Below are 288,358 nucleotides of genomic sequence, written 5' to 3'. Positions count from 1 at the left end.
CATGGCTTTCAAACAGACCACATAAACAAAACACTTCTAGACTTAAATTGTGGTGAAGAATACACACCTATAAACATAACCAAATGATGCTCCATGTACAACCAATGAAATAATAGGAGTACTCACTCTTTACTCACACAAGAAAACCCATATACATCCATCCAAAAAGGAAAAAAGTTAACACGGATCTGGGAATTCAGTGGGGAATCCAAACTTCTCAAACGTTCTGTGCAAAAGGCAAAATGTAATAAAACAAAGCCAAGCAAAATGGCCATTTCCAGAAAAAAAAAATATCAAAAAACCAGCAGCTCATCAGTTAAGAAACACACTCAGTTTGTGGCAGACAACTTTAAATTCTCAGTCTGCAGGTCAGGTCTTGACATGCTAGCAGGGCATGCTCTCACCATTTGCTTATGGGCAGTGCACTCTCTTTCCCACCCCAATACTAAACAATATTTCGACAGATTTTATCCCTTTCAACAAAAAAAAGTTTTGGCAACTTAACATGTTTCAAAATCGGTACAATTTTAACCAGAGACTTTCTAACAAACTCTTTCTCCTCTGAGTAAATAACCACCATGCCAAAGGAGGTGTCAAGAAACTGAGCAAACTGCTTACAGTCCAAGGTCTATAACTGGTTAATTACACATCTTTCCTTTGAAAATCTCACCTTTGGGATGTGTTACTTTTATGTTTCTCTTGCTTCCTTACTATTTTTCTCACTTTTCTAGTCTTTATGTCTAGTTTTTATGTCTCAAATTGTTCTAAATCGCTCTTTTCAACTTTCTTTAATATTCTCATTTCTCCTTTCTTCTTTTCACCATCCTCACCAAATTTTATTTGCACATTGCATGCTCTTGAGTTGTTTACTGTATTTTCTTCCTTCCACCAGCTCTACATCTCTCCTATTTATTTCCTTTACTCATTTTAATTTGGAGCATTGGAGCAGATCATCTATCCTAAATTATCTCTTAAAGAGGCAGAGAAGTGTTATTGAGGAATAAGTAGTTTTCTATTTCTTATATTTCTCAGGAAAAAAAAATAGCAGATGCAGGAGAAAAAGGAAATATAGATAGTGTAACATCCAGCTAATGTGCACAGTTAAACCATGTCTTTGATTACAGAGCTAAATATCTTTCTTGCTTTGTGTCTCTTTCTATTTTCAGATGTAAAAATGGCAATTTGGGCTGTTATATTTTTATGATAAATCCATAAACTAAAATATATTAAAGACATTTCATTTTCCTTTTGTGGCAGCTTTCATTCACTTTTAAGTATCTAAAGTGACGATCAAACCAGATTATTATATGGATACAAGTCAGGATAATCATAATTCCCAAATGTGGGCAGCCAAACCACACTGAGACCCTCGGTGCCTTGTCCAGATTTATGTTTGGATCTTACACGTGCAGCTGAAACAGAAGCCCCAAGCAGAGTGTGTCTCAGAGCTGGGTACAGTCAATACATGCACATCTGCTGTGGAAGTGTGAGCTGGCTGTGCTGGCCCTCGACAGGAGCACACTGAACACCAGCACACAGACACACAAAGAATCACACTCAATGATCCTACCACCAATTCTTTTATTTTGCCCATAGGATTCCTGCACCACTTTTCTGTAGCAAGGCCTCTTCACATTTTTCTGACATTTGAAAATCTCAGCTTTCCTGTCCCCAGACGCTTGAGCATGAATTGCCTATTTTTTTGGTGCCTGACCAAAGAGGAATGGCCAACTCTCTTCTAATGGGTTTCTAAGTGGTATTCACAGTAAGGAGGGGGATTCTTGTTGAATCTGACTAATATTTGGCCTTCCATAAGGGTTGCTTTGGAAAGCAAAATGACACATTTCTTATCCTGAGATCTCCGAGGGAAAAGATCAGCTGAATTATTACTTACCATCATATAATTAGTCTGTCTAAAGGCTAGCACAAAATGCATTAGATTTCTAAATACTTTATATCTCACTGCTCTGCCACAAATGAAACTAAGTCCAGCAGATTGTCCATTTTATTTCCAGAAGCTCTGCAGCATCAGAGTTTCATAGGAGATATCCTTCATACCTTTACAGAAATAATGGTCTTTATTATATTACCTGTAACTTGTTGCTCTATCTTTGCCCCTTGATTCCTGTTTTTATATTTAAATTTCTTATAGTAGAGCATGTAAAAAGCCCAGCAATAAATGCTGTTGAAACAGATACTAACAAGTTTCTGATTTCTAGCACATAGTATTCATTTACTATTAATCAGCTTTAACAGATTGACTACACTAATGAAAACACAGTCACTACTCATAATCTTTTATCTAGGAAAGCCTTGAGACCTTTTTTCAAGGACATGGTTTGTATTCCTGGCATACCTGCTGTATAAAGCAGGTCCTTTCTATAAATTTTTAATAGATGCATACCTGCTGCTAATTTAATACCCCATAGTGTAATATCCCATTTACTCCTTTTGTATCTTTTGCAGCTTACACACATGAATTTTCATATTGAACTTTTCTTTTGCCTTCATACTGGGAAGATTTAGGGCAGAAAATGTTTGCAGGGGCTATATGTCAGAAAATGTAATAAATTATTACAAAGCTAGTCATTTATTCTCCCACAGAACAAAAGAAATCTGCAGAATAACATCCCAAACCATATCTTTTAAGTGATGTGTTCCAAAGAACCTTCATCCCAACAAATCACAGACACAGCTAGTACTTAGAATACCTTTGGTTCAAATGAGAGAACCAAGAACAAACATCTTATTCAAACAGATAAAAAGAATATCCTATACGATTGCAGTCCTGATACTTCAAAACAATAACAATTCAGAATTTGGACGGCACAATTTACCAGCTTCATTTCTAACAGACAATTTTGCTCCAATAGTCTGGAATTAATAATTATGCTTCACAATACAGGTTTTTTTTCTTTGGGTTGTTGTTTTCTTACATGATCTTGCCCTGCAGGAGAAATGCAGGATCAGCAAAGCTTATCCATTGTTTTCTTTGATGACAGATTACTTACAACGATCAATTTTAATGATATACCAGAAAGTGTATGAAACTGAATGGCTATGAGGTAGCAACTGTCAAAAGAAGCTGCTCTGAATGCTGCAAATAGAAAGTATATATTATGGTTCACTTCTGTCACTGACAGCCAAATCTGATGGTGTACATTTTACATTAGGAAATTCTTCCTTTCCCTACATGAATTCAGAAGACTGTTTCTTTTTTCTTTTTTTTTTTCAATTTGTGGATAACATTTTTAGGAAGCTAGCTGAAACATTTTTTCTTCCCCTAAAACTACAGCAATTTTAAAAACCCAGATTTATAAGGGAATTTGGGAGAATTATGAAGACAGTAAATCATGAACCACTATAGCAAGGAAAAAGTGGAAATGAATTTTTGTAAACAGATAATTTTGTGTATTTAATACACTGAAATGCCACAAAGTTCTTTGGTTTGGTATAAATGAAACACTAGAGTAGCTTCAGACACGCTGCAGCACTCTTTGATCCTCTAGAGTCAAAAAATAAAATGACAGATGTAATACATGCTGGTCAACAATAACGATTTCCCTCACACATGAAAAACTGCAGCAGCTGTGTCTTTATTCCAATTTTACACGTAGTGTCCGTGCTATCACAGAACTAGCAGGCAACAGTCCAACACGTGTCATGCTGGCACTGATTTACCTATCAGGTCATCACCTATCGCTGCCAGTGCACCATCTCTACAACTCCTGCTCTCCAGACAAGGTAAGACTGAACTGGAGTGTTGAGGTGACTGTCTCCTTTACATGAGCTCCAGGATTCTCTATAGCAAGGATATCAATATAGTGCCAACTATCAGCTAGTTTACAGCCTTGATACCAGCAGGCAGAATTCCTGTAAATTTTTCTGTACTTATACAATTTATCTCAGCTTAGAAAAGAAAGTTTCTCTGGGTTCACTGCAAATGACAGAAATTTTCCCTATTCATGTAAAGGGTGTAGGTAGTATCATTCCTGTGCTGATAGTTTAAATACAGAACCTTCAAGCAGAATCTAACATGATCTGCCAGGACATCTTTGAGCCATTCTTTTACAGCTTTCGGGAGCTAATCATCTTGATTCAAGAACTGATTCACAGCACATTTCATGCTTGAAGCGAATGTCTTTGCCACTGAACGTGCCATAACAAGGACATTGGATGTTGCAACCATTGTTTGATTATCCCCCCAGCAGTACAGGAGATTTAGTCACATTAGAGCTGTTAAAATGAACACAGCTAAGTGGCTTGTACTGCTTTAGAAAGCTCTATCAGAAGCAAATTAGCTGTTGACCTCTTAGGGCATATGTAATCTCTTCAAAGCTCTGTCTTCTCTCAGGTAGTTCAGCTGTTCTCTTGTGAAGGGGCCTGCTTCTCACTACAGCTGCCAAGTGTTGAATTTAAAGAGTAAATACAGTTTTCAGAGGCTTTAATTAAAAATTTTTCAGAAGTGTGAGGGTGCACTTGAAACCTAACAAGCAAGATTTTAATCTCCTCACCTACAGTAATCGCTTCACAGCACGGGTGCTAATGGAGGCAGCAAGGATGGGAGATACACTGATGAACCAATTGAAACCAAAGAAAAATACAAAATATTTTCTCTTAAACAGGGCTTGCCCAGCTATGACAACAAGCAAGTAACCAAAGGTTAGTCTGGTTATTTTGATACGTCTCAAAGATGTTCAGAGTCAATACTTAATAGCAGTCTTGTAAACGTTCCTTGCTGTGTTGAGATTGATTTCAGGTTGTGCTGCTACAAAGGGCTTTGCCAAAGAAAAACTCGAAGGCCCCAAACGTATCAGTGGATTTGTTTGAGTGCACAAGTTCATTAACAAAAGAAATCATGCGATATTCTCACAGAACCATATCTTTTCTGTTTAGTTTACCTGGATTCTTGTTCAAAATAATCTAAAATGCTGCAACTTCTAATATTTGTTTTATTAGTTCAGTCCAAGACCATGCAACAAAACTGTCTTAAAACAAATAACCAGCTGTTTTCAGTTCCATTGCATAACAGTATATTTTCTGCATTGCAACACAGAGAAGAAACTTGTGAGAAACACACAAACATGGGCACACACAACGTCTTAGCAACCTGTGGCTGTTTGGGGACTTTTGGATTGAAATTCCTCCTCCATAAATCCACAGTCACTGTTATATTTCCTGAAAAAAGAGAAGTTGCCATTTTCTAACTCAATGGTACTACGTTTTGGAATATTCTTTCAGATCACCACCTGGACACCTACTCTGAAAAGCAGAGCAGCAGCTCTTGAATCAAAAGGTATCAACTCCAAATAATCCTGTTTGATAACATGTGCATACACACCTCTTAATCTAGACATGTATCAATTTTGATTAGCATCTGCACATTAGGAAAAGTAGGGGCCACCAGCCCACTGTGTCCTACTGGAGACTTCAGGAGATGGCACAGATACAGAAGCTCATATACTCAAATACAGCATAGCAAAGTGCTTGACAGCCAAGGCTTAATTGCTTTTTGATTAAGGTTCTAGGCAGTGCTATTTAAATATTGCATATATTTTAAAAAACATATTTGGTGTTGTAACAGAAAAACTTATGAGTATCATCTCTTCCCTACTTGTATAGTACAAGTACCTTGCTGAAATGAAGTACTCATTAACACATCAGAGAAACAGAGAAGATAATTGTTTTGCTTATTATTAGGGAAACAAACACATGCAATCCAAAAAAACATGAACTCCTAATTTAAACTGAGAGTTAAAATACATCATAGAACCACAGAAGAGTTTGGATTGGAAGGGACCTTAAAGGTCACCTAGATCCAAGCCCCCTGCAATGGGCAGGGACCCTTTCCATTGCTCAGAGCCCCATCCAACCTGGCCTTAGGCACTTTCAGGAAGAGGGCATCCAGAGCTCCTCTGGGCATTATATGTGAGCATTCCCATTTCCTTTGAAGTATCCTTAACAGTAGAGGTTTTCTAGTAAACTCTATGGTAAGCACAGACAGGAGAAAAACCAAGAATGAGAAATAATAAAATTCCAAGCATAAAATCTTCAACATTTTTCCTCCATAAGAGAGCAGTTAGTCCTGTGAATTAACACTTCCTTAGGAACCACACTACTAAACAAATTGTCTTCAATTATAGGTATCATTAACACCATTAATTTAGTGAGGAAAAAAGCACCAACAAAGCAGCAAAAAACAAATAGCCAACATCTAGCAATATTTAATTAACTTCCTTGTTGAATATGTTCAGCTCTGCATTTATTGATTCTCATACATAACAAGCTGAAGAATCACTAGTCTTTCCACATACAAAACATAAAGCAGTCTGCATGTACTAAGAAAGATCAATACAAAGACAGGTAAAAATGGCAGAACCCTCTCTGAAAGATCTTCCAGAGAGAGTAGATGTTCTCTTCTGGTTCTATTTCATGATATATTCTTTAGGAGAAAACCTACCTATAAATTAAATACTAACATCCATTTCTTAATGAAAGTCTTCATCAGTGATAGTAATACTGTTTTGTTATATATTATTATGGACCATTGAATACTTAATCATTATTATATATTAAATATTTAATGTATGGCTGACAAGTTAGGTCGGTACTATTTCAATAGATACTAGATTTCAGTAACAAGTTTTATTGCAAGCAAGCTGAAATTACATTAGCATTTCATATGACTACCCTCTCCATTTTTATTTCTGCAAGTCTTTCTATAGCACTGATGATGCTAGGCAGAGTACTGGAAGCAACTAGCTTGCATCTTTACATCTGTATTTACTGAGATAATATTGTCCTAAAGCCAGCTGCTTTGTGCTGTTTTGGTTCTTAATTGTAAAGTAAAACTTGGAATTGAAACAAAAAACTGTTTAGTTCACAAAGTTCATTTATCAACATCATTAGCCTGCGATGAAAAGTTAAGCTGATATAGCATTTTATGTTGAAATTGCCAAAATCCCTCACTGGAACTAAAAGTGTTCTCAGGAGACCAACCTTTCTCGGAAGAAAATATGCTGTTAACAGTTTTCAGAGAATCTCTCTCCCTTAACCTAGTTTCTCATGAAGAGACTTAAAAGCTGCCAATCTCATCCTGGGTCGTGAAACAGGAAAAGTGTAATCACAAAGTGCTTTGTAGAATCAGAAACCACATTCTGCCCAGCTCCTTTGATGCATTTTGAAAAGGGAAAATAAAAATATTTTTTTTAAAAATGAAAACTACCATTATCACACAGATCCATTTGCAGCATGACGACAGAGCTAAGCAGTACAGATATATCCACAATTATTACTTAAATCAGGACAGCACTACAGAAGCAGATCTCCTAGTAACGACCATTTCCTGAATTCCCTTTCATGTTGCAAAATCCATGAATTGGATCTCTTTCTGAGAAAATAACCCGGAAGATGCTTTCCATGAGGGCATCCAGTAGGCTCTGTCCTCTGCCAGACACCAGCCCAAGGGACCAAGCTAGAGCTACCTAAAATGAAACCATGAAAAATGTGCACTGAATAATCAGTTCCTCACAAGCAACTTTTTTGTTGTAAAGGTGTACACATGTTGCACCAAGTTAACTGCGTGAATATAGACTAGACATTACCTAAATAGTAGGACTTTTCTCCTAAAACCTAAATACCTTTAAAAGCATTTTAAACAAGGAATCAACTCTGGGAGGCTTAATCTGAAGACCAGCACTGAGTAGTATCCAAGGTCAAAAATCCCTATACGTTTATGTAGCAGCACTAATGTGTTGATCAAACCCTCGTGATCAAAGCCAGTTTATCTTCTGTTAAATTTGAATTCAAAGATGTGATACACAAACTAAAACCTAGAGAAGTATACCTAAAATTTATTTTGGGGAACAAATGACCAACACGTATACAGTGCTTTAAGTTGCTTTTCTGTCCTTATTCAATTAAATCATAGCAAACAAAATTAAGAAAGAAATACTAGTACAGATAATGTGTTTCTTCACTATTCTTTCCCGATGGAAAAACTCCTGACAGTACAGGGTACATCTGTAATGAAAAAACACTGCAGTTGCTCTTTTCTAAAATGGTAAGGTTTTCATATATTGTATTTGTCATTCAACACATAGTATTACAATTTATTCTACTCTTAAAATTTTTCACATCCTATCTCTGTCACATGTGCATATTTGTAAAGTTTTATGAATATATGTATTTACATATATGTTCATTTGAAATAATCTCATATATTAAAGCTAGAAATCAGTGTATCTTTCAGAAGAACACAACCTCATCATCAAACCAGCAAGCCCTGGGACAAAGCAGATCTCCAAGCTTATCACTTCAGCATGTAAAATTTGTGCTCTAACATAGGCAGAGGACTTCCAGGCTTGGGACAGTCTGTTCCTGTCCATTCATACATCCTAAAGCAACAATTTACAAAGGCATTGTAACTAACAATTTTCAGCAAAATGCTGCTCTGGCTCCCACAGTCTGTACGTACACACAGCAGAATCTCAGTGCACTGAACAGTTGAAATGCAAGATGACACCCAGAAAACTCTACAAACCTTGTGAAATTGCTAAAGATGTACCTTTTTATAGTTAGAATAATAGAACAGTTTGGATTGGAAGGGACCCTTAAAGATCATTCAGTCCTACCCCTCTACTTTGAGCAGAGATATCTTCAGTTAAAGCAGGTGCCTTAGAGCCCCACCCAGCTAGACCTCAAATGTTTCCAGGGATGAGGCACCTACCACCTCTCTGGGTAATCTGTTTCTGTTACAGAATTATATGTAACAACAGCTAAATTAAGTAGAGCTGAATAAAGTGTGTTTTAAGATCCACAGCCACATTCTGGAAAAAAAAAAGGGTGGGTTTTTTTTGTTTTGTTTTAAAAATCAGATCAGTATTTTAAATAAATCATATCCTCTTAGAGTGAAGAGTTGGTAAATTGAATCTCCCACCTACACACACAGCACAGAAAATTAATAATATACATTTCCATCACTACTTTGCCAACATGTTTTCTTCTGGGACAGTGAAACATCTCAAAAACTAATAGATCCTGTAACCTCCAGGCTGTTAACTTGATATTTCAAAAGATCAAAGTAAATAAAAAATAATAAGCTAACACACACTGTTTTCCTCATTTTGCCCTCTCAGTTACATTTTGCACCACGGCCCAGCTGCCTGGGTATTTACTGAATCACAGAGCCAAATTCAAACAAACCTGAACTCAAACAGATTTTAAGCAGCATTTTTATCTGTCCAAGGCAGTTGACACCATGTTTTGTTGCTGTAAGGATGTCTGAATATGTGGGACACGAGTAAGGGCTTGTGAGTGATGTGATACCTTCTTGAGGAAAATTATGTAATAAACTCAGCATCTATGCTTCCTTTTGCTTCATTGAGCATGTTTGAAACTTGGAAATCTGGGGGGAAAAACCAGTTGTGAATTAAGTAACATCCTTGTAGAAAATTCATCGTGCTCTAGCACTTTTTCTACATTTTAGCTGGAACACTGTTCTTAAGAATTCTTTTCTTAAGGGTCCTTAAAGAAATAGTGCAGACTATATCAAATCGTTTGCTGTCAATGTGATGTCTCTGCAGACAACACACACCAAGGCTATGCATAAACTAGGCATGTCTTGCCTCTTGGTCTCAAGTGTAAAAAAGTACTGTGGGGCAAAGACCTCAGGACTAGGGATTTCATTCAAAAATTTCTTCTCATTGCCTAGATAAAACTCTTAATAGCCCGAAAGAAATGTAATTTCTGGGCTTGAGTCACTGTTATTGGTTAGAAGTTGTTGGAATATCTATAACACATATAGAATTACATCAGCTGCTAAAGCATTTCAAAGATTCTTTTAAGGGTACATAAACTAAAGGTCTGTGTAGATGGAGATATTTTGGCCCAGACATTGTACTCCAAATGAAGCTGTACTGTTTCAAGCAGTATTAACAATAATGGCTTGACATCCTGAAATCAAGGCAGTGATGGTACATTTATTACCTGATTATTTTTATAAGGTCAAGCAGTTTAATTACGTAATCATCAATTTAAGAAGTGTCTTTCATGATGTACAAAATGAGCTGTTAGTGTTTGTTCCCTACATTGGACCATAATATTCTTCATTTCCAACTGAGAAAGGCATCCAAATTTATTTGGACGTATCCATCAGCAGCAGTATGATAAAATATTCTTTTTTAAAATAACTTTCATATTTCCATGAAGAGCAAAGACTCTTTTAAAGTTCAGTATAGATATAATGGTATTCCATGCTCAAAGGGAAAGCATTTTTACTCTATTGTTTGATAAGTAATGCATCCCAAAATTAATGGTGCCATCTAAAGTTCAGCTCACTCAATCTGAACCAATTTGCTTGACAAACACTTGTTCTGTGGACAAATAGCACCAGGTCTTGACCTTTATAAATTAGGTCAGTGGCACAATGGCTCCCTGGGTTATTGCTTGCTGAATGATGTCTTGGCATAACACACAGGTGCAGGTAATGAAAACACTGTTAAATACACACACTTCCATGAGCACTGAGGTGCAAACAGAAGAGGGACCTGATTCACCAGTGCCTGGCATCTTGTAAAGAGAGTAAACAAAGCAGCATTTCAGAAGTGCTCTGAAAGTGCCTGAAGATCTTGAGTGAATGTGGAACTGGCTCTTCTGCAGCACATCGGGTGCTCTAGATTTGCATCTTGCAGACATAAGCTGTGGCCTTAGAAAAGGAAGTCTCCATCTAATACGATTTCTTAAATTGGTGTTTCACCACTTTTAGATTTATTTTGAAAAATTAATAAATAAAAATACCCTCTTATCTGCTACATTTGTTTTTATTTCCGAAATTAATCAAATAAAGTTTCTGGTACATCTTCATAGGGAAATAAACCTTACAAGTGCCACAGATATTTCAAAATACTTTTTAAGAGTTTCTTGCGTAAAAAAGAATTTTTTTAAAAAGTAGCTCTTAGGAGCCTATAACTCCTAAAAATAAATGCTTGTGCTACTTCTGAGCAAGAAAATGAGCTCTTAAGGTTACAAGATTACTTGTACTTAACTTATAAATGGCTCCACTGAACCTCACTTTTGCTGGCAAACAATAACATGGTGTAAACTACATATTCCACAACAGGCTTATTTACCTTTTTCACTCAATACTGGAGTTTCAATAAGTTATCAGTATTTCAGGATATGCTCTGGTCAGAAATAGTCAGCAAGTTACCTTTTGGCAATAAACATTATTTTATCATCCCCCTTGAAATGGAGACTTTTCCTGGGGAGCCTACCCCTTAGAATCAGCATGACAGCGTATAGGCTAGAATGGTTTTGTTAGGCAAAATGATGATTAGCAAAATTTTGCATATTAAAAACCAAGGACAGTTTGCAGAACTAAACAGAATTCTTCTGGAAGAGAGAGAGTTTTGGATATATGTTTCCTTTTATTTTCATGTTCCTGTCAAGATAGAATACCAGAAACCTCAGCAGGACACCAGCTCCAGGGAGATTTGTATTCAATTTTCAAAACAAAACTTTAGTTAGTTCACCTAAGATGAAGATTAACAAGCCAAATTTTTGGTTTCTTAGCTGAACAATAATGCACCATATATTTTGAGATTCCCTCCAAATTATTTCACTAACAGAAAGCAGAAAAGGTTAAAGATAGTTAATCTCCTCCTGTCAATAGACAAATTTGTTTATGGGCTTGACTTTCTTCCAAATATAACATCCCAAAGAACTTCCCAAACAACAATTAATAATGATATATTGGTTTTGTTTCTACACTGTTTTCATTAAAAATATGAAATCAAGGTTTAACCAATGTGCATGGATACCATCTTAATGGTGAAATGAATGCAGGGGAAAAAAATCCAGCCTGGTCTGAAAGTGAACCTTATAACACTGGTTTTTTGGAGCAGAAGTCGAGAAAGATCCACAGGATTTTCCCTGCAGAGATGTTTTTGGAGACATTAATAAGACTAAATCTATTAGAGTTATGGTTGACTTTCAAGAAAGACATTGTGACACACAGGAAAATTCAAAATAGTGAAATACAAAATATTAGTGAAATAGAATTGTGAAAAATAAAATATTTCCTTTATTCACCAAATATAAAAAGGGAGGCATGTTTAAAAAAAAAGAAAGGAAGCAAAACATACCCATTAATGTCAACATTATGCCATTTATTGATGTTTTTGCTGCTGTAAATATGTCCCCCCATAAGGGAAGATGAAATGCAGAAAAATGAGGTCACACTGTGCAGTGTAACAGCTCAGACCACTGAAAGGTATGGTTCCTGTAACCTCTTCCCACTTTTCTCATCTCCTTCACTAACTTTCTGTCAGCTCACCAGACCACCTTTGAGAACCGGGTTGAATTCCATGGGAAAAAATCAGAACAAACAACAACAACAACAACAAAAACCAAAAAAAAAAACCACACCAACTGGACATTTTGCTACTGAGTTAAAGCAGATTAAAAAAGGATCTTGAAATCTTCAGGGAAACAAACTAGTGAGACCAACATAGATGGGAATCAGGTAGAGGAACAGAAGGAACCATGTAATGGGAAATAGCTGGAAAAAAACCTAAGTAATATATTCTCCATTACATTTTTCATGGAAGAAGTGAAGGTACATTAGTTTTATGGTATTACTTCAAATGATGCATAATCAGCATGAAAGTGTTCATAATGACTAGAATGAGTATAATGATTTCTTGGAGGTTCACTCCTCCCTTATAGCTCAGCTAGCTGGTTGAAATCATCATTACCTGTGTCTGGACAGTTTGACATGAAACTTGCTTATATATAATTTGCAAAAGGCATACATATAAAACATGGCGATTTCTAATATTTTGGCCAGAAATCCAAGGTAACTGAAGCATTCAAAACACTTTCAGATTAATTTAATCAAATATCAGGAAATAGAAAGAGGATACAATTAAAATATTATTGTATAATTTAGGTTCAAATGTAGCAGTATATCCCTGACACAAACAGGCCCAGGACCCCATGTTTGAGGAAAGAATATTCAGTTGAATATTTGCTACTGATACAGCCTCTGATTCCTTATGGAATTAGCTTTGGAGTTTTTAGTGAAAAGGCCCATAGCTATTGATGCTAATTGCTGATCTCTGTTTCAGGAAATTACCCAAATTACTCCCTTTATGAGCATAGATATGGCTGCTCTTTCCCTCCTACAGAAGGAAGTTTTTTCCATGTCATTAAGATATTTTCTGCAGACACTCAGCTCATGGCTTGAACAAGATAAACATCTCCAAGATATATATATTTTGAAGATCATTACACTCTTAGGACCTCCTTTTTGATTTTATCTGCTATAATCATTTGGTATACTGTTTGGGGCTAACTATTAGTGTAATCTGGATGGGAAGTTTGAGAAATGAAAAGCAAGGAAAAACCTTTAAAAGAATTTTTGAATACAGCACTCCAACCTATTTGTCAAAAATAAATGTAAAATTACATTCAATATTAAATATTAAATAGAACTTCCTGTGAACAGTTTGAATGTGTTTGTGTTTAAAGGAAAATACCTCAAGAATAAAAACTGAAACTAATTACAGAAAAATGGCAATGTCAAATATTGAAAGTCTCATCTGCACTTTTTCATTAGGGTGTCAATTCCCAAGATTAGATTATATGAGAGTTTAAGCTTTTCTTTCTAAGTGATACACGCTTGGTTACTTGACTACAAAGACATTGAATTCGAACTAATAAAGGTTCAGACACTAGAAAGCATGCACAAAATCTAAAACTAAAAATAACAAACAAAAAAAAAAGAAATCAATAGAAACAAGACAGCTTTACCCTTGACAACTGCCTCAAAATTTTTTAATATGTAGAATCATTTATAATGAAAATGGCCATATAACTTTCCTATCCCCTAAAAAAAAAACAAGTAAGGTTATGGTTATGTCTGTATAGAAGACTACATACAATACAGAAAATGTAATAGCACTAATAGCACATAGAATAACCTGGAAGATAAAGTTCTGAATTAATAGAAAGTCTCATTAACTATTGTTGCTTATCCTAAAATCCTACAAAATTACTTTCTAGGAACTATCAAATAGTGGGGTACAAAATACACAGTGAGGAGATAACATGGAGATCAGTGATAATAATCAGTTTCTGCAGTCTCTCCCACTCATGCAACACATGACATAGAGCTGCATGTGCACAGAGTCCTGGCAAAACTCTCAGATATTTATATGGGTCTATACTAGCTGCAGAAGCATAAATATACAGTGAGGAGAAAAAGAATCCTGACTAAATCAAGATTAAACTGAAATGATCTCACAATGAAAGATAACAGAGGACCACCCTATAATTGATCATCTTCTGACATGATAGTGTCTTTCATGTTCTGGTGTGTGCCTTTAGAAACATTTGCATTATCGGCTTTTGCTAGATTTTATCATTTGATATTTAGAATCCAGAAAGTTGTGCCAAAAAAAATTGCCTGTAATAATGGTCATGCTGTACTGATCAGCACAAGCAATGTCACTGACCTGGCCCACAGTTCTTAAAGAGCTATTCATCCAAATTCTCCCAGAGAAATGTAATAAATGGCAGTGTTAATCTGTTTTGGATATTTTGTGGCATTAAAACTCTGTTTATTCTCAAGCATTTCATTTTCAGAGTACTTACACTTTCTTATTTATTATATTAATCAATTATTTGGGATTAAGTAAATTCTTCCACAGTGGTTATTCAGGCAGAACATAGTCTATTTCCACCATGTCCAGGCTATATCTCATCTCCTCAACTGGATATACTGAAGTTGCAGTATAGAAAGCCAGGTCCTTAGCCTCAATTTCCTGCTGTGGTTATACTCAGGTGAACACTGTTACAGCATACAGTTCCCTATGACCAGGCAACACTGCTACTCCTCCCCTTCCCAAAGACATCCAGTCACAGAACAGAATTCCTGCATCACAGGCAAGTAGCAGATTTGCAGGGATTATACACCTCAACTACTTGTCAAAATGGTACTCTTTTATTAGAGCATTTCTTTCACTGAATATGTACACTCCACCTACAGCTTGTGATCATTTGCACTAAGTCCTCCTTACATTAAAATTGTGCTTGAACCCCATAAAGATCAAATGCAGACTGCAGTGGTTGCCTCAAGATATAGATCCCAAGTGATAGCATCCTGTCTTCTATGCCCAACGTTTGAGTAAATTCGGACACCACAGAGAAAGGGTTCGAGTAGATTGATTGTAACAGATAAAAAATAACTACAAGACTAAAACTGCTAGGACTCTGCAAACATCATACAAAATGGTTGACCTGGTAAAAATAGGCCTTACTCTTCCCTTAAACAGCTGACTACACCAGAGTAACCCTGATTTACAGGGAAGTTTTACAAGGCTAAAACTGATGCCAGTTAGATCTGAAACTGGCCAAATGCCTACAAATGGAGTAGCTTCAGATGCTGGCTTAAACTGAAATGGCAGATGTACTATCACATGGCAATCAGGAAATTTGTTCTGCTTTCTTTCCCAAATTGCTACTGACCCCAGCCATATCCTTATGTCAATAAGAAAGTGTGAAAACAGGAATCTAAGGGAAGACTAGACTATTAAATAGCTTTGAAATCTGTTTTTTAAATTGTGGTTTTTCAGCATGACTAGTAGCCTTGCTTCAATACTATTTTTATGTCACTAAAAGCAGTTACTAAAAATTTTGAGCATTTTCCCCTGGCAGCTTCCCCTGCCTTTTATTCTAATCACACAAAAACTAAATAAAAATCTTTTCAGACGCAAAAGAAGGCTGAATGCACTGTAAATAACTGACCCATTTCAGGCTTTCTCTTCCATTGTGCCTAACTCCATCTTCCAGGGTAAATGGAGAAAAGACTGACTAATCAGAGAAGCTTTTACAGTTACAATGGACTTTTATGACAGTTGCCACGTATTGATGCTTTTGTAACAGCAGGGGCTTGGGCCAGCAGCAAAAGTACCTTGCCACTTTTACAGATGATCTAACTCATTGACCCCACTGGGGGAAAAGCTGCAGCTAGGCACAGTACAACCTGTCAAAAAGTGGCCCTTTTGTTAGTATGAGAAAATGCACAAGTCAGTGAAAGGCAGGGTTTATAGATGTTGAGACCATAGAACCACTTTGCCAGTGATTTTGTTATACAACTCAAAGAATTTCAGAATGCAGCTAATACCAGAAATCTGCAGCTAAGGTGGCTCTGTGTGGTAGCTAATCTTGTCTTTTCAAGGCTTCATTTTTGGGCAAGAAAACATACCCACAACAGTCATTTTGACAAAATTGTTTTATCTGTCCCAGGTTCTTTCATGTGAAGAAACCATCATAGTCAGCAGTCTTGTCATTAAATATCCCTAATATTCCCATCTCCAGAAATCTTTATTTTCTACAGCAAAGACAAGTCTTGAATGGTCCAAGGCCATTACTGGCCTGTAGGTAAGCTGCATAAACTGAAAATTTGTAAAGTGCTTTTTGTACCACAAAGACAAGACACACTTTGAAGTGTGACCAGGTCTCAGCCAAAATAGACAAATCAAATAAAGGAGGTTAGCTGTACCTTTGCATGCTTCATGAAGAGGTAGTCCTAATGACTCCATACTGAGCTCCTGCCATGGGCTGAAGGGCAGTTACAGATGACAACACACCCAAACTCTTGTGAGCAGTGGTAAGCCTGCTAAACACGGACCAGAGGCACAAGCTGAGCATTGAGACAAACACACACACAAAACTCACCACCAAGAGAGACTACAATGAATAAATCTAGGAGGGCCATGCAGCACTTGGACAGATTATCCAGGGTACCCAGAGGGACTCCATCCTTGGCAGTTTCCAAAATCAAAACAAGCAGAGGCAATAATCCCTCTTTAAGGAATAGGCTAGCCAACCCTTCTAGCCACCCTTGCAATGATTTCAGGAAAACAGTGGGCTGGGTAGCCTGTTTTAGAGATGATTAAGAAGCTTTATTAACGTTTTGTCAGAGCCAGGCAAAGCAAGGAGGGGCAGGACACCCTTATGCTGGAGGCAACCCCTCTGTCAGGCCAGGGAAAAGGAGACTCCAGGGAAGTGTCCTGTGACACTGGGGCACAAAAGTGTAATAAGAGAGTAGTGTCATTACTGGGACAAAATAAAAGTGACAGATAGAAGGAATTACATTAGTAAAATTACACAAATAATGATTTTTTTCCAGGTCTTCTTGAAAAAGGAGTGAAACAGACAAACCTGTTACAGAAGTGAGGCACACTGACTTGTGTAAAAAATTGTCATACAAAATGGGTTCTAGGATAGAAGCTTTGTTGAGTACCATCTGAAGGAAATGATGGCTAGAAGAGCTATGTGTAACAACTTCCTTTCCCAGAGTTATGGCTTAAACAAAGAATTTCCCAAGACAAATAGGTCAGAAACCCTTTTATGGGCTTAATACCACCACTATAGTAGACATGAGTCACATTCAGAGGGACTTTTTACGCTTTTAATATTGTAGGTTATAAGCTATAGTTATTAAAGAAAAAAAATAGTATATCCTTTACTCATTTAACCTGTTCTTCCATAAGACCCATTGCAGATAATAAAATTAATTATAGACACATAGAAGAGTAGTTTTCTTTGGATAGCCAAGGTTTCTTGGAAAAAACCATTGGTCCCTGTCTTGCTGCATATCATGTAGATATCATGCTTATGCTGTAATATCAGTAGCTAATTTCCTTCATTGTCAAGCCCAGATCCTCTTCTTTGTTTCAATCTATATCACTATATCACCCAGGCTGATTGATCTAAGACAAATGTGACAGGACCTTTGAGAGACAGTCTAGCATCAAGTGATCTTCTGATGACACAGAGTGGTCACATCGGTCAGTGTAGCTGTGATTTAAATGAGTGAATGCTCCATTAGGCTTTCCATATTTCTTAATCATTTCTTCCAGACACACTGGCAACTGCTCCACGTGGACAGGGAGAGAAAAAACACCCTCCAGGACAATTGTGCTGGAAAACATGAGACCTCTCACTCAGCTTCAGTGATTGCAAACAAGAGATAGAGAGACGTCACTCCATCAAAACTAGACTGCTGTAAGGAACAGTGGAGCTGGATCCAAGCCAGGGTGCTTTATAGTCAATAGTACCAGCCAATTTTTTTCTCTCATACAAGTCTTACTACTCTGTGACAAATTAATCATTATTATTTAAGCAATTACTTAAGTATTTCAGAAACTGTTTAATAAAAATAAGCAGAGGTCCATCTTAAGAGAACGGGATGTACTGTGTTAAACTTCCTGCATGCAGGGAACGGGAAAGAAGAAAAAAAGATAATTTCCAGCTAATTGTTTATGTCCTATTCTTTGGCAGCTATGCCAATAAAAGCACTGAATAATGATTCTGAAAGGATCAAAACAAGAGAAATTACATGTTCAGCAGTTCTTGTTATTTGAAATCCAGTAGTGTGTTTTATTTGCTTTACTTTGGTGTGGCCTTTCAAAAGGAAATAATCCTGTGAACAAAATATCTGGCCAAGAGACAAAAGGGCTGCCAAGTCTGATCCACAGGTGATGAGTACTTGGCCAGCTACCAAACCTAGGCTAAATTAAATACAATTAAAACAGACAAAATTGTCCATCTGCTTGTACAGTTAATATAGACTGAGTGTAAAAAGGTGCTAATAATGACTAAAGAGAAAATCTTACACTACATGCTGAAGACCAAATGTCCAGCAAAAATTTCTGCCATACAAAACAAGCCAAAGCAAAAGGCCAGTACAAAGGAACTCCCACAAAACACTAATATGAAGTGCCTAATTTTTTCACGTTTGGAAGCAATAAAGAAGAAACAAATTTTTCAGCTCCTCTGTGAATGGCAGAATTTGATCCACAAATCTAACATCTTTTCCATCTGTAGCTAAAGGAATATTTAGGAAAATTTTTAAAGTATGAATCAACCTGAAACGAGCATGTATACTGAAATAATGTGAGCATCTTTTAAGTCTTACACATACAGTGTACCTATATTTAAGTCCATAAAAAGAAATAATGTATCAAGGAGGAATATAAAAAATAAAACATCATAACCACTTAAATTTTATATAACTGAGATTCAGTCTCTGTCAAAAATCTAGCACAGTGAAAACAATTTTTTCCTCCTAGTTTTCAGCCACATGTATTCCAGCACATTCTTCAAATGACCCAATAGTACAGTACCTGTGTTCTTTAACAGCAAGTGGGACACCCAAATTTAATTCCTTGCTTTGACTCAAATCCCCAGATTTTACTCAAATCCCCTCTGTCTGCATTTACTCTACAGCTAAATCTGATTTCCTCCTCCCATAACTAATCCACGTGTCCCACGCTGTGTGTTCATACTCCCCGATTTCCCTGCACCCATAACACACCGATTTAGGAGATCAAAGCAAAAGACCATTCATTTCCTAGCCAGTGTGAGGTGTCTCTGCTGGGTGAGATGCCTGAACAGGAACATAATCCAGTGCTAGTGCTGGAACAAGGGAAGCAGCTGAGCACACAGCATGCCAGGAATGAGCAGGGAAGCAGGACTGCCTCTTTAAACGGTAGTCTGTGGTTCTGCCTCCTTAGTGCCATCCTAAAACTATATCTTTCATTTCATAACTGTTTCAAATGAGACAGTTGGGGGTTGATGCCAAAAGCAGATTGATGCCTTGCTCATTCCTTTCCTCCTGCAGCATTCAGGCAGCCATGCAATGTGCCACATTTGCAAACTCATGCTGGGTTTGGTTAAATTTTCTCCTATTAAAGACATGTTTATAAAGACAGGAAAAATGGAAATACTTTTTGGATATTCAGGAGTTTTCACAAAGTGATATTATTACTTCCTTGTTCAAAGAAGAGATGTACATTTTTAGCAAATACTCAGTGCCTTGTTAGTGAATATTCAAGGCTTAAAGTACATTTTAAACACTTTAAGAAATGCAGTTTTTTGTGATTTGAAATATTTTAATAGCTTCTCTTTTTCTTTTTTCTTTCCTTCCTTCCATCCTTAAAGAGAGGTAATAACTTGAGACTAAGCCAACACCATTGAATGAATATATATTGCCACCTCCAAGATGACCAGTAATAGGGACTGGAGAATTAATCTTATCAAGTGCCCACAGATATCTTAAATCACCCCTAATATTAATGAAACTCCAAAACACCCAACTTTGTGCATTAGCAGGGCTCCTGCAACCTGAATCCAGCTGCAGAAAAAATGTCACCAAAAAAACCAAAAACAGTCACTGCCAAGACATTGGTTTTTATCTCACGAAACAGTTAAATGGAGATGAATTAACCCTTCTAAGAAAGGGGTTGGCTGGCATGTTTGGTCTCCCATGGTCACTGAGCAGGCTGCATAAGCTCCCTGCTTACTAAACTGAATACTGCTCTGGTCTGAATCACACTCCATAGTGCAGGAGGAGCCAGACTCACCCTAACAGTTCCAGACCAGCAGCACCATGGCTTTAGGTAATCCAGGCCTAAACTCATCAAAACCAACTCTAAATTACAGGTCTTTTAGTTCGTGATCTTTAGCAATTCTTCCTTTAATACTCAAAAAGGAAGTAGGCAAAAGAAGAAAGGAAAGGGGAAGAACTACACTCATTCCTGAAGTAACCAGCCTAAATACAATAGTGTTTCATTAGACAAGGACATTTTACACAGATTTAGATAATTATCCCAAAACAGAGTAGCAAGGAATGCTCACTGTGAATAGAAATTAATTTCTATTTAAATGTCACTAATTTCACTAAAAACACATAAGAAAATAACAGCTAGTTCTTTTCTCTGTTTACATCCACAAGCAGTAGCTACTTATCTGAGATTAGGCAAGATTAGTTAAAGGAAAGTAACAGGACAACATAATGAGAAAAAAGAATTTTAGGAAGTTAATATTTCTGGAAAATCCATCATCTGAGTGCAAAGCTAAAATATGCTTCCTCCCATGCCCAGCCTTAGTAGAGACAGATTAATTTCTTGGATCGTTTTTAAGAATTTGTACTGAATGTCTGGAAAATATTTCCGACAAGCTTTTCTACTTCATCAAGTGCTCTAACAAAACAAGCACGGAAAGCAGCAAGTATACAGCATCACTTGCTTTCTGAAAAACAGACAATTTAGAATATTACCCATCCCTCAGGCTGGATATTAATCCCCATTTTTGAGAAGAGTAAGGTTCTTATTAATTTTTAGAAGAGTAAGGTTCATATCTGTGGGTATGCTAAAAGGGGGAGGAGGGCAAGGTTGGCTGAGTTTTTTCTAAATGTGCCTATCTTCATGCACAGAACTATCTTACCAGAGGGTTTAATGCATTCCCTTAACCTCCAAAGGTCTGGGCTTACTCAAAGCTCCTGAACTCTGTCATTCCAACTCAAAGCTGTTTATACCAGGGAAATTGCAGAGCAAACACACCAATCATACCCTTATCAGTCCCAGCCTCACAGCTCTGCATCACTCATTTCTATTACTGAGCTGTTTGGGCTTTTTTTTCCCTTCTTTTTAAGCCGTACTAATTAAGAGAATCCAATGAAGTACATTGTACAATTTCTCCAGCAGAAACCCAAGGGCTACTCCTTCAGCTAGAAGGCAATCTTATAAGCAGAGTTATTATTGGTAGGGAGAGATTAGCTTGCCTCCAGTAGCACTGGAGTACTGATAGCCAGGGGTACACACAGAGTGAGCACACCAGCATGGTATGAGAAACCAGCCAGGACTGCAAATAAAGCTGTGCTGCTAATGAGGAGCTGGAGGGAGCATGAGGAAGCACCAAATTAAGATGCCTTTCTGTCTCAGCACTGCTCACTTTAACTGCCTCAAAGGGCCAAGTACCTTTAAGTACCCCTATCAACAGCATTATATTTACTTCAGGTCTTAACCAGAACTTTCTGCCCTCAAATCTCAGGTCACAACCTTTTATGTTTTGCTCAATGGCTACAAGAGCAGGTGCTTGCATTTTATATAAAAATGTTATTAAAAAAACAGTGTACTACACTCGCAATATTTTCTTGTGGCAAACACAGGTGAGCTAAGGACTGATCTTCTCAATTTCCCACAAAATTAACACTACACATTAAGACAATAAAAATAATTCAATACTGGAATTAATCCAATAATTGAAACTTTATTGATCTTTCTTCTCTATAGAAGGCAGATGGTTAACAGTAAAAAAAATACTAACTGTAAAAATCAAATAACATAAAAGTTTAATCACACATGAACTACATCTTATAACCTCTCCACCACAGCCCTTGCAAGAACACAGCCAGTGAAGGACAAAAACAGTGTTCCAAGAAGGAAAAGTTGCAGGTGTTTGCCTAAGGGCTGTCCAATTTATCAGTACTTGATGAGACTGTAACTTAAACTGTTTCATTTTTATTTTGTGTTGAATTTGGGATCCTCGGAGTTATTAAATGCTTCCTGAAGCCTATTCTGTTAGGCCTTTAATTGATAACCGTAATCTGAAATGGTAACTAGAAGGGAAGAGGAACATGATGGAGAGTGACTTGGACATTCTCCAGAGTGTATCCTTTGCTGAGGGAAGTAGACAAAACAGGGCACATGCTTGGATCCCTGCTCACCACTTGTACCAATGCAAGGCTGCCTTTGCTGGCAGTGCACAACCATCAGCCAGGCAGTGACCAGCAGCACTGCCAGAGCCACACACTTTCTTTTACCCCCCACTAAACCCACCTGGGGGAAGGAGTAACATCTTCCACTTCAAAAGGTGAACACCCATCAGACACCAACCCTCAGACATCCCCACTGGAATAACCACATCATGTTATGAAGCAGTTGATGGAAAGACAGAAACTGTTAGAGATTAAGATAGGACTAACTAGTGTTTATTACTTCTCAGTAGGCTTCAAGTGCAACCACACTGATGAAGGGAACTCCCTCCCCACCCTCCACAAGTTAATAGCGTCTCGCCCCAAACACGTCAGCTAACAAAGCTCCATGTCAATCTAAATGCTTTCATAACCCATACCTGGCCAAAGCTTTACCCTGCTTTTACTTTTGCAATGGGAGCTGGGGACAGCTAAACAGCCCATGAGCAATCTCAGGCAAGCCTTTTCAGAGTGAGGGGGGAAAAGATTGTGCCAATTGACTGTGAAACCCCAAAGACTGCGTTCAAACAGCCATAACTTGAAAGCCAAGATAGTTTGTGCAGTTAGGCTACCTAAAATTGCTGAACAAGGCTTAAATCCAAACTTGTGGAAAGTACTTTCTTTTGCCCCATATTATATGAATTCTATGAACACACTTCTAATTGCTTACATTAATTTTCTATTTACAGAACTGGCCAAATACCACGTAAATACATAATATCAATTGAATCCATAATTTTGGAAAATGCTAACGAACTACAGAAGAACAAACATGAGTCCCTAGTGGAAATGGAAAACATCTAGTTGATGTAAACTTGGTTTATTCCCTTCAGACACTTGAAGCAACACTGACTTATCCAAGCCATGAATCTCTGTAGAGTTCAGACTTATTTACAACCCTTTTGCTGTTTCTTTTTCCTTTAGCCAGTCATTTAATAACGACAAATATATTTCATCTAGTAGATTGTCCACTGAATATTCAACATCAATATTATTTTTTATGTTAGCAACTAAATGACCACAAGAGAGAAGCAGTTTTTTCTATTTCCCAATGGGATTGCTTTCAGGAATGGAACTTGAACAATTTTAGTCTGAGCACTTGTACATGTAGAGGTTTGTACAAATACTTGCATGCTGAGGTTGTACCGACCAGAATTTTCACAAACAGTTTTATTGACAGAGCTTTATTAAATAACAAATTCTACTGAAAACTAATCTGATCACTATGATTACTCATAGAACAAATTCAATTTACATGGAATATATTAGTTAATGCTTTCTTCAGTAACTACCAGATGCTATTTATACGACAGAGGCTGAAATATAGAGAGAAAAGAAATTAAATCCATGAAACAAGAGATAATAGGTGATCCTTCTATGATTCTCTCATTTTTTTCTGTCTAAAGATGAAAGCAAGCATTAGTCAGTTATTTTTGTCCTAGGGCATCATAGGGCTATTACACAATACTGGACTGAACAAGTCTAACATCTCAAAGCTGCAGAAAGATGGTTATCCATGTTCCTCCATATCTCCTTTCATTCACTTCCAGCTTCATGTTCCCTGCACTGACATAAATACATCTATCCTTACAACAAACTGCTTCAACTCACTAGCTAAATCAAAAAAACAATTTAAAAAAAAAGGGGCAAACCCGATTATGCATTTTTTTTTAATAGCTTCTTGTTGGGTTAGTGAATTTAAGCACCAGCCATTCTGGTGAGTCACAGAGCAAGGACAACGGCAGAAGAAGAAGATAGATCCTTGAGACTGGGTGCAGGAGACAGGTAGAAAAAAAGGGAAAGAAATAAGGACAACCTTTTGGTTGCAAAATGAATAGCAAATGAACTGGCTTAATACCAATGTCATCTCCTCCATTATATCAGAAAGGAGTGCAATCTTTTTGGTTATACATACACCTGCAATGTAGTCACCCAGCAAATATTAAATAGATGCTCACTTACAATACATTTCCAGGAAATAAGCTTCAAAAATATTTAGAGACACTCACTCTCACCCAACAAAACCATTTTGTATGGTGTTCTGGTACCATGACATGTGGAAAGGTAATCTGCTAGGGTAGAAATTACACTGGAAATAAGGTTACCTCTTTCAGTTAAAATTAGTTCTGCTTCAGTATTTCCAGTGCCACTTCAATACACAAGCACATGCAAGATCCATGTATATATCGACATTCATAATGCAGGCACTACCTAGACCAGCCAAGTATTTTTCCCATCTCCCCACTTTCATAGCCAAGAGAAAAATTTGTCAAAGCATCATTGTTTTGCCTGTTTTCAAGCAGAGCAGAACTAGACTCCTTTCTCCTTTCACTCTGAGAGTCACATTTACTCAAAATCACTCTGTTGCACCTGAAAAGCCTCTTGAAATAAACATTTTCAGTGCTCAGAGGGACCAGATTGAGTGCATCAGGGAAGACTAAAAGATACAATAGCACATGACATTTTTTCTTCTTAAATTTGTCCTATTGTTACCAAAATTGGTAGGAAAAACTCCTTAACATCAATGTAGTATTAAGAATCAGGCATTATTTATTCAGCACTGGATGCACAGGGAATATTTCCTTCTATTGTGCATACCGAGTTCCTCTTCTTGGTTAATGTTTAACAGGATTTCAAAGAATAACCACTGTATTTTTTCCATCAATTAGGCAAATTGTTCATCTGGTGACACTATGAAGCATTAAATTGCCTGGAACAGAGGTAGCAGCCATCCATATAAGCTCAGCACATGCCATTTCTATAGGAAACAAATAGCCCAGAGGTGTCAAATGAGAGCAGAGGGATCAACGAGTCAAACACTCAGCAACCTAAAGTCTACATTGCACTGCCATTTTCAGTTTTGCCACACGATTTACCTCAGCTGAGACTCACATATTGCTGGCCTAAATCAGTTTTGCATACAACACTGGGGTAAAATTAGCTATGACATGCATGACCCAGCCGAAGCATAGAGCCACCCCCTCTGCTCCTCTCCCATCCTGTGCTACACCATTTCAACCCATGAGGCCATGATATACACCAGGGAATGTTTATTGATCCACTACCAATTGCTCACTAAAGCATTTCACAACTTTCAGCTGATTTTGGAAAATTGAAGTGCCTTGGAGGATCTATTTTTCAATACAAAACAATCAGATTTCGGTTCAAATCTCTGAGTCATCATTTTTACAGCTGTACAACATGAGTAAAATATTTTAGGAGTAATTGGCCTTTCTTGTTCTTTCTAAACTAATCTTGCTGATATGACAGTGCTTCCCACCAGCTTCCATGCAATGAAATACCAGACAGGTTTTCTTTCCCACATGGATTTTGTTCTTCTGAGAGACAGAGAGAAGGGAGCAAGGCAGTAATCTTCATTGTAGTCTCTGAGTATTACACCACTAGTTTGCTCCCAGTTGCATTAAAGTATTCCAATCTGTTTCAGCAAAACAGAGCTACAATTGACCCTCAATGTACCAAAAAACTCATTCTTTACTGCCAAGAAGTTGTGGCTGCCCTATCCATGGAAGTGTTCAAGACCAGTTTGCATGGGGCTCTGAGCAGCCTGATCTAATGAAAGGTGTCCCTGTTCATGGCCAAGGGGTTGGAACTGAATGATCTTGAAGGTCCCTTCAACCCAGGCCATTCTATGATTTTATTATCACATTAGAAGACATCTGTCTTTAAGGACTTTGTAATAATTCAGTGAAGTACTTTCTTATAACACAGTCCTTGGCTCCCCCTCCCTGCAATGAGGAAGATAATTGCCTCCATTAATACAAATTTTAAAGACAGGACTTATAATTCTACTGTTAGCCACTGTTCATTATTTTCTTCAGTATCTTAACAGTGTTGGGAGGGGATGATTAGATGACAAAATATCTGACAGATGCCAGGTGAGAAGCCTGGAAAAAGGTCAGCCTGGGTTCATTAATTAAAGGGATGTCCTCAGAACACAGAGCCTTGAAGTTTGGGGGTTTGTATTATAGGATCTTTATGGTCAATTATTCAGTCTGAAAGTGTTCATTGTGTTTATCTAGAAGGCCTCATGCTAGAATTCATTTGACAAACACACTGCCACTACTTATCAGGTTATTCTTGTCACTGATGTGACAAAATAATTCATGAAGGGATTTTAAACTGTATCTGATTTCCCTCCAGCTAGCTGTAGTCTCTGGCACTTAGGGAATAGCTGTATGGAAGTATTTGGGGCAAAAAATACATGTAGCTTAATAACCTGAATATTATTCTTAAAAATCTCCACCTGATATTGAGGAATCTTTAAAATTGGTCTGTCTGCAAAAGTGTAGGGGAAATTTGGAAAATTTACAATTCTACTTGCATTAATCAAGAGAACTAGGAAATTTGGAATTTTGCTCATTTAAAAGAGTCAGGTAAAACACATTAACAGAATAAAAATAAGGGTTTAAAAAACACCAGCCTGAATTTTGAACTGAAAAATGTGAGAATTACTTAGAGCATACTAAATTTATATTTGTTTAAATTAGGCTAGATACACAGGTGTTGCCTCAATGTGAATAAGCATTTCTAAAAGGTTTTTAGAGTTATTGTACAAAAAGAATTTTTGTGAAAAAAATCCTGAGCTTGAAACCAGACTATAACCCAATCCAGTCTCTGCATGGCCTCACCAGGTGCAGAATCACTCTGGGCTGAGCCACCAAGCACCAGGCTCCCACCTCAGATGCACAGGGGTCTGCAGCTCCTCTACATAAACTCCCAAAGCACCTGGCCCAGTAGGTAAACTAAGGGTGTGTTTATTTCTTTTTGTCAGATTGAAGTTTCCCTTAAAAAAAAACCAAAACAAAACAAAATTTTTTTTTAAATCCACTTATAGGTGTGAGGTTGAGTGCGGCTTTGGAATCTGCTCTAGCGTAAGGTGTCCTTGCCATGGCAGGATGGTTGGAACTACAAGATCTTCAATGTCCCTTACAACCCCAATCTTTCAATGATTCCATGCTTTACTTAGGGAGCTTTGAGGTTAGGTACTTGCATGCCAACAGGCAATCAGAGGAGCTAAGACCCACGTTTGTTTTTCTTAGGAGAGTGCTTTTCTATCAAGAGCAGCAGGCTAATCCTGCAAATGGTCATCGGACACACATGCAGAAGAAAGGAGGCTCCTGCCCAACATTTCTTTGTTCCTAAAAAGTGTATATGAGTTTTATATGGCTTTCACAGTCATTGGCTAAAACAACTAAGCCGTTTGTTTCCTAAATTTCAAGTAAAAATAAGGCAGAAGAGCATTTTTCTCTTGGATAATCAGAGGGGGAAGGGTGAGGTGACTAGAGCCTCCTTAAGCCCCTACTCATTTATTCCCAGGCACAAGACACAGTCATCAGCATCCAATCCTTGTATAAGAAAGTATATATATATATTTATACACACATATATATATATATATCTGTAAGAACTCTCAAATCTGGCAGTCCACCATACATGACCCTTGCAAGGCTGTTCAGCAACCCTTGATCATAAGTGTTTCCAACAAGGGAGAATGAGCTACATATGATATATATGATACTTATCTGGCATGGAGCTAATATTGTAATTATTTCAATAGAATTACTTGAATTATTCAAACTTTCTTTTTCTCTTATTTATGGGAGAAAAAAACAAAATGGAGATAGCATCTTTTTTCCTCCCATTGTTAATATTTAATGCTAGAAACCTTAAATATTTAGGCATGTTGGAAAAAGTTATTTTCTGTCAACATGGTCTCCCTTTAGAAGAACAGCCTAGTCTTTTTTTGGTTACTTCTAAAACGAATGAATGATTTAATGTTTCATTTTTACTGCAAAACTTGCTCTTGGGCCTTATTTCCACTGGCAGATATAAGACCATAGGGTTGAGAATATTGCCTAAGACTTTTCTCAAACCTTCAGTTCAAATAGATTTTCTAGGGATAAAATTTTGATTGCTACTTTTTTTTTTTTTAATAATGAAATCAGTTTAATCAGGTTTTGATGCAAAATTAAGTGCTAAACAAAAGAACCAGACTATTAAAACAGAGAGGAACAAAAACAGTGCCAGTGTTTTTTTTAGTCTTGGCCACAGAAACTCTTTCATTACAATGCATGCAAACCAAAGATTTTTCTGTAATGGTTAATATGTGTCTCAAACACACATGCCAGTTTTGCAGTCATATTTTGCCAAATAGCACCAACCTGTGCTGCTCTGGTGTGACTCTAATAGGACAGCTGAGTGGATTACTCAGAAGGTAAGGTTTCACCCAAGACCTGGAAGGAAAACAGCAACTCCAAATTGAGGGAGCTCAGCACAATGACTCTACCTCAATACCTCTTACCCTGAGTAGACATACAGTTTTCTCTTCCTCAGCATTACATTAGTGAGTTTTAAGTAGTTCAGCACTGGTGACTCAAGCTAATGCCTGCTCCACTTCTCTGGTACTTGTGGCCTTCTGAGACATCCAGAGATGCCACAAACACTATCTGGCCCTTACTGTCACAGTTCAATTATATGGCTCTTGCAAACCCTATTTATTCTACATCTCTGCAGAAAGTTTACCTTCCCAAAGCAGCATGGGCAGGAATGTGTGCCTGCACCATTGGCACATTGCCACATGGTCTGACAGAGCACATCTCCAGCTTCCTTTCCTGGGCAGGGCTAGCTGGGCCAGCTACTGGGAGCATCTCCCATTGTCCCACACTTCCCTCTACAATGGCTGTGCCTTGTAACAGGGGCAGCCACAGAGGATGGGAATCCACACCTCAGCTGCCAGAGTTTGTAAATATTCGGTGTAAAGCGTGACAGTTCTGATCCAACTAAGCTCCTGTCCAGCTCTCCTTCCCAACCTTTTTGTATGGGGACAGAACTGACCCTGTTGGGCATCAGGAGCCAGAGCCATTATGAGTTTAAGCTGATATTCCAGATTATGATTTGAGGTAGTTTTGGTGTGGTTATATTTTGCCTTTGCCAACTCCACCACCAGAAATGTGGACACCAGAAATTCCAATAAAGAGCAGCAGGTACAGCTGCAGGTAATAACTTCTTTAACTGCCACAGCAAATTCACAGCACATTCTTCAAAGTCATCTGTGGAGCCCTTTGTCTCCCTTACACCAATCCTAGGCACATGATACACGATGATTAAGATTACATTCAGGAGAAGATACATTTAAATCTCAGTTGCTATAGCAGCAGAGAAATGGATTGCTTCTTTTCAACTTGATTGTAGAAGCAGCACAGACCGCAATCCAGCACCATTAATACTACTTGAGTGTGAATTTTTTTCATGTCACCATGACACCCTTAACATTTTGGGTTTGCACCCACAAACAGCAAAGCTGTAACTACACCCTGCACGGGCTTGTCTGAGTCAGCTTTAAACCAGCTCAGGGCACGGTTGTTCTGATGCTTTAAGGCAATACAGCCATGAGAAGTGGCAAGCCACTCTTCCTGCTTTCAATCCAAACTCATCCAAACTCCATGTCAGCAAGAAATGCAGCTCAGCAGACATCTGTGCAACTCTACTGCTGGCTCAAGAAGGATAGGACTAGCTTAAACTTTTCTTGGTGAGTCAACGGACCTCTGGATTTTGGCAGGAAATCACACTAACAAGCAACGGCAATGCTGCAGCTACAGCAGCTTTCATGTGGAAACAGATAAAAAACCTTCTGGAGCTGAACATGCTTTATGTTTCAAAATCCATATTTTCTAACTAGCTTGCTTAACTCAGGTGTATCTGGACAAGCAGCAGCCCTATTCTGACTGCAGTGTGAGAAAAAACATGGTGACAAGATGGAGTTCAAATGCGACAGCCCAAGTTAGAGACATATCACCTGCTTTATATTTTAAAGCAAACAAAAAGAATAAGAAACAAAACAACCAAAATAAACACCAAAAACAAACACCTGAAAAACAATTCTTCTTGCAGAGTTCAGGGCAGATATGAGACAGCAGTAATTTTCATTCCCGAATATTGGTTTTGCTCTTTTAGTTTAGAGTATGTCAGCTTCTTCACAAAACTCTTCATTATACTCTGGCATTTCATACAAAATGAGATGGACAGATTTTGTCAGTGGCCCATTCAGTTTTTATCAAGAATCAGTCAAGGACTGGAGATTAGAAAAGACACTCCTCTTTGGTGAATCTGTTCCACATAACATGATGTTAAGTACATTCCATCCAACTTAGGTTTTTCACCTTCGGTCATGGATCAGCTCTCAAGTACTCCTACCTTCCCAGGTTCCTTTGTTACTTTGTTTTTTGAACAACACTAAACAGTATGCCTGGAGGCAATAGATAGATTGCAAATGCCATGGCATTTACCATTTCTATCAGAGGAAACATTAGTAAGATATGAACAGCCTGTGAACATTTTAGGATCTCCTCAGATCAGATCTAGAACTCTAGTCACATAGATACTGATATATCAAAATATCAAAATTTTTTATATCCCATCCTGAATTATAAAGTATTTGTATTTGAGGGAGCCAGAGTCCCAAGAGCTTGGAAAGGAGTTTTTGTATAGGCAAATTTCTTTCATTATTTTCTCCATTTAAAAAAAAAAATATTTTATTCTACCCCTAAAAAGACAAAAATGCAAACAAACACAACAAAAAAACTCCAAACAACAACAAAAATTTTTTTTAATGTATTCTTAGCTGAAAGCTTGTTTTTATACAGTCATTTTCATAGAATAGTTATTTTCAACTGCTTGCAAGTGCATATCTTTAAAAATAAAGTTATAGATAGGTCTGCACAATCTTAAACAAGTGCATTATCAGGTGAAACTTGACATAAGAAGCCTGAGAGGTTTACCTTGTCTTCACCATAAATTGCTGATAAATTCCCATTTTTGCTACAGGCTTTGCCAAGTGGGTAGTTTGGCACATCTGAACACATGAATCAGAATATATAAAATCTTGGTATAAAGAAAAAGTGCCTGGGATTTGCAATTCCCACAATGTCTCTTCTAATTGCATTTTTACCCCAACTGATTTGCCTGCAATTAACAGTTCTGCCTCCCCTCTCTTTGGCACTGACTTAATTCCTCAGGAAGACAGATTGCCGCAAAAATTGCTCTTGGCTGAAGGATAAAGACCCAAGTGCCCTCAGAAAAGGGCAGGGAGAAGAATTCCTTCCTCTGGCTTTTTAGTAGTGTTATAATACATTCATGCTCATATCTTTACAGAAATGAAGGCCAGGGGCTTCCCTGGTGGGTAGCCATTATCAGTCAGACACTATCATTTTCCCCAGACTCCTCATCTCAGACCTGCATGGTTAACACCCCTTAGTCATTTAGCACAGCCTCATTTACATGAAGCACAATGAATTACATTGACTCCAAGGTCTTGACTATTCAAGAGCAAAACTAGACAAAGTCATGTACATCATTGGTACATTTGAGTTTGGCTGGCAAAGACTGCTTTAGTAAAATAGTTTTGGTTTTTTCCAATTAACGAAATTCAACTTTCTACAACCCTTTCTACACTGTGCTGATGCCAGGTGCAATTAGTCCATAACAAAAGGACACAACTAGCAAAAAAGAAAACTCAATAGCTGAGTCACAAGCAGCTTCATTCCCTTTTCTTCAAATGCAATATAAATCATATAGCAAGGACAAGTTAATTTCCTCCTACAGTGAGTTATTTTGGACAGCATGCTGCAATGCATGTGACAGTAGAGCAGAAAACAACAAAATCTAAATACATTCCTTGACCAAGTAACCATTAGATAGTTCAATCTTACCATCTTTTCCTTTCTCTCATTCTTAGACAAGACGCTCCTATTCAATACAACAAAAGACAAATGTAACACCTCCTTGTGTTTTGCATCTGATAATCATGATAAAACCCATACCATGGTCTCAGATTGAAACCCTAATGGAAGAGATCCTCCAAGCCTCTCCAGCCAAGTTTGAAGTTTACCTTCAACCACAGTTCCCAAATTTAACCTTCTATCCCACTTCAGAACAACATGTGGTTGGGGACTATTGTTTAAGAAAAGCTCCTGGAGAGTTACAGAAAGCAGAAAATCTTCTCACCTCCAACATTGAACAAGACCATGAATTTGTAGAAGGTGAGCAAAGAATGCTTTTAGGAGTTCACAACAGGGCAGGTACAAAATCTAAACAAGATCAAAGGCAAATAAACAAAATCCTGTTGGCAAGAAGAAGGAATATAAGAATGGGGTGGCATCACCTGTTTCAACCATAAAGAACAATGAATAAGAACCATAAGAACTCTAGAATGCATAACTCAATTCCATAAATAGTTTCCTTCTCCTCTAAAACTTCATCTTCTCTCTCCCATGCACCTGCTGTTCTTTACTTGGAACACTTAGTTCTGCATTAAAAAATAATAAAAAGCAGTTTAGATAAGTGATCTAAAAGCCTATGCTATTACTGTAGCAAGCAGGGATCAGGCAAGATTTAGGATTAATAACTAACCAGATCAGACACAGTGGGAGCCAGTCCTCCCTCCCAGTCTGCAGGAGGCCAAAGACGGGAAGGTGCTCTTCAAGGTTGGCAGCAGCTACTACAAAGGGGTGGGGAAAAATAGAATGGCTCACTGCATGCCAGCTTTAAAAGCAAACCCCCCAGGGTGAGCATGCAGACAAGGAGCCTCTTTCAGTTTTGCATGGTTCCTGGTTTTGTTCCCAGGACAGCCTGCTGCTCCCAACCAGATCCATTTGCCTGCAGTGCCATGGACACCCTGGCCTCGCTCTCTCACTGCCATTGCAAATGGACACCTCCAGCTACACCTGGCTAAAACAACCTTGTGTTCCTTAGCAATATCCATCACACTGTTGTGAAGGGCATTGACTCTAATTCCTTATCATAGCACTTAGGTCAGAAAAAATTGCCCAGGAAAGAGCCAATTATCTTGCCAGGCCTAGAGAACACATGCAGAAAACAAGAGGGAAAAGCCCCTGGCTCGGGCCAAGATCTCAAGACTTAAAAAAGTTCAGGAGAAGCTGCAATGCCTTTCTCCTCCCATACCAGGCTGAAAAGCCATCCTCCACTCACTGACAGTCTGACAGTTCATGCTGTGCAAGGATGCTGCTGAGGCATTCAGAGAGGCACTCATCCTTACAGCTCACATTCTCACATGCCAAACACTGTCCCAAGTGCTGTCCTGCCACAGCTGGTAAAAGTGGGAGTGCAGCAGGACACACATCTGACAGTGACCTTGGTGTTGGAATTGGAGAGGAAGCAGAGCCTGGATGGGTCACTTGGTACCAGTCCACACCAGGAAAGGTGTCAGAGATTAACTGATCCAGGAAAAAATGGCAAACTCAGCAATACACCCAGATACAGCCAGTTCATTAGGCTGAGGTAGAACCACCACAACCACAGCCAAGAAAAAACATTTACTACCACCCCTGGCAGGGTCACTATCTGAAGGGACAGGCTTTTTTCACCCTTTTCCACAGAGAGGAAAATTACCTTCCACAGCCTGGTGTCACCATTGATGGTGTTCTCACGAACAAAGGCCAACCTGTGAACTCACAGAGCTACATGGTGTATATTTGGAATAAAGCAGTCACTCTTTACCAGGGTTTTGCTGCCTAATCTGCACAGCACATGCAGGACTTTGAGCAGGGAAAACCCAACACGTCTATATTTACACATGCATGAGGAACCACTCAGAGATCAGCTCTGCCTGCAGTGAGATGGGGAAACAGAGGTGCCAAACCTCTAGAGGAGCAGTCCTCAGCTGGAAAGGCTTCCTGGAGAGACAGGGTTCCAGGCACCTCCTAAACCCCAGGCTGCTTTGGGAGCTGGATCATCCCCAGTGTGCTGGTTGGACTGGGGCAGAGCTGGTTTCCTTTGCAGTGTCTGTTATGGGGCTGTATTTTGGATTTGTGCTGAACACAGGGTTGGTAATACAGAGATGGTTTTGTTATTGCTGAGTCAAGGCCTTTCCTGCTTTTCCAACTGCCACACTGGGAAGGGACTGAGGGTGAATGAGAGGTTGGGAGGAGACACAGCCAGGAGAGCTGACCCAAGCTGACCAAAGGGATATTCCACACCATGTGACATCATGCTTAGCATATAAAGTAAAGGGAAGAAGGAGCAAGGGGGAATGTTTGAAGTGGTGGCATTTGTTTTCCCAAGTAACCATTATGTGTGATGGGGCCCTGCTCTCCTGGAGATGGCTGAACACTGCCTGCCCATGGAAAACAGTGAATTAATTCTTGTTTTGCTTTGCTTGTGTGTGGCTTTTGATTTCCTTATTAAAGTATCTTTATATCAACCCATGAGTGCTCCATCTTTTACAGTTCCAACTCTCTCCCCAATTCTGTTTTTGAGGGAGTGAGTGAGTGGCCCTGTGGGGTTTGGTGGCTGGCTGAGGTTAAGCCATAACCTCAGCCTACAGCAGTTGCAGTGCTCAGCCAATTGATAGTTACTGTCTGGTCAAGGCCACCAAGGCTACCCATGACCTTGGGGTCGTGCAAAACTGAAGCACTGCAGCCTCTCCCCATCTCACCCCTGAAGTCAGGCAGTGTGAAGAGACTGAAGAGTGGAATAATAATATTTTCTTAAATCAAGAGTTTTCCCATGAGTTTGGTACACTGGAGTGCTCAGAAAGCAAAGGTCAGAACAAATGTCTGCACTGAAAATCTATAAAGAAGGTAAGTTTAAAAGACACCAAAGGTGACTTCTGCACTTTCTATCCAACACCATGTTTCCCCTTCACATAGTCCTGCTTCTTTCAAGACCAAAAGCAGAAATGTCACAGTGCCATCAGACCACTGTATTATCACTCACAGCACCTTTTTATTTCAACATCTTCCACTCTCTATCTCTGAAAACCCTTTTCTCTTTCACTGAAAATCCATTTTACTACCTCAAGACTGCTATATCCAAGTTCAGTTGCAAAAGTATTTTGGAATCTGAGAATAAAACCCATATCAGGAAGATACCCCAAGGCAAAATATACCCAGCCACCCCAAAGAAAAATTCATATTACTTCCTTTACACTTCCCTTACGAATGTAACTGAGCAGTTCATAACATATTCAGATGTTGAAAAAAAAATTTTGTTATGTTGTACTTGTGGGTTTAATAAATGAAGCATTTCAAGTTCAAATTAGGTATGTTTTAACTTGACAAATGCAGAGTTACTTTCAGGATTCCTCAATTCATTCTGTATCAGTGCAGTCAAACATTTTCTGGTAAGACCAAAAAATTAAGTGCTTCACAAGGGCTCTTTGCAGGAAAGCATATTGAAGTGATACATTTCTGGATTTTTGTTTTATTAAGAATCTGAAAACCAATGCACATGTTATCACATTAATTAGCCTTTTACAGGAAGACAGCTCAGGTTAAAAACCACAGACAAGACTAAGGCCTACATCACTACTATAGTTAGTAAATGACCTGCCCCAGGCTGACAAGCCTTTATAAACTCTGTGACCTCTTTGGAGGTTTTAGATGAGACCAACAGTCACCTGGTATTAACATTAAAACTTTAAAGGGAACAAAAAAACCAGCCTAAATTATCACCCTTTTTATATGCAAACTATGGTAAAGTGGGAGATAGCAAAAGCATCCCAGTCTGAATTGTTTTTCTTCTTTGAATGCTGGCTTCGTTTCCTTACTGCTCAGTACAGTATGTTCCATCTTCCTATTTTTTTATTTTTTTTAGAAGACACATAGGAGCTTCAGAAAAACAGCACATGCTCACAGAGAAAAAAAACCTCAAGGGACTGGCAGATACTTGTGATTTCTGAACAGCAGCGGGGTTTTCTAACTACAAATTGTTCAGCTGTTGTGGGCTTGACAGAATCTATTCCAAGCTTGTTGTTTCCCTGCTCTTTTTCACAGATTTAGAGTCTCTGATGAATGCTATGTGTACCAGCCCAGATGCTCTGTTCTAGCTATAAAACAGTTTTAGTCAGCTAACTGGATAAGAGAGCCTAAAATAGTGCAGCTCTTTACTCTTTATCAGCTTAACATTTTCCACTACACACCACTAGACTCCCAGAAGTACAAACCAGCCTGGGTACAATTGACATAGATATTCTGGGGTATTGTTTAATGTTGCCTTAATATTGGATTGAAAGTAACTAGGATTTAACTCTTTGTCCTGTCATTCTAAATAGTGCCCAAATATCACAGCTAACTGAACATTTAACTATTACAGCAGTTACTAGCAAATTCAGAGACTATTTGTAAGGATTTGACCTTTCATTTTTAGAGAAGACTGTTAGGGGATTTGTGCCTTGTGTCCTCAATCCAGTTCTGTTTTCTAGACTCTCTCTAGGCACTGGAACAAGCCTTATTGTTTTTTTTATAGTTTTTATTGTTTTTTAATCTTTACTAAGGCCATTTCTCCAAACCCCTGGGATCAGAAGCAGAGATCTAAAACTTCTCCAGTTCTAATCATTGCAGAATCAAGTATCAAATAGTGCTTATTTTAAGAACAAAATCATTTTGACAGGTTGAATCTCTCAAATCCCTAGTGGCACCATGCCTTTTGGCAAAGCTTGTGACACTAGTCATGCCAATAAAGCAGTTTGAATTGAGCTGCCTTTTTGCCCAATCCCACTAAAACCATAGTAATTGGTTCAGACAAAGAGGCTCAGCTGCTTCAATGAGGGCTAAAGCTACCAGTCAATCTTGACAATGGCTTTTTTTCAAGCCTGGCAAAATGTAATGCAAATGTTCCTATTCTTGTTACTGGCCTGGAACATTTACATCTTTCCAAGCTGTCTGATTTTTCATGTCTGTTCACATTCCAGGATGTGTTGACCAGTTTCAACCAAAGGTACCAGAGGGTGAAAAGTTCTACACGTTTCAGAGAACATAAAAGAAAGTCTCATTATAATCCAGAAATCCTTATAGGAGGAAAACAAATGCCTCAAAACCAGAAAAAGATTCCCTCAAACTCAAACCACTTTAATCAGAAAATTCATTAAGAGACACAAACCTTAAGAAGCCAGCTTCTTAACAGCTAGACCCTTTGTCTCGTGGAACTATTTGACTTAGCAATAGGTGAGTGGTTTTTCCTCCTTATAGAATAGATTTTCCATCTCTAAGAGGGATTGGATACTGTTTTGCTGCTTGACTTCTTATACAAGTAGCAACACCGTGCACATTCACCTTGGGTGCTCATAAAATACTCCCTGTCAGAAGTGTTATATCAGAACCTGCTGCTTTGTGGCTCACTTAACACATCTGTCTAGATATGGCTGTCACTTTTATCAAAACCAAATAGTAACACAACAACAACTGCTCCCTACACTAGTTACAAGTGTTGTGTAAAAATGTGGCACCTTCTTCAGGATTTTCATTATTCTGTATTATCACACAACCAGCCATATCAACACCAGGGACATAAACATGCAGTTCCAGGAGCAAAACCCTGGTAGTCTTTTAATACTGAAACAGTGACATTACTTTGGCTACATTGTGTGATCCCTATGAGCGATGCAAATGCAATTTATTTTCATGAGTCCTTCCCAGTATCAGTTTGATGTTTCAAGAAAATTATGAAATAAGTTTTATTCTACATTTTGAAGTGAATTATTTGATTTTATGAAAAGCATCTAAGGAGATAAGTAGGGTGAAATGTCAAAGTGGGGTTTTTTGTTCAGCCAGATCAGAATTGCTTTGCTATTAAACTTATTTGTAAACAAGATTGGGCATATCTTTAATTGGAAATTCCCTCCTGACCACCCTCTCTTCTCCTAGAAGGACTCTCCTAATCCACTTGGGAGCAGCAATCATACAGAAGAGAATCAAACTGATAAAGTTTTCCTTCCCATTTCCCTTTTCTCCTTTTGCTGACCCAGCACCTCTTGCATCCTAGTCTTTTGCCTGCAATGTAAATGAGCAATTAATTCAATTTAATGTTGTAGCGTCATGATGAAATATCCTTTTCCCTTGCTGATATCTTATCCTATGGGACGTATTCTTCAGTTCTGCAGTAATCCCTTCCAGGATAGGCAATCCACATCTAAAAGAAACATTAAAAAACAATAAACCACTTAAAAACAAATTAATCTGTCAGTTTATGATACATACTAGAAACAAGAGAGTTGTATGAAAGAGGTATGAAAAATTCTTCACATTTGCAGCCTGCTTTGACTCTATTCTAAATACAGGAAAAAGAAATTTCTAGTTCCCCCTTATTTGGAGCTGCTCTGTAGTTTTTTTCTTACAGAAACCTCTGAAGCATTGCAGACTCCAGGAATTCTGCAGGTGCATTAACTGCAGCGCTGCGCATTTCTAACCTTCAGAAGCACATTCGGTTATGCTACCAAAATCTTTTCTCCCTGTGTCTGCATCAATAAGATTCAACAGCTTTTTTGCAACTGAAGAGTTTCTAATGTAGCTCAGAACTCTCAAAAGTGTCAGACATACGGATTTCCCCTGGCACAACTCCTACTGACGTACAAGTCTTACTGTAAGCAGATAGGAAGGCACTGTAATTTCCCTTCCTCTGGCACTAAGGTGCAGTACTTAGCACAGCCTGGGTTCTGCTCTCATCTGCGTCTCACATACCCACTCACTGTGACAAAGCCTGCTGTAATGTAGGGTAATGCTTTTGTAAGAGCACGTCTGGAGGTCCCTCAAACTGCAGCAAAGTAAAATTCTATATCCAAAGAAAGGCAGCTTCACTATGAAGAACTATAAATCTCTTTTTCTATAAATATGGTAAATGCAGGGAGTTGTGTTGTATTCACAAATACTTATATTCTAGTCGCATACATGGTACTCCTGACAGCAGAAGTAGTCTGAAAGCTGCCTACTGTCAGGGTCATGTACAACAGTCATAAACACTGCTACCATGTTCCACTAGTCTCTTGGCTTCTGGTATACATCCTAACTAGCTGACCTGAACAAAAAAGCAAAACCAAACCAAAACAACAAAAAAGAAAAGGCAGAAAAATATCACACACCTCCCAAAAAAGACTTGATTTCAGATTAACAACTTTGAAAAAGTTTGTCTAGCCTCTCTCAAAATCCTTAGCAGAAGTTCCCAAGTTACTGCTGACGTGCAAAGAGCATCCCCATGCAAAGGGGTCCTTTACTATCAGGATTCAGTGAGGCCATGCAAAGATCAGTCAATATTTCTGTGGTTCTAAGCATTTTTCCTCAGATTTGTCAGAAACATTTATGCAGTTACACATGGTTTCACACTTTCTATTTTACAGAACCCTATTCTTTTAGGCACCATGCCTCAGGCTTAGAGAGCAAGGGGGCACAGGAAGTGCCCCTTTACTGAGAGGGCATTTCTTGTGAAATGCTTACCCTCTAGAAAAATGCTTGCCTTAGAAGAAAATAAAATATTCTGTAAGAGAAAAAGGGAACCTATTGAAAATCCTCATCTCAGCATCTGCAGAAGGGATGGGTAAAAACCCAAAATCACTAGTCCTAGGTAATGTAAAACAGCACCCAGAATCTGAACTTCTGTTTCCCATGTGAAAGAGAGTCACATTCTCTCGTTAAGAAAATACTCAGTAAAAATAAAGGGAGGCTGAAAATAGGAAGTCAGGCTACAACTACCCACTTGACAGCAACTGCAAGGGCCAAAGATGTATCTCTCTGTGAAAAACAGATTTAGGTTCATTAGGTATTTTGGCCTTCTTCATAGCATCAACACAATATGCTTTGATGCCAAAGAACAGTGTAGTCTGAGATTTATTGAAATTGGGGCATATTAGGCATTGTAAATAGAATTAGTGGTGGCACTAATGGGTCTGTCCTCCATCATCTGATTAAGAACAATAAGATCAAAAGGAAATAACAAGAGGAGCAGTTCAGAATTGCAAAGATATAACTGAAGCCCAAGATGCAATGAGCCTTAGGAAGGTAGAAGAGACTTATGCTTCTTCCTACTAGAGTCTTTACTTTATCTATTCTAAGAGCACTTAGGGACTTCCTAGCACCACACTTCCAGCTAGAAGGGCAGTAGAGATCAGACCAATGCCTGAGATGTGGTACAGAAGCAGCTGCAAAGTCTGTTTGCAGGTATTAGGTAAAGACTTTAAGTCAAATCTGCAGAGGAAATCTGAAGTAGTTTGAAAAATCTTGTTATGGCAAGATATGCAGAGCACAGAGGAAGAAACAAGATTTATTCTCTTTCTTCCTCCATTGAAGCCTCATTCCTGTTTGTAACAGATGGCACATCAAGCATGTGCTGGGTGATCTTTGCTAACATTTAACATTTTGGAAACTGGCTGCCTTTAATCTGGCTGTTCAGGGAGGTACATGTGACAGTTGTAGAGCGTAAAAGCTGCAGGGCTGCGTTTCTGGGCTGCTCCTTTCTTATAAAGAAAACACTCTCCCAGTGAGGAAAGATTAGGAGGGAATTGAGGGAATGAATGAGGGAGGCAGGGGTGGAAACTAATGCAGATAGTTGGCTCAAAAGCTTTAGGGGGAAAGCCTCAACAACCCCAAAGCCAATGAGAGCAGAATAACTCCTTGGAAAACCCTATAAAGAAAGAAACCTATAGGAGATTACAGGCTGTAAAAGTCCTATACAGGGAAGCTTTTGTAGTGAGACTAAAGTTGGTTAGAACAAAGGGAGACCCCTCCACACTTCCAGAGAATTATCTAATCATGGTAAAAAAAACAAAGAAAAATAATATGGAAAGCATTTTTTAATGGAAAAAAGTACTGTTTCCTTATAATAACTAGAGATCCTAAAGAAGTTCTTACAAAGCAGGGGTACAAGCCTAAGGCAAGAAAAGTACAAACAGACATTTACCTTTCCTGTCCATGCTTATCTTAGCAGATAGTGACCCTTCCTGAGCTGACTACAGTCTCAAACAGAAGGAAAGGAGACCAGAAGGAGCCCAGTACTACATAAATTGAAGCTGAGCAGGGGGAGCAGCCAGAATCACGACAATATAAAGTTGGACTGGATTAGATCAGCTAATATGAATCTGCCTCTTGCTGCTTGCTAAAACAAGAGTGACAACTTTTGATGCTGTGCATCAGAAATAGGCTTCAATTTCACAGTTTCATTAAAGTGAAGTGTTTGGCTAAATATAATTCTTTTAAATATTTTTATTTTAATTTTATGCATCTATTATTTAAACGTAAGATATAAAAGACAAAAGGTTTTGCATTAAATTACAGTTTATTCCTTTCACTGGAGATATTGCATTATGTAAATGGTACATTTTGACGTTGGAATAAAAATTGCCACAAGGCCCTTCTGGGATCTGTTCTGATTTCCCAAGTATTTGTTCTATTTCTATACACGACTGATGGAATTGCACTGAAATAAGGGTTTCTTTGTTGCTATCTCTGCAAAAGGGAGAAAAATGGCAAGCAACAAATGAGGAATGCAACAAAAGCCTCTAAATTAGGCACTTCAAAGACTATGGGGTGAATTCAGATGGCTTACTTCAGCACTGCAAAGGTATACAGACCAACAGGGTGGTTCAACCAACGTATGCTAGGAATTTATGTTTCCCCTACAGTCAGTGGAAAGAAATGGATACCTCTGGAGAGTAATTCTAAAGCATATAACAGAGGTAACTTTGGCTCCAAACTCAGCCACTTCATACTTCAACAGAGTAGCCTATAATGTACATCAAGTAACACTAAAAAACCTGGTGTACAGACATGGAGCAACACCTATATTCCCCAGTGGATATCCCAAAAACAAAGCACACACACTTATGATAATAAGGTGCTACATCATTCTCTTGACTTGCTATCATCACCACAAGTAACAGCTGGCACAGCTGGAGGCTAAGGACTTGTCCACACTGCAGAGCTGAATACTTGTGAGGATGCCACAAAAACCAGGCACAAGGGCACTCCTCACGGATGCACAGCTCTGAGGGGTAGGTGTTTCAAAGGTATTATCACAATTCCACAACCCTCAGCCTGCAAGAGTACATAATCCAAGACCAGGTGTGGCATCCTGGCATCTCTCAGGTGCAATTTGGAAGAATGACCCTAAAACAGAGCTTGGAAAGAAATCTGACAGATTGGAGTAAGCAGATCATAACTAAGCAGTGGAAGTGTTTTCCTGATGGCAATAACACAACCTCCAAGAGGAGCATCTATCTCAGAGTTTCTCTGCTCCCAGGAGGACTGGCTGGCTGAACAGCAATAGCTGCTCTGCTGAGGGTGCTGACCACTGACACAATTTTAAAAAACAGCTGGGTCTTGCAGTGTCGACAGGACTGATCCACTGCTACTGATTTCCCTGAGCCCTTCTGACCTTCCAATGAGAAAACTAATAAGACACAATTCCAGAAAACGCCATTTGAACACTCTCAGGGGGCTGCTGCTTCGATTTGTATCAGTGCTCCAATACAAGAGGCATGATGAGACCTTTGTCTTCAGAAGCAAATTAAGGAGGCTTCTGCCTCACTGTTTCCTTTCCATCCTCCCAGGAACAAACACGAGACTTACATGGACCAGGAAACACAAGTGGCCCTGCCAGGGACAGAACAAGGGAGTGTGAAATCCTCATTCAAATACTGCTATTTTCAACTGATTACGTGACGAGCACAAAAGCCAATCTCAGCACCACTCACAATGAACCCAAGAAACTTGGCAGGTTGCTCGGACACGTCTGGGAAGCAGCCTGCTGCCATAGTGATTCTGCTCCTCCCTCAAACGCACTCTGCTGGGAAGGAAGAAAGGTTTGGAAATATAAACAGAGATCAGGGACCATTTGCAAGGGGATTTGACAAACGTCTTTTGGCAGAACAAACATGATTGTTTTCAGTGGGGGGAAAAAAGAAAAGAAAAAAAAAGAAGAAAAATATCAAAGTCCCGCAAAAACTTAGTAGTTCTGTTTAAAACACAATAAGAATAGTAAATGCAGAATTGCTCTGTATTTGCTTCTGAAGGTCTATTTCTAAGGGTAGTTGGGGTGTGACCAGTATTTTTTTTCTCCTGAAAAATGCCAGTTGCTGCTATCTCAGGAACACCTCTGAGTGAAACAAGTGGGAGCATGTCAGGTGCCTGCTAGACTTTAATTCTAAGCCTCATGTAAACATTTTTGGCTCATCTCCACAAAGGTGACAGTAAAGTGCCTCAGAGTGGATTGTGTTTGCACTAGTGGAGATGCATCAGTGCTGACAGTGAAGAAAAAAAGATTTCTTGCAGCATGAATGCAAAGCAACCATCCTTTAGATTCCCTTCTTAGTGAGAATCAAAGAGTGATGGGTAAGAGATAGGGAAATCAGAAGAGGACTGGAAAGAGTCAGATCCAGAACTCTGCTTCTTTCTGCTTTCATTGTAATCTTTTTGGATTAAAAATATTTCAACTAAGTTTAGGTTATTCTTTGGATCAAGACACAAGATTTGAAAAGCACTATTTTTATGTCATCATGAAGTATCACCATTAATAAGGATATCTGCATATGTCATATTTCATGTCCATGTTAACAAAATCTTAATTGGAGGGAATATTTTAAGTTTTTTATATTCTGTGAAGCCTTGTGATAATTATCCTGATGCCAACACTTTAAAGGGGAAGGTCAAGAGTCAGAAGTCAGTCACATGTCATCAAGAATGTCCTCTAGAGACTTAGTGTGTAAGAGTATTATCCTAATCCTTCCAAGGTATTCCTTAATGCTAACAAATCTGCACTGAACCCTCTGCAGGAAACTCCTGAGCAGAACGTAATGCCTACTCAAGTAGCTATTTATTGCAGAAAAGACAGAATTTTTTTTTAAATTGCTAAAATATCAGTGTATGAAAGAAGTAATCTCTATGAGTAAAATTAAACTTTGGATTTCAGAATCTTTCTTTTAGTCAGGTTTCAAATTGTACTTTCCCAAAACAGAACAAAGTAATATTTAGCCTGTGACCTTTAGTCACAGAGACTCCTGGAGCAGGCAGGCCAATATCAGTGGTGCACAGCAAGATTGAAGGACACAGGCTACATCACACGTGCAGCTCTTGAGGAAGCTCCCCCACAAAATGCAGAAGGGAATGAATCCTTCTCCATGCCCCCTTGCACTCCACCGCCCATTTTACTCGGGAATATGACATTTTAAATACATATTTTGGAGGGGGCATTAATGTTCAGATAAGTCAGCATGGGCTGTTTTCTTCCTGCTCTTACTGGATTGGTGAAATGTCATAGAAAGCCCCAAATACTGAAGAGTTTAACAGCTTTTTTTGTCTGTGCCTCCTGCTTTTTTATATACATTTTTAATTAGGCAAAGAGGATTAATGCAAATTAAATTAAATTATGACTATTAAACTGTATCTCTTGGGGGAGGAGGCTTTCAGCAAGGTTAGCAGGGAATTGGGCAAACTTCTCCTTTAGCATTAATGAGTTTTGCTCCTGGTGTCTCTACAGTTCTGACAGCACCTGCTCCAGACAAACCCTTCAACTTGCAGTGTGTTTGTGTGAATCAAGACTGGGCCTGCCAAGGACTGTGACACACACATATTGCTCATTTAAAACTGCACAGATAGGGATAGCCTCCCTGCCCAGGGAGGTTCCAGAAAGTTGGAAGTGTATTGTTAAAACAAGGAAGCAAGTGATTGAAGATAATCTTGTGAAGCACAGACAGACACAGAGCATGGCTCCTCTGTGCAAGAGGCTGTGGAAGAACACATCCTGCTTCTCCCTGGCAGCCCAGACACCCCTGCTGCTGCTCAGGATACATCTCACCCTCCAGGCTTCTCCAGGGTAAGGGAGAGCAGAGCACAGAGTGACCCCCAGCAATGTTGGTGGTGGTCCTGGAGAGCCCAGGCACATCAAAGTCCCCTGACAGTGCCAAGGCTACTCCCTGCATGTCCCCATCACACCCGGCTTACATAGCAGGAATGTGACAACATTCCTCATTGCAAAACAGTCTTCTCCTGTAGGACAGCTAGGAAAAGGTCATTGAGTTGTTTTCTTTGTTTGGTTGGGTTTTTTTTCTGTTTGGTTGGTTTTGTACTACACACAATTCATTATAGAAGAAAAGCAACTGCTGGAACTGGAACAGCATTTTTTGTTTCCTGGCTCCATAAATGACAAGACCCTCAGTGAACAGTTTTGCTGGATGTTGGTTTTGCCCTTTTGACTCACTTTCCCTTCTTTGATTTTGACAGAACTAGAAAATAAGGAAATGAGAAATTGGCATGCATTCCCTTTCCTTCTTGAAAAAAGCCCCCAATTTTTTAGATATCATGGTTAAGCAAAACAATTTATGGAAACACACATGGTTTCTAAGCACTACATGGAACTCATTTGCATTTCTCACAAGTCTTTTTACTACATGCTATCTAAAGTTAGTTTAACTTTTAGTATTTAATAAGAGGAGTATCAAAAGTATTTCAGAAAAAAAAAGTTATTTTTTCCCCCATTAACTGAAAATACTCATAGAAAGGACATTTCCTATTGCTATAGAATTTCCTAGTCAGATTACATTTTCTGCTTTTTGCATCTATCAAAAAGGGTATTCAAAAGAATTTTTTTCACATCTAAAACATTTATCTGTAAGAAAAAAACCCTACTTTTAAAATTTTATTTACGCTTCTATACTGCAAAAACAAATAACAATTCAGAAACACATCCTTACAATTAGGCAAGAGCAGAAAGGATAGCTTGGTGTAACTTAACTTCGCATATAATGCTGAAAGAATTGAACCTCAGAAGGAATAAAAAATAATTGTAAAACTTGGAACCTAAACACACAACCTGAGGCATTCAACTCTCTGCTTTGCTGGAAACTAGGAGTAAGCAAATGAACCCAACACAGACTGGTTTTTACAGCTACCTCTTCATAAAGAATACATTCCTTCCAAAACCAGCAAGAAACAGAAGCGAGTTGGCAAAAAGATGAAATCCCTTTGCACACAGTGTTTACGCTGAAAACGCAGGCAATAAAGAGAATGTCAACTGCAGCAGCTCCAACCTTGTTTGTCACTAGATTAACTAGAGAGCCAGCAAGGACAATGACTCAACCATTCATGCCTATTAGGCTTGCTGTGAAAGGCTCCATTCATTCACCAGCTGGCACGGTGGAAAGATATCTAAAGATGTGAACAAGCACAAGGGGCAGAGGCAGCCTGGCCCCACTGCAATCTAAAACCAAAGCTGCAATTAATTATATATGGAATGCAGCCAGGCTCTCCTAGCATTGTAATCAAATGGGACCACACAGAGAAAAGAAAACCCTTTATCACATCACATGCACTGCAGACAGACAGACAGAGTTCTCGTAACAGAAGATTTTATGGTTTTTAATTCCTCATGGCATTATTCCTGTTGACAGGCTACAGTGAGTTTGCATCCTAAAACTTCCAACTTTTCTGCTTCTGCTTTATTTCCAACAAAAGGCTTACATACCTGCTTGTCTATTCTTTTACCACCAAAATCAGCCACTTAACAGAATTTTTCTTTGTTTCATATATGCTTTTTGTCCTCACACCCGTAGCAATAAATTTATACTATTACAGTGCTTGTACCCTAGAGATATTTAAATCTACAGGATCATCACTCAAACTGCTTGCAAATTACAAGCCTAACCTGGGAAATTCCTGATACTCCCAACCACACACTGGCACAGCCCACAGAATGTACGATGCTGTAGGCATGTTTTAGATGAGACCAGCTTCAACTAATTTCCCTTTAGTGTAATTCTCTAGGACTGCACAACCATTTTTCCTTTGGGAAAAAAATGATTACAAAATATATGCCTCTAAACAAAATGAGAACAAAAAAAATGGCTATGGATAGCCAGAATAATGGAATGCCATCAACATCACCCATATTACGAAAGCAAGAGCATTCCCAAAATTTATCTGCTATGTGTAGTGCTAAACTTATATCTTCCCATCATGATCATCATTAAACACTATTAGTGCATACTGCTTTGAGTATGTAACCAAATTAGGACCCCAGAATGTACTCCCTGGCATAAACATCAACAGTGATACTCTAACTGAAGAACCTGCAATCAGATAAAAACCCAGCCAACTAAAAAAACAAAACAAACAACAAAAAAATTCTATTTTATATTTATTTTGCTTAAAAGGTGGACACAAAGGCAGTTAATGGCAGAAAAAGGAAGCAAAGAAATCTCATCCTAGGCAGAGATTTAACTCTATATGCATCCTCCTCTATCTTAATCCCTCTTTGGTCATGATTTCTGTCGTTTGCTTATTTTCTTGATTAATAAAATTTCAATATACTTATTTAACCATGTAATTGCTATTCAGAGTGTAACACTAAAATCAACGAGAAACATCACTTAGAGAGAAATAAAATGAACTACAGTCTTTGCAGGATGGGGTGCAAGTTATCTGAGGATGGGATATTACTTTAAGCTTATTTTTTGCAGTGCAAATATGTCTTGGATTTCAAGGTACAAAAATATTGAACGATAATGAAACTGTTTTTATGATGAATAAAAAGTTGTGAAGGCAAAGGGAGGTGTTTCAACAACACAGACAGTGAAGGCCTGCATCTACTTTGTTACAAATTATACAGAACCAACCCCAAAAACCTTTAAAAAAGATAACACTACAACAGCTATTACTTGTTTTGAAGATACATTACACATTCACTATGTGAAAAAAATATGCTATCCTGTAAAAGGCTGAACCAGGGCCTGTTCAGTGCCTGCAGTGTAGCTCTTGTGTCACTGCCTGGTGTATTTCTTGCTGGCAGATGTTATTTTCACGAGCTGTCACCATATATTTTGACACAGAGGAAAAAGGGGCAGATTGAAAGAGCATTCATGGATACAGACACTTAAAATATGCAGAGATCTAAATCCCCACATAATAGAGCACCAGTTAGCATCTCTCAGGAACACTGGGCTTTTTAGGAGGAAAACTCATGTCTAAGGATTTTTGGGGGGTTGAGTGGTTTTTTTTATTCCGTTTGTTATTTTTGCTTTATTTATCACTGGTCGTTCAGGGTATTCATAAGACAACAACACACCAAAAATTCAACCTGAAAAGGAGAAAAGGAAGTTTCAAAGACCAGGTCTGGACACAGCAGCACCCATCCAAATAGAAACCGAACAGGAACAGCAGAACAGCTCCTCCTGGCAGAGGAACCGGCTGATGAGGTTCTGCAAATAAGTGTGTCTGAGTCCCTCTCTCCTGTGGATAGCCTCTATGCAGGGAAATATAATATAATATGGAAATATTATAAGCAGCAATGAGTGCAGAGGGGGGTAGAAGGAAAGCATCCCTCTGAAGCCTGAACCCCAAAACCCCAGCCAGAACACAGCTGGCTGAGTACTTGGAAAACCTACATGGAGAGGGGGAAGGAGACACACAAAAGGAGCCCTTTGGCGCAGTCTGAAGTTACATCACCTCTAATGCACTGTAAAATTTAACTTCTCAGAGTCAGAATAATATAAACACCTCCACAGCATGACTGTGCAGCCAAGGCAGGTGCCTCCCACCACACAGGGGAAGAGACTCAACACTCAATCACAGCAGAGTGCACTAAAAGGAGGTCCAATAAATTTTTCCTTTATCTGGTTTTTAACCTCATGCTGGGTATTACTGGGCAGACCAGGTTCCCCCAGCTGTGAAAAATTCCTTCATTAAAGAAAGTGTCATCATCCTTCATAGATGTAAAATGGCTAAGGGCTTTATTTTCAACAAGATTTCAAAAGAGTAAATAAGCACCAAGTGGGATTTTCAAATGCCTGTAGGTACTTTAGACTACTGAGGACTACACAGGAGGAGAAAGGAAAGAAAATAGTACTCTGAATCCTGGATGACTAATAATTTGAGTCAGTTGTGGTAGATTTGAAGCACATGGAAGGACTGGATCTATCAGCTGACCACTGAGATCCTCTCTGCAAGGAAGTGTAAGCAACATTTTGACCATGTAGGTATCTATCTATGCATATAAACAGAAACACACATATCTCAGTCCTGTTAAACTGGAGAACCTACAATGTTATAAGGAAAACATTTTGAGAGCAGTTGTCCAGTGATTTGGGGATAAAGGAGGAGCAAAAGAACCAAACAAAAAGAAGTCCCACATACAACATAAACACTTGATCTGTAAATATTGAAAAAATGCCACATTCAGCTGGACTGACCACTTGCGTTAAGGAAGCAGAAACTCTTGTGCTCTGCTTTAGGCTTTAAACTTTCAATGAAGCGAAACATCAGATATGGATATCACGGACAAGTGTAGCCCAATACAATCTCTTGCCTTAATTGAAGAAGTTAGGAAACCCACATGCAGCTCAACACATCACTGGGGGAACTTATCTGCTTGGTGCCTCCTGAATTTATATCAAGGACCAAGCTGTAAAAGGAACTGTGACTGTGCAAGGCAAGTCTGACAGATGTGGCAGTCAAGGGGAAGAAGAAAAGCAAGATACTGGAACCAAACATCAAATCGCCAGTTTCCAGAAGGTATAATTAACACTGTGCCCAACAGTCCTGTTTGTCACACTGGATATCAGGCTGAATCCAAAGTACTGCAGGCCAGGGCCATTTATATTGCTGGTATGCAGCAGAAGGCCTCTCCAGCCAATTCCTCAACAATTTTAATTGCTTTTAATTCTCAGTTATTTGATGGTTTCCATTATTCTATGAAAAATAAACATGCAAAAGACTGTGAAGACCAAGAAAAGATATAGAAGGCTGTTCTACTTTGATAATGCTCTTTAAAGTATTCTGCCAGCTCTACTCTTGATAGTAAACCTACCCCTAATTTTCATTAAAATGGTGCTTCTTTTGTAGTCAATGCAAGAAAAGTCGGTGAGTACTTCACAGCAACCCTGCTTATGTGGATTTTTTTTCTTGTATTCCACAGAAATTATTTTGGGAGCACAGAGAGTTGCAAATATCTTGGGATGCAAAGTGCCCAGCAGCTCCAGTGGGGAGGGACTGTCCTCCCATCCAGCAGCAGCATCCCATCTGCACTCTGCTCCAGCATGACTTATTGGCATTTAGGAGGCCATTACAACCAACCCTGAAAAATGTGTTTATAATAGCTAAAGAAGAAGAAAAGAAGTGTTAATGAGAAATCAGCTCATTGTCATCTCATTTTTTCCACATATTCAGTTATTTGTCATCTTCTTGTGTCTTCTGACTGACAACATTCATGCCAGCTGCTGGCTGAATGGGAGCCTTCCAGCACGCCTAAATAGAGTGTTTGTCTTCATTAGTGCTTTGTACAAATTCACTCAGCAAGGACTTGCAGACTGTCATTAGGCAGGTCCAGTCTTTGAAGTTCTGGTGCCACAATCCAAGATGTTTGCTTTAGCAGACTTTCCCCTGCTTTTGTTCCTTTGACAGAGGAGAGCCAGTTTCTATCAGCCCAAGTTGTTGAGATTTTTCATTGTGTCCCACAACTGCGGTTTCCGGGCATACTTCCACACTGGGCTACAAAGGGAGAGGGGAAACCACACACACACTACATCTTTAGAATAATAGATTTCACTGGATTGCATTTATTTGCTCCTCATCTTTATTTCACAAAACAATTTAATAACGAGTCCATATCAATTAGATGATTGGACACCAAGAAGGAGAGACCTAGCCTGATTTTGATTTTTCTGCGTCAAGAGACTGATGAGATGATATTGTATTAAGTGGATAAAAATGGCACATAACCTGGGTAGCTGAAATTTAATAAAAGCTATTCCTAAAGTCAGGGCAAGATTATTGTTATATTTCAAAACAAACATTCTTGTCCTTCAGCATGCTCGGGAAAACACATGCTAATCTGGAGTAAGGCTTTAGATGCAAGAGGATATTCAACATAAGCAATAGCTGTTTTTTATTTGAATTATTAGAATCATAGCCTTGAAAACAAAGAGTTCCCAAGAGCAATACTAGATCTTCCTCCTGCTTATTCTCCTTCTGAGGACTGGATCAGTTACTTTTACCTATAATATGTCATGGTTTAACTCCAGCCAGCCACCAAACCCCATGCAGTCCCAAGAAAGAGAATTGGGCAGAAAATTGGAAAGGTAAAAGATGGAGAAATCATCAGCTGAGATAAAGATACTTCAATAAGGAATTCAAAAGCCACACACAAGCAATGCAAAACAAGGAATTAATTCACTGCTTTCCATGGGCAGGCAGCGTTCAGCCACCTCCAGGAGAGCAGGGCTCCCTCACATGTAATGATTACTAGGCAATACAAATGCCATCGTTTCAAACATCCCCCCCCTTGCTCCCTCCCCTCACTGAGCATGATGTCATATGGCCTGGAATATCCCTTTGGTCAGTTTGGGTCAGTTCTCCCAGCTGTGTCTCCCCCCAGCCTCCCATGTACCCACAACATCCTTGCTAGCCTAGTGGTAGAAAAAGCAGAGGTGCCCTTGTCTCTGTGTAAGCCCTGCTCAGAAATAACAAAACCATTACCAACCCTGGGTTCAGCTCAAATCCAAAACATAGCCCCATCCCAGCCATTGAGAAGAAAATTGCCCCACTGAAAACCAGCACAGCATAGTCCCATGGCATCAAGTTTTGACTCGAATTCACCACCTTCTCAGACTATTCATCACTGGAAACATATGCTAACCACAGGGGATATGTTATACATTTCCCTTTCAGAGGCTGCTCTTCAAAAACTCCAACTTCATCACAGCTCTAAAGCAATCCCAAGAGAAAACAGTCCTTCAGAACACAGCCAGAGCCTGCTGTTCTGTTATATATATATATACACAAAGCACCAGAGGTTTGGAAGGGAACCCTACAAGAGGTGCTGAAAAACTGCTGCCTGCAATATTTAGGAAAAAAATTAAACCATACTACCCCTTATTTAAAATGTAGGACTAGGTCATAAATATGTGCCCATATAGACAGAACAAGTATTATTTTAAAATAAGTTAGGTTTATCTATTGCATTGCAGTGTATTTATTACAGGAATCTGTTGGAGGATTCTTTAGACTAACTCATAACTTGGATACCAACTCACAATAGCTCCTTGAAATCACCCTTAAATGCCTTCTTGCTAATATTTTACTGCAAATCCTATGACTTGAGTTTGCTGGGGAGTAAAATTTTGTTTTCAGATTATCTACATGAACACTTCAGCTTTCATTTAGTTTGATGTGAAAATAATTAGTTCTAGTTTTATGGCTTTATGATTGTTTGAAAAGTTTGAAAATATCAGTGTTCAAAGTTATAGGTAAAGAAAAAAAATACGGTTTTTGTGACACTTGTTCAAGAAGGGTCTGTGTAACTGACATTTCATTGAGAAAGAGAGCAGAAGTTTAAATATTTTGGTAAATAACTGTCACTTTAAAGAATATAATATTCAGTAAAAATGAAGGAGAACTTAAGAGACTCAATAATGACGAGAAAAAACACCAACTAGTTCTCAAAGAGAAATAGTCAGATCATTCTTAATAAATTAAAATATTTACTGGCTAAGGTAGATTTTTCCAGAGGAACAAAAGCATTCCAAGAGTTCTGACACACAGCCTTTAATTTTTTAATTTGCTGTAAAGGTTGAGAAGTTTTTTTATTGGACTTTCACAAAGTGCAGCCTGGTTGTTAACCCTATTCCCTCTCCTTAGCCTAGTATAAAGCATACATATTAATGCATTAATCCATCATCTCAGCACGTAAAATTACATGGAAACAGGAATCACTTCCTTCAATCACAAAGGCAGGCTGTGCTTTCTCCCAGGAGAAATCCTGCATTGCACTGTCTCCTGAGTCTCTTGCAACAGTCAGACCCATCTCTTCTGGGAGAAAGCACAGAATCATTCCCAAGAGGATTCTTAGGCAAACCAGGTTTTTCCAGTGAAAGAAAATTGGTAATTCACCAGAGAAAAACAAAGCCTGAAATGTTCTCAGTAGAATTAACTTTATTCAGTAATTTCGGTAGATTTTGATAAGTTAGGTAATAAAAAACACCTGTGTGTTTATGCCATATTTGCAAAAGCATGCATTTGGCCTTGGACTGTAAAATGGATGCACCACTTCTTACCATACCTGAGGAATTAAAATCCTCTGTAAAAAAGATGCCAGGTGCTACCTACAGCCCACAAAATACTCAACACTCAATTTCGTTGCTTTGGATTGTATGACTGAACCAGCAGACTTTTTTTGTGGAAGTCTTTGATACTATAAATACCCTTTTTCTCACAGGGAAGTTAAAAAAAACCCCAACCAACCATTAAGTTTTACCTCATTTTGTTACAGTTCAGAAAAGAACATTCTCAAAGCAAAAGCATAAAGGTTCTTCATGATTTCCAATTGTCTTTTTATACCACCTAGGCATTGTCTTCAAGACTGACATTATCTAAAACCTCTTTGTAAAACAAAATATAAAACCTTTGATTTTACTTGTTTTCTTTCAATATCGTCCTTTAAGAAGACAAACAATAGTAAGGTATATTTCCACTATTTTTAGAACAATATTGTCTTCTTTAAATATGACCAGAAGGGAGGTGACTTGCTGACTGTTAAAGAATATCAAGTTTTATCATTCATTGCTTATCCTCTCTCTTCATCTAGTTTGGTGTTTGGGGGCTTTTTCCCTTTTAACCACAAACTTTAACAATATAGAAATTGTTTTCTTTCCTGTTTACAAAATTATAGAGAATCAATCTACTCTCCAATTATTTTTCTCCATAAATATAAGTCCTGAGAAGAATTTCAATAAGGTATTATAGGGATTGAGTCTTGGTTGTTGGAATGCATTGCAAATTCATTCTAATTTTTATCAGCTACTTCTAGAATTAGCAGTTATAAAATTCAATGTTCCCTGTTGGCTAACAAAATTGTTTCTGAGCATACAAACAAAATGCACAGGTGAATTTGAGACATGAAGCTTCCCTTTCAGGGAAAGGGATGATAACTGACACAGCTAACATCCAGTATGCCTTCCTGTCCCAAGCAGGATACAGCACATGTAGCCCGACAGGCACTCAGCTCCTTAATTTTCAAAAAGATTGTGGAGCTGAAAGCAGGAAACGCAGGAGAGAATTGTGAACTTGAAAAACTGTGTTGTTCTTGACATACAGTGGTTATTGCAGTCTGTTTGTAATTTCTGACATGAACAGCAAGAGGGACGTGCATCACTGCAAGAAATGTAAGACTTGAACACCTACCTGCAAGTACAGAACAGCTTTAGAAGAGCTTGTTCAGAGAAGATGTGGAACTTGTACCCTCAGAGGATTCAAAGAACAGAAACAATAACCATGCTTCTGCAAAGACTTAAACAGAACTGTAACTTTCACAGGTTGTTACTATCTTTGACGTAAATGAGAATATTTGCATGCGAAAATTGAAGCATCCTTAAGACAATAGTCTCTATTTTCCCAAGCCATGCCCAGAGCAGACAAAATAAAAAAAATAGCATTCCAAATTATTTAAACCATAGGAAAAAAACTCTTACACGTGTGTGTTGCAATTTTTTTAGGAAAAAAAGCTTAGAAATCAGCAACTTTATTACTAATTTAATATATTTCAATTATTTCATTTTATTTTTCACAAGTCCTACTTTTAGAAGAGTAGAGCAGCTAGCTTCACATCCCAGAGATGATAAAAAAAACAGGAAACCCACTCAACAATACTGAGGAAGTTGTTTCAGGAAAAGAATATTCTTTTACAAGAAAATTACAAGGTTTTCCATGCTGAAAGGCATCAGTTAAGCTCTTACTTTCAGAGCCTAAGCTGACATGAATAAGCAATTTATTAAACATCTCCCAAGTCACAAAAGCAAAATGCTTCTCTACAACTACCACAAGAACTCTAGAGAAGTCAGTTTGGTTCCTAATAAAGCTAAAATTCCCTCTTTTTTTAATACATGAGCTAGGCAAAGAGAAAAAACAAATCTCCAATTATATTCATAGATAGATCTGATTAAAATTGTGCCATGAAAAAAAAAATCTCTATTAATCCTATCAGAAAAAAGGGGATCAGAAGAAAGTGGTCAACATCAAAAACATGGAAAAGTTCTTAGTATTAGAACGTGTAGTGGTAGCAGCTTCATAACATCAAAGTTTAAGAATTTGTATTTTTTCTCCCACAATTCTGTAATTGTAAAGACTCTTCCATGAGGAGGCCAAGAATAAATGCTTCTAGAAAAAGTAAAATTGATCATTTTACCCCCTGTCTTTATCTATTCATCCTATAATCCTTTTTACCCAGACAACAATGTTCTGGAGCATCCTCTCATGATCTTTCAAACCATACCAAGTGAACATATTGAAAAATAAGCTTTGTTGGCTTCCACTACCCAACTGGAAAATGACCAGGAGTGCATTGCACTCAGTAAAACTTCCAAGAACTCATTTACCCTATAATTAAAAGTGGAAAAAAATACTGCTCCTGACTTCTTACTCTATGCAGTGGGTTGCACAGTGCAATGCCTAGAAAGTTTGACAAGGGCAGTGCATAAAACGATCAGCTCATAGATAGCTTCTTTGCTCCATGATATGGAATCAGCCTGCTGAGATAGCACTACATACTGTCCCACTAAGCCTCTATTCATTATATAACCACGAGTCCTTCAGCACAGGCAGAGTATTAATTATGTTGCATGTTAATGAATCTGGAGACATTTTTCCAAACAGTATTTCCTACAATTGCTTCTCACAAGTCTTTTCCCTCACGCACTCCTCATGTGAACACCACTTTGCCTAACCTAATTCCAAGCTGTTCTTGTTGCCAGCAACAGCTGCACTCACAGCACCCTCCTCTACATGAAAACAGCTTTACAAATGCCACAATTCTGCTTTCTCTTTGCTATCTGTGGTGAAATACTTACAGACTCTGGGTGAAACTCCACTTCTGCAGAAATAAGAGCTCCAAATCCTCAACAGTGTTTAGCATGACATTTTCTGATGTTCTGAAACCTGCACCTTCCCCACTGCAATATGCTGTGCTTCCATCTGACCCTCAGTCAAGGTTTCTGCAGCCAAATTTTGGCTTAGCTGTCAGGTGATTTTACTGAATGTCCAAGACCTAATAACACATCCACCTTAAGGGGAAGAATGGACTCCACTAAGCAACTGTGAATGCCAGCAGAGATACAAGTTTAAAACCAGGGTAATGCAGAGGTGTCCTCGAGGGAGTGGACAGGGGAATATGGACCTTTCTTAACTTAATGAGCGTGGTCCATACCTTGAGCAATTTGGTGGATGGCATCAGCGCATCAGGAAGCTGATCTTCATAGCTTCTATGTGATCTGCTGCTCACCACCAGCATGGATTATCTGTGCAGTTAAGAGTAAGAACCTTGATCTGCCCTTTCCTTCAGTGCACAGTCATTTTCTCGCAGGCAGGCAGGATTACATAGCTATTATGCACAGCAAGATGATCGAAAGCCTAGGAGACCTACTTTTAGCAGGTCAGCCCCAGTGTTGCCAGAGGTGTCCATAGGGATTCACATGCAAATAACCTTAGAAATTACTGATGGAGATGAAGCAGGAAGAGTGGAATTGCTGTTGACATGGCAAGGTCCCACATATCCATGAGAATAAAGACAGCATAAGAATTATAGCATTTAGACCTTGGCATTATTCATACCCATCACCTCTCACTATTGTAGGAAAGCAAACCACAGTCAATGATTCAGCAACACAGGCCCTCCATGCACAGCACTCCTGCTGAATGCAAATGCAACAAACAATGACTAATTTCAGCTCAGCTTTGTGCTTATTCTCCTTGGGAGAGAAACTGGCTGTTCCACTCACACTACATAAGTGAAATATTTTCTTCTGTTCAACGCTTAGGAGTGCAACCAACATTTTTAAATTGTTTTGCTCTTGCTACAGCCACTGTTCACAGCTACAGGGATAAACAAGTAAGGGATCCTGTTTTGAAAAGAGACATTTCAAAGAGTCTTATTTCAGTCAATTTTCTTTCCTTACAACAGACATCTCTTGGAATGTCTTGAGGTGTTTAATTTACAAACGTTAAATCACTATTATAAACCTTGACCACAGATATGGTGGGGGATTTCCTGGCTTTTTGGCTGATTTAATAAATACCTGTGGTGGGAAAAAGCAAGTGTCTGCTGCCAAATGCTAATAAGGAGCACAGGACATTGGATTGAAAGGGAGGGCAAAGTAGCTGAACAAAGGCAAGGACTGATGGGGAATCCCAAACTAGAAATAACATTTACCCTGGTTTTCCACAGTCATATTTAATCAAGAAATCTACACAGGTAATATGATATAATCAATAATTTGAAGCCTTTAGAAAGAGACATCTCGCATTAAGTTAAATATTCCTGCCCTATCTCAGCCATGAGAACCAAGATGCCTGTAGGAAACGCAGGGTGAAATTTTAAAGATTATCGTAATGGTCTGACTGGTGTTCACACCTCTGAGCCCCTCCTGAATCCCACAGGAAAGCCTGGCGTACTTTTTTTGTTTATGCTTATGCAGGAGTCAAAGGGCTGCTAAGGAATTAGTTTCCTTTTAGCATTTCGCAGGCTCTCCCTCTGCTTCTTGATTGAGCAGCTGTTCATGTTAAATCGGTGGAACACTACAGTAAAATTCACCCTCGGGAGGGGTATAGGAAAACCAAGTGAGAGCATGCAAGAGGGCTCTGGAAAGGACAGAGAGAAATGAAATAACATTTGGATATCTAGAATGGAAATCCAAAATTTGAAGCTGTAAGTATACTAAAACTATAAGTTATATCTATCTTCAGGTTTACAGTTCTAATAAAACCTCAGCAAAGTTGGCCTGATCTGTAAGATCCCATTTCTTCTGCAACAAAACTTCATATAGAAAATTCAGAGGCAAACAAAAGCAGTTAAAAACACCAAACAACTAACATACTTGATTTGAAAAAAAACCCAAACATGCCAGAGGCAGATAAAATATCAGTTTCCAAATAAAATAAGACAGAAAGCAATTATTTTTCATAGCCACTAGGAAAAAGGAAAACAAGAACGTTAACTTAATTTCCAATAACTAGCACTCAAATTAAACACTAGAGTGAATTCTGAAGGCACTGAGGAAGGGATGAAACACAAAGTTAGGACCAGCTAGGGAGACTGGAAAAGCGTTCCTGAAGGTTTTCAGGAGTAGACACTAGCAGAACATGCTGTAAGGAGGGCTGGGTACACTTGACCTCACACTAGCACAGAGGCACAGATTAATTGGTCCCTGGCATTGGCCCCAGCACACAGCTCCAGACTTTGTAGAAAAGACAGAATAGGAACTGTCTTATCTAAAGAACAAAGCAAGTTTCTGTTCTTCCTTTTTCTTCAAGGAACACAATATGCCAGCCTCTGCTATCAGGTTATCTTTTAAAGCAGTCAGCAAACTGTGGCTACTTTCAACATTGTTGCTGCAGAAGGGAACGGAAATTTCTGCTGTGATTTGAAGTAATTTTCTACCACACACTCCTCCTCCTTGATCAACAAAGAGCTTCAGTGCACACTCATAGCATAAATTTCAACTCCTTTTTGAAAACTTTGTGGAGAAACCTTGTGAAACCATCAAGTAGTTAGTCTTAAATAAAGTGTGTCTCTTTTGCAAGTTCAACAAAAGAAATAATGAAAAAAGAATAAGTAAATTTCAGTTTTGCTCCCCTGTATACTAGCATTGGCCCAAAAGAAACTGCAGCTGCCCCAGGGACTGGAGCTTCTTCTCTGAGACAGATATGAAAGAAACTTAGTGGGGGAAGGACCATGCACACAAAAAATTAAGTAATTTTAGCTTTCTTTCATGAAGCTAATAACAAACCTTTAGTTTATTAAAAAACAACAACAATAACACTGTTTGTCCTGGAAGCAGCAAGGAAGAAGCAACAGAAATAGTTTATACTATCTTGACTAACCTTATTTGGGAGGGACATGTTCAGGCCCATAGTGAAGATAAACAGATCTATTCTAAGCTCATTATTTGTAAGCATAAAAAGGGATCTAACTCAGTCCCTTTCTGTCTCTTTTATATACTTTGAAGTTACACACACACACCCTTTGGCCAGTGTAGAGAGGTATCCTGTGGAACCCTTTGTATGTGCATAGCATTCCAAATCACTTCTTCATTACAAAATTCATTTTCGGTCTCATCCAAACCAGAGCTTTCAAGTTATTCGTCCAACAGGACTTAAGATCAAGCATGCCAAAAAGTTATTTAGCAAAACTTGCACATTCCTTGCTGCATATATCAGGGTCACCAAGAACATGTTTTCCCTTTTTGCATGGTTGCTGCAAGTGGTGTTCCCAGAACTTTCCTGAATAACAAGTGTTACCTGTTGATTTCATGCCTTTTCCTGCTGTTTTCCCTTTGCACTGACCTCCTGCCCTGTCACTCACAGCTGGTATGCATTTCTTTTGGAGTTTCAGCTCTGTGCCAGCTCCTTTCCTTATGTTAGGAGTCAGCTTTCCAAAAAGTCCTTCCTCCTCCCTCCTGCCTTCATGTCCTACTACATCTTCATTTCAATCCCACATTTTTCCCACCACTGGCACAAAGCATACCAAACATGTTCAATACAAAAATCACAACAACCCACTTGCACCTACATCTATATACTAAATATGACCCTTAAATATATTACAGAGGCAAACTTTTATGATTTAATTAGTTTTTCTTGGCATCTAGTAATTTTAAATGTTCTAGAGTAATTAATATTTTTTAGAATATTCTCTGTAATGACAAAGAAAACCACACATATGAAAAAATCCACCTACTTCCAAGATTCCTAACTTCCAGTCTTTTGTGGCTTCAGACATTTATTAACATTGGAGATTTATCATATTTGAGGCAAATGACATACACTTATTATAATACTAAAACATTTGTTTTATAGGTTTATATGGTAAGACACCTTCTGTACCAAACTAGGCTTCTACACTGCTGTAAACATGGCCCTGCTAGGCAGAAGATCCACTCTGTTGTTTGTTTTCAGTTCAGTAAGCACCAGGGAAGTCATTACTCTGACAGGAATAACTCTACTCTGATCCAAATTGCATCAATCTGTTCCAGTCTCAAAAAGTGGAGAGGTCAGTGACCTGGTAGAAAGAATGCTAAAACAAATGTCATGAATAATTAATTAATCAAGAAATTTGCAGCAGGGGAGTGAAGGATGTCAAGTACACACTCAAATTATCCAGTTCCCACGTGAAGGAGGCCATGCAACATCTTAACTGCAAGTCCCCTTCAATAAAGGGAAGTTTTAAGCATGATGCATTGACATTTCTCATGAGTATTCTCAAAAATTTTGTAGGTCAATAAAATATGGAGGAACAGGTATTAAATTTTATCCTTTGGAAATAGGAAAGAATTGTTTTGTTTTTACACACCCGTCTCTAGCATATATCTGTTGTCCATACACCGGATGTATAAGGTTTTTATTTTTAACCATAAGCCTAAGGTGGCAAGGGATCCTTTCAGAATGATGGGCAAACAGCATTCCATTCCTAGGGGAGCGGCCACCTCTCCTAACAGGGCTCTGGATAATTCAATACCTGGCCCTGTAATTAATAGGGAAAAGAGGTGAAAGACTATCCTTTCCATCTGAGCCAGTCAAGGAACTGGTAACTCATGATGCCTGCATTGAGTGAGGGTTTCTGTTGACAGGTATTAGCCAAGAACTCTTTGGCATGCAGGCATGAGTGCCAGGAGCATGCCTGAACTTGAACAGAGGGTTGCCAACTGTAATTCAGGACTAATTTATTTACATCTACACCTCTCTGGAAGAAAATAAGAGATTATCACTTCAAGGATGCTGCTTCACTTGAAACCAGCAAACCTGCTTTGGGCAAAGTGGCTTGCAAGGCTTCACAGCAAAAACAAAAGAAAGAATTCCCATTCCTTTACTGTGTCAGCAATGAATACAAATAAGGCCAAAAAAAGAAAACAAAACAAAAAACAAAAAAACCCAAAACAGAATAACAGTTGGATGGCCTTCTGAGTCTGAACTGCTGCCAGATAGTACATTTTGAATTAATCACCAGTTTCACCTGGGAAGAGTTTAAGAGTTTTGCTATGCACACTAAACTCAATTTCACATGTAGGTCTTATGGGAGACTTAAGCTTCAAGTTCCCTCATGCTTGACACTTGTACCATGACCCCAATGCCTGCAAACATTATTGCTCCTGCTCATTTAACAGAAAATGGTTTAACAGAGCTGCCACCAAGAACAAGACTTAAACCCCATTTCAGAAGTGAAGCTCTGTTGCATTTCCAGCATGGGGGACAAGCTGTGGGCTCCTGCATCAGTGCCAGCAGGGTGCTGCCATGAGGCTGAGCAGGAGCATCCAGCACACCCTGCTGCACTTTGTGCAGGGTTATTTGCACCCAGCATGCCAATTCTGATAATTCTGCAGCAAGCTGAGGAACATACCATATTTTCCTGTAAGCACCAGCTACTATATGTGGTGGGGGAAAAAAACCCCACCAACCCTTTGACATTGTATTTCAGGTTTACTGCATCATTCAGGTTAGGGAAGTGCACTGAAACGGTGCAAAGCTCTTGGGTTTCCAACAGTACAATTACAAGACAAAAGACAAACGTTGTGCTAATTACATGGTCCCTGATTCAGGAAGTTGAAGCTTTAAGGACAAAACCCAAACAGCCAATGACTCAGCAGGACAAGCATCTGTCTCCTGCCCAGGACACAGGAGCTGGTTTTTCATGGCACCCTGTGCTTTGAATGGTCCTGTCCCTTCATCTTCAACGCTGAAAAGTTCTGCTCATGAATCATCAGGGAAAAGGTTAACCTAAGCCAATCATACACAATTGAAAAAGCACATTTGTTTGCTTGGTAAATGGTATTTGCCTAGTGCTAGGCTGTTCATTCACAGGCTTTACAGGATCTTATTCTTTGACTTAGAAAATATTATTCCTGTTAGCAGAGAACAGCATCTAACAAGAATAACAATGCTTCATACAGGAGATAAGTAGATCTTCTGACAGGCCAACTGACATGAAAACAAGTAATAAATTAGCTGCAAAATTAAGTCCCTTCGGATGCAATGCCTGAGCACATTCACTTTGTAATTTATTTTGCTAATGCATACAGAATTATTCAATCTCCAGGACTAAGAAGTGAGGTTATTTGTTTGCAACTGTCTTCTCATTACACCTGTCTTGATATTCTTTTCATGAAATAAAGATTCCTGAGGTCTTGATTCATTAATTCTTACTCAAGTATCTCATGGTAGCACTCTGAAAAGTATGGCCAGGTACAAAGTCCATGGATCCCATATCAGTGTTTGGAATGGGGGAAAGCACAGTGCAGCTCAGAATTCACATTTCCATGAAATTCATAACTCAGTTTTTCTGGACACAAAGCAAAGAAAAATTATGCCTTCAGCCACAGTTGCTATATATTCTTCCCTGTGTTTCTGAGATGCAGAGCAGAAAGTGGAAAAAATAGAATCAAACAAAAATGGTCCAAGCTACCGCTTCAGCACCTTAATAAAAGGGAATAAACCAATATAAGGCAAATAGAAAACAAACACACTTCAAAATAAAGTCTGCAAAAACTTTTCATTTTGAGCCTCAGGGGTTTGTTTGTTTGCAGGCATATTTTATAAATAGTTGGCAGAGTAAGTTTGCTAACATGGACATTGAGAGTAAATTAAAAGCAAACACTGAAGATCATTTAGAAAAAGCAAATTTTGACGGAGTAATCCCAACATGTATAGGACTTCCCATAGTTACTTTATCCAAAACTGAAGTCACAGACTACACGAACAGCCCTGCTGAAAGGGACAGTGAAAGGAAGTGAAGCGTTTTCCTGAGTATCATCTAACACTGAACACTCTTGCCCAGCTACCCGTGTGATTTATCTGTCTGATCATAACAGCTCAGCTTCCAAATATCAAAGGTTTTCAAATCAGTCTTAGGAAAACAGCAGCAGACCAAGGCCTTTTCTATAAAGTCAGAGAAAGAGAATTTATTCCCAAAGGTATTTTCTCTGGAAAGCTGCTCAGAAACTATCCCAAAGAAAGAGCCCCATACTTCGAGGTTTGCATCCTGAGCTCCATGCAGCCAGAAGCAGATCAGAACCAGTGAAACCAAAAGGACTCATGGCAATGATTGCTGTTGTCTGGGGCCAGACCACCAACTGGAGCAGTTTTAAAGGCCAGGTGAGAGAGACGAGATACAGAAGTTGAATCAGAGTGCTGGAGCAGATCCCTCCCTGTTCAGGTGCTCCTGCCAGGATTTTCATCTGTGTATTTCTCCCCACCCTATTCTGTTTCCCTGTGTAAGAAAGGGACAGGAGGATTATGCAAGTGAGCTCTCTCCTGACTGCAAGGATGGCTGCAAGAGGTAGTGTGCCATCAGGCAGCTCCAGCACAGTGTAGGAAGGGCATGAGCTACTGGGGCTCCCTCAGGAATTTCACACACCTGCACTGTCCAAAAGTGCCATACACAGAGCTCTTCAGTCACACCAGCACTTCTGACAGCCAAGATTTCAGCAGTACCATGTTTGGCTGGAACATAGGGAAAGGCTTTCAGCAAAACCCCGCTGGAGTGGCACTATCAGCAGTGGCCTCTCCAAGGGAGCAGGCTGACCTCCAAACTTGCAATACTGTCATCCTGACCCTATGATCCTACAGAGGTGAGATAGCAAATTACCATCTTCAGATGACTATGAAAGAAAAAAAAAAAAAGGCAATTTTTTGGTAACTTTTAAAAAAATAAGCAGCTTCCTATCAGTATTAAATTGAGAACATATTTCTGTGGTGAGGGCTGCTCTGAAAAAAAAACCCACGAATTCTTTATCAAAAGAAAACATTTTTCAGGCACGCCCGAAGATATTGCAGAAAAAAAAAAACCTTACTTATCTACACAAATATAGCAGGAGGCCAGACTCAAGAATAGAAAACACACCACTATGAAGAGAAAACTGTGGATTACAAACATCTATAGCCCTTATAAATTGCAAGTATGTAAGGCTATATTCAGGCCTCTTGAGGTTTCCAGGTAGCGGAAAAACAACTGAAGTTATGCAAAAAATTTTGTAGCTGCCCTTGGTATAAATTTGTCCTCATTGTAGCACTGCTGTGTTTCAGTTTTTAATCCCATTTAGCTCTAACAACAAGTTCTCTTCATAGACCTCGTCTTTCCATAAAAAATTAACCAAAATATAATATGGTAGCATGTTTGCATATGTGAAATAATGCATGTCAAGATCCTGTAACCAACGAGTTTGGAAGTGGACATGTTTATGTCTTACAGTCAGTTTGAGATAGAATGAAGGCTAAAAAATTTGCTACAATGCCATTTTATATACCCACTGAATTGGTCTGTGTGTTCATTTTGCTCATCAAAATAGCCCCTAATTTTGATCTTTCAGAAGGTACAAGCACTGTCATTGACACTTGTGGAAAAAAAAAATTTATGGGAACAGTCTCCACTCCAGAAAAAAACAGAAAGGGGGAATAAAAAAAAAAAAGGAAAAGCCAAACTCCTTTTCCAAGAAAATCCAGAGCAGATAAATAAAACATTTGAGTATAAGAGAAAGTGAAGCCATGAGGTATAGCTATGCCATGGTTTAACCACAGCTGGCAGAGAAGCACCCCACAGCTGCTCACTCAGTACCATCAGTGGGATGGAAGAAAGAGAACTAGAAGGGTAAAAGTAAGAAAACGCATGGGTTTGCATAACCGAAATAAAATAAAAACAACAAATTACAATAAAATTAAAACAGCAAAAAGAGACAAAGTGCAAGAAATAAAAGAGATGCAAGTGAAAACAATCACTCAGTACCAACACACCCATACCCAGCCAGTCCCTCAGCAGGAGTTCCCCAATCAACCTTCCCCCAGTTTTACTGCCAAGCATGATGCCATGTGGTATGGGATACTCCTGTGGTCATTTGGGGTCAACTGTCCTGGCTGTGCCCCCTCCCAAATCCCTGTGTCCCCCCCACTGCTCAGTGTTGGGATGGGAAGCAGAAGCAATCTTGGCTCAGTGTAGGCACTGCTCAGCAGGGACTGAAAGATCCCTAAATAATAACTCCATATTAACCTACTACATACAAACAGCTCCATATTAACCACTATGAGGAAAATTAACTCCAGCCAAAACCAGCACCAGCTATCCAATATTAATCACTAAGTTTATCTTGCCTCATAGACTCATTTCTACACGTTTCATGAAATTGCCTCCCTCTTCACATATATAAACACATTCAAACTATATAATCTGTCAAGAGTTCAGCTATTTGTACTTCCCTCAATTTTACTTTTCTGGTTACTATAGCAAGGATACAGATATGTAACTGAAAATAAACACCACAAACCTCCCCCCCCGACCTTCAAGCCCTCCTTTGAATTTGACATTGAAGAACACACTCTGAAAGCAGGTGGGGACTTTGGCTGACATAGGCTTGCCCCAGATAGACCATCTTCAGTCATAAGAACATCTGCTTCACACCTGCATTAGGTGGGAGGCAGTGACCTTAGGAAAGCAAATAGGGCAACAGGGGAAAAGTGAAAAATGAACTCATGAGCAGAGGTTTACGTTAAAGCAATTTTTTTTTTCTTCCAGAGCTACAAGAAGTATTAGAAGAGTCTTTGTATTTTCCCTGTGGTATCTGACATTGGCTACTGTCCATCTCAGAAATATGTAGGAGAGAAGCAAATAGATATATCGTAATACGTCCTCACCAAAACCAGAAAGAGACCTTAGGAACAAGGTTCAAACACAGATAACAGAGATTGTGTATGGAGTGGAAAGGCTGAAGGTCACAGAAGAGATAATTTCAGAAGAAAAAAAGAAAATAGGAAGGAAGAAAAAAATACCTGATCGTTATTCAGCAGCAATAAACAGCAGGTAACAGCTTCTGAGGCACCTCTCCCAGAGACAGAAGTGCTGCCCCAAGGCAATAGACATGAGAGCTGATCAGGTACTTGTGCACTGATGTAGAAGCCCGGAGCCCCCTCCCTCCCTGCAAGCAATTAACAAGACAGAAAGGCTTTATGGCAAGAGCCTGCATCTGGAATGCTTTGCCTGATTGCCACCCCCAGCCTGTGGCATTGGGCCGTACAGCACAGTCTTTGGGAGAAAAGCATGGATCACTTTCCTTAGAAACACCCACTGCCTGCTTCGTGGAGATAGAGCCACCATTTTCTTGGGATCTATCCTTACCTCTACTCTTCACTCCCATAAAACTGAGGTCACTTTTATGATATGCATAACTCTATAGAAAACTTCTTTTGCCTTTTTGGCCAGATGCATCATCACTGAACACATATAACCCGGTGCTATTGAAGAGTACACTGTCACAACAGACAAATACCGAGTTTGACCTATCCTTCTCATCCACTTGCTGGAATGATTTAAAAAAAAAAAAAAAAAAAAAAAAAAAAGCATACTTGTTGCTTGGCTCACTCAAAGCATAAAATAGGATGATAAGAATTAGTACAGTATACAAGAAGTTCATGTTGAATTTGTATCAGTATAATTAGCTGCAGCTTTGACCTTGTGAGGATAAGTAAGCTTGTAAACATCCTAACAGCTGCAGAGCAGCAGAGCTACACTGGCTAGTAACCATCCTTCTCAAATTAAATCCTGCTTACAGAAAATTGACTGCAAGTAGCTGTCTCTTGATACTTGTTTTAATGAAAAATTGTCAGCTGCTAATCCATACACTAAATCTTCACATTTTCAGCTTTTGAATATACAAGATTTTGTTAAGTTTGAACTCGGTCTTTCCTCCCCACCTGCCCCTTCCAAGGCAAGGATAGGTTTGAGAATTTCCCTGAATAATAGCTGGCAGGGCTGAGTTCAAGAGCAGAGTATATTTTTGACCAAAGAACCACAACAGAGAGAAACACTTAATTTTCTGTGCCTACACCTTCCACAGAAACATTTTGCTATCACTGCAAGTTTGGTGCATTCTTATTTTATTCAACATTAAGAGATAACAGTAAGATTCTTTTTTGGTTGTAATTGATGTAGTTCTGAAGATAGTGTTGACTGCACAAACTCTGTCAGGCTAAAATTGTTTTAAAAATCCAAACATAAACTAAGAGTAGATATCTGCTCCAACCTCTGTTAAAGTCAGGGAAAGTGCCCTGCTCACATCAATAATTTTATAAATAGTTCCTACCATGAAGACAGTAAGGAGAGTAAGCAAAGTACAGTGAGGCAGTATTCAGTTATAGGATCTAAGTTCAACTGATTTTGAACACAAGTTTAAACCAGTTTACTTGTCATAAACACCACACATCAAACCCGTAGTTAAAGAAGATCTGCCTGGATTTGCAGTTCTGTGATGCTGGAGCCCTGCTATGGTGTGTGCAGCCCCATGGCCTGTGGCCCTGTGCTTTCAGCTACGTGCTGTCAGACAGGCTTTCCTGAGCACAGCTTACTGCTGCTGTCTTGCATAATACACTTCTGGAAGGGAATACGTGCTGCTGCTTGATGTTCATTTTTATTAACACACAGATCTCAACTGAGAATTGAGTGACACAGGACTAACTCGTTACTGATTAAAACTTAGGAAACAAATTATGAGATCAAAGTAAGTTATTAAAAAATAAAGCCCCACGAAAGCTAATATCACATCCTAGACAGTTAGAAACTCTTGGTCTGAGATGAGGAAAAGCATTGAGAAAAACAAACAAAACGTTTTCCAACTTCAAAGCCCTCATATCATTAGTGAAGAGACTTTTCTGCTGCTCAAGTAGATAAGATGCTAGAGAAATTTGTATTTTAGGAAATTGAAAAATTTTTACTCTATAGTTTTTTACAGTACTGTACTAAAAGAGGAAATTAATTCCCTCATGCTTTATATTTTTGTTGGCATATCCAAGGCCTAAGGTTCTGTATTTAATCAGATATTATGGGACTTGTACCCTCCTAGAACAGCAGGTACAGACAAAGCAGAAATCACCAGACTGCCTCATGGTGTTTGAATTATCTTATGTCATTAGGCAAATGAATTGAGGACTTTCTGTCAAGATTATCTGATGAGGCAAAAACATCCACAACAGAGCCTTATTTCTGTAGGAGCTCCACAGCTGTCTGAAGTCTATTCCTACAAAAGGGACTATTTCCTTTTACACAGACTATTCTTACACAGCTGCTTTCAAGAATGTAGTCAGGATTGTTAGGTTTATCAAGCCCATGCTCAAAAACCTGATGCATACCAGATGCAGAGGATACACTACAGTACACATGGACTCCTCATGGTGAAGTATTGCTACCTAAAGGTTTTACCTCACCGTTTCTCATAGCCTCAGCCATTTTTAAATACATCTTAGGCTGCTAGAGCTAGCCTGCAGTTCGGCATTGTTGAGAAAACAATACACACCCTGTGACAAACACATGCTAAATTAGTTAATATCGTGACTGTTTATACAAGACTGCATTTGTGCTCGTGTATGTGCTAGAATACGTGCTAGCATTCAGACTGTGAATAGGGTAATCTGCTTCAAATTCAATTACTTAGCGACTTTGCAAAATGCTGCTTATCAGGCATTAATACTTCCCTATTCTTGCTTTAACACCTGCGTCACAGCTTAGAAAAGAGCAAGCTGAGCCAGTGAAAGTGAGAGTCATCTGGGGTTGCAAAAGTCCCCGGGACTACCTCTCAAGACTTCAGTCTCCATCCCAAATCCTGGTTTGCTCAGCCTTAGGAGATCCCTCAAACATTTGAAATACCACAGGGGCTTTCCTAATTAACCCTTGGTTATATGATTATACATAATAAGCACCTGAAGGCTGCATTTCTCTTAATTCAGACACCTTCAGGGAGACCCAAATTCCATTTCTCTCTTCCCTGAGCTGCTGACAGATACTAGATAATGACTCCTCTCTCTCATCAAGCTCTTGTAAGACCTGCCAAGAGCAAGCTGCTGCTTTGTAATACAAACAGGTCTCTCACAAAGGACAGCACAGGCCCAGGAGAGAAAAGAAAAAAAGAGCTAGAAAGGACTATATATGAAGTTCTTTTGTTTGGGTGTTTGGTTTGGGTTTGGTTTGGGTTTGGTGGTGGTGTTGGTTTGGGGTTTTTTTTTTGGAAGAAAGCACTCCTAATACCTGTGACTTTGCCATCCATGCCTTTCTGAGAAAGGAATGCATAGAAAATTAAAAGTCCTAGAGCTACCTGTGCTGTGGACTAAAACCAGCTAACTAAACCTTATAGACACTTAGAACTGCTCTAAACACGCTGATAGGATTTTACCTGATGCACTTGCAACAAAATTTCCTGGCCAAAGAAGAAAACAAGAAAATTTTTAAAAGGAGCATCAGAGGCAGTTTGGTTACAGAGAGACACTTCTGATGGATCAATGGCCTCTAGAACAAGTTGCTATCCTCACACTCCAGAGCCTCAATGAGACAAAGCCAGCATGAAAAGAAGCCTGATTGTTTCAGATACAAACAGCTCTTCTGCTTGCCAAGAAAATCTCCTAACTGAAAACAAAGCCTCAGTTTTACTGATAGTCAATCAAACATACTCAGAGTCAACTCTCAGAAGCAAAAGTTAGTTTTCTTATCAGGCTTAGGAATACCATTAGTAAAATCAAGGTCAGTCATTAGGGTGGTAAAACAGCAGCAGTGTCATGAACTTGGGTTATGACTACTTGAAGAGCAGTCGAAATTCATTCTTTCTCACTGGAATAATGCCTGAGAGGAAAAGAATTGGGTTGTATGTCAGCAGCATGAGGAGCTGGAAACAATGAGGTACATTCCTAACAGTTACATTTTACATCAGTTAAACACCTTTCATCCCAACCATCTTACAAAAGGATGAAAGAATTACCACCATTTTACAGAGAAGAACTGAGAAGTGAAGAATGCAGGCTTGGTGTATAACTCACTTGGATGGCAGACAAGGATCTGTTTGCATTGCATACTGCAGGCTTCTGCCAAGTAGATGAGAATTTTTTCAGTTCGTGTGCCATGCTGGAAAAGAAGTGTCTGCATGAGCATGTTAGGACAGCACCAAGCCCAGCCTAGCAGAGAAAGCCTTTCACCATGACTTTGTAGCCTCAGGCATGGCCTTACCTCAGCTAACATGGTCACCTGGCTTTAAAACAGAAAGTATAGGCAGGTATGTGCTCATATGTGCCCTTGTGTCAGATGCTGGAGGAGGAAGGGGGAAAAAAAAAACAGATTTACAAGTATGACTCTGTAGAAATTCGAAATTAATGAGAGCTTGACGACTAACTCAGTAAAAGTCATGTTTACCACAGAGCTGTGACTCACATTAACATTACCCAAAGTCACTTTATGCTGTAACACGCAATGGGCAGAGACAAATTTCCCATTGCACAGCCTCAGCCACACCAGAGCCCAAGAATAACTTAGGTGTTAGTCCTCTAGCATAAAAAATTGGAAATGGTAAGGGTCCATCTCAGTTTTGTTCCAGGCTCAACAAATATGCACCTGCACTGTTATATCAGCAAGGTTACTTTAATTTAGAAAGTTAACTGGTGCTATAATGGACCAACTGACTTAGAATGCAAAAGGCAGTTCAAATGTATAGAGTAAACAATGTGCTGTAAGAGAAAAGCTTTCTAAGAGAAACTCCTGGGTAATTATCAAGGGAGGTAGATGTTCTGCTACTCAGGAAGCTGAGCTCATTATAAAGAAAAAAAAAAAGTCCGCTAAACATAATAAAAGGCTATTGTTAAAAGTCTATGTATAAAAATAAAATGAAAGCATCAGGTCATGGGGTGCGAGGAGTGGCTCAACCACCTGGTCCCTACCAGGAATGCTATTTCCTAAGAATTTGCAACTATACACTCAAAATGAGACTCAGATGGAACTACCCTTTGTAGATAACATTCTGTTATAGTCTGGATAATTCCAATTAATTTCTTCCTACAACCCCCTTCACATCATCAACTTCTTTTTTTTGTTGTTACATTGAATTGTGTCACCAAAATATCCAATTAAAAAAACCTCACCACCACTGGTCAAAGAATAGATGCGAGATTTTGGCATCAGTGCTCAACGTTGATTTGCACTGACCCCAGGAAAGAGCTCAAAGCTGCTCTAATGCAATTTACCAACAAGAACACAGTGCTGGTTAACCCACTGTGTGAACAGAGGCTGCTGTCCTCAAAAGAATAATGTTATCTGAGAGAGGTATGGTGACACAGCCAAAAACTAACACAGACAGACATTGTTAATTGTATGAACTTTCAGCTAGACTGCAACGATGTGGCAAATATGCCCCTATTGGCCCAAATACTTTTGGGCCATACTTAACTTCCCCCACTATGAAGATGAGCAAAAAGTATTTCTATCCAGATAAAGGGGGGAATTAGATTATTATTTGCTGACAGAATCTGTCGTATCCCAAATTAGCTGCAGACCATAAGAATAAGCCCACATTTTCAGAAGCCAAAGACAATACACAGCACTGCTGCTATGCATCCTTGCCAAGGAGAAGAGCGTTTATGATTTGGAGGGCAACAAAGCCTTTTTGTCTGAGCACCCTGTGCGTTTTGCCACGTGTGCTATTTGGAACGACACATTTCAGAGTAGTTTAGAGATGCCATGGTCCATCACATCATCCTGAGTCACCTTGACATTTCTGAAATTATGCATTGAGATGATGCCTCAGGGCTATAAACCTGCTTTTTAATACATTATTAATGATAATGGCTGTTAGAGACTGCATAGTCCTAATGCTTTGTTTTCCTCTCAGAAATCTAGCCAAAGTGCTGTACACATATAATGCAATGATATGCTGTAGGTCTGTGTTAGGTGTTTCAGAGTCTCAAGTGTCTCAGCACTACCTGGTGTCTGCACAGGAAAATGTATTTCAGGTTCCCAGTTCACTCCCTTGCTCTATGAACCAAAGGACAAGGGAAGTACAAAGGCACCAAAGGTCTACTATATCATCTAATACAGATCTTGGATGTGTTTGTTGCTTCAGTTAGCCCTGCAGTTGCAGAAAAATAATCTAGGCAACGTACCTGTTCAACATCTAGAAAAATATGTTTACATACCTCTCAGATTGTACACAGAATGGAAAAGTAACATTAATAGACAATAACGAAGTCTACTGGACCCACCTTAGATAGGCACAAAAAAAAAAATCAAAATGAAAAATATGCTGTCTGAAGATTGCCACCAGAGTCATGGCCTGTTTGCAAAGACAGAAGACTGTGCTGGAGCTTCATTTTTTTTTTGCATGAACAATAAGCGCTGAACATATCCTCTGATCTTTCCAGCGACCTCCCATTAGCTTAAAAGATGTCCTTCTCAAGGGCTGCATCCACCCAAAGAGCAGAAAGCTGTGTGCAGAAAGTTTATCTTAAAATTTTAATGCACTGATCCTACTCCCAGCTGACATTGTGTCCACACACCTCACCCTAATTCTATTGATGAAAAAAGTTTGAAAATAACCTCTCCCATGTAAGAAAAACAACAGCATTGCTATTTACTCTTCCAAGGCTTTTCTAGCCCACTATGCTGTCCTCAGCTTCCCTGTTCATGGGGAAGAGCAGGGAAGTAGCCCTGCTCCTTTCGTGTGCTTTGCTTAGCTGTGGGCAGTGATACACATCTGTTTGATGTGGAACTTCCTCTAATTACCTGCCTAATTACATGCAGAAGCATACGTACAGCTGAGTTTGGGTTGGTTCTGGTTGTCTTAAGGACTATAGTAAAGCAAGGTCATAAATTTCACACACATCCCTTTTTCTCAGGACGTTAGTCCAGCCTGCATGTTACAAGCAGAAGAGCCCGGCTGAAAGTCTGAAATTCCATTATCTCTTGAAAGCCGGTGCTATCTGAATATTAACAGCAGTACATGGATATTCATCTCATGCTCCGATAACAGTGCTATCTCCGAGCTCTTCGCTGCACAAACAGGCGCTCCCGCTCCGCTCCGCACATCAAAGGAGAAGCGACAATAGAACATCTTTGAAAGAATGCCACGGCCTGGCCGAAGCCCAGAGCCGTGAGCAGGCAGAGTTGTGCCGTGTTTGTGTGCAGCGGGCGCGGCCCCGAGCGCGGCCGGGAGGCGCTGCCAGAACCGCGCTCGGCCGCTCTGACTCAGCGCAGCGCGCTGGGAAAGGAAACGCGCTCCCCTTCCAAAACCCCACCAAGGCCACGCTTCCCTGCCGCATGCTGTCATAGCCGAAGAGGAAAGGGGCACTGCCAGGATGATTAAAAAAAAATATAGACAAGGTCAGGGAGGAGGAAGGAAAAAAAAAAAACCAAACACTTGGAAAAAGAAATCATTATATAGCATCAGTGCACTTGACTCTTTCTTTGACCTCATGCTGACGCTCGTCTTGCACAATTCAGGAGGAGTGAATGGAGCCACACACCTTCCCTCCCCCAGCAGGGCCAGAAGCGCAGCCAGCCCCGGGAGCCGCCCTGCCTGCCCGAGGGGAGGGGAGAGGCAGCCACACGCACTGTCCCCCAAATACACGTGTGTGTGTTTGCATATGCAAATACACACACCATTACTCGAAAATCACTTCTGAACACCTCTGAGCCACCGACACCATGAGTACATTCCTTCAGTATGCTTTAAACAGCTGCCAGAGGTCAGGAATATGAAGTTGAAATACAAAGTTCTCCTATGTTATTACAGAAATCTCATTTCACTTTTAGGCAGGCTTTCAGATGTTCAGCTATGCTTTCTTTACACTAAAGTCACTAAAATACAGTATTTTTTACATATGTTAGGCAAGACACAGAGACATGACTTTGAAAAAATAAAAAAGATCTGAAACGTAATGGAAACTTTAAATTAGAGCAACATAACCACACATTTTCCTGCTGCCTGTATTTGTTTTACTGAGAACACTACTTCTCAGATCCAGCTAATCAGCATTCATCAGTAAAACAAGATATCAGGGAGCAGTGAGAGCCCTAGAGGTGTTTATCTTCCTCTTCTCTGAATCGTGAAGCTTTTCAGAGAGTATTTTCACAAGACAAGACAATTGTTCCCTAGTATCTTGTAGATCAGCAGAGTGATCTGGGAGCAACTGCCAAAAAGCAAAAAAGGACAAAGAAATGCTGCATCTCACAGGATTCTCTAGCCTTTCTCTATCTGTCCACTTGGAGATCATTGTGACTTTTATTTTGTCTCATATCAAAAAGAACGGCCTCTTAATAGGTAACAAGAATCTGGAAAGATTTTTGCAATGCTATAAATAGCCAGAGCACTTCTCCGGCCAGCAAAAGCAGTCCTGTGTTTATACCCAGGGAATGTAGACAGAGAAAGATAATGGTTTGTTTTGTTTAAGGTGGAATGACTTTGGCAGTGAACAGTTGCATTGTTACTAATTTTATACAGTTATATATGACAATAAAATCTTCAGAGTGCATTTCAAGAGAGTTACAACACAGAGTTGAATACAGCTTGTATATGCAATCATCAACAAACACACGTAGCTAGAGCCACAGTGACTAACACTGACAGGGTGCTTCTTTTATTTACTTGGTTCTGCTGGGGCACACCACTGAATGGTAACGCTCTGAACCTTGTGTTCATACAAGAATCTTGCAGAGCTGGGCTGGATTAGCATGTTGCACATATTTACACTGGAGTAAAGTTACCCATTTTGTAAGTCTGCTTCTGCATAATGCCCAGCTTCCTCTACTTCAAACCACTCTTGTTCGAGCCCATTCACCCCTCCATAACTGCTTGGCACAGTTTCAGTTCTCCTCCTTCCCCTCATTTTTTGTAATAGGCTTTGTCAAGTCTGCTCCTAAATCTTCCTGCTCATTTTGTTTCAGGGTCATATCTGAGCTGGTTTAAACTAAACAAAAGAAAATCCAGGAGTTACAGGTCAGTTGCTTTTAGGTAAGACTCGTGAACTCAGAAACAAGGACTTGCAGCTCAGATAACAGCAGACTTCACCATGTAAACTATGCTGGCTTCCTGAAAGGAAAGGGACACACAGTACTCTCCCTGCAGCTCCAGCACTTCTTGCCACAGCCCCAGCTTTGAGATCCAAGCTGGCCAGCTCTGCAGCGTGCAGCATGCCTAAGGCCTGTAAAGAATGATTATATAATACTGCAGTACAATACCCTAGAGAATGCAAGAAAAACACCACCAACCAAACCAGAAGTCTGTTGCCAGAAACAGCCTATAATGAAACACCTTTCAGTCATTTGCCCCTAAACTGCTGGTGCTGGGAGACAGCACCTGCTCTCTAGTGCAGTGCCTTACCTGCCCCAGAGGAGCTGTGCAAGCCTCCTGCTTCCCAGTCCAATCCTAGGCACACACCATGGATCCAGACTTGGAGATCAGGTGCCCTCTATCCCCTCCTCATTTCCACATGCTAATCTGCTACACAAGCAGAATACAGCAGCACCAGACTAACAATTTGGGGGCTAATCTGAAACAGTCTTATAACTTAATATTTAGACTCAATTCTCTTAATCCATTTTATACACAGGCACATAAGCTATACCTTGCCTTGCTATGTGTGTACTCACTCACCAGTGCATGTAGCTCTTGAAATGTATATTCAGGAATGTATGTCCTGATTAGTTAGAGTACTCCTAAGCTAGAAACTGTGCCAGCCAACCTGACTGGTTGACTTTGCAGGAAGACATGGCCCATTAGTTGAGGAATAGCATCAGGTTAATGTAGCTACACTGTTTCTCCCCAAAGCTAACATGACCTGTACTACACCACATAGCTGAAACAAGAACTCTGAGCTTCACTTCCAAACTGGAACACACCCTTGTGTTGGCAGGTTGATGATGGCAAAGTACAAGCAAATAAATTCTCCACAGTAAGGCTCTCCTCCTGGACGTGTAAACTGTGAAGGGCACTTGAAAAAAATACAATAAAGTCACATAACTGAAAAAAAATAAACTCCAGCTTCATATAGATTAGTGTTCATTAAATTTTACTCTGGAACAGTTTAAGGCAGTCATTGCTTGTACATATTCAAATCCATTTCCCACGACTCAAGTACAGTGGTCAGAAGTACAATAGATAAAAACCACATTTTGCTTTTGTTAAACTGAGATACCACCATGAAAATAAAAAGGCAGGAAAAAGAATAATCAAAAGTCACAGCTGGTAGCTGAAATTTAATTTTGGTTTCCAAATGGAGATCCAGAATACGACTTAAGTTTGAAGAAAAAAAATAAATTAAAAAGGAAGAAAAAAGCTCTGGACAATAAATTTTCTTTGTAAAGCATTTTTCTTTGGTTTTGACAGACCACAGAGTTAGCCCCAAATTACTCTTTCACTAAGCATTACATCAACAACACTTTGTACTCTTACTCTAAGGTTTCTAGTTTGTTATCCTACCAGGGATGACAAAGCAGGCATGACTAAGGGCAGCACATGCAAGACGTAATACACTCCTGGCTAGAAACTGCCATAAATTTAAGTAACAGGCAGGTATCAATGCTTAATAAAAATGTTGCTTCAACACTGGAAAGTACAACACTAAACTAACATGATTTTCAAATAACAAAGCCACGCACTGCAGACACTACCACAGTAGCTCATGTGACACGGGTAAAGTTCATATGAACTTTTACAGCGGTTTTAACCATTCTGTGTTGAAGTAACATCTCTTTGAAAGCAGGTTAATTATAGCAGGATTTGACAAGATAAAAAAAGGACAGAAGACAACTGTGTGAGCATAAAGCAATTTAAACCACATACCACCCACCTACACACTGCAGAGACCTGTGTAGACAAGAACTCATGGAGCCAGATCTCAAGTAGAAGTCCAGGAAATTTAGCCAGTTTAGAACAAACCTGACTCCATCCACTTATTTTAGCTCCAAACTAAGATTGTTTGTGACCAGTTCATTATTGCATGCTGTTTTTAGTTCACTGTTTTTCAGAATTAATGTGAAATGGAAAGATTCTCCCACAAGCCCAATAGCCATCTGGTGCTATTGCTATACTTCATGAAAAATTCATTGCCTTTTTATCATAGTCAGCTATTTCAGCAATTGTAGTGATTTATGTTTTTAAGCAGAATATTTTATTCTATTGATGTTTGCAAATCTGCTGCAGCATCACAGTTCAACAGATTATGTTCTTTCTGGCTTCATCCTGAGGATTTCTAGCAGCCTGGAAGGCAGCAGAAGCTCTAAAGAAGTCAGTTTTAGCCATAGATTTATAAAATGGACACAGTGTTGTCTGTTTACCCAAGCTGAATAAAGCTAAACTCAGTGCCAGTGAAACATGCTCAAGCACTAAGAGCCACATTACAGCTTCAAGCTCTCATTCAGCCATTCACCTTCAACAGAGCTATCTGTCAAGTAACATACAGCTGAGTTTCATATTCATTCTAGCTCAGAGAAATTTTATATTTTTCCCTCCTACTCTACTCGCAGGAGAGTCTGCAGCCCGAAGTGTTTCAGCAGGCTGCATGGAGACCAAAACCAAGTTAGTGGGTTGAGGAGTGCACAGGCTAAACCCTTCCTCCTGAGTGATGGGGAAGCATCAGCAGTGCAGTAATTGCTTCCCAGACTTTTACCCAGTCATGAGGAGCTTGGCTGTAACACCTACCTTGATCCTGCCCTGTACCACACCAGTAGGAGCTGCCTGTGCTGTGGCTTTTGAAGCCCTTAAAATTGTGCTTTTTCTTTCCTCTTCCTTCAGGCTAGCACGAATAAGGCCAAAAGAATTCAGATAATATACCTTGGCAATTCCTTTAATCAGAACGAATGCTTGTGAGAGTTGGTAACACCTGGAGAGTGGGTGTAGAATATACCCCCAACAATTCAATACACAACAGGCTGCAATAGGAAATAGCTACTAAAACTGAAAAGGAAGCAAGTGAATATTCATAAGTTCTCATCAAAAATAAGATCACCTTTAGCAGTCCCTTTACATACCTGCAAATACTTTATCAGCCCACACAATACTTCTGTCTCAAGTACTGCAAGTTTCCTCAGCCCTGGGTATTCATATATGCTGTCAGGGTACTAGTTCTGAGTTTTAATCTTAAAAATACTGCTTTCACTCAAGCAAAGGTCCAAGCAGATATTTTGTTAGTTTTGAAAAAAAAACCTAAACTCATCGCTGAATGAGTTGATGAGATGTCACAAAAGCAAACCGAAAGCAGGTTTAAGGAAACACAAATAATGCCAGTTTACAGGGAGGGTCCTAGAGAAGCTAAAGCTACCTCAGAGCCAAAATTAATAAAAAAGTGTAAGAGGAAGAAACAAGGTCTTCTCCTGGTACAAAGCCATAAAAAGCAATTTTATAGAAAACATGGTTCAATTGATGAATGGGCTGGGAGAACTTGGCACTAAAAGAAGCAGAAAAGGCTTTTACTGGTTTGATCTCCAGTCTTTCTGGTTCCTCTGTTCGATAGAAGTGCCTGGGAGAGCAGACTGAATATCTGTCTGGTCCTATGGGCTCACATGACAAATGAGACCAGTGAGACTGCTGGCCAGCACCACTGAGATGCCACCCTCAACTGCCCTTGAAATGTCATGGCACTTTTAGGAGGGCCCAATTACTTTAGAAATGCAAAAAGGTCAGATTTCTCTTCAAGGAGAGTTATCTTGGGAAACCACAGACTTAATCACAGCCCCTGGAAAGACTGTAAAACAAGTCTTCAAAGCCACTTCTAAGCACAGTAAAAATGAGAAGATCATGGAGAACTGGCAACAGGGAATTACCAAAAGGAAATAGTGCTCAACTGATAAGATCTCCTTCCATGAAGAAAAAGGTGACTTTGAACAAAGAGTGGTAGATATCCTTTAGCATGGCTCTCCCAAAGCCTGCCTCAGTATCTACACCAGCCAAGTCAGAGGTATGGGATGGATGGTTGGCATATAAGCAAAGTAGAGAACTGCAGGGCCATTAACTGGGATGAAAGAGTCAGTCATCAGAAGCCCTTGAGTCTCATGGGGAGGGATCAAAATAAAGATGACCAAATACTAGCCCAGGCTGCCCTTTGCATTATCCCCATCCTTTGAGATTACAGAATAGTTGGTATTAGAAGGGATCTCTGGAGATAATTTTGTCCAAACTCTCTGCCAAGGTAGGTTCACCTAGACCAGGTTACAAGGGAATGCATTCGGGTGAGTTATGACTGTCTCCAGAAAGAGAGACTCCATAAGCTCTCTGGGCAGCCTTTTCCAGTGCTCTGCCATCCTCAATGTAAAGTAGTTCTTTCTCATATTAAGGTGGAACTTCTTGTGTTTTATTGGTTCTGTATTTTAGAGATATTCACAACTTGACTGGGCAAGGCTCTGAGCAGCTATACTCAACTTCAGAGCTGGCTGTGCTTTTGGGAACTGGGCTGTGCATCCTGCAAGATTTTGACTAAAGGATCATGAATGCCAAGATCCAGGGTTTTCTTGTCCAAAGATCAAGAAGATACCCCAGCATTTCCTCACATGAAGTTTCTTTCACCTAAAGAAGAGAAGAAATAACTTGAAGTAAGACTTTCAGAGGCACCCTGTTCTCCCTCCTCACTTACTTTTTAGATAAATTCCAGTGTGTTGAAGATTTTAAGCAGAATCCACAAACATGCAGAAGAGATTATACTGCCAAGTTCAAAAGAGAAAACTATGCAAACAGAACAGCTTGAACTTTTAGCTTTCCTGCACTACAGATGATTGCACCGCCAGGCTCTTGTTGTTCTGTTGGGCTGGCTTTGCAGGAAATACCTACACGCCTAAACAAACAGCAATAGTAGGAGAGGTAAGAGCTCTCCTGCCCTGTCATTCCAATAAGATCACCTGACAATGCACTTACAGGCAAAGCAGTCAGTCAAACAAATCATTAACTTGAAGTTTCAAGTAGCATGGAAGGGAGTTTCTGCTTTCAGCACAGTTCTTTCCTGATCAGTGCAGAAAGAGACCATGGCCTCTCTACACATATGGCAACCTTCACACAATAACATTACTACCAACTGCAATGGCATAAGGCAGGTGGCTGTTTTAGTTATTGCTTTAGGCTGCTGATAAATCATTTCCCAGGGGAGAGACTGCAGACACTGCACCTGCATGAATTCTCACAGACTACTAACACCTCTTTCCAAAGTCAGAAGCATTAGCAAGGAAGTGAACGTTAACAGAAGTGAAAAAAAATCTCCTATTTTCTTCCTATACATCCTTTGGAACTGTCTTATCCACTCCAGTCTCCAAGACAAAACCTGAGTAAAGAGGCTTCAGTATGGTTGTCTAAGGCATTTTAATTTTGTGGTGAAAAAAACAACCCCAAAACCCTAATATAATATTCAAATCACTTCATTCCTATTAGAATAGGTCTCATTTAGATGTCAGCAGTAGGAAACCTCAGGAGGCAGAGTAGCCCCCACGGTTTATTTTTGTTACCAGTATGGTGTAGTTCCATCCCAGTTCTGAAGGATGGAAGGATGGTTGGTTTACATGAGTCCATATAGTACACCAGCATCTGCTCACTGCTCTCTTCTTCCCATTTTCCATATTCCGTCCTCCTCTAATTCCTAGTCATCTAACTGAAATTGCAAGGCTGAGTATTAACATTTTGGTCTGTGTTTTCATAGCCCTTTGCACAATGATGTGCAGGTCTCAAGTACAATGTTCCTACAAATTAGACCAGTTACATCAACTAACTGGGAGAGCACTGGTCCTGTTACAAGTTAAAATATACTTGCTGTCTCAATTTTAAGAACACACCAGTGATTACATGAATTGCAAAAATGTCATACTCCCACACTCTGCACCTGAACTTCTCTCTCAAAAAAAGGCAAACAGTCTGGCTTCAAAAAGTGAAACCAAATACAGTCAGTATTGGCTAACCAAGGAAAGAGTTTTCAGTTAAAAACCCCTCCCAAGGAAAAATAATCCTAGCCTTCATGAACCTAAGAGTCCTATCTCCATCAGTGACAAACATGGTTGCTCATTAGCATTCCCAGGGCTCAACAAGTTTGGTGAATAGCCTAAAGCTCCATCTGTGATAGGCAGTATTTACTTAACAAGGAGATAGCCCACAGACTTCAGTGGATTGCTTATTTCTGCTCATGCTGTAGCAGGCCCACAGACTTAATACAGATGGAAGGAAGGAGATAGGATATGGTTCTCCTTAGCTTCCACAAGAGAGTCTTTCTGCTAAGTGGGCATAGAATAAGAATCAGAGTCAACATCTGCTGAAACTGGTGGAAAGGCTCCTGTCCTTTTCTGCCCACTGTTTTTCCTCCTTGTCTCCATTTCTAATTCAAGGCCTGATGCAAGCATATGCGAGTAAGTAAAATACATATTTTTGGCCACATATTAAATCAGACACAAAAGTTCAGTTTTGGCTTTGTCAGTTTAGTTCAATCAGTTATCATATTACTCTGGTAGGGAAAATCAGTTTAATGTTTTTTATTGCTTGCTGTAGGTAGATATTTCAGGCATCTAGCTCATTTTTAAAAGGAAAATTTTTCAGACAACACCTCCTCTGCACACACAATTTGTTCATAATATATTTCTAAGTTTGTCGCAAGAAAGCATCTTCCAGTGAAATAAATTTAAACTTTCACTTTGAAAGGATCTTAGCTAAATTGAGACTGTTCACAAAAATATAAATATAGGTTTTAAGATAAACACATTCCTACGAGAACATTCAATCACAGTGTCACTGTAGTAACAGTCATACATACTTGCACCTCCTCACAGTTATGGAAAAACAAGAGATGGATGACTCTTAGGCAAGTGCTGAAGCAAAGATCTCGGATCACATCCAAAAAGTGGTCACATCAGCTGAGGTGGCATCAAGAAGTGTGACTGATATTTCAATAACTCATTTTGGTTTTCATTAAGCAAGGAATGCTGATGAACATAATTCAGCTGCCAGGTTTAGCCAGCTAAGCTATTCTAGAATCATTTCCTCAACCTAGAGCTGTCCCTGCACACAGTGCTGGACACCATTTGCATCAAATAGAGTAAGTAGGAGTCCAAGGCTCCTGCTAGACAGAGTCTAGAGCCTACTGCACTGTCAGATATAAAGAAGAAGCAGATTTCTTCATAATTCTATTTAATTTCAGCAGCAAAGACTGTATACTATTATCTGTCTGTCTGAAACAAACTACCCAGGATTAACTACACTGACCAAGGAAGAGTGCAAAGCCCACAATTTTCCTGAAAGTCCAGCTTCATCATTTAGTTTTGTTCAGGCTCCTTACAGGCCCCATCTGCCTTTGAAACATGCAGTGCTTGGCTATGTAGAGCAGACCTGGGCTATTGTAGCTGCCTGACCTAGTCCTGTGATACTGAAAGGACTTTGCCTCTGCTGCACCCTGCCATGTGCCATCATGTGTATGGTATGGGGGCAAAGTGGCCAGCATTTCCTCCCAGGTGTACCAGAGTCACCCCAAGCACATTCCAGGTAATAGGTTTGGTCAACAAATGAGTTTTGGAGACAAGCTCCAAATCCACTGTACACAGCCAGGAAGGCATGTGGTGGTATAGAGCAGTAACATCAAGACAGTAACACATTGAAGGAGCAAGTCTTTGTAGTCGCCATGGCAGATGACAGGCTAAGGATGCTGGAAGGAGAGAGAACCTTTTATGCTCTGGTAGAGACTTCTTCATACGTGCCAGTAGCTATAGCAGTGCTAACAAATGCACCAGCATTGGTCCTATATGCCTTCACAAGCCTTGGAAGGAAAGAAACTTCCAGATAAGCATCTTGTTTCAAGCAAAAAATGACGATCTTCCCTTTGAAATTAATCTTTTCTAACTGATTATCCCCATTAGTTTATATGATCAGATTCAGATTAGGTAGGATGAGAAAGACCCACTAAGATCACAGACATACCCAAGATAGACTAGTAAAACTGGAAGATCCTTCCTTATCTGCAGCTTCACGTTATGAGTAAAGGTTTTTTTATTGTGGTATAATGCTTTAACTTCACTTACCTACCCAGCAAAATTATACCAGCACAAGCACTTTTGTCTGTTGCGATCACATCTATGACACCAGTACACGTAAAAGCAATGCCAAAGTGTCATTCTGCATCAATGCTCTGCCAGCTGAAATCTCAAAGATGGAAGCACAAAGTTCAGCATGTAAGAGATATAACCACATCCCCGTTGGATCTTCTTTTTTAATACTCACTACCTCCTCTCGGAGAATGATTGCTGCAAAAAAGATTACAGAAAGAACAGGTGTATGAAATACTAATAGCACAATGATAAGACTAACAGCTGGGGACAGCAAGCAGGCAAGTCTCCCACGAGAAGGAGTGAGGGAGATATTCCCAAAGGCACTACTGATCTCTTACATTTGATCTTATCCCCCACATCACTATCTACACATTGTTTTTTGGCAGGATGACAGGTAGATGGAGAACAATTTAACTTCTCTATCAGTGGGATGGTTTGGCATGGTACAAGAGGCACGTATCCTGACAACTACAAAGTTGGAGGGCTTAGCAGAACCACCCTGTTTGCTTAGCAAAGTGACGTAAGCCACACAACCACGCAAGCACAGCCTTTGTTCTTTCCTCCAGCTATCCCTGTTTTTCCTCAATGCCCTCCCACTAATTTCAAGTCTAGCCCAGTAGTCTGTAAACCTTAAAGCAGGTACTGCATCTTTTTAACGTCCAGGTGTGTTCTGAGTAGGCACCAAGGGTAGCTAATCATAATAAACTTGAATTCAATTGTTGACAAATAGAATGTCCCTAGAAACACCATACACATATATATATATATATATATATGGTTTACCATTAATAAATTCTGCTTTAGGGGGCTGAGCATATTAAAGAAATTATCACGCCTTACAAAGCATAAATGAACATCTATTTATACCAAACAATTAACAGATGGTGTTATACTACCATAAGTTCAATTCTTAATAGAGTTGGTTTATAGATAAAAATGGTGAAACCTCCTATCGAAGTGCTTAAAACATGCTACTTGTATAACAGGATTATGGCATCTATTAGTCAGCTCCATTGAGGATAAATTCCTGATTTCTGAAGTGTGACAGAAAAAACAATTACCTCATACAAAACAGACTAAGCAGATCATAGCAGATATTTACCTGTACATCACAAGACACCCAATTAAGGTAAGGGGAATTATACCAGTTCTTTTTTATTATTACTATATATCTCAGCAGGCTTGTTTTCAGAAATTTCAAGATCTTTTGTCATTCCACTACTCAAACAGACACAGAAATCACAATGAAGTCAGCCAGATTTAAAGGCAAACCACATTTGTCAGCTAAGGCTCTTTTCACTTTAGATGATACAGCAGAACATAGTTACCTTTTCTAAATCTATTTAGAAAAAAAAATATAAGACTGGGTGAAAGTCTATGAGGGACCAAATATGAGCTGTGATTGTTTGTATTTATAAAACAATGAATACATTACTACTATTTTATTTTATTAGCCCAGGTGTCTGGCCTTATACAGGCAGCACCACAGAAGGCAAGTGGGTGAGCCCCAAGCTGACTGGGCAGGGTGTAGAGGGATGCTATAGGTGGCAGACAATTCCCTCAGCCAGCAGCACTGACAGGGAGGCTAAGGAACATGCAGCATCCAATGGGGCAGCCCAAGCTCCTAGTGCTGTCACAAGAAGTTGTTAATTTAGAAGAGAATGAAGAAGCTGAAACTTCCTTAAGTACACACCCACACATCTTTAAACCCTAACAAATCCACATAGAGGAAGTGAGATGGTGGTTTACCAGGAAAGAGGGAGCTCCTCTACGTAAGTTGTAAGTTCCAGTTTACGCAGTCACCAGAGATAGAGAACCTCGACAGTGAGTCATCAGTTCCCATGGGTCAGATGTGACCAGCAAGGCAGACAGATGCTCTCTCTCTGCCAGAGCACCTCCTCATGCTGCAGTGAGAGCACCCAAACCACTCAAACCAGCTGGAAGTGGCACCTCACAGGCAGCTATTTGACCTGTCCAGAAGCTCAGATGCAGCAGCCTCCTGGTACGTGGCTCTTTTCCTGCTGTCTCTTGCCTCATGGGCTGCCCCTCCAGCTGGGGAAGGAAGAGAATGGCAAAGCTCTGGTGCCAGGGGAGATCAATTGCACCCTCCTCTCCTGGATTACTAAGTATTAATCAAACAATTCGGCAGAGTAACAGTAGCCAACACTGTCATTACTGCATCTTTTAAAGAGTTATTTATATCCATCTCGAAACTACAGCTCACCTCCATCTGAAAAGAAAATAAACACCATCTGAGCCAAACAAATAATGTGTCACTTCAAACGTTCAATTCAAAAATGTAAGGAAACTGGAAGTAAAAATGACATTTTGCTTTATCACCATAAGCATTCATACATGTCTAAAATTCATCAGCCAAGAACTGAGATGAAGCTGCTAGTAGACAATATCTACTAGATTCTACAAATATCACTTTAGAAACTAAATATGAAATTTGAAGAAAAATAATTTCACATCAGTATTTAAGTTGTAATATTACTTAATACCAAAGTTGGTATTGTCTATGTTGAACAACCCCACATTAATTGAAGATGAAAAGCTTTAAGAGAAGGTACCTAGCAATGAGTTAAGAAAGCATGACATTTCTAAGGTATCATTTTTTCCTAACAGAGTTGGTGGGGGAACAAGAAGAGGGAAAGGAACAAGCATAGGTACAATTAAGATCAAGGTCTGCCTTTCTGAATGCACATCAAGAAACAGTCATTCAGGCTGAGATACCACAGTATGATCCTCAGAACAGACAGTTCCTTGTCCTGAACCACCATGATATCTCCAGGCTTTATTTGCCAGCCTTCACAAGAGGTTCTCAATCCTTCTGTCCTTGAAGATTAGGGAAAAAAAAAAATCCCCAAAACAACCAATCCAAAAGCAAAACAAAACCCCACAACTTATCCTCCACACCAAAATCCAAAAAATTCCAGAAGTATCACTAAAAATATTTCCCAACTCTGGGACAGTCATCACATCTTGTAATTGACCTCACAAACTTCCTGGTACCTAAGAAGTTTTAAAATGCAATAAGAGCTTTCAACCTCTGATTTTACCCTTTTGTCCTTTCCAGACAGTTATTTGGAAGCTTAAAAGTGGCTTATAACATGCTAGCCTACAAAATTTGCAGAAACAAGCTTGTATTCTGATCAATGAATCAGAGAGCAAATCACCACAAATAAATATAGCAATTGTACATTTGCAGTTTTCAGAAATTTATACTTTTTGCTTTGAGACTGAAAAAACTATCACCAGTACACCGTATAGTGCCAGAAGAAAACATCAAAACAATATTAATAAGAAACTTTTCGGATTAAGGCAGACACTGTTAAGAACTAAGATTCGCCTCTTCTGCTTCAAACAATTCCAACTCATTACTTCCATGATGACAGCCAGCGAGACCAATGATACCTGTCTAGGAAGGCTTTCAAGTCAGTAACATTTTTTTTAGCTTTTACAAACAAAGAACGTATCATTTCATTGAATTACGCTTTGTGCACATTGTTACTACTTGGCAAACATCAAGGCTTTGATTTGATGATCCAGAATTCTTCGGCAGCAGCAGTTTAGGTACTCCCACTATTCAGCCCTATCTCCTCTGCGTGCCTCCCTCCAGTTGTGCTGGCATGGAGTCCAGCCAGCTGCAGCCTGAATTGATACTGGAAGATAACCCAGGAATTTCACTGAAGCCAGATCAGCTCACTGTGAGGGCCACAATACAGCTGCACAGGTAACTGTGCCAGCACAGCTACAGCATGCAAATCAACATTTTATTGAATGCTTCATACCAAAGAGCCAAAGAATCTAGTTGTTTACATTTCTGAAAAACTTCTCAACTCTTCTGCCTCATCCTAGGCATATTCACAAGTCAGAGATTGCATTTGTAAAATAAAATAACAGCTAGCCTAAATACTGAGTCTAAGAAATAAATACACCATAATCCAAAGATTGAATAAACTTCCCAAGTTACTTTTAAAGATCGTTAAAGCCATTGATAAGGAAATATTGATACTGAAAATAACATTCTTAAAAGACAGCAAACTTTGGTTACAGGAAGGCTTTTATCCAGACAATATTCCCTGGGAGAAGCAGGGGTTATATCCCTTTTGGGGTATAATTGTATTATACCCCTTTTGCTTCATCACAGTGAAGAAATTTAGAGACTGTTAATGCTTTGAAGCCACAGACAAATTTGTAAGAAGAGACACTGAAGTAGCTTGGCGCCAAAAGATCATGCACACATGACAAAGGCAGAAATGACACTGTGTTGTGTTGAAGCACTAGGAAAAGGTATCAAGTACACAGTGCCCAGACCGGACCTCTCCAGGTGCCTTGGATCTCTCCAGGTGCCTTGGATAGGCAGTGAGCAAGAACAGATCCATCTCCCTGTGTCTTACAGAGAATGCAGAGCTGGCAGATAAGATCTGTAAATGTTTCAATCAGAAGCTGCAATAGGACCCACTGTTCAGGGCAGGGCTTAGCACTGCATTTCCAAAGGAAGTGCTTTGCTCCCCATTGATTATCAGAAGGGCAAAGGGGAAGGGAGGGGGAAGGGTGGCTTGCCGCTGCCACATATCTCTATCTGAATACCTTCCAAAGTGAGAACAATTTACTGTCATTTGCAAATATCCCCCATGCAGCAGAGTAAGATCTGCACGGAGCTGCTCTCCAGCCCTGCCTACTGAGGAGCTGGGCAGAAGCATCACACCAGACTCCTCATCCCAACTTCTTGTAGCACCTCGAACACCTCAGACTCCCGAGTCCGCGGGCTGGGCTCCCCCACCCCTCCCCAAGTGTGGCTGTTCCATGGGAGATGAGGACTTTGGACCGCAGGGCTTCCTCCACAGGCTGCGGCTGCACTCCGGCTACACACGGCACTGCCAGGAAACCTGGGCAAAGGCAGGACAGCCTGCTTGTGCTGGGATACAGCCTGGGAAAGGGCAGAACCTCCAGCCCCATCACCCAGAGGCAGGGGCTGCTTGAGGGCCCCTACTCCCCCCGTTTTCCCTGGAGGAAAGCGTGTATCTGCTTGTAACCAAACACCTACCAGCCAGAGTCACCAGTGAAAGCATTCAAAAGGGAATCATAAGGAATAGTCACTGCTTTTTTTTTTTTTTTCATCTTAACTTCAGTAAGAAATAGATCATTTCACGAAACCAGCACAAACTGAAAGAGAGCACCACGGTGCCCTGAAAAGTCATAGTCAGCCCCAACCACCAGCAGTGATGCCACCCTACCAGTAGCTCATGCCAGAGTGGCTCTAATCCCTTTCCCCAGGAGAGACTGTGAGCAGCATGGCACATTTGGGAGCTCACAGGTCAGATGAAGCATCTGGCTGGTCAGTCAGAGGGTAGCATTGCTCTGCAGGCCAGAGACACCCACACTGACAGTGTTAGCTTTAGGCACCCTGACAGCTGACCACAGTGCAGCAAAAGGCTCTTTAAACACAATAACAACAAATTAGTCACTACACTCCCCATCAAAGTATTTCTCAAGAGATCCTACCCTGGTTTTCCATTCCTTATGGAAGAGTAGCAAGGTCACTGCAACACTGAGAGTGTTCTCTTTGAGCTTTTTGATTTGCATCAGGATTTAAATTGAGCTTGTCACAGTACAGTACATGGATGGAAATGCATTAGAGACCAACACCATCACTTCAGGGGACAGGAGTCTTGAGACATAAGGAAGAATACAAAATTGGATCCCCACTCACAGGTGACCCGCTGTTGGCACCGAAAGAGCTTTTAATCGCTCAGAACACACTGTTTGGGGGAGTCCCATCACAGAGCTGGGTAAGGCAGAGTCACAGAACTCAAGCCATGCTAGACCGTGTTAAAAGGACAGTTTCTGGCTTCCAGCAACAAGCAAATAACCTAACACCGCCACCAGCTCAGCATGCTGAAAAAAAGCAGCTCTCCTGTGCTTGCCACCAAGCTCACCACCAGCCCTGTTCCAGATTGCATCCGTGGAGCTTTACTGCTGAACTAAATGGCTTAGTAGAAAGAGTATAACTGTAGTTCACTTTGAACATCCAACAAAAGAAACAACAACAAAAAAACCCTCACCAAAAATGCCCCAGCAAAACCCACATTCCCTCACTCTACAAAATATTACTATTACCAAGTAAACTTAGAGTCACTTGTTACCTGAAGGATTTTTTTTATTTTTGAATTTTTTGTGTTTGTTTGTTTGTTTTTTAAGCATTGTTTTCTTGGATTCGGTTTCTTTCTGTTTTGGGGGGAGGATTGTTCTTCTATTTTAGCAATAGCTCCCAAATATCGCCACATCTTTTTGCAGACTTTATTTTTTTTTAACTGATATAAGCCTTTGCTCCCACATCTCTACTTTTCATTTCGTAATAATTAAAGCATGCTAAAAAAAATAAAAATCAATGGCCCAACAATCTCCATATTAGATGAATGCTTGCTGGGTTCCAGTCCTAAGAACAGGAAAACTCCTAACCACTCTACCCAAAACATCCAAGTGCAGCCTCGTTGGTCCTCTAGTCCTCTGCAGGAGTATAAACCCTGCACCACTTTCCTCTTCTTCAGAACTGAAAACTCTTTGAATGCCAGTGCAACCACTCAGTAGTGCTGAATTTGCCATGTTATGCATTATTAATCACTGCCCCAGGCCTGAGAAGCAATAGGCAAAGGCTTCCTAAGCACATCTGCAGTGGAAGAGAGAAGGCGAGCTAACAGGAACAATGCAGGTTTCCAGCAGGAGTCTCAGTCCCAGTTTCGATGTCTTCCCGACTCAGTTTAATCCACACAATACACAGGATGAACAGGATGTTTAGGGAAGCAGATAATATCTGCTTTGGAGACTAGGTACAGTTATTTTCTCACTAGAGATAACTGATAGGATGTCATAGCACCTGGTCTCACATCAGAGATAAGCCCCCAGGAGGTACACCCTCACTGTGCTTTCACATGATGATAGGGTGATTTAGGGCATGCAGAAATCCCCATAAGCCTGTGCAAAGGCTTTCTTTCAAGATCAAGCAATTACTTCAACAAAACAGTCTCACACTTTCCCCAAGCCTACAGGAATACACAATGTGCTCCGTTTAGTCATTTGCTAAAACCCAAAGCTCATGACACCATGCCCTAAAATCTCTATTTTCAAGGTGTCTTCCTCCCTCTACACCAGCTTCCAGCATTTCAGCTGGGTTTCCTAGAGAAATGAGTTATATGTAATTCCAGAATATTATCCATAGTGGATTTCTAGCCTTTGAAGCAACAAGAAGTTTGACCATTATAGATACTTCAGAAAATATTAAACTATCACAACTTCCACAACACAGGGACAAGGAAGCCCCTTTTTCATACCCCCTCTAAAGCTAGGGGTTTCTCATCAGGAAGGTTTTCAATTAGTCATACCTTATTAGACAGAAGGAAACCTGGAGACATCATAGCAGGTTATATATAATGTCCTCTGCTTACGGAGCTCTGTATTCACAGCCTGTTTCTATGCTCGGGCCAGCCCTAAAGACCAGCTAGCAAACTTTCTTTCAGCCACTCCCTCTCACCCTTTAACAATCTCGGGTTGATTGCCAGTGGCCTTTCTGTGGTCACACCAGAGCAGTTGCAACTCCCAACACATGCAGAAGCAGGTGCAGATGCTGCTGGCCTCAATTACAGTATCAATGAGTAGGTGGGGATCTACTTGCATTAAAAAAACAAAACCAAAACCAAACCAAACAAACAAACAAAAAAAAACCCCAAAACAAAACACAAAAAAAATCTCAGAGTTTAATACTTAAAACTATTTCTAGATGATTTTCTAGACAAGAGTTTTGTTGCACAATTATAAAGCCTTATCTCCCACCCACTGAATTTGATGGAAAACATACCTTTGCATGCACAAGTAGCTTTACTGAGACACTGTAAGAGGAAGTAATTTGGTTTACAATTTCTCTAACAAGAATATCTGGACTGTGAAATGTAGTCTTCATGGTAAATAAAACGTTTCACTGTACTTTGTAAAATAGATATAATGTAATATACAGGTCTTTGTATTTTCCTTCTACAAAGGGCGTTGCCATTGACCAATACCCAGAAGCACTGGGGTGGGTTTGCTAAGGCAAAGCACTGCGTGAGGCTCTCAGCTGCCATCGATTGACACAGATTCCAAATGGCAGACACCTGCATTTTCCAGCAGAGGAGCTGGCACAGATTTGGGGCTATCATTTCAGATATAAATATAGACAGTTGGTGTAAAAGGCAGGTGCCTATATTTGAGTTAATCAGTTTATGCTGTCTGTAGAGCAGAGAGAGAAACAAGCCACAGCACAGGGTGATTTATCTGACCTCCCTTAGATAGCACTCCTGGGCTAATATGAATCACACCATAGACAAACATATTTCTTTCCATGAATTGTGAAAAGACCTAGAGATGCCTAAATTGAAAAATAATGCCTAAGTTTTATAGCTCTAATGAGTAAGTTGAATCTTGACTGCTGTGCCTGTGTTATACTAAAAACACACAGCATTTCTTCTGCAAGGATATTATAGATGTGGTAAGCTGCCCATAGGTAAATAAGAAAAAGAAATCAGGTTGATTGGAAGAATACTGTAAACTTGACCCTAAGTGATTGAAGTGAATAAGGATTTTCCAACTCAAAGTAAATAATTATGGCCATCCCACTGAAAGTGGGATTTGAATGGAAGGAGAAAAAAAAAAGGGGTGGTTTTTTTTCAACTCTAGAGGTTTTGTACCCTTAATAAAATTGCCTGAGCAGAGAAAGACTGAAGAGTATGTCTAGTCTTCTGAGCAGATCAGTGCTCCTTGGTGAGGAAGAGTGCTTTGTGCAGGCACATACGTGCAGATGAAAAGAACGTGAAGGAAGAATAAAGTATTGGAGATTCAAACAGTCAGATCCTTTACCCCCTGTGCAGAGGCTTAAGTGAATCCATAAGGGAAAAGCCGGAAGTGATTTAGGTCAGACTAAAGCTATCATTAAAACAGGATCTCTGTACCAGTTCTGCCTTTAAGAAAAAAATATACACCTATGCAACAAGGTATTATACCCAGACAAACTATACCCTTAGAATCCCTCAGGATAATTCCAGTGTTATCTAGAAGGGGGTGAGCAAACATCAAAAGATTCAATACTTCTATTGAGACTAGTGCCTGCTCCAATTTTTTTTTTATTTTTTATGGTTTAGAAAACAGCCTGGAAATTTTACAAGCATGAGGGTTTTTTCCCACAAGATAAAGAAAAACCTGCGTTTTATTTACTTCAACATCACCACTGTTAAGAAAATGGACTTTGTTAAGGAGAAGATTTTAAATTATAAATTAGAAAAATAAATGAAAAGCATGTTCATCTTTCTGTTCTCTGTAGATGTTCAATTTTACAACTGTTACTTTACAGAAATAGCTCTACTGACAGTGATGAGAGAATTTCACTCACTATGAGTGAGCTCTGCAAGTTTGTGTGATGTGTGTAGGCCTGATTTGCAAATGCTAAATATTGCGACTTAAGAAAAAAATACAAAGGTTTCCATTTAGAGCTGCAAGTTCAAACTATTTAATTTCATAAACAAAACTAACTTTGAGACAGAAGAAGCAACAAAACACAAACATTTTTTGTTTATTTACATTCCCCTCTAATATATTTTTTTTATTAATGTGGTAAAATGAATACTCTCTGCCAAGTTTCAGACATGTATGAAATTTCAAGGCTTATTATGTTATTAAGCTTCTGAAATAAGGATTTATACTTATAAAAGAAGTGCTGACACAACCTGAACTCTGAGCAGTGGTAATGCTACCAGCAAGAGCATGGTTCCCATCAATGTGAACAGCCCAGATTACCTTATCCTAGCAAAATGAAAGATTTAAAACAGAGGAAATAATTTCAAAGAATCATATTTCTGCTGTCATGTTTGCAGTCACATTTGGGTTAAAAGATGGGAAAACGTGCATCTATTTTTATATTCTCAAGTTACACCCATAAAACAGGATCCTAGAGAAATTCTCACAAACAGGGTTTTCAAGAATACAGCAGAAGTGTGTGTAGGTAGATGTGGGTGCCTGGATGGATTATGTATGTAATCAACATGTAAAGCTCTGTAATACTGAAAATAATGAATTGTTGTGAAGGGGTAAGGGTGGAAAGTGCATTTTACATGGATTATCTGCCCTAGTTCCTGTTCTTATTTTTGGAAAGCAATCAGCTCTTCGTGAGAACTCAGCACCACGCTGAGCCACCCTGGGGCTTTTCATGGCCCAGCCCTTCACTTTGCATTATCATCTGTTAGCAGCCACATCCTGTGCAGACTGATTCATTACAGCCAAGAAAGGCTGCGAGAACAGGAGACCCTCTGAACCCTGAGGTCTGAAATCACACTAACATACTTCTCTCAGTGCACTATATAAATTAAAGCTACTTTTTCAAAGCCATTTCCACTAATTTTTGTAATTATTCCAAATAAAAGCTTATTTTAAGACAAAATGTTATTTTAACTCAAGATCTTTGAAATCACCTTTTCTTGAAAACATTCATATGACTGATTTGGAAGACCATATGTTCATCCCAATTTAGTTTAGACATAAAACGAAATAATTTTTGACCACTTTTGCTTAATAGCTATGGTCAAACTCAAACAAAAATCAGGTAATCATAAACTGATACAGTCTATAAATATTTATTCATTGATGTCTATGAAGTATATTATTATTTTCAACTATGGTAATATTTTTGCTTTCTGTGAAGCTGAAGTGCATGCAGTCAGAGATAATATAGTATGCTGAACTTGTATTTTTAAACTCTAAAATGCATTACTTCTGAGAGAGTATGATTTCCCGATGCCTAACTATTGCACACAAGTGTGTTGCAAGTCAGTTGAAAAATCTGAATTAGTGTCACAGTTTATTACTCTCCATTTCACTGTGTTTTAAAAAATCCTAATATCTCACAGCAGTTTTAAGCATGAATTTAAATGTAAGAGCAACTACAAGATTCTTGTTTTACACATAGATGAAGAAACTTCAGAGATAAAATGACTAATGAACAGTAGCTGGGCTGAATGCACTAACTTCAGCCTTAAACTTCCAGTTTCCTGCATTAACTCTGGGACTTTAAATTACATTCTTTGAAGTATTTGTTTTAAAGTTGCAATGTACACCTGAGTCATTGTACAGAATATTTTCTGTCTCCTCTCATGATTACAGCAATAGCAGGACATAAGCAAGCTCTGCATATAAGCCAGTTCTATGACAGAATGGCAGAAACACAACTGCTGAACCATGTAGAAACACAGCTTGCTGGTACCAGTGCTAGCATAGCGAGGAGTGAGGGATGTGTATTGATGTGGCAATAGGAGAGCTGTCAGAAAGCATCAGTGTGGGCGCAGGCCATGAATCCCATTTGTCTCCAGTATAACATGACTGATTACAGCTCAATTACAGTGACTTTAAATGTACAAGTCAATTTTCTAACCTAATTAAAATCAGGGAGACTAGTACTTCTACGGTTGGCAAAATTCAGCTCAAATACAAAATACAGCATAATCAAGAACAATGGAATATATATATCTGATTTAAATAGATATTCATTAGCTGAAGTTCAAGGGAAACAGGGCTACTAATAATCCACAGATTGCCATTTTACTGTATCCCATATAACAGGAACCAAATAGGCATAAACTGTGTTTGTAGAGATATTGATACGTTTTCCAAAGAATCAAGGCTCTATTAGAAACTAAATTGACCCACAGAAACACCTCAAGACAACTGAAAACATACATCAGATATATATATATATTCAGAAATACTGTGGAGACTTTACACCTGTCTGCAACCTGCTGAAGGCATCTTAGAAGTCATCACGCAACTGGTGCCAAGAGAACAACAGCAGCCCATGCTTCAACAGCATACAATAATTCTAAGACCTGTGTAGTTCAGCTAATATTAGGAACAAGAGGATATTTTTAGAAAATTTCCTTCTTTAAGGTCATCTTCATCCCGTTAAGCCTGCTTTACAAAAAGACTGGTTTTACCTAACCAAGTCACTAAAGTACAGGTGAACACTCCTTCCTGATCCTCTCCATTCACAAACTCATCCTTTTGACACCCAGTTCATTGATGTTCTAATATCAAAACAACCTCTTAAAGTTTTTAAAGTAAATGACACTGAAACAGGAAAGAGATGAAAATGTTATGCTCCAAAGGAAATCATCCTAAGTGACCATTCATAAACTAGCAAAAGAAGATAAGAGGTTACAGGGTTGGTGGTACCTCTGGACTATGCGTAGTGTCTGAGGTATCAGGCTTCACACCTTTACTTTGACCTAAATTCTACCATTCTGGTATTTTTAGAAAGAACCTTGAAATGCGGCAGCTTGTGAGCCAGCCAGGAGCCCTCAGCACATTTAACAAGGCTCAACAACCCTGCTAACTTTCTCTTTTGTCAATTGAGATTAATGCAGTGATTAGGTGACTTTCTTAAATGAGGTATTGTTTCATTGCAGCAATAGGAAAGCTACAGTGTATAAAATAATAAAGATTTTGAACCAATTAAGCAGTCTAAATTCATATCTATTTCCCCAGGGCTCAATATGTCTCGAAACCCAACAGTTTCAAATCCTCTCTCCTTCCACACACCCCACAGCCAACAACTGTTCTTGACCTTCTCCTTTCTAACTATTCTGTCATCTTTAGCTCTTAATTCTAGTGGAGCAGCTGTGTAAATATAGCTGGAACTAAGAAGCCATAATCTTCAAAGCTCAGGGATTATTCTCTCTTACTTTCCTGAGCCGTTTGCAAGCAGGTATTTAGCCTGGAAGTACTGTCAAGCCTCCCTGCCTACTTTTTAGCCTTAGATTTTGGGTTTGCCTTTGAATAAAATCAGTGTGTGACTACTCGGTCCCGTGGTGAGCAGGCAGGCAGCATCACCCACTCACCCGGAGGCCCTGGGCTCACTCCCAGCCAGCACCAATAGAACAGGACACTGGCAGGGAGGAAACTTAAGTCCTTCATTTGCTATGTGGGTCTTTCGTCAGCTAGGTCCACAAAACTGCAATTTTGCTTCTTTACATGTGGTTTAAGAAGAGTGACTAACGCTTTAAAGAAGAGCAAGGTACCAGCTATGTATTGGCCCTTTATTTTCTTCTCAGATAGGCAGGATGGTGGTGGGAGCCCACATGACAGCTCCCAGCATCACCCTGCTGTGAAGCCAGGCTGTGTATTTCCCTTCAGTTTATTCACACAGCTCTGCAGGCTCATACTGCTCCTAAAAATAATCACAGCCTGCAGAGCAGCATGAGGGGCAGGCCTTCACATACCTATGTCAGTCAGGATTAAAAAAAAAAAACCAACAAAAAAAGCTTTCCTCAACCCCCAGACTAAACAAACAGCTCCCTACACATCCCTCCCAGCAGCAACAAGGGTTGTTTTGGCATGGGGACACAAATCTATCAGAGCAGGCTTTAAACTGTGACCCTCTCAAAAGATGAGTCACGCACCAGTAAAGTGAAAACACTGATCCAAAAAACACTGATTCATGCCTACATTTCTCTTTCAGAAGTTAGGCAGCATTATGAGCACACATTTACCAGCCTTCATGCACTGCAATCTGACAGCTGACTCATGACTGCATGTTAGGACTAGTGTACAATATATAGTGGATGCAAGTTGACTATGTTTTCCACACTCTGCCTTACCAACTCCTTTGTAGCATCAATTTGTAGTATCTAAATCCTCCCTCCATATCAAGAATGACACTCACCTCTCAACAAGTTTCAGCCAGACACTAATTAACACACTGATATTAGTAAACAAATGATCCAAGGTACAGATAACATCCCCCCCAAGAAGACAAAACTGCCTTTACCCAGACCTGTTGAGGTCCAGAAGGGCTTAGCTAGCCCTCACCTGACTTCTTCCAGCTTCTTGCTGGTCTGTGACAACAAAGTCCTGGGTAATGAACTCCTGCAGGACGAGAGTGCTGTGTCAAAGGCTACAGAAGTCAGGCTGGGAAGCATGAGCTGGCTGTGGGTATGGCTTTCCACACAAAGGATCAATTGTGTCTCACTAAAACATTTAAAATTTGAAGAGCAAAATGTTTCACTTTTTTTTTTTTTCAGATATAAATGCACATTCAGTGCAATGCAACTTAAAAGTGATGCGAGAACCTGAAGGAGCCTCATCATCCTGCAGTATTTTTCCTAGTTGAAACAGTCTGATGCTAACACACAGCTATGCAGCGAGAAAACAGAGACAGGTCTTGAAGGCTGGTTAACTCTGATTGCATGTGCATAAACAGCTGAGGCAACGCTATGCAAACTTTTGTAAGCTAAAACAAGTGATAAGGTGACCAGGCCTTATAGTTTGTTCAATAACACCAATTCATACACAATTCCTTACCTCCTTAAAGAAGCAGGTTAAGATAGTCACCTGAAGTCTTGAAGAACACAGCATTCATGAATAGCTCTTTCAGCAAAAAAAGGGCTACAATTTATGATTTGTAACTCCAGCATTGTAACAAAATGACACCTGCTTATTCAGCTAAAGATTTTCTTACACAAACCAATATTTAGGTTAGAACTGACAATTCATCATATGGAAAAAAGTGATCCATGGCAGGCAGGACTGTGCCAGCAGGAGCTCAAACAGTTCAGATACTGAATGCTCTCCTGCAACCGTTGTTTTGTTCAGTTGGAAGACTGTCACAGTAATACAAAACACAGTTTCAGAGGTACAGCTACATTTGTACACTGTACTCTCAGAACTCTCTGTAAAATCCAGCAAAACAGTTCTAGTATAGATAAAGGCACAGCTTGAATTTAAAACTCATCCCCTAGAGTCTTCTACTTCCAAGTCAGTATTAGCACAGTAAGAAACATGACATTTTAGAAACAGTACTCTCCACCTTGTCTCACTTTTTCCTTCAGAGTACAGATCTGTCAAGTCTTTTATCATTCACTGCTGCCATTATGCGTAGAAGAGTTTAGGGAGACTGCCACCAGATAAACACTAGCATGTTAATATGCAGAACAAAACACAGTTGTTTTTTTTTCAAGCAGTATGTCTTTTCATCTATTCCCAATAGAAGCCTAATGAGTACTGAGAATGATGCAATTAGTATTTGGTATCAGTTTGTTTACCAGGTACAGAGAGTCAGCCTGCTAGCTTAGGAGTATAGTGCATCCAATAGGAAGGAAAATGTTAGCCAGATGATACCAGTTCTACACCAAATTCATAGGACTCAGCATCACTAATACAGCTTTTTCCCTCTGGACTAGGAGTAACCTACATTTTGATGTGTCATCACTTACATAAACAAAAATGAAAATATCAGAGTTTTGAGAGAAAGTACTGGGTATTCTTGTTCAAACTTAGCCATTTTCATCTGCAGGCTAAACAAAGTTTTGTCTATGCGTGGGTCCTGAAACTAATTAGAAGCTTGCCATATGAACACGTTCTACTCATTGCTGTAATATCCCAGAAGAAAATTCACCCAAGGCTTAACTGCAGATGAATCCCTCAGCTTCAGATACACAAGGCTAAAGACACTAAATCAAGTACCACCTGATGCAATATATGCCCAACATTGCCTATTAAGTGTTGCACTTAACACAAAATAGGCTCAGCTATATATAAGATGTTTCAAATTACACAAGAGCCATCACTTTGGAAAAGAGTCATGGCAGCAGGTAATTTTTCCATTAATATAAAGACATACCGTTGATCCAAAGCTTTCAATGGGATACCTCCAATTTCTAACACAGTGACATTTCTAAGCCTCACCATATTTTAAGACTTTGGTTATTCAACAGAAATACTGATTCCAGTAACAGAACTATGTGCACAGAGGTTGATAAGAATGCACCACTGCAGCACAAGAAGTCAGACACCTCTCTGCAGGCTTGTTTTCAATTGTTTATTGAGGTTTAAGAAGTCATCCACATTTCTATAAATATAGACATTACTTGAGTAAGTGACTTACAATGTCACCAGTGCAGGTACATATATAACCAACATACAAAAGCTCCACTGGAAGCTACTTCAGTTTATTCAAAAAGGACCAAGATGTCATAAAAAAAACAAACAGCTGTCACTTTCAGTTATCGAAGACACTAAAGTGCATTTTTGGTTACCTCCTGGTCGAACAGCTGCTGGTTAAAAAGTTTGTTGTTTTTTTTTTTCAACATAGCTAAATTACATTGATTGACATTCAGGTTTGTAGCTGTCATCCTCCCGATACATGGCAGCAGGTAAAAAAATGTATTACTTTGCTGGTTGAGAGGAGGAAATTGATTTTGCTATTTTTTACTTTTTTTTTTAAATCTGGTGTTTCCAACAAAAGTTTAATGATAATCTAACATTCTGATGTATTTCTACAGCACCACTAAAGTTAGTCTTAAAAATCCAGGCTCTGCTTTAGCCCTTTTAATTGCTAACCAAGTATCTAAAGAGTCACTTGAAGCTCTGTACCAGTAAGAAAAACTACCCTCCCTTTTCTGTCAAGCACTATCCTGCCCAGTTAACACTGTTTGCACACTCTGTAAACAAGAACAGCTTAAAGCATAATTAAAGCAGAACACAGGCCCATCTTGAAAATCTTCTTCCCCCTTTCCCTCCCGCCCGCCCTCACCCCTGGTTGTGTCTAATGTTTTGAGTGTATAAAGCATTATTACATTCCTAACCACAAAATACTGGAAGAGTCACAACAAAAAAAAGCATACGTTGAAAAGTGACATAGCAATACCACTTTAATAAAATGGGGCATTTTGGGGAGATACAAGATGTGCTCTGCTAATTTTAATTCCATCTTTACTTCATTATAAGTATGTTATATTGCCAGAAAAGTCACCAATAGGGCAAAGAATGCTGCACTGGTTCGAACCACAGCAGCCATAGTTGTTCTTTATAGCTCCTTTACTGTAACTCATTGACTTTTGATACTAGGAGGACATAATACTCACCATTCAGAAATAAATGACTAATTTTGAGTAACAGTTTAAACCTGATTAGCACTGTATAATGATGAATGGCTACTTCTAAAAAATAAAAACCTTACATACCAAAAAACATGCTATATGTTGGGAAATCACTTTTTCATGCTCCATCGTGTTGTTTACAGTTTTTACTTGTCAAAAGTCTTTCTTTTACTAGTTGAAGAATCCACAGCACTCAAAATTTCAAGTGTTTGAACTGAACATGATTCAATTTCAGAAAGTGCCAAATTAAAAAAAACCTACACGTGTAGCAAAGCTTCCATAAAAATCCTCAAACAAGGTAAAAAACCAGCTTCAACGAAATTATGGGTTACTAGCTTCATACATGTTTTTAAAGCTGTATAATGTTCACCTAAGCACTCCACTTACGAGCATCAGAAATTTAAAAACACAGAACACCTTCAACGCAAATTGCTTGCAGAGGGCACCCTCAAACATATGATTACAACACTAAGCAGAAAACCCTCGTTTTATTTGGCTGTTTAGACATCCATGTCACATATACCCACCCATCCATTTCCTGATAGCATTACATCATCTATTAGGGCTTCTGAAATAATACAGAGCCAAAAAACTCAGAAGAGACTAGTTAAAAAAAATAAAAATCCACAACTGCACAGCCTTCCTGCACACAGCAAGGTTGTGCAACTGATTGTTTAACGTAACTAAGCTTAACGGCATCCAAACAGGCAGGCCTGGGTTTGGAAGCTGTCTTACGTCAAATTTTGACCATGTAACTACTCTAAAATAGAAAGGTCAAAAAAGAACTCATCTCTTCTTTTTCTGCTGCCTCAACATTTTCCTTCGCTTAATTATCATATCATGTAGTTTCTCCAGTCCCTCTTTAAGTCCGTCTCCAATGATTGCACAGGTAGGCTGCAAATGCCAGGGTGTTGAAGAACTCAGCTCACTCATTGCTAACATTTTCTCGATTTCAGAAAGAGAGAGAGAGTTTCTCAGGTCCTGCTTGTTAGCAATGATAAGGACAGGCACTCCTTGATTCTCAGATATCCTAGTAATCTTATGAAGTTCTGTTTTAGCCTCCTCCATCCTCTCAACGTCGACGGAGTCCACCACAAACACGATGCCATCGGTGCACCTTGTGTACGACTTCCACAGCGGCCTCAGCTTCTCCTGGCCGCCCACATCCCAGAAGTGGAAAGTGACCGTCTTCGAGTTGCCCAGCGTCACTTTGATTTTCTCCGTATTAAATCCTTTAGTGGGGACAGTGTTGACGAACTCATTGAACTGCAGTCTGTAGAGCACAGTCGTCTTACCAGCGCAGTCCAGCCCCAGGATGACGATGTGAAAGCTCTGGAAGGAAGGCAGGCTGGAGAGGATCGGCGTCTGGTCCGAGAGTCCATTCCCCATTGCCAGAAGGGAAGGTGACAGCAGGCTGCCACGAGCAGAGGCGGCTCCCGCGGCTGCGCTCGGATCCTGCCAACGACACAAGCGGCGTTACCGCCCGCTCCGCCGCCACCGGGGCCGCAACGCGCCGGCCACGGCGCCGCCGCCCCGACTGCGGGGGCGGCCGCGGGCAGCGCGACGCGGAACGCCACACGTCCCCCGCCCCGCCCGGCGGCTGCGGCCGCTCCCGGCACTGCGGCTCGCCCGGCACCTGCGCCCCCGCCGCCCCTCGCCGCACCCCGAGCCTACCGCTGGTCCCTCAGCGCGGGGAGGTGCGCGCTGCCCGCGACCCCATGCCCACACGCCGCCGCTGCTCCCGCTGCTGCTGCTGCCGCTACTGCTACTCCTGCTGCTACCACTCCTGCTGCTGCTGCCGCTCCCGCCGCCGGCACCACCGCCCTCGCCACTCTCCGCTGCGTCTGCTGGTGAGGGCGCCTCCCAGCGCGCGCCTAGTCCCGCGCGCCCCTCCCCGCGCTCTCCCATTGGCCTCGCCGCGCGCGGGGGGCGGGGAGCGAGGCGCGCTCCGCCTCGCCCATTGGCCAGCGGCCCCGGCCACTCATGGAGAACTCGAGTCGTACCGTCCGCAGTCGAACGCTCCGGGCCGAGCGCGGCCGGGGGAAGGGGCTGCTCCCCGCCCACGCCCTGCCTTGAACGGCCTCCGCTCCTCCTCCTCCCGCGGGAGGCGGAGCCGCTGCCTCACGCGGGCTGCTCGGGGGAAGCCAGCGCGGCCGCGCCCTCCGCCCACGGCAGCCCCTCCGCCCCGCGGCCGGCGGCAGCGCTCCGCCCCTTCTCGGGAGTGCGAGTACTCATTGGACGCAGGTGCTGTCACTCCATCTCGGCCCCGCCCGCCCTGGGGCTGGCTCCGCGCTGCCCCGCCCCTTCCCCGGGAGAGCGCACGCTCATTGGGCGCTGGTGCTGTCACTCTAGCGCGCCCCCTGCCGGCCCCGGGCGGTGCCGCCCCGCGCACCTGCGCCGCTGCCGGGGGCGCGCGCAGCGCGCCATCGTGCGCCGCTGAGGGCCCTGGGTGCGCCCTCGGCACGGGCAGTCTCGGGGGTCCTTAAATATAAGTGCCCCGGGCCCGGCTCTGTGCTCTCTGTCATCGTATGTGTTATCCCCGCGAAACTGGAGACATGGACCGGGAGGGGCCGGCAATAACGTAGTGGATGACACCGTTCCGATGGACGCCTGGTGCACGGGGATGCCAGCAGTGCTCGGGTGTGAGTGAGCACGCAATGGTACCTGGCTAGGTTGCAAGAAAGGTTTCCCACAGCACAGAGATATGTTAAGTAATCCTGCATTTTCATATCTCAGGCTGATTTGAGCAGTGAAGTGTTTCCCAGAACTAATTACGAGTGTCTGATAACACATTTACTACATTTCCTGTTTGCAGAGCACACAGGTGTTAGAGGAGGCCTGGAGGAGTATTTGTCTCATCCCTTCTTGCTGTCGTACCATGGTTCTGTTCCTTCCCACTGCTCTTTTCACGTACCACCTTTGCCTCTGCAGTTTGCCCAGCTGTGGCAATGCAGATGGTTCCTGCTGCCTGTGCAGGATGTGCCCCGGATCAGTGCAAAATAGCACACAGAAGGATCAGAGCACAGCACGCTACAAAAATCTTCATCTGTAGCCCTTAGATAAAAATTTAATGAATCAGTCTTTATGATAAAAGCATATAACTGTTAGCTAAAGCTATTGTGCTACTCTAGTCTACAAGTTCAAGTATGTTTTTCTGTACTCAGTATCACAATCATAGAATCATAGAATGGTTTGGGCTGGAAGGGGCTTTAAAGATAATCTAGTTGCAACCCCACTACTGTGGGCAGGGATACATTTCATTAGACCAAGTGGTTCAGAGCTCCATCCAACCTGACCTTGAACACTTCCAGGGATGGGACATCCACAGCTTCTCTGGGCAGCCACACAAATCTTTGACCAGCAGGGCTTCAGTAAAAGAGGAGTGATATTTTCAATATTAGTCTTGATTTTTTTGTCTAGAGGACTTTTAAGATTTCTTGATGTGGCTGCTGAAAAGGGTTAATTTACAAGAATATTCAGACAATCATATTTCTTTTGTTTTCCCTTTGAAAGCATTGTACTTCATATTTTAAATCACAGAGAATTTTATGTAAAATAAGTAATTTAATAGTGAAGGGACATATAATAGCAAAAAAAAAAAATTCCACTGTGTGCTGTAGGCAATGTTTCATGTTATTAAAGTGTTGAGATACCCATTCCAGTCTATTAAAAATAGCAAAATTCTAATTTGCTTACATCTGAGATTAATATTTCACTGCTTTTATCTTTGTTAGTTATTTACATCCTGATCTTGCAGCTGATTCTCTTTGGAGGAAGTGGCTTGTTGGTATAGGAAGGTGATTTTACATCTATGGAAAGAAGGGATAAGTTACTACCCCTAAGGCCAGCTGGTAAGGCTTCTGATTTGGCAGTATTTTACAGTACTTTTGTATAACATAAAGAACTGCACAGCATAAATCTATAGTATATAAAAGCAGAAGAAGCATCTATAGTGACAAGAAAAGTGGGCCTTAATTATATCATGGATGGTTTTCAGTAATTCAAAATGGGAGGAAACTAGCTAGAAATTCCTTGTTAAGGAATATTACTGCAGATAATAGATTTATTCATAAAGCTTGACAAGCTGAAATAAATCAAATTGACCTTTATCTCCACCTACAAAATTAACTATCCCCTATTTTTAATGGTAAAATAAGCCTATTAGATATTACGGTCTCCTAAATCTTCATGTCTGATTGTTACCATGATCTGTTCAAACTTTAACACAGCTTCCTAATAATACATTTTACAGTTAATTCCATGAGAATGGATATTGCCTAGATCCTACCCTCATGGAAGGTATTTTGATTTTAAATATAAAATGCGTAAGGCTTGTTTTTATCTCTTGTTCTGCTGAAAAGCAGTCAATACATAATATTTTATTGAAAAGGGAGTGATAAAGAACTGATGTGTTTTTCTAAGATATAGCATATCCAACACAGTAGATGGAGAAGGAATCTCATAAATTATGCATTCCTTTGGAAAAAGAGTTTTATGTCGTCAGGGAGGTCATTTTAAGATTAGACAGAAATTAACATGTTCAACAACATGAACATGCCTGTATTTGTAAATATATACATGGAAATAATCCGTGCTCTCCAGAAAATGCTTGGACACTCACTACAGTTAATTTAGTACATTTACCTGTTGTAACTTGCTATAAAGTCAATTATGATCTCTCTGGGGCTGAGACTATTTTTCACTGTAAGTCTTCTTTGCACCTTGATCTTAATTAATGCCTGTAGGCACTTCTGCAAAACAGCTATTAAATAACAATCCAAGTGGATCAACTCCTCCCATACACTTCATGCTACTTTAGAAGTCAAACGTGCAGACTGGGCAGGTGTTATGGAGTAATGGTATCTAAATTAGGGGGAGTGTAGAAGAGTTGACACATTCAACCTCTGATAATTGAAGGTAAGGGTAAAGCAAGGCTTTGATTATCCTGTAGAAGTCTTGAATGAAGGAGGTGAACAGAAAGAAGTGTACTTTTCAAGTGTGTAGCTACATGTGGGGAGTTCTTAGATAACTGCTGAAAATAACTGCAAGATACACGTAAGAGGAAACAATGGTGAAAGGCTCGTGCCATGTGCAGAATTTTTAATGCAAAATAAGGATGTGCTTAATTTCTGTGTTGGGGTAATTTCACATACTGATAACTTTTCTGATTTCCTATCTAATCTCTACAGATCTGAGTTCTTTCTGTCTCAGCATTCCTTAGCTCATGGAAACAATTGCAACTTCAGCTTCTCTGGGCTAAAAACCTTCTCCCCTTTCCTGGACACCAGTTTACCAGTGGTTTACCAGTGTAAATAGTACTATATTATTTTCTACATAGGTTTCTTTCATATATGCTATAAATATTTCTCACACAGAAGAGGGCAGGGCCTGGAACAAATCATTGTGTTTCAAGAAAAAGAAGCAGACTTGCATAACATGCAACTTCTTCACTATGGTAGTTTCGTTTTTTCTTTTTTTCTTCTTTTTTTTTTTTTTTTTAAATTCCTTAATGACCCGGGGATAGTTTTTGTTCAGGGCAGGTTTGAGAGGGCCAGACCTCCAATGCTGCAATTATTAACTGCCTCTGAGAAACTTAGATAGTCCTTATTAGGGATATGGACCATGAAATTGGTTGAAGTGTTGCCAAGAAAGAATTGGCATACAGTGGAAAGATAAGATTCTTGGAAATTTTAATATTATTACCCAGCTGAGACTTAGGTTACATTTTAATACATATCACCTCCTTCACTGCAGGAGCTGTCTCACAGTGCCCAGATAACAAAAATGCAAAGGATCATCAAACATCTACTCGCAAGGCTGTGTGTATTCTTCACAAGAAATCGTCTTTCATATGGAAATAGCAAGTAATGGAAATTAAATCTAGCAGTTCATGAGAGGTTCACTGTAGCCGGACATTAAATCAGAGCTTTCATTAGTGCTGGTCATTTTAAAGTTAAATTCCACTCAAGTAGATATGACTGTTGTTATACAACCACATCTAGTGATGCAGCAGATGAGAAATTCCTTCCAAAGCAAAGATAGTGGGCTTGAATTTCCATGGCCAGATAAGCACAATATTCCTTTTGTTTTCATTAAATATTGTCCTTCTGAAGAACAGGCTAATGGCATTTATTATCCAGTTCAATAGCTAATCACCTTAGAGTTATTTTTTAATAGCACCACGTTTTGTGTATAGCAAATTTGATTCAAATCAAATGAAAAATGAAACATCAGACAAATGATCTTGAGGCCGGATACTGCAGATGCAGAGGAATATGGCCAGAACTAAAGAATAGTAAAAGACAGAAGCAAATATGAGCAAATGCTGAAGGAGGGATTGGAAGGAACCAGCTGCATCACAGAGCTGAATTAGTTGTCAGACACAAAGGAATGAAGTCCTAAGAAGAATGGAATTATTGCAAGGACTGTGCACTGCCAGCTACAGGTAGCTGGTCTATAGAGATGGGATGCCAACCCCCCCATCTTCATGAGAGGGATGTGTTAGCAACCTCACACCACGAATTATTGCTGCTCCATGGGGAAATCGAGCAGATTTCTCAATGTGTATGAAAGAGAAAATCAGTTGCATTTCAGTACAATGACATGGCAGACCTAGGCTGGGGTAATATGTATTAATGTTTGTGTAATAGCAATAATGTTTATTATTACAGTAACCAACTGTAGCTCAGTTGTACATTCAAAAATTGAAGTTACGTCTCTTCAACTGTACCCTAGATCTCAGATTAGAGCTAAAAAAGTACTGCTTTGAATTGTTATATGGTTCTGAAAGTATTGCTTTGAGTTGTTACATGGTGCATAAAATATTGCAGCAGTTTCACCATGAATTTTGAGAACCCCCTTGAATGTGAACAGTAAGAATGAAATAGCTGACAAATTGCAACACATGAGGTTTTGCTCTTAAGACTATCTCTTAAACTGATGTACAAAATGGCTTGCACAAAGAAGCCTTTCATCATCTTTGCTATGTCTACTGAATTCTTTTATAATTTACATGCTGCATGAATTACTTTGCTTTGATTATTAAAAAGTAGTTGGTGGTAGAAAATCTAATTTATTTCCTCACAATAAATAAGCTTAGAGCAGTAGGAGATGGAGTTCCTGTGTTACAATTTAAGTTACCACTCTGATTAGACTAGTTAATTAAACTTACTGTCATTTCATACATACCTTCACATGAGGTCTAACATCTATGTTTTGCTACTTTCATTTTCATAAATAAACATAATGCCACATAGCAGACTAACAAACAAAAAGCCTCTTCTTTGATGCTGACAGTCAGACTTTGTTGCATCTTCTATTCAGGTGTGTTAGCTGAAAGCAAGCTGTACTAACTCATAAATGTTCTTAGTCACACTGAGCAAGTGTTGGCTAAGGGTAACTGAAATTGTAACCTCTGCCTTCCAAACTCTGTGAATTTTGGTTGTTTCATCCTCTGATGGGATAGCTGTAATGGTGGTGACTCCATCTTTGTGGAACACAGGGAATAATCTGGCCACTTTGTGTACACAGGGTTGTACGAGTAATGAACATTCTATGGTAGGGTGGACAGCAAAAGGGTTATCCCCAACAGCATCTTTGTGTTAAGGACTTGTATCACAAAACTCTCAGCCACACTGAGTGTTCATTTAATAGCTGAGTGTAATTAATAAGGGTTCAGCATAGATCCCCATACTATCCTTCATATGATGCAAAGCATCACAAAATCCAAACCCGGACATAGGACTTGTTATGGGGCAGTTTTAAAGAATAGAAAAAAGCTTTTTTTTTGCAGGAACCCCTGGTTTCCACCCCCACTTCACTAAGAAGCTGGTGCTAAAAAAAAAAACCAGCAAATATGTTTATCTAATAAATGGACAAAATACCTTCTACTTTAATCCTTCATTACGTAAGGTAATACTTCTCCACCATGAGCAATTCAGTGTTCAGTGTGTGATACTACAAATAGGCAAGCCTTAGCTTGCATGTTTTCTTCAATGGTTGTATACTGATCAAAGACTGACATTCACCTCAGCAACAGGTCCCCACCTCCTACCCCAGGTTTGTGACAGCACTTTTGCTTTTATAGGTTTTTTTCCCTCTGGAACTAGTGACTTGAGTCATCACACTCTTTTGCTGAGAATGCAGGGCTACTCAGTGCTACTGTTTGAAAATCTTGCCAGTTAAGGGAATGGCTTCCAATATCTTTTTTTTTTCTCTCGGTATTTTTTCCCCCAGAAAAGCGATGGGCACTTTAGAGGTTGGGGTTTTTTGGTTTGTTTGTTTGTTTTTGGTTTTCGTTTGGTTTGGGTTTTTTTTGTATGCCACAGTAATTCTGAACAGTTCAGAATTCTATCAAGCTGAGATTTCAGTATCAGGTGCCATCTTCTGACATTGCTTCCTTTGAAGAGGCTTGCAGAGTTTTTAAATATATCACTTTAATATGATGAGAGCAGTTTGCAAGCAGATTAAAAATATTACAATTACAAATATAAGAGCAGCATGTTTTATTTTGCCCCTGTAAAGATGGATTTAATATGTGAAGGTATTTTCCCAGCTTCAGAATAATAATGGAAATGTTGGTAGTATAACTACTGCTGCTTAAGATATTGCTAGCACAGAGAAACAATGTGGGAAAGAAAAAACTGCTATTAAATATTTTTCTTTTCTAAATAACTTTATAAATATTGTATAATTATTTAACATGTATAAAGGTGCTGACATTTGCTGGAATTGTAATAGATAGAAAAAAGCAAACAGACCTTGGACATCAGAACAAAAAGGCTTTTCTCTGATAAATTTTTATCTCAGTTGATTTACTGTAGTGGAAAAAAAGTTACAAGTTCTGACTGAAGCTTCTGACTAAGTGTTTATGGGATGAAACATTCATTTAAGCCAGTAATTTCCTAACAATCCATCTGCTTGCAACAGTTACTTATTTAAAAGCTATGCTTTGTTCTTCAGATGCTGCATATATCCAAAAGGAAGTGCCAGGACAGGGCACACAGCACTCAGTTCACAGAGCTGGAGTTAGCATATGGTTAATGAAAAGCTTAAATGACAAATGTAGTGCACTGAAACCTGCCATGAGAGCGTTTCAAAGACAGTCATAAAAGACAAAGCACTGAAACTCCACCAATTTGCAGGGACTGGCCTGTTCCTGTGGCTGGCTGGAGCAGGGGGCCTGTGCCTGTGTGATGTGTACAGCTGGCTCTTGGAAGTGTTCCCACCATTTTGGCAACAACTGAGAGGTAATGCCCATCCAATATACAGGGTTCAATGTGAGAACGAGCAGGCTGTTGATCTGTAATAACTTTGTGTAAATCAAGTTAAGTGCACACCTTGAAGAGGAAATTCAGTTGCTCATCTCTCCTAAAAAGGCACAGTAGCAATAGAAACAGATTTCACAGAGATTGCACTGTATGGAAATAAAATTTTATGGGAGGTATGCCTAAGCTCCCAGGAGGGCTATGAAAAATCTAAAGTCTCTGCTTTAGTGTATAATAATGTAGGTAGTACAGTGATAATGTCACAGCTTCTTGAGCCTGGTGCTCAGAGGCAGCAGCTAAGAGACGTCCCCACTGAGACAATAAAATAGACCACAAACAATTTGTTTGATGTTCTCCAACCACTGTTTGCTAATTTATCAGTGCTCCTAATAACAGGAGCTTGTGATGCTGCTTATAACTCCTGGTCACATATAGAACAAATAGTATGGAATATAACTACTCTCTGGCTTTCTTAAAGCATCTCTTTCTTAAGTGAGTTAAAAGAGAGACCTGCTGGCTCCCTAGATAGAGGAGAGGGCTTTATTTTTATTTTTTTAAAGAAAGAAACAATTTATTATTAATTGCAGTCAGATAACTGAGCTCAAATATGGTTCTAATATCTTTAATGAGGCAGTTAATAGATTAACAATGTTCCTGAAGAAAAACAACAAATATATGCTTTAACAGATAAATTAACTTTGTCTTTTTAAATCACAGAAGACTGGTAAAGCATACTGAGCATCTGTGCAGTCCACTGGTCTCATTCTCTGCAGTGCTTGCTTCGCTTCCTACCAGAAGTCTTTCCCAGGCACTTCATTTTAGCCCTATAGTTGTGAGGCATTTGTGAGTTTCCAAAAACTGTGTGTCTCTGGCTGGATCTTTAACCTGTCTTTTTAGTCAACAGGCATCTGAAGTGCACAGTGAAATACTTAATATAGCCCAGCAAAAATAAAACATAAATTTTAGTTTAATTTAAATTTATATAATTCAGAATTATATATGACCCAATTCTTTTCTTGCAAAGAAGGTCATAGTTCTGAGTGGCTTTTCATTTGGAGACTTCCCAGGCACTAGGAGTTTTGGGCTAGGACTTAGCTGTGTTTGCCCCTATTCTAACACAACAGCACTCCCAAGTGTAGTACATGCAAACCCTGATATAGCAGGTCCTACAGCTTTGCCGGCTGTGTGGCAACTGCATCCAGTCCCTGTGCATGTTTGGATTTTGGCCAATATATCAAATTTTGTTTTGCAGCAAGAGGGTGTTAAAAATCAGCTTTCCAGGAGGGAATGGAAACAGCAAATACTCCTTTGCTTTGATTTCTGGTATGAAAAGTAAACATCAGTCAGCAGAATATGAATGGGAGCTAAGCATTCTAGATTGGATTTTTCTCAAGCCCAAACAGAGTTGTTTGGCTGCCAGTGATAAGAACTGGAGAGTTTCAGTGCCTCCAAAGGAGCTCTTTTCCCTCAGGGCCATGGACAGTTTCACGAGCTAGCCTGAACTGTGGAATGAAGGTTTCACTCTCTTCCATTGAGAAATGCTGGGCATCGTATCTTAAATACTGGATATTTGTTGCAGTTTCTAAAACTTAAGCCAAATTAAAGAAAAAAAAAAGGATTATAATTCTTCTCAGAATTACTACTTAAAAGGTTCAATGTGAAATCTGAGCCTATTACAGGGTGCTATAGCAAAAGGAAAGCCAACCTTTATCACAGGGAGCTCCTAGGTTTGTATTTATGATGAGATGAAAAGGGGAAGAAGAAACAAACCAAAGAGAGGATGATGAAAGAATGTTTCAGGGAAGACAAACACTGTGTGGGTGGGGAGGAGTAACTTCATCTCCTTGCTCAGCTGTAGTCCAGATTTTAAAATCTTATCAGCTCACCGTGTGCTCTTTTTAAGTTAACAGTAAATCTCAAAATTACTTCAGTGAATGCAAGATTAGACCTACTACTTGCTAAATGTTAAAAGCTAAGTCACTTGAAAATTTATTTGAAAGCTAATCACGGGGGTGCTAGGTAGAAAGCTTTCTTTCACATCCTAGGCGTTAATTCTTGGAGGAAAACAACAGTAATCTCACTTTGAAGATCTTATAAAGCTTGTCCCTGCAAAATAGTTTTTGATTTCCTCTCCCAGGGAATATGATTCAAACAAACCACATCATACATTCCAATTCCATAATATTGAAAAAGAGAAGCCTTTCAGACAATTCGGCACAGCTTCTACCACTAGGATTGTAAACTCACATAAAACCCTGCCAAAATATTAATTTTTAAATGCATAATTTTTTAAGCCTTTTGTTGACATCACAGTATTTTATCAGAATATAGACTTCCCCTTCTCTGGCTCTCATGGCCACACCACACTACTTAGCAGGCTTTAAACAAAGTAAGGAATGCAAATAAACAAACCTGAGGAGGAACAGATTGTTTAGGTGGGATTTTAATTGTGTTACTGAACTCCAGTGAACGGAGGCAATACTGCAAGAGCCAGTAGTTGGAGTGCTGCAAGGGTAAGCTCTGCAGTTTTCATCTCTCTGAAAGCTTTCCTCTTCACCTCAACCAGGACTGATGACAGAAGATTAAGAGTCCAGGCAGGACTCTAGGGAGCTGAAGCAGCAGTGGAACGCTATGAACATAATCAGGTTTTTTTTCTAATTGAATTATTTTATTCAAGGCCTCTCTACTGCTGGAAAAGAAAAATCAAATAAACGATACCTCCTTATGTAAGGAAAAAATAAGCATGGACATATTGTAAACAGAAAGAATCTGTTCAAGGAAGTCATGCTTTGAAGATTTTGTATTTCAGATGGTATACAATAAATATATGGTATATTCAGCACATGAGTAGATGCAACCCCAAACTGAATCTTCAGAGGAAGCATAAGAAAACTTTAAAGAAGGACAAATTTTGAAATATAAAAAATTTAAATTTAAATTTAAAGCTTTAAAGAGGACAAATGGTTATATCCGTTCCTCCTGATTTACTGATAGAAGGCCTCTGAAGTCATAGGTCATTCTGTGAAAGCCTTTTACTAAATCTGAGAGATTCTGCCTGCTGAGGGTCACTTAAAGAGCTCTGCCCTTCTGCTTAGGAACACCGATATCTGCAGTCTTTCATCACAGCACAACTGTAGATACAGGGATTTTAAAGTTAGCATCACTGCACTCTCTGCAAATCATTCATCTTTGAGTTCTTGCTGAGGATTGATTGAAGGCACAGCAGTTTGGCACATAAAACATATATGTATTTCTGTGTTTTTCAGACCTGTCATAAGTCAGAGTTGGGATAAAATGATAACCATTAGCCACCACATGATGACCATTAGTCACCACAGAGGCCCTAACTCCAAGCTTTCACTGGGCCAGAGTGATGAAATTGTGTGAAACCAATACCAGCAGCCAGCAGACATTTGTTGAAGAGTGGAGACAACATTTAAATGCAAAACCAAAGCTTCAAAATGAACAAGAAATTTGGTACTCTTCATCCCTCCATCTGTAGACAGTGAGCACTTTTTGTTTCTCTCAGTTCATACCCTTGACAGTGGACAGGACGACTCATGATCAGTCTCTGGACTGAAGGCCATGTCAGTGGATGTCTGTTACCCAGTATAATTCAGTAATAATGAAAGATCCAATACATTATCAACAGTCACAGTCCTTAAGTCAACTACAAAACAACACTTGCCAGAAACAAAATTAGCTGTACTGCAGAAAGGCCTTATGTCTTTAACAACATGCCATCCCTTTCAAAAGCAAATCTTTTCATTCTCCAAATTGAAGTAAAGAAGCACCTGAAGATTTTGCTATTTCTTTATAAACACAACAGAGCCTTATCTTGCCTTCATACTTATAATCCCCAGAGCAGTTGCTCCCAACCTGGAGAGGAATTTTTATGGACCTGATGCAGATACACCCATAGTTACAGCTTTCATGGAATGTCAAGGCTGAAGAGGTGAGGGTGAGAGATCTATTTTAACTTTTATTGTGTTATAACATAAAAGCTTTACTTCTCAGTTGAGTGGGCCTCTGCCCTTCCTTTGTTGCCCTAATGCCATGGCTGGTGGAACTGCATGCATTCTTCAGCAGGTCTCTGAGGCATGGCACTCATCTTGTCTAATCCTGCTCTGAGCAGGTCTGAGCAGCCTGGCACCAATAACCCAGGCAGCTGTCTGGATTATGAGCAGTACCTACAAGATGACAGTGTTGAGAAGTGACTTGACTAGGTCAAGCACTGTACAAACACATGGTAAGAGACAGAGCAGCTTAAATAAACAGAGAAAGGATTGAGGAAATCCTCATTTAATAGGCAGAGAACAGGACTGAAATTCAGTGATTCACTTCACACAGACAACAGGAAATACAGGTACCAGAATCCCCGTTTGCTGCTTTGAATATCAGACGACTTTTCATTACCTTTCCTCACACAATCTTAAAAAAAGATTACTTTGAGCTTCGGGAATTCACACTTGGGATTATTTGGATGCTGAAATGCATCTGCAAATGCTAGTATGGGACAGAATCTGGCAGCAGAAGGCTGCCTGGGCCGATCTAGAAAGAGAGTAGGGATTGCTAGAGTGGGCATTTTGTCTGTTCTTGCTGGTAGGACATTCACTGCCACTTACCCAAGTACAGTAGGAGAATAGCTGGTTAGTGTTGGGAAGGACAACAATTTTTGATTAGAGGTATCTACAGTCCACTCAGCCGGCTGGGGACTCTGATGTGCTGCAACGCCCACTACAGGAAACCTGTGACCTTTCTGAGCCACCTCTGTGAAAATCTGTGCCTCGAGGGAAATTTGTAATCTTCCAATCAGTGGTTTATTGTAATCACAATTGTTTCTGTAGCTGCTTGTTCCGTAGCAAGGGTATCAGACAACACAAAGCATGGCGAACTGTTGGGCAAATGATACGAAACTCACCTGATTGCATCCAGCCTTGATGTTAGTATTGCCAAATGCTGGTAAATTACCCTGAGTCACCTCTGCGATATCTGTCGAAGAGCAGCAAAGAGAGCTGTGCTCTTCTAGCACCAGTCAAGAGGCTTTTTAAAAATAATCAAATCATTCTTACTGCAAAAGCAAACGTGTGTCTCTGAGCCTTTCAGCAGGATACTGTTTAGATTGTTGCAGTCTCCCCTGCTTGCCTCCATGCAGCTAATTTTTGACGCAATGATCTGCAGTCTAACAAACAATAAAAATCAATGCTTTCACTTGATGCTTTCATTTCATGTGCACGGAGGCCCAAATTTCACTGCTGACTGAGTAAAGGTGGTAAAATGTACAGTGTTGTGGTTCCCAGTACACTCATAGCAACCCTTTGAGGAGAGAACACTCACAGGGTGGAAGTGTGGATGTGTTTAGGAAGAAGCCTGATATAGACTGTTTCACCTTCTGCTTGCTACTCTGGATTAACTCTGTCTGCTATTATTTAAAAATCATTTATATATTCTGTTCTGTAGGGGCAATTTTTTTCCCCTGCAATGCAAATATGTTTTCATGTGAATAGGAAAATGACGAGCAGAGGGAGAAGGGCCAAAATAATAATTTGTTAATTTTATGCCATGGTGGGCCTCCCAGTTCCCAGTGGCCAGCCCTTCTCTTCCTTGCACCTTGGAAGCTTTAATTGAGGTGAGTGTAGTATTTGCATTTTTAGCATAAGGTAATGGACTAACAGGCAGAGAAGGTCAAAGTAACTTTAGGCCAGTCAAGAGAGGATTTAATTAGACATTAAGGACCTATAGTAGATTAAAGATCTGATTGTGTTTTCAGAAGTTCCTTTGATTTTAGCATCAAAAACTCCTAGCCATAAGACGGGAAAAGTGTATTATTTCTTTATCTAAAGACAGAATTATTGTCTTTATAAAAGAAAATGCAAGGACTTGTAGAGTCAGCACAGCAAAGTATTATCTAGCTCTAGCTTTATTAGATAATAAGTTTTTGGATTATATACTTGCATTTGGCTCAATTAAGCCATAAAGGCAGAACTTCAGTGAGATGCTGCTGAAGCAGTTCTATCCTAAAGCAAAGTTTGAAGTTGTTTTCTGAAGCTTTTCTATAGAGAAGTCAACTCTGAAGAAGAATTTCAGTCCATGGAAAAGAATAGCCTTGTTTGGGCCAATTTTTTCTTTTTAATTCTTTTACATTCAGTAAAAATGAAGACTACAGGAAGATTACAAAGTACTTAACAAGAAACGTTCCTGTAGCCTGTAAAGATGTCTAAAGATGTCTGAGAGCATCTCCTGCTACAGTCTAGTAAGCAAAACATTTTCTGTATGATTCCTCAGTTCTCCTGTGAGAGAGTAATATAATCCTACTGTCTACCATCTCCCATCACGAGCATTTTCTTGCTGCAGTTGAAGCCTGTGTGAGTCTGCACTGGCAAGAGATCAAACCATTCAATTGAATTTAGCTGCATTTAATGTAATCATTTACAGCAGATCTAATTCTATATAGCACTATATGCTACGGTCAAAATGGGTATTTAGAGCAGCAATTCCAGAAGCCGACTCCTGTCCTATGCATAATCTGTAGTTATACTCTAAGATCATGGAATTTTATGTAATATAAATACTACATAGTACTGTGATGTCCTGTTAGTTCTAAGGATTCCTAACACCTTTCTGTTGCAATGAAATAAAGATGAAAAATGATGCTGTGTTTACAACCAATAGAACATGAATGCTTTCTGTTTGGTAGTAGCATAATGAAACTCCTAAATCGGGGTCTAATTTTGCCATTACAAGTAGAGTGAACATACTATTACTGTGTGATAATACTGTAAGACAAAGCTTATTCTTGATTGAACTTGACTGCATACAGATCTGCAATTTTTTTCTATTATGAAAACAAGGCAGATTTGATATGTGTATTCATAAAGTTAGGTGCTTAAATATTTTCTTTAAAACAGCTTAATCTTTGACATTTCCAAGCACTTACAGACCATCCTGTCTGTCCTCCCTCCTTCTCATTCTTCTTGAGAGAAAGAAATACATCTTTGTGTGTACTGTGCATATACGTATGAAAAATAAACTTCCTCACTGGCAAGTAAACCCAAGAACAATGTTGCTAGCAGCTGTTGTGCTTAAAGCCCAGTGGAGAACACTGTTCCCTTATGAGATCTCAATGCTCTTCTCAACATCAGTAATCAACATGCCAGAACAATGTATTACAAACTCAAAAGCCCAGGCCAGGAGACCACAAAAGCTCCTCTGTCTTGTGTGAGGGAACTGAAAAGAGGCTTTCACAGTGCTGGAGAATATGCTAGCAAACTGTGCCAGTTCAGAGCCCTCAGTGTCCCGGAAGATATTTATGTACAAGAAGGACAAATCTTGTCTAACCCTTGGCTCAGAAGCCACTATAACTGTTATTTTTTAAAAATGAGAAGAATCATATGTATGTGTTGAGGACGACAATCAGATAATTACAGGCTGCTCAGTGGCTGAGGCATTGAAAAGGTCTTTGTGCTCCTTCCAGCAGAAGGACATCTTATCTAGTCTCACAAATAAAAAGCAAGATGTATCCTTTAAAAACAAACATAAACCTATTTCCTCCTATTTTATAAAGTAGTTATTTCTGTACTCAATTATTTTTGCAAGCAAAAAGTTATAAAGCCAGAGAATTTGATTAATAACAATGGTGTTTTTTCTTAAAGATGAAAATAACCTAATAAGCACACAGTTCTTTGATTTTCACTTGGGTTTGTAACTGTCAAGTCCTTGAGAAGAGTTCAGCTTCCATTGGGTAAAACGGCACTGAAGTCAAAACAAGTAACTTCTCACTGCACTGTCCTTTTAAAAAGAAAGTACCTACTTAGGTTTTCAGGAAGTCTTGCTAGATGCCAGTGGAAGCACTGTCCTACAATATGTCAGAGAGGAAGATCAGCTTGGCATACAGAATACTAATTTTTGTAACTTTATTTTAAATGAAATTACATTCAGATACAGCCCAGCTATATTAGCAGATCTTTAAACAAATGTTTAAAGCTAACTCCTATAATTAATCTCTTAGCTTCACAACTCTTTTGTCATTGGTATTATGAGCTCAGACTAAATTCACACTTTTGCATTACCCTGATTCAAAATCCCAAGCATGTTAAAAAAATACAAAAATGTCTAAAATTTCACTTTCCAACCTAACTTACAAGAATAATAAAGCTGCTGAAATGCTGTCAATAAAAAGCCACATCGGTATGACTTACAGCTGTACAAATTGTTGTTTAAAACAAGCATTACTAGATAAGTGATCAAAGTAGTGCTAAAGATTTGAAAGAAGTTTTCCCACTTCTGGCTAAGTTACAAATAAAAGCCACTTTGAAAACGTACTTTTAAATTCACCAGAATTAAAAAAAGCTCAAGTAAGTGTTCCTGAGAGAAAAAGAGAAGGCCATATTCTATGGTGCATACTCACATTCCAAATTCCCAGAAATGCTACTGAAACCAGGGGTTTCCTCGTTTTTGTTGCACTTGATATTTGTCTAACACCTGCACAGAAAATTAGAAAGACATCCTGCACCTGACAAGGTGAACAGTCTGCATGCTGAAGAAGTGAGTACTGCTGAGTAAGGCAACTGAGGTGAAGTATGGCTTGAGAGCAATCTGGTTAAGGCAGAGTATGTGTTTTCAAAGCTGTTACTTCTGCTTCCACTTCAAAGCACTAGTGCACTACAATGTGTTTAAAAGCTGTAGTTAAAAAGACCTGGTGGAGCTGGTTCAGAGATAAATCTAACAGAATTCATTACAATATGCTAGACAGTCCCTCAAAAAAACCTTTGTCGATTTCATTTTCTGACAGTATTCAGTATAAAGCTCCACACATATAGGTATTAACAGGGTAAATAAACATGTTAAGCACAGCTTTCTCCAAATATCCATCCATTATTTGCCCCCTGTGAGCCACAACACCCACTGTGGATCAGACATTATCTGAAATTTTCAATGAGTGTAGCAATATGTGGGCCTAGTAACTAAATCAGGTTCAGTCCTTTCCTTGTAATGCATAGTTTTATTCCTCTATCAGGCCAAATTCTGCACAGTATTATCTTGACCTTAATCTGAAGGAATTTCTGTGGAATTAATTTGGATTTTTAAGTGATGAGAGAATTTGGTCCATTTTAGCACATTAAAATAAACTTATCCACAGCTTCTCTTTAAAGATTCAGTAGATTAAAGAAAATGTATTTCTTTCTTTTAAGATTAAAGATTGGTAGTACTTTCTGTATTTACTACTAGAAAAGCCCCACTCACCCCATTTGGCCAGTTTCAAATTCTCATTTATCCTTTCCAGCACTAAGAATTTCTAGGTTATTCACAGAAATACATCAAAGCTCAGGAAAGTGTAACAACAGATGCATCGTATTGTTGCATAAGCTTATGCATAAAAATAATAGAAAGTAGCTGGGCTCTGATCATTCTTTGGCTTGAAGCTGGAGTCTCCTTGGAGAGATCAGTTCTTCCATTTGTTTGAGTCCCAAGCCAGGAACCAGCCAGTGAATGTGGGGGGTTCATACCCTTGCTTCACAATTACAATGGGAGTTCCCTTATCTCTGCCAGAAGGATCTGTTTCAATATAGCGTTTGGCTAAAAACAGAGAGGAAATAAAACATGGAATATATTAGTTCATTCCTTTGGTATAAAAAATACATTAAAAGCCATAGTGAAAGAACATAGGGCTGCTATAATACAGTATTGAATTAATTATTTCAAAGGCAATGAGATGATCAGGTAAAGGCTGATTTTTCCCAGTTGGCAGTGAAGGAATTTTCCATCAAGTTAAAACAGAGGGATTGCTTTTCTGAGCAGTTTGTTGCCATACAGCTGGGTTTTGGCTCTTAAACAGGAGAAAGCATTTGCTGGTGCTGTGAGGATGCACAAGCTTCGTTCCCATTTTGTTCATGTAAAAGCAAGTGAGTGTGGTTTTTCTTGAGATCTCAACATGACATCAATACATATGGAAACACAGCCAGGTAACCCTAGCTGCTCCAGGGAAACACATACAAAGGTTTTCAGCATGAACTTTGCCTGAATAGCTCAGCTGTATTAAGTCACACCAGGCATGACACATGACTTTTCAAGGAGGTACATGCCACCTAAGTTGTCTTGATTTGTTCTGTTTGTTCTATAATTGGAATTTCCTCCTACAAATTTAACTTAGTGAAGGGTGGTACTATAAGGACTTGCTGGCAATCTTTTCTCTGTGTATGTTATTGAGGGTGCAGATCAGTAGGTGCCTCCTTTAAAATTCCTTCTCTTTTCAGTGCAGTTACTTTCCACAGGCCTCTCCTACATATTACTTTAAAAGCTCTGCAGCCCAATAATGCTATCTGTATTAATTTTATCCTTCATAAACTTACAGAGTTTTAAAGCACATTTAAAGGTAAAAATATTCATCTCCTGTATTAAATCCCAATAAGCTCAGTAACACTTTGAGACATTGTAAACATAACGAGATTTCTTCTACATCGTATTTTCCCCTTTGTTAAGTAATATTGATGCTACTTCACAGAGAAATCTGCCAAATTGATTTGATTTACCTGATTTAACAGATTCCTGTCGCTCAGTTTCATTAGCGTCCTTCCCAATCCAGATGAAAACCTGAAAAGAGAGGAAAGAAATAAGTCCCCTGGTGTTACAAGGATGTTGTGTACAGCTGGTAGAGTACAAAATAGTCGATTCCTCTAGGAGAAAGAATACATGCTATGAAAAGACTGCAGAGATACAGAGCTCTCACAAACCACAACTGGTGTTTTTTTCTCCCTTGTGAGAAAGTGTAGTTATGCCCTCTGAAATCTCAACTGCTCTCTATGATACTGTAAGACCAGACCTTTATTCATTCTGATGAAAGGATCTCTAACTTTTCCATAGGTATCTTTTACACTTTTACAAGGAAATTGCTCTTTGGGTGTAGGTAGAAATACTGTCTCTGATTTGAGCTCTGTGTGTACATCAACATTTGTGCCCTGTGGTATGTGCTACCCTGGGTGACTGCTATACAGACAACTGAAAAACCCAACAACCAGAGCCTTGATCTGCAATCCCCCACACACCTTTTTTTCTCTCCAGGATTTGCCTGGAAACCAGCTACATTCCCAGGACTTCTTATCTGGGTTGGTATTTCCCAACTACTTTCCATCCAGCCCTTCCTCACCATCCCCCATCACTCCTTTTGACATGAACCATGGACATTCCTTCTTATTTCCCAAAATCTCACTCTTTTGTTCCTTGAAGGTTAGATTGAGAATACCAACAGGGCGTGGGCCTTCTCCTCTTTCCCTCCAAAAAGAGAGGAAGGGTAGAGAGAATATACTGTAAGAAATAGATGTGTTCTTTAACTCTGCAGTGAATTTGCCTGTCATTCAAAAATCTATCCACATTTTCAGTTTTCAATGAACTGGGCAATGATGGAGATTATTTCTGTCACCCTCCATTCACTTTCGAGTATGAAGAAATTTTTGTGTCTATTTAGTGTTGGTCCTTTCTCCACTAGGACTTTTTTGTAGATGGTTCCTGCTACAAGGATTTAGTGGATTCTAAATACATTTAATGCAAAAACTTTTTAAAAAATTAATAAATTTTTGTGAAAAAGTCAAGAACACTATTGAGAACCTTTCCAGAACACTGCTGGAGCTTATTCCCTCGCAGCTTCCATTGGTTTAAATAAGAAGTGCCTGCCATGGTCTCACATTATGCTTGCAAATTCAATTGAATGTGTGAAAACCAGCACATCATATAGCTAAAAAAGTATAGCTCCTTTAGGTATAATTTAAAGAAAACAAAATTGCTTCCCTTCTGTCAAGGTGATTGTTCCTCCCATCTCACAAACTACGTGATTAAGAATGAATTATCCTTGTTATCACAGAAAGCAGTGGTCACAGCTCACCTGCTCCCAAGCATCCAGCAACATGACATCGTCTTCAGCCAAATCATCCTGAGTGAATTCTCCTGGGACCTCTTCAATCTAGAAATGATAATATGTTTTGAGGGTATTTTTTTTAATGATTTATCAAGACATACAATTTTGCAAAGACCTAACCTATTTTTATAATGTTAAGAGCAGAGGCAGATGAACAATTCTTTTGGCTCCTAAAGGATCAAACCCTCAACTGATTTGATGAATGTGGTAAGGGTGTTTCTCTGAAACGAAACAAATCCTATAAAATCAGCTCTCAGTTTTTCAGAATTGGTAAGGTATCCTCAGGAGAGGCAAAGATCTACATTATAATTGTTGACTACTGTTAAGTTGGGACTGAGGTCTGCCAGAAGAAGGAGACAGGGAAATTTGAATCAACCAAGCTGATATCAGCTCATACATTAGTGAAGTTAACATTCATTAATTAGGAAAAGAAACTGCTTTGGTTTGCAGTGGTGAGTTCAGAGATGAAATACACACCCAACCAAGCTTCCCAGTCACTTGACAATGGGACATTACAGTTGACTAAGCCATTGTGGATTAATCCCCAAAGAAAAGGAAGACTGCTTGCTTCTTTCAGGGATGTGCAGGAAGATAGAAAGGCAGTTTAATATTATTCTGTATGAGAAGAGAGAATAATGTAACTAATGGTTCCTACTTTTAAAGGATTGTCAAGGGTTTGGCTATGTGCGGTCATGTAGGAGTGCTAAAGGGACGATAAGCAGATGGTGAAAAAAAACATTCCTTATCCCCACCCTGTTTTACAGCTGCCAGAAGGTCAGAGTGGTCTCACCTGCCTCTTCTGGGACCTCTAATGGTGGTGACTCAGTTACTAGAGAAATGCTACAGAAAAGAGGGGATTTCACAGAATTTGGGGGGAATTTAAAATAAAAACGAAGTCCATAGCTCCCAGCAGACTACTGCAGAGAGGTTGGTTCCTATTACTGTATTTCCCAGGAGTATTTTAGAAGCTTGTTAGAAGAATACACTTTCCTACTCTCAAAAGATTTTAAAGTCCTTATTAAAGGATCCTAATTGTTTTATCCCTCTCCAAATGACTGTGCTGTGCCTCAAGGAGACTGCCAGCTATGTCCCCTACCTAAAAATGAGTGTGTTCTTGCCAACTGGTGACACAGCATTGCCCTCCCAGAATACGGTAAGTAATTAAGCCTGAATCACAGACTTAATACCCAGTGCATAGCTCTGGGTTTTTCTGCCACGGAAGTAGGTTTTCCTGCCTCCTTGAGCAGAAGCCAATACCTTAAAGGCATAATTACACATCTTAAATCTCTATGGAAAATTTCAGACTGCTAGGGATTTTTGGCAAGCAGCATTTCTTTTCCTCACCACCACTGTCAAACACGTAAGGTGCAAGGCACTGACCTGCTCTTTCTCAACAAATTGATGGCAATCTGGTGATGCTCTGCAAGAATTAAATTGCTTTTGACTGGGAAAATGCCTTATCTTTTTGCATCTGCAAGCCAGGCTGGAGCAGGCTCTGGATGCAAACTTCTGCAGTATTAATTATTCTTTTCATCCATCACATTTGGATAGTTTAAAGCATCAAATGTCCACTCTCTAGTTTTGGCCAAGCCTGTCTAACTAAGCCAGATCCCCAAATTCATTTAATGGCCACTGATTTCCAAGGCAAAATATACAAGAAACTATATAATTAAACAGAAAGTATCCATCATATACTCACAATAAATCTGCCTGTCTTATTAGAACAACCATACAAGCGAGGGGGATGATCTTCAGCATTTGTCAAGAGTTGTGATGAAGTCTGGTATTGTTTTTTACCTCCAAGTGCTTTCCAGAATTCCTCTAAAATAATATAATATATAATTTATTCACCAGCTGATTAAACATTTGATGCTTTAGCTTGTTAGTGTTTCAGAAACCCCCAACCAATCTGTTTGCTGTCTCAAAGATGAATATGTTTTCTTGTGGTGTCAAAATACCAGTATCAGTTGCATACCTAGAAAGAATCATAGAATTGTAGAATGGCCTGAGTTGGAAAGGACCTTAAAGATCATCTAGTTCCAATGCCCCTGCCATGGGCAGGGACACCTTTCAGTACACCAGGCTGCACAGAGCTCCATCCAACCCCTCCTTAAACACTTCCAGGGATGAGGTGTCCACTTCTCTAGGCAACCTGTTCCAGTGCCTCACCACCCTCAAAGTAAAGAATTTTTTCCTAATATCTAATCTAAACCTACTGTCTCCATGCAGTGCTGTGTATTCTCAGCTGACTATTAGCAGCCATGTGGCCTCATACGAACCTGGTTCCTGGCCTTCATTAATCTTAGTGGTCTGGCATTTGAGAACACTGGCAATGTACTGAGCTCCTTGTTCCTCTTCTTTACTTGCTCCTTTTCCTACCCATGTGTAGCCAGAGTTGTTTGGCAGTTTCAGAACAAAGACATCATTAGAGTTTAGTGACACTGCATCGACATCAACCTAGATTAAAAAATAAATTGTTTTATTCTTCAAATAATGTAATTACTATTTTGCATGTTTATATAAAATGTGTAGACATGTTAATCTGCTATGCTTTTGGTCTTCAGCTCTTCCCTAGTTTTATATTGATACAAATTAGAGAAGGATTTAGGACTTGCAGGGTAAAACTTAGGGCTGTTTGCAGTAGGAAAGGCCATTTCATAGGGGTTGCTGACTTCTTGTCTATTCTTTGTCAACTGAACGTTCACTGTGTGTATTCTTACAGTTCCTCTGAATGATGATCAAATAGAACAGTGGACTGGATTTGGAGTTATGTGTTCCTACTAGATATGACTACCCAAAAAGATTAGAAAAGCTCATGGCAGCTCTATCATTTCACACTGGGAATGGCTGGTTTACCTAGCAGGTGACCTTACCTCTGCAATCCTAGTAATGGCTGCTAGGTTCCTGCGGATTTGGAAGAGTCGTGTTGGTGGAGCAGGTTTCTGACCTTCCTTCTTGGATGTCCCATCCTTGTAGATTATAAGTGGTTTGTTTTTGAACAAGCTCAGCAAATGTGCAGGCTCTTTGCCTTGACTGACTCGGATCTGTACATAGGTAAAGAAATGCAATAAAAGAAACAAAAGGACACAAGTGGTTATTTTTGGTCTTTGCTGAATAGCTTAGGGGATCTTAGCCAACAAGGCTAAGTATGTTAGCAAAAACGAGAAATGGCAAGCTGAAAGGGTCTAAAAATATAGTTCCAGACATACAGAGTTAGAGCATTTGAGAGATTTTTTTTGTCAATCACGGTGACATATAGAAAAGATTCAAACTTCTAACACCATATTTAGCTGATTAAAATGGCTGCTATCTACTGTAATAAAAAAATCACTAATTTTCAAAAGAGCTGTCATTTCACAGTGTTTTATAGAATGACTTAATTCTCCTGAAAAACTGTCTTGGAAGTTTAGGTGCCCTGTATTTAAGTTGAAGAGAATGGTTGTTCATTTTATTAATAATTTCTATATGTGTTTTATCTGCAAAAGGATGAAAAAGAATAGCATACATTTTTCATCCAGAGGATAACATGAATGACTAAAATGAATTTCCATTACAGATGTAAAAGATGCTACTGCCATCTAAAAAAACCACATTGCACTATGAAGAATGACTAGTTTTAGCTTAATGTATGATAAAAGTTATTTGTATGCTACAATTTAATTTTCCTTTATAACAGTACCATTGGCCAAGATAGAGGTCTTCAAGTCCCTGCCTTTCATTCCGAGAAAGAAAAGGAAAAAAGGGAATGAGACATACTGTGTAGACAGCAATGTAGGAGAACTGGATAGCCCTCAGTGAGGCTTGGGACAGCTGAGTGCTGGGGTGTCCAGAGGGGCAGCTGCAGCTGGGCAGAAGCAGGTGCTTTTACTTATTTCACAGGTAGACAGACTGCTACAGTCGTCTGGTAAAGATAACCTAGGACACATACATTTCTAAGGGACACACTGCAGCAGGATTTTGAAAATGGGGGGGAAAAAACCCTCAAACTACAAAAAAGACACAAAAAACAATAACCCAAACTCAAAAACCCCCAAATCACACAAACAGCACAGTGAAACATATTCTTGCAAGCCCAACGTTCTAGTAGTCATTTGTACTGTCGTGCCATCTAGTGACCACACAAAATAGCACACGTAAAGCTTCCAAATACTGCTGATAGAGATGTTAGGCACAGGTAATATATTCTATCTGTTGAATAAAAATGCACACCTACATATATAGGTACATATGTATATGTTTACATATATTCCTAAACTTATTGCAGGCTGAAAGTACTTTTATGTATCACATCTACTGGAGTGACATGGATCTCCTTCAGCTTTAATAAAAAGACTTTTTAAGCACCTTACAATTGCAGTAATAATATTGTTAACAATAGTAATAATATTGTTGTTACTTTAAGATTAATATCGGTCTTAAGTATGAGGCAGGACCACATTGTACTGGACACAGTCCAAATATAGAGCACATGTTAGGAATATTTCAAGCAGTAGTTACCTAAACGTGTTCTAATCCTCCCTTAATGTAATTTCAATCAGAAATCATAACTGATTAGTGGCTAAAAGTATGAGCTGCCATCTGAACTGGTCGGTCAGGGAAGCCTTTTGCTTTTGTAATTAAAAAATAGGAATCACAGAATTATCTCCTGCTGCCTATCCCTTGTCATCTTACAGCTCGAGCTTTTCTGTGAAAAAAGACCTCTCAGGTCTTCACCTATCCCCCACTTCTCAGTAGTGATATAAGGAGCACACCCTGTCAAGCTAAGGACTAGCTTGTCTACTCACACCCTTTAGTTGCTAATGTCCTGTGCCTTGCTTTGCACACCCTATTTCTGCATTTGAGGATGTGTATCCTGCTTTCATGGCGCTGCAAGCACTATGGGACGGGAAAACCCAAGTTATGTTCCTCACTGAGGCAAGGAAAAGTCAGATCCTTTTGCACAATTCCAACAGGCTTTCCTCTTCTGTCTTTCATGTGGCTTTCAGTTCTCCCAGTTCTGGTCCTCTAAAAGTCAAGTGTCTTGTCTGAGCTAAGTATCACAACTTCCTCCATAATCAAAAGGAGATGGGGAGCTCCCACAGGGCTATTGACTTGTCACACTCCTGTTTGGAGTGAGTTGCCCTGGGACAGTCTTATCATTCAGTCTCCACTGGCTATGCACAGAGTCTGTGAGTCTTTGCAGGACTGAAACCTAATTTTAAAACAGTGGAAATCAAAGGAAAGAAAAGGCAGTTTTAGATTCTGGCATCTCTCTGTTCTTTTGGACAACTGCATACAGAAAGGACAGTTCAAATGGGCAATCTCTGACAAATTTAACAGGATACCATGGTGCTTGGCTTGATACAGACCTGAGCAATTGGCATTTCCTGTCTTTAAATGCTAGCTCCTCCTTTCAATTCTCATCAAAATTCGCATATATCACATGCTCTGTTGGATTTTACCCAAAATACACTAACCTGCACAGCCTGATCATTTAATGACCGATCCAACTGAACAGTCAGAAATGCCGACGCAGTCAGTTCATCTTTTGTAGCATGGGCTCCTTGCCTGAGGAAGACAAAGAGAAAGACAATGGTTAAATTTAGCTTCAAAGTAACCCAGAGCTTGTGCTGTATAACAAACTCACAGTGAATGATCTAACATTTACACATGTTCTACTCAAAAGGACATAAAGTCAACATAAAATAATATCCACTGCAGGATAAATAAAATTTTAACATAATAACATAATTAATAAATAAAATAATAATACTGCAGGTTGCACAAAGGCAACCAAACATACCACGTATAGATGATCTGCCCTTTAGGGTAAGTGTAGAGGATAATGTAACAGTCACCCCCATAGAACTGTCCATATGTCTCAGGTCCCACAGGAACTCGGCCACTGCTTTCCACACGCCAGATCTGGGAAACAGGGAAATCATTGGAGATTGCTGAACTTCGTCCTAAGACTCCTCACAAAGTATTTTACTATCCTATCCCTTGAATGTCCTTTCTGTTCCCAAGTGTTATTGAATAGAAATAGGGAGGATTCTTCATAAAGTAGGTAAATACACCTTATGTCCACTGAATTAATGACAACCATCAACAAGGGACTGCAGTACACTTCTCTTTGTCTTGATGCTTTATTGCCACACGATCACTTCACAATGCCATGCTGAACTTTAACACCTTAAGGTGACAATATGACATGGCACAACATTATGATCCATCATAAAACTAACATATCATTTTAGAAAGGCACACTGCAGTCAGATAATGTGGTGTTAGGCAGATTTCTTCCTATTTTGTTCACTGCAGCCCAGTTCAGCTAACAATTGGTTTCTCAAGCCTATGGACCATCCCAATTGTGAGGTCATAAACCTAGAAAATATGCTGATGAGACTGTAGGTATTCATCCCTTCTTTTTCTTCCAGAAGCCCAGCATGCAATTTGCATTCAACAGGCCATGTTGATACAATGCCATGCCAGCCCTGCATAGCCCAAAGATAGTCCTGAAGTGGGATATGGAGAAGTCTAGTAAGACTGTACAATCATCTTTTTCTCTCCAAATCTAGGCTACCTGAGAGATACACTAGGGACAAAGAGGGTTCCTCTAGAAACCAGACTGGGTACCTACATAAAGACAGAGAACTGATTTCTGATTCCAAGTGCAAGTTTTCCCATTCTAGATTTCAAACCGATATGAGCTTAAAGTTTTTTCCTTTAGACTAAGAATAATATTAAAAGTAAATATTTACTAGTATTGTGTAGAAAGGGTAACATTTCTGGGTTTTGATTTCTCTTGATGACTAGTACATCTTTCATAAGCACCAAAAGAACAGAATCCAGCATTTAGCTGATATTCATCTACTTCAAAGTATCTTTTGTGGTGCTAGAAGTAACACTTCCACTAATATACTGCTAATCTAAACAGCACTATAAAAATTAAACACAGTGTAGCAGTTTAGCCCATTACAAGTAGCAGAATACATTAGTTAGATAAGATAAAATTTATAACAACATGAAAATTACCTCTACTTTTCCTGAACCATCATCTATCATGTTATGCTGGGCAGCCATTTGTGGACACTCATGTAACTTGGTAGCATCAAATTCAACCTGCTCAATTTTAGCCACTCTCTCTGTGACATACACTTTGCCAAAGCCATCGCTTTGATCTTTATCCTTCCAGTCTTTGAAAAACTGTTTGAACATTGGCGTTTCCCCTCCTTCGGGAAGGACTTGAATCTGAAATGAAGGAAGACACATGAAACAGAAGGAAAACAGAACTGACACAGTTACTCAAACAGAAACTTCTCTAGATTATATGTGAAATATTGCCGTTATGTCTTATAAGCCCTTGAAAATATTTTTTCTGCTGACTTAAAAACAATGTCTTTAACAGAGCTCAAGCTCTCCTGGTATCACCTCCATAAATAGATCGCACCTGTGTGTTGGCAGGATAATTCATCTGCTGAATGAATTGTTCAGCATTCTTCATGGCAGCTCTTCTCTCTTGAAGATTAGCATCTTTGCCTGATTAAAACAGAAGGTAACAGTACATGGGAAAGGGCAATAAGCTCACAGAACCTTCAAAAACAAGTAGTCCTCCAGCCAGGTTCTCTTTGACGTTGTTCTCCTCACAGTCTTGAACAAACACAAATGCTGTACTTTGCATGAGCAAGAAGATTCACATGAAGCTGAATGGCCAAAACAGTACTTTAGTAGCTTTGAAAACAGTTAATTTAAAGAAGAAAAAGAAGAAGAAGAAAAAAAAAAAGAAAGAAAGAGGAGAAAGAGAGAAAAAGGGGACATTTTATTTTACTTCATGTTTCTACAAAAATAAAAACTGGTTAATAACACCTGCTTGGCTCAAGGTACCCTGGGTCTTTTCTCTGACCCTTCCTTTGCTGGGCTGCAATACGGTCAATAAAGCCGAACTGCCTCCACTTCTTCAGGCAATGCAAAAGAGTAAAAGAAACGCCTGTTTTGTCTGGCTGGGCTTTGCAATTTATCCATTTCCCTAGCCACTGCTCCTTGTTCAGCCTTGCTCAGCGTTAGATATCTCTGGAAGTCTCTGTGGGATTGACACTGTCTAGAGGGTCTGTGTCCCAGCAGGCTGCATTCCAAAGCCCTCACAGTCTAATCAGGTGCTCTGAAAAGGTATTCATTTGTATCCCATTTTGAATAATACCATTACCGAAGTAATTCACACTTCTCAGTTTAGTGGCCTGAAGATTTCCAGCAGAGATGATAGCTGCAGTCTCTCATGCAAGGGTGAGACTCACAGTCCAGTGGGGGTTTTCCACACATTATTTTTACTGGCAGTAGCAAACTGAGGATACACAAATGAGCTCATGAGGCCACAGTCAAAGAACCTAAATCATATTTTAATTATTTTATGCCTCACCCTGTTGGCTTGGTTCTTCTAGGAGCTGTCATATAGAGTGAAATTGGGAATCAGGGGGTCAGACAGACCACAGGCCATCTGAGCACAATGCTCCCCAAATGTTTTCTTTTAAAGGTTGTTCCCCTAACTGCAAATAAAGTTTTCAAGCAAAATGCTTACAATGCTTCCTGGGCTGACTTGAGAGACTTGACAAATGCATCAAGTAATTATTTGGTATTGCACGTGGTAAAACAAAATAAAATGCCAAAGAATAATTAATAAGCTGCCTCAGACCAAAAAAAGAGATACTCATCACTGATTTTAATGGCAGCACTACAGCAATCCAGCTACAAGGTGTCAAGACCTAATTCCACAGTAGTAGTATTCCTCTCCAGGGAAACATTCAGACAAAGCAATTGCCAACTGATGATACCTCAGAGAAACATTTGCAAGAAAAAAAGAGACATCAAAGTATTTGCAAGCTTATGCTTTTAGTTTATGCCCTAGAAACTCACCTTTCAATTTCACACCTCTGTGGAGATGCCTACCCAATGGAACATTCAGGGTCCAGATTTTGTCCCAGAAGATAAGGATTTGATGACAATATATAGAACTCATAGAATTATATATGTTTGCTTTGTACTTGCCATTTAGATAAACATTTAATCACTCAAACTTACAGGTATCTCAAAAATAGGGTCCTTAGACAAGACTCAGTCTTGAGGTCCTTACATGAGTGAGTAATCCTTGTCCACAGACCACACTAGGGAAGAGCTGTGTGCAGGGTACAGTGTCCAGCCAGTATTAAATCCTTGCTAGTGTCCCAAGGGTGTTGTGTCAACTCCACAGGTATCTCTGCATAGCTTCTGCATGTGCAATACAAGTGACCTCTTACCTTTCCACACAAAGATCTTCCTAGCAGCACCATTGTCCAAAATGAAGCACTCCTCAGACAAAAGCATAGCCATAGAGAAGGGGTTTTCCTTTGCTACCAAGGACACATTCATGGATCCACTTGCATCTGACACCTAAGAAAACAGCAATTTCAAATTTAGATCAATTCGGGATTTTATAGACAAATTTGGTTTTGCTTCTGAAACTGTATAAAAATCAGCCATTCCTATATAACTGGCTATATGAAATGTCTGCACTGCTGGGAAGTAAAGTAGGCTAATGATTACTTTTTGTTTCATTTCATTTTACATCCAATAGAGGGAGATGTAGTGTTAATTTTAGGGACTTTGTTGGATCCTTGCCTCGCAACTTCTTAAAATAAACCCGTTTCTCTTCCACTGGTATAGTCCCTGCCGCCAAGCAACTCACACTGAAGCCAAAGGCACATGTACATGCTGAACAACAGCATTTGGAACCATAATAAAATAGTCCCATACTGACGCTAATGGGTGAAATACCTACATTTATAACCTGCTGTTTTTTAGTTGGAAACTCTAATGTAAGACTGGTTGCAGAATCTGCTTTGTACCTCTAACACCACTGTAAGTTCATGTAGACTTTTAAAACCTCTTAAAAATTACTCCTGAATAGCTGAAAAGACCAGTTATTACTAGTGAAAATAGATTATTACTATTGCAATTACTTTTCTATCAGTCTTTATTTCCTTTCATAATTAAATATTAAACACACCATTATATCCTGCATTTTATATTATGGAAGTACAAAGAGGAAATTACCACTGCACACAACAAATAAAAATCAACCATCATACCTACTTTGAGGGCTCACTGTAGACCTATCTCCTGCCTTTGACACTGTTATATTGCAACACATTTAAATCTAGCAAATAGAGCTCTGTTAACATAACCTGTGACTTACACTAGTTTATCAGATATCCACAGAAATTTCAGAGAGTTTTTAGGATTCAAAAATTCACTTTCCTTTCTCTAGTTATGTTTTACTTCAATGGTCCTGATCACATATATTCAGGCCACCTTCTTTTGTTTTCCATTTTTGCTCCCTTAAACCCCTGCTATGGAGAGAAATGTGCACCGCATTTTTGGCATGAAAGGAGTGATTAATGTGAACTAAACATAACACATCGACAGCTATGACTACGAGTGGCTTTGTAACAGTGATCAGCTCACACAGGCTTCTTGTACACCCCACGTACACCTGTGGGTAGTGGAAAAATCAGGTAAGAGGCAGGGACAGAGGTGGCTCTGTCCTGTGGTCTGTGTGATGCAGGAGCTGCACAGGGAGTGTGACTCATGCCCTCTCACACTTCACAGCAGCTTCAAAATATTGTAGATGGCACCTACAGGGTCACACAGGTGGGGATCCAGTAGTGCTCCACACTATCAGTGTTGCCCCTCGTTAGCCAAATCCTCTTAGTTAAGTGATGATGGAGAAAGGAATAAACTTATAGATATATAAAATAGAATGCAACTGTCCATCTTTTAAACTCTGCTAAGAATAACTAATTAATGTATTACTACTAGAAGTCTCCCTGTTAAAATTAGGAAGACAGGATGACTTAAGAGCAGTTAATTCTTCTTTGATCTGCACAGTGTGGTTCATAGGCTATGCTTGTTTCTTGAGTAAACAGAAATGTAATCTATTCTTTTTCCCCCTCAAATTACCTGGACTACATTGATTGACATATTCTGAGAAACTTGTCCATTGGCTGCAAATAAACTAAAACAAGAGCAGTTCTGTAAATTAAGCCAGAACTCCATAGATGAAGGAAGGAATGAATAAAAGCATGACTACTCTTGAGCATACCTAATTATAAGTAAATAAATAAATAACTTACCATATATAGTTTAGCACTTCTCCTGTTTGTGATATCAGCCTGTTCATCATCATCATCACACTCGGGGAGCTCTGGCTTGCTCCCTAAAACCTGCATAAGACAATAGCAAATTCAATGCAGAGAGAGAGTAGGTGCTGTAAATATCTGTACATTAATGTCGCAGTAATCAAATAATTGGGATCATTTTTATAGATAAGAATCTAAAACCAAACTCAGAGCTGACACAAACATACAGATACTTTTTAAAAACTGTCAGATCTCCAGCAACTTTATACCTACACGATGTCTTTTCAACAGGTCAATTTTCTGGTTTTCTGTACACCACAAAATACACATAGAAAGGCGTATGTGATCCTACTCTATGTGTGTGCTTACCTGACTGTCTTCCTTTTTTCTTCCCAGTAACTTCTGAACTGTTATCAAGCACATCTTATAATTTTTGGAATGACATTACTCTTAAAAAACATACTAAATTTAAAACTGACAGAATGAAATATATTAATTGAAATTATAAAGTAATTCAATTAACAGTATAAAATATCAGATTATGAGTTAATTAATCTTAAAAGTTACAGGTTCTTAATCCCATTTTAAGGGGAAAATTTAGCTAGGGTCTTGAAAATTATTTATGGTGTAAGAAAAACATTTTCTTGCTTTACCACTAGAATATCAATTTTAACACTGTGGTAGTTTTACACCATGGGCAATATTATAACAACTATCACTACAAGAAATTTACAGAGGCTCATCAAGAATATGTTAGGTCAAGTAATCATTATTAAGTCCTAGTTACCCTTTCTTGATGATCTTTCCTTAATGATTCATATATGTGGATGGATCCAAAGGTTACATAAAGAATATTATGTATTGCTATTAAATTATGTCCCAGAGTGAAGGTAGTAATTGGTATGTCTGAGAGACTAAATATTAACATAAAGTACAAGGGCAGTGCCAGCCTCCCTGTGAATTTGTGCATTATCTGTGTAACACGCTGTGCAATATAATGTGGAGTTACAGGCAAAAGCCTTGTAAATATTTGATAACAGGGAAGCCCAACAAAAGTATACAGCTGCAAACAATTTGGAAAGAAAAACAATATAGAATAAATATTTAATAGAGTTTTCTTACCTGGTAAAGTCAGTAAAATAATAAAATAAAATAAAATGAAGATAGCCTTTTCAAGTGCAATTGTTGCAGCTTAAGCTAGACAATTTTATTTGCAACTCACTGAAGACAAGAAAACAATCCCTTGTTTAAGAAAGATGTTACCCATAGCTCCTCAGTAGGTATCAGTCAGCATTTCCCAAAATTACACTACATGGCTGCAGATTTACTACTCTATAGCCCAAGCAGGGTTCCATGCCCACAACAGAGAGCCACTGAGCTGCTGAATGGCTACAACAGTGAGCAGATGCAGTTTATTGGCACCAGGTTTCTAAAAATGTTTCCTTTCCTACCTGTCTTTGTAATGCCAGCATCACGAAATCGCCAAATAACAGGCATACATCTTTACCTGAACAAGTCTGGTTTTATAACATTTGACTTTCAGCAACCAGTAAGAGGGTAACAGAGTTCTGTTAACAAAACTCGCAGAAGTCTTTATTCACTAGTGCTCTGCCTAATTAGGCATTTACAGTAAAAAAAAAAAAAAAAATAAATCCCGAAACCCCAAAAAAACCAAGAACCCCCAACCAACCAACCAACCAACCTCCAAAACAAACAAAAGACCCAAAAAACTCCACAAAAATTTTGACTTCTGACACAGTTAAAGTCAGTGCCATCCTTTGCTGTGCATATAGAATACCTGTGGCACCACAATTATTTTGCAGCATCTTTGTAAGTCATGCATGTTGATATAAAATCCCTTTTTATCTTTTAACTATGCAAGTGTCATTCTGAATATTTCAAAGCAAATATTGCCTGCTGGTGTTTGTGAAAGCATCTTGACAGAAGAAGCCTCTATTTACAGCAAGGTCTACATGCTGCAGTCTGGTGACAATTAATGTAGCAGCCCCTATAATTTAAAAATTGGGCTTTAAATTTGGGGTCAGCACAGGTTAGATTACTGGCCTGACCTGCTGCTGTCTTAAAACTAAATACAGAAATGTTTTTCTGAAGTAGATAGAGAATTATTGTCAGATTCACAAAGTTGGTCTTAGGAAATCTCAGTTCATGGGTACTAACACAGGGAGAGGGGTTAGAACCCCCTTTGTGCAGGTGCAGTTATAGATATGAGACATTCTGGTTCCAGGGAAACCCCTCCACAACTCATTAAACAGCAGCTTGCACAGTAGCTTCTCTGGCCAAAGACAGCTTCTGTTGCACAAGCAAAGAGAAAATACAAATTATTAATTTCTGTAATTCTTTTTCTCAGAAGGGCCCAAAAACGAGTGCAGAAGGGCCTTGAGAATGTCCCCTTCTACATTTTAAGTCACAGCTGCTTATAGACCTTGGCATTGTGGTGATCCTTGTTTAGAAGGACAAGGTGTACTTCTCCTCCCACCAGGTAAGAAAACCCTGACTTGTGAGGAGGGCTGTGCAGCCAACACAGCTGTCAGAAAATGCCTTGAGCTGAATCACTAGTGGTACCTGCACGTGTTGTATCAAAATCAGAAAATGATACAAGGTTAAATGACATAAGGCCTGTGAAAGCACCAATTGTGAAGACAGGTAGCATATATACATATAGATATATACTCAATATTTGAAGTGATATTGTATGAAATATAGTCAGTACATATCTGTATTGCTAGGAACAGTTTATGCAGTTTCCAACACTCATTTGTCACCAGTTCATCTTACAGACTGGAGGATGAGACAGATCATGGAAGGAAAAATCCCGTGCTTAAACAAGAAGCATGAAAAAATGCTGAAACAATGTGAAGTTCTTAAGTTCCCAAAGAAATGCCTTTGAGTGAAGTTGTCTTTACTCCTTCTAGGGCAGACTCCCACGCTATGGCTCCACACACGTATGTCTGCATGTTATGACAATTAGTAGCTTTATCAGTAAGATTACAACAGTATTTAAACAACAGCTAATTGCTATGCTGAAATTGGGTTGTATCATTACATAAGCACCGCTAGCTGAGCTGTAGCTCTCTGGGGCACCTCCCTTTTTACAGATAATTCTCATGAGATGGATCAAAAAGAAAACAAATCACTCCAGCTGAGACTGCAGTCACACGCTCCCAAAGCTCTGCAGCAAGGTACCCCAATAAAATCATTTATCCTGACAGACCATTCGAAGGACACTGGGTCTTCTGATACTTTCTACATACACTCTTTGTTTCACACAAATCCTATGGTAGCTATATACACAGGACTGTGCTGATATAATCCTCTCTGTACAGTCAGGCTGCTCCTCTGGGTCTTGACACTGTATGGCCCCGTGTGCTGGCAGCCCTAGGCTGGCTCTCCTGCGTGCTTGAGGTGTGAGATCCTGACTTACAGACATGCCAGGAACTCAGGCCCACAGATCCACCCTGCACACCTGGAAATAGCAATGCTCTCCTGGGTACAAAAGGTAACCCAGCCATGCTTTTCCCCAGATGGCCAAACACACTGGCAAACTTCCAGCCTTACATCTCATAAATACACAGTGCACACACAGGCCTTGAAACTGCTTTTTGAATCATCATCATCATCATGTTTATCATATCATCATTAATCACTACTACAGTAACAGCAACATAAAAAGTATTTAGGGGCCCTGAAAGCACATCCATGTCCCACCTTCTTAGTTCTTTGCCTTAGCATTGTTTTAGCAGAAGTATTATTTAACTCTATACCTTTAGATCTTGTCTGAAGGTATATAACAGGAAGCCAGTCTGCATTAATCTTAAAATTTTGGGGTTTTAAAGTTCTGTTAGACTTTTGTGTTGACACTCTTAGGTCAGTACAAGAATACCATTATGCAAACCAACAGAACATCAGTTCCTCTACAATTGCCTAAGTTCACTCTTCTAGTAAATGCAAAGTAGCTTATCCTGCCTGCAAAACCTGTTTAATATTTGCATGTACACACGCTCTTCTCAGTAAATCTCTGCACTCTCTCATAAGCACAAAATACTGAGCCAATGCTTTTACTCAGAAGTGAAACTCCACCCTTAAAAAAGAATAGAAGAAATGACAGACAAAAAGTTTTTAAAGGAATATGACAAGGAAAATAATTTAAAGTCATTAAAGGAAATTTGGCAAATATTTTCTTCATAACTGGAGAAGCCAGCTCTGCATCATAAAATAGATGATATTGATTTAAAGGGAGTGAGAAGTTTAAAGAATTCAGTGAGGCTGAAAATCCACATAAGAAAACATTACCTGAACAACATGTCAAGTGAAGGTCAATTAAGAAAGAAAACCAGTTTTATACAGTTTAACTTGTGTACACTAGCATTGTGTTTGATTTTCTTCGTCATATACACACTTTGGGTTAGGTTTCTGGATCTGAAACTGAGCTGTTTGTTGTGGCCATGATCCCAAATATGAGATCTCAAAACCACTCAAACTCGCATCTTTATATGCTAAGAGCAATAGAAAGAAGAGAAAGAAATTTACAAAGCTTAAAGCTGTCTAAATGACCTGACATTTTATTACTTAATACTTTTGGAAAACAGTCAGGGTAGAAGCTCATCATTTACTTTCCTGTATGCTTTGACACAAGCAAGTATATCCTGCTCCACAAATTCAAGGTACACATGTAGGTTATGACAGAGAATAAAGTCACTGTGCAGGACTACAGGTCTGAACAACAGACACAGTATGAACCCATTGGTAGATAAAGGCTTAGATTTTTATTACTCTTCAAAGCAGAGAAGAATATTTCAAGGAACATCTCTCTGAAATAAGTATTCTCTCAAATATGTACTTGAGCAGGAAAATAATCCATCAGAGAAAGGAAGGGATGAACGTGATGCAGACTAGTAACCACCTGGCTGACCCTGGGTACCAGCACAGAGGATCATCAGGCAAAGGTGGCTTTAGGGCTTCACTGCTAAAGTAACTAGCCACAGTTTAACTTCTAATTGCTTGGGGTTACTGGTTCCTCTGACAGAGCACAACCACTGCTGAGAATATTCTGGGCCGGACAAAAATTACTTTTGACATTTGTCAGATTATGAATAACCAAATATACTTATTTTACTGATTATTGTAACCTGGAACTCTTGCCATCAATTTGAACAAATATTCATTACCTTACAAAAAAATTACACTCCCAACAGGAAAAACCTTTTCACTGAACTGCTCACAAGGTTTCTGCCTGAAACAATCTCTCACTAGCAATTTCAGCAACAACAGATCTCACTACATGCTCACCTTGAGCAGACGACCTTCCACCCCCCCCGAATACAGATTGAAAATAAGATGGACACAGCCATAATGCACTGAAAAGTGAGCAAAAGGATGGTTCATGTTAACAAATAGTTTTGGCATGCTGTTAATTTCTGGGTGTTTACCATGTAATTTATCAAAAGGACTTTCTGGCACTATGGTCTAAATCTGATCTGTATGAATTCAGATTGCAATAAAACAGCAAAATACATCAGCTGCTCATGGCACTTTTGATGCATAAATTATGGCCTACATTTTTAGCAAGTTTCTGTTGTCTCAGGAATTTCAAATGCAAATCATAATTTCATAATTTTTTCAAAGCTCTGCACTTAAACGGCCTAAAAATAGGGCATTAGGCTTTGGCAGCTTTTAATATAATATTTGCAACTTTGCATATCTGTCTGGGATAATTTGAATATAAAGTCTTTACTCACACGATAACAATATTCTAACATTGTCTGTTCTGTGAAACTGGCCATGGATAACATGTTCACAGAAAGGTGTCTAGATCAGTCTTGAGAGTACAAATTTGATTTTTTGGATAGTTTGGCTCAAAGGCAAAACAGGCTTTCTGTTCTGCTGGGACTGCACTGCTAGCAGTATCTAAGCTGGTTATTTATTTGGAGACCGGGTGTGCATGAGATGAGGAAATCCCTAGCCTACATTATCTTTAAATATCTGGCTTTTAGGATGCCTCCAAGATCAACAGTGGTCCCGTGCTAAAGAAACCAGGAGGGTGAATGGCAGTAACTGTGAAATGCAACAGTCTTTTTCTAACCATTACTGCTGCTGAATGAACATGGGAGAATTGAGCTGTTCAGCACCTGCCTACCTGCAGCATAATTAAAAATGAACTAATCAATCACCTCCACATCTTTTTTTGCATTTATACTAATTCTTTCTACCTAAATTTTTCATCTCACTCTTTTGTTAACATCATCCTCTGATACCAGAAGTAGTATTAAATGTAGGACCCAAAGACTGCAGAGACTTGTACATGTACTTGAGATGCCCATTTTTTCTGCTTTATTGGAACATAAATTGAGGCACAGACTGAAGCCTTTGCAGCTTTGCAGATCTCTGTTTGAAGGCCTTGTGGATAAAATATCTTACATGCTGCGTGACAGTGCATGCTTATGTGTTGGATAACGATGAAATAAATCAGTAACTAGTGCCAACAGGGAGCCTCAGACATAAAGAATATTTATCTGATAAAATCCACAACACTTTTCATTCCTTAAGTGCCTCCAGTTTTGCAGCTGGCCCCAAGGCTGGGGCTGGAGCATACCAATATGGGAGTGAAAAGAGCAGTGTGGCAAACACTCCATGAAGCTTGAGCTGGAGGCAGCAGCCCACGATTGGCAGCCAGAGACCCTGCTAGAAAGCCAGTGTTCCCAGGGGATGCACAGCAGTTGGAAGAGCAGCAGGCAGACATGATACACAGCAGCATCAGGGTGAGCAGAGGAGCTGCAGCAAGGTGTTTCAGCACTTAGACTATGAGAACGGGGGGGTGGAAAAAGCCACTCAAGGCATTGGAATATTTTTGCAGTGCAACCATGACTGTATTCACAAGTTCAGCATTTCCAGTCCATAAGCAAACAGACCAGATCTGCCAGGGGATCCTCTCTGGTATGACACCAAACTCTTCAGTCCAAGACAGAGCACAGATTGGACTCTAATGTTTGAGAAAGCAATTCAGAGAGTGTTTTGACAGATATTCTCTAATGACTCCTGCTGATGCTTGAAATAAATTAAATATTTATTAGCACAGAGAGAGCAAGACTGTTCCTTTCACCTGGTGGTCTAGGAGATAGATCTTGCTTACCTCTTTGAACATAATTTCCTCCTACTAGTTTAGGTACCCTTTACTAACTGATTTATATCTTTAAGTTCCTACACATCCTAAAATTTTGTGTAAAGGAGCCAGAACATTCAGCTATAATTTACAGTTCTTTGTAGTTAGAAGCTGCAGAACTCATTACTGCAGTATTTAAATCCATCTTAATTTACCTACCTTTTACTTTTAAATGTAAAACCGGATAGTATCAAAGTCATGGACAGTTGTGTAAGCAGAAGACCTGGCCCTAACAGCCTGCTCTGCAGTACCTGCAATAATTATATTTACAGATTTGTTCAACATCACACACTGTGGTGGTAAAAATACTGAACTGATCCCCCAACACATGAGATACTTTTGTCCATACAGCTGTGCTTCACTCTGGCCCAAACATGAGAGGACTCTTATTCCAGTTTTACATGGCCTGGACAGGGAACAGCAATCTGTGCACATACAGAGTTTTTTAAAAAAATCCAGCAAAACAATCTAGAGAGTTTTTCCTCCGTGAGCCCTTCCTGCACTACAGAACTTTTACTAAGGAAAATTCCAAGGTAACCTTGCACATAGATGCCACTCTGCAAGAGTCTGAGAGGAGACAAACCTGCAGGGGAAAAAAAAAAGGAAAAAAAAATCTCTTCAAGATGCATTTCTGTTAGGGACATGCAGGATTCCAGAAAGAGACGGTATCAGAGCTTTTTATACAGCAAAGAAAATCTACCCTTTCAGGTCTTCTCCAGGAAATCCCCTGTTGCAAGAAAATACCTTGAAATAAGAGCTAACAACCACATGTGGAGATAAGTGCTAACATCTCTTGTCTTTGGCCTTCTCTTAATTATGCTAATGACTGAAAATTATAGTACTTTTTCACCAATAGATTTCTTGATAGTCTAGCATAGAAAGGAAAAAAGCCATTACAAACTCTATTCATATTCTAGCATGTAATTATAAGATTATAATTGATTTATGTGGTAGCCCTGTGAACACTACAGCTTCTAAAGAAGGAAACATAAAGATGAGTGGTTTTCTCACTCACAAGAATGCAAATGAGACATGTTATAATCTGATCACAAGTACTTCCAGAAAATCATTAGGATCTTAGAAATTCACTAGAATACCTAGTTCAGAAGCAACTTTACTAGCACAAGAAATTAGGTGCTCAAGTACCTGCTAGTAGAGCTGTTCATAAAGAATTTAGTTCATGCCATGCAGTATGATACACCTGAACATTTTCTTTTCCGAAATTAAATTCCTAATGGAGCAATGAAATTCATATTTAGAGACTTAATTAGAAGCCTGGCTTTCAGATGTGTTTGCCACCTGCAGCTCCTATTCAGTTTCCTGTCATTTAAGTACCTGGCTTCAGGCAACCAAGACTGAAAACTGAAGCTTGAAAAATATTATGGGCAACTCTCAGCGTTTAGGAAGATTCCTCCTTACTAGCCTCTGCCATTCTCTGGCCAAACCCCTCTTGATCTTCTACAAGAGTCTGGGGAGAACACTGGGCCAAATGCTCAGCTGGTGCAAAGCAGCTAAGTTGTACTGGAATCCAGTAATGCAAGTTTTGTCTGGGTATGAGGTGTGTAATTTAGTCATTTAAATGTAAATTTGCATCAAGAAAAGGGACTGTCCTTAACGAAGGAGATAGGCTCCGTAACTGTGAAGAAAACAGGACTCCTGGCTTGGACAGTTTGAAACTGGCACCCTGAAGGGCAAGGGGTTTGCACTTTGTACCCACAGTCACAGCCCATCATAAAGCTTAATTAAACACTGGAATGTTTGGTAAGCTGCCACTCCTCAGACTGAACAAGTATAGCTGTGAAAGGTGCACAGTCACGTCTGGGATTTTTACCACTGTAGGTTTATCCTCCTGGACTATTTTGAGTTGCATCCAACAAACTCTTACTGCTCAAAATTATAGCATCCAAATTCTTGCTGGCGCCTGCATATACCTAAAATCACTCCAGAGAAGAAACATATTAATCTTCCTGAGGGGTAAATTTGACCCATAGTTTCAAAGCAGCCTGAGAAAGCTGTCTGTTCATTTGAGTAGCCAATGTGATTACTAATAGAAACTGCAGTTAGTAGTTCTGCTGTTTTCTGTGCACTAGCTTTCTTTGCATTCTCATGAAAATCTACTTGACTTGTCTGTGTGCCTGTGTTACTGAGGCACTTTGCACTGGGGTCTGGTACAACTTCCATTGTCCTCACACCCCACTCTCAACACATTCCTTTTTATTTTTTACATGACTGTTCAATACTGCCTCTACCCTGGATCTGAAATTCATTTCTAGTGTTTATTTGACAAAATTCCTTGGAGTAATGTCTGTTTTTTCCAGCTGCCTCAATTTAGATAATGAAAGTCATTACTTTGGTTTACATATTTCTAAAGCCATAGACAGGACTTCATTACTTTCATATTGGGCATTGTTTTGGTCGTGAACAGATCAGGCTGGACCCTGAAAGTTAGATGCAATTCAGAGCTTATGAACATGTAGCATTTGAGTAAAACTGTGTGCAAGCTACACAATTAAACAATTCTTTAATCTCTAACATAAATGCCTGGAGTTAGTAGTCCACAAAAAGAATATTATTCTAAGAAGCTACCCCTCTTCCTCCTATTGCATCACCCTCACTCCCACTGTTCCTCCACTCCTCTGTATACAAAACAAACAGACCTCCCCTTAGCACAACTTGACTTCATAATACAACCAAAAGCAAGGGAACAGAAGATATGCAAAGAGTAGCAAGAGCAGATTTTGCTATTGCGGAGTTGTGATGACAGCTCCTGCTCTTGCTGGCTCTGGGAAAGGAGCAGGTACCAAACCGGTACCTTCGTCAGTGGGGCACGTGCTGCTCTTCCAGCTTTATGTAATGATCCATGTGACAGGGCCAGGAACTGCAGGAACCTGCACAGCCCCTTCAGAGCAGCATGTCCTTGCATTCTCACACCCACTTGCTTGTCACAGCAACCCTTTTTCCCAGCTACCTCACTGTGCTCCATGCTGTCCTCGGTTTGTAAAAAATAATTTTTAAGGGCTTGAATTTGATATGAAAGGAAAAAGTATTCCTGCTCTTCTATCCACATGAGCAGAAATCTATCCAATTAATTTTAAGTATTACTGGAGCCTCATGCTTTCAATATGTTTGCATTATTTGGGGCTCTATAGTCTAGAGCCTCTGTAACTTGCATTTGCAATGGAATCTCTTTATTGTCTGTGCTCTTGGGATTTTATCCACAGGGCTGAGTTAGCACTGTGCAGGGCTGCCAGTCCCTTTCCAGCTACAAAGGTAGAAAGGTGTGACTGGCTGTAATATGATCGGACCATTCACGTGTAGTATTTACTCGCACCACAGGCAAAAACAATCGTCACTGAATACAATGGCATTCAGGAATTCTCATGATAAAGCATTGCTTAGGGGCTTTAAAGAAAAAGCAGGGAGGAAAAGGGCTGCTTTACCAGCCAGCAGGAAGAAGTTCTCCCTGTTGCTCGATATTTAGCCAGCTGAATCTTTACACAAGTATTTTATGAGAGGTTTGGACCCGCTTATTATAAGGGCTCTAGAATGCTCACAAAAACAAATATGTGACAACTGCAAATGCTGAATAAATAAAAGTGGTGGAGCTTTATGTTGAAAGGCTGAAGAGTGATTCCAAAGACGCATACTAACAAGATGATTCATTTTCTTGCGGTTTTGGACCTCAGCTGTCACATTTCTCAAGTTTCATTGTTTTTAATAATGAAAATCAAAAACCTTTACAAAACCACAAAGTCTCAGCAGTAAAACCCACAGCAATCATATAGTACCAAGAGTTTCAGCTTTAAGGGAGTAATTTGTAGGGTAATAAAGCAGTTCTATGAATCAGACAGGCTCAGAGAAAACAGAAGCATCTTGAAAAGTGTTAGGTAAATATGATTGATGACACGATTATGTAGAAGGGGCAGACCCAGGCTTTTCACTGGCTCTCATATCCTACAGACACAGCTGCCCAATATAGTTGAAATGTATCACAGGGAGATGAGTCTATGTAGACAGAAAGTACTATCAAAATAAACATATTTTAGGGTGTCCAATATTTCAAATTACATAAATAGAGGAAAACAAATATACTAAGACTTTCTCTTCCCCTCTACTTCATCTCTAAGGTTACAAGACCAGATCAAGGGATTGCTGCACAACGAATGGAGGATTGGATGCTTTGCATCTTTCCCTTGAGTGACTCAGAACTGCATACTTCTATGCTTCCTCCATTACTGCAAGCAACTTCAGCTTGCTGGCTGACTAGAAGTCTTCACAAATACAGTAATTTCTGATTCCTTGTTTGTATTACTCCACAATATTAAATAACATTAATAATAATAATAATATTAAATAATAGCTTTTTAAATTACAGCTTCTCCAATTTCATCCTGTCTTCAAAATTAGAGCAGATTCCAACAAGAATAGAAAATTGCCTGTCCTGAGTGTGGCTGCCTATTACTTTAGCCACTCTCAGTCCTCAGTGATCTCTTGGGCAACTAAAAGCAGTGCTGAGAGATCTCTGCTTACCACTGAGACTGGTGACCAGTCACAGCAACAATTTGTCCAAGGTGGTCTGTTTCTCTTTTCCAAAATAGCAACCCTATACAGCACTGCTTCTTTAAACCTGTCAGTCACTTCCTCATCTAAAGTGAAAACACAGAGGTGAAGCCAGATACATACATATCTTTGATGTGCTTGCACAGAAAGCTTCTGCCTTGTCTTCACAGTCAAGAGTTCTAGCGATCCCTGAAGCATCTTATGAGAACTCCTGTGCTGCAAGCCTGAGCTTTCCAGACACACTGTGTTTCCTGCAAGCACAGGATGGTCACTGCATGTTCCCAAGTGGCCTGTGGTGGCAGATGAAAAAGGGCTTGCTGCTGTCAAAACTACTCACATACCCACCTTCTAGTAATTCTCCTTTCCCAGTGCCAGTGAGCTGTGTCTTGCTCGTCTGCCACAGCAATTCATTCAGTCCTACAGCAGCTCCAGACAGTTCTCAGCCATGGGCAAATTCAAGCACTGCAGCCTGTTCCCACTGCTGAAAATGGCAGGTGGGAGCAGGTAGCTGCCCTTACAGGCAAGTTCACCTCACCAACAGCACCACTGCTCCCAGCAGGACAGTGGGCTGGCTGGGAAACACCACCTCATCACAGCACTGCTGCCTCTGCTAATCCTACAGCAGGACACAAGCGTGGCAGGGTTAGTTCAGCCAGCCGGTGTCTTGTCTCTGTGGTGGAGTGCAGACACAGAAGACTTGCTTTTCTGGTAGGGAGTCACAACTCTGTGTTTATGGAGCAGCAATGAGATCAGTATTGACTCTTTCTGCTGGTACTCATGGTGGGTAGTCAACCCCTGCCTGAAGCTTCTACTGGCACTGCATGAGCAAGTTTGGCCACTGATATGGAAGCAGATTTCTAGCTCACAGGAAGGTGAATCATTCCTGACATTTGTCAGAGGAGATTAATTTTAGAAAACCTCCGATTTCAGTGGCCTACTGGATGACAAAATGAATATTTAAAGTATGTAATTCTTTTCCCTAGAAAATAAATCAACCTCTTCCTAAGAAACCTGGAGATGCCAAAAATCCACCCTTCCTGATGTGGAAGGAAGAAACAAACAATGTTAGCTCAACAGCAGTTAGCCTCAGAGAGTGTAACAGCAAGTTAAGAGACAATTTTTTGGAAGCAAGGAGAAATCCAAACAAAGAGTACCAGGAACTGGATACAATTTGAGCAGGAAAGGATCAATAAATTTTATATGTTTGCGAGGTTAACTACCCTCCTGACTTATTAGTAGCACATTTCAGAGTGGACTGGGAGAGCCACAGCTGAGCTGCAGACCCTGTTATGGAAGCAGCACTTACAAAAGCAAGGCTAGCACGATGCAGACTAGAAGATAAACCCTGACTGCAGACAATCATTCAAACCAGGCTCATCACAGTGGCAGCAATAAAAGCAATTAATCTAATTACATTGAGCTACCCATTTCTATTCCCTCTATATGCAGAATCCCAAAAGAAAAGCAGAAACTTCTTCATACACTGCTAGGCAAGTGAAGAAAAAGTTTATTCCTTGATACAATAACAATACACTACAGGATCAAAACGCAACCTTGGCGTTTTCCTGCTCTTAATCATGTGTCAAGGTTGCTACAAAATAACAGTTGCACACAAATTAAAGTCTGGCAAAGAGATGCAGGGGCAAGGGCAGCATATTCCATATCCCTTCCCCTCAGAGCCTATGGAGGGGATGGCAGGGAGGCAGCCTGCAGCTGGCCCGTGTCCTGCTGGGGTAGCACTTCAGTCCAACCTACCTGCACCTGAGCCAGGTAAGAGGAGCAAAGGGAGCTGCTCTGATCAATGCTCTCAAGTCATACACGGGTGTATCAGAAGCTCTGTTCAGAGCCTCCAGTGGTAACCCCAAGATGGCCAGGGGCAGGGTCCCAGTGCCACCCAGCCACAGCTGCAGCAGGATGCAACCCAGTGCTGTGATTCAAATCAGGAACAGAAGGCTGCTCTCTAGTTGTCAATCTCTGCTCTTTTCAAAAGAGTTATACGTGTAAAATATGTGCTACATCAGAGCCAGTGTGGAAACTCCATATAAGGAAGTAAAAATCCAGATGGAGGATTGTTTGCTTGGGTTTTTTTCCCCTCATCAAAAATCCCTGGTACACTGCGTGCCACCTTCCCTACTTCTGAACACAGCCACAGGAAAAAAAGTCTTTGCCAGCATATGGACAGTCCACCCAAGAGGGTCCCACTGCCAGCGTGGCCACGGGCTGGTGGCTCAGCACCTGTTTTGCTGCTCAGGCAGTAATTAGTTATGCTGCATATGACCACACTGAATGAAAGCACCACAAAAAAAATAATTGCACTCCTGCATGCACCATTAGCTTTAGTTCCTGAATTTAGTCTGGAGTATGAGACAATATCCTAGCTGTACATATCCCATTTTATTGAAGGACTGCTTTGTGATCCTGCTTCCCTCTTCCTTCTCTTTAGAGAATGAATGGAAGAAGCTTAAATTAAGACAAATGCCAAGTGTAAATGCCATGTGGCCTGCAACAACATGAGTGATTATTAATTTTTCAAGTCTTAAAAATCCATAATTTGGGAATCTTCTTCCACTCTACTTTGATCAGCTCAGTTATGATATCTGAAATCAGGATTTTAAATAAATGGCTAAACTTTCTAAATATATGAGGTAGGGGGTCACTAGAGGCTAGGTGCATACAATCATGAAATAGAAGCAGAAGTATGCAAAGCAGTGTCCAATATGCAATTTGCTGAATTCTTTTACTTTCTACACACAGTAATTCTGTGTCTTTCTTGTTTGGCGTTATCCCAGATGGATGCTCCTTCCTCACATCGAGCTGATAGTGTGCTTCAGTGTGAGCCATGCTGTTAATTCAGTCACTGTACAGATAACTCAATGAAGCAAACATTTGTTCTTGTAAAATTATTCTCAGTTGATTAATTATCTCAGACTGGACTGTAATGCCCAATTAACACTGCCTGGATAAGGAAAGAAAAGGTATAAACTTTATCTTCTGTCTTCCTAGCATCAACCTAATCTGATTTAGTTCCTGAGGTGCAAAAACTTTTTACTCACAGCTGTGTAAAGCAACAAGTTTGCACATTACAATACCTCTATGAGGCGGTCTGGCTCACTCCCTTCTTCCACAGTAATTAATTTAGACCTTCCATTTCGTTCATTGTCCCGAATGCCAACAGCAACCTGTGTAGCCTTCAGCCGCTTATATTTATTGCACGATGAGCCACACCACTGGTAGATTTCCTGAAATAATGAAAAGAACATACACATTAGCAATAGGATTCAACACAGCAAAGTTATGAAATTAGTTTTATTAATAATTATCCTACTGGATCTAAACCATCATAACATCAGTGAATGTGCATCTTTCAGAACTTTCTAGAAGAGAGTTGCTCAATCACATAGATATTTTCAGTATCTATGATACAGTCTCAAACTGCACCAGGAGAGATTTAGGTTGGATATTATGAGAAATTTCTTCATGGAAAGGGTGGTGTTCAGTCAAAGGCTGGACTCTGATCTCAGACATCTTTTCCAACCTATTTCATTCTGTCGTGCTGCAATATGCAACATATTTACATAATATAACTTAACTTCCACATATTAGGAGATGACTTGAGCTCAGAATAGTCAGAGTTTCATTTTGACTGAGTTTTATCCCAGTTACATATAAGACTTCAGCTAATTAAAGAACCAGAAACTCCTAGATTTGCTACTGCAGATGTTATATATGCCAGCTCCTCTTCTATGGTACTTCAGCAGTGCTGGTACTCACCCGTGTCAAGAAACAAATTAATTTTAAAATCTCAAGGTAGATCCTGATTGTATGTGCTACTAAAGTACCGTTAGACCTTTCAATCCAGTTTTATTTGCTGACCTTTTGCAGAATGCAGCATGTTCCCCGGGAACCTCTCAGGAAAGGGAGACACCAGAGCCAGCCTAAGACATGTCACCTGATTCAGCCACACAGACCAAGGAGCCTCAGTTTTGGCAACATTATTTACCCAGAACTTGAAGCATTTCAGAATAAGGAATTTAGATTTCATTTCTGATAAAAATTACTAACAAAAGGTACAAGATAACTAACAAAGTTGTTACTAATAACATAAGCTGCAGGGATGCTAGAGGTCGGGCTGGAAGGAGTCGGTCCAAGGAAATTACTCATCTTGGCTGGTTGCTTCCCCCACCTCTCCTGGAAGCAGGTAATTTGATTCCTCACATGATTCTGTCAAATAGCTCAAATAGTACAGCAACAAAGGAACACAGTCATTTTCAGCTTTAAAAAGGTTCAATTGGTTTGTGTTCATGTGCAACACAAATTTCAGTCAGAGCCCTCACTGAATAAATTACTTGGGCTTAGTTTTATGTTGTATATACAACTGTATAAAGCTTAATTTTGAGATGGACATTTTTATAAAAGAAAAAATCAAGTTATTTCTGCTGACCACTGCTGGACTTCACCACTAGCAGAAAGGGTGGTTTCAGACAGGTAAAGGATGAAGCACAGCTTCTCAGTACTAGCAGATGCCTATTTTTAGAGGACGGCTAACATTCATGGCATCTGCATGCAAAATAGAGCTAGTAACTTCCAACAGTTACTTTTCACCAGTTTGGACACAAAAAACCCCACAGTGAGATCTCAGTGATCTCACTGTTTCCTTCCAAACTCCCTCCCCCTTTCAAAACCATCACTTCAAAGACAAAGTTTTAACCTTTGGTCAGGATTACACTGCAGAACTGTATCCCTTTCAACTTGAATATGTTATGCAATGAAAGCTGTGAGGTTTTCAACTTGCCTTTAACAACCTGACTGTAGGCTTAAATAAAAAAATTGCTTGTAAGTTCTTGTTTAAACGCTGTCAGATTACCAAGTATCCAGAATCTGGAAACATAGCTGGTGTGTCAGGTCTGAACCTTATCTTAAATCTGACTTTCTACATTTCCCCAGGAAAACAAAGTATCTGTTCATACTTCGAGAAATAATTTTCTAAAGAACTGAATGTGTAGAAAGAAAAAAGTTCCAATCTGAGCAGATTTTTAAAGTACATTTGTTATTGCCAGGCACTGCTTTAGCCCTTTCTATCAAATTCATGGAGACTTTCCACAACACAGACTCCTTAGCATCATTCTCATCTCTGCCTACATCCTACTAATTGGGCTTATTTGAAATTATGTGCGAAAACAGGAGTCACTAGAGATACTGCAGCAACAAACAGGAATTCCTTATTTCCCATAGTCTGTAGAAGCAAAAAGGAAGAGTAAGAAGTCATATGATAAAGAACTAGGGAAAGAGGGAAGACAGCTATTGCCTTATCTCAGTGTTCATGTGGCAGAGTGTGGTGGAAATTGCTCATTCAGAAAAGTCAGAAGTTTTACCCATTGGCCTTCTCTTGTTTTTTTGGTAACTGGTGATGGAACCTCAAACAAGTAGTTCAATCTAAAACATGAATATTTTTTGCTGTACTGACCACAAAGGATATTGTGAGACAAACTACCACTGCAAATTACAAATAACTTTACTTCTTGGACAATAAATTCATATTTTCTTTTCTTAGCACCTCCTAAAGGCCCCACTACACCCAAGTTACTCCATGTTCACAGTTTATTCCCTCTGTGTGCCTTCAGTAAGCAAGTGACTAAACTGAGCCCTCCTACAGTCCACAGGCTCTAGGCTTCAAATGAGCCTGAGGAAGGAGAAGGACCTTTAAAAATCTACAGTAATGGATTTCAGATTTTTAAATTTGCAGGTTTCATTATTTACCTTATGGGGTCTATGTTACAGGTTTTCTTCTACTGCATAAACTACCATTTGAATCAACAAGCAGTGCCTGAAAACATTCTTGATCTGGAGATTCACAAGCTCCATCTTATATGGTTATTTGAAAAATACTGATTTTTAAAAGCTAGAGAAATCAGTAACTGCTTTTTAACACTAAAGACACTATTCTTTATTAAAAGCCTGAAAGTTAAACTTCATGTACTGTATAATCAAATTGAAGGACATGAGCAGCCACAAGTCATGAAAATGTCCCGAAGTATATGATATTGTAATGCATTTACTATGATCACTAAAATATCTTAAACATCCTGTGCTAGAAGCTTTCAGGAGCTTGGATTTAAGTAGTTTTCTCTTCTGAATTAAAATAATCTCATTTTCAATGTATCTAATTTTGAGGCCTTACAGTAGAGAAGCTGAGTATCTACAAGTTTGCCTTCCTGATATAACTTACCCATTTCAACCTCTAGGCAGAATCAGGTTGTTCAACAATTTAAAACCAGAAAAAGTTTTAGAAGTTAAAGCCACTTCTTGAAAAGGCTAATATTTAGATCTGGATCTACCTAAAATACAGTCAATTATATAACTATATCCAACAAATCACTGAGCTTTTGGGTTATATTTTATCATTCATGTATTTCTTTTTTAGACAGATAAAATACTCAGCCATGGGCAAAATGTGATATTCAGCTTTAGCTCACTCACTACTTTCACAATTTCCTAGCTGTACTACACCTTCACCTATTTTTAGGTTTGTTTTGCTAACTTTATTTGGAATTGGCAGGTTGACAAAAAATGTTTCCATTAAAATGAAAACAGACTTCAAGTGTTCACTACCCTCAAAATAAAATAGCTTCATTCATCAGTAATTCCTGTGCCAAGCCCAGTTTATTTTCAGACGTTTGCACTAGGAGTATTTATTTTTTAAACCTCTTAAACAGAATTCTGAGAGAGATACCCTATATTAATGTCTATCGATATCAATATAGTTATCAGATCACAGTGGGACAATTAACAGCAGAGAGTGAGAAAGTGTTATAATGAATAACATTATTATAAAGTGTTATAATGAATAACAATGACCACCCTAGAGCTCCTGAGTGAGGCTGGGAAGGCAAGCTGGGTCTGTGCCATGCACACTGTGGTCAGAAGGAGCTCCCCCCACAACTGCACATTTTGGGGACACAGTTTGGTCTTCCACCCACGGAGTGTCAGAATTCACTGCTCTTACTCCTAATAGCTTCTGACCTTGTGCAAGTCACATGAGATTTCTACAGCACATTAAAAATGACCCAACATTTAGCTTCTATACAGAAGTTGTGCATCAGGATGATTATGCATGGCTCGTGTAACCCTGAGCAAGAGCACCTTGGCACTTTTCCCTGTATGGAGGGGGGACAGTGAAAGTACACCTCCTGCTTCCTGCTCCAGCCCCAAATGGCATGAGGGCAAGAGAAGGAAAAACAAACAAAAAAAAAATCACTTATTTCAGAAGTGACATACAAAACAATTTTTTCCATTTCAACACATAGCCACCACTGTATTCGGAGCCTGGCAGCCTCCTTAGTCTAGAGGCAAGAAAAATACACTCTCTTTTCTGGATCTTTTATGGCCATTTCTGTGGATCTTAGCCAGGACAATGACAGAAAAAGCCAAGAAGCTTAAATCCATGAAGTTGTTTTTCTCTAGTTAAACATGCCCTAAACATTTAAGTGTTTCAAACCTCTATGTCTGTTGAAATTTCCAGGCCTCTACTGTAATGGCTGATTTGCATTCCCTTACATGAAGAGATATTATAAAGCTAAACAAATTAAATAGTTTTCAAAACTCTAATTTGAAACAAGTTTTTTGGTGAGACTTACATTTATGTAGAAAATAAGAGTGAAATGTTTAAGTCTCATTAACCTTAAAATATTGAAATAAGCTTTAAACTTTCATTAAGGAAAGAATTTAAGGAGAGCATACCAGATGGTATGCCTCTATTTTTCGTCTGGAGGCCCTGATACAACTTGTACTTGTCCACCTTTGCCCACATATACCCCAGAACATGCTCTCAGAATGTAATAGCACCTCAAATAAAAATAATACCACTCTTAGCTGAGAGACAGCTAAAATCTGTAACATGGACCTTTTCATATTGTCATGATGCAACTTCAGCTAGCTCAGTGTCAGTCAGGATGTTGTCTTTCATTCCTCTAAACTACAACATTTGGTGCAGCAGAGGTACAGCTCTAATGCAGAGGGACTCAACATGAGAAAACTCCTCAGCTAAACCTGCTCACCCCTGTGAAACACCATACTATATTCTCTGTACCCACATAGCTCAGACTAAATGGCTGAAAGCAAGAAAAGAATATTTGTAAAGTTACAACTGCCTTAATTCCTCTCTTCCCTTTGCTTTAGCTGCTGCTGTTCAGAAGCAGATCAGATGTAAATATAGCACATCCCATAAGGCCACTGTAGTGGTTTCACAGCAGGCAGAAGAAAGGCTGATGAGGTTTGTAAGGACTGATGGGTTAAGAGGAAAAGAGCTGTGATGTAGGGGTCCCCAAAATAGCCAGCCCTCCTAGTACTCACCTCTGAAGGGAAGCAGGAGAGAGAAAAAAAAAAAAAAAAAAAAAACAAACCAGAAAAAAAAAAAAACAGCAACACTAGAAGCAGATGGAACATACATGAATACTGGCAAAGTTCTACACACATCCTGTCATGCTAATATCAAAATAATGGGCAGGCACTCAGCTGAGACTCTTCACGGCCATTAGTGAACAGCTGCTCTGATAAGGCACGAGTTCCTTATAGCTCATTAAGTCTAGTCCTGTAATTAATATGTTTAAAGAAGAAAACACCAGTACAAAATAGAAATAAATTTGGAAAAAGGTTTATATATGAATGGCGAACAACAGAAGTACTTCTAATGCCTTTAATTCTAAGTATTTGTAAAACAGCGGCACATTATATTGGTATTTGTATTTCAAATACCATGTTTTTGGAAATAAAACAGAGAGCCCTAAAGCAAGAGTGTGGAGTGCTCTTTTTTAAGTACAGAAAATTGCTAAATCGAGAAAAAGTCCACATGGTAGGGAAAATTACTGAACAAAAACAACTGGAATGCAGCGCCTTTTGTCAGTTCACTGCCATCCAGGGTTTTTTTTAGGAACAAACAATATGTATTAAGAAGAATGTTTGGATTCAATCAGATTAATATAGACCTCTGAACGCATTTTTCTCCTTAAATTATTACATTTTTCCCCTTTCTTGACCGTTGAATTTTTGATACAGGCAGGAAAACTCCTCTCCTTTCACATATCCATCAAATCTATTTTACGCATTTGCTGAAACTGTAATATAATGAACCATTGAAAGTTGTGGCGTTTTGATAATCCAAAACAAACTCCAGATTCATTCAGCCAGAATACCTCTGAGGCCACCATGAACCTGGCCCTAGTAAAATTACAATAGTGTCTTTGTAACCAGTCTTTGGAGTGTCCCATTTGACTCAAATGGAACAAATTTTCAGACTAAAAAAAAAAAGTCATATAATAGTCATGCACTCAGTACATTCATTTTTCCTCTCACACCTGTTTTGCTAGTATGCACGAGGAATAGCTCTTGCTACACCGCAGTGGATTAAGAGGTCAATACTAGGATAAGCTTAATTCTAAACAACAGCAGCTAAAGCAGCAAAACATCTGGATTTCCTACAACATTGGGAAGAAAACCAATTTAACTGAATCCTTGTGGATACATATTTGTCCAGTCCACCAGAAGCTTAAACAATGATCTCTGGTTCAGATACTTTTCTATGTACAAGTGGGGGTGAGGACTTTCCAGTCCATAGAGTATGAAGAAAAATCCATACTCTGAATACTTTAACTGAAGTAGGGGGCAAAAGGACTTATTTTTTTTCCCTCCATCTGATGACTTTGAGATAGCAACTTTCAGAATTCTGGCATTTACACTGCTGGCGTCACTAACTGGGTGACAGAATTACAGAAAAATTAAGATGTTTGCTTACCAAGATACACATTGCATAGACAGAACAACATTTTAATGCTGTTAATAAGTTAATAAAGAACCCAAGCACTTTAGTTCTTCAAGTTCAGCTACTTGTTTGGCAGGTCCCTGCTGCAGCATGAGCAATAGTTTAACTCTCAGCTGGAGGAAACTGAGGAAGAGGTTAGTTGTAGGAGAAACATGTGAATGGAAAAAGGACGTCAGTCAGTTGTTAGGGAAAGCAACTAGAAATGTACAGTGGTGAACTGCAAAATGCAAGAACTGCTCTTCCAGCCCTGTTTATACCTTAACAGTGACTTTACTAAAGCAATTAATACACCTGTTGTGAACTGTTTTATCCAATGGAAGAGAAACAAAGCCACCTAAAAGAAATAGTGAGGGAAGAAGATTAGAGAAGCCACCAAGACAATTCTGCTTAAGGTTGCAATGTGATGCTGAATCATACCCTGTGGACATAATCGTAAAGCAAGTATCTGTTATGTTCTCTTTAAAAAGCAGAAGTTACTTTTCTTTTTGGAAACATGATTTCCTCTACACCAAGTTAACAGCTGTTACGAAAAGCAGCTGTCATAAAAAGCCAGTCTTTTTACCTGATGTATTTCTTCTAGTGTCTTTGTTGCAAGGCAGCGATTTTTCTTCTTCTGACATGCTTATTATGTCAGGTGTTCCAGTAGGAACACAGATATATGATGACAACTCCTCGAAATTTTCATTTGGATTTATGAAGCCCTTGAGAAATGCATACATTGAATGCTAGATAGCTTGCAGGCTCTTACATTTCAAACCAGCAAGCTCCTGGCTGTCTATAGATCAGTTTATAAGCACCACTATAGGAATAGGAAGAATGAACAACTGAGTAGGGTTTACCTTCAGTCTTCATTTAGCTCGAGCTACAGTTATCACCTCACCCATCTGCAGTCTTCCTTTGGGAGAAGGGTGATGTTCCAACTGCAGAACTTTCATTGTACTGACAAAACTTTCCAGCTACAATCAAGTCCAAGCTCAAACCTTGGTGGTAGTTACCACACATCAGCTTTCACACCCTTATTTTAATAACTGCCTCAATTTCTTCGAGAAGGCTGAGCAGTGCACAGCTCTCTGCTGGCCTGCCCTGTGCAGTCACCTAGCTCATGGCACTGCTACTGTCTCCCATCAAGAGATTAATCAGACAGAGAGAGTCAAGATACAAAAGAAAGTTTTTTCTCGGGTTACCTCCTTCAAAATGTGTGTTCACAGAGCAAACCAATTTTCTTCAATTAATTCTTCAGCCTGTCAATAACTAAAGCAGCCTTCAATTAGTCCCATCAACTCATAGAAGAAGCTCTCACAAAGAGAGCTTCTCTCCGAGTCTATCCTTCCCCAAGTAAAACCAACACACTTCCCACTTTAAATCGGGAAAATTCACAAAAGGTATGAAAGTCTGTAGCACATTTCACCAGAAATATATACATGTACAGTATATTTACATATGCATCTAGATAAAGACTAAAATAGCCTCAAAAACTGTATGTTATTCACTAAATGGCACAGTGATTCATCTTTTCCCTTGCCTTCTGTGATCATTTTCCATGTCCTCCTGCTCCTTGCTGTTTTGAGAATTGTCTTGGTGATGAAAGAAGTAAAAGGATTGTATTTAATGGGAGGGAGCTAGAGGATGGGGTGAAACAAAGGGAGCTGCATTCTGGAGGTAAAGGGGGGCACAGAGCAAGGCCACCAAGAACTGTCAAACCCATCCTGGTGCCTCTCAGGTGGGATACCAGCAATAGTTCAGGACAGGACTGGAAAAGCCTCAAGGGGAAGCCGTATGACGATCAGCTGAGGGCACTTGGTCTGTTCAGCCTGGAGGAAACTGAGGGAGACCTGACTGCAGTCACAACTTCCTCATAAGGGGAAGAGGAAGGGCAGACACTGATCTCTTCTCTCTGGTGTCCAGTGACAGGACCCACAGAAACAGCCTGAAGTTTTATCAGAGGAGTTTATGCCGGATATCAGAAAAAGGTTCTTCACCTAGATGGTGGTTGGGCACCGGAATGGGCTCCTCAGGGACATGGCCACAGCACTAAGCCTGACAGAGTTCAAGAAGAATTTGCAGAGTGCTCTCAGGCACACAGTGTGACTCTTGGGGCTGTCCTGCGTGAGGCTAAGAGTTGGACTTTACAATCCTTGTGAGTCCCTTCCAACTTAGCATATTCTGTGATTGTGTGGCAGAAAATACCAGTTCCTGGGAAGCCTTGAGCAGAGGTACACCTGGACAAGATGCACTGAGCAGCACCTGATAAAGTAAGTTGTGCTCCACTCCAGGTCTTTTCAGCACTGCCCTGCACTTGTCTTGCCTGCCCAAAGGCTCCCTTAAAGAGAGAGGAGTTCCCAGGTTCAAAGAAGTATCATGGAAATCCCATGTAGTAAAAACACCCCAACGTAAATCAGGGTCTGTATACCAGCACTCTCCTGGATCACTCACTCCACAGGAAGATCAGTAGTCATAGCTCTCAGTTCACAGTGTTACAGAAGACTGCTTGACTAAAAGGTCTTAATGTATTTCTCACAGGTAACTCCCCTCATAGCACAGAGAGTGCCTTCTCTGCCTTCTGCAGCTGTTTTCTCCTCCAGCCAAGAGAGTTCAAAATAAGCAAGATGAGACGTGGGCAGGGTATTTGAAGTTGTGTACATGGTACACGGCCCCATGAGATCTCAACCGCTTTTAAAAGAGGGGTCAGAACGCAGGCAGTTACAACATTATTTTTTGTTCTTATTTCCAACCATGGTTTGACTCCAGTAACTTAGAAGGCTGGATCAAGATAGAATAACTTTCCTTCAAGGTCAGGCTGAACAGAGCTCAGAGCAACCTCAGCTTGTTGAAGATGTTCCTGCTCACTGCAGGGGGAATTGATCTAGTTGACCTCTAAAGGTCCCTTCCAAACAAAACTATTCTATGGTCTACATATGAGATAAGCATCAGAACTTGGACTGCAAATATGTGAATCTAGTGAACACACACTTTTTTCTTAAAGCATTATCCCTGTAAAGTAAATCCTAGTGCTAAGTAATGATTTTATTCCTATTCATTATTATCTTTCATAATTTTCCATTATCTGTTCAAACCATGAGTTTAAAATACTGCAGTAATTGAGCTCAAAAGGAAAACTGAAATTATTTTTATTATATTAGATAAGCAGCTTGATAAAATATAACAGCAAATGGACAGCACAAGCAAATTTTCAGTACCATAGAGACCATCCTTTTGGTTAGCTAAAAGACTGGGGAAAGTAAATCCTGGAAATTCATCTTACTGGACACACTACAATAATTTGACATTACAAGCACTGACCATAAACTCATTTTATGCAATTACCACTCATTCTTAGACAATGAGTCTGCAGTAGTCTGCAATAAATACCAAGACTCAAAAGCAACCCTATTTAAGATTAATTTTATTTCAATTGTTAAGAAAAGGAATCTACTTTAGCCACAATACTTTTCTTTTTTCAAAGGAACCTTAAATTCAAGTAAGAGCTCCTGTAAAGACTCAAAAGCACAGGTCTCTAGTCATGGAAAATTTCAGTCTGAAGTACAGTTATTTCAGCTTGAAATACAGTTCTTATAAAACTTGAGCAAGGTTTCTCCTATGAAACTGTATTTCCTATCACCCATTTCTTTAGAGGTACTTCACTAGACTTGTATATCTTCATCCTGAACTATGTCACATATTTTCATGTCCCATAAGCATGGTCTGTTTATGCAATAACCTGACTATGAATATCTAGATGCTAAAACACTTTTCTCTTTGTCAGTACATCCAGAAAGACCCATCACTCCTACACAACTGACATGATAAGATCAAGAATTGTTTTAGTCATGTGATTTGACTGACATTTCCCACAGAATAGCAAAAAAAAGGGAATCTAGATATTGCTCACATTTAATCTTTCTTCCTGCAAACGTACAACATTGCATTGCTGCTTGACCTCTGTCTTGTCAAACAGTGAATCAGAAACCAGTGACATTACACTAAAAAAAAGTAAAAGGCTCCCAATGTACATTCAGTATCAGGAGAAGACTCTAAAGCCATATCATATTTAATCTGCTTAGTGATACCACTGTCTTCTCATCAAAAGGGATGGGCCCCAAGCTATACAGGTAACACTTGAATACACCCACAGTGCATTTCATCAGTGTCATTGCCATGCCTGCAGTGTGGCCTGAGATTACCTACTCAAGGTAATCTGGGTAATTACAGCACAATAAGGGTCAGAACAACTTGAATTCATGGAGTACACCCAGTTCCACAGTATGTCTATGGGAGGTGAACTCCAAAAAACTCAAAAGCCCAATTACAGCCATACTGCAAAAGCAGCATTTTCTAGCAATGTTTAGTTCAAAACTTTCCATCTCCCATGGGTTAACTCTGGAAGGGAATAGATAATTTGGGTCTCCTATGCAAAGTGACATTGAGAGATTACTTTGGATATTGATTACCAGGCTATTCCAGATGATTAAACCACACTGACGTAAGAGGAATAGGATAATATTCAAAAAAGACTTTGGTGTTCCATCTGAAGGCTGTGAAGCATAATAAAAATCAAAGACATATCGGTATCAAGTTGCTATATTGATTATTTTCAACTGTCACGCTAGGGGACTCTTTCAGAGAAAAAAAGCCAAATGCACACCATGAATTCAGAAGAGCTCATTTTTCAATAGGTCAGGGGAACTCTGATATCTTGACACAGCTGACCATTTCTTTGTGAAACACTACAGTTAAAATCAACTGCAGATAAACTATTTCCTTTCACATGCTTTCCATTTGCTACATGTGAGCATATCAGGCATGGGAATAATTTCAAATTGGTAACTAGCATCTAATTAGTGTGGACTGCATCCCAGCTGCTACTCTTAGTATCAGAAAGTCTTAGTATGTATTCTGAGGTGACAGCACTACACTTTAAGGCATTTGAAGCAAGCAGAATTATCTTATGTGTCGATACTGTTCTGTCTGTACTTGCCCTCAGCAGAAAGCCTTGAAGCACAGGATTGCTTCTCAAGTGATCTCTTGAAATAGTCGTTTTATAATCACTTTTGCAGCTGTTTCTTTAGGGTCAACTGTTACTATCAAAGTTTGATGACTATGAAGAAATGCTCCTAAGAAAATGGTTGAATCTGTGTTCTGCTCTGAACACTAGCACTGCTCCCATTCATTTGGTAGAGAGTGCCAAACTCAGATTGGACTTACAGTAAACTGTTTAAGCTGTTCAAACGAGCAGTGAAAGACCCCAATGCCTTGAATGGGAAAGAGAACTGCCTCTTGAGGGATAATCTGTGCACACTTCAGAAAACATTCAGGGCAGTTTGAAGCCTTTCAAAGTAGTGTGACACTAAAGCACATTCTTTCTGCAGGTTCACATGAGTGACAAAATCAGTTTTGCATTTTAGGAGATGACTGAAACCTTGGAAGGGATGCAGCCCTTACTTTTCAGCGTTTGCTCTAAAAACACTTACATTTCCGAGGTCAATAATGAAACAATCTCCTTTGTTGAAGCTGGTCCAGGCCAGGGGGACTTCTGTGGCTCTTACAACTCTCCGGCCCTTGACATGCAGCAGCCTCTGAGCACTCAGATCATTAGTAACAACATGATTAAATCCAGAGGCAACACCACCTGCCTGAATAAAACAAAACAAAGCAGCCAGCTTTATTTCAGCTTCATTTCTGCTGAGTTTTTTTGGTTTTTTTGCTAAAGATGAGGAAGTAGTGGAAAAAAATGGTTTATGCCATGAGAAATATACCAAAATAATGTACTGTTTAAGAGTGCTGAACACAGACCAAACAGACACTACTGTTGCTGGACTCTCAGGTGTGAACTTTAGCCAAAGGAGCAGAAGTCACCCTCCTTCACAGGGTTTTCAGATAAACAGTGAAAGTGAAAACACAGAATTTACAGCACTCTCCAGTCTCCTTCAGAGGATGAGATAATACTCAACATCATTGTTTGTCAAGGACTAAAAGTCAAGGACTGAGGAAAAGAAGAGAAATATGCAGCTCCTTTTGAAGTTTTCCAAACTTGAATCTCAGAGGTCCAGGTGGTTTTAGTCTCTGGTTACATGTAGATGGATGCATAATTCCACAGCAGCTCTGTAATTTTATGAAAGGAATATTTCAGAGTCAACCTGGAGAGGAGTCAACCTGGCAAGGAGTACCAAACTAGGCAAAGTGACAGCAAATTGTAAGTGTAAATATAAGCAATATCTTGTAAACTGGCTTGGATGTCTGCCTCCATGAGGCAGCATTCTCCATTCCTCCAGGAGACCCAAACCTTGTGTTTGAACAGAGAGTGGCTCTTAAAATTAAAAAAAAAAAAAAAATAAAATTAAAACATGAAAGTTTGCGTGTGTCACTGCCAACCTCACTTATGCAGTGTTAAGAGCTCGGTTGTGTAGACAGAGAGAAGTTACAAACCTTCATAATGGGGGGAAAAAGGCTGAATGAGCCATGGCTGCCAGAGCTTCTACTATGGTGATATTCTCAGGAGATGCATTACTTTATTGTTAAAAACAACCCACAGATGTTGCAAAAAAAAAAAAAAAAAAAGTTACTTTTCAGCAATTCAGCTTCTGGAAGTGACACAAGGACATTGACACTACACCTTTCCAAAAGCTAAATTTTTAAAAAAAAAATGTGGGGGATTGTTTTAGCTATTTCAGAAAAAACTGCAGTAGGACTGTAAGAGCATAATCTTTAGATTCAAGTGAAGTTTTGGTCTTTTCCACTTTATTCGTGTTTCTAACCACTTGAGCACACTGGGTTCTGCATTTGAACAAAAATATTTAGTCTGCAAGGCAGAAATTACGTCTGTGAGATTTAACACCTCCCAGACACAGAGAGTGAGTCCCTACTGTGAGCTTTCTTATACACACAAGTATGAAATTTCAGGACAGCTTTATTTTGGGGAAAAAAAAAGTTGAGAAAGGTTTTCATATATCAGAAGAGGCACTGACAAACAAGCTCCTAGTTTCTGTACAAGCACTGGGGCTCCTACAGTTTAAGATGGGTAGTTCAGATCTAAACCCAGAAAGCATTAATCAAACTATTTTTAAAATCTCCATTTATAAAGAAAAACATTTGATTTTTATGTAGGGGAAAAATGTTACAATTTCAGAATGTATTTTGACAGACTCTTTACCTTGTATTTAATTCCTCCTTTGAAGTAACCCACAAATTCAGTAGACTCATATCCTTGAATTTCTCTACTCTGCACAGGTTTTCCTCCTAGATAATCATCCATTTGAACAGCAAAGATAGCTGCAGCTGTGCTTTCATCCTGGGTGCACTCCTTCCCTGAAATAAAAGGAAATATGTCAATAAAGCATTAATATTATTTTGAATTCTGTTGGAGAAATTATTTCTGCAACAATTGGGCACTGCCTTCTGCAGGTTATATAAGCCATGTTTATGTGGAACCAAAGCACTGAAACACAATCTTGTTCACCATCAAATAACATGGTCTTCCAAACCATTTCTTGACAGCTTGTAGAATTGTATTCATAAAGAAAAAAGAATGAAAAATAGTGAAGATGCATTTTCTCTTAGAATCTTCAAACAAAAGAAAAATTTGAGTTTAATTGAGCATGGCAAGTGTCAGTTGTAATGATTTTTGGACTTTTAGCTGAAGTTCAAATCATATGAAAGGACTGTCTGGATGGTAAAACATATATTTATTCTAATAACAACTCACCAAGGCATAAAGCCAAAATAATTCAATAGCAGTCCTCTTGACATGATAATGCCAGCAAGATATTTTGTCTGGCACAGCTGGGAAACAGAAAAGCAGCTTTGGGGTTCAGATATTTGCTTCATGAGATCACACTTTGTTTTGTACCTTATGGAGATTAGCCTATTCCCAAGATCGTGGCAAAATGGTCTCTTGACCTAGTGTGCTGATACCTGTACACGCTGAAAACAGGCTGTATATTAAACCAAAGATTTTAATGTGTGCCCACACATTTTTGATGAACATTTTCAGCAGTTTTAATTGTTTCAAAAAAAGCACAAATAGAATCAAGTCTAAAAAAAAAGGTTTCTCAGTAATTATAGAAGAAAAAGGAAAGGTGAGGTCTTCCATTTGGTTCCAAATCACTCCATGATGGAACTTGGTATGTTCCAGTATGCTTTCTCAGACCCGGGTACCACCTTAAAGTTGGTGGTAAACCTTTGGAAGTTTTAGGGGTGCTTTGTTTCTTTTTCTAAGTAGGAGTAATCATATCCATTAAGACTAGATCCTTCTAAATAATTACTTGCAATTACATAGCAGGGTTCAGGGTTAAAGAAAAATGTTTTTTGAACAGAATCAGAGATAAGAACTACTATCAGACTTGGTCTCATAGCTGTTATGCAATAAAATACTTGGGGAAACGCCATTAAAAGAAAAATCAAGTGAGCATCAGTCCAAGCACAAATTACTCAAGCTTGTGTGAAAATCAGATTTACTTTACAGTTTGCAGCACAAACAGCTATAAGTAAGCCAGAGTACAAAGGAAAAAGAACAAGTTTTTACCAAACAGATCCTGGTTCACATGAACAGATCTTATGACTTCATCTCTGGGGACAAGGGTTAAAAAATAGTTTATGAACACCATGTGTGATTTTATTAAAGATACTAAGTGGGATATAGCCAACCTCACTTGCACAACTAGTTTCATACTGGCACAGTGCATGCTGTTTCCATTAATGACAGTTGCAAGTCCAGACAGCTCTCTTAGGATTAGTACAGCTACTAAGGCATCCCTCAAGTGCCAGCAGAGACAACTGAGTCAGGATGTCTGAGCAACATTAAATGTGGGTACAGCTGCAGCAAAACAGATCCACACTGATTGCTTGGCCATGCCAACAATGTTGATACACCCAGGTCGGCTTGCTCAGAAATTATCCAACCTCAACAGCATCAGTGTACCTGAGATACTTGGTAAAGTATCTCAGCTTTCCCATAGGAAACTTCAGCATGGCAGAACAACTGTGGGGTCACTTTACCCATAAGACGCCAGTCACAGCTGAAGACTGTCAGCACATTGAGGTTACAGACCATGCTCCTCTGGTCTAGATTTTCTTTTAATCCCTTGGGTGTGCCTAAGCAAGGAAATAGGAGGACCTTTGCCACTATGTAACAGGAAAATTTGATGTTGGGGATCTTTTTTGCTGGTCAGAATCCCTTCACACTCATATGTGGCTGCCACAATAACATACCACAGATGACAAGGAGTAGGACTAGGTCACCAAAAGGCAAGGCCCTTGTAAATACCTAAGACCAAAGTCTGCAGTGCTTCCCTCATCACAAAAATTTACTGATTACATCCCAACGTTTGAGTAATAGTGACTGCAGCAGCTGTCCAGAGGCACTTATGGGAAGTCTTCAGAAAGACCCTATTGTGATCTTCCTGGCCCAAAGGTTATACAGTCTCTGCTTAAAAGGGAAGACTTTGGTGTACATAACAGCCATGTGAATCAATTAAAAATACCAAAATGATTCTATGGTTCTTGCCCTGAGTGTGACTGGCCCTCTCAATACTCCTTGTTTGAAGTCCTGGTCTCCTGTTGCTATTAAGTGTGCAGCAGCATTTGAGATTTTTCCACCTCACTGCTGAATTATCTTGCAAGCAGGAAGGGATTTGCCAGCAGTGAGGCTCCCTGCTGCCACCTTGCCAGCTGCACAAGAACAGTGGGTGCTCAGATCACCAGAAGCCACTTAGATTATTTGGATAGCGCTGTATCAGCACAACATATGCATCGATGTGTACAGCTAAAGCTCTTCAGCCACCAGCAGTAAGGTTTTAATTGCTGCAAAAGTCAGTCACTGTTCTACCTTCCCTTCCCAAGAGCTGCAAACAGTCCTTACATCACTCTCTGTGATATGTCTACTAGACCTTCACTAAGACATGAGTAGTTTCAGCTTCATTAACAAAGGTCTGCACAGCCAAACCCTGCTACTAATTAGCTGCACTGCTGACAGAAAAGTCTCTGCCAAAATTCAGTCACATTGCCATCTATGATTATACTCTTACCAGAAACAGACACTATCCTGCCTGCCAGCTGGAAAACTCCGAAGACATGCAAAATTCAACACTCAAACATTTATGCAGAAACAATCCCAGCTTAATCTGCAATTATTTTTCCATGTATGCAAAAGTACAATGAGAACTGCAGCAGCTCAAGCACATCAATGTTAATACACCTATCTTTATGTACATTCATTGAGATGATTACTTACAAAACCAAACTTGTTGGTGAAACAAGAAAAAAGTTGTACGTTTCAGGCAGCTAAATAAATAAATAGCCGTCATTGCGGCAGGATGACTCTGTGGCCAGACGGGGAAGTCACATGAAACTTCCAGGAGATGAGGAAGTCATGTAAAACACAACCTTATGTCAGGCATCAGCTTTGATGCAAAGCGGGCTAGTCAAGGTGGAAGGCAGAAGATATCAGCCCAGTTCCAATGCCAGTAGGCTGCCAGATTGATATTAAAGAGGTTCTAAAGAAAACCCGGTGTCTTTGCACATAATCTCTGTACCATCAGAAAGCAAAATGAATCTAGCTGGAAAAGGCACACCCAGACACTAACCAGGGCAACAACATCACAGAGAGAGGGCCAAGAGGACATTTTCATCCAGATGGAAACAAAGGCAAGAAAACTTTTCATGCGGGTGAAGGCAGGATTTCACTCCAGAACTTCTGTTGGTTGCAGCCAAGATTTGACTCAAACACTTTAGTACTTTTCCAAACAAACACTACAAAGAGAGCAAGCTTTCACCTTTCTGCCACACCCCACTGTCCCACCACTTAGTCCCTCAGCATCGGAAGGGATGACACTTGGCACCACCCCTGATCCTTGGTGGCAGCCCCGATCCACCTCGAATACCCCTCTTGGAAGCCTCGCACCCGCAGCCTTACTGAGAAAGACGGGGAAAACCCGATCCCCGACGCCCTGGAGCCCGGCAAGCCCTTCAGCAGCAGCAGGGTGGGCACGGCGGGCTCCCCCCGCTCCTACCGAGCCAGTAGTGCAGGCGGTAGGCGACGTTGTCCCCGCGCCGCTCCGTGCGCAGCACCAGGTACGCGTCCCCAACGAAGAAGTCTCCGTGCAGGCTCGGGGGCACCGGCACCAGCTCCAGCCGCTCGACGCGCCACACCTGCAGCCCACTCTGCTGCCCGGCCTCGGCGAACGCCGGCGAGGACCGCTCGGGAGCCATGGCTGGAAGCGCAGGAGCCGCGGAGCTCCCGCGCCGCCCGTTTATAGCGCGGGGAGAGAGGCGGGGCCGGCCCTGGGCGGTGCGGAGCGGAGAGGAGCGGAGCGGAGGGGAGGGATGCGCCCGTCCCAGCCCTGCCAGCGCCGCCCGGGGCCGCAGGAGCTGTCCTTTAGTTACTCCTTTCCAACACGCCTGTAAAACAAACTCGCCCGCAATCCCTTTTGCTTCTGTGCCCAGCGCCGTAGCGGGGGTGTTATGAAAAAATCAGCCATCCTCACTGCAAACAGAGAACGTTTCTTTATTCTAAAATAATAGGAGAAAACCACAGAAAAGAAAGAAAAGTACAAGTGGGCTAACCCAGTGTCTGCACATGTTGTAGCATTGTGCTGTTTGCTTCTATAATTATCACATCTCCCTTGTGTGAGCAGCTCATACCATAATACGAAGAGTTTCTATTCTACAGCTCGCACTTGCAGTGGAGCGCATTTTCATCCCCGGCTGGAATGGCAGAGCACAGCCCTCATTCACCCAGTAATCTCATTTCTTTTGTTGAATACTGATAAGAATCTTTCTGGGGGGGAGGAGGGGGGGAAATATTTCATTTGGGATTCCAGATGAAGCCCAGAGTTTTTATAAATTTTTCTTTCTCAGAAAATGTTAAAGAGGTCTGCTGGTGTTTGTCCAAAACTGTGGAGCAGTCCAAAAGGTTTTTAACCCACTTCCTGCTTGTCTGTCTCCTTTATCAATGTTTGGCACATCAACATGACAATTGCAGTTTTCATTGCATTATGAAAAGTATAGCAAATCACTGTTTTCCATCTAATATTTATAGACATATCAGTCTGGGTACAATACAAGCAGATGCAGTGCAAGCTGTCAGTATATCAAAAGATACATTTCAGAAAGGGTTTTGTTCAGCTTCATCATCTTATCTACCTGGATGAGTTTTGAAGCTTCTAATTTCCCCACTGAGTTGCTTTGTCAAGTTAATACAGGAGAACCAAGTATCCACCCGCAGGCAGATCAGGGCTCTCTCAGCAAGTGGTAAAGGCACTGCTAAATGCAACAAAGCAGCTGGAGAGAATCTTTGCTGGTTAAAGAAAAAAAAAAGTTAAAAAAAGCACACCACAACTAAGAAATTTGTGTAACTATCTTCCCATCTTCTCTTTATACTGTCTTGAGGCAAAAGATGACTTTATACTGGGTGTATCCATTATCATCTCCCATTTTAGTGGGCACCCTGTCATCAGTTTGCCAGACGTAGCCAAAAAATTCCAGCACTTCCAGTTTCAATATGGTATCAGAAATATTTTGAAATATTCAAAAGTTATTTCTCAAATTTGTTCTCACATTTATGTCAGTTGTTCTTCTGTTCACTTTTACTCAATTACACTAAGCAGTTTTTCTAATTGTATGCCTTTTTGCATTGTTGTGCATTAATTTGCTTCAGTCAGTGAGGGTAGAACTTACCACATACTCTGTAATTGTATGGGTTTAGGGTTTCTTCTGAAGTTATCCAGGTGAACTCGCTTTGCAGTTGTGCTGTTTTACCCGGGAGCTCAAACCAACCCAGTGTTACTCAGCTTCACATCTCCTACACGTTCTACTTGTCTTGCCAAGATAAAATTGTTCATGCATAGATTGCACAGAATAGATTGGTTAAATATATATCTCCTTATTACAGCTTTAAATTTTAAATCTACCGACTAAATACTGCTCTAAGTGGAATGCCTCTTGCTGGCATGAAGTGCATGCTGTTTGATTAGCATTGACCATTCCCAGTATCACATACCAATGGACAAAGGTTAAAGACACAAGAACATCTTAATTGTTTTGTCTCAGTGTCTGTGGCACTACTCAGACACAAAGGATGTTAGTACAGACAGCAGAGTTTTCTCATGCCTGAGTTTGTCTTACTAGGATTATGTAATCACTCACTGGCTGCTGGCAAATAAAACTTGGATTGAAGTTTGTATCCTAAGTGCCAGGATACTTGCTTGTACTCTTCAATTTAATTTAATTTTTTTTGTTTGCAAATCTTTTTTCAAATCTGGCTTTTGCAATCTCACTTCTAATGAAAGTTGTACCATCTTCCGTCTTGATCCATCCTTTTTTGCAGCAAGAGTAAGAACTAATATTGTTTACATGACAGATTTGCATAAATTTTTAAATAATCAAGAACTTTCTAACATGGTTAATCAAAAATGAAGTTTTGAAGAAGTTTTGGAGTATCTTAAATGTTGCACATTCAGAAAGAATATTTATAATTACTTTTTATGTGCCTTTGCATGTCTTTTGACATAGTAATTGGAGAGGACTAAAAATAACATTGCTTTTGTGACTCAAAAGTCCTTGGTCTAATAGTAATTACTGCACTCATTAGAAATTGCACTGCAATGAAATTTTAGACTACCTTAAGATTTCAAAGAATTTTTTGCTAATTTACTAAAGATTATATCTTGCTGATAGACTGTGGCTTTATCAAAAGGATGGCAAAGGCCTAGCACTGTTTCAGCTTTGTGGTAGCAAGGAGAAACAATTTTGCGTCACACCTTTTCCTTGGCCGGATGTAGCAGTTGGCTGCTGTCACAGCCCAGGGACACAGTTACGGGGTAAAGATGCAGCTTTCTGCCTGCTCCACTGCACTGTTTGAGGTATGGCCAACTTTAAACACCTGTCTTTTTCCCAAGTCCTGATAGATCACACAGGAGTGTTAGAAGATGTTTGTACTCCTCATCTAGTCCTTGAAAAAGCAGATTCATATGTATTGAATGTAAAGCTATGGTATGACTCAGAATTCAAGGATTTATGAAAAACTTTGCCATTTAATTTTGCTCACTTATTTCCTAAGTATTTTGTTATGTTGAATAAGGGATCTTTTTCCCTCTAAGTATTGTTGTCATATATTGCATATATGCAGACCATGTGTGCCTACACCAGAATAATAGAATGCAATGTCCTGAGTTCTGAGTCCCAGTCAGGGGAAAGGTTCACAAAAACACAAGGTGGTCTTTCCAGGTGACAGATACAAGGAACCTAAAATGGCTCACAGAAGTTAAGCTCCAGCATCTTTCCTAGCAGGAGTGACTTTCAGTTTATACAAAGTCTAAGGTTTAAGTTCATCTACAAAGCTTGACTTACAGTTCCAGGAGCTAACAACGGAAGGAATGAAAAGGAATGAAAGTGGAGAGAATATTTTGAAATGTCTCATGTGTTTCCTTCTACAAAGCTTGTTCCTTCTTCACCACAATTGGCAAATGCCCTCCTGACCTCTATCACCCTACCTAAACAAGTGGATTACACATTTAGTTTTTCCTCTAGTTTCACATGACAAAGTTTGCTGTACATGGAGTATGTGTGTAAAAAGCACACTCTAGTCCAAACAGTCACAGAAGTCAACCCCTGTTCTCATCTGTTCTGTTGCTGAATTACAAATCAATACTTATTTCAGATTTAGCCTAAATACAGTAAGTCAGTTCCAAGATCTGAGCTAAATTCTTACTCCAATAGTCATCTAAATAGTAATAGTTTACTGATAATGTAAGACCCGAAGGAGAATTTGACTGTACACTTTTAAAAGCCAAGTTATCAAAACAAGTTGTAGAATTATGTTACCAGTTGCTAATTCTCTCCATTCTCTCATCATCCTTCCATCCTGTGTGGTAACTCAGCTTTAACTGGACAGAACATGCTGAAGAAAGGCTGAAACCTAACTTTCCTCTCAATTGGCAAGGTTTGAGTTACGATGCTGCCAGATGAGAGGTATGAAAAACCTGGCATAAAGATATGAAGTCCTCCTTTATCTTCAAGATAGGAATCTGGTTTTAATCCTTCAAGTCCAGAGCAAATAAAGGGCCTTAGTGTGTAGCTTTGAGGCAGTTGTCTAAGGCATAGAGAGGGTAGGATCACTGTTACACCGTGTGCACCATTTGGCAACTGGCTGGCTCCTACCTCCTTGGTGAGTGAGTGCTGTCACTCTCTGTGGCAGTCCTTGTGCTGCCTGGACAGGACAAGAGGGATTCTTCAGTGGCACCCACCACTCTCACCTGTGCAGGCAAAGACACCACATGCCCAGCAGCTGAGAAGCTCTCCAAATTCATCCTTCAGCAATGGGACTAAGTAGGACATGTAGAGAAAACTATCTGACTGTTGGCTTCAGTAAGAGAATCTAGGTAAAAATTTTTGACACTGGGATAGTGAGAAATGAAGTATTAATCATGAAGGATGTTATAGCTCCCTGAATTTTTCTTATGTTCTTCCCTTGAACTAGTCAATGAGCAGCATAAATGTTTAATCAAGAAATTCTGGTTTTATGTTCATCTCAAGCCACAGTATTATAGCATTGTATATTATACTTCAAGAAGTCACAGAGAGAGAATTGAAACACTCCTTCAGAAATCACCTATCTTCCAAAAGACAGAAGGTCTCCTTTATGTTGTGGTGACATGACATTTCATATGATAATCATGAGATTAGATAAGACTTAGAAAAATGTATTCTCAGGCTCATCATTTTATCCATCTTGACTATCTAGATAGAGAAATGTTGCAATGATTCCCATCAATGATTAATCATCCTGTTCACATTACACGATCATTTGGTCTACCAAAGGAACAAATCATGCCGTTCTCTATGCGGCCAAGTAAGTTTCACCAAGACCATCGTACTGATCCTTAAGTTTGCTTTCTTATATTTAGATATAGCAGTCTCAAGTTTCATGGGGAAAATATCCAGCTCTTTGCAAAAAGTTCAAATTTTAGTGGATTAGTGTATGTTTATTTAAACAAGAAAAATGGAAAGGCCATTCTTTATTGAGAAATATTCAGAAGTACTGGCCAGAAGGTATTATCAAAAAGTTTAATTAAAACAAGACTATTTTATATTAGGTGATACTTTTGATTATTGCTACAAAGTCTCTTTCACCCACCTTTATCAATTTCTACAGTATTGCTGGGACTCAGGTGCACACTGCTTTGTGAAAAAAGTATTGCAAAGGATGGATGGGAATTAAATCCCAATTTCTATATTTCTGTATTTATGTATTTAATTATGTAGAAAAGTTCAAATACATAGGCTAAAGAGGGCTTCTATAAGGTAGTTTCAGAATTTGTCTGCGTAGACTGATAATTGTCAAAGAGTACGATTATCCATTTTGAATTTGAAAATACTGTAAATTTGGTCTGACTATAATTTCCTAATGATATTTTGTGTGCTAAGAAGTGATAATGTAAGCTTCTTATTTCTATATTGCAGCTACAGGTTTTGATGACAGCTTAAGTTAATTTTGAATACTTGGAAAAGAGGGACAAGGAAACAGACACACTTGCATTTACCATCAGTGCAGTAATTAAAGTTAAAAGCATCTAAGTAAAACTGAGGAAGAAAGAAGAGGAAGAGAGTTTTACTCAGAAACAAGAATTCAAGAACAATTTGAAGAAAGCACAGTCATCCTCTGGACCCACTAATTAAATATGCAACATCCACTAAGATCAAACTCTCCAACGAGAGTTCCTTAAATCTGTTGGAGTAGTGCCTGAAATATTGGATATGGCAGTATGGAGAGTGCAGAGAACCCAGGGAAAACAATCTTCTCCATCTGTATAAACCAGTGGCTCTTCTAGGTGTCTACTCACAAAAAGGGAAGTGGTAGCAATCGAATCTATAGAAAAGTGGTAATAAGCAAAACTGCTGGTCGTTATCTAAACTGAGGGAAGATTTCAGTTTAATTTATTTCATTGCACTCTTAAATATTAGATGTTTCCCTCATCATTTCCTTGATACCAACTTGTCTGAGAAGGTTACTGAAATTAATAGAAAGGAACAATCATTGTGCAATGTTAAACTAAGGTCCCCAGGAAAGGATATTTTTTTATAAGTTTCTAATTGCAGGTGTGTTTTGAAATAAAGTTATTCTGAGACAGCTTTTTCTCTTGCATTAAGACTGTGTCAGTGCCTTTATGCATTTAAAAGTGCTGAGTGTTAAAAGCAGAGTACTCACAGCATGTGCATCTTTTACCCTCATTTAGCAAGTAGTGCCTCTGAATTCTCACAGAAGGAATAAGCTCACTCATTGTAGCTGACTCCAGTGGTAGATATCCTTGAAACAGGCCAGATTCTCTATTCCAGGCAAGACAGTTGTAAGATTATTTAATCATGAATAAAAATAGGATTTAAGATTCTTTAAGCTTTTAAAATTTTTGGACTGTTCAAAATATCCAGTTCTTACTAAGCTCATATAGGAAAGTGTTTATGCCTCGCATTTATTTTTTGAAGCAAAAGTGTAGTGTCATACTTTCATTAATGAAAGTGGTTTTAAACTCTCCAAGAATAACACATTTGAGAATTATGAACTTTGTTACTGTGTGTCAGCATTTATGTATTAGCCAGGTTGCCAACACAACACTAAGATTACTAAAAAAAGTCCTGTCACAGCATTTTAGAGTTAATAGTTAATAGTTTCAGCAAAGCTTCCTTGATCAGCCTTCCCCAATTAAATAGGAGTTTCTAAGAGTAGTTTCTAAGTAGTTTCTAAGATCACCAACATTTATTTGGGGTCAGCCCAATGATTTTAACAGACCTGAAAGAAAAGTTCTCTGAAGAGAAAAGGCATCCATACATCTGTTTCTACATCAGAGGCACCAGATTTATAAAAATAACTTCTTCCTTTTCTCTGAGGTATTGATAGTATAATTTGTCTAATTTGCCTATTTTGCCAAAAAGCTCCTGACATTTCCAATTCTGCTGAAGGCAGCTTCTAAAATAATTATCTCTTGGTAGCCCACATTCAAGATGGGATCTTGATATTGCTCAAGAAGTCTACAGAAAGATCTATTTTAAATCTAATTCCTGTTTCAAGAGTCTGAGACATACTTACTGGAAAAGGACTCAACCTCTTTGTTTTCTGATTAGCACTATACCAAGAGAGCATGGAGGTGCCTTGAGATTAAATGTTGACCTGCCAACACAACATTTAATTTGAAGTTCCTTTCATAAGTCTAAGTGACAAGGAAAGGCATGGAGGAATATATTGTTAGGCTTTTTTTGCCACTCATCAGGAACAAGAAAATCTGAAGAACACACATTTCCTGTCTGATTAGTAAATCATACATATCCCTCAGCCTTAGATGCCAATCCAAAAGTTAATCTTATAGGAATCGATACACCTTCTTAGTGCCTTGTTTTAAAGAGCCTATTATCCTAGAGAAATCATGTCCTCAGGGACACAGTGCATTATTTTTGCAGACCCTGTTCTCCTGATTCCTCTTCCTATTTGATTGTCCTCTGACAAAGGGCAGATACCAAATAAAATAAAACATAGGGTAAAATGCAAAACTGATTTGAAACAGTGAAACGTGCAGTTAATTTACATACTTTCAATCCTAGCTAACATTAGGCATAACTCCCAGAATAAATTAATTTTTTCACTAAAAAAACGACTTAAAACCTAATGTCTCTGATATTTGTCATCCCCTTATTTCCTTCATGTTAATAATACATGAGAGACTGGAATGTTAATGGTAATGACTCAAAACAATGGGCCATTTGCAAAAACCACAGAGTGCTCTGCTAACCTGAGGCACTGTAACCACCCACATGCAGAGGGAGTGTATGTCCACCACGGAGGCCACAAGCTGGGGTTTGAGCCAGTTAAAGGAAGAGGCCAATAACAAGCAGATCCTGCAAGGTGAGATAGTGCTTTTTATCATGCCAATATTCTCTCTTAGATGATTGGCTTAGATGTGAAAGCTCCTCTCTGGGGAAGTACAGGGACATTTACGCATAGGCCGTAATTCACTCAACTATGCTGATGAACTGTAATGTCTTAGAGGGGGGGTCATAAACCATCAAAGACCGCCAGTGTGCCCCATCATCCACATGATCATACAGGGTAAAACTCCTCACCCCAAGAAAAGGTACCTGGGTATTCCCACCAAACCTGAGAGTATGTTAACCTATTCAACTTTGTGTTTTGTGGGCTTTCTCCATCCCCAATGGACCAGGACTGCCACCATCACTCATCAAAATTGCAACCAAGTCTTGCCGCTGAACCTATAGATGGTAACTGCATAACTTTCTACTCTTATCCTTTCTTTCTTTTCCCTTATACATTTTCTTAAGTGTTATTTTTATTATATATATATAACAAAAATGTCTACAGTGCTTTCCATTGAAATCATATTGTTCTAAAATAAACTCTACAGATATATGTATTTATAAATACTGGTTATTCAGTATCATTTCACTCTAATCCACCTCAGGAGATTATTATCAAGTACCTGGCTTACCTCCCCTTCTGGGGCAGGCTGTAACAAATACTGTATATAAGGTGCTCCCAAACAGATCTACAGCATTCACTACTTCCAGAATAAAACTGTTGAATAGATACCAAGCAGCCTTTAGCTTTTCTTCCAGATCGGTAGTTTAGGTCATTTCCCTGGGTCTTCAGTTCATCCTGCTAACTTAAATCCCATCCCACCTCCTCTATGCAATGCTCTGAGGTCTCTGACATTTTCCTGTCACATGTTTCCAAGCCTTCTCGACTAAACCTGCAAGAAGCCAAACATAAATATTATCTGTATTCAAACCATTCCCTCTTCCTATATGATTTCTGAGAGTACATTTCTCAAATTCCTATTTCTAAAAATAAAATCCTAATATCATAATCACTGAACTATGATTTATGATTATGAGTTATGATTAAACACTAAACAGTACCACAAAAGAATGGGCAATGCCCAGTCTTACAAGACCGACAATGTTGTGAAACTGTAATATCCTGTGTGATGCTAGGAAAAAAAGAAATCAAAATAAACAAACAAATCCCCCCCAAACCCTATCACAACGAAGTCAAAATTTTGGGCTCTTTTTTGTTCAGTGAAATTTCAACAAAAAACTATGTGCATGGACAGTGTACTTGAAATTGCAGATAGGGAAAGCACTTAAGGCTTTATCCTTCCTGGATTTGAGAGAAATGTTTTCTTTGCTCAATCCAATGTAGCCAAGATGCCACACTTACACAGCTCCTGCATGGCAGGGTTCACATTCTGCACAGGCCATGCCAGCCAGTTTTTAAAGACATAATCAGAGGGGCATAATCAGAAAGACGAGTGCATACTGTAACATTTGTTCCAATACAGGCCATTATATCCCCTTTCCTTCCTTGCCTTTACCACAAGGTCAGAAAATTTCCTCTGTTGGGAACAGAAAAATCCCTTTGCTAGCCTCTGACTTTCTCTGGTTTTAGTTATTTTCACTAGTAACATTTTGTTATTTGCTTTCAAAAGTACATAACAATCAACAAGAACAACTATACACACAGGAAAAACACAGGAACACAGCTTTTTATGGCTCCATGTTTTGACATTCCATTGGCTGTCAGGCGATTACTGTTTTCCTATCCTTCTCTTGAGATGAACATTCAAGAAGTAACCATCACTGCTTGACTACCATTTTCTTCAAATAAACAAGTAAGAAGCAAGTGAAAATAACCTGTTTCTCTTTATGAAGTAAAAAAGATAGGCAAAGAGTAAGTTGAAGAATACACTATTACAGATAAATTTAGTACAACCTGCATGACAGACACTTCCTTGTTTACTTTTTCCAGCTAAGAAAAGGTCTCTGTGGAGGAAAAGTAGCGCTTCAATGTTATAAAGCTTGATGTTTTCAACAGTTATAGAATAGAGTTTCTGTGTTTCACACACTGCTGGTTTGTAACTTGAGGAAATCCCAGGGTACTAAAACTAAACTCTTTACAAAAAAAAAAAAACTTGAGAAAAATCTTACGGTACTAAAATTAAACTGACTCTTTATGAAAAGAACCACGTACAGGCAGCCTGCAGTCAGCTGCCTTGTCAGCTAAGCACATCCCACTGCCTCTGCCAAAGCCCTCTCCTCATGGCTCCACAGCTCCCTCTTCTTTTCCCAGTCTCATTCCTGCTTGTTGTCCTTCACCATGATGTGCACAATATTCAGCCAAAACAGTCTCAGCACTTCCTGAGCTGTTAGAGTGGTTAGTGTCAAAGGAAAAGAGGGTATTAGTCTCATCTAAGTGAGAGGAGGAATATTTTTCATTTGGCTTCACTTCTTTATTTAGCTTTGCACAGGTCTCTATGTGTCTTTTGGAATGCGTTTAGTGCCTTATTAATGACAGTCCCTTATTTAAAACTAATTAATTTTTTTTTCATTATATGAACTAAATAGTGCTGTGTTAGGTAACTGCAGTTATGTTATTAAGGTAATAAAATTACCCCACTGCTATCAGCACAACATGATAAGGTATAATGCAGTGCTCAAAGTAATATTCAATGGAGCACAGAAGCATCTAGCACAACATTATCATTCCTGTTTTTTCCAGTATATTAATTTTAATTGCAGTCAATACAAGATTTTTTTTTAATTGCAAACCAACCTGCTATCTTTACCATCTTTTGTAAATCAGGCCTCAGAAAGATTTTAATAAATAATTCTTTAAATGTTAGATTTTTAGTACATTGCTATGTTGATTATTTCATGTCTTTTTATGATTTTGTTCCACAGGAAAGGCATAAAATTTGGTGTTTCAAAGGCTCAGTATGACAAAGATATTAACACTTTCAACAGTACTTAAAATTTGATGACCACATGAATACTCTGGGTATTTTCATGCCTTTCTCTAACATTTTCAAATGGATGGGTTTGCCATGGAGGAATGATATAGAAAAGTGTCTTTTAGTAGAACTTGGGCATAAATCCATGGCAAAGAATGTAATCAAAGTTATAGAAGTATTGACAGATCTTAGATTAGAATTAGTAGTCACAGGATCACAGACTTAACTAGGCTGGAAAAGAACTTTGAGATCATCAAGTCCAACCTATGACCTCACACCATGCTGTGAACTAGACCAGGGCCCTAAGTGCCACATCCAGTCTTTTCTTGAAGTCCTGTGTGTAATTCAAAAACTGATTTTAACCCGCATGGTAACCATTTGTGAGTTCCAGAAATCACAGTGGACACGGCTAAATCTAACCCAAGGTACAACGGTTTTAGAGATAACATTGAATTTGAAGTATATGGGGGACAGCAGAGGATGTTCTGAGCAGAGACCTTGAAATCTCTTTTATTACAAAGTTTGTTTTATAATAAACATATATAGGGTAAGTGCTATACATATGCAAAATACTAGTATTAATAATTTAGAGAATCTACTGATTTGTCTTTATAGGGTCAGTATGTGTGGGTGACAGATCTGAACATACTTTTGTGTAATACTCAGTCCATCTGGTCATTTATGAAATTACAGTATTTACAGTTAACCTGCAAACCTGCTTCTTCCTTTTAGGATTTGAGAAAGTATCCACATTCTCTCTGCATATAAGCTGTAGAGATTTTCATAAAGGAACAATCTCATAGTGCTGCCTAAAACAAAAGAATTCACCTTCATTAAGCCTGTTTCAAAGTACACTGAAGTTAATGGAAAAATACTAACTGACTGGAGCAGATTTTAGACCAGTGACATTTTTGGTAATGGCTACTGTGCACTACTTGTATACTGGCTAAGAGGTGTTCACACTGAAGTTGACGGTGTGCCTAAAGGCTCACATAGCTGTCAGCAGCATTTACAGTGCATTTTCACCCCCACAATGAGCATACCAAAGTAAAAAGAATGAAGAGATTTTGTCTGTAGAACTGCTGTGGTATGAGAACATCACTTTAGCCAGTTCTTGATACAAAAAACCACACACCACTTCCTCTGAAGTTTAAGAGCTTTGCAATATGTGTCAGAGGAGATGGAGATCCTGAATAGCAAACATCTATGCAGGGCAGTCTCAGGCCCTTTGGACTCTGAATTGAAGTGTGTAAGTGGCACAAGTTGATGCTAATCTGAGGCCAACAAGAAGCGTTGTCAGAGCACTCTGCTCAGGTGCTGCACTTCTTCCACGTGTACCTATAAAACAGTGCAATGAGCAATGATGCAGAGACACAGCAGAATGCCAGTGAGTGACACTGCACTCCTGCTGGGCTCTGCTGGATGCTGCTGCCATGCCCCAAGCCAACATTGCAGTGCAAGCAGAACTGCTCTCTGCACAGCCTCTCAATCTCCATGTTGTAAAGCAGCACCACCAGCATTTTCAGATCAAGCCACTGCACCGTATTGGTGAGCCTGGGTGGGTAATGGGGACTTTTGTCTGCACAGCTGGATAACAGCACTGCAGCTGCTTTTCACAACAGCTATAGCCGAGTGTCACACCCCTGTAGGAATTTGGAAGCAAGATATCTGTCCTGCCAGTAGCAGTAATGCTCTTAAAGCTACTTTCTTGCAAGGATGTGCTGTTGGAAGAAAAAAAACTTTATACTTCTTCACACTGTTCTTAACAGGAAAAGCTAGGTTTTTCGTACTTATATATGTCACATATAGTAAAGGTATTTAGCATAAACAAAGCAGGTAAACAAAACAAGTCAGCATTTTCAAAAAACTGTTCAGTTTATATTCTTATTCTCTTATTGTATATTTGGGAGTAAAGAGGATTATCCATGTATAGATTTACTGTAGGTACCTTTGTTTCCTTAATAACCTTTCTACTCCAGGGTGTCCAGCAATTGCACTCTCCCCACTGCAGAGCAGCTCTGTGTTTTTTCACAACTCTCTCTAAGTGAAAGAATAAAGTTGCCTAATCCAGGAAATGAGTGTCTGTAACATGTCCATGTGTCTCACTCTTCACTGCAGACTAGCACAAGGGGCTACCTCCATCTTGCTGGTCATAATGAAGACAACCAGATTTTTAAAGATGAGGTGTCATGCACAGAAGTTAAAGACAAGTTTGTTCCTCTTTCCCTCAGGAGCATTAGAAATGCTTTCACATGTGTTATAAGAGATCAAATTTACTTGCAAGAGTTCGTCTGAAATTGACTGTTCCCTCAGGCTTTTGGGGCAGTTAATTTACCTGCTCTGTGCCTCCTTTTCTCTGTTTGTCGAAAGACCAAGTCAACATCATTCCTTTGAAGGACTTCCATGTGTGTCATTAGATTATACTGTCACTCCTATCACTATGGGGGAGTCCAGCTAAAACTTTAACATAATCCATTATTACTATAGATACACTGCTGTTATCTTATGATTATATCTACCAAGCTCTAACAAGAAAGAGCTCCAGATCCTAACAACCTCTGAATTTTAATTTGTCCCGAGCTTTTCATTTGCCATGCACAGCAAAATCACCTTTAATGGGCTAGGTTTGCATGGCATTCAGGAAATGAGTAACTTACAAGCAGACTGGGGATTTTATCCTTTCTAAACTGACATTTGGGGAACTGCAAATTTCAAACAATGTCTGGAGATTCATTGCAATTGACAGGAAGCTCTCTTGAACAAAAAATATCCACTTTTTTTTAAATTGTCAACATCTTGCACAATTTTTGTTTTCAAGTGCTGCATCTGGGAAATCCTGGAGAAATGCCAACCACCACCACAGTGCACACAGAGCCAGAGGATCTTCATATAAAGGATTTTTACTAGTGTCCCTAGCTTTCCACAACGGTATATAGCTCACTGTCTTTGGAAAAGGCAAAATATTCCAAAATGCAATTTTCTATACTAAATCACTTCCTGGGTGCATTTACCAGGCAGCTTACACACAGTTTAAGTCTAGAGATGTGTGTCCAAGTATGGCTCTGGATACACCTCCAAACCAAAACCCAATGCAGACTATGACTGAGAAGTGTTGCACTCAACATCCACACACACTTCTTAGGAAAGGAATTGAAACTACCTGAGTGTGTGGAGCTTTCAGGAGTCCATTCCTAGTAATCACAGTCAGAGCAAAGCAGAAGTGGCTACTGAAGGAAGAGGGAATGTATGAGCGTTTATTTTGGCACAGTCTGCTAAACCCCAGCTCCTGGGTGCAGAGGACAGCAGTTTCCAAAGTGAGCTCATGATGCCACTCAGCATCTGTATTTACCAGGACCTTGATGGACTATGCCCTTTCTTTTTTCTCCAGATAACTGAGGGGCTAGTTAGAGAAAAGAATTAGTGGTTTGGAAGTGTTGGTAAGTAATTTTTAGCAATAGTGAAGGGAATTAGAGGGGAATTTGTGAAATAGAAAGATATAATAATATTGATTTCCATGCTATTTTAGAAATTAGGGCCTAAGGGAAAGAGGTAAAATACTCACTAATACACCAAACAAAGTGCATTTACTATGTTTCTGCTCCCTGCTGGTATTTACAGTTATATATATGCTATTTCCCCCTCAATGCTCTATTTGTTAATCTTCAGTAATGTAAATGGGAGATGTTTATAAGCAAAAGCATTCTGGTTTGGAGATATCTTCATTTAAGAGTTTGGTGTGTATATATAAACCATAAAAACATCCATCCAGCATCTGCTTATTCTGAAATTGTCTGTGTCTTTGAACAGTCTAATATAGACATCTTGATTCCTAAAAATGAATTACCACATGCAATACTGTGTAATTTTCTGCTAAAGGCTGAAATAAGAAAATGTTCTACAACAGACTATCTTTCCGACTCCACCAAAGCTCTCAGCAAGAGCTAGAGGAAGAATCACACTCTTGAAAAGCTAAAGGAAATGAATGGTCCATGTCCCTAGTACTCCAGTACAGTGACATTTCCCTTAGGATATGCCAGATATTCTCTCAAGACCGAGTGATTCAAAATATTTGGAAATTAATATAAATATTATTGTTATTGTTGTTGTTGTTGTTATTTCAAAATATTTTGATGCAGAGAAAAGCAAGAAATGGTCTTTTAATTTGACTAACTAGTGATGAGGCAGATTTAGACCCTTTGGCAGCAGCTGTGGATCCCACTTGCATTCATGAGGGTTGTATGTAAGAAAACTCCTGTCAGAGTCCTTTTGCTTTCCTTTCAGTGGTTCAAATTCAAGATCTGAAAATATTAAGCAAACAATATTTATTAACTATAGGAAAAACTGTCTGGGTTCTAGAATTTGAAAAGCTGTGCTTATTGTCAATCAGCTAGGATCCAGAAAAAGGAGCACTCAGACATATAAAATAAACATTATAAGCAAAAACTATTCTGCCCACGGCCTTGTTGTGAACAAAGCCTTGCCTTTGCCTATGAAGAAAGTAATGTTTTATGCTATATGGTATGCATGTGTGTGTACTTTCATTTATGTGTAGTTAATTATTTTCAAAGAAGCTGTCCTTATAGGATGTGAAGCTATAGAAACACTTGAGAGCAGGCACCCCGTTATGGACCATCTACCATAGTAGGACTGCAGATATGGATCCCTGTATCTACAGTGAGTACACAGACATTGGACTTGAATCAGTTGCCTGGGAATAACCCCTGTTACAAGGCTGAAATTGCAGTCTTATCAGAAAAATCAACATTAACAAGCAGTTTTCAGCTAGTAATCTTGCTTGTAGCAGGTGCCCTTAAATCCGAGTGTCTTTGCTTGAGTGAACTAGTGTACTTTCTGTGATCTAAATCTATTATTTAGAGCTTGGAAGTGGAATTTCTCTGATATTGAAACTTAGGTGAAACTTGAAGACCAAAGAGTAGTTTTTCCCCTAAGGCCACTTAAAACAGGTTTGAGGGTTCTGTGCTCTTATTCCTCCTCCCTACTGTTGAAGCAATGTTCCTATATTCTCTAACACAATAAATGTACACACCTCCACACACTGCCCCCAGCAACAGTCCTAACCACACCTGGGCACCACCACTAAGGATGCCATTTTAGGGTTAGGGTTGTCTCTGTGGAGAATTTCCATTCTTGAAAGGAAATAAAATCTTGAAGTAAGTGCAGGAAGTTGAACAAACAGTCTGGAAAGGACATATGATAAAATCAAATGCAATGAAAAGAAAAAAAAAAAAAGAAAAGAAAATTTGGAAAAGGAGTCACTTTCATTTCCTTTCATGAAATGAAAGGAAATTAAATCTTGAAATCAGAGAACAAAGTGTAACAAACACTCTATAACAGAGATATGGTAAAATCAATGCAATTTAAAAAAGGAAATTTAGAAATGGAGTGAATACAATGAAATGGATTTTGATAACATGAAGTACAGGGAGATGGACTAAGGCTTGCCGAATTGATCTTCACTGAAATCACAAGATTGAAATTCCTCATTTTATCAAAAGAAATGAAATCTTGAAATCAGAGAACAAAGTGTAATAAACATTCCAGAAAGGAGATATGATAAAATCAAATGCAATTAAAAAAAAAAAAATGCAAATTTGGAAATGGAGTAAATACAAGGAAATTAATTGTGATGACATCAGGTCCAGTTCCAAGGACTAAAACATGCCAAAATGATACTCACTGAAATCTCAAAGTCAGGAAACCAAGTTAAATGAAGGGACAGGAGAAGAAATTGAAGGAATTAAATGCCATTAAAAAAAAAAATCAAATCGGAGTGAAACCAATGAAATGCAATGGGATGTCATGATCATTGGATGTCATGAGGTGGAATGAAGTTTATAGATAAAGAAAGAGACGTGCTCCTACTGAAGGGGTATAGAACAGGACACGGGGAAGGAAAATGAGAGACAAAGAGAGAAGCAGAAGACAAGGCCAACATTACCTGCACTTCAGGGTGCCCCACAGGTGTCTGTTCAGCACATGGGTCGTGTGTGCTGTGAGCAGCAATCAGCGATGAGCCTGTGTGGCTCTTGTGACCAGCTGGGCGCAATTCCCCAACATTGGTGAACAGCCTGGCTCTGGTGTTTGCCAAAACGTGCTGGATGCTGAGGCCTGGTTCTGGACAGTGCTGGAAACACTACGGGGGTGGTGGGCTGGTGCAGGCTGGATGCAGGACAGGCACAGACTGGATGTAGGCCGGGTGCAAGCTGGGTGTAGGCCGAATGTAGGCCGGGTGCAGGCCAGGTGCAGGCTGGGTGTAGACCGGGTCTAGGCCGGGTGTAGGCCAGGTGCAGGCCAGGTGTAGGCCGGGTGTAGGCCGGGTGTACATCGGGTGTAGGCCAGGTGCAGGCCAGGTGCAGGCCGGGTGTAGGCGGGGTGCAGGATGGGTGCAGGCTGGGTACAGGCCACAACCGCCGTGTCAGGGAAACAGCGGAGCACAGGATTGTGGCTGCCACAAGGAAAAGGGTGAAGTGGTTAAGCAGGAGAAGAATGGTGCAGACAGGACAGACAGCCAGGGGAGAAGCAGCACTGCAGGGAGAAAAAGGCGAAGAAGGGGCAGACCTGACCCTCTTTTCATCCAAGGAAACCAGAAAATGACAGCCCCAGGAGTGTGGCACTGGTGACTGCTTTTATGTGCTAAGGCTCCTCAAAAAAGCCCAATTTACCTGGTGATTTTTCCTGGGAAGCTGTTGATCTACCCCACCTGCACGGGGGAGGCCCTTGAAGCCAAATTGTGGAAGTTTCTCTCCCCTCATTGTCTGTCAAATGAAGTTGCTCAAGGACAGGGCTTCCTACCATGTCAGTACAGCACCTAGAGAAAGTTTTCACATCACTTATAACATATGTTGAGGCATAAATAAAAATCAGGTTAGTCCCTCCATACATGGGTGGTGCCAAAGAGCAATGTGTGGAGGGAGCAGTGTTAGGGCAGTGCCATGCTCCCCTTGGCATGCCTTTTGTAGTGTCAGTGTCCCTGGAGCTCTGGACTTTGTGCTTTTCTTAACCCTAAGCATAACCCTAACCCTAGGCAGAGCAGTAATTGCCACCTATGGCTGAGGCTGAGATGCCAAACACATGGGTGTTGCCAAGGAAAAAGGTGTGGAGGGAGCAATGTTGGAGCAGTGCTGTGCCCCCCTTGGCATGCCTTTTGTAATGTTTGTGGTTTTCTGAGCCCGAACCCTAAGTGCAGCTCTGACACGACTGTGGTCTCAGAGGTCCTTTTTGGCTTTAGTTTCCCTTTTCCGTTTCCTTGTGGCTTCTGAGAAAGGTTGGATGACTTACAGATCTGCTGCCTAAATCAGGAGGTTGTTTCAGCCGTAAATCTGTGTCGGCTTTGGATTGCTGCACTGCAGTTCATTGTTGTGAGAAAGGTCAGTCAAGGCTTGCAGAAAATTTTCCTTGAGTTTCAAATAAAATTTTTCTCTCTTCTTGGTGGAAGATGAACATAATGGCCTGATGATTAATTTTTTCTTCTCAAATATTGCAATCCCTGGTGAAAAGTAAAAGAAAAACCCAAGACACACACATACACATATAAAACAGTACATTTATTACTGATCACTACTTTCACTCTGACTAAACTTATCTGCACAATCCAGCATATTTACTGAAGATAAATATGTGGTTGTACTTTAAGAAGTAACTTTTCTATCTTGTAACTTTTTGTACTTTGCTTAGATGAAGAAGTATTACTTTTTGGTTCTTTCACTTCTGCAAAGTAACCTGATGAAGAAAACTCCTGAGCCTAGAGAAAGCCCATCAGAAGTCAAAAGCATGGATGTTAGGAATTTACACATTCATAACAGCCTGTAGGAACAGGAACTTTGAATTTTGTTTTACCTGGAATACTCATCACTATGCAACAACACAAATACACCCTTTTTTCATATTTTAATTCTTGTCTCATTAAGCAGTACGTCCCTGACAGGAGATTAAACCTGTGCACATGCAGGGCAGCACAGCAGGGGCTTGGGGTTACAGTGAGGCACAACTAGGGTCACACTAGTCTCACTTCGTACAAGTAGAAGTGACAAAAGGGACCTCAAAAGAGGGAAATGTTGAAGCTCTGCTCTCCATTCTTCCTGATGAATTTTCGTCTTTCTCTGCATTCCTGGGCACACCCAGGGCACAATGTTAATTAGAGCTACCCCACTGCTATCCTAATATGTGCCCAGGTTTTATGTCCTGCCATGGCCTATCTCATCAGCCAGTGCCATGAGCTTCATCTTTTTGTCCAGAGGTAGAGTAAGGCCCTTTCCTACACCCAAGGATGCCTCTGGGTAGGATGAAAGATCATTGGAGCAGCATTAACACCCCAAATAGGCAGTAAAGTATTTAGCTCTGTGCACAAAATGGACACAGATACTACTCCAAGTTCTCTGTTTTATCTCCATGATCTAAAAAGTGCTCCTAGACTGTTATCTTTCTTGCACAAGAGCTCCTTTTATGCCCTGAAAATGTGGAAGAAAGACATATACCATAAGGGTATTCCAGCAAGCCCAAACACAATACAAACATTTTTTTCCTACTCTAATACTCAGTGCTGAGGAAACCTGAAGGAAAGCTCTAATATTACAACTTTATCTTTTTTGTACTTCCTCATTCTCAGAACCAAATGGGTTTTTTTCTAAAAGAAGGTCATGGTCCATTGAAGGATAAGGGCATATGCAAGTACATCCTTACCCAACAAAGCTGTGTTTCTGAACAAGGATTTGGGTGGGCAGTTTTCTGGAGATAAATCAGGTACCCACAAATTACTTCTGGAAGATCATATTTCTGTGCTCTTTTTTTCAGGTGACTTTGGTTTCCAGGCCATGCTCAGCTGTGCTGCGCTGCCAAGACAGGTTCCTTCCAGCCCAGAACCACATGGCTGGAACACTTCCAGCTGCAGCAGATCCCTGCTGCAGGACAGCCTTTGGGAAGAAGCCAAAACTCAGTCTCTACTTCACAGATTATACTCCAGCTATCCAAACACTGAAGCACAACCTGGCCCCTTTCCTGCTTAGGAGGAGGTGAGTAGGCTCGACTGAGCACTTTGCTTCTGTGTTGTAAGGTGGCCCAGGATTCCCACCAAGTGTGTGTGGGCAGCCTACAGGCAAACCACCTGTCCCACCATGGCCAGCTGCTGTGTTTACCTCATGATTTAATAAATTTTGGGGAAAAAAAAGACAGTTGATCCTTTATACAAGCAAAGAAGCATTTTCTTGTTTTGCAACTAAACTGAGATACTGGCAGACTGATAAGACCAGCTTGCGATCCAGGTAAAACAGGTACATGCCAAGGTCAGTGGGATGAATAGCACAAGTGCTTCTGTTCTTCTACTTTGTGCCAAAATTGTACTATCTGAGACTTTGCATTGCTGCTCTTGCAATCATGAAAAGATGATGTATGGACCTGCCCCTCCACAGGCATCAGGAGCAGAAATGTTCAGCTCTGCAGAGATGTTTGTCCATCTCTGTCCTCTTTCCTTTCCCTTGTACTCCTCTCTCTCTGTGGCAATGTTAGCCCCACAGTCCAGAGGCAGCAAAATTCTGAAGTTTCCTATGTTGCCAAAAAACTCAAAACTGCCTAACACTTTGCAGAGATTGTGTTAAAAGGATAACTTTTCTCCATTTCAAACACTAACAGACCACTAACATATTATTAGTTGCATATTACATTTCCTCCTTACCTCTCAATCCTCTACCTATTTTCTCCAGCCCTAGTTTCCTTCCTAATATCAAGGGTTTGCACCCAGAATTTCTAAAGCTATGCAATTCAATGATTTTCCATTAATTTCACCAGGGCAAAAAGTACTTTCACACATCCCACCTCTGCCAGCTTTGTTACCATTGATTTTTGGTGCCTATATTACTATATTAGCAACTGAAACTCACTGATCCAAAGTACCTACAGATCCATATGCACAGTGGTGAATAAAGACCCCAGAGAGATGCAGAGAACAGAAAAAATCAGAGATATGACTCACCACTCTGCAAAGACAGTGACTTCGAGACAAATTTCTGCTGTACCACAGAAGGCTTCTCTTTCCTCTCTTCTCTGGGAAATTAAGTGAAGCAGTGGACTTGCAGTGCACACTTACTCAGGGAATTGTTTATTCTTCCATTGTACAAAAGAGCTGGAATATACAGTCTACCCATCTGTGTTGCTAAGAAACAGGGTACTGTTGCCTTGGGACTTGATTCAGAATTCAAAAACGAGAATGTCTCAGTAGACTGCATAAATGCAGCTTGAAACCTAGCAACAAGGCCACAAGTTCAATATGCTTCTCTTATATGCTAGAAAACAAGGGTATTAGAAGGAAAAGATATGACTGAGGAAAAGAAAACAGTAATTTGAAAATAAAACAATGGTTTTCTATCACCAATTATCCTAATGGATGGACCTATGTTTTACCTAAACATACTTTTATGACTTTTAAGATCTGATGCTGCCCTGTGCTTTGAGCCGGTTCATGTTTACTAAAACAACTGAATAGAAAGGAGCAACAGTATTTACCCCAGTATTTCCTAAATATACATCTTGTTTAGTATAAGTGACAACATAAGAGTCAGGATAGCAGAATTAATTTCCATTTTTTTTTTCAGTTTTCAAGCATTCTGCCAACAGAACAGTTTAATAGTTGCTACACACACCTTGAAATGTTCTGGATTGTATAATTGGGTGCAATTACTTAGCCACATACACACTGACTGTTTTCTCTATTTGCTTCTAAATCAAATATATATTATACATTCTATCACCTTAACAAGTGGTCATTATGTGCTGTTGGAAATGACACTGGTTCAACCAGATATTTCGTTGTAAAACCTGTTCTCTCAGGTTGAAGAATGTCACTACACCACTGAAACTTTGGCCAGCACTCAGGCAAAAAGGGAAGGCCAGGCTTGAACTGAGTTATGGTTCTCAGCTGATTAAACAGAGCTCACTTGATTTTTTCTTTCTTTTTGATGTTCCATCATGAAATTATAGAGAGATATTCTTCAGATAGTATGGCCATGTACATAATGGATTTAACTGGAGATGAAGAAGGAAGCAAAATTCAGAAGTACAAATCACCTAGAGCCAGCCAACAGTTATCACATTTCTTCCCTTGTTTTTCTTCTTCTAAAATATACTACTTCAAGAACAAAGAAAAGAAAAGAAGCTTTCATCCTTAAGTATTTCTAAGTTTACAGCACTTCCATGCAGGTCCTTCAACATTTATATTTTTAGATTTTTCAGTGTCGGGACCAAAAGACTATCTGGGAAAATACATTTTTGTTTGTTTGGTTTTAAAGAACATTCAAAATCTATGAGACGGTACACCTTTTTCTTTGTCTTTAAGGAAATTTACATTTTTTCAGGCTTTTAGCTGAAAAGGAATTTGGAGGCTTTAGCTGACCTTTGTGATAGGAATTTATATCAGTTCAAGTAAGGATTTCACAGGGATCCTGAAGTAAATTATAAGATATAATGGAATCGTCCTTTGCAAGTTTATGCTGCTCAGATACCTATAGCTTTACTGAAGAGAAAATAACATCATACAAACTTCCTTAAGAATTTGGAGATTTGTATTCCTTAAATCACTTCAAGAAATAAAATAATTTCTCATTGCCAGCAGATGGCAGCATGTTACTTACTTTACAAAGTAAGGGAGTTTTAAAACCCAGGAAAGCCAAAGAGTAAGCCTTTCTGCTCTACCATAGAATAGTAAGAGGACTTGACATTTTCCTACACAAAACTACCTCTTCTTTTCAGCTAAATATAAGCTGTTTGTGGACTTAAATAAGATTAAGGAGATCTTAAGAGTTCAAGCTGGAAAAAGCAGTAAAGCTAGTCAGGATCCTGGTCTGAGCTGCAGAATCGTCTTAGGGACAGGCAAGCACAGATGGAATATCATACCCGGATTTAACCTTGAAAACTGGAGCTGTAGCCAACAGTATCTGTACTTTTTACATTGAGAGAAGGTATTTCAGGGGGAAAAAAAAATAAAAATCCAGAAAGAGCAAAAAAGGAAATGAAATCTTCTCATTCATTATTTCTAAATGGTGAAAGAAAAAGGAATGAAATATATTTTTTTTCAATTGCCTTCTCAGTCAAACCAAGACTAGAATTAAAACACATCCCTTGACAGAACCATAAGCACGACCTTTGGACCATGTTGCACTCTTTGATTTTTCAGTTGTTTTTTTTTAAACTTTAGTAGTTCTATGCTGTACTGATTCCAAAGAATCAACAACAATGAAGAGAGAAAGAAATAAAGAAAAAAGGAAGTTTACTTTTGATTTTGAAAACAGATAATTCTTATCACCACTTTCCAGCCTGTGTTAGAAATGGAATCTTTTCTTTCCCTTAGGCTCTCAACTTCTTGGGGTAGTGACCTACTTTTTTCCTGTATTTCTGTGTCAGCTAAGACAAAAAAATTCAGGGCACTTGTTTGGGATATATCATGGCAACACTCAAAAAAAAAGAGAAAGAAAACACTAGGTGTTTCTGATTAAGTTCTTGCACTCACGCAGAATCTGAGCATGTCCACTGAAGTCAGTGTAAAGGCAGTGTGAATCAGAATTAATTATTGAAAACCACTGCTGGGACAACAGGAAGAAAGATTACATTACAGCAGTTTGCATTCCATATGAAATGCTGATCAGTATGTGATAACAGGAAATTTCATTGTTCCTTAACTAGGATATAGCAGTGGTGTTTGAGGGTAAATAAAGGCTTAGTGCTCTCTTGCTATAACTCATTTAAGTAAGGAACAAGCCTACAGATTTCATAAATCCACTTCTTACTTCTCAAATCTTATTAGAGACTGAGTAGAATAAATCCTAGTTTACACTAAAATAACTGTTTCAGTTCCCTCACTCTGAGTAGTTGTTCATCAAACCAGGGAATGAAACTCTGAAATATCTCAGCTGACTCCAGGATCAATGCCTACAGGTCCAGGCCAAGGTGACACATCCATTGTTGCTAATTAGTCTTCATATTCAGTGTCATGCAAACATAGCTCTTTTGCATTTCAGTGATGGAGTTGAGAAATGCAAGCCAGCTCATTTTAGGCTCTTCTGTGCTGCCCAAGGAGTTGTGAGGATAATTCTTTATCATCGTTCCTTTCACAGAGATGAAGGAAAAATAGAAGAGTCTCAAAGTCTTGCCAGGGGCAATTTCTATTTCTTGAAAATGTAATAAACATGAAAAACAGCTAGGATACCTAGAATAACAAACCAAACAATAACAAAACCCCAAACCATAAAAATAGCACCAACACTTGTCCAATTTGAGTCCTTATTAATTTCTCCTTTTATCTAGGTATGCCTTCAAATGTCTTCATCATAGTTTACTGTAAGATATTGTATGATTCAAAAATAAAAATCTCATCAGGTTTGACTCTGAGAATTACCACAAAATTATTTTTAATGGAAAATTTGGAAACTGACTCATTAAAACCATAAAAAAATTATTTTGTTTTTCTAGTCCATTCTGATAGCAGTCTTTCATTCTGCTGTTTCCAAATGACATGGAACTGAAAAAATAAACACACAATAAGTCAGCAGTAGAAATAGCAAAAATTACTTAAAAATTCTCTTATGATTTGTAATGTCCTTCTACAGCTAAATTAAACTGGACAGCAATTTTCTCTCCCTTATATTTCTCCTCTCCAGTAAGAGCAACAAAATGTAAGTGCATATATGTGTATAAAATCAGATTGTATATATTTGGTATTTCTACACCTTAAAATAGTTATCATCTGTATATATTTAGTGTTCTTACACCTTGAAGCAATTATCACCCCATACCCCATAATCTCAGTCTAAACCAAGTTATGGCCTTAGCCTTTATCACCATGTTTTAAATCCCTCACAAATAGGATTTAATTTAAAATTGCTGGCAAAACCAAAACAGGGAATCTACATTGCTATGGATTTGAGTCATTGCATTAGTTGCTGATGAAATGTTCTCTTTTCTGAGTTGGAGTTCAGTGGGATTGGATTCTCTGAATTCTGAATGAATAAAAAGCTAGACACTATTAACAGATAGGCACAATGATTCAGAATATATAGATATTTATTTGGTTAAATAATTTGACAGATGGGACATCCACAACTACTCTGAGCTGCCTGTTCAAGTGCCTCACATTCATACACAACAGAGAGTTTAATGAGATTAAGTACAACATATGAACTGTGAATAAAATATAATAAATGTTCTGAAAAGCTACTAGTCTGTGAGGATTTTATAGCAATCAAAATTACAATGTCATCCCTACCTGCCAGAATAAGTAGGGGAGGAGTGGGAAATATCTGTAAATACTTGGGAAAACAAGGGTTTAACTTCTTTTTACAGACATTCTTTAAACTTCACAGAAGTGCCTATCTGTATCAGGTATTTATGACTCAGACCAACTTCTACAAATTAAGAGCAATGTGTAACAAAACAGTGTTGTGGAAATATAGCCAAGAATGATATTTCTTTTAAAAGCAAGAAACAGGACACCAGAATAAATCCTATTTCTTGATTTAGGTGTTCCTATAGCCCACAGGATTGTTGCAAATTGAATCCTGGGAATCCAGCTGTCCCTATTCAATATTCTCTGTCTCAGTCTTACAAATCACTTCTATAGCTAGGCTCCTAACCTGAAGGTATTACTCCAATATGCAGTATAGCTCCTAAAAATATCCTGTTGGATACATCCTGGTGGTTCTTCACACACACTGCTTTTAACAGGCTGTAAACTGGGCAGAGGAGAGAGTGAGTTGCAAGAAAAGCAAGAGGGGCTGGCCGAGTCCCAGAAAGCATCATAGGCATAGACATGATATGGGAGGAGGAACCTAGACCAGTCTTGATTAGCTCTGCCTTCAGACTTGCAGACAGTCAACAAGAGAATACTGGTTCTGTCCACTGGAAATAAACAGGGACCTAATAAATGTTCAATGCAATTGTCTTTGAAAAACAGTTAAGTCTTTTCATTGTTGTCATTTGCTAAATACAAATAATTTTCTGCAGGATGTTTTTACTAGTAGGAAACTCATTTCTTAAATAGCAGACAAAATTTTCTTTTACTAGAATTCAATAATTTCTTAATGAAGTTAATTCCCTAATTGTATAAATTATTTCCTCTTACAAATTATTTTTTCAGTAATCCCCACATTTCTCTAATAGATGAAAATTATTATATTGGCTCTGCTGAATAACTTTAAATCATGAAAGTCCTTTAGCTAAGCATAGTTTTATGAAACAGGCTAATGAACACTGTCTTTGTAATGAAGATCTGCAATCTCGAATGCTTTATAGTATAAACACAAAATTCTACCATTAGAAGTTATATATATCAGCCAGAACTCTTTCAGGTAAATTGACTAATAATTTTCCAACACACTAAATTGTAAACTGCACAATAAGGAGTTAAAATTTCTCAATCCACAAGAGTCTTTGTTCACTGTTTCAGAAGCCAAGTCAAGTATAATTTGCATTACTAGAAAGGTGTTAACACATATACACTGCTTCCAAAGGCTGAATATAAACTTAAATCAATTGTGTATATGCACAGCTGTAAATCAGATTAATTTATAAATGGAAATCATTAATTCAACTAGTATATTATGTTAATATGTCACATTGTCAGAACTGCTATATATTCACATCAAGGTGGATGGAATTTGTTTTCTTTATTCAATATGCTTAGCCTCCAAAAATAAATGGAAAATAATAATGAGTCAGATTGATGTGAGCAGATCAGTGCATAAAAAAGCCAGGCTTTTATTTATTTAGCAATAAAATAAATTTCAAAAGAAAATGCTTATCTAACAACACCCAGATGTTACTTTTGTTCTCTTAAAATATCTGTCTGACAAGCTTTTCTTGTTGTGAAGCGTGTTGGTGAAAGCACCGTCTCACAAACTAAACCTTTGTACTAGAGTCCTCTTGTGACAGAACCATGAAAATACATAGCCTTTACCTCCCTTTGCTGACATACCAACTTTAATATGTTCCTCTATTAATTCTTTACGGTTTTATTTCTCCTTCTGTCTCCGTTTTAGTTCCTTGGCTTTTGTCTTTTTTACTTTATTCTCTCCCACTGCAGGAGTGTTAGGATTGTATAGCATCTGTTGGTGGCTCTGCAGAGGTTGAACACCTTTTCTCTTGACTTGAATGTTGAGATGTTAGATGTATAGCTTTTTTTAGTGAACTGCTCCAGAATTCATGTCTTCATGGCCCATTGTACAGGGGCTGTTGCAGTTGCAGGAAGGCAAAGCAAGAAGCTGTTCTTCATAACACATTTGTACTTTGTCCTATCAAATGCGGTTTTTTCAGAGAAAAGACCAGATTCTACGAACTTCCCAAGTGAACATTTTCTCTGTCTGAAACTGTTCAATTTCAGTGTTTCCTTGTATCATCTCAAAGATGTTGATGTCATATGGAACTGGTACACACTACTTTGTACACAAAACTGTGCATCTACTACAGCTTCACCTTGTGTCCTCCTGACTTTCCTCTATCAAATGTCTCACATCAGCTGCACAGTTCTCACTGAAAGGAGGTACCACTTGTTAGAGTGATCTGCAATTCAATTATAACAGCAACATACTCAAAAAATTTTATTATCTACTGTTTTATCTCACAGCTCTTTCAGCAATTAGCCACTAATTTGAGAATGTCAACCCCATAGCTTGGTGAAATACGACCATTTAGAGATTCTCTGAATAAATACAAGTTTAATTACACAGAAAAGGGTCTTACTTGATTGAGGTGCTTGTCCTAAGACATGAACCTGTGTGACACACGATTAAAACCTGCCAGTGTCCAGTACTTGCTGTGCCAGATCTGATTCTGCACCTGGTATCTCTGTATGTGCTCTGGTTCCAAATGCAACTCTTGTAATGCAAGTGCAACAACATATACTAGGGTTTGACTCTCAGTTGTCTTGGCAAATAGGTAGTGAAAAGATAGTGAAAAATTCAGAAGGAAGAGCTATCCATTTATTACCCAGAAATAAAGGGCATCTTTATTTCTATGACTTTATGAATGCTATCTATATAAAAGTAAAGCAGGGCAGCATCTTTAGCTCTCTGAATATTGCATATTTGTAATCAAAAAAGTAAAGCTAAAATTTTCCTCTTCACACCAGATGATAATACATGCTCATGCTAATAGAGATCAAATAAAAAACAACTTTCTATTGTAGCAAGAATGTTTAGATCTTGTATGGTTGGCTGACAGACAAAGTCCTTTTAGTAAAGACTAATGCAGACGGTTTGACAGTAAAAGCTGGGGCAGTGAAGTAAAGCTCAGTGGAAGCTTATGAGTGAAAACAAGGAGTAACCCCTAAATCCAGATTGGAATGTGTCATCTGTCAGGCAAGGCTTATCTTGGTGTGTATCCCTCACTAGACACAATTTGAGCTGCTGTTCTTTAAGCAAGAGATCAGCTCCAAATATCCCTCACTTTTCAAAGACAAGCAATTCATGTTCTGGGAGGCTTCAAATGATGTCCCCCAGTTAGAGATATTCTGAAATATTTCCCCAATGCTGCATCTTAAAAAAATAGTTGGTACCAATGAATGGTAGCAATGAATGTTAGCAGTGAATAAAATTACTAGCAGTGAGTGAAGTTACTACATATCAGTAATCTCCTGGAAATTTATAATAGGCTTTATACAGAGCTTCTGTAACAGTGATTGGTACTGCAAAAAACCGAAAGCCACTCTGAGTTCAAATTGCTTTGAATCAGGACAGTTGACTGTACAGATGAAAAAGCTATTAACAGAGCTTTGAAGAAAAACAGCTAGACACTTCCATCTTGAAATGAAGTGGAAACACAATCATTGTCATAAAGTAAAAGAGAAAATAGAAGTTAGCACAGGTGAAAGTGCTCTTTTATGTGCTTCTGTGCTGAGGTCTCTTCACCTGGATGAACTACTCTTCATCTGCACAGTATGCCTGCAGAGATGCCTGCCTAAAAAGAGCTGGAGTATAGCCATATAGATAAGAGTTGTTGCTGGAATTAATATTAATACCTGAAAACCTCATTTTTATTGTTAATTCACTTTCTCAAGAATAATAGTATTTGGTTTCTGGGAGGAAAAATGCATTGCATAATCGAGGGGAATTGACAATCCATGGCTAAGTTATGTATCACAGGTCTGAAGGATGTACAAAGTCCCAAAGTTCTTCTGGATTATAAATTTGGACGTCATAGATATAATATAAACCTTCATAAGAAATATTCTGCCCAAATAGTCTGCCATGATGAGGTCATGGTGGAAAAATTCCACTACCTCAGGAAAGCCAGGATAAAGTTACAGGAAAATCTAATCCCACTATGATAATGACAATCATAACTCATAATGACAATCAATTAATTTGCTGACAGACTGATATTGACTTAAAGATGTTGGGATAGATAAATAGATTATATTTCCACCTCAGAAAATTCCTTTATTTTTTGGTCAATGAAATATTCCTGAGGATCTGCTTCAGACTGAGACAGACTTTGATCTGAATGGTATCACTCTGTCTCAAGCCGCCACCGAGGCTTACTGCCGGCCTTACAGGGAACAACAGAAATGTTTTTCTTAATTTGTAAATACTGAAAAACAAACTAGAGATGGACTGAGTTTCTAAATCAGCTTTTACCATTTCGAAAGAGACACAAGATAAGCCTTGTAGTGACTTCTCATTTCAGTCTGTTTGTTGATAGTAAAATATCTGCTTTCTGCCCAATTTCCAGCTGTGATGTCTAGGTCTCAGAACGTAATTCTGACCTCTAACAAAACCGAAAAATTCAACAGATTCAAACAAGTTATACTTCCCTTTGGGGTAGGGGTATTCTCTCACTTCCCTACCTCATGTATGTTGCAGGATGCTGAGCTCTGGAGACATATTTTATTGATATGATGAGATATGTGAAGAGGATTATAACACTGTGGTTAAGCCTCTGGAAAGGTCAGAACCTTTAGCTTGCTTAATTCATACCTGGCTCTGTGCCAGTTTCAGATCACAACACAAGTGCAATTGCAGATGTGATGCTGACTTACACATACAGAGCAGAGGTAGCATCCACCAAAGAGCTTGTTGTGCATCCTCACCCTGTGGAAGGGAGGAAAGAAGGGTGGAGCTGAAGCTATAGTTCCTAGTTCTTGGAGAAGTGCTGCAAAAAAAGGCAGCAGAAGAGCTCTTTGTTACTTTTCCTAGTGAAGCACAACCACCAGGAAATCTTCCTTCCTGGAAGAACCAGGAATAAGAGAATTAAAAACTAATGGGCTGACTCCATCACTCAGCAAAGCTCACTGTCCTGGAAGGTGGAATTTTGGATCCTCTTATCGAGGCCGTGTATCCATGTGAGTCAGTGTAGTGATCTATTTCCTGTACTCATTGCTCAGCCTCATTAGAGGCCACAACTTCCCTTGTGCCCTTCCTGTCTTGTCTGCCCCAACCAGTCATGCAAGTGCAGTAAAAAGAACAAGGGTTAGGTCTGAAGAATGAAAGGTCTTTACAGATTTGTGCTCAAGCAAAATCAGGTTATTCCCAGTTCACGTCTTCAGAATTTGTGTTACATCTAAGTCAAATGTGTTTCCCATGCGTTTACTCAGTGATAGGCAGGAATCAAACTTAAGATCCTCTTCCAGGTCCCACAAACAGCTGTCTTGAGACTACTGAATAGACAAGAGCTTCTTAAGCCAATCTAACATGAAATAGGGCTTACCATGTCAGGAATTAATAAGCTTACTCAAAAAAAAAGAGGCCAACTTGTTTCCTATCACACAGGTCATGCAGCTTCCTTTCTATTGACTAATAAATCCAGAATTTCACACAATGTACTTCAGTTGAATATTCTTAAGGACAAATCGCATACATAGAGCTGGTAGGATGATGATTTTCAGTTCTGTGGTAAAAAACAGGTTCTGAAAGATATATATGGAAATCACAATAGAAGCTTTATGTTCCTTTAAAATATACCAAGTGCTTTGCATTATGTGAATTGTGTCATTTTGAAATAGATCAACTGTCCATTCCTTTCAAAGTTGGCAAGTTTTCTTTCATCATGATCACTGGAATAGTCAAACCTTCCCTATGTCAAAGACCTTAAAATCAATTAATTTTGTTAAAAGATTTATGACAGGTCACTGGTTCAAGACTAAATTCAGTTCACAGCTTAATAATTCCTGCTCTTGTCTATCTGTGTATACAGCTGAAATCCACATAAGTAAGCCTTTTGAACATCAGAAAAAGCTTTTTACTGCTCCATGGCAAAGGGCAATTCAAAAATTAGTCCTCAGTAACCAATAGCAATGCCTGATTTGATGTCAGACACCTGTTAAAAGAGAACTTAATTTGTGACAATAATGATGCATCTGAGATTTGTGTTTTCTACTTCCTGAGGCCACTTTTTGACTTGTTAGCAAAGTTACAGACATATAGTATGCCAAGAAAAATACAGTTCAGTACATAAACCAGCAATATTTAGTTTTGTATAAAAGAATTTGTGATATACTGAAATACGATCTTTGATATATCCCTAATGGTAGTGATGTAGTGTAACAATATAGTTTCCTTTTTCTAATGACTATTTTTCCAACTTGCTTGCAAAATTTAACTCTGCATGTATTTTAATGTAAGGAAAAGTCATTCTGATTTATCTTTTATATAAATAGGTCTCAAGAACCGTTTTTCTTGCTACCTGTTTGAGCTAAGGATTAATAAAATTATTTTATACTGCTTGTAATTTTCTATTAGAGAATTTTTGGGTTTGCTATATGGTGAGCTGTCTTAAGAAAAAGAAGTATCCTCATTTACAAATGGAGTAAAAACAAATAAAATACATATAGGATTAAGGCTATATTGTATCAACATCTGAGACAAAAATGGGAATGTTTTGTTTCCAAATTGAAAGTAGCTGTTTGCTTTTATGAGGAAACATAGAGGGAGCACAGATTGACATATAGCATAAATAATTTAGATTGAGCAGAGCATCATATTAATGCCACTACAGGTTTTCCAGAACCAGACTCACTGGTTTTCAGTTGTGTCTAATATTTAAACACATGGACATTTCCAATGTCTCAGTAAGACATCTACTATCAAATGTCATTGAGATTAAAATCTGCACTTTTTCTCTAAAGCTCATCTCAAGCAAAGTCTGGATCCTTGCTAGCATAAAATTGTAACAGCAGCCTTGTGGGGTTGCTCCTTCACTATGGTGTTTCCACTTGTAGTGTCTGACTGCCTTACATCTTATTGTAATTAGGCACCCCAAAGTCAGAGTGTAGCTGCTTGCATTTTATATAAAGGCATTTTTGACACAAAATGTCTTGGTCAGGTAATGTAAGTGGAAGCATACATTTAGGTGAGGTATAAAGCTTTAAGAAAAATTAGGATTCTATGCAGAAAAGTCTTGTTCCTAGCAGAAGTAATACCTTCCATTAAAAAAAAAAATAAAAAGAGTTTAAACTGACACTTTCCTTGGTATATCCTCCTAGTTTTGTCAGTCTTAACATTGGGCGCAGCAGATAGCTTTCAAATCTCTCTCTCTAATTGTGCTCAGATGGCTTTCTTTGCTGAATTTCTAGAATTCATTTTTTGAACTGGTTAAATATTCATTATAATCATACAACTTGGAAAAAAGTCCTTTTTTTATTTTTTTTATTTTTAAACTAGAAACGATTTTTTGAGCAAATGCTCTCTAGTCCTTGTTTTCTGATAATTTTTTCCCTATTTGTTTTCTTCACCCCACTTAAGTTTGATAAATCTCTGCCATGCTCCTCACCTGAGCCACTTCATTTCCAAGCAGTGGAGTCCTGCCATGGGACAAAATATAACACAAAGTCCAGGGCAAGGGCCAGGCTCTCAAGTAAGTGCTCCCATAAGTATCAGCTGGAAAACCAGTCTTGCACCTAATCCCTAGAACCATAGGTTATTGAGGCAAAGTCTTGTTTTCAGTGTTTCTCAGTGTCTCTCAGCTCAATGCATGTCCCCTATGCAGAAGACTCAAAGTGTGTTTTTTGCTTTTAGACATGCCAGGCACAGTGCCACAGTCAGCACTGTAACAGCATTCAGCAGCACTCCAGGGATACCTCCCTGTTACTCTGTTGATTTCCAGAAGTTAAGCCTATACCTTCTACCTGTATTCCATTAAGAAAGGGAAATGTTTTTGATGGAAACAGAGATATTTCCACTCTCCTGCTGGCATCATACTAAATGAAACATGAAATCAATACTGAAGTGATGAGGAGTTTTGAGGGGCTGTTTTTAATTAAATGCTAGCAAAAATATTTAAAAACTCTAATTTCCATTTCAAATGTTTACATTTTGCATTGGATGAGCCCGATTCAGTGGAACAAACACTGTTTGTCTAACAGGATGTAGAGTCTTGCAAAGCGTTCTGGTAAAACAAACCCATTATCTGAGAACCATGGGGTCCATCTGCTTTGTTAATCTCTCATTCTTTCATCTTCAACCAAAGACAATGACTCTGTCCCAGCAAAGACTACTCATTCAATGAGTCTTTTCTTTGGGAAAGAGGTTATACAAAAGGAAAAAAACACCTTAATCCAAACCAAACATTCTTACTCTATCAAGTTCCTTCCTGCCATCGGTGTCGATGTCTGTTTTCACTAAATAAAGATTAGATATTACTTATACAGGGTAAATGCAGAATTGCAGAAACATTTTCAATAAAGCCAGTCTATTTGGCATCTCAGGAAAGAAACTTATTCTGCATCCCAGTTCAGTACAACTCTTCCAACTAAATTGGTGGAATTGGGGAACTAAGATGTGGTATATACCTGAAGTACTATCAAAACTTTTCAACTTGTACATAATATACACAATTTGTGGATCAGCTTTTTTTTACACATGAGAAAAATGACAAATATGGCAGATGCTCTAGAGAATTTAGTGATCACTACCAAAAGAACAAAGATTTAAAGATTAGGTGCTGTGAGTCCAGAGGGAAACCAGTATATCTCTTTTGCCTTCTGTCTTGTTTTCAGGACACCTACCAAGACTTTGAGTCCCAGTGAGAGGAAATGAGCTCCACAAGGGAGCTCATTGTTTGTAAAGATGGTGCATAATTGCCATTATATCTTTTCTGTAATTACAGTTTGTGATGACATATGATTATGATGCATTTCAGAAACTGCATATTAGCAAATATAGGAAAAGAAACATGGTCAATTACAGTTACAGAAATCCAACCATAAAGGAAATTATTCTAGCTTAGGTGTTCCTGACTCAGACGTATAATTATTGTGTAACTGGCCAGAATCAGCTGCTATTGTGGAGTCAGAAAACTGGACAGATCAGCACTGCTCTGATGCACTACTTTGCTGGGATTTCTTTGCCATTTCTCTAGCCACCATCCTTACTGCAGTACGTGCTGGCCCCTTGTCCCCTACTGTTTTTTTAAACAAAATACAACAGCCCCTCCCTTCCCTGCAGCAGCAGCCTGGCTGCCCCTCTTCCCTTCATCTACAGAGGTCACCTGGCTCTGCAGCCTGCCTGTCCTGCAGCACGCAGGGACAGAGCTGTGGCTGCCTCTCAGCTGTGGCTGAGCATCAGTGCATTCCCTCGCCAGCCATTCCTGCCTGTGTTATCTGCTGAGAGTGCTAAGGGAGAGAAAATGCCCAGCAGGACACATGAGGCCCATCTGCCTATACCTACCCTGTAGATATATTCTATACATAAGAACAAGAAGAATTCCTCCTAGGCAGCTCTCCATAGTTCCAAGATCCCTGCAAATTTTGGGTTTTGTTGGTATTTTTTTTTACCTTGTCTCTTTTCAAGACAAAACCTGTAAAAGTATAAGGACTTCAGAAATAGACTAAAGTGCCCAGAAAACATTGAAAGCAAATTCTGAGTGGAAGCTGTGAAACTGAGGAGTCTTCTTCATAATTTCTTATTTATACTGTAAATGATAGAATCTTAAGTTTTGTTCTCTGTATACAAACAGAAGTGTTGCCATAGTTTAAACACTAGAATAGGACATTTGAATTAAATCTACTTGTAGAAATGTAAAGCCTGTCATTCAGTTGCTGTTTATAAATAGTGCCAATATAATATGTATTTCTTCATTTTCACATACCCTCCCATACCTTTTTTAAATTAATCTTGTTTTCTGATTCTTTGTAAAGTGGAAGAAAATTTGGAAGGCATTGCACATATCCTGCAGTACAGAGCCATATTCCAACATATTTTGGATGAATGTACTTTAAAATTAGTAGAAATTGGTTCTTCCTGTCTGACCAATCACACAGAAGCATCATCAACAATTACAGTTATAAAGAAGTATGTGCAAAAGCATGGAAGAAAATGGACAATAAAAAAATTACCTGGGGAAAAGTTATAAAGTAAGGCCTTGAGCATCTCCAAAAAATAAAATTTCTCTATTAAAAGATGATGACATGAAGCATACACATTACTGTCCATAAGAATGATAGAATTATAGAATCATGGAATCACGGAATGGCTTGGGTTGGAAAGGACCTTGAAGATTCTAACCCCCCTGCCATGGACATGGGCACCTTCCATTAGACAAGAGATTGCTCAAGGTTTGCAATCCACGTGAGATAAAATCCAAAAGGCTTGCATGTTCCATAAACATGATAAATACCACTTCCCCAGCAGCTACATGCTGTGCACAGCTGCTGTATAACCAACAAAAGACACAAAAACCTCGAAGTTCACCAGGCAGGCTCCAACTTCCTATGGCACAGAGCCATTCTTCATTCCCAACCCAAATGACATTTTACTGTTTTTCAGTTTTTCAGTACCACACAGTCACCATCTTGCATAATCCAGCGCACTCCACTACTTGTAGGTCTGTGACCTACCATCCATCCAGAACTTTTCTGCTTTTTAACCTCTGAAATGTTCACCTCAGCTAATTAAGGACTTCAGTCTTTTAGTAGGGATCTATAAAGAAAATTTTGCAAAAGGCAAAAAACTTAAGTATTTTTAAAAGCAATCCATCTTGACACTCACTCTGGTCCCTACTGCAGTCTATGGTAAAACTTGCTTGAATGTTAATGTGCCCAAATTTCTATTGTCACAATTTGAGAGATATAAAAGAAAATAGCAGGAAGGGTCTGAAGTGATCCACTGTTTCAGAAAACTGAGTAGTCATGCAGTGGCTGAGACAAGGGGTACTGGAACTGATGTTCTCCCTAAATATGAGCCTGTCACTGCCTGCAACTGAGAATAACTACAAATAGTAACTTCTCCCATTAATTTTAGAAAAGCCTTGCACTGTTTTTACTTCTGCAAGAAACTGCCTAGTCAACAAAAGAGATTGTGACAGAAATCTCATGCTTAAAGAGATAATAGATGAGGTATTTAACATGCATAGCACTTGGGATCCAGTTAAATGAGGAATGTAGGCTGCAAATGCTCAAGGGGATCTATTAACAACAATGTCCTGCAGTGAGAGTACCCAGCAAGGTAACAAAATCATTTGTAATAAGGGTATTCCTCAGAAAAAAATAAATCATTAATGTGTTCCTGCTGTGCTAGGAGTATTCATGACTTATGGAGAGACAACAGTGGTAACTGGGCTGGAGGAGTAAAACAAAGAGTCCTTTTTACAAGATTGATGATGTTATTTTATACCAACCAGGTATAGGGGGGAGTAAAACCAATATGTCTAATGACAGCTCACTAGAGAGGTTATTTATGCTGTGCCAGAAGATTCAGATGCTGAACTTAAGCAGCCACCCACCAAGGAAGAGTGGAGAAAGAGCAGTAAGACTTGAGACTTAGTTCAGTTTCCAGGGTAAAAAGATGTTTATTGATTTTCTATAAGCAGTGAGATTTGATGGGTGTTCGATCTTTGAGTTTCTCTTAATCAATGTCTGGTCATACTATTAAGATTCGAGTTCATCAGAGGCTTGGCACATGACCCAAAAATCTCAAAATTTTGAAAGGGTTCTGCCTCAGTTACTACTCCACTGTACATGACCAAGGGTAAGAATTCAGTTCTAGACTCAAAAAATGCCACAATTTCAGATTTTTTAAAATAATTTGCAGACCATATTTCAGAAATCTTTCTGGGGATGGGAGTCAAGTCCTTTGAAAATGAATGAGAGAATTCTTACCAACACTAATGACCATTTAATCAGAACCTAAAAGGAAATAAACTAACTGCATACATCAGTTCTTTCTCGAGTTATACACTTTTGACAGTAAGAGTCTCTGTAATCTGTGACTGACTTTCTTCTAACATACTCAATTTTCCATTGGCTTACTGAGGGATGATGCCCTTTGATAACAGACAGTTAATGGATTTCCTGGCACTTACAGACTTTTGAAAATTCTGACTATCTCCTTTGCAGAGAATTACTTAAACTTGTTAATGTTTACTGAATGTTTTTGAATCCTCTGAAGGAAAGTTTTAGATAAAGCATTGTTGTTTTTTGTCTCTGATAGCTTAACTTGGGATTTGCCTTGATGCTGAACAGAGCATTCAGGGGAAAGCTAGAAATCTTCTGGACTTTGAAAGATTCAACCTTACTTCTTAAGCAAGAGAAAGAAAAAAATCTTGGTACTCACTATTTTTACTTCCCTGATGATACATGCAGTTATAAAGAGTTTCATTAGTAAATTCTGGGAGAACAAACAAAAATTTGACAGCATCTCTCACTACTGTCCTTTGAAAATGATCCTGGAAGGGAAGAAAAAACATTATTGATTTATTCCAGAAGCATAGAATTTACATGAACAGGAAATATATCCCATGATGGTCTACCACAAGCAACTACCGAAAGCCAGGAAATTGGATGTATTACTTTATGCTTTTCAACAGGGGCTTTAGGAAATTAGAAAGAGTGACTCTTATGAAAAACATGAGAATTTCTCTTTTCCAGTTCCTCTTGAGATTTGGGTTTCCTTTATGCCAATGCAATAGTGTTGTGTTTTTCTTATTCCATTAATTCATCATTAATTCAGTCAGTCAGTCATATCAAAATAAATTAATATATTTTGGAAAAATTATAAACAGAATGAAAAGACAGACATTTTCAACATATTCATTAACTAGTTCAATAAGTCCATTTTATACCTCTCTCAGGTTTTGCTTCCTGGCATACAGTAGGTTACCTATTGTCTTGACCCCTTAACTACTGCATATAGAAAAGGGAAATTACTGAGTAAATAGATTGATTTTTTTTTTTTTTTGGTAGCACCACAGCAGTATAATATAATTTCTAAACCTTTCTGTTGCAAAAATATCCAAAATATCCAACGTAGATTTCTAGTTTGCATTGATTTCTCCTAAAATCAAACATATTATTTCACATTTTCTAAGAGTTACTTGTGTGTAAGTTTTTCAGCCCTTGAAACAACAGCTCTGGTAAACTGATTTTGGTGGTGATGTGATCATTTTGGAAAGTTGCTTTGGAGCTTCTGTTTTATTTTCCTTCCTATGTACATTCTAATTATTCGTGATGTAACAGCCCAGTGTCTACTTATGAGCTCCTCCATAAAGAAGAGTCATGGACACACTGGAGCAAGTCTGGTGAAGGGCCATGGAGATGATTAAGGGGCTGGAACATCCAGTGAGAAGAGGCTGAGAGCTGGGACTATTTAGTCTGGAGAAGGAGCTCAGGCAGATCTTACCAGTGTGTAGAAGATAGATTTTTGCTCCATGCAGTTTCAATGTTTCTTGCATCAGGGCTCCAAGGCTGTGGCGTTTAAAAAGTTTAGTGCAGTTCTGAAACTTCTGAAACAGTATCCCACTTCAGTATCAACACCTTCTTCTATTTTTTTACTCTCTGTTTAGTCACTCTTCCACTCTGAAAAGTCCAAGACTCTGAGTCAGGATAGTGGCATTGAAAAATGTAATATACTCATTTAGTCACAAACAAAGCAAACTCTTTTTCCATGAGACAGTGTGCTAAGGAATGCCTCTGAGCTGTGCCTCTAATATTCTGCAAATCCCACAATAAGAGATAGAGTGGAGAAAAATGTAATTGGACTTTATAGACTGGGGGGTGAAAGCAAGCCAGGCAAGTAAGCTGTATGATTCTTACTGTGTTACAGGAACCTGTGATCAGGTGAGAACCTGTAGGCTAAGTGACTTCTTTTGTGTGACTCTTTTATCAAACCATTTTTTATAGCTGTATTTGCAATCATATTTCAACAGACCTTTTCTGTAATATGAATGCATGTTCAGGGACTTAAATGGGAAATCTGTTGAGAAGCAATTGAAGAAGTAAGTCCTTAATGATAAAGTTGGAACACAGCTATCAAAAATAATTACAATTATATACAGAGATGAGACTGAATTCTGCACTGCCTTGTACTGTGCAAGGCATAAATCAGACAGCAAAATAATTGATATCTCAGAACCTATTCAAGTTATCTACTATTCATTTTTCACCTGCTTTTGGCTTAATTTCTTAATACTTCTGATAGGAGAGCTGTCTGGTAATATGCTGCAGAAGTAACTAATGATCTATACTGGAACAGTTAAAAAGGAAATTACAGTCCTACATGGAAGATTCTGCAACAAACATTGTTTATGAAAGTTTTAAAATGGCATCATGGGTACTACTGGAGAAACAAGAACAGGAAGAAAAGTGCAGAATGCTACGAACAAGAAAAGAGGATTGAAAACATCTGTGAAAACAAGTACCATCTCTACAAATAATATTTTTAATGTCATTTTCCAACTATTTTAATGTACAGAACTATCTGCTTGAGGCAGTGCAGAAGGGTGAGAATGAATATATCCTCAGCATGCCAGCTGTTGCTCTGCAGATAGATAGGCTATTTTATGCCAAGCAACATTTAGGTTTATAAGAAACCTCTGCACATGATTTTGGAGTAGGTGACTCAATGGGATTCCATTGCCAGGAGCAGCAAGATCAAATATACTATCTCAGATTACAATTACCAATTCATTGCACAAGCAGGAATTAAATTTACAGTCAAGAACATCAGGATGCATAGGCAATAATCCCACCCTATGAAGCCACCCCACTGTTTTTTCTTAAGCAAACATAAATGGGTAGATATTCATTAAGCTGTTTGGAAAGTGGTAACCTGCCAGCTCCACTGACCACACTTGATTTGGGTGGGTGGGCACCTCGGTGAGAAATCTGATTAGTAGGAGATAGTGCAAAAGCTTCAGTGAAATGTTTTGTGAAAATAGACAGCCCTGCTGTGCAATATTGCTGTATCTCAGCCATGCCCTGCTGGGATAACAGATAAAGCAGGAGTAGTTATAGCTATAAAAATTCACCATATGACTGCAATGCAGCAAAAGGATTTAACTTCTTTTAGTGACAGCACTCAACTTTAATTGTATCAACATCACCAGAAGGGGAAATTCTGCTGAACAGAGAAAAGAGCTGTAATTTTCACAGTTTTCAGTGTTGTTACCAAATACACAGCCCAACTCTGGCATAACCAAGTTCTTGGCCATTTTCACTTTTTATGTCTGAGAAAATATTTGTTGCACATCCAAATGGTTATCTGATTGATATAAGTATGACAAAATTCAGACTGTGAAGGAGTTTAAACTTTTGAATAAACACTCTAGCATGCTGATGTAAAACTATGTCTTGTGTACTTTCATCTGCACTGTGCTTTTTTCCTAAAATAGGGTCTACTATGGTGAAAAAGAACAATTTTTAACTCATTTTGTCAAGTACTTTGGCTCAATCTCTTTGAACAAAGACACTTGTTCTCCTGCACTGTCAAACCTTTGGGCTTTTGACACACATTTAAAATTTTTTTTGAAGAAAACAATATAGAAATGCCTTTATGCATAGCTATTTTAAAAGCTCTGAGTGACCCTTTTGCTGCTGCTTATATGCCACTAACAAAGACAAATGAATAATCAAGAAAGACAGTGCCTTAAGCTCCTATGACAAATTTTACCTGTTGACACTCAGTATTCTGGGAATATGAGTAACTCGGGCTCTGCCTGAGTTTTCTCCTTCCTTTAATTGGCAATGTATTGTGACATTTACTCTCAAATTAGATCCAGACTAGATAGGAGCAATTGTATTGTCATTACTTTGTTAGGTTCACTCTGAGCAAACCTAAGCTTGAGTGAACACTACTTTATTATTGAAATCCAAAGTGCTGCATCAAGGCAAAAACTACAGCAGCCAGAAAATACTCTTAGACATGTCCATACTTCAGTAGAGACAAAAAGAAATTCATCATTCATTGAAGTTCTGGGACTGTAGTTGCCTCAGGTTGCTCAAGGAAAACTGCTGAGAAAATTCTTGCTGCCTACGTTCAGCCACCTTCTTGTTCTTACTGGTTTTGGAAATGTTTACCAGGATTGCTGGCTTCACCACCTGATCAGCCTGCAGCTTCTGGATCCTCCTTTCTGTACTTCTTGGAGACAGTGGAGAGATTTGATTTCTTTCCAACCTCAGGAATCTCCCCTGAGGGCCATTACATTTCGAAGATAATTGAGACATTGGCCAGCTCTCTCAGCACATCTGGCTGCTTTCCACATAGTCCCAAAAAGTTGTGTCCAGTTAGTTTCGATGTTCCCTAACCTAATCTTCCTTTTACCAAAGAGAGTTCATTTGGAATGATTCCACTGGCTTTATTTGTTAGATTTCAAAAATTCAGCATCTTCAGTACTGTCTTCATTTATTTGTGGACCCTACAGTAGCTTGACTAAAGCATTATCAGTTGTTGCAAAGCAATCTTATTAATGTTCTACAAAAATCTTCAGGTTTCTACAAAAATATTCAAAATTTCAAATACTGCAGTTGCATTGCTACTGGAATAAAAGCATTAAACCTGCTGATCCAAAATCTTTTTCTTTCAGCTGTGATTTCACATTGGACGTATTCTCTGTACAGTAAATATTAAGACTACTTTTCTAATCTGTGAAAATTTATATAAATAAAAAAAAATGCATTTAACAAGAAATTGCCAGTCTAATAGGGCACAAAAGTGACTTAAAATTTTGGAAAACATTAAAAATGCAAATTTGAAACCTGAAAATGCAATAATCAAGTTTCATGTATGAGATCTTGCGTCTCATTCTATGGAAAAAATCACATATTTCAATGAACACTAAGAATTTCTTATATTTTCTGTGAGCTTAATGTAAAGTGTATGTTCATTTTAGTTTTAACAATCCATATGAATATGATTTTTCTTAAATCTTGAAGAACAGCTATAACTGTATAGGCAGATCTTCAGGAAAGAAAATGAGGTACTAGAATATACCTTCAAAGTGCTTGTATTAAATAAGCTGATTATAAATCTGTAGGTAAGTTTTAGAAGTCCTCACTAATATATGTGCATCGAATATAATGCTTTACCTTCTCATGAATTTTTTGTAACTGTAGTCCATGGGATCTAGAGGGGTCAAGGGATTAACAGATAGCATCAAAACTATGCAGAAAAACATTTCTCAGCTGCTTGGGAGCGGCACGTTTTGTCAGCAGTACAGCACAAAGACGTGCTCGCTGTCCTTGGCTGTGTGCTCACCTTGCACTCCTCAGCACAACATTTGGCACTGTGGCTGTGAGTGGAGATGTCCCACACCACAGCTCTGCAGGACTGCAAGGGCTGCACGCCTGTGTGTGTGCTCATTGTTATTGCAGTGCTGGCTGAAGGCACCTTTCAGTAAAAATAGAGTTCCATAAAAGCTTACTGAATAAACATTCAAGAAAACTTCGATGAGATAGCTGTAAGCCACTGAGACTCATTTGTACTAGAAAATAAAAACATCTGTTTATTTCTTTCAAAGCTCTGCTATCACAGGTTTCTCAAGCATATGCTCCAGAAAAACATAACAAAACAATAGAAACCAAAAAATCTGGATATCTGCCATTTCTCATAGCAGTACATTAATTAAGTAAAAGCTACATTTTTGTTATTGATAAGATAGCATTTTTTTCCTTTTAAAAGGTTTATCAGTTGTGTATCTTTTTCTGTAAAAAATGTAGGACATAAAAATCCTTTCAGTGAGAAAGGTTAGTTCTCTCTAGAAGTATTTGCAAACAAAATATCATGAGGACATTGTGTCATGGTTTCTTAAGTACATAGAGTGCTTTAGGCCAGAATTCTACAAAAATGTAAGAAAAACCGTTTTGATTACAGACATTCCAATTTATGTAAATCATGTTAACAGAGCTGTAGCAACATCCTGCCATGAAAAATTTCTTTCTTCCTTCTATATGCTATCTCCTAGAGTATCCCCAGGTCCTTTAAGAGCTGCCACAAACCTTGGAAGAGTATCAACACGTTTCACATACACACACCCCTCAGTATTTAGATTATTTCACTGTAAACAATTATGGAGTAAAGTATTACCATCATTTAAGAAATGGGACATTTGAAAGACTCTTGCAGACTAAAAATCATATTAAATAAAAATCTTGCATGAAATATGCAAGACTTTTTCTTAAGCTTGTGACTCAGCTTAAAAACAAGGTTTTCAGACAGGACTTATATGTATAGGAATCACTGTAAGTTTGTGTAACTTTCTAAACTAGATCTAAGTAAAAGCAGTGACTGAACATGGAGGTAACCCCATACAGTAATTTCCTTTTCCTAGTAAGCAAACCATATTTACCCTAATTGGAAGTGACTTCAATAAAATTCTGAATACTTGGTAGATCTGAAAACCATTCCTTTGGCATTATAATATTTTTTTGCTTAGATGTCAGTATTTAACTACTTGAGAGCTTTCTTCTTAAAAATAAAATCACATTCTCTGACAACTTTTCACATATCTCAAAAGTTCCTTCTAAATAGGACTAAGTAGAAATGCAGGAAGCATGAAGAATGCTGTGAGGATTTGGAGCACAAGTAGCTTTTTGTGAAGGATGTAATTTAAAAAGCAACTTCAATGATGATCTTTAGATAGTAATGATGGCTTTGAAACTGGCTTGCTTTCTTAACCAATTCAAATGCAGAATGTTGCTCCAGGGTACATGTTTTCCTAACCATCTCTTTTTTTTTGGCCATGAGAGTGCAATCAGATTAAAGGGCAGTTTATTTCCAGGACTGATGGAAAACAGTGTGCTGATGCAGGATTGTAACACAGGGCTCAAAAAATGGGCAAATCTGCTTGCTGAATGAAGCAATGTGTTACTTCGCAGCTTAACTTGCCGTTCAGCTCCTATTACTCAAAAGGAAGTGCATCTCCTAGTCACTGCTTGTCATAATGGCAATGCCAGCAGCAACTGAATTTACTGGGGAGAAAATTTTGTTAAACCTCTACTTCCCTTGTAAACAGATTCTATCTGTATAGTGATCTTTGCCTCTTCATTCTATGGGGTCCTTTAAAAATAAAACTTTTCTTCTGTCGTGTCATTCAAGGACACGATAGGCTTAATTTGAATTTTGCAGCAAATATAACCTTAGAAATAACAATGGGCAAGTCTTTAATCTGTTCCATGAGTCTAAGAATATCTTTTACACATATATGTATATATGAAGCAAAAGCACACAAATACATAGATGTAAGAAAATGCAAAGTTGTACAAAATACTCTTCACCTTTCTTATACATGCAAAAAAAGAGAAAAGGCTTAGGAGTAACTGGAAATAGCTGAAGGGCTAGAAACTAGTTTTCTGTAGTCTCTACTCAGCCAAACCTCTATGGTTTTGAGTTCTGTGGCAAAATAAAATATCTTTATGGAAACTTGATTTGTACTTTTGTTTGTAGATAGGTGTATACTTCTCTGTCTATGAAATCTTTTGGTTTTATTCCTGATCTCGGCTTTGGATATACATATTTCAATTCCACTCGGTCATCTTAAATCTGTTGTCATATTAATTAGTAATGAATGCATATTCTCATGTACATTTCTGTTTGAAAATGATCTCCATTAATTGTTGCTGTATGTGATTCATGAGGAGAGGCATAATATGCAGTGTCTCCTTTGTTAGAACTGTTATTGCCTTTCATATCCAGAAATGGGTGGAAGGGGAAAAGTCAGACCACAGGACATCACTGCATGTGCTTTCTTATCTGGTGTGGGTGGGATGGCAGTAGGCTCAGAATTTTATTGGCCATAAAGCCAGATAAAATATTCTGAGAGAATGACATAAAAGTCCAGTGACATAAAATGCCAGTGAGGTATAGATAACTACATTGTATTCATTCTAAGGCTTCCCAAAATATCAACATGGACAGGTCTGTAATTATGCTGTAATTAGGTCCCCAACTGTGACTGTTTTCAACTCCTTCCATTTCCTACCAGGAGGTCTGTGAATGCATGGAACAAGAAAAATCTAGTCCAAATTAGAGCAGATCGGCAACACTTCCAACAAAACAGTATTTCCTAATGAAAAATACCTTAATTCTAGTGAAATTTCAGTAAGGCAATAATGTGGGTTTTTACCTGTCAGGTAGGCTGATTAGGAGACCAGGTCTCCTAAATCTGTTCTTGCTAACAGCTTTGTCATGATTTATTCTGAGGCTAAGAATCCCAAACAATTAAACAGTGAAGCTAGAAGTGCAGAACTCTTTTAGCTAAGTGTAGATGGTTGACTCCAGATGGCAGATAAGCCTTTCCCTAGTAGGATGGGAGAGAGAATCAGAAAACAGAAATAAGAAAACTTGAGAGTAAAGATAGATTAATAGGAGAAGGGAGAAGAGAGGGGAAAAAAAGTAAGTGATGGAAAAGCAATTACTCACCACCAGCTGACTGATGCTCAGTCTCTGAGCAAAGGCTACTTTGGAAAAACTCCCACCAAGTTTTATTGCTGATTATGACATTATATGGACTCTCTGGCCAGTTGGGATGAACTGTCCCAGCTGTGCTCCTTCACAACCTTCTGCCCATCCCCAGCCTACTGGCCTTTGGTGGCATAGCTGGAGAGAGAACCTTGGCACTGTGCAAGTGCTGTTCAGCAGCAGCCAAAACATTGATGTGCCAACAACACTGCTTTGGTCACAAATCTAGAACACAGCTCCATATGGGCTGCTATAAAGAAAATTAACTCCACGCAATGAGACCCTGTACATTAGGATTTTTAATAAGTGTTTGGCCTTGAATTACACAAAACCAATGCCATTTCAATTATAACTGTTTTCTAAGAGAGATAGAGTGTTTTTGCTAACATCCTAAATTCCTAGGAAATTGCTAGGATGTTACATAAAACCACTTTTGCTAATCTGCCCAGTTTTCACAAGGAAGTGGTGAAGTTGCTTGAAAACAGTGATGGCTTCATATTTAAAAATTATCTTTTTCTTAGTTATAATTTCTCCTTCTCATGCATGTTTGCCAAGGAAGAGAGAAGCTAGGAAAAAATTCCTATATTTACAGCTTTTAGATTTAGATGTATGCTATTTGCTATTTTACACGTGCATATATTTCCAAATCCCTTTTTTTGCACATTATTGAGGTTTGACAATGGCCAAACAACAGGCACCCATGAAAGCGGCTCACTCATCCTTCCCTGCTACACCTGGGCAGAGGAGAGAAGAATTTAAACAAAGGGTTCATGAGTTAATGACCATGATAAAAACACTCCAAGGGCAAAATAGGTTCAACTTAGAGGTACAAAATGAGTTTATTTCTAACAAATTCAGAGGAGGAGGAAAAAGAGAAGTAAAATAACCCTTTTAAAACATCTATTCTTCCCCCAACCACTCACTCCTTCCCACTGACAGCGCAAGAAGACAAGGCATAGGGGTTTTGTTCAGTTCATCAACCAAGGTTTTCTTCTACTACTCCAGGAGAGGAGTCCTTCCCTTGTGAGGCCATGGGGTCCCTCCCACGGGAGACAGCTCTCCATGAACTTCTCTGCTGTGGGTCCACCCTCATGAGCAGCAGCCAAACTGCACCTGCTGCAGTGTGAGTCCATCCCGTGGGGATCAGTCCTCCCAAAACTGCTGCAGTGTGAGTCCAACCCATGGGGATCAATCCTCCCAAAACTGCTGCAGTGTGAGTCCAACCCATGGGGATCAGCCCTCCCCAGACTGCTGTGGTTTGGGTCACTCCTCCATGGGGTGCATTCCTCCAAGGACAGGCTGCTCCAGCCTGGGAGCAGGGCCCCTCTCCTCTCAAGCACCCACCCACTCTGGTGTGGGCACCTCCTCCAGGAGCTGTGGGTGGATCTCTGCATCCCCGTGGATCTCCATGGGCTGTGGGTGGATCTCTGCATCTCCATGGTTCTCCATGGGCTGCAGGGGCACAGCTGCTTCACCATGGGCTGCACCAGGGCCTGCAGGGGAATCTCAGCTCTGGCACCTGGAGCACCTCCTGAGCTCCTTCTGCACTGACCTTGGCATCTCCATGTTGTTTCCCTCACATGTTCTCACCTCCTCTTCTTCTCTGGATAGCAAAAACTGTACTTTGTTTTGATTTTTTTTTTATTTTTTTCTTAAATATGTTATCACAGAGGCATTACCAACATCTCTAATTGTCCCAGCCTTGGCCAGCAGCATGTCCATCTTTGGAGCCACCAGGGATTGGCTCAGCCAGACATGGTGGAAGCTTCTGGCATCTTCTCACAAAAGCCATCTCCATAGCCCAACCTGCTACCAAAAACCAAGCCATGCAAAACAAACACACATACTCCACATGTTCTGAATAACTCGGTAGTGTAGAATAGGATGGAACACAGCATGAGTAATTTCTGCAAAAGTCAGCATGAGGCTTTTGTATCATGGTTTAATAGGACTTAAGTGATGCACTGGCATTGTACTGGCTTTCATACAGAGGGGACTGTGAGTCAGACTTTTAAAATTATGAATCCCTACTTAAATAGAAATACCTAGCTCTTCACGGGAAGTCAAACAGCTTCTGGGGACTTTAGCATCCTATTTATTTTGTATGTCTTAAACATCTGATATAATGTGGCTTTTAGATTTGGGATGTTAAGATTATTGTTGTTTTATCTTAAAGCTGAATTAATCTCACTTGAAATCTGGTGAAGGCAGTGGTGGCTATCTCATTTGTAGTTAATTCTCCTGCAGAGTGAGTCCTTACTTTCCTGAACTAAGGGCTGCTGCACTACGTACCTTCTATGTACTAGTAACATTTTCTATAAGAAAAGAATTGATGGTTTGTCTTATTAAAGACTATTTTATTAGAGAAATAAAGTTCACAAATGTGTCACAAAAGTATCAAATACAGCCTTCAGATAAAAAGTTCTGTGTCAGCTAGAGATGCATTGCCAGGTGAGTAACCAATGACATGGGAAGAACGGGTGGGTCGTAAAGTTAGTTTGCTGCCTCACATACCAGCTCGGCTTTTAATTCTCCTTATAATTATATATGGGAACACATTAGACAAGCAATCAGGCTCAGGGGAAGCCCTCTTATTTATTATCTGAATAAAGTACATTGACATTAAATAACTATCATGAAGAAGTAAGTCATTGTCTCCCACAGGAGAGCTGTTCTTTTATCTTGTCTCAGAGATTGATCATTTCAGAGCCCACAGACAGGTCTCATCTTCTTTACCATGTTTTCCCATTTACATATGCTAATGGCTATTCTGTAGATGGTACCACTTTCCTAAAGCCATTCTTACAGAAAATTAAATTTCCCAGAATTGATTGATGACGCAGTTAAAAATGTAACTTTATTAAAAAGTATAATTGCTAATATGTGAGCTAACCTTGACAGAAAAAGTATAGCATAAGGAGTAGACTTAAACAAGTGCTATCAGAAAAATAAGCAATATAATACATGTATTTTGATCCCTCAGATCCCATACTCAATGAACAAAACAGCTATTCTGTAAAGATTATCAGAGTTATTTTCCTCAAGGAAATAAAATTTGTCCTTGATTCTTGTGACTGCCTACTTCAAGTTTTATAAGAGTATTTTAAGCTTTCTAGTGTAGTAGTCATAGATGCCAATACAGTTTATGTTGTTGAATGAGGAGGAAAGAAACATATTATGCAGAAATGCCTCCTTCACTACTGTGTAATTTAATGTCATGTTTATTTTCTGTGGAAAGTGCTCAGCATTAGGGTTTAAATTTCTCATATACACATCAAAGAGGAGGGAAAGAAGAAAGCACTGTCTGTCTGTACTGCTGAATCTTTTACTGAAACTTGTATGGCACATACATGAATTTCCAGAATCCAAAGAACATGTTGTCATGGAGAAGATAAAGTGGCACTACACCTCTTCCATCTGTGATGATTTGCTGTCTACAGTTCCTATGGTCAAAGCTCTCAAGTAGCCCAGCTCTGCAGTTGTACAGGGTTTAAAAACAGATTCAGCAGTGTTTCCCTCCTGACTTTGCCGAATGCCAGCTCAGTGACAAACCACAATGATATTTTATTTATGCTTAGAAGCTGAGATTGCATTTAGAAGCAAGATACCACATTACAAGAGATAGAGAAGAGAATGTCCTTCAGAAGGACTGGATTGCATTGTTTAAGAAGTCTGCAGTGGTTAGAAGGGTTGACATTTTAACTTAGGTCTAAGGCTTCTACCAATCTAGCATTACATCTATATGTAAACGGCATAAATATATTTTAATTAATCAATCCTGAAACGGGATCTGTCAGATAAGGTACTTAACCAGGCTGGTCTTCATGATCCTAAGGAACCTGTCAGTAGGTTTTATTCTTAGAATTGTAGAATGGCCTGGGCTGAAAGTGGCCTTACAGATCATCTAGTTCTAACCCCCATGCCATGTACAAGGAGATGAAGATTGGACTGTTTCCATGGTCCTTCATCTGTTCTGTGATAAGACTAGAAAATACTTTCCAGAGCTATCAATATAACCTTTTTTTGTGATTCTTAAAGGCTACACAAAGAAAAAAAAAACAGCAATTTTCTTATACAAGATTTTAAAGATCTTAGCAGAGAATTGATAGCATCAGGTCATGAATGCAAAAACCCACCCCATATATATTAGTATTTATTGTCTGTAATGTGACTTGCATTGAACACAAAACTATGGTATCATGCAGTAAAAAACTGTGCATAGTTTCTATAAGGAGATTTACAATTAAATCATAGGACAAAACAATAAACCTATTATATGCACCAATACCATTTGGTATGTTTTATATGTGAAAGGTACATGTGTATGTATTTACACAGACACACACACAAGTATATTCTTTATATGAACTTGTAAATATATACACACACGTGTAAGTTATGATGGACTAATTCAGACCAGCATTGAATGGAGGCACAGAGACGTGGAGATGGAATTAAAGATGAGAAGAAAGAAGGAAAAGAAGTATTTGGTGAGTTTAACTGTTTTCTAATTTGTAAACTAAGTCCTAGTCAATGGTCTGGAATACTGAAAATTGCCCGGAGTTTTGCTAGCCAGAACAGAATACAAGGAAGCAGTGGATAATTTACAGAGCTGGACAGAAAACCAAGTATTTTAAAATTTCCACAAAATGGGGGTAAATGTTCCAAGGAATATTTGGCAAATCCTTTCTCTGCTTGCTTTTTTCCCCCAGCAAGCTTATTCTTGTCATTACCATGTCTACATATGTAAGTTCATGAGTACACACATACACACTAAGGAGATTAAATCACTCGAATAAGATGAAAAATCCCAGATGCAAGCCATGGATGTTCTCCATTTATACATAAAAGACAGCCCCTTGGGGAATCTAGCCACTCTTCAACTGCAAAACATTTAATGGTGCAGAGAGGATGTGGATCTTGATCCTGCAAACACTTAAACATGTGCTGCAGTGTAAGCTGTTAAATAGTCTGAAGAAGTCAAGTGTGTAAAGCTAAGTACATAATTTAGTTGCAAATTGAAGGTTCTAAAACACAGCAGAATGTATTGCTTCTAAAACTTATAATATTTTTTTCCTTAGCAATACCACACAAAGCAGGAAGAGATAATCACAGCTTGAAAATCTTTTAGTAGAATTCTTGTGAAACCAAAGATTACAGTCAGAAGGGGCAACTGTCATAACCTTTATGCTCACAGATGCCAAAAAGATGCTGGTGGTCTAGGGATTATCTTCAAATACACAATGCTAAGGCTCCGGATGAACAGCAGGATGTCTGTTCTTAGCACTGCAGCAAGTCTTGAAACAAGGAGGTAAGAACATCACAAAGAGTCACAGATCTGTAGAAGAGGAATTCCTAGTTTTGCAAATCAGCAAATAAAAAGCTCTACATTAAGTCTGTGTCATCAAAGAGAAAAGATGTGAGTAGGGTCTGACTGATTAGATTGCCTTTGCAGAGAGAGTTTAAAGACTGAATGTTTAACTTCATTAAACATGCTGTTAATGGATTGTGAAGTTTAAAATGACCCTTCATCCTCAAAATACAGATGAGCTGGCTTCTACATATGCACCAGTATTCTGAAAAGAGAAGCCAAGGAGGTTATTAAGGACTGGGTGGGAAAGAAATGCTACAGAGCACATTTGCTTAAAAACATGTTCTTAGTTCTAAGACTGCCACTCTATGCAAGGCAAATAGCAACCTTTTAGCCCCCAATACATTATATTTTTTCTTCTTGACTGACAGTCTTTTTTTATAAACAAATACAGAAAAATTAGCACATTTTAAACCCTGTTCCTTTGTAATATATGTAAGCATAGACCAGTCTAAATATAGCTGAATGAAAGGAAATATTTCATTGTATTAATTGTTTTTATTTTTAAAATCGTCACTTCTCAGTGACGATCATGTTAGGCTAATAACTAAACAAATCCCACTTGCTTTACAACAGTTAAAGAACAGCATTGATCAGGGTAATTATTTCTTTCATTGGAATGCAGAGGGCATCAGCTTGGAATAGGCCTGGTGGGACACAGAGGATGTGTTTGAGATATATTTTATCTATCAATCTGTACATGAAGCTTTAAACTGTGATATTTTACATTTTCACAAGGGACTTGTAAGCATTAATTTCTATCACATTTCAGTGCAGGTTACAAAACAAATTTTAACAAGTGTTTGAGGGCTGTTGAAGATATGGGAACTTTTATTATCCAGTGCTTTTCATTACCTTGTTTTTTGTTTTTGTATTTGCTGACTGTATTTTAAATTCAAGATAGTGGATTCTGAGAAAGTATTACATGCAACGGAGAGTTAAATACACAAAAGCAGGACTGAAAGAAAACTCACTTAATGCAAATTCTTTTCCTAATTACTGGAACTGCATAAAAATGAGATAAATCCAGCAGCCAAATTTTATCAGCACAAAGTCATGTAGTTCTGTGGGGCCCACCAGAGTAACAGGGGCTATTACAACAACCAACATTTTCCATTCCTTAAAATCTTTCTCCCTCAACCTGCAATCAGACATTGATGCAGTTTAACAGTATAATTTGGGTTTGATTTTTACAGGTTTTTCTGGTATCTTTTATGTTGATGTCATGTGACAGTTCCAGCAATGACATGTTGCAAGTATTCTCCAAGCCCCTGGGTGGTCTCTGAGCCATAAAGAAAAGGAACTGGAAACTGAACAGGATTATAGAGCAACTGGCCTAACAGAAGATTATTATTAATATGGCATATTTATTTAATTTTATATTTTCATAGCTCAGGCCTACAAAAATGAAGACTTAGAATACTGCCAGCAGTAGGATGCTACAGTAACAGTAATTCTGTCGCTCCTTAAAGCACTGAAGCTCCAAGCTCTTCCAGGTGATGAATTTTACTTAACTTTAAATTGAGATATGGCAGGAAATAGGTCTGGTTTTTAGCAGCACTAACCTTTCCACTGCTGACAGAAGAGACATAAGGGTTTATGGCTTTGCTGTAGTCACCTACCAAAACCGTCAGGTATTTGTCAAAATCACATTTCCTCATCAAAAAGATCACAAGCTGCTGACATCTTCTGAATATTTTCAAGTTTGAAGGAGTGTTGTATGATACTACATATATGATGCCTTGAGATTAGTAATTATGAAACACCTATGAACTCAGGTTAAGAATATTATCATTTTTACAGCAAGAGAGATAAGTTGCTCCAACAGGTTGGAACAAATCTTTGCATAAGGAACACAAAGAAAGTGATCACTCTTAACTCAGCTGCTTATGTGTTTTCTCAAACACAAACAACAGTCTTCCAAATGTAATGTCAGCCATAGTTTCCCCTTGTAAGGACCACAGATGTAACCAGAACAACTCTGAAGCCAGAGAGGTATGGTATAGAAAGGATGCACTTCTAACTGGAAAAAAACCCCAAGAAATTACATTATGGGAGTAAGGTTTGGGGAAGGATTAAGGCAAAAACAAACGTCTACACAGTTTTTGTAGGAGACACAATTTGGGGGAAGCAGATTCACTACAGCCTTGTGCTAGCCAAAGAAATGAATTAGATGGCCCTGTGTAGTCATTGGAACCAAACTTGTATTATAAATAAAAGAAGCCATAAGGATTTATTTGTTCCCCAACTGACCATCTGGCTTTCATTCTCAGATCTACTTATGATCTATTGCTAAAATGACAAAACTGCAATGATTTACAATATTAAATGTCAGAATACAGAAGTTAATTCTTTTATCCTTACTCAAAACTCTGTCTCCATAAGCCATTTATTTACCAGGTTCTTTCCAGTCCCATCTGGGTGCCAGAATAACATTATATTTAATAGAAGTCATATCAAAATCCTAACTATAGAGGAATAAAGGTAGCAAAACAGAATCTTCATGTTGCAGTAACATTGAGAGAGTTGCCAGAAAGATACACAATTAAAAAAATTACATAGCATTTACCATAATTATACTGCCCATAAAAGGAGAATTTATCTTTTTTAACTAATATATTTTTTCTGTGTCTTTCAGTATAGCTTTCCTTTCACAATATTTCTGTTCCTTCCTGTAGTTAGCTTAAGAACCTGAGGTATAGATTCACGAGCCAGTTCCTCATTTAAACCTGGCAATGGTTAGGTAGCTGTTTACCTTGTAATTTTATGCAACCCTTTTTGTTGCATTTCTACTCTTCACTAAAGATTAAGAGCATAACAAAAATTAAACCAGTATTGCTCAATACCAGTGCCTGAGAGGAACCAATACCATCCTGCTTAGAGAAAACAGAACATATACATGAAATAATTCCTTGTCCTGTTCTCACTTTTGTCTGATCCGATGCTTTGGTTTTCCTGAGCCAGACAATGTGTAGCTGTGTTTAACACTTCTTCACATCTAGCACTTCATCAGATTAATAGCCCTCAATTCAATATAATTTAGCATCAGCCTTTTAAATATGGTATACTACTGAATTAATATTTTAGTGGATTTAAATTATTTTTTATTTTTTTAGAAATCAAATTAGTAACACTACTTCACATGAATTTTTGAAACAGTTTTTGAACATTTTGTTCACTTCTTTAAAACCAGGTCTGTGCTTTGTTCTGGCATCAATAGGCTTCTGTCAGATCAAGCCATGCTCTATTTTTGTAAACATCATAAAAACCAATTGTGTTAACCTAAAAATTGAGATGGTCAAACCATCAGAGATGGAAGTTAACAGGGCACCAGGCAGAGATTATCCTTCCAGTTTCTTCAAACTACAGATGATAAAAACCATTTCCATAATTTGCTGTGCCAAGAAAATTCTATCTGCAGTGAGATATCTTGCTCCTATCCAAGAAAAAGACTTCATTTTATCTGGGGAACAGACAGGGAACATATATTCCATTAGAGTGAGGCAGGGGGATCTGTTTTCCTCAAAATACTTGTTTAAAACCTCAATGAAGCCCAGTGGGAGGGGGAAAAAATCACATCTGCTTCCCTCTGTGAGGACACTTTTGTTTTTTCATACTGTATAAAGATACATATGAAAACAGGCATACTGGGTGAAATCCTCAGCAAAAACCAGTAGAACTTTAGGCAATAAAGCAAATTGATAATCTGTGCTTATGCTCCTTTAGCGTGCATCTGTTCTTACCATCCCATCCTATATTAAATCAATAAATATTGTTTTTCTCTACAATGCAGGGAAAGGCTTATGGAAAGTCACAGCTCAGTGCAGTAGCTGAGGAACCCTTCTGCATATGCTTGCTTCCTTTTATGATCCTCAGCTGTGAGCTCCCTCCTTCAGAGACCACAGAGACTTTTTCATAAAACAAATGTAAGGAATGTGCTTTTCCTGGCTTGGTGAATGCATCTTTTTCTTACCGGGCCAGCCACGGGTTATTTGTTTCTATAATCAGGGTTATCAAATAGTCATGGATTGTGTATAATAATAATAGTAGGATGTGCCCCTTATCAGGGGTGCCATGTCTGTATTTGGACACAGCCAGAGGTGGCTGCTCCGTGACCTCATGGACTCGCTACCCAGGAAGCTGTTTTCACATACAAAGTAAAAGCTAGGAGGAGAAATGATAGGCCCAGAAAGAAAGAACACAGCTTTTAGCACTAGGATATGGGATCTGAGAGATTTTTAATCCCCCTTCTTCTTGTGGGATTTTACTAAAACACATATTAGTGTCTATATGATCAAAGCTTCTGGTACTAACAAAGGTAATCTGAGAATTTGAGAAAAATATTCTATTATTTGTTTCTCATCTGCATAGGTTACATATTTAAATAATATTTTTTTTATCTGCATCTTAGAAGACCACATAACTTAGTCGAGACTTTTACCCAGTAATGTTAATTTTTATTTCACAAATATTAGGAATAGTGGTGCAAATACAAATAGATAATAGAAACAGAAATCAGTAAGACTGAGTATGAAATACACCATTACCTATAAGATCAATGTTCTACACCTTACTCAAATAGCACTTATTCTATATGGGGTAAATAATTAATTCCATGGTGTCCTACCTTTTAAAAATTGCTTCTAACTGAGCTGTACACATACAAAGACAAACCACATGGGAGACAGAAAGAGATGAAATAGTAGTTGAGAATTGTATCATACTCAGCTTAACAATGTAATTACATGTCAGCGCTACATTTCAGTATGTGTAAAACAAAGATTATTCCATTAATTTTCCACTAGCCAAGGGACTTCCCAGACTTCAAAATATTCTGGCACATTCTGAGTAAATACCGTTGACAGACCATGAATTAAAAATATAAAAATACTTGAGAAAAATAAAAGAGTAAGTGGTTGATCCAAAGATGATTGAAGTTAATAGAAAGCCTAATACTGATTTTATTTGACTCTTAATAACACCCGGAGACAGATCTCCCATGATTTACATTAACTCTTCTACTGCTTATCAAAGCCAAATTACATTAGATTTTTAAACTCAAGTCGTTTACTGCATAAGTCAAATATAGTATATACAGGAGGTCAAATACAAAAGAGAATTAGGGGGTAAAACATACTAAAGATGTCATTACTTCTGAAAGTTAAACAGACTGTCAATGCTGAGTACATTTACATGGCAGTTAAAAAAATACCCTCTACAAATTTTAAAAAAATTTGGAAAACAAATGTCATTCAAAAGCCCCTCAGTTTTCTGAAAAAGCCACCAGCAGAATAAACATGAGCAAAGTAAACCTCTTATGATGCTGCAATATTAGCCATAGAATTACCAAAATTAATAAATGCACATGACCATTATCTTTTCTCTGTTTCTATTTATTTGGTGTCAAAGATAGGAAGGGAAATAGAATCAAATATTTCATTCTGAACTGGAACTGCCAATGTGTCTTAGTGTGTCTTCCTATGTTTTAGTGATGTTTTAGGACATTAGTTTCAGACCTGTTAAACCATGTTTTTAAATCAAATGAACCTTAGCTAAGTTAAAAGTCACGCAACCTACAATTTGAGGGGAAGATTGGAATTTGACTTTAAGGGCAGAATCGATTCGACAAAGAATGTTAACAATTTATTGCTTTGGAAAGGACGAGTTCACCTACCATTCACATATATGAACTGGCACAAGCAAAAAGAAAATATTTTTACATAAAGAAATAACTAAAAACATTAAGGGGCAAATGCAAGAGAACTCATCCTTCTCTGATACTTTTGGATCTGCCCAGGGCTGCAGGCTATCTGCTCCTTCCAGGAGGGATGTTATCTGCTGAAGGCAACTCTTTCCAAACATTCAGCACCTGGAGATACTGCAATAAACCTTTGAAGCTTTGCAGGGAAATTTCTCCCAGCTTCCAAGTTCTGCTCACAGCTTTATTTGGAGTTGTCATCCATGCTCTATCTCTGTACAGATAACAAATACAGCAACACAGATTTAAAGGGCTTATTCAGATTTACTTTGCCTTACACTACAGACATGCTTAGTGGCATAGCATGAAAGATTCATTTAAGAAAGACTTCCATTTGTACTCTTAGCTACACAATTAGAAAGAAAATGTTTATAATTATTTAGATATAGTGGGAAATTTTAGCTTAAGCTTAATCAGATTCTTCTCTAAGTGTTTACCTGTTTACAAAACCTGGCTAAGAACTTCTGAGTGTCAGACCTGGGGATTCATTGTTCAGGATAGCATCCACCTACCCAGCTGTCTTCAGCTCTCAACCTCTGTTTCCCCCTTCTTGTGCCCTACCATTCACACTAACTATTTATTATTTCAAGGAGCCTACCACAAGTACCGTCTTGTAGGTGATCCCCTTATTTACCTTCGAGTTGAGGGTCTGGGTACAACTAGAAGAAAACATTTGTGGCTTTGTCTAGAGACAACTACTTTTAAAACTCAAGGTGACTTTTTCATTTCCAGTTTGCACCTGAGCATCTATGAACACCTATTTGTATGCATTTTGGCAAACACTGTTGATTGTTCTTCTTAGCTTAGTTACCAAAAATAATCTTTAATCAACCTGCTAGCCACTTGGCTGCTGCTCACTCCAGACTGTTCCTCCAAATGCAATTTGAGATAATGACATCTTGTTAAATAATATGTAGACATGTGCTTTGTATACGTTAAGTTAATGATCTGAGGTGTAGTGCTACAAACATCCCACTGGCATGTTAGCAATAGAAGTGTCAGATGACAAAGTTTCTGTGTTAGTCATGTCTATGAGAAAATTCCTTTTTTTCCCTTGGACGTTTTTTCTAGGATTCCTGTTACCTATATACACATGCTGGAGCTGCACAGTCATGAACTTATGTAGATAACCCTTAAACCAGAACAATCTAGTTGCAGATCCAAGAATTTAGTGTCAGCAGAGCCACCTTCTTTGTTATCTGAATTTTTAAATTCTATTTTCAGCATTGCCCAAATTGTGTTCCTTGTCATCCAACACGTCTTTTTTCTTCAGTTTATCACTATGCTCTTCCCTGCCTTCTGAGACAGTCATGAGTCAGCAAAAGCACTTCTGCTCAGGCTTTGTTCAAATAATTAATTTAATTTATTCATAGACTGGATTTCAGAATCCACCTTAAAATAAATATATATTGAAAAGCTTTAACGAACAGGCTGAGATTACTAAACTCTAAGTTAGCTTTGGAATAATTTTCAAAACAACCTTAAATCTCTCTTTCTTGTTAATCGTAAAATCCACTCTGGGAAATGCTGCTTTGTGCTGCAGTGTCTAAGTGCTCCCTAGAATTGATATCATCGCTCATTGTGCCATGTTTTCAGTGGAATATTAAGTTATGACTTGGACTACATAACCATGATAGTATTTTAAATTTTTCATGCAACAGTCTTGATTTTTCTCCCAAATATCCTGCTATTTAATAATATACACATACAGAATTGCAGTTTGTCTTCACATTCCACTGTAAATCAAAGAGGTGTTTTCAGTAGTGCAACACAATTTTACCTGGCCTATGATTTACTTAATTGAAACTATGGAAATTACTGGCAGAAACTATCTGAAATTTAACCTGCTGTAAAGCCCTATTCTCCTATTTTAAGCATGAGATTGCCCTAGAATTACTTTCGTTTCCCATAAATTTATGGTCACTGACACAGCTCTGTTACCACGAGTGCCAAGCACTACTTTTGGCAAGTTGTCAGCTCTTTTAACCACAATATGCTCTTTCTCTGCTGTCACTGTAAGAGGCTACAAGGCTGATAGTAGCAGAGGGAGCTGGCAGAGGAAAACCAGTCTAGAAAAGATGAAAGGTGCCTGTACTCTAGCAACCATTACTGCCACCTCTTTCTATCCTCTGAATGATCCATGACAAAAGGTGTTAATCCTCCTGTAAATACCACTCCATCATGACTAGCAGAGGTCAAAGAAGTAGCTCAATGTTTAAATTTTGTCAAAGCTTCTCACATCTCTCTTTCTAGGTCTTGACTTTGTAACTTGTTTTGTAAAATACCTTTCTTTCCTCTTGTTTTCTTTATAAATATGGTTTGGGAAAAAAGAGAAATAAAACCCAAACAAATTTCAGACATATGCAGCATTTCAGAATATAAGTTTGTCATATCTGCTGACAAACAAGAGAGTTGAGTAAACAATTAAGAAAACTTATTCTTAAAATTTCCCCGAATCTTTAGGGCAAAAGTATCTGCCTTAGACAACTGACAGGAATCCAAGACACCACATTCAATTCTCAGGCAGGCTGTGACAGTGATTCCTTTTAAAAACTTACTGCCATCATAGAGCTGAACTGTTTCTTGCAATGAAGAAGCTCAGGGTATTTGAGCAAAAGAGGACTGAGGTTACCCCAACAATGCTGTTCTACCTCTGCCTTGACTGCAAACCCTGCTGCCTCCTCCTGCAGGGAAAGCTGCTCCGCCAAGAGCCATGCAGGTCAGTGCCCCATGGAAGCAGTCTTTGCTGACCATTGAAGCCTCGCAGATGTTCAGTAGATGGCACTAAGGTGTGTTTTAGCATCATCAACTTTTATTTTTTAGACTTAGGCCTACATATGCCTACAGAGAATGTGAAATATTCCTGTGGACTGCTGTACTGTTTGGTGTATGCAAAGCAGTTCAAGGACTGCACAACCTCAGGCCTACAGTGAAAAATTCCAGCAATGACAAATCTCAAATGCTGAGATTTGTCCTGCTCTTTGTCCTCTGACGGACATCTCTGAAGAGTAGCATCTCTTAGCAAATCTTGAAGCTTGGGCTCTTGGAACTGTTAAATATTTTCTAAACTCAGTCTGCATTAATGGTAGTGAAGATTACATATAGTAAAGGTTAAAGATACATAAAACAGTCGTGGTGATCTATCAAAGGACCAACTTGAAACGGGCTCTTCTTCAGCATTTTACCGTACATCAGAAAATAAATGCCGTTCGGGGTTGGAGGACAATAGGACTTTGCTCACGATGCCGATCTGGACCTCTTTGGGATATGGACAAGCATCTTCACCGAGAATCAAGAGAACCACAAGAACCAAGGATTGATTCGTTCGTTTTCTTGCAGAGAATCCCCACGGGGGAGCCCCGGGCAGGGGCTGCCACAGTGGGCCGGGCACAACCCCCAGCTGAGGCGACCCCAGAGCCGGGACAGGGCACGGACACCCCCTCGGGGACCCGGCGGGGCCGGGCCGGGGGGCGGGCCGAGCCCCCGGGAGAGGGAGGGGCTGGGCGGAGGAGCGGGGTGGGCGCACGGAGCGGCCACAGGCGCCGGGAGCCGCCCGCGGGCCGGCAGCGAGCGCGGCGGGGAGCGGGCAGCGGGGAGCGGAGCCGAGGGAGCGGAGCGGCCATGGCGGGGGCCGCCCCCACAGCCCCGCGCCTCTGGCTCGGCGCGGCCGTGCTGGGATGGCTGGCGGCGGCCGGGGCCCGCCGGCGAGGTAAGGAACCCGGGCACGGGGAACGGGCCCGGCACCGGGCACAGGTGAACGGGCGGCTGCTGAGGGGCACGGACGGGCCGGGCACTGCCGCGGGCCCGGGCATCGCCTGCCGCCCGGCGCACAGGCTGCGTGCCACAGGTGTCAGTGGAACCGGCTGGGCTTTGTACCTGCCACAGTAGGAGCTGTCCTTGTCACAGTGCGCTTGGGGGAAAACCTGCCGAGGGGAGCTCCAACACGGGGTGCTGGGTCTCCCACCCTCTCTTCCTTGTGCGCTTTGCCTCCGTGTTGGAGCACAGGCAGTGCCTTGGGACAGCCTTACCTAGGACAGCTGCTAAACACGTGTCTGTTTATAGTTTCACATTTCGGATAGAAAATCTACATCAAGTGTAGATACAATAACGTAGTGTAATAAGAACTACTAGAAAACGTTCCATAAACGTAAATTTTACCCTTTCCTAAAGGTTATGTCATTATTTACCACCTTTACAAAGTAGGGTAGGGTGTGAACAGAAGTGGTCGAAAAGTTTTAACACCCAGTCTAATGAGGTTATTTGTAAAGATGCATTAATTTGTGCATGTTGGTTCGGTTTTCTTTATTGGTCTATGCATAGGAGCCACCATGTTCCTGTTCCATGGGATTGCAATACTGTCATTGCTACAACATTTTTGCTCATGTTCTTTTATAGGTCTCATCAAAGAAAATGTTTTTTGTTTTTTGGGGTTTTTTTAGGTAGTTACAGTAATTTTTATATTCTCCTGTAAAAGTATTACTCCAAAAAGTTGTTCCAGGATAACTTCTTCCAAAAAGTGAACTTTTTTCTGTTTTATTATTTTGGAAGAGTTTAGATCCACAAATACTTTTGTTGAATTCAGTCATCAGTCTAATTTCTGCCTTGGTATGTTGGTATGCTGCATCTTTTGCAGTCAATAGATGCAAGAAAAAGCTCATTCACACTCACAGTGGGCAGTTGCTAAAGACACTGTTGGTTTATCAGTGGTCATTTGCCAAACCCCAGCCTTTGGGCAGCAGGACCTATACACTCATAAACTGTTTGTACCTGAGGAACAGGATTGCCAGTGCTGCCACTTCCCTTGCCTGTCTGTACTCTGCTGCAACGCCTTTTCCCTTCTCTACTCCAGTTTGTACCCGGCAGTCCTCATTTCATTACTATTCCATTGGGATGGAAACATTCTGGACAGGTGGAAAACACTGACCCTTCTTTGCACATGGATGGAATAGAGATTTGAACAGGAAGTTGAAAAGCCCTTCCTTTGTGGAACTCGTTTTCCACCCCAGTGCCTCAGAGATAGTCATCAGGAGCCACTTCATATCTCTTTGTGGCAAATGAGCTCCTGTGTTGACTTCAGAAACCTCTTTGAATTTGGTTAAGACGTTCAGAGGACCTTCCACGTGACTCAGTTTACAGCAGCCATGGTAGAAACCTCAAGGTGTTTGCAGAGATTTCATCTGAATCTCTCCCAAAAGGCTCATCCTCTAGCACAAGGCTATCCATGTGTTTAGGATGTTGCAGTTTAGGGTCACATATCTCAGTATCCATCAGGACCAAGGAAGTCTGGGATGGATCAAAGTAAAGCTCACTGCACTGATCCTGAAGACAATCAGGAAAAAGCAAATATGGAATCAAATTCTTCCTGGTGTGCAGAGACACAAATTGAAGAACTATAGAGAGCCACGTGCAGTATATATAGGGTGTTTGTGGAAATAAGCACAGAATATGATAAGTAAACTCGAATGCAAGGGAAATAGCTGCATATTTTCCCAGGATGGCCTGCTTTTTTCCAGCAGACAGTGTGTAGTGTCTGGACCTACAAACAGAATGGGAGAGTTACAAATTTCTAGAAACAAGTCTCTCCTGATAACCTCTTGATAACCTTTTGCATGTATATCCTCTAGTTTAAGTGAAAACACAGGTACACAATCTACAAAGGAGACTGGATATCATGGTCTTATTTCTCCAGTATTCATTCGTGTATTTTATAATTGGAATTTCACTCTGCTATAGCAAATATTTAAAATGGAAGTTATTAAATCACTAGTACATTTAAAGGTCCATAAGAATAATTAAAAATAATATTCCAATATATGTGGAAAGGTTTTTATCAAGAACAATAATGAGTAAATGCTAAATTTTGCTAAGAGTTACATGAGTTTTCTGTTTTGTTATGAAACAGTGTTAGGATATGAACATGTTAGGATATTTTGTGATTATGGATGAAGTCAACATAGAAATCTTCCCCTAATTTAATGCTCCTCACATCCTGGACTGAGATGGTGGGTAAGCTTGCCCTGTAGGTAACCTTCCTTTGCCCTCTAAAGCTATCAGAACCTGTTTTCAGGTCCTTAGAATATTGTCAGATTTGTATCATTGGGAAGCCTACAAGAAAGATGGAAGACATTGTTTACAAGGGCTTGTAGTGACAGGGCAACTGATGGTGATTTCAAACTGGAAGAGAGTAGGTTTAGGTTAGATATTGGCAAAATAATCTCTACTGTGAAGGTGGTGAGGCACTGGAACAGGTTGCCCAGAGAAGCTGTGGCTGCCCCATCCACGGAAATGTTTAAGGTCAGCTTGAAGGGAGCTCTGAGCAGCCTGGTGTAGTGAAAGGTGTCCCTGCTTGTGTCATGGAAGTTGGAAATATATAATCTTTAAAGTCCCTTCTGGCCCAAACTACTCTATGATTCTATGAAATTGCTGAGTGTTAGACACAGGCAAAGCTTTTCTGGAGTATTTCTGCTAAGTCAGTGTTCATCATTCCGAGAATATTTGAAAGAATGCCTATATCAAAATCTATTTTTATTTAAGGCATCCTGAATAAGGAAATCACTATTTCAGTGGGAAATGTAGCCAATTCCCTCTGGTTGGAGTAGATATATTCTGCAGAGGTAATGTTTTTGCAGGGAACATGACATCAACTTTTTGTGTGTTTCTCCGTAAATATGATCATTTTATTTGTTTCTGCTGTTGCTGAAGTTTAACAGCACTTCGGTTACACTCAGGTGTGTTAAAAAGCTGTTTTTATTTGTGCTATTGATGATGGAAGTTATTTTCAGTTGTTTTGCAGAATGAAAAAGAAAAAATAAAAAAAAAAATCAACCAGTGTTACACAACATAAGATTTCCAGACAATAACTATGGAAAATTCTAGAAAAGAGAAAAGGATACATTGGATTCATAAAGAGCTGGATGGCCTTTTAAAGTGATATGCATAATAATAAGAAACTTATAATTTGATCTTTAGTAGGATTTATAACTCTATTACAAGTGACTACAGTCAGCTGTTTCAAAGATCTATCAAATAATGATCTAATTAAACTGTGGAGGAAAAGAAAATAAAGACTTGTCTCATGTCTAGCCTGATTTATTAATGGAGAAGGTAACAGATATTAATTGTCCAGGAGTGATTCAGTTACAGGAAAGAAAACTAATGAGGGTGTTATATGAAAGGGAGAATTCCAGTAAAAAATAGAGGACAGGAAGAAACTTTCATCATGGTTCGTAAACTGCTTGTACTGTAGCTTGCTTGGAAAATATTTCAATAACACACATGACTGACCTGTGGTTCTTCAAGGGCTTTTCTCTTACCCAGTGAAGGGTAAGTTCCCTGTAAGATCAAATTGTATGGACATGAATAGCCCACAGGCTACTACAAGAAGCTCAGAAACACAGTGGTGGCACAGTCAATCACACTGACTTCCAGCTGCCCTTAGAGGATAGAAGATAAAGCTATTGTTACCTGCCTGGGTAGCCTAAAGCTGTATCAGATTAAATCTTCAGTCTTTGAAAGTCTGTAGGATTCTCATACTGTGCTGAAAGAGATAAAGTCTATTCTTTCACTAGGGCATCTTCTCCATTTAAAGGTGAGGAATTACCTGATTTTGAAACTGTTTTATAATTGTGGTTATCTAGAATGACATGAAAAATGTGGAAGATAGTAAACTATCTTATATTAACAAACCAAAATGTTTCTAATCAGTGACACAATTGCACCATGCAAAATATGTGACAAATACAGACAAACCTAGGATCCAAAGCTAGACATCAGGGCATTCATATTCAAAATGTAACATTAGACAAATTTGCTTAGAGCTGCATCTTTGAATTCAATAGTAGCATAATTGCAAAATTATGCAAAATAATAAGGCAAAAATTAAGATTCACTGTATCATTCAGTATAACCCAAAATTCTGTTCACAGTTTGCATCAATTGGTATCCATTTTTAAAAGCAAGGTAAATAGATAGGTATGCTTTTAATGTCACTTAGATATAAATGTTCCCTTACTTTATTTTTCCATTATTTTGCTTCTCAAGCACAATTCTGAACAATGACAATTCAATATATTGCATGTAAATATGCCATTAGCAAGAGCTTTTGTTGTCACTGTCTGACAGAAGTCAGCTCACCTGATAGAACAGACTAAGAAATTCTGGCATTCTGCTTTATTTCTAAATGAGTTTGCATTACAAAAAACCCCCAAAAACCTGTGATAAAGACTTCTTCAGATTCTGATCCTTCATTTTATCTATCAGAAAATTTGAGAGATTTTTTTGAGGTCACAAGGTCACTTAGATGTCAAAAAATATGTTTGGGAGTTGTATTTTCTTCATTATAATTTAGTATCTATCCATTTTAATTAATACTTTTGGTATCTTCTGCATGTATACATGTAAGCTGCATGCAGCTATCCAACTATCTCTCATCCATTTGAGGGAATTATTAATTTAATGCTGAGGAGTTCTGTGAAGTGGTAATCTATTCTGAAAAGACCTTTGGATATACCTTACTCCTCCTGAGGTAAGTTTTTTATGTTCTCGGATATCTGACACCCCATTTGTATTCAGGTTTCATAAATATCAGTGGAACTAGAGAAATCAAAAGTAGGTAGAATGTATAAATGTATGCCTTCCCACTGGTTTTGCATCTGGGTAAATGCCTATGTGGTTATTACTGCATTTATTGTCTACTAAAAGAAGGAAAGTTATGACATAATGAATTCTATTTAATTTCAGAGTGCTGACATGCAAAGTTGTTGTCACTAAGACTTTAATATATTCTTTCACAAAATTAGTTTTGCATGATGTTGCAACATATCCTTGTTTTCCTTTAAAAATGCTTAACAACTTTTCTAAAATACTTGTTAGGCATTCCATCTTGATATTTCAAATACTCTTACTCCACAGTTCTTGAATGCTCTCCTGATGGACATCAGATCCTGCAGAGCCCTTACAGAAGTGTGGATTTTGAGTCATCCCACCTCCAGCAATCAGCCATTCAGGATTTAATCTGTGACCATTCCCTAACACCAGGATGGTATCGCTTCATGATTTTTGATAAACCTGCTGAGATGCCAACCAAGTGTGTGGAGGTATTGTTACAAATCATTTAATTCTGAGAAATACATATTTTGGTGAAGAATTTTTCAGTAGGATAGGTATAAAAGAGAGTGTGATTATGGGGACTGATGTGGAACAATACAAAGTTCCTATCTTCTCTAAATACTTGATTATATTAAAGTGAGTTAACTGGAAAATTAAATCTTAAGCATTGAAAATTTTACACTGAATGTGTAATAGTAGAGCATGATAAATTAAATCCCTTTTAGAGCACTCAAAAGCTGTAATTTCCACTCTGTGCTAAAGAAATTTTCTCAGTGGCAGCATAGCAGGGCTATCATGTTGTAAAGCTGGAAGTGTGTGATGGTCAGTGTGTTAGGAAGACCATGTGAGAGCAGTATAAAGGCTTGCAGCCACATGAACCCAGTAATTGTTGAGCTTTTAAAGTCATCATGTCACAGAAAAGAGATTGCTCCTAAAGTGACTTGAACTAACAGAGCTAATTGAATATTAGTTGCCTTATCATCTGCCAGCCTCCAAAGACTCAAGAATTACTTGAAATATTTAATACTTCAGATGTCTAGTTCTTTATTTCAGAGCTTATTTGTTGCTTTATTTTGGAGCTCTGTTATATTCTAAGGAGATACATCTTTTTAGTTGCCCCTTTTAAAAACATTTCCTTCCTTAAAAAAATCTAAAAATGTCATTAGAGTATTGTAGCCTTGATTCTTCTAATGAATTGAAATTTCCTTGTCACAGTCTCTTATAAAAATAAACTAAAATCCCATAAACTAAGTGCTTTTAAATGAACACAAAACAGCTCAAACATACTAATGCATCAGCTGCCCACATCTCTTAGAAGAAATCCAGGTTAGTTGAGCCTTCAGTTCATGGCAAAGGGCAGATAAAAGGTGACAGCTTTAACATTTCTAGTTGATACTCAGTGTACTTCTGCTCTACCCTGCGTTTGCTGTGCTCTGATGGCATCCACACAGTCACTGTAGGTTAATGGTGCAAAGCAGCTCACTAAGCCAAGACACAGCTGAGCTTTTCTGAGCAGAACACTCAGATGTGGCTTCCAGTTAAGTTCTTCAGGCATGAAATTATAGCCTGTCTTTAGAAACAAACACAAATTTACTAGGTTCAATAAAGGATTTAAGGCTCTTTTGTGTGCATTGGTATTCAGCCTTGAGGAGGAAAGTCAGCAATCCCTCTGTTATACTGGCTGAACTTTGCTACAAGCTCATGAGAGAAATTAACTGCATATGTACCTGTACCTCTCATTAAAGCACAGCAACAGTTTGATGTAGCGTTAACCATTTCCTGATGTTTTTCTCTGGTGCTGAAGATGAATCGCTGTGGGACTCAAGCCCCTGTCTGGTTGTTTCTGAGGGAGTCAGAGTCCATGCCTCGACCTGGTGAGATGAAGCAGTTAACAGCTTGTGCTACCTGGCAGTTTTTCTTCAGCACTTCAAAAGACTGCTGTCTTTTCCGGATCCCTGTCAGGGTGAGGAACTGCGGAGAGTTCTTTGTTTACTTACTGCAGCCCACCCAGGGATGCATGGGGTATTGTGCAGAAGGTGAGAAAATGCATGCTCTAACTCAGCCAAGTGTGTGTGTGTGTTTATAAATAAGTGTTTTTCTGCTCTATACCTGTCTGATATTTGGTGCAGTGGAAATGTCAGGAAATAGTTTTGCTAAAATTTCTTGCAATCCTTACTTTTAATATTGATATGATAGAAGAAATTATCTGAAACAGTGAGATGGGTTCACTTCACTCCTCTTTAACATACATGTAGCATTTGACTAATTTTCAAAGACAGAAACTTAAGAATTGAAATCTTCCATATAATGAGGTGGGGTTATAAGACACATCTAGAAGTCAAAATTCAGTGTACCAAAGTTCAGTGTAATTCATGGCACTCAGACTGTCCAAATAGCTATTACTGAACATGCATGGAATTACTTGTCAGAATAAAATTTGTCTTTAGAACTTGAGCAAACTGTGTTTATATCAATTATTATTTAGCACTATTAGGAATATTTTTGTTGTTTTTCAGGAGCTTATACATGTTGTTGCTAGAAGAAACTTCAGCACAGAAATGCTCTACTGATACACATTTTATTAGTACTATGAGAAAGGAGACCTTTTGCAATATCTCCTATTGTCTTGGGTGCTTGTGCAGCTCAAAACTTCAGTATTTCATTATTCATGACAAATTTTTCAGATAAGCAAGCCAGGGTTAAATCCTTACAGTTATAAATACTGTGAAACAGTGACAAATCAGTGTAGTAGGAAATTCTTATAACACATATATAATTCATATAAAACACCATTATGAAACTACTAGCAGTATTTTCATGCATGATATGCTGTTTTGCTTAGAGTCATAGTCTCTGTTACTGACTACTTTCAAAAGCTTAGTAGCAAATCTGTCAGTGGGCTTTCTGGCCCATCATTATACCTTTAGATCCAATTGTTAAGACATTCTTCAAGAGTTCAGCAAGCATGTGCCTGAAGCAATGAAAAACTCCTGCACAATAGGACTTGCATTTACTTTGGATCTTGGTATATGATGAGGAAATAAGATACAAGACCATAGCTAGACAGGAGCTAGAAAATTTTTACTACCTCAAAACAAAACAGACAAAAAGCATAACTCTTATTTGCCTCTACTGAGCACTGTAAATCTGAAATACATTTTGAATTTAAATGCACATATTTAAGATGATGTTGTCATATGAAGTACATCCTACTGTTGTACTGCTTTTTGTATCTAGGTTACCATGTGTGCTGTGTTTTCTCTTTAACACTTGACAGCCATAAATACCTGATGCAAATTTTCAGTCTGTCCTCTACGTGCTAAGGAATTCAAACATTATACCACTGAAGCGTGGAACAGCAAAGTCTGCTCTTCATTCTTTTTGGTGAATGGGATTTCAAGTGTTGCTGCCGCCCTTCTGATGTAGTTTGAGTAGAGTGACTAACTGGCATTTTTATATTTAAGTCAAGTTCCACTTACTTTTCTATATCATTCAAAATCCAAAACAATACCAGTGCACAAGCACTTTTTCTTAGGCTTCTGTCGGAAAGGTGATTTTTGCAAAGCAGTCTGCACTGTATTTATCTGTCCAGGGTTCTGGTTAAAGACTAAGTGTTCAGATGTGAATTTGGAGAAGCAAAATATATATATTCAAGAGAATAGTATAATTCCTTTTTATTCACTAGCAACATGTGTAAGTATTGGCTGAGCACATCAGCAGTAAAAGTTGTAGAGGTGGTGGAATGTTCTGTACCCTTCCTCCTAGATGATTTCCAGCACAAGACGTTGTGCTCACTACTCTCACAGCTGTATGTGAATCATTACAAGATTGCTTCTATTCTGAAAATTTGCACTTCAGTTAGTGTTTTGTGACATTTGGTCTATAATCTAAGAGCACTGGCACTTGTACTCTGTATATGTGTGAATATACAATGTAAAAACCCTTTATAGTTGTTTCAGATGCAAGGCCACAGAGCTGTGATCCTGAGGAAATGGAAATTGAAGGTGTCTGTAGCAGTGAGTATTTTGTTTTGATTTTCAAGGTTTTCTGTGCATCTGTGACCCAATAGTGTCAACATTTAGTGACATTCTGACTTGAATAAAAATGTGTTCGTGTTATCAACGGTATTGCTTGGTTTGTTGCAAAATGAGCAGTTTGGAGATAATTTCAGACAAACTTAGATTACAAGTTCTTTCTCAGAATATTTTGAGTAGTTATCAAAATGTCAAAAAGTAACTGTAATGATGCTGAATGACAGATTACTTTGATCCTTTAGGAGTAAAATATTATATATATATATATATAATATATATATCTACAAATCGTATTGTCAGTTATTCTGTTCCTTTCTGAATAGCCTTTTTCTTTTCCTTTTTTATTTTTCCTTTCCCCACTTTCTTCATAAGTAGTGAAATTATTCTTCTGTAAGGCACATTCCTTTGCATATTGCTCTCTCCTGCCTGGTAAAATAATTAATTGCATTTTATTCTCTTGTTTATGTTTTTCATTTAGGTTTATATGGATTTATTTTTTTCCCCTCTTTAGCACCTTCCTATTGTCTAGAATATAATCAAAAGCTCATAAAGAGTTTTTTCTCCATTTAATAATTATTAGAAGGAAGATAGACATGTTTCTTTGATTCTCTTAAGAAATTATGTAGTATTTCCACATAGAAAAAGGTAAATATTATTAGTGTATTCATTGGTCGGTGTCATTGTGTCCAATACTAATTTTATGCAGAATAAAAAGCACAGACCACACTTCTGTTTGACTAGGTAACCTGGCTCCTACATCATCTCCATCTGTGTCACCACCACTTCCATCTGTTCCTCAAGTTGTAGCAGAGATGATCAAAGGCAGCATCTACCTAAGGTGTACCTTTGGCATTCCTTTTGCAAACAGCTCTGTTGGATTCATTGTAACTTGGTCAAGACTTTCTCCTGAAGGTGTCAAAGAAGAGCTTACACATGAAACGGCAGTTCATACCTTCTCACTGCTAGAGCTAGATGGGATAAACGTCAGACTTGGAGACAGAGTATGTTAAAGCATTATTATGATTTCTTTGTATATTTGTAAATATGGCTCAGTAGACACGAACAGTTTGTAGAGAGAGGTCCAGTACCTTGCTGTATAATTTTTCTTGGCAGAAGCCTATTGCCTTTATTTATTTACACCAACTGCCCATATGAAAGTGTAAGTATCACAGAAATATAACTACCACTACCTCTGAGGTTGTGAGACTACTTGTCTCAATACAGTGCAGTGTGCTTCCAGGAGGTAAATTTTTGTTAGAAAAATGTCAATTAAGAGGATTTTTGGATGCAATTGCATCTCAGTGAGAAGCTGTAAGAGACAGAGGTTGTGGAAAGCTGTGTTGTTGATTCATTAGATATGTATTTTTTTCTCTGGATGAGCTGCTGCTTACTGATTTTGTGTCTAGAATTTATGTTTTAATCTCTGCCATCAAAAGCAGTATGATGCCTTACCTTCCATTGTACCAGAATGAAGACTTAGGCTCTCGTGGTAACTTTGAGAAGCCTAAACATTGGAAAATCAATGCATCTTTTACCTAGATATACCAAAATACAGATTATTTTTTCCTGCAGAAAATAAAAAACAAAAAACCCGTGATGGTATGCATATGCATGTTCAAGCCAAAGCCAGGCTTATGGTTGGCTTATGGACAGCAATAACAATTGTTTCTCCCCAAAAGTCATTTGGGAACTTTGTGAAGACTTGCCTGAAAGTGTTGGCTTGGTGACAGTCAAAAGGAAAGGCACAATTACAAGCTACCTCAAGCTATGAATTCCTTTTTTTTTCAGGATCAGAAATGCTGCATGTAGTCAACACATCCCAAAATGGATACAGCAAAATAGAAACAAATGCCGAAACAAACACCAAACCAAAGCAAAACCACAGTGTCTAGTACCATGAAACTGATTAGTGGATGGAATTCACACTGAGTTCCTCATCTTGAAAAAAATTATCCAGATCTATAACAACAGGAAAAACATAATCTAAAATCTGGTGGTCACTAGTTAAAAGGCAAAAAGTAGGAAATGGGAAAAAAATAATAAACAATATGTAAACAAGTGTAAAATACATTTTCATAGATATCATTGGATGCAGAAATGCTCCAGAAAAGGTTTTTTAAGTATTCATTAAATATTATTTGTATGCAGCCATTAGTTAAAGAAGTCTCTGCACAACTGGTAGAATATGACAGGAAAAGGTCCTAGGATGCTCAGTCTGTTTCTGGTTTTTTTTTCTTTAGCTGTATTTACCAATTGCCACTGGCAACTGGTACCATCTGGTGCCACTAGAAGACTTGCCATGGTGAATCGTTGAACTGACCATAGTGGCCAAGTTTTGTCTTCATGTGACCACTTCATACCAAAAATGTATTCTGTTATTCTGGTTTTACCCTGCAGGTCTACTGTAGCAGTTCTTCTTTTTACATGGAGAAGCCAGATATACAAAGCTCTTCAGTTGAGAGCAAGGAATTTTTTGCTGGAATTAAGGTAACTTTGTAAAAACGTAATGTAGTAGGAATTTTGGAGTATTGCTACAGCAGTCAGTGCTCTGACTAGAAGGCACTTAAAATGTATAAACTGTGAATTAATAGAGCCTGTTTTCAGCTGAGTTGGACTTAAATTTGTCCAAAAGCAAGAGAGTTGCAGTGGTTTGTGCTCTCCCTAGGTACTCAAGGTGCAGGAAGGCTGAATTGGCACCTTGCACCCACAGTGCAGGCCTTGGTTTCCAGCAGCTGGAGCTGACTGGTGCTGTGCTCATAAAGCCTGAGGGCACAGCCATGAGCCAGCCTGGTCTGGGCTTGAAGAGGGGTAGCTGGGAGCTGTCCTGTGCTGTGCTGCTTGGTCAGAGGCAAGCACCAAGCTAGTTTTAGTTCCTACTGTGGATAGAGCTATAGGGACCCATTTGCTGGCCAAGAATGGGACTCCAGTCCCAGAAAGACAGACTACATTTCATTAATTATATATCGGGTATAGTCCTGCTGACTTAACCTGAGCCTGTTTCTGTAGGATTGGGGCCTAGATTTCTCTCATGGAGGTGCAGTTCTGCAGTGTACCCTGCAAAGAGGCAATGTGTTCTCTTTGTTTCCTTGTGAGGCTGCATTCAGAACTCCACCCAGCCTGCCGAGCTCAGCTGTAGGCCCCTGTTACTGATCTTTAATTGAGTTTTTGATCATACATTTTTGTGATGTATATTGTAAGCTTGCAGAGAGGAATCCCAGAAGAAATACGGTACTTCCAAATTCTTTTAGAATTGTTACCTGTTCCTTCCTCCCACCCAGACAGTACATAAAGCTGTTTGTATCTTAGCTTCCAAGGGGTTACTCATTTTTGTGGTGAAAATGTGCTTTGCTAACTCCCTCCTTTCTAGCTAACCTTTTTTTCTTGCCTTATCCTTGCCCCTTTACCCACCTCTTCAAGACTATGGCTGCTGTGTCTGCATCTTCTCCTCATGCTACTGCTCCTCAGCCCATGTAAATAAGCACTCCTAGCTGATTAGGAAGCAGTGCTGCAGTTTACTCACAAAGAGTGCATTTTAAGTACAATTTCTTCTGTGCTAGATATATCCAGAAACATATGATATATCAGAAGATGGGAAGGCATACAGACTGACGATAGAAAGTAGCATTCCTATTCCTTGTCCTGAATTTAGCCAGCTAAAAAGTGACTGCAAAATCTCACTAACATTAAACAGTGTTGATGAAGGTAAGTATTACCCTGATTTTGTTGCATTTTCTATATTTAATTATTTTTTTAATTTTTGTATATTTTTATAAATACTGTGTTGGTTTCCAACTTCAGAGAAGTTGTTACACTCTAAAATACTTTCGAAAGTGTTAAAGTATTCAGAGTCTGTATGATGCTGCTGAAAATATGAAATAATTACTTGTTGAAGTTTTCAGGTGTTTGGGTAGACACTGATATCAGAGCCACATTCTTTAACTTGAATAGACAGAATATTTTAATACTTCTAAAGTTTATAATTCAGGTAATTTTGTTTACCTGTTGCATTGCAAGTATTATGTATGGAGTCACAAAGTCATAAAAAATTTATTACTCTTATAGCTATTCTTTGTAATATTTTCTCAAGCAGAAATCCTGTGAACCAAGAGGACCCTTGCCTATTCAGACAACCATTTTTTTTCACATTATCAAGCCTATCATGATTTCCATTTATCTATCAAACTGGGGAATCCAAAAACATTGTCTCAGGTGTGAATATGAAGAGGTAGAGAGGTTTTTTGCCTGACCAAACAAGAAACATGCATAATTATTTTTATTTATGAAAGTGTGTGTAAATAAGTTAGTATCTATATTAACAGTAGTATGGAGAATGTGGCTTATTTAGAGGAGGAACTCACTAATGATGTATTTTCTTTAAAACAGGTAAAGAGCAGTTAGGTCTAAACTTGGCTCTTTCTTCTTGTCATGTGGATCTTCTCCAGAAATCCTGCAATAATGGACTCTGTGGTCAAGCTGTAATTTATTTCACTGCTGTGACAGACTTCATGCAGGATGGAGACAGGATTACCAGAATTGCAGTCGAACCTATATCCAGTGAGAATTTCCTGTGGAATGGCTATGTTCCAGAAAGCACACAGGTCTAAAATCTTCATATTAAGATCTGTAAACTGTCCAGAAGTGTGGCTGGTGTTAATGAAGCTTTTATTTCAGTTGTGACTTGCTGATTCACACCAAGATTTATAAGTGGTTGATTTTAGTTGCTTTATTTTTTTCCTGAAATTCTGTGTTTTATTTGATTTTTTTTTTGCCTTTTAATACTGAAGTAACTACTAAGACTGATTAAAAAGTATAATATAATATAATATACTTATTAGAATGTAAACTACTATCATAAGATAAATAATGTACCCGAGTGCATTTATTTCCTAACCTGACATGTTTTACAATTTTTTCTTTATTTTGAAGATTACAGTTAAGGATCTACCCACTGCCTACTGCTACTCATTTACTGACCCTCATATAATTACTTTTGATGGAAGGTAATTAGGCTTGCTACTCTTGCTGCTCTTAAGTGTGTTGAGAGATTTTTTGGGTGGGTTTTGGGAGGTGTGTTTTTTTCTTTAATTATTTCTATATTTATTCTAAACTCTGATGATACAAGTATGCTGTAGTTTTCTGCAATTGCTCTGAGTGTTTTGCAATTTTTTTTTTGGCAATAAGGATAAATATGCTTTAGTTGGTAAAAGCTTGCCATTCATGATGAGGTTTGTAATATTTGCATTTCTAAAGGCAAGTTTTGTGCTTGTGGGAAGAGAATGAAGGAAATGGGCAAGAGGAATGGTAGGTGTGCAGTCTGTTGACTACAAGAAATTGAAATGTTCTTATATTAAATATGAACCATGATAAAATAATGGAGTAAACAAAACTTTTAATGCGAAGGTGTTTCCAAACAAAAGCATAGTTTCCCTATTTCTGTGCGTCAGTATCTGAATCCTCGTAAGGACCACATTATGAGAAGCTGTCTGCTGTCTGTGTCTCATTTTGCTGTGTTTATTAGTGGCATTGAAGGCAACTTATTTGCTACTGTCACTTGTACATCATTGGCCAAAAAGGATTTTGAAGTGAACACAGCTTTCTTAGCCACAGCTGTTTTTGGTGTGCTTTTTTATTACAAGGTATTTCCAATTCACAAAGGATGTCTGAACAAACACAGGTTCCACACCTGGGAGTTTTATATTCTTTGTTCAGCAGAAGCACATTTCAAGTGGCAGGGTGAGAAGAAGAGGATATGTTGCCTCCAAAAAAGGGTGTTTGGCCCACACATGATAACAGAAGGGGAAATAAAAATTGTGATTGGTTCTCTGATAGAATTTTGACTACTACTAATAAAGTGCATGGGCTTATTCTGATCTTGCAGTTTCTCCTTCAATGGAAGTGTTAGGGATGTCTTAACTGGGCATTGTAACCATGGACGCACTGTGATCAGGCTTTCTCATGTAGCAGTTTTACTGCAATGTGATCACTCTGGAAGCATGATGATACAGAGAATGAGCTGTCTTTTTAAGGATAAATTATGTTGGTACTTTAGTTTACAAACTGAGGAAACAAATTGCCTACTGAATTATGGACAATCCGATGCAGTCCCAGTAGTGCAGCCATCTGTAGTTTGTCTGCTGACCCATGATACACAAAGCAAATTGACAGTCTACAATCAACTGTCAAATGCCATTTATAGCCAAGAGGCTATTAAACTTACAGCAAAAGTTTAGGGGTTTTCTTTCTTTTTTTTTCCTATTTTTTTTCTTGCTGCAGAATCATTAAATTGGCTATTTTAGCCTTGCTTCAGGGGACAGATGGCTAACCCTAAGGAAAAAAGCAAGTTGCTATTTATGTTTTCATCTTAAATGATCATTGGGAATAAGCACTCCCCATCTCTATCTTAATAAAGCAGACCTTTTTAAAAGGATGTGACTTTCTAAATCATTTTGTCAAGGGTGCTTGTGCAGTTTTCAGCAGCTGCCTCCACATGCACATTGCTATGCATCTTATTGCTCTTGCTGCATAGGTGTACCATTGTAGAAACACAAAGGTTGAGAAGTACCCTCCATACACACTGTTGAAATCACAGAACGGTAGTAGATGCATGCTTGTTTCCATTCACAGCCATTGTCTACATGTATTCCACTCATGCTCCTTCTTTTATGCTGTAAAAATAAGATTTTTTTTTTTTTTTTAATTTAGAGCTGTTGCGAGGAAGATATAATGACGTTTGCTCAGGTTAAAGCTGTGTTTTTCTCTGTGGGCTGTACTGTTTTTTCTAACTTGGGAAAATTAGTTTCATTATCAGTGTTCACCAATTATTAGAAATCTGCTTGAAAATGAAGTTGCTGACGTAGTGATACAGTTATTTCACAACCAAAGTGATATCACGTGCTATTCTTTTGATTCCAGAGTCTATGACAATTTTAAAACAGGAACATTTGTTCTCTATAAGAGTACATCTCGAGATTTTGAAGTTCATGTTCGTCAGTGGGATTGTGGAAGTCTTCACTACCCAGCATCCTGCAACTGTGGCTTTGTTGCTAAGGAAGGAAGTGATATAATTGCGTTTGACATGTGCAGTGGTCAGCTCCATGAATCACAGCCACACTTGTCTGTAATAAACAGAGACACAACAGGAAGCAATGTCAGAATCACTGAATCCTACCTAGGAAGAAAAGTAACAGTAAGTGGTAAATAATTGCTTATAGAATAGGTAAGATAAAAAATCATGTTTCTCATGAGGCTATCTTCAATCGTTTTTAGGTTTTGTTTTCTTCTGGAGCTTTTGTTCGTGCTGATGTGAGCGAATGGGGAATGAGCATAACGCTCAGGGCACCCAGTTCCGATTACAGACATACAGTGGGACTCTGTGGCACCTTTGATGGAAATGCAGAGAATGACTATCATACTGCAGGTGGCATGGAAATCCCAAACGATGCTAATGTTCCTTTTTCTTTTATTAAGGAATGGAGGTAACAAAATGCTTCTCTTGATAAATCAAATGTCATCACTTTTGGTTTTACCTTTCCTTCACACTCTTTAAAAACTTGTCAAAATAATAAAAAAAAATCTCCTTAAGTTTTAAATTAATATTAGAATGTCATAATTACATTCTATAATTAATTTAAGACTTATGCTGTAGAAGTATGAAACAACAAAGAACAAAAAGTTAATACTTCCATGACACCAAGAAAATAGTTCAGATGATAAAGTTTCACCTTTTCCTTTCTCACTAGAATTTTACCAGGAGAGAGCTTGTTTGACAAGACACCTGCTTCATTAACATCTTCAAGAAAAATTTTCTTCTGTGACTGTACACTTGAAGATGCCAGATTATATGAACCAGCAAACAAACTGGAGACAGTTACTCAGTCAGAGCCTCCTCTGTCTTGTAAAGATAGTGAAAATGGTAGATTTCTTTCTTTGATACCAGGACTGGATGTCACTGCTGAGTATCTTGGTCCTGCTGATCTTGTCAGGGGCTTAAAGAAACGTTCATCTACACATGAAGTGGATTCATCTACACTTCTGCAGAGGCAGAATAATCAAACTACACTTCACAAAACATCCCTAATAAACTTGCATCTCTCTGCCATCTCAGTGGGAAATACTGGGACGGAAAAAGAGGGAAGTTCCAGCTTAGACATTAGGAGGAATTCTCACCGTTATAGCAGTCGTCTTCACAAAAGTCAATCTGCTACAAGTAGAGGGAAGCGCCAGAATTATTATGAATACCATCCAGTATTCATCTTCCAAAGTCTCAGCCAAACAGATTTAGAGAGATATAGTTATTTTTTCCCAGAGGACCATGCCACTGACGCAGCTGAAAAGCTCCTTCCTTCTTGGCCCACACCTTCAGGCCTCACTGAATCTGGTGCTTTGTTCCTGTGCCAGCAGGCAATAGCTAATTCCAGCATAGGGAGGTCCTGTGGTGCCCTCCTTGGCCGGCGCACAGGGGATGCCATCGATATGTGCGTTAAAGATTTGCTGCTGAAAGATGACCTCGGTTGGGCAGAAGCTTCCTTAGCTCTGCTGGAGAATGAATGTGAGAAAAGAATTTTAGAAGAAATACATTACAACCCACAGGAACTTGAAGAGTCAGTTGAGAGCCTACTTACTGCTTTAAAGTGTCCCAGTCTCTGTAGTGGTAATGGGGAATGTACAGAATGGGGCTGTGCATGTTTTCAAGGATACAGCTCATATGACTGCAGCATTCTGTCTGGTAAGTGGGGGGAAAATGAGATTTACCTCAATAATGTTCTCAGTGTTTGTGCAAAGTGTATTTGTTTTTCTGCCTTTCTCTCCTGCTTTTGTACATGGACAAGAGTTATTTAGTTACAGCTTACTGTAGCTATAATTATTTTGCATTCAGCCTTCTTGTTTCAAAGGACAAAACATGAGCTTAGTTTCTAACAGGTGAGATTTAAAAAGTGTTTCCACATGCTGTCTCCTTCAGGGAAAATATGCCACATTCATTCGTCCCATAGATTTGTATAGTTTAAGTGATCCTGTTTACTAACTCTGAGTGAGATGATTTTTGTCTTCAGTGACGTTAGGTCTCTGTAAGTTAACTTTAGATGGGATGAGAGCAAATTGGTGGTGAAGAAAAAAGAAGTACAGCAAATAGTGCTGGACAGGGTTTTTTTCATTTTCAGTAGGTAAGATATTCACTAAAAATTCAGTTGAACAATTACACTGGAAAAATATGAACAGTACTTCCAAAGTCAAAACTCTTTCAAAATAAAACCTGTTACTATTCTGGTTTGTATTTGGTGTTTTTGTTTTAATGACTTATTTAAGAACAAGTACAGAAAGAATAGAGTAATAAGAAATATTTGACTTCAAGAGGAATAAGATAAGCTGGTTTTACATCATAAAAACTGGTTTTGAGTGTTCTGATCTGTCAGTTTATTTCCTGAAATAACTTCCATCTGATACTTTTCTTCAATTTTTTTTTTTAGTTTTTAATAAAAAATAATCCCTATATAAATTATTGCATAACTGTCTCCTTTTCGGTTCCTATTTCTAAGGCCTTAGTTTCATTTCAGTTTTATTCTGGAAATCTGATGTGAAGAACTGTAGTTGAGAAAACAAAACATATATTCACAAGCATTTATTATCAGTTGAAATTTAAAATTTCAGTTTAACAATGTAAAATGTTTCTGTTTATGCTTCCCTTCAGCTGGGTCCAGATTTCTTATTTCCATAGTTTTCATGGTTGGATAGAAAAGTAAACATTGCATAATGTAAATGCATATGAATGAGTTCTCATACTAGCATTTATTGTCTAATCTCTGCTTCCAAGACCAGGCTCCAGAAATTACAGAGCTGGAGAATGCTGGGCTCTGCGATATTCGACAGTATGAGTGCACATCAGTGAGAGTGTTTGGACATGGCTTCAGGGACTCATTGAACCTGAAATGTGAAATCATCAAATTGCAAGTAGGTCTCCCTGAATAGTGACAATTACATTTTAAACTTCTTAGAGAACAAGGGACAAAATGTCAAACATATTATTCATTGATGTGGGTACACCCAAAGCTTTAGTGGAAACTAAAAGCAAAGGCATTTAGCACTTTGCAGCAAACACTCAAGACTTTGCAGGATTGCCATTTCCTCCATGATAAGAGAAATACAAAACATAATGGGAATGTTCAGCAGCTGGGAGGAAGATAAGAGCATACAGCAGCTATCCATCAGAAAAGGGCAAGGGCAGCCCTATTAGTAACAACCAGTACATCGTTGTATTTTTAAGTGCTTATGGAGGTGAATTGAAGTACCACTTCTTTGAAAAAGGACAGCAAGGTTAAAGCCATTACTAGATTTCTGTCTCAAATCTAATGCTTGAAATAGCCTTTTATAAACATAATAAATCTATTAGGAAAAGATAAAGGCGTTTTTGATATGTTGTCCATTTCCCAGAGGTAGAATACCATGGCTATTTAATGATATATTTCAGGTTTGAAGAGGAGATTAAAAAATGTTTCACTGTAAACTTAAGGGGAATTTGTGTAGAGAGACTGCTGTTGCTCATTCTTAAAAAAATTATTCAAGACAATATATAAGCAATCTACAAGTTGTAGCCTGGAATAAATGGTCAGCAATTACATGTTTTTATGCTATGTTAGACATGAGAACAAAAAAAGCTAAAACTGTATTTTATTGGTGTGATGATGGAGGAGGTGAGAGCTGGCAAAAGGGAAGCCATTCAATGGGAAATTTTGTTCCTGAGACAGTAGTTTTCCTTAGCTATTTCCAGCAGATGCTGAAATTATTTTGACAGATTAGGCAATGCTGGCTATAGATTTTTCTTAAACTCAACATGTATCCACTCAGGTTGGCTTGAAATGATTGCTGAGAGTAAGTTTATGCTCCCCTTGTATTAAAGACTTTCAGACCAAGCTCGCAGTAAGACAATTATTGGGAGTTCACTTATCACAGTTTGAAATGTCTCCGTTTTAACTCATGGCAAGATGCTCTGAAATCTCTCTTGGTGGTGCTGTATTTGACTTCCAACACAAAAACTTCCTAATTAGTCACTTTTAATGATGATCTCACTGACAAGAGCCATTTTACTGCTGTTAGCTGCAGTTGAGGAGAAGGCTGTGGATTTTTTCCTTGAGAATACAAAAGAAAGGAAGTTTGGAGTACTTTTGTTTTGTTTTGTTTTTCAGGCTGGAGAAATAGTGAATTTAAGGAAATGTCAATGGACTTGCAACAGTATAGAACTACACATATTTTGAGATTGAACTTAAATAATCAAAATTTTGTAGAAGAGGCATGTTGACAGAATTTAGAATTTCTTTTTTCAATATTTTCACTTCTTTTGTTAATTATGTAATTATTTTGTTAATTTTATAATTTGTTAAATCAAATTGATTGTTCATTGACTGTCTTACCCAGTTTAGGGTAGGTAGTTGATAGAGGTTTGGGTAGGAAATGTCCAGGAACCTATGATTACAGAGACAGAGAATTTAAAGGTAAAAGATTAATCTCTGCAAAACAAAAATGCAGTTTTATTTCCTTCTGTTTTGCATTGAATTCCAATTTCTATGAACCTTAAGAGCTGGAATGCTTATAGATCTGAAGGCTTTTTAATTGGTTTTTGAAAGGCTAAACTGTTTCTGAAAAAATTAGCTGAACTTGCCTTCAGCTATTAAGAAAAAGTTTCTGAAGAAGTAGACTGTATCACATTTCAAAGGTTACAGTACTAAATGCACTCAAAATTACATATTTAGGAATATTTAGCTTTTATACTTACCTTTGCTGTGAATTCCTTAAATGAATATAGGGTGAAAGAAAAATACGTGTGGTTGGAACAGAGGTAGCATGTATTTCTTTTTCTGTGTTTCTTTTTCTGTTAAAAAAAAAGGGAAATCAAGGCCTGAACAACAGATGACTCTTCATGTGAGGATTGGGATTGAATAAATGCTTTGACTGGCTCCAGTAAATAAAAAAAAATAAATAAGCCAGCTCAGTAAAAACTACTCAAGCTCAAAATCCCTTTTACTAGCTGCTCTCATGATTCTTAGTCTGCTTGGATTCTTAGTTGCATCTCATTTTATTTATTTTCCGTATGCTTATCCCTGCTTCCACATCAATGCTTCAGTCAAATAGTATTATCATCCTTGTTCTGTTATCTTGAACTCTCAAGATGGATCCTTGGATGCCCTGTCCTCACAGCAGTTTAGAAGAAAAGTCTGTGCGTCAGTGGTGTCTTGTTCTGTTGAACAACCTATTGGCTTGTACAAGGGCTAAATGGCCAGCTGCCAGTATTGCCCCAGCACCCAGAATGATTCCTGAGCCCTGCCAAAGCCCTCATCTGTTCCTTTGACTGAAGCCTGTCCTTGTATGGGAGCAGAGATGGAGTGGGGCAGAGGCACTTTCACGTCAGATGCAAGTCAGTGGTGTTTGAGGATCACCCACTGCTTCACCCTCACACTACCTTTCAGATGGAAGGACTGCTCGTCCTTGGCAGTGCAGTGCCAAAGAGCTGTGTGTCAGGAAAGACTCCTCTGCCTGTTCTCCACAGTGGCAGGCTTAGGTAAAAATCTGTGTGAGCAAATACTACCATCTAATATTTGTCACTGCATTCTACTCCAGACACGTTAGACTGGTTCAAACACTGTGCAATATATGGGGAATTTTTCTCTGGTAAAAATATTTTCATGATGTATTTCAGCGTAAAACAAATTTTCTGTCTTAACATTCAGTATAGTGATAGACAGTGGATTCCTGGAGAACCTGTAACTATGCCAGCTGCCTTCCAAAATGCCAAGACTGTTGACTGCCAGTTACCAAATGATGGCCAGCAGTCTGATGTCATGGATGTGGTTGACGACAAACCCATTGTCAGATGGCAAATAAAGGTACTTTCAGAAATTTCAAGTATTCATGTACAAATACTCCTATTAAGATGAAAATACGTCATGTATATGTTATCCTGTATTTAATGGTACTAAAGAGAAAAGTCAACTTGCTTAACTTGGGCTCTCAGTCTTGTCACCTAAGCTTAAGTGTCAAGTATCATTTGACAGTGTTCTCCTACAAGGGGACTGGTAGACACAGCCTAGGTCCTGCAGAGACACAGATTCTTCTAGAGTAGAAGTTAAAGGCTAGGTAGTTACCCTAGAGTATTTAAAATGACCTTGGATCCATCTTTGGTAGAACTGAGTTGAGCTCAGCCGCATGTACAAATTCCTCTGAGCAGGTATTTGAGCTCTCATACAGATGGAGTCAATAAGGTCAATAGAGCCTACTCTTGATTCAATTTACTTTAAACTAGACACTGACGTGTGGTTGGTCAAAATCTGCCTAGATTTCGTGTCAGGTTTGATTAGATTTCTGATGACTGTTGTGAGAGTTTAGACACCTGCACGTGGGTGTCTGTTAATGAGTAGAAGCTCATGCTAGCAGACCATGCTGATGATATATATCAGTTAATCCATTTTTACTGCTCACTTTGCAGATTTCTAATGATGGATTTGTTTATAGCAACTCTAAAACAATGATATTGTATGATGGAGCCTGTCAGACATGTGAACCACAAGAATCTGGGTTATGTACATTAAAGGTATGTGTTTCACTACTCTATTATGAAAATATGCTTTTTTTTTTAGGCTGAAAAAAAAATCTAGAAAAATTAGCAGAACATACCCTGTTCTTGTTTCCAACAGATTTTCAATGCACAGAAAGATAAGCTGGGATGAGGCAATTTTAAATATAAAAAATCAAACCAAGAGCTCTTCATGTAATTACCAAGTAAAACCAACCTTGCTATCAGTTGTTTATATTTACAAGCAAGCTTAGTTGTTTAATAGAAGTGCAGAATGATTAGATTTTATTTAGTACTTAAAAATTCATAATCAGTTTGATAACCAAAAACATTAATGAATCACATTTTCATTTCTCTAAAAGGAGAAAACATGCAACATAGATGGACTCTGTTATGGGGAAGGAGACACAAATCCAACCAGTCCTTGCTTACTGTGCAGACCTGACTTATCAAAGTTAACTTGGTCAGTTGTTGAAAGTAAGTTCTAAATATTTCTTTTTTAATACCAAGTAGTTAAAAATCTACGAAGTTTTTACATTTATGGTAATAGTGATGTTTTAAGTTTAACTAGGTAAGTGTTTTGACATTTCTGTTAGTTTCTGAAAATTATATTTTCATTACCAGACCATATATGTAATATTTAATTTGCTTCCCCTGACTCTCCTGCTGTAGCCATGACAAATAACTAAAGAAAATTAACAACTTTGAGTCTAATTAGCAATTTGGAGTCTTGATATTTAACACAGCTACATGCACATGTGTTTGTTTTCAACATATAGATGTAACAGGTATTTTTCAACAAAATATTCTGATTGCAGACAAGTGGAGATCACAAATTAAATTAAATTTGGTATGCCATATTTATTACACACTTAATATCTGGGCATCATTTATATTGATGGCATAGATACATGGCCTGTATACTTTGAAAGTACGTCCAAGGCTGTTGTACTCTAGTCCAGTTAGAAACCACAATATGAAGGAAAAACTTAAGTCTAAATTTTTCATTTTCCTTCTCTGTTGTACAAAGTTCGAACATAGAAGTTGTAGCTCTCTTGGTGCAGATTTTGGTCTTTGGATATGGTCCCTTCACCAAATGGAATGTTTCTTGGAGCTTTCATATTAGCTATCCAGCCTGTCCCACCAACCCAAATCTACACATCACAAATGCAGGCATCCTGTCAGTGTTCTCATGAGTGAAAGACTCTGCTTTGATTAGGAAAGGTCCTGTCTGAATGGGACTTCTGGTGCCTGTCTTGGTGAATCTTGTCCCAGTTCAAACTTGTACTGAAAGCCAAGATAGATGTACCTATTCTGAAAAGATGAAATGTGAATGGGAGGAATGATATAGAACTCATCCAGCAGACAGGGAGTCAAGGGATTTGCATGTTACAGCCACGTTATGGGCTGGAATTCAATACAGCCAAAGTTAGAAATGAGAGAAGAATGTAAACCAGAGGCAACACTCCAAACCTAAGGAGCACAACATCTTTTGCAAGGAGGATGATGTTAGAAATGAGAGAGTTCAGCAGCTGACACACTGATTATGCCTTCTTCCTTCATGGTTTCTGCCACAGTGGGTAGATTCCTGCTTGCAGCAGTATTGAAAATATTGAAATACTAGCTTGCTCGCTAGTATTGAAAATATCACGTGTTTTTCCTGTGCCATTCAAATGACATTAGAATTTAAGAAAAATAAGTACATGGGATTTCTTTAGTAGAAAGATATGTTCCTTTTAATTTTAATAAGTATATTGCAACTTTTCCTTAGAAGAGGAAAATATCTCCTTTGTTACAGATAACCAGCCTCCAGTGCTTGAAAATTTTCAGGGTATGCTACAGACATTTTATGGAGAAGAATTTTTATATCAGTTTTTGGCTTCAGATCCAGAGGGCTCTGCTATTCATTTCACTATGGATTCTGGTCCAGAAGGTGCCAGTCTTTCCCCATCCGGTCTTCTTTTGTGGAAAGCTGTGTCAATGAATGTCCATAAATTAACATTTTCTTTGACAGATGACTGCAATGCAACGGCTGAGGTAGAAATAGAGGTAATGAATATTACAGTAAAATGACACTTACTAATAAGATATCTAAGTTATCTATTTACAGAACTCGTTGCTAGTTCATTAAAAACAAGAAAACTGTCTTATTGGGCGTGTCTTGTAGGTCAGTGTAAAATCATGTGATTGCCTAAATAATGGCTCATGTGTGACAAACATTAATTTCCCACCTGGAAGTGGAAGATATCTTTGTGTGTGTGTGGCTGGATTTGAAGGTGATCTCTGTCAAGTGAATACTGATGACTGTAAACTTAACCAGTGTGGTATTGGCAGATGTGTGGATGGAATAAACAGCTATTACTGTGAATGTCCACATGAACTTCAAGGTAAATTGCTACTTTATTTACATGCATTTAATATGTTTAGTGATAAATAGGAGTTTTTACTTTTATGTGTACAATTTTCTTTTTAAATTTTTCACTGTAAATAACTTACTGTTGTATTATGAAGAAACATTATGGTCTTGTGGTACATATGCATGATATACTTCAAGATTTTTCTGGCATGACTGTAATAGTTGTTTGTTTTAGTTCATTATGAAAGCTAGTTTGCATTGTTTCCCTCTGCAAAGGTAAATTCATCAACACAGGGAACCACAGGAGATTCCTCCTGCAGGTAAGCATGTAGTCCCCACAGCCCATTTTCTCCATATTTTACAATAAGCAAAATACTTGATATGAGATGAAAAAAAGTGAATACCAAACCTTATCAGCCGTTCTTATTAGATGTACTGAAATGATTGGTTGCATTTTTCTTCTCAGCATTTGCATACGTTGTACTTATATAAACACACTACCAAAGTCTAGTGACACAATATTATAAAAAAAATAAAAATCTGTATTTCAATGCAGGTAAAAATTGTCAAGAGGATGTAGATGAATGTGCATCCAGTCCTTGCTTCCCTGGAGTATTTTGCTTCAATACTTTTGGTTCTTATCATTGTGGTCCATGCCCAAATAATATGCAAGGAGATGGGAAGTCATGTCATGGTAAAATTATTTGATTTTCAGAAGAATGGTATTGTCTTATTGTCATTCAGATAAAATATCTTTGATTGTGCTTCATGTTTCTAGCAATAACTTAGAACCCTTTTCAGTAGGCAGCAAAGCAGGGCTTTGTCTCTGCTGATGGCAATATTAGACTGTACTGGGTCAACACTTGTTAAGTGTTAAACACTTTTTCTAGTGTAGAAAAAAACAGACACAAACCACACCCTCATTCTTTTACATCAAAGTAGAATAATGCAGTGGAATATTTTTGGCATTTTTTTCTTCTTTTTTTTCATAATATGATAAATTATTAATAAATTATTGGAAAAATATATTTCTATTAGATTGATTAACATAGAACTGTTTACACAAGCCAAGGTAGCTGCCAAACATTTATTTACATGCAATTACTGAATAACTTGTGTTTTTAAAATGCTCTGTGAAAAAACTTCTAAGAAACATTTTTTAACTTTTATCTACTTTCTGAATTTTGAGTTGTTTTTATGTGATAAAACTTTAACTCTGTGTATAATTTATTTAAATTTAAACAAATGTAGCTATGTCTGTGCAGTACTAATGTGCACCTTCACATCTTTTCAGAAAGCTTTGATGGCACTGATGTTGAAAGAAAGGATTCCACGGGAGGAATTGGAAGAAATAAAGGTGATTTTTTTTTCCTGAAGAAAATGGAATTTCTAGTTCACATACTGATAATAATATAGCTGGTGAACAGAGGTTCTGGTCAGTTTTATGCTACTGACTTTTCTTTCAGTTTGATACAATTTATTAATTACTGGGGTTGTATTCTGATCTGAGAAATGAGACTGAAATGTCAATATTAACAAATCCCTTGGGTCAGTCAAGCGATTTTATTAACAGTGTGATGTATGACAGTCTTACAGTTGCCTTTTGTTTTAGTGACCAACCACTGACATAAAATAGGTAACATGGGGATAGGGACATCTGTTATATGAGATAAACAAAAGTTTATGGCATTATGTTGAATGCCATTTTCCTGCTTTAACTCAGAGGAGAGGTGAAGGATATGGCAAGTGAATGTCTTTATTCCAAAACTCTGTACATGCTGTTGCTGGCATTTCCAGGTCTGTGCCTTCTGGGGGTTTCTTTGCAGGAAAGTCTTGTGTGTCTTTTCATTTTATCTCTGAATTGTTGTTGGGGGGAGGGAAGACTATCTCACTGTACTGCCAGTGCTGGATAATTCTTGATAAGCTGCAAAATGGTTTGCTTTTCCACAGTGGGAGACAACACTTCATTACGATTTGGTAAAGTTTAACCTTTTGTAAACCATTTTCTAGTTACAAATAGGTTAGAGTTGCATTCCTCCACTGCCCAGTAATGCTAAAACCCCGTATTACAGTATTCTACCAATCTGGGATTACAGTGCTGTACTTCTTTCCACAAGCCACAGACTTTCCCTGGGTAGAATATGAAGAATTTATCATTCATTTTGCGCTCTCTTGACTGAGGAGACTGAGTCAGTCTCTGATGTTTTAATAAACTACTAAAACCCATACAGAAATTTTAAGGAAGTTGATTAAAAAGTTTGAAGAATAAAACATGGTAATACTTATGCTGCAGGTTGGTGGCTTATTCCCCTAGAATATTGTCCATGATGCATCAGTATGTGTAAGCATCTACTCAAATGTGTCTCTGCTTTTAGTGCATATACACATTGATGAGCCATATGCAATATCTTTTCCTTAAATTCTTTGTTACCTACTTGAAAGCAATATATGGAGCTGATAATCTGCTGACAGAAAATCTGTTTATTGACCTAGTATGGGAAAATCTCTGCTAGTATAAATCATGCTTTGTCCTTATCTTCCAGCCAAAAAAAGGCTATGGTGAGGGTGAAAGAGGTTGTAATGAGAATACCTTGATCTTTTCTAATTCTCTCAATTAGGTTCTACTGCATACTTACATTCTGACATGGCACAAGGAGAGGTTTCCTGAAGCACAGAATGAATGGGCTCTATGTCTATCTGTTCAGGAAACATTCCTCACCCTCAAAGGGAAAAATATCTGATGGTATTCACATACTTCTCCCCCATTTCTTTCTAACATACTGTAGATGTTCAACCATCATCCTTTGAGAAGGTTTTAAGCATGTCGAGTTATATTCCCGGTTCTGCAGATGTCCCAAAGAGATTTATTTCTACAGAAATGGTCAGTAGCAGCATGCCACCAGCCTCCACAGCAAAAACGTTCACTGCCTGGATGACACCTGATTCTCAGAGAAGTGCTTCTCTACAACCTGTGGTTACTGGAAACATTGCTCATGCTCTAGGCACTATCAGTGGTCACCTTGCTGACGTGGACAACAGTTCTTTGGTACATGCTGTAAAGGCTGCATCTTCAAGGAGCCATGCTGCATCACCTGAGAAGAAAACAAGGGCACAAGTTGAGGCCTTCAGCTATTTTGAGGGCAGCAGGACGACTTCCCCTAGCAGCAGAGCACATATAAGCAAAGGACATTCTTTGCCAAGCAAAGCATTCAAAGGTGGAAATGCTCAGAGAGTTCTGCACCTATTAGCTAAGCATAAAGCAAGTCATTTACCTTTTACCCTTGAGGAAGTCACTGTCCCACCAAAAATGCTTCCTGAAGAATTGAGTGAAACAGTGTTTCCTAAAGCAGTGACCTGTTCTGATTTACCCTGTTTTCCTGGCGTACCCTGTGAACCAAGTCAGGATGGAAGTGTCAGGTGCGGTCGTTGCCCTTACGGTTATTATGGAGATGGCTTCACTTGCAGAGGTATTACAAATGATAGCACTTAAATGCTTTGAAGAAAAGAATCTTGAGATGTCTTTATAACTTGCAAGTATATTGTTACTGTATTATCAGTAGAAAGTGTGGTGTATTGAATTTTCTCATTTTCGTTATTAATATTGGCATAGCTTACGGGCTTTTAGTTGTATGGATGCACTTAAAAATACTTTCCTGGTGCATCTTTGACTCCACATTTATGAGCAGTGACATAATGGATTCTCTGTGATCAGTTCACTACATTAGACAAGACACAATGTGCTGAAATGCCACTTTCATTTTCCTTATTCCTTTATTTGTTTTCTTCATTGCCTTTCAGCAAGATGTAGACAACCCTGTGGCAAAAATATGGAGTGTGTGGCACCCAATATTTGTAAATGCAAGCCTGGTTATGCTGGTTATAACTGTCAGGCTGGTGAGTATGGCATGTTAATTTTGCCTGTGGTAGCTCATATGCACAAATTAATCATTTGCAGAGTGCTGTTTTTTTTCTTTTTTTTACAGCTCTATGCAGACCTGATTGCAAAAACCATGGGAAGTGCATTAAGCCGAATGTCTGTGAGTGTTTACCTGGATACAGTGGCTCTACCTGTGAGGAAGGTAAATGTAGCAGTTTTTGCTTTTAAATCCATAACTCCCCAAAGGATGCTGTGAACAACTCCCATGACTGTTTGTTCTGACAGTATCAAGGTTCCTTCATTTGACTATCACTTTAACAGAACTGTTGAGTTACATTTTGGTATATGTCCTGATTTTCTTGATATACACTATAAATGTTCCTTATGATTGGATGTTCCTAAAATTATCTTTCACATTAAGTAGAGCAGTTCACCAGTGAATGTAGTTGCCTCTAAGCTTAACACTCCTGAAGAGTGGGAAGCACTGTCTGGAAATTGAGTCAGCTTGCTTTTCTTCAGGGCGACCACCACTGTTGGGACTCTGTACTACTGAAGTGAAGTTGTTCTTGTTACTTACATGCAATGCCTTTTGACAAGAGTATCTCCTTATTTTATTTTCAATTTTTTGCTCACTGACAGTTACTAACATTTCATTTTTTTATAATGCATAACCAGTCCATGCATCTTTCTAGAGGTGATTTCTTGAACATAATTCTATATCTGCAGCACATTGTAAACCACCGTGTCAAAATGGAGGCACATGCTTGGCCAGAAATCTCTGCACCTGCCCATATGGTTTTGTGGGACCAAGATGTGATACAAGTAAGCAAAAGAGAGTAAGAGAAAAATACATGGCATTTTTCCTGTTCTTCAGGAGCAAGAGAGAAAATTTTGGTTTAAGCTTTTTACGCCTTCTGTGCAATGCTAGCAAATGACATAATACCTGTGCCTCTTTGAAGGTTCCCATACTTGGGCTTTTTGAACATCGGGTAATATTTGCACATAACTGTGAAAACATAATGCACTATAAAAGCTGAAAATAATTTATATTTTGTGATTCACAAACATGGAAAAATTGAGTACATTTTGTATTTGATACCTTTAGAAAACCACACAGATGTTTCATATGTCCTGACAGCCTTTTTACTTCTATCAGCTCAGATTGATTAGATACTGGGGTAAATTACGAAGCTGGTGTCAGTGAATGGTGTGTCAGAAAGACTGGGTTACAGGAAAATTAAATTCAGAACCACATTATGGTGTCTTTTTTCCTTTTACCTGCCCTGAAAATTGAAAAATTTGCTGTGGTCATAGATGAAAGATTGGAATTACTTTGCCTCACATAAATTGTCTATTACATATCAAATCATACATGCTGCAATTTGGAAACTCCAAATTTTGGGTTGGTTTTATATGGGTAATTAGTATCTTCCAGAGAATCCAAATGCAGACATGCTGTTTATACATTGCTCACCTGAATGTACCATTGCATTATTGACCCTGAATTCAGAAAATCCGTTGTCTCTTCCTCAAATCCCACGACTTTTGATTTTCAGTTTTTCTTGTTCGAATTTGAATTTTGACCAAAAAAAACGCTGCTCTTTGTGAAGGAGTACTAAAGAGAATGAGATGTTTTCCTGAAGAAGTGATTCATGGTTTTCCCCAGCCATGATATTTAAATGTCTTTGCTTGTTCTTGTGCGCCTGCAGCTGTACTTGCATCACGTAGCACAGTCCATTTGTCTCTTAACATTTCTCATTTGGTTTAGATTTTTTATTTAAACTTCTACATTTTAAACACTAAATATAATCAGACTGCAGATATTTGCGTGGAAAGACATTTTATTTACCTTTGTCATCTGTGCTTGCTATTATGGATTCAATACTAGATTACTCTGTTTAGCGATTTCTCTTCAGCTAGGAATTGTATGCTACTTCCAATGTTAATTTTTGGGGAAGAACTGAAAACCTGATCAAGAATAATTTGTAATGTTTCTCTTTCTTGTCCTCCCACCCCCTGTCTCCTCCCCTGCCTTCTCATGCTTTTGCCCACCTTCTTGGATGGTAGTGGTTTGCAACAGACACTGTGAAAATGGTGGTGAATGTCTCACTCCAGACATCTGCCAGTGTAAACCTGGCTGGTATGGACCTACCTGCAGCACAGGTAACACCCCTGCAACTTCCATGTTCCTGGGAGAGCGTCCATAGGACCTCCCATTGTTTGAAATTTGGAACTGCAGGGCTCAGGTGCAGCAATGGGCAGCTGCTCTCTGCTGCAGAGTCCCCACACTCCCCTGAGTCTTTGCAGGTTAGTTTTGCTGCCAGCAGCACCTCTGGGAAGTCTTATGCTGATCCTTTAATTTGGGGTAAAGATTCTATGGGAATGACATTACCTGCAGTTATCTTAAGTGTTTAATTCCTGTTCTTGAAACAGACACACATATTTTATAGACTTACTTGCATGTTGAGCTTCCTACTCTTCCTGACCCTATTTCTGCAGCAATGTGTAACCCTGTGTGTCTCAATGGTGGTTCCTGTACTAAGCCAGATGTTTGCCTGTGTCCACCTGGATTCTTTGGTGCTCACTGTCAGAATGGTAATATTTTATTTTTTTCTTCTCCCCACTCCTTAGTTGCCATTATGAGAAAATCTATGAGAAAACATTAAGACACAAAATAAATAATCAAGTCATGTACCTGAGAAGTGGTGTAAAACAGAGATTACATTATTTTTTAGATTTCACATCTGACTCAACAGCTGTCCAAGGAGAGTGAAGACTTAAAATTGGTCTTGTATTCCTCTCAACATTTAAGCAGTTTTCATCCAGTTCCATTGTATGCTATGTGTAGTCTGGTTACTTTTGTACACATAGAGTTGGCAACCTTGACTCCTTTTTATCTGATTTTGTCTTTACTATTGATTTTTACACCAAACCACATCAATATGAATTTTACAAGGTAGGCCTGATAGTGCTGAATGTTCATACAAGCTTAGTGTTGCACTCTTGTTTTCCAAAAGTATTTCACTAAGTCGAAATGCAAATGGCAGCCTTTTCCTCCTGTTTGTATCTTTTAGCCGTCTGCAGCCCTCCTTGTAAGAACGGTGGTCATTGCATGAGAAATAATGTCTGTACTTGTCCTGATGGGTACACAGGCAGAAGGTGTGAAAAAAGTAAGCCAGTGTTAAAATCTTCCTGTGATCCAAAAATAACCCATAAATTATTCTGTAATCAGTTCAATGTCTTAAACAGCAGATGTTTCTGATTTTAAGGTGTCTGTGAGCCAAGATGTATGAATGGAGGAAGATGTGTAGGCCCAAACATTTGCTCTTGTCCTTCAGGATGGAGAGGAAAAAGATGTAACACTCGTAAGTACCTTGTAGTTACCAGGTGAACCATACCTTAAAAGTAATACGAGACTTAGGGCAATTCTGCCCACACAAGTAATACAAAGGTAGTGCCAAAGAACCTAAGAATGTATAAACATTGAAAAAACAGTTGTCTATAACTTGGCAGCAAAAATTAGGATGGGAGAATTAATACCATGCTTTTAGTTCTTAGGCTAAATCATGGGACCGAAATATCTGTGAAATTCTTGTATAGCAAATATTATGTGTTTCTTTGTGGATTCTTGTCTAAATAAAAACATCTGCATTTCTGTAAAGAGATGAGTCAAAAAAGTGAAAGAAATCCAATTTGTGCTGTAGGACATAAAATCAGATATAATAGAAAAAGTTCAGTGAAAGTTTGGAAAATTCTGGAAACAGTTGGACATGATATGAAAAAATGATGCAGTAGACACAAGTTTTTTTTAGGACAGGTAGAAATAGGACTGTGATGGTTGCACATCTTTGGGTCACGTTGTATCTTAATAAAGATATTGATGGTGCAAAGATAAATTATGCCAGCATGGATAAAAGCACAGTCTGCAGGAAAATCAGCATAAGGATGAGCAAAGTGTTAGTGTCTGTCAGAGTACCCACCCGAGGCTTGAGAACTGATAGAGGCAATGAGCTCATTATTGGCATGGAGGAAAAATAAATTTCCCTGTGCTACTTTCTGTAATTATTGGAAAGAGGTTGTTTTTTGAAAAAAAAAAAGTTACCAGTATTTAGAGGGGTGAGATATTCTTGGACACTGCGGAAGAGAGATTTGATTATCAAATAGTCAGCTACAAATGAACGGAAATAGTAATGGGTTAGATCATGGCTCAGTAAGCAGGGACAAATGTGCAGACAAATGGATCATAGAAAATAACTTTGGATCTGATACACTTGAGTTGATTCATTGGGTGTTCAGTTGAATGACAGACAAAAGATCTCTTGCCAAGGTGTGTGCTTTAGAAAGGTAAATTTGGAAAAAATATAGCTCTTTAATGGTGCTCTCTTAATTCAGTATTTCAGGCTTTTGTAGCAATCTCTGACACAGCAGAACCTCTGAATGTGGGTTTTGGTTATAGGGCTTTTTGTTTCTAGTTGCCTCTCTTCTTTAGTATCCTGTTGGTCTTAGACACATATTTGAGTGAAGCTGATGTTACTCTTGTGTATGAAAAGCACTCCACCTCTTGTGCGAATCCTGAAATCTGAATCCTGAAATCTGAATAATAACTCAATGTAAACACTTGGGATGTAACTTTGTGATGATGTTTGTGCAGCAATCTGTCTTCAGGAATGTAAGAATGGTGGGGAGTGTATTGGACCAAGCACCTGTCATTGTCCTCCACAGTGGGAAGGAATCCAGTGTCAAACACGTAAGAATGATGCAACCTGAAACCTCTTGTTTCTGTACAGTTCAGAACGCTTCAGGCATGCACAGTGCAGATAAATCCTCCTGTACCTTGGATGTAGTTCATCCACATCTGTGTCAAAGGCAGGATAAAGAGCAGAGATTGCTCTGCCCCTTCTGAAGGCTCCCAGAATCAGATGGCACTCTGGGACCATGGCAGTATGTGTTGGTTTGTTCCAGTGCTATGTGCTGCTGCACAAGCCTTGAGAGGCCATTGTGATAGCTTGAAATAGCAAGATGTGCTAAAAAACACCTTACTCATGTTCTTTACTCAGTCTCATTCATGCCCTCAGCATGTTCTCACATTAAATCTGCATCAAAGCAAAAAGGGGATGGGATAGACACAAGAACACTCTTGGCTCCAGGTGACCTTTAAGTCTCTTTACATTGAAGATTGTTACCCTGTGAAAATACCTTCCAAGGTCTTGGTTCCTGTAACAAACAGAATAAGTATCTAGAGATAGCATCCACTTTTCCTTCACCACGATGTGTCCATGAATAAAGCCTCATATGTACCTCTCTTGTTTTAGCTGTGTGCTACCAGAAGTGTCTGTTTGGAGGGAAATGTGTATTGCCCAATGTGTGCTCTTGTCGTCCAGGTTATACTGGAGTCCTCTGTGGGAAGAAAATTCAGGTAAATGTAGAACCAAGACACCATCACAGTGGTGATTAGTGATTTGGGAGTTAATTAGCTAGTCCACCCATGTCCAGTGAAGCAGCATGATACACACCAAATGTGTATTTTTTCTGATTTCTTCCTTTCACTCTGCAGGGAGGGAAAATTAATGGAATTCCTAAGAGCTTTCCCAGTAATTTTTAGATTCTAATACTTACAGAATTGTTCTCAGCACCAGATGTAAACTTCCTTTGTCTCAAATTAAGCTGATTGTCTCTTGTCATGCAGTGAATTGATAACGAATTGATAACCATCCTCTTCACAACAACCACTATTTTTTTTCCAGCATCTGGCCTCGTTTTAGGGAAGAGTGTCCTACTGATGACTTTCTTAGCTTGCAGCAAGTCAAGCCCTGATCTTTTCCCAGCTAACTGCACTGCCAGTCAGTTCATCACGTGTAACTTGGGAATAATTTTACTTTTTTTGTATCAGAGGGAATGATGACCATTTCTCTGGTTTGTCATGCAATTTTCTGTTGAATTCCCTTGCTTGAGTGCTGATGCTCACTCACTGAAGTAATTTAATTAAACATTTTGCTACAACTAACTGTTTTGTGATGTCTGAAGTAAAAACATTCTGCTCTTCTTGCATCATCTCTGGGGTTTCTCTTCTTTTAATTTCAGTGTGTTTAGACACATTTGTGGTGCCAGCAGAATTGAGAGATGAGGTAGATGTGTTTCAGAAATTGAAACAAAGAAATGCTCATATTTTGAAAGTATGAAACTATACATCCTATATCAATAAGACTGTAATGTTTGTAGTATGGGTTTCTAAAATGTGACCCAAAAGGGAGAAATAATTTTGATTTAAAGATTTTCATAAATATGTCTTGTATAGAGTTAGTCTATTTTTAGTCTAGAAAATACATCTAATTGTTGGTCAGTCAGACAGTACTGTATCATACATTGATCAAAATGGCACATTTTTTTAATGAAACAAAACTGTCAGTACAAGTTTATGTTGTGATTTTGTATGTCAGACAAGAAGAGATTCATTAAAATTGTTTCATAAACTTTATCGTAAAAAATGGGTTGCCTCATTAAAGTCTGGTTTTAATATTTGTTTTCTCTCTCCAAGGTACAAAGACAACATGGTTGAAGATGTGTGGCAATTCAATTGCAATGCTGCATGGATGTATGAGACTTGAAAATAGCAAAGGGGTGAAGGCAATTACAGAGTTCATTTAAATGGAAGGAATATTCAGAAGCCTTATTTTAAAAGATTTATGTTAATCACAAATGTTGGTGAGCTTCAAAACAACAATCATGTAGTCATTAAAACATATGTATATTCCTGTAATTTTTTGCTACCTCATGTAGAAACCTGACAGCCTCTGATGTCTTCATTGAATTCCCAGATCTGATGACTGAGCCCAAAATTCTGCAGTTTATTCATGTAGTCAACTGGACTATGAAATTTCTGTTGAGGGAACAAGACTATAGCAGCTGCTGGGTGACTCTAGTAAGAAGGCAGCAGTTCTGTACTTGTGAATGGCTCCTCCTGTTTACAAACACTGCTTACATACATATTATTTGGCTGCAGATAGAAGAAAAAGCAGAACTGTGTTTTCTTGTTTTGTATTTACATCATTCTTCTAATGACAAGCCAGTAGCAAGGAAGGAGGGGAAACCAGAAGTGAGGCTGGGCTACTAATGAAGGCAAGGCCTCCTGTCCTGTTAACAGTCAGGCAGATGCAGAACGACTCTGATTTATCTATGACAAGCCTTTGCAGCCAGAAGCCAGATCCCAACTTTTCTGTTTTGACTTCATTACTTTACAGTCACAAATTTGAAGAGCCAGCTACTGAATTATTCCTGTGTCTGTAAGACTTTTATGCTCCTGTCTTGAGATGGCAGTCAGTAATATGAGGAAATTTTGTTCCCAAGACTCTTACAGAAATTTTACAATGCCTTCAGTAATGCTGAATCCTAAAATAGGAACTAATAAGAGGAGAAATTTGTTGTACATCCTGCCATCCATACTCATCATGTCAGAAAGTATTTGTAAAGACTTTGCAGAGGATTTTTTTTCCCATTGCCAATTGCTCCGATGAAGTGTTAGCACCTACCAGCTGCCAGGTAATTTTTGAAAAAATAAAATTACAGTTTTTCTGAAGTTTCCTACAGAGGACTGCTTTCTTCTCCTAGAGCTGTGAAAGACATTTCAGTTCCTGCCATAAAGTAATAGACACAAACATCCCATTAGCTAAGCCATTGAAGTTTATTGCTTTGGGTTTTTTAAGCTGAAAATAAACATCATGACTTCTTGTTTTCCTGAGCAATATTCAGTTTATATATCCTAATTTTGAACAGGAAGAAAATAGAGGTAATTTTGCCATTTACTTCCATTCTGGGATGCTGATTATCAAATCATAGCTGTTAGCAGCTCTGTGCCTAGATTTCTCATCACCTTTTGACAATCTTCTTTAGTCATCTTGCGAAGTAAGCTGGCATTTTCAGAGCTTAGCATCATTCCAGAATGATACCACGGATTTCCAAGTGCCTGACTGGTATATTTTAAAAATGTCCAATTTCCCACTTGCATTTTAAATTTCAGTGTTTCCATAGTTTCTTTCAATCAAGCACCCATGTGGCGATAGCCTGATGATCTGGAACCATTACATTATTTAAAACCTACTCATCTTGAACCATTTCCTTTCCCACATCTCACAAAGATGTGAATGAACAGTCTGACTAGCTCTTGGAACTGTTTTGGATGCACAAGATACTGAAAACGTTATCAGAGTATAAACACACCAATATCACAATCTCTTATTGTAATCACTGCTGTTCTGTGTGTCAGTTACAGAGGTGCTGTGCAAAAAAGAAAGATAACATCTTCCTGGCGCACTGCTAATAATACTTCGGTTAATGAGTTTGTGCAATCCTTCACTCACAAAACTTAATGCATATATGTGCATTTCTAGGATTTCAGGAACAATAAAGAATTTTTAAATTATAACTGTTAGTGTTTGCTGTTAATTTTCAATTGTTTCAAAGGCAGAAACTACTTATTTTACATTTTTGAAATGCAAGCTGTGCGAACAAAAGCACAGCCAGAGTTTTGCTACAGTAGCTAGAAATGCTCTGTGCTAAGCTGTGCTGTTTTTGCTCTTTTCCAGCAAGCACATGGTGCAGAAAAATTATTAGTACATGCAAAATTCCAGACAGCTACTTCAAAACTACCCAGTAATTATGTGATTAGTTGAAACTATTTTGTTACTACATTGTCCATCATACACATGAAGCAGAATTCACCGTAATTAGAAAGCACATGGCAACAATACAGCAAAATTGCTCAGTGTAACAAGATGTGGATTTATACAAAGGGCTTGTGTACAGAGGTTAACAAAACTGCTAAAATTGTAACCTGAAATTAGGCCTAAAAGAGTTAGGGGATGTGGGAGTGGGGAGAAGGGTTGGAGTTGACACAGTTCCACTCTGAAGGAATGAAGGACAACTTGTATCAAACTGAAGATTCTGCAGTGATTCTTACCACATTATGCACAACATTGATATCTTTGTTGAATTTTCTTGCATGATTTCTTTAGACACTAAAGAGTGCTGGAAGGTATCTATGTACATCATCCATTTATTGCCTGGTTGCACTACAGTTGCTCTGCAGGCCAACAGAAATTCTCCCAAGTGCTCATTGATTTTTTTAAAAGATCTTTTAAAATGCAGTACAGTGAATGTTCTCTGAAGGAAGGGCTTGTATCACAGAAGATACCACAGATAGTCATGTTGGCTATGATTTAAAAATAAAACCACAAATAGGCCCTATGGGAAAGGAGCTTTCTTTTTGCAAAAGTTGATCAAATATTTTCATAGCTGAGAAGAGAAAGCAAGTTAATGTTTCCATTTACCAAAGGCAAACTCATGAAGAAACATCAGCACAAGCCCTAAAGTAAATAGGTATAAAAACTGAAGCTACTTGACAAATTGGCTATATCTGCTCCCTTATTTGTCTAAATGGAAAAAAACAAAGTTTAAATTCTCAAAACATAACTTTGGGATAAATGTAGAGGTTAGATACTTTTGCTAATAACTAAAGTTGTTTATGCCGTTTCTGTCATTTAAAGGTGTCACATGCTGGTATCAGGTCATTTTACCCAGCTTCTGCCCATAGCTCAGTTTAGCTAGCAAATGATATTTTACAGCTAAACCAAGTCAATCCATTCTAAGTGCCAGAAGCACTTAGAGCAGAAGAGAAAATACAACTAAAAATGTGCATGTAAGTAAACTAAAAAGAAGAAACACCTCACCTTTCCATGCACATTCTAGAAAGACAGAGTATCAAAAATGCAACCACTGCAATACCCCTAACATTTTTACAGTTGTTTTAGTGAAAACCAGAGTACCTGTATAAGGTATTGCAGTTAGCTCTAATGAATAAGGGAGCTAGCATGTTCTGTGTTGCTTTTCTTGACCTTTGAGCTGCAAGCATGACTTATCTCCCTACAGGAAGACATAGCTATCTCCAAAAATTACATGCTGTAACTGTTCAATCCTCTAGCAAGCAGAAAACAAACAAAAGGCAAGAAATACTGACAGCTCTTTTAGTCTTTTTAGTATGTTTAACTGTGGAAATAATAATTTTGGGGACTGTCAATAATACATTCTAACATTTTTCGACTTTAACTAACTAGAAAAATCACTTTTAAACTCAAAGTTTAATTGAATGACAAGAAGAAATATTTGTACAAATCAAAACAAAAAACAAACCCAGAAAGAACACTGTAGCCAGTAGATGGTGCTACTTTCAAGTAGTATTTCTGAAATATGCCATTGCATTCTGTGTGGCATCAAATTATTGCTTATTTCTAATCATTTCTAACAGGAAACTAAATTAGCATTTGTGTTGGCCTGTTCAGAAGCACCAATTACAGGTCTCTCAATGACTGTTTCTGGTCTCTTGCTCTTGACAATGCCAATATCTCTTCCAGATTCTAGTCACTATTACTTTTGTCCTTATTAGCAGAAGTCAGTCTTTTTGGGAATAATATTGATATATTATGCCTCTTTGTTTTTACATAGTACTGATAATTTATTCTAAATTTTGGGTCTGGTGCAAATAATTTTTTTCCCGTTCATTCCCCTGAAAACAGTGTGTCGCCTAAGGTATTCAACCTAACTCCTGAATTTCTAAACTATGGCATGATGTAGTGGGCTGTCACACAGAATACCATCATCATCATCATCACTATAAAACTTCAGAGCCATTGATGAAATCATCTTGTTTCACACATGACAATCACATTTTCACCAGCAGGTGTGAAATAACCAGTGTATCCCAGCAAAAGCAGCACAAAAAAAGTGCATTTCTCTTATGTTGTGGCCTGTCCCTGCAGGAAATCCTTCACAACATCTTTGCAGCAGGTTTCCTCTGAGCCAAAGGCAGCAGGCTCCAACACAGGCACAGGAGAAAGCTCAACTACGCCCCACAGCAATTGCTCATAACAGGGAAACAGGAGTCTCAGGAACTGAACCTCTGCCTTTCATGCCTCTGCATGCTTGGGCACTCTCTTGTAGAGAAGATTGGTAACTCAGAAGACTCAGTTTTACCTTTGCCTCTTTGCTCAGTGGCTTGTAATCCCAGGAGAAACAGGTCCCTGTAAATCACTGCCCCTGAGAGCTACATGTTCTGGTAGTTAAACACAATTAAAATGTTGTTCCAACGAATGGACTAAAGTAATGCATAGATAAAATTCTCCCACAAAAAAAAAAAAAAAAATTAGAATTCCAGTTTCATCTAGAAGACAATGAAAATGAATCTCTCAAAAAAAAAAAAAAAATAGAAATTGATCTGAGCATCATTCAGAAAGTTGACTGATTCAGTTTGCATGTTTTGGCAAAACTTTCCTCAAGAAGGTTTTCCATTCAGGAAACAGCACAAATAAGACAAGGAACAATGAACATAGGAGACTCAGTCCATTCTGCAGCCCTTTCAAAAGGCTGCAAAACCTAAATGAAGGCAAGCAGGAACATCTCCAGAAGACAAGTGTCAACATCCTGCCAACATGCCATTTGTGACAGGCACGGCTTTTCCTCACTGCTAGTCTGCAGCCTCCCATTATACTGCTCCTGTACCAGCACAGTCTTGAATAGCATAGAATGATCAATGTCTCCAGAAGAAAAATACATTTCCCTGTCTCACTGGGGTAAGGAAAAGAAATAATTGGAAATTGAGAGATGATCAGATAATATGACGGTAGAAGTAGACAAGATAAGAACTCTTAGAGTATCATTACAGATTAAGCTTTTAGAAAGTAACAGCAGAATTGTCTGAACAAGTATTGGCAGGGCAAATATTCTTACTTGTTGGGTTTTTTTAAAATACTGTTCAGCTGATTGAGATCTAGATCAGATTGGAGGGGGAGGGACAGGAAGCAGACATAAAGTGATAACCATGATTTAAATAAGATGCTTTGCAGTTAAGTAATGTTCAAGAAAGAGGCAACTCTGCAAGTTTCCTCTTGCAAATGTTTAATCTTAAATAAGGCAAATTATATTTGAACTAACATTTACTTTTGACGATCTGAATTGAGGACTTTTTCTTTAATGTGCTTTTTAAAAATGTAATTATATAACATGATACATCTAGTCAAAGGGGAGAAAAATCAAAAAGAAGAGCATAGATGTATTCTGAAGTACTTGATTTGAAAAAAAATTTTATTTCAAGGTCAGCTGTATCAACCAAGGCATAATACTTCTGCTTATGAAAGGTAAGAAGAAGAGAAAACATGTGATACACTACACATAGCTGGGTATTTGTAACAACTTTCCTACAATCAGCAATACCTTCCTTTTATATGGAAAAGCATGTACTTAATATAGTGAGGACAAAAAGCTGTCTGAAATCAAGTTACCATGTCCCCCACTGCTGCAGACTTCCTCTCTGTATAGCTACATGAAAAAAAATGCAGCTTATCTTGGCTGAAGTTGCTTCATTCCTTCCTTTTCTTTGTACACTGTGGCCCAGAGTATGGCAGTCGACACCTACACACATTTGGAGCGATGCATTTCCCTCCATGCTGGCAGGGCAGTTTACATACAGCTGAAATGAGACACCAGATACACAGCATGTCTTCAGCACAACACAGGATCATTTTTCTTTTTGTCTCACTGCAGTAGCAGAATTGTTCCCTGGTGACTGCACTGGGACAGTATAAATAAAAGCATAATGGAAGAACTGAAAAGCAATGTCTCTCAATTTATGGCATTGTGGCCTTCACCGGAATACAGGCACAGTACATCTAGTCTTATTCATGCTCCGTTTCCCTTTTAAAATACTATAGTTTCTGTTCTTTAATGCACTGGCTTTTTTTGAGATGGAAGCCCCCATAAAAGTGAGAGAACAATAAAAATTCCTGCTGAAACTTATTCAAGCCAATGTTGGATCCACACCCATGAGGAAACAGCCACCTCATCCTAGCAGTATGTCACACACTGCCCTCCTCTTCCCCCACAGGAGCAGAGGAGGGCTGAGTGGGCACAGCTTCAGCTGTCCCTTGCTGCACACCTGTTCACCTGACGAGCCAGGGGCTGCAATATTTTTATGAGCATGTAGACCCAAAGAAGTCAAACTTGATGCAGATCTAGTTTGGGAACAGTGATTATTTCGACATCAAGAACATAAACATTTCTGCCATAACTGCAGCTGCAGGGACATAAGCATTCTACAAGCTCTCTGCAGCTCCAACACTTGGCTTTTAATATCACCTTCTATCTGAATACTCTGATGAATATAAAGGATAAGCATTTTGATGGTCAATGGGAATATCAAAATATTACTTGCTAATGTTTGCTTGACCATATATATTGTAGACGAACTAACACTATCTGATTTAGTGCCACAGCCATGTGAAAATATCAGATTCAGAGGACTTAATCCTGAGACCCTGCATCCACAATATCCAGTTCAAAACCAGTGTTTGCATGAGGGTTTTTCAGTCTCCCAGAGAGCAAACAAAAAACCTTTCCTTATATAGTCTCAGGATTATTGCCTTTAGCATCAGGGAAGTGCTGTTACAAGCGTATAAGGCCCAAGAAGCGTAGATTTAAGATTTATAATCACCTGCTTTTGTGAAACAGAGTTTTTGAAAATAGAACTGGTTGTTCAGCAAGTGTCAGTACTAATCCTGATTACAGGCAGCTTTCAGAGTTCTAAGAACACATGGAGTTGATTCTATCAACTTATCCTCAAAGTGAGAAGCAAGTTTCAAATTTACATGTCTATAAAATTTAATGAAGCTTCTAACCCACACCAGTAGCAATAGTACTTATGTAATTTTCATTTCCTTATACTGGAGTCTCAGTTTACAGACAATATTATTTCAGAAACACTAACAAAATACACTAAGTAATAAATTCGGTGACAACCAAAATCTGAATCTCTTCCAAAGTGGAAAAGTTCTGTGTTTCTGACCAAATTGAACAGCCATCTGCTCCCTATGCATATTTGTAAGAGCCCCAGTATTTGGAAGCAACTCTCAGTTACTATTCTAAGATACTTTCCCTGGAAGCTTTGTTCGGCCCTGAAGACTTGAACACTTTGATTGGTAAATCAAACAAGCAGAGGAAAGGATAAGTAAAAAATGTCAGAAGTCATTTACCTAAGTGACATGCTCTACCGACCCATCCAGCTGGACAGCTACAAATCCCAGGAGCCACACAAGCTCCATTATTCCGACAACCTTGAGGACAAATTGCTACAAGAAAAAGAATGGGTAAGCCAGCAGGATTTATAAAACTGATGTAAAAGAATCCTGACAGAATGAAAGATTCAGGATGATACAAGTCAAAATGGCAAAACACATTTTCTTCTAGGCCAGATATTCAACTGGTAAAACTCCAAAAGCATTTCTAGGACCATGGAAATGGAAAAAAAAATAGGTACTGAGTTACGAATCTTGGTTTAAATGTGAACAATTGTACACCTTAATCCAAAACATTTTCACACTATTTTATCTGTGTAAGTACCCATAATGTAGGGCACTCATTTCTGTAGTAATGCAATGACATTTCCATACTTATTAGCCCCTTAATACTTTTAAAATGTTTTTGTTAGTGCAGTTTTAGAGCTAATATAAATATTTGCATGAATGTAGACACACACCTTCTTGGCATCTTGATCCTGTCCAGCCAGAAGCACAAAGGCACTTCACGACTCCATTGACAGAGACACATTCCCCACCATTCTGACAGCCTCCTTCACAGCTTACTGTGGAAGACAGCATACACCAGGTATTTCAGAAGCAGCATAGGACTTCAAATAATTGTCTTTAAACAGCTCATTTGGCATCAACTACTTGTTTTATCACATCTGGAAAAACTAAAATTTCAACCGTTCAGAGCAAGGCACTGCTCTACTTTTCTCCAGTAACACCGCTGTTCATCAGCTACATCACAGGAACTACTAATATGGATATTAGCATCAAACCTGCCAAACCACAGCTGGTAAGCCAATAACCTGTGGTTAAGGATTCACATAGCTCCTTACCTGACAGGACCTACATGTAAAAAGAGGAAGAAGAGAAGAGGATATCACTTTGACAAATGAAACTGTGACTATAGTCAAGTTAAGCAGTGCCTTCCCAAAGGCCAAATACTTGAGGTAGCCTGCTCACTTCAGAATTGTTCTACACATCAAAGCCCTGAAGGCCTCATTAATGAAACATTATTTATGCCAGACATATGAGTTACTGTGGAGAGCACAATCACTGTTCTGTACAATCAAAATGCTTCCTTTCACAAGTATGAATGTATATTATATACCACCTTCACTGTATTGAAGAGAAACAACTATCCTTCATTATAAAGATGGACAGTTTGGATGTCTGCTTGATAATTTGTAGATAAAATATCCAAATCTCTTGTTCAACCACAAGTATTAAGCACAATTTCAGCTAACAGATTTTGGCACGAATACTGAAGATGCAAGTACATGCAAGTCAAATCCAGCACAGCTGGAAAAGTTCTTCAGTGTTTGTTTGCATATTACTTTGTTGCACAAAGTTAATATATTTAATATTGATTGTATTTGAATCATCACAGTGACAGAGAAGGACTGGATGAAACCAAACATTACTCCAGTCTTCTAGAAGGGCAAGAAAGACCCAGGGAATCACAGGCTGGTCTGCCTCACCTCAGCCCCTGGTGAGGTAATACAAGAACTGACTCTGGAAATCATTTCCAGCCACATTAAGGACAAGAAAATCATCAGCAGGTCTTCACAGTGAGGGTGACCAAATGCTCACACAGTACAGATTGCCCTGGGAATTGTGGAGTGTCTGTCCTTGGAGCTATTCAAAAGCCATGAAGACATGGCCATCAACAGCTGGCTCTAGGCAGCCCTGCTTGAGCAGGGAGCTTGGAAATCATGACCTCTAGAGGTCCCTTCCAGCCTCGCCTAGTCTGAGATTTTGTGAGATTCTATAGTAGCACATTGCCCCACACCAGAAGGTTGTACATGTTTGTACAGGGTTTTCTTGGATTGCCTTTTCCAATATATGCATGTATTCAATAGGCTTTACAAAACCATAAAAATTGGTCTTTGCCACTCTGTCATCTCCCATTACCTCTCAACAATACATTGCCACATATAATCCTCAGTCACTGGCCCTCAATGTTACCATCTTGCAGATACTACTTAAAAATTTCAACCACTTAATGCAGAAATATGTATCTACACAAGCCATCTCAATAAATTATTTAGAAAGAATCTGTTATAGAGTTAAATGGAATATTTATGTAGCACATAAAAAGGATATTTTCCAAGGCAAAAAATTTGCTCAGATTCTCACAAAACATTCCAGTATGTGCAGTCCCTCCCATCTTCCTGCAATCATGCAGATCCTCTAGGCCATGCATGTCTTGATAGCAAGGTCAGAGATTTACAGAATTAAGGTCATTATTTCAAAGTGCATTAGATCCAGGACTTTAGGCATCCTAAATTATTTTAGTCTGTTTTCAAACTTCTTGTCTTTCCAAGCTGCCCTCCTCCTTGGGTCTTACCTTTATGACAGTATCTACCCCCATACCCAGGTGGACATCTGCATTTTCCAGGTCGGAGGCACTCTCCCCCATTTTTGCATTTTGGATAACATGTAGCTGAAAGACAGACAACAAAGAAAGGCTGGATAAATATTGGTGAAACTTATTAAAGTTACTACTTAAATACATAAGAAATTTGCACATCTTCATATTTTCATCAGTTTGTCTTCATATTTTCTGATATATCTGCCATGTCATCTTATATAAGATCAAATCCTTTCCCTGCAAAGAGAGCACTCCACCATAGTAAGCTTTTAAGCACTCAAAACTAAGGAATGTTTTGGACCTGGACAGAACAGACAGAAGAAAGACCCATATTAAAGAGGAACACAGCTGCCAAAAAAAGCTTTTGATAACTGAAGTGGAGAAATAACAGGTAAGAAAATAGGTGATAAGAAAAATGATTCAGTAAAAAGATGTTGCAACTTGAGAGGCATCATGGGATACTTAAGATGAAATATCAGTCTTTTTATTCATTACTGGATTCTTACATTCCTCTTTGGAAAAACTACATGCTCTATTCCTTATATCTCTTCTCTAAAAAGTCTCCAGAAGTAAGTTTCCCCACACTCTTTTTTTCTGTTTTTTTGCTTCAGCTGGCTTTTCAGAAACCTTTCTGAAATGTACAGTGTTTTTTAGCAATAATGCAAGATAAACGTAACTTTTCTCATAACTCTAATCATCTGTTGGGATAAAACCATCTATGATCATCACAAATACTGCAACTTTTTCATTGCTGACAGCTTGGACGGGTTTGATAAGGTACAAATAAAAATCTTAATTTTGCAAAATTCTGGGTAAATCCAATCTGATTGCAAATAAATTACCTATCACAGACTCTTTGTGAGTCATAATAATCCCTAAGTCAGCCCTGCTGTCTGAGAAAACATTTGTTTATTCACACATAGCTTTTAGAAACTCATCTGTTTCAGGGAGTCTCATCTGAGTTAGCTGCTGGTGTGAGATGAGCTCTCTACTTATTCTTTGACCGGATGGCTGAAAAGTATGAAAGAGATGAACAATGGGTAACACCATCCTGGTCTTGTCCTCATATATTTATTGCACTCTCAAGAAACCCAATTGAAGAATAGATGACTTTAGTACCTGCAGAATGAATATGAGCAGGCAAAGAATGGACAGAGACGTATGGAAAAAACAGCCAGTGCTCAGCTCTCTGTAACTTTTATCAGATGGTCTCATTTCTTTAGAAGTGCCATACAAGAGCTCCCAATTTAAGAAAAATTCTGTTTCTGTGTTATTTCACACAGTGTTCAGTTCATTTTCCTTGACAGAACAAGGGACAAAACTTCATTTATCCAATTTTTTTTCTACATTATGAGCACATGGATTCAGTCATTTCTTTAACAATTCCAGACATTTCACCTCACTAGTTCAAGAACTGATCTGGCTTTCCACCAATATTTCACCTCTTCCCTAAACCCCAAAATGTCTAGGAACCAACAGTTCCTACAACATAGTTCATATAGCATAGCTGTTAATCTCCACTACACAGCACATTAGCTATAGATCATTTGTCACCACCTGCTAGCCTCTGCCTCAAAATGAAACAATACTCCATGAACGATTAAAGTGCTGAACGAAATTTTCAGCATCTAATTTCAGGGTTAAAAAAAAAATCCCACATTTTAAATGAAGGACATTGAAAATTAGAACAAATATTGTACAATTTTATCACCTCTTCACATAGACAGCATGCAAAGCAAAGGAACTCCTGACACTGAGTGATTTTTTAGCATTTAATAGCCACAAGCTCTACAGTTAAATTTTAAAGAAAATTAGAAAATTAGATATCAACATGTTACATTGAACAGGGTTTAAACTAAAACTCTTCTTCATGATGTTTTATTTCACATATTAGGTACCATTTTCAAAAATACTTTGTCTCTCCATGGAAACCAACAGGAACAGACTCCACCCTAGCTTTATGCCTCCCACTGTACAGGATGTACAAATGACCCTGTGCATCAGGTAACATCCAGGAAGTAAACCACAGTACTTCTACAAGCACAAGGTATTCTAAATAAAAAGAAATCCAGAAAGTAACCTACTTTCTACACACTCTTTTGGTGTTTTCATTAGTGACTAGTCGTGACTAATTGCAACTAGAGATAATAGTTAAATGTTGCTGTGGCTTAGAATGCTGTCAAGACTCTAGAAGCATTCAAGAACCATCTGGATGCAATCCTATGCATTGCACTCTAGGATGACCCTGCTTGGGCAGGGAGGTTGGAACAGATGACCTCCTGGTCCCTTCCAACCTGACTGACTCTGTGATTCTTTAAATACTTCCAGGGAAGTATTTAAGCATGCAGTTAAAGCAGTAGGAGGAATAAAACACCATAGCCTGTCCTGGGAGTGGCCTCTTACCCAACATCCAAGTGGTAAAAAACTTTCTATGGACCCACGGCCATTTCTGACAGCAGGATTTGCTTACTACCTTGAGGTCTTCCTTCTGGGACTTGGCTGTGCTCCATCAGTTTGCTGTCACTGCCTCACCTTATCAAAGTGTTACAAATTACTCACCACTATTGGGTAGGTCAATCAATAAGGCTATTTATCAATTCGTTGATAAGGAATGGGCAAGCAGTGCTGGGGATGCGAGGAGTCCGCGCTCCGCCAACACGTCCCTCCTATCCCTGGTCACTGCCCCTTTTATTGGCAGTTTCTGGTGGGGCCGTGTCGTGCTCACTGTGCTGGGGTACAAGCCCGAGCAAGCCTGAACATGTTGGCTACCATTGAAGTAGCAGTGGCTACAAGTGCCCACCCGGTCTGGACAAGGCTCGAACATGCTGTCAGGTTACACTCCCAGCAAGCAGGTAACAGTAATGACAAGTCTGTTCATGTTCTCACAAGCCCGCGTTTTCTTTATACATAAAAAGTGGACACAATTCATAATTATAGTGGCAAAATAATAAACAATACGTAAAAACAAAAGCCAACAATTTACAGCAAAGTGATTTAAACAAATATAATGAAAACATTATATTTTCCTTTGTCTCATGTCCATGCTTTACTTTAAGTTCAGCATTCTTGTTTATATTGCTCCTATGGTGTATTTTTCATAATGACACGAATCACTATGTAACATCTCACACTTTTTTGGCTGTACTCCATCAGTTTGCTGTCACTGCCTCACCTTACCAAAGCGCGTCTTAACTCCCTTCCTTCACCTCTCCTTCTTTAGGTCCTCCCCAGCACCTCCCCGCCCGCCTCCCACAGCAGATCCCAGCCCGAGCTCCTCATTCCTTCCCGGAGGGATTACTCGCCGGGGGGCTGGCATGAGAGACAACGAGCGCGGTGTTCGTGCCCATCCCGGCGCATCCCTTCCCGTTACCGTGCTGGCAGCGCTCGCCCTCGTAGCCCTTGGAGCAGAGGCAGGAGCCGTCGGCGAGGCAGAGCCCGCCGTGCCGGCATCGCGGGCTGCAGGCGGCGGCCGTGCCGGGGCACAGCGCGCTCAGACACAGCCCCAGCCCCAGCAGGAGCCGCAGCCCCGCCATGGCCCGGCACGGCAGCCCCGGGCTCCGGCAACCCCGGCCTCGGGCAGCGCGTCCTGCTCCGCTCCCGCCTCCTCTCCGCTCGCTCCCCTCTCAGCCCCGCTCCTCCACGCTCCTCTCGCTTTTACCCTCTCAGTCCGTTCCTCCTCCTCCTCCCCCGCCGCCCCCCGTGCCGGTCACGGAGCCCCCCCAGCGCCCCTGACCCCACGGTCACCGAGCGCCGGCAGCGCCGGGGGTGCGCGGAAAAGGAGGCTCGGGGTGACCTTGTCACCCTCTACAGCTCCTGAAAGAGGCTGGAGCCGGCTGGGAGGGTTGGCCTCTTCTCCCAGGCAACCAGCGACGGTACAGGACAAGAGGACATACTCTCAAGCTGCACCAGGGGAGGTTTAGGTTGGACATTAGGAGCAATTTCTTCACAGAAGGGGTTTCTGGACATTGGAACGGGCTGCCCAGGGAGGTGGTGGAGTTATCAGCCCTCGTGGTGTTTAAGGAAAGACTGGATGTGGCACATGGTGACTTAGTGGTAGTTCGGTCACAGATTGGACTCAATCTCCTCAGAGGTCTTTCCCTCTGACAGCAGAGGAGCAGCCACCAGGTCACACGGTGTGCTGGACAAGGAGCCCACCTTAGCACCTGCTGGCCCGCCTGACATCTGCTGGCCCTGCCACCCCTTCCAGGACAGCACAGCTCTGAACTCCTGCCCCGTTTGAGACCCTACAGACTCTGATTTCCATACACTTCCATCTTTAAAGGTGCCATACGTAAATATCACGATAGGATATTCGAAGGATGATTTCGGAGAGAGGACTGATGGGCTGAACTCACTGCCACCTGACAGAGAAGAGGAATCTGGGTCTCACAGAATCATAGAATGGCTTTGTTTGGAAGGGTGCTTTAAAATGATCTGGTTCCAACATCCCTGCCATGAACTAGCTTGCTTGCTTCCACTTCAAAGCCTTATCTAGCCTGGCCTTGAACAATTCCAGGCATGTGACATCCACAGCAACTCTGGGCAACTTGTGTTTGTGCCTCACCATCCTCACAATAAAGAATTTCTTTATATCTGATCTAAATTTACTCTTTTTCAGTTTGAAGACATTTGCCCATGCTCTGTCACTCCATGCCCTTGTCAAAAGTTCTTCTCCAGCTTGCCTGAAGGCTCTTTAGGTAAAGGAAGGTGCTCTAAATTCTTCCCAAAACATTATTTTCTTCAGGATGAATAGCCACAGCTCTCAGTCTGGCTTTACAGAATAGGTACCCCAGCTTTCTGAGCATATTGGCTGCTCTTTTCTGGACTTGCTCCTTGCCATGCTGTCTCTGGGAATGGCTTGAGAGCAATTCTGTGGCAAAACAGCAGTAGATTTCAATTTGATCATGAAAATATTTCTGTTGCAGAGAACACACAAACATTTTTTCTCTCATTATTTCCAATATTGCACAAGCCTTTCCTATAATTTCAAGAGTTTCCAAGAGAAAACACACGCTTTGAACACCAAGATTCAGCTCAACGAAACATTTTCAGGTGAATTGGAATGACCAGTAGTGAAAAAGAGAAATTATAAGCCCCTACACAAAGTGTCTACAGAAAAGTGAAATTAACCTCATGCCTTTTGAAAAACTAAGGGAAAACCAAGTCTTGTTTTCAACTGTGAGAGCAGACTTTCAATTACTTTTGCAAGTGGCATAAAACAGCTTAATTTGTTTTAAAGATGAAGCAGGAGTATGAATTGGTAACTGCTTTCACTTTGACTGGAAATTAAAATTTGTGCGATTGCCTTGTAATTTACAGAATAGAAGTTAAAGGTACTTCCGTTGTAAAACGGTTTTAATCCTGTTTTACACCTACAGAGCTTGGAACATACAGTTCATAGCAGGAGGAGAATACAGTGAAAATCTGCTGCCAATAGCAAGAGGTGCTGTCTGGCTTCTTGCAAAGTTTAAGGCACATATAACATTATCTTTGCAAGACTGCATTTAGATTTTCAAGTAGCAAAATACCATTGAATGATTAAACTAGAGTAAACTGAAAATACAACACTGAATAAGTGCCTAAAACATGCACAATTCCCTCTTGCTTGTGCCTAGGCAACCAAAGCAACATTTAGAGGATGCATACATACAATTACATGTGTCCTGTGCAAACCCACATAGCAAATATCCTTTCAAGTAGTAATGATGTAGCAAAAAGCTCCAGTGATTTAATCACTCATGCACAAGCTGCCACAGTGTGTTGATATGCAATCTAGAATTAGAACATCCAAACCCCATTCCTGTTGCAGCTCCAGCTGTGGTGAAGAGAACAGGGTCTCCTGTTTTCACATGCAGTATTCCTTCTTGCAAGGACAGAAGTAATAGGATTATGGAGTCATACCCCTTTTAGTAAAACTACTTGCCAGAAATATATTGTGGAATAAATTCTTCCCAAAAGGAATAGCTTCATTTATGCCATCCCCACAAGACCAAAATGAGAGAAGAACTGAAGCCGCTGACTCTGGGCTGTATTGTTCTCTGGGTATATCATAATTTTGCACCTCCTTGACTTCTGCCAATAATTTTGTGCATATTGATTTCTTCACAGAAATATTTTTTCCATTACTGTCTTCCTCTATAAGTCAGTTTTATGTGGAAGTGTGCCTTTCTGATATTAATGCCTAGCAACAATCCTTCATACAGAATTATTTGCAGATTTTAAGAACTATTCTTCATAATTCATGATTTTTAAAGCACTATTTATTTTCAGTTTCATATCCCATCTTCTCTATTCCAGAAAGATGACTCTTGGTGTCTCAGGTTAATTAAGACCCCCTTTTTTATTTCTCTCCTAGCTTTCTTTGAGGATCTTAAAATAATTAATACCAAAGAAAGTAATCATATTTTGAAATATGGCAAGTGCCCCATCAGAGGGGATAATTAAATGCAAAGACTATATTAAATAAGCTTGCCCAGGTGTTTCATTGAATGAAGTAAATTTGTTTAAACATTATCTTCTGTAGGAAGGATTAGGCTGCTTTACTGTTTTTGTGCATCTAAATTCATCTCAGGGCTTATCAAATTTGCTGAGTGCATGTCTGCATTTAGAAATGATTGAATCATGTGAACAGAGGTTCTCACTGAAAACAGAAATGCTTTCAGGCATCCAACATGCTTTAGCCTTAGAAGCATAATCTGATTAAAAAACAAAACAACCAAAAAAAAAAAACAAAAAAAACAAGCAACCCAGCAGGTAATAAAGTTTTCAAGTAGAAAGTTAGACAAAGAGAATTTAGATTCATTCATTCTTGTCATAATGGCCATATATAACACTTATTTTCAAGATAAAACCAAAATAAGGCAGTTTTAGCAGCTGGAAATTCACAGGCTCACTTTTGAGTCAACATCCTCCTGATATACTGTATCATAGCAATATGTAATAGCCTCTTGAGGGACACTGCTGTCCAGTCCAAAGAAGAAGACAGGGAAGAAATGAACTCTCCTTTATCATCAGATTTAAGGTACTCTGTGTAGTGGTATTTACCTTGTTATGAGAATGAGGTTGCTCACCTGGAGTCTGGATTCTGCTCCATGCAAGGCAAAGCAGGTACAAAACTGGAGTCCTCAACAACCCTGTGGGAAGACACCACTTCTGGCCAGCTTAGAGCACGGACATGTGTCTCTTGCCTATTTCAAAGACTTTTGTTTCACTACAGTGTGAAAATATTCAGGAAATACAAGCTCAGATCTTCACATGCCATGGGAATTTATGAGTCAGCCAGTTGTAATACAGCACAACCTCCTCTCACCAGTAAAGAAATACAAGAAAACAATAAGCTTAGAAATTGGGATACAAAACCTTAGAGGGTGCTTGTGTGGAGGCGATGCACAACCATCTCATAAAATGTCAGAATCTCAATAATCAACTAGAATTGCTGGGATGAGAGGTAATGTTAGAAGGTTATTACACAGCTACCTCTTTGCTAGCCCTGTGCAATATGTGCAGTTCCAAGTTCTGGCACAATCATTGCAGCACTGTTACAGCTACACTGTACTAAAGTACATCTAAAAATGTGTCATCCAGAGATGATGCTTTGTTTATCAGTGCTACATCGCAGGTAGCAACCCCATTTATAAGTGCTTTTCAGAATAATTTGGTCTCTGTTCTACCACGTGTAGATGAGCCATCAGGTAATGGTGGAGTTAAGTAGCATTGATCACAGCTGTACCTCAACTCAAGCCCACATCGGGGCTGTCAGATAATAGGACTTATGAACAACATCAGTCTTCTTTGTTGACAGCTTGTATACTGATCTGTCTTCCAGTGCAATTGGGCTTCAGTAGCATTTGAATGAGAGTCACTCTAGTTCTACTAAAAGAAGGAAAATTATATATGGGTTTATTTTCAAACATCCCCGTGCGTGAATTAGGTGAGCAGAAATACTATACATGTACAGGCACAACTCTTCTTGGTGTCCAAAATTAGGGGCCTCTCTGGATTGCATGTACAGATTGTCCCCATTAGTGCACCTAGCCCTGGTTCCGTAATATGAAACCCTATTTTAATTTATATGAAATGAATACATTAATCCAAATGATGCCAGCCCTGTATGCAACTTCAAAACCATTATTCTAATAAATAATTTTCTTCACATAACAAACTCTCAATACATGATCTTTAGTTAACAAGACTGATGTGCAAAGAAGTTCCTGTTCACAGATTTCTATTGCTTACTAGATAGAAACATGAACAAGGTATATGTTAGTGAGGTACTTCAGAATTAACACTTCAGTCTTTGCAATTAGTTATAAATCTCTCAGATTGCCACCTTATTTATTTTGCATTTGCAATTAGAGTGAAGAATAAATCTTTGCCTGTGGACTCTGGGTAACCCAAAGCAATACAAGAGTATTGTCAAAAGACCATCCAGGCTCACTAGGAACAATTTAACTCTGTTTGAAGCTTTGTTCTATGCAAGTCAAGGTCACCCAGTCACTATTCCCTCTTTTGAATCTTGGATGTAAATTGCCTGACGAGAAAAGAAACAACATTACTTCTGCCCATTAAAAGAGTACTGAGAAAAAAGATCAAGGCTTGTCTTGCTGCTTGGCAAACAGCACAGCTTTCAGCAGTAACCTTAATTTGTTGTTGGATCTGGTTCTATCTTTTGGGATAGTTTGGTGATGTCTAAGCTAAGAAACCTTCAATTTCTACACAGCCCCTAGACCAGTGACTCTGATGCCTTAAGTTTTAGCTTTTATATTTTTCAGATTCTGTACTGCCTTGGTGTGTGACTCTGAATTCCATATAAAGTGTTAACAAGTTCTCTTCGCAGTTTAGTTAGACAAAACAATCCTTTTCCAGCCGGAGAACCAAGGACACCATTGCAGCTTCAGGCCCAAAAAGTGTAAGCAACAGTGACTTGAAGAGAGCAATCTGGGAGGATGGGATTGCATAATCTGGAGCTGTAATTGGACAGTTAACCCCAATATGTAAATGGACCAAAACTTATGAAAGTGTGAAAATTCGTGACCAGTTGTCCATCTTGCTTCCATCTTGGGTGTAGCCTCAGCCAGGCTCTTGTACTGCCCAAGGTGCATCTTTGTAAGCCTTTTATTAAATATATCCTTTATTCCTTTAACACTGTCTAGCCTCTGTTCCTCTTTAGGCATTAACTCTTTATCTGATTTCACAAGCATAAAGCATTACTTCAAAACTGCAATTTTATAAAACAAGGTCCTAATATTCCGCTGCAGGCCACCTTGGTTAGTCCCTGAAACCAGGAGAGACCAAATGTCTTCACAACACCCAATTTAAGTTGAAAGCTAGGGCCAGTATCACCTTAATTAAGGGATTTTCTGCTCATACTAAAGGTGTTGAGATCAGCCCCATTCTGTAGATGCACCATCTGAAACATGCTCAGCACGTACCCATCAGTAGAACCCCAAACTTATGATTAATATTAAAAAATGGCTCTTAAGGACCAAAATCCAGATAAAGCAGGACTGCAAGATACTTAAGTATCACATCCAACTTCTTTTAGAGCCATCTGGAAACATCCTTATTTTTGTCAGCACTATAGTATCAGACCCTACGTTCTGGCAAATAAAGGTCATGATACTGCAAGGTTATCTTGAGTTTCTATTCAGCCATCAAAGCCAAACTGAAATAGTCCTCATCTGCTTTTCTTTCTGCATTGCATGAAGTTGGCTTGGAAGTAAATGAAAATAATTTGATTTTCTCATCACTCATGAAATTTCAGTTGTGTTCCTCAGAAATAAATATGGACTTTTTTTGGTTGTAGAATCTTATATTTTTCCCTCAAAGAAATCTGGCATAATATGCAGTGAAAAGAGTTATTGAATAGTAATTGGTGTAACTATTGAGTATAACTCAGGTACCACACTACTGTATACAGTATAAATACTAGAGGCCTAATTAATGTTCTGTAAATTAGTTGAAGTGGAAAGTCCATATTCACAATTCATCCTGATTAACTGGAGGAAAAAAGCAAGATGCTAAATACTAATTCTAAGATAGGGCTTTTTTAAATATCGAGTAGTGAATTTTACAGAATTCAGCTTTATATCAATCAACTTCCTGCAGTATCAAGTACTACTGATGATTTAATATCTATATAGTTGTTATTGTATCATAATTCCCATACACACTTATGCTGTTGTAAGTCAGAGCAGACACTACTGAAGTTGTAGAGTAAAAGTAGTGTGAGTGGAAGCATTCAGAGATAAAAATAAAATATAAAGATATCACTTTGTCTGCCACAGAATCACTGCCTACTTCAGGGTGAATGTGGCTACTGTTCAGCAGGGCACAGCAACGTTATCCAGCAGTGTGAAACAGGAAATGAATAAAAAACCCACCACATCTAATTGATATTTAAGTATGGTAGGATGTAATTACTCATGCTGGAATTCATTCAAAGCATCAGCACTCTGAATGCTCCCTTATTAAACAAAAAAGAAAAAAGTACAATCAGTTCTTTACTGTCTGCCAACAGAGAAGACTTAGACTTGGCAGCTGATTGTTAAAAAATTGGTTCAAAACATATTTCTCTGTTTTTCCTGTCATCGTTATGCTTCAAATCTACATCTGAACAAAGAAAGTGGTAGCTCAATTAAACAATACTTAGAAGTTTAGAAGCTCATTCCAAGTTTAAAATTAATTGTAAATATTTCCAGCTTACGTTCATTTCCACAGCACTTCTGAGGGAAAATTAAACAGCAGAACCACTTTACAAATGGTGAGACAACAAAAAGTGTTTTGGCAACTCATATTTAGAGCTAATATCAAAGCTGAAGTATATGTGGTATTGTTTGGTCCACAATTGAAACATGACAGCATGACCAATGCAAACGTGTCTTCATGTGATCTGGGGTTGTCTGGCCAGGAAATGAATATGACAAAAGAAGGAAGTCAAAGAGTAATTTATTTCTAAAGAGCTCTGTCATTCATCTAAAAACCACTGGCAAGCATGATCTTTCCTAACTGCATAGGTATGAGCATGTCAAGGAAGCACACCTCTAACTTAAACAGAGCTGAACCTGAGCCCCAAAAACTCTGAAAGTGAGAATTCCTAAACATAAATCCTTAATGACTACAGAGCAAACAGTTTGATGTTGAATTAAAATTCATATTAGCCAAACAAAAAAGGGGAAAAGTATCATTAATACCAATGAAAATGTCTCAAATCTACTCTGATTCATATATGTGTAGGTAACAGGTGGAGGAAATTAAGATATCCAGAAAATTTTAACGTTTATAGAAAAAAACTCTAGCTTTATCATTGTCCCCCTTTAAAGGTCACATTACATAGGTGATCTCCAGTTACTCGGCTCAGCTCTCTCTGCCATTTATACATAATTCATACAGCATTTATACAAAATATGCTCCATTTAAACTCAACCCTTGAGGGACACTAATTCCGATGGACACTTTTGTCTGCACTGATTGAATTTTAAAACTTGTGACAAAGAGTTAAGAACGTAATCCTAGAAATCTCAAGCAGATAAACTTAAAACAAATTTTTACACTACGTTTTCTATTTGTTAATTTAATTTTTAAAATTTTTGTGTGTTTATCTTTTGAACTTCTAGAGTATGTAACAATGTTCTGAATTTCACTTTTTATAAGTACAAAACAGCAACTTTGTACATTCGTGCAACAGCTGGGAACACATGTTCATGAAACAGAGCCTGAGGTGGCCTGGCATTCTAGCACAGTCCGAGTCCAAAGATCCTGCAAATCAGACTTCCAAGACATAAAATTGTCCATTTGCTGGTTTAGACATCCCATCTACATGCACTAGCAGTGTAATCCCTTGCATTACCTGAGACGATTTTGACATTTGACGTTTTTTCAAACCAATTTCTTAGGCTGTATCTCTTCTGGGAAGCTTCTTTCACTTTGTTACAAAATTAAAATTGCAATTCATATGTGAATCTCCAGTGTGGAGAAAGGACAATCCTAATTTTATCACCTGATCATTTCACAGCTCCTCATCTTATTCATGATTATTCTTAAGTGGTTTAAATCCAGCACCGACATTGTTGGCAGATACCAAAGTCTGGGATCCTGGTCCCCACAACTGGCAATTCAATGTAAATAAAAGAGATCTCTTTCTGCACCTAATTGCCATCCATTGGGAGACTTAGAAGTCCTTGGGTGAAATGCACCCCACGGGCACAAAATGATCACAATATCTCTCTGCTGATCCTACCTAGAGCTGTATAATGGAAGTGGCACCACATATATAAAACTTAGATGCTGAACAGAAGAGTGCAGAGCTGTGGCAAACACAGCTCTGGCTTGAAAAACAATAGAAGAAAGCTCAGCAAAAATGTTTCAGACAATTTAATCCAAAACACTGACTGTACAAATTTAACTGAGTACACTTGATGAAGATGAGACTAATAAAAGCCCAGCTGCTTAGCACTTTTGACTTTCAGCTCACACTGCTTGTATGCAAGATGATTTTGACTCCAAACTGAATGTTGCTGGATGGAGATTAATAAGTAAGCTGAACATATCATTGCTGTCTTGTTTTAGGAGAAAAGAAAAACCAAAGTTTAGAGCATGAAGTCTGAAAACCTGTCTCAGTAAAGCAAACAGACTTAAAGGCAGCCTCCTCCTCTCTGCAGTGATTAATATTAATGTCAAAATCTTTCATTTTTATTGATTTCAGTGATGGAAAAAGTCCAGTCCAGCATTACTCAGCCTCTTCTGTGCCTTAAATAAGACAACCGGACAATACCAAATTGACCTTCCCCTTTTTTAGTTTTTTTTTTTTGCATACTTTCATTGAGAGCCTTAGGAATTTTTCTAAGGCAAAACAAAATAAAACAGCATAAATGTAATTTATATAATACTGTTTGATTATTATATCTCCATCTTCTCTTTAGAATGTTGCCCCATGGCAGCAGTTTCCATTTCTAAAAATAGTTTCGTAGCTGTATTTTTATTTTGCCACAATTAAAACTAGTAACAAACATGCCACCGATAGTATTTGCCAGCAAAATCTTTCAAAAGGTAGCATATCTGCATAAAGAAATTGTGTTACATTCTCATACATATTTGCTTATTTGTGGAGACATGCAGTTCTGTCCTAAGATCCTATATTGGTGACTACAGAGGCTGACAAAAATTCTACAGTAAAGGATGTCAAATGTTGCTCTGTGAAGTTATTTTAAGGGCCTGTTAAAGTGGATTGCAGAACTAATGTAGGTTGCAGGACCTTGTTTTAAGACAAGTCATTATTACAGAGTGCTTGATTTAATTTTAACAGGGCTGATATCTTCATACTTCATCCTGTATTAGCTTATGGGCTAAAATAAACCACGTGGCTGATGAAGCAAAGATGCAACTTCTTTTTTTGTTGCCTAGTAGAATTTCTAGAGTTGCTCACTTGCTTTGAGAAACTTGGTATCCTGCTGACCAGGCACCTTAAATTTAAATGGCCCTGCATGTACAAACCAATACATATTTTCAAGGAAGAAAGTGACAAAACAGGGATGCTCTTTTCTATGAATCATACATCCTCCAATTCCCTTTCTTTTTCATGGCACTCAGAGGAGCACACAGGCTGCAGATCACAAATGGGAGGCCATAACTTCCCTCCCCAGACAGCTCAAGGGTGGCATTCAAATATTCCAGATGCAGTTCAAACTGCCCTTTACACTTAGTAATCAATATGGAAACACCACGAATGTTTAACTCACCGTTAGAAGTGTTTTTGACACTGCCAAAAGAAGATAAGGCTAATGGGAGCCTGCACTATGCCAATGGCTCCAAGCACTCTGGGCCACTGCACCCCTTTCTCAGCCTTCCAAGTAATCCAGTACAGCATCCTACACAAACAAAAACTCCCACTACATAAAATCAACCTCTTGAGAAAATTGTGGTTTTCCTGAGAAAGAAACCAAAACATATGAAGGACATTGCTAAAGCTCTATTTGCTTAAACCTGCATGGAATTATCTTAGTGAAAAATTAGAGAAGCCAAATAACCCTAAGAAGGGAATGTTTCCCATCATAAAGGAATATCCCACCAGTGGCTCCCTGCCAGCTGAGCCAGTGAGAAGGAAAGGAGGACACCAACTCCTCTAGAGCAGCACAGTCAAAACCAGGTCACTCTGCCTACTCAAAAATTACCCCACTGGAGTCTTCCCAGTGCAAAACCAGTGCTAGGGTCAAAAGCAGACCAATGCTACTATTCCTGGGTATGCTTGTGGATATAGTTTTCATGAGCTACTGACATTGTCTCAATGAAGCTAATCACAGAAATAAAATAACCAGTATATAGTCAAAGCCAAGCAAGACTGATTTTAAAGTAGTACCAAACAAGGGAACTTGCAAAAATTAAAATTGTAGAAGCATGTGTTATATTTCTGTTTCATAATAAGAATAAAAATAGTAGTCTGGAAAAAAGGAGGTTTTATTTCCTATTTTCAGTGCTAAGAACACCTACATGGAATAATTCCATATTCATAGCTGTTTCTCCTCTACAGTTATTATCTGCAAGCTGACATGGAGGCAAACACACAATACAGTCTAGAGCAGTGAATGGAGTTATTATGAGATTGTAAGAACCTTTGTCCTCTTTGTAACACTCACACTAGCCACTGGCCATTATGGATTTGCAAGAGGAGGAGACAACCCAACAATCTGCACAGCCCACATAGTGCATCACATTGTCTCACTGGGACTTGGTGAGCTGCTCACAGATCATGGATACAGCAGAGCTAAAGTGGAGTGTAAATACCTTAATGTCTTCCTTGCTTATGTCATTCCTGAGCATTAGCTCTCCATCTGTGGAATACTGTCTGAGCTGCTACAGATATGTCTATTCAAATGTGTCTTAATATTCAGCTGACTGTGCCTTTTTGACATGTCCCATCAGATAGCCAATAATGATGTATTTTTTTGGCATTCCTAAAACTGCTTCCCATGTCTCTCAATTACTTGCCCCCAGCAAAATGGCTGCAGTTATTAGCTTGTGCTTCACTGTGTCATTTGTGTTATTCTAGTTCAATGTGAAGTATGACTTCCTGACGCTTATTTGCTGATGGCAGCAAGCTGCCTTTCCTTCCCCCCTGAGGTTTTGTTTCCCCTCCAAAACATACCACATTTTTTGCTGGCCAGAAGCATAATTATTCTGCACTGTCAGTAAATTCCTCAGTTTCTATTCTGTTTAGGTTCTGTTCACATCCAGCATATAGGTATTTAGTTACATATAGGTTACTTAGGAACAAATAAACTTCTAGAGTAATAGTTAGGAGGTATATTCAAACTACAAAATCCGAACAGCATACATATGCTATCTGACATGGTCAAAAAAAGACAGCCATAGAAAAATTACTTGGAACTTAGGATTATGATTTTTTGGTTGTTGTTGTTGTTGATCACCTTGGATTGTAATTTTTTAATCCAAAGTACAATTTCATATTAACATATTCGTAGTAACGCTACAAACTGCCTTGGCAGAGGTTTTTAGTTTGGTTTTGTAAAGAAGAATGAGTGTTTAATTTAATCAGCTTAGAATCAGCCAAATATAAAGCCCACTGAAAATCATTCCTGTCTGTGTCATTTCCATTTGTCAGAAGAAAATAACAATTGTGTCGATTTAAAAATTCAGTCTCCATTAAACACTGGGTACAGAAAAAGTCTTTTGTCCATTTCTGGGCATCACACATAGCTATCCTTGAGCTTCTGATGAAACTGGTGGGGGATTGTGAACGCCTAACAATGAACTGAAAACAAATAAAATACAAAAAGTGAAAAAGCCTCAAGAAACAAACAGATGAAGTCAGAATAAAAGGCAGTCAAAGCATGGAGGCAACAGAAGCATGTCTATCCCACATAATCTCATTTTCTGGCCTACTTCATTATTCCCTTTACTGTTTTCTGTACATTGTATTTCCAGACTGTGCAACTGGATGATTGTTTGTTGACTGTACATATTACAAGTGATACTTCAGCATTCTAGTATTTCCTGATCTGTTTAAATGACAAAGTGTGCCTCTGAGTGCTCAGCTTTGAATCCCCCTGCCTGTGCAGTCATCCTTCCCCTGCTTGGCAAAGTGGCAGCTCTAATTCTTCAAACCACAAATGGGTCTGACATGATGAATTTGGGATGTGGTGAACTAAATCTATAGATGAACAGCAAGAACAGATACGAATACAGCAAGAAGATAATGCTAAATATGTAGGTTTGCATTAAACAGTGCCTGGGACTATTACTGGGAAAATGATAAATTCTGTGTTGCAGGACACTGTTCACATGCTCAGGCTGGTCACTGGCCATATGAGCCAGTGCTTTCATGGGGCACCCCCCAGGACGCTCAGAGGGATGAACTCCTTGAGGACCATTCCAGCAGGCAGTGTGTGCCCACCATGCCATTTTATAGCCTGCTTGCATGGGCAGGGCAGATCATGCCTCTTGATCTCTTTACCAGCAAACAAACCTTAATATTTTTAATACCTAGTCTAAGTGTAGCTTTACAGCCCTAGCACCCCCTGATCTACCATAGGGGCATCTACCCTAGATTCACTGTTATCTAATACGTCACTGGATTAAGATTTGGACACAGGAAAAATCTCAGTCGTGTTCCATTTTTGACCAAAAGAGCCTTTTAGTTCAGTGGAACAGCAGCCAGCAGTTTAATTTTGTGCCATATGCTATTATATTTGTATATACTGGGCTAGATATGTAAAGTATTAACTCCACATTATGTTGTCAAGCAAGATTTGCTCAGCACTCATTTGATATTATGCACAATATCAGATTTTAAAGGTTTAGGATGAGAAGTTTGAGAGAAAGTGATATAAACAGATTAATAGAGAACTGTTTAGACCAATTTGTATGGTGTATCATCTAAACGTATTTGATTAGTTATTACTTATAGCGTTGCTTATTTGCTACAATATTCTTCTCACACTTTTGTTTTGGTAGCAAAAATTAAACATTTCAGACCAGATAGTAGTAAAAATGTTCAGAGTATGTTTCTTTATTACTATGACTACTTTTAGAGAGACTCCACAGCTTGACATGATTTGGGAAGAAGACATTCACAAGAAAGCTTGAGGAAGAATTAGAGACCTGTCACTTAGAGAAACCAGCTATTAACCTGAAAAGAGAGGCAGGAGGAAAGCACCATTGGACTGTCTATCACAGCTTTTTAATTCCCACTCTTTTCTCACAGTAACACATATTCATTCCACTGATGATTTGTTCCTAAAATCAGGCTTACAGTCTGCAGCCTAACATAAAAGCAAAACAGAAATAGTTGCAAGCTTTACAAAACAACTCAAATTACTTTTCACAACATTAATTAATTGTCCTACATTTTGCTGGGGAAAAGTCATCAGCGTAGATAATAATCATTAAAAAAAGAAAACAAATCTGTTTCTCCATCAGGTTCAATATTGCTAAAAAGCAAAGAAACGAGAAAACAAAACCAAACATTGTGAAAACTGTTTATAACCAAGATAGCTGGGTAAAAAATAGCAATTTGAATACATTTTGGAGGAAGCAAATGTCCCTCTAAATTGCCTGCATATGAGGACTCACATATATATGCAATTCACATAGAAATAAGTGTAAAGCTCTAGCTATACTGTCTATTGCTCAGCAGCTCAGAGAACCTCAGCATGAGTCCCACAGAAGACAAAGAGGTGATACTTTAAAGGTGGCACCCCTAATTTAACACAAACTGTTAAGAAAATTGATACATTTTAAAATGCTTTATATTTGATCCAACAATATCTGAAAAGAAAGAGTTGTAAACTTTAGTTTGAGT

General features: G+C 38.9%; 4 protein-coding genes across 10 annotated transcripts; 1 reads left to right on the top strand and 3 right to left on the bottom strand.

Moving 5' to 3' along the window:
• Positions 1-99,096: 99,096 nt before the first annotated feature.
• Positions 99,097-102,378, bottom strand: ARL4A (ARF like GTPase 4A). The gene is made up of 2 exons (XM_014878520.2): positions 101,845-102,378; positions 99,097-101,625 (listed from the first exon to the last, which is right to left on the bottom strand). Exons 1-2 carry the CDS (start codon positions 102,076-102,078, stop codon positions 100,957-100,959), a joined length of 903 nt encoding a protein of 300 aa, XP_014734006.2. The 5' UTR covers positions 102,079-102,378; the 3' UTR covers positions 99,097-100,956.
• Positions 102,379-117,335: 14,957 nt separating this feature from the next.
• Positions 117,336-185,977, bottom strand: SCIN (scinderin). Of its 6 annotated transcripts, XM_088162306.1 has the most exons (18): positions 185,813-185,977; positions 183,127-183,334; positions 182,511-182,656; positions 161,190-161,344; positions 159,511-159,672; positions 147,318-147,467; positions 132,486-132,575; positions 130,611-130,743; positions 128,774-128,862; positions 128,359-128,574; positions 127,127-127,248; positions 126,801-126,891; positions 124,218-124,388; positions 123,624-123,801; positions 123,044-123,165; positions 121,312-121,389; positions 119,966-120,026; positions 117,336-119,012 (listed from the first exon to the last, which is right to left on the bottom strand). In XM_088162306.1, the coding sequence occupies exons 3-18, from the start codon at positions 182,641-182,643 to the stop codon at positions 118,879-118,881; spliced, it is 2,085 nt and encodes a 694-aa protein (XP_088018432.1). In that variant the 5' UTR covers positions 182,644-182,656; positions 183,127-183,334; positions 185,813-185,977; the 3' UTR covers positions 117,336-118,878. The 6 variants fall into 6 exon arrangements, with proteins under 6 accessions (XP_088018432.1, XP_088018454.1, XP_088018443.1 ...); XM_088162328.1 differs by lacking the exon at positions 182,511-182,656 and having other exon boundaries at positions 185,813-185,974; XM_088162317.1 differs by lacking the exons at positions 182,511-182,656; positions 183,127-183,334 and having other exon boundaries at positions 185,813-185,974.
• Positions 185,978-224,881: 38,904 nt separating this feature from the next.
• Positions 224,882-262,465, top strand: VWDE (von Willebrand factor D and EGF domains). The gene is made up of 32 exons (XM_088160129.1): positions 224,882-225,498; positions 227,239-227,255; positions 230,525-230,709; positions 232,026-232,257; positions 234,172-234,237; positions 234,997-235,256; positions 236,653-236,742; positions 237,813-237,957; positions 238,639-238,853; positions 239,182-239,255; positions 241,168-241,441; positions 241,522-241,730; positions 241,995-242,980; positions 244,064-244,200; positions 246,972-247,127; positions 247,727-247,831; positions 248,176-248,290; positions 249,612-249,862; positions 249,981-250,200; positions 250,726-250,863; positions 251,464-251,526; positions 252,956-253,636; positions 253,968-254,063; positions 254,153-254,248; positions 254,773-254,868; positions 256,114-256,209; positions 256,546-256,641; positions 257,121-257,216; positions 257,316-257,411; positions 258,698-258,793; positions 259,359-259,462; positions 260,582-262,465. Exons 1-32 carry the CDS (start codon positions 224,882-224,884, stop codon positions 260,600-260,602), a joined length of 6,129 nt encoding a protein of 2,042 aa, XP_088016255.1. The 3' UTR covers positions 260,603-262,465.
• Positions 251,714-274,096, bottom strand: LOC106854502 (uncharacterized). 2 transcript variants are annotated; one of them, XR_015802704.1, is made up of 6 exons: positions 273,914-274,096; positions 270,520-270,615; positions 268,622-268,726; positions 268,119-268,214; positions 253,442-266,560; positions 251,714-253,261 (listed from the first exon to the last, which is right to left on the bottom strand). XR_015802704.1 is itself a non-coding variant. In XM_014878480.2 (5 exons), the coding sequence occupies exons 1-5, from the start codon at positions 274,074-274,076 to the stop codon at positions 266,451-266,453; spliced, it is 570 nt and encodes a 189-aa protein (XP_014733966.2). In that variant the 5' UTR covers positions 274,077-274,096; the 3' UTR covers positions 251,714-266,450. The 2 variants fall into 2 exon arrangements, 1 of the variants encoding a protein (XP_014733966.2); XM_014878480.2 differs by having other exon boundaries at positions 251,714-266,560.
• Between the last annotated feature and the right edge of the window lie 14,262 nt (positions 274,097-288,358).

This window comes from Sturnus vulgaris, chromosome 1, assembly GCF_052056855.1.
Source record: "Sturnus vulgaris isolate bStuVul1 chromosome 1, bStuVul1.hap1, whole genome shotgun sequence".
In the NCBI taxonomy this organism is placed as follows: domain Eukaryota; kingdom Metazoa; phylum Chordata; class Aves; order Passeriformes; family Sturnidae; genus Sturnus; species Sturnus vulgaris.
The sequence above is the reverse complement of the archived record's forward strand: the minus strand, read 5'-3'. Positions and strand labels throughout refer to the sequence as shown.

Excerpts from the sequence above, each read along its gene's own strand:
- ARL4A (XM_014878520.2), bottom strand. The coding sequence starts at position 102,078 with ATGGGAGAGCGCGGGGAGGGGCGCGCGGGACTAGGCGCGCGCTGGGAG. Across the intron at positions 101,626-101,844 it reads CCCGCGCTGAGGGACCAGCG|GATCCGAGCGCAGCCGCGGG; the intron begins GTAGGCTCGGGG and ends TGTCGTTGGCAG.
- SCIN (XM_088162297.1), bottom strand. The coding sequence starts at position 182,796 with ATGCCAAGGGGAGCATGGCACTGCCCTAACACTGCTCCCTCCACACAT. Across the intron at positions 159,673-161,189 it reads AAGGAGGAATTAAATACAAG|GCAGGTGGTGTTGCCTCTGG; the intron begins GTAAAGAGTCTG and ends TGTTTTATTCAG. Across the intron at positions 132,576-147,317 it reads AGCCAGACCGCCTCATAGAG|GTTTTAGGGAGCAAGCCAGA; the intron begins GTATTGTAATGT and ends TGTCTTATGCAG.
- VWDE (XM_088160129.1), top strand. The coding sequence starts at position 224,882 with ATGGACAAGCATCTTCACCGAGAATCAAGAGAACCACAAGAACCAAGG. Across the intron at positions 244,201-246,971 it reads GTGAAATCATCAAATTGCAA|TATAGTGATAGACAGTGGAT; the intron begins GTAGGTCTCCCT and ends CTTAACATTCAG. Across the intron at positions 257,217-257,315 it reads AGGCAGAAGGTGTGAAAAAA|GTGTCTGTGAGCCAAGATGT; the intron begins GTAAGCCAGTGT and ends TCTGATTTTAAG.
- LOC106854502 (XM_014878480.2), bottom strand. The coding sequence starts at position 274,076 with ATGGCGGGGCTGCGGCTCCTGCTGGGGCTGGGGCTGTGTCTGAGCGCG. Across the intron at positions 270,616-273,913 it reads GGGCGAGCGCTGCCAGCACG|CTACATGTTATCCAAAATGC; the intron begins GTAACGGGAAGG and ends TCTGTCTTTCAG. Across the intron at positions 268,215-268,621 it reads AGGATCAAGATGCCAAGAAG|CAATTTGTCCTCAAGGTTGT; the intron begins GTGTGTGTCTAC and ends TTTTTCTTGTAG.